This window comes from Urocampus carinirostris, chromosome 17 (genome assembly GCF_059441175.1).
Source record: "Urocampus carinirostris isolate Australia breed hairy pipefish chromosome 17, RoL_Ucar_1.0, whole genome shotgun sequence".
NCBI lineage: Eukaryota > Metazoa > Chordata > Actinopteri > Syngnathiformes > Syngnathidae > Urocampus > Urocampus carinirostris.
This window is the reverse complement of record NC_142365.1, coordinates 20130866-20419223: the sequence shown is the minus strand read 5'-3', so window position 1 is coordinate 20419223 and position 288358 is coordinate 20130866. Positions and strand designations below refer to the sequence as shown.

The following is a 288358-nucleotide window of genomic DNA, read 5'->3' as shown; positions in this document are numbered from 1 at the left end:
AATAAAATAAAAATGAAAACTATTACAATCATAACATATTGGCTTCTTCGGTGCCATAGTTTGAAATCTTGATCTTCACGGGTCTGTGTCTTGAGCGGTTATGATTTCTACAGCCCGGTGTTAACGCCGATGAAAAAGTCACCAACGTCAATGCACGCTTCCAACAAAAGCGATCGCAGCAGAATCACGCGAGGGGGGCGGGGGGGGGGCCGTTGGGGGGGTTGCGTAGGAGTCGGATTTGGGCACAACACCGGCTCGGGAGCTTTTATACCCGTGGTCCACACGAGAAAATGACGCGGAAATGACGGAATGAGGAAGCGGAACAGTCGCCGGCGTCTGTTTTGCGGGGATACCACCGATGAACAGCGTGTTGGCCAATTTTGCGCATTTTCCATCGCGGGCAACCACGGGCAAAAAAAAACGCAAAATTTTAGCCGTGATTCAGCTGCAAACGGCTGTGTGACCGGCCCCTAATCACAAGTAAACCAAGAACAGGCTCGTTCAAAGCAGTAAAACAATAAAGAAACAAATATGATGTGAATTTTGTGAAGTACATTCAGTGGTCAACTGCAAAGTCTGTAACAAAGTAACTTTTGATTCTCAACAGTTTCAAATCAAACGGTTTTAACAACTGGCGTTTGTTCTTCTGACTGCATGTGTTTTGTTTCAAATATGTTTGTCAGGCAAAGTCTAGCATAATGCTCAAGCTCTCTTTGATAGCCAAATATATGAGATTATAGAAGTCTGTAATGGGGACTATGTGTGTGTGTGAGTGTGTTTGTGTGCGCAAATATGTCCGAGAAACCAAAGTAGTGTGTATGTGAGTAAAGCTGTATGTATGACAGAGTATAGTAGTGTTTGTGCACATGTATGACATTGTCTGAATGAGCATATAGTTGTGTGTGTGTGAGAACAAGTATGATTTACTTCTCAGATGTTCTCTCATAATTATGAGAGATGCCTCTCTCTGTTGGAAAAACGTGTCAGGCGACAATAGTTGAATGTAAAATTCCATTGTCGAGTATTTTAATAGTTGTTTTTGTTGAGAACATCGACCCATGGTTGCGCTCCACTTGCAAAAGTTTGAAAGCGTTTTTGACTCTTTTGGTGATGTGTGAGTGCACAGCAGGCGCTCAGGAAAATATGCGTAAGATTTTCCGCTGTAACAGATAACAGACCCTCCATCTGAAAGAGGCCACCTTGCCCGAGTAGGAAGGCCATAAATTGACTTGGAACGGGGCCCTCTGGGGCCCTCCCGGGTCCCTCCCTCCCTCCCCTTTTCTGATCTCTCATACAGCCGACTCCTTCTTGTGGAAGCTTTTGAGTAGGTTGAAAGATGAAGAAGATTCTGCTTGTGATCTGCCAAGATTCATGTTTGCTACTGAATTGCTTCACTCTTTGCCTTTGGGAAATAGTCCCGAAGAAATTGACGACTTTTCTCTTTTGGAATGGGAGTACATGTCACGTAACGCCTTTAATGTGTACTGATGGATGCTTTGGCCATCAAAGACATGGCGGCCTCATTGAAAAGGCTTCTTCTAAATTGACCTTGAACCCCTGCGGAACCCCCAGTAAGGACAATTGTGAAGAAACCGAACAAATGGCCGCCCACTCGCTTCTATGAGGGCCTTGTCAAACATGAAAGTTCGCGTTAGATAGTGACGTAGAGGCCAATGCATAACGTTGATGCTCTTAACTTGAAGCAAGTTTCTATGAGAAAATTACTTTGAACATTTCACATCTGTCACTGCCAGTCTTGGGACTGACACGGTACAAAGGGAGGCAATTACCATATTTTTTTCTGGGAAAAGGATGAAGAACCTTTTAGCTAATATAAATGATTGGCTACACAACAATCCGAAGTAAATTCTTTTCACCGTTTTTGAAAGTTCAACATACTTTAATCAAGACAAACACACTCTTGGATTTTTTTATTGGCCATCTATAGAAGACCGTTGAACAGAAAACAATACAAAAATAAGAAAAACAAAAAGAAAGATAAGTTGGGATCTTGGCTGCCACCATTAGAATGGATGAAACTGTGGGCAACTGTGTGTTATCAATACCTGGAACCATTGTGATACATTTTGGTTTCAGTGTGTTGATGTGGTGATGATCGAGACCAGTTCAGTGGGTCTGCAGTGCAGAGTTAGTCAGTCTGGAGGCCCGGTCAAGACCAGAATTACTGGATTTTGTGTGTTGAAACTGTGGTTGGTTGCTGGCAGCTGGAGTGTCCTTTCTTTGTCTCGAGGGGCGCTTTACTAAGGATAGGTCAGCATCCCTATGCTAACTTTATGGCCAACACAGAGGGAACCTGCAGGTTAGACCTCCGAGGTTTCTGGCAGAATCAGAAACAGATTATCTTGCTGCTTGTTTAGTGGGAACTTAGTTGGCCGTTTGCCGGATCAGAAGTTGCCTGGCCACTGGCTAATTTAGAACTCTTTGGTTGCACACTGGAACAGGACTTGGTCGTTCACTCGTTCATTGAGAACTTTTGGGGTGTGGGACGTCAGGCACACACCTTTCTTGTTAGCGTCCTGTGGTGTTGCCAGGGTAACTCCACAGTCTCCTTTGTTTTCAGACTATAGATGTGATTAAACCTCACTCCCAGTTGCTACCACATAATTCAATCACTTTGATGAAGTGAATTAAAGCATAGGATTCAATGCACATGTTCTGACATTGTTTTATCATTTGTTTTTGTGCCATTATAAACAGGTAATATTTCAATATTTCTTATGCTCAAACTCATAAGTGCTGGCATAACACTGTGGAGAGAGAGTGAGAGAATGGTGAAGAAATGGGGGAGGAAGGGGGTATGGGTGTTACAGGAAGTTCATGTCTGTGAAGCTGCATTACTGAAAGCTGAATGCAATCCCCAAAGTGATCACCTTACATATATATGAGTAGAAATATATCGATGACCTCAATTGCAAAACATTGGATGCAACAGGAATCAAACCCAGGTCGCGGCTGTGAGAGTCGAGTCAAGTCAAGTCACATTTATTTGTATAGCCCTTAATCACAAAATGTCTCAAAGGACTGCACAGGATTACAATTTCACCATCACCTGATGTTAAACAAACCAAGGGGGGGTTTTGGGGTTTTTTAAGGGTTATTGTTCTATCTTCGTTATTCATTATCCATTATCCGTTATCGGTCAGTTCATAATACGCTACAAAGCCTAGGAGCCGGGACACTTACTCTCAGCCAAAAGGCCAAGCTAAGGTCCTAGCCTTAAACCTTGCTGCGATCATTGCGAATGCACCGTTCCCGGAGGTACTGCAATACCGGGCCGATGCGTGGAGTGGACAGAGCAAAATACACAGTCCAAAAACCAAGTTTTTTTTTTTTTTTTTTTTGGGGTTTGAACAAATTTATTGACACTAAAAACAGAAAACAATCATGACAATCTCAACAGCAATTAAGCACATTGACAATATTATATTTCAATATGACGTTTTTAACAGCAAACACAAAGTGAGGTTTGAACAAACCTTCTCGAAAATCTTATTAGCAATCAAGCATATTCACAATTTCATTATATAACATCTTTGTTAGTGTCAATAGATCCGTCCAGGCCAAAGTCGATTGTCCTCGGTCTGAACAAATCCACCGACACCAACAGCAGCAAAACAAACACGACAATCTCAACAGCCATCAAGCATATTCACAATTTTTTTATATCTGACAATATGACGTGACGATATGACGTTTTAACATAATCCTAACCACTACCCCACCAGTGATGTAGATGATGAATGAAAAGCCATTAGACTTTATCTCACTATAACACCATTTCTACTCATGGTACCGGAGACAAATGCTAGAGAATACAAAAAACAGAGAGTGTTCCTGAAAAATATAAATAAATAAGAAAAAAGGGAAACAATTCTTTGGTATCTGATGATGATACTGACTTTAAAGGACATTAAATAAATACATTGTAAATTTATTTTGGTATTGTGTTTATGTCATGGTTGCCATGGCGCCCAATTGGCCGCGCCCATGTGTGTCACGGTTGCCATGGTGCCCAATTGGCCGTGTGTGTGCGTGTGTGTGTGCGTGTGTGTGTGTGCGTGTGTCACAGTTGTCATGGTGCCCAATTGGCCCCGCCCGTGGGGCGCCAGCTGTAGCTCGTTGAGAGATTGGATTTCTGTCTGTATAAAGCTCAGCACTCTCTTGCATTGGTTGTCAGCCCGTCAAACGAACTTCTGCCCCACAAGACGTGGGTTCTGACTTGGTCCTCTTTTGCTGTTGGTATTTCAAGTCCGGTATTGTTCCCGTTTACTTTTGTCCTGTTTGATTTCGAGTTCCAGTTTTGTTTCCGTCTTTTTTTCTCCTGTTTGTTAGTTTCTCCAGTTTTTGTTCCCGTCTAGTTTCTCCTGTATATTTTTGTTATCCTGATTCGTTATTGATGTCGTCGGTCTCTGGCTTCCTGTCTTTCCACGCCAGACCGGCTGCGTAACGTGCATGACTCCACATTTTCCGTAAAACAAAGGCTTGTGTGAGAACGTCACGCGATTGGGTCCTGATCCTGTTCTGGTTCCTGACAGCTTATATCTTACGTTGTCAATAAATTATTTTAATCATGGCTGCATGTATTCAACATTTGTAATTTGTTATGCTTAGTTTGCGCCGAGAAAAATTATTTTATACCGATTTATAACCAAACATATGCACAAATGCATGATATATACGAATACATCTGGCAAATCATAACAAACACAAGAAAAATGCATCTTTTATTGAACATATAGTTGACACAAGTAAAATTCTTGGGATGATTTTTATCTTTACATTACATTACATTTTTTCATTTGGATTAAATCATTATTTTAATGAAAAATGCCCAGAAAACGAAATGTTTTGCTTTGGCCACTTGCTTTCCCTTTTTTCTTACTAATGAAAAACAGCAATGAAAACACTTTTTGACAAACGGAAAAAAAAAACTACGTTGACAAAAGAGAAGTTGAAGGGGCATCACGTACTTGTACTCATCAAACTTTCCAAATTCCTTCGAACTGGGTCCATTTACGTCAAATTGTGTAATAAGTAACAAAGACACATGTCAGGAAGTGTAAGATATTGTTAAGTGCAGGGTGGGCTAAGAAATGCCAGTCATATCGCTTTTCAGGGGCTCCGTCATCTCACACAGCTGATTCAAATAATCGGGAAACTTTGGAGAAGCATCCCCATTCAATTAAAATGAAATAGCCAAAATAGACTTCAACATCTGTGACGTGAACATTTAAAGTTCTGATTGTAAACATACCAAAGGTGAGTCATTAAATATGCTGTAATTATTCATATATAACTCAGTTTGGGTGCTTGGTTTACGTGAGGTACTACCATTTTTGTGCAACATTGCTGAACACACTTGCAATACTTTTTATGAAACAGTAATAGAACCCGGGCGACGGCGGTGGGAGTGACATATTGTAACCACAAGACCACCAGTGATATAGATAACATTTGAAAAGGCATTCTATTTCACATCATTATCACACCATTTTAGTTGCAATTATTTCCTAAAATGTAAAGGCAAAGAATAGATATATATTGTCAATTTGATGTTTGCTATGTGTTCATAGTTCACGTTGCTAATGAATTATTTTAATCATGGACGCACATATTCAACAATGTTTGTCGTTTTCAATTCTTAGTCTGAGCTGAAAAAAAGGCAAATACCATTTTAAACCATTTTAAATATTAATTGGGGGTTATACACGATTGCACATTAAGCACGAATGGATAAATTATTTTGTGCATAATTTTTCATTATTTTGGGTAATTTAAACAAGTAGGCGTTTGGGAGCTGATTCTTGGTAGGGCATTCTCCTGTCTGAAAGCATTACTGCACTGAATGTTTTTGATTAAAGTCCATAGCAAAAAATTTTGCGTAATACATCAAACACTTCAACAAATTTGTTTAAAATAAAAATTTGTTGAATTCTTAAGACTTCAGTGATAGATAATCTTCTGGCTAAAAGCATGACTCTACAGACGCTACCCTTCTTAGGGGCCGGTCACACAGACATTTGCGGCTGAATCACGGCCAGAAATTTCTGCCTGTGAGGCGGACGCTATTGGACGCTTTGAGATCACCATACAGACGAGATACAGCAGTGCTTAACACGCGGTCGGAAATTCGCGCGCGGGTGGCAGCGCGAAAAAGTTTTGCGCTGCTCAATTCTTCAGAGCGCGGGTACACAGCCTTTCACGAGCGTATCGAGGCTGAACCACGGCCAGAAATTTCTGGCCGTGAAGCAGACGCTGTCGGGCGCTGTTGGACGTTTTGAGACGGCCATATAGACGAGATACAGCAGTGCTTTACTCGCGGTCGGAAATTCACACGCGGATGGCCGCGCGAAAAAGTTTTGAGCTGCTCAAAAGTTTGAGCACGTGTTAAACCGCGTGCCGCACACGTGGTCAACACGAGGTAATGACGCGGAACAACGTGCTCTGGCCGCGGCCAGGGCGTGGTTACACATGGGTAGGACGGGAAATTTCAGCGGGTAATCGTGGGTGGAGCATGGTAATAGCATGTTCTGCGCCTGTATCGCGGTGTTATTACGTGAAATTAGCGTGTTACGCGTGTGACGGTCAAGCGCCTTTCTCCGCGTATATACAGCGCGATTTGCCGAGCACACTCAGTTGTGCTCGAGACGTCAAGGGGGTGAACATGGATCCCCGTCAGCGTAGTGACCTCGTCTTAATCCATTTTTATTTTTGCATGTGACAGTCAAACGCCTTTCTCCGCATATATACAGCGCGATTTGCCGAGCACACGTCAGTTGTGCTCGAGACGTCAACGGGGTGAACATGGATCCCCGTCAGCGTAGTGACCTCGTCTTAATCCATTTTTATTTCTTGACATTTCTTTTCAAGATAATAAAATAAAAATGATGCCATAGCTTGAAATCTTGATCTTCACGGGACTGTGTCTTGAGCGGTTATGATTTCTACAGCCCGGTGTTATCCGAGAAATGCATCCCTGCCGAGATTTGCATCCCCTCGCTACTACAACCACTTTTACCTCGTTTTATCTCACTTTTAGGGAATGTAATGGCAAACATATAACCAAAACCACTTCGTCTTGCATTTGTTGGGAATGTAATACAACTTAAACCATTCCGTCTTTGTTTTTGTTGTGAACGTAATCGAACGGTAAATCCTCCCCCCCTCGCGTGAACGCGCATTCTGCTGCGCTTCCAACAAAAGCGATCGTATTCTATATAAACGCTTATTAAAACAATAAAGCGAGCTAATTATAACAATTGGGAGATCCTAGTCTATATAACGCGTTTTTTTAAACAATAAAGTGCGATCGTATTCTACAAAATGCGTTTGTTAACGCGGATGAAAAAGTCACCAACGTCAATGCACGCTTCCAACAAAAGCGATCGCAGCAGAATGCGCGTTCATACGGGGGGGTTGGGGGGGCGGTTGTTGCGTAGGAGTCGGATTTGGGCACAACACCGGCTCGGGAGCTTTAATACCCGTGGTCCACATGAGAAAATGACGCAGAAATGACGCGATGAGGAAGCGGAACAGTCGCCGGCGTCTGTTTTGCGGGCATACCACCGATGAACAGCGGGTTGGCCAATTTTGCGCATTTTCCATCGCGGGCAACCACGGGCAAAAAAAAAAACGCAAAATTTTAGCCGTGATTCAGCCGCAAACGGCTGTGTGACCGGCCCCTTAGGAACGAGATCCAGACGATTGTTCATCAGTTGAATTTGTTCGTAAGTTGATTCAGTGCTATATTTTGTATTGAATGTATGTTTAAGGTTTATATAAGTATATTTAAGGCTTGTATAAGTAACCTGTATTGATTTGTACCAAAAAATAAGCATTTCATAAAATATTATGCTCTATAAAGATATATAAGGTTGAGTTTAACTTACTTTTGGAAGATGAGCTTCAACAGTTAGGCGACTTCCTGCGTGGTAGAAAGCAGCCGAAAAAAAGTGATCTAACCATTTTCTCAACCGCTTCCTTATTCCACTTTCATTTCAAATGAAATGGCTAGCCTCTCATTTACACTTTACACCAACCATATTGAATGGATGCACGAGATATTAAACAATGCAAGTTTCAAAGTTCTTAGCGCGCTGGAGCTACAGTACAGTATGTTTACACACAAACTGGGGCTGTGACAGGAAGAGGAAGCCGGTGGGTGCTGGGTGAGCTCTCACAGCGCCACACGCCGGTAGCAGCGGGAAAGTAGCACTACGATACTGTCCTCTGCTCAGAAAAAGGTGCACACAATAGAAAATCTAACTTACAGCCATGTCCGGATATTTTTCGTCATCCTAAAATAAATTTTGTATTTACCGTTTTTCATAACTTGAATAGTCGTAAGTAGGGGAGCATCTGTACTGGATTGTTTTTGTTTTAAAAATGTTTTTTAGTGCTGTGGTTGCAAAAAATAATGACTAAACATGTATAACAGATATTGAAAATTGAAATTAAATAAAAAATGTTTGCTATGTAAAAATGTATTTTTCTTAATCTTAGCGGAGCAAACGATTCTAGCAGCGGGAAAGACTCTCCCTACAAAAATACATTGCAAAGCTCACACAAGTAGTTCTATCCCTAGTTCCCTATCTCTAATAGTTGTGTAGTAGACAATTGCTTTAGCATTTTATTCACTTGCTTTATCCTATTACTGATGCTTAATTAGCGAAATGATGTGATATGGTGACAACATTTATGAACTGCAGCTGCAAACCTTTGTTTGAAGAGCAAGGATATCGATTTGATATTTGATATGATTGATTTGCTTCACTAAAAAGAGTTGTGATTCCCCTTAATTGAATTCCTTTTTGTTATTTAGCTATGGACTGAGTGATAAAAGGCTTTTTAATGGGCAGCATGTGTTTATTTCAGCAGGAGGAAAAACGCAATTGAGCAGATGACATGCAAATTAGTGTCGACTTTTCGACTTCTTGTTGTTTTGCACATGCGTGCAATGTTGCTTTGATGTGGTTTATCTTTTTTGGGCCCTTCCATTTCCCATTAGGAGCTCATCATAGGAAGGGCCATTTGAGTGCACACACTTTTCATGGCTTCTCCTCTTTCAAAACAAAAGATTATTCAATTAATGCAAGTAATGCACATTTGTGCTCGCAGGGAGGCAAGTGGATTTATAAAAGACAGTTTTCAGCAAAGTAATCATAGGGGTCGCTAAAGCCCGATGCAACCTTCTGACTATTTTTCTTTTGGCCTTAGGAAAACGCCATTGGTGTCATGCATGATTAAAACACAGGTATAGTTCTTCTAAAGACAATTTTCTCCCCATGAAGGAGTGTGGTAAAAGTGATATTGTATACGATATATATATATATATATATATATATATATATATATATATATATATATATATATATATATATATATATATATATATATATATATATATATATATATATATATATATAAGTTTATATATATAAACATACACACACATAACTGGCTCGATGCTTTGTCCAGATGATTAACCAGATTGCTGAATTCCTGTTCGTATCCAGCCAGTCCAGCAGAGGTTAGTGATGTGTCCCCCAAATACAAAGTGTTCCCCCATGTTGCTCTAGAGCCTCGGATGTTATCCTCTTCAGGAATATGTTGAATAAAGTTGGAGAGAGAATGCAGCCATGTCTCACACCGACTGTGGTTTAAAACCCTGCTCCAACAGTACAATCAGTGCCGCACTGTTTGCATTGGCATAAAGTTGTTCAATGGTCTGAACTAGTTTATGGTCTATACTCTGACAAACACCTAGAGATGATAGAAGTTTCCTTGGTTTTGTTAACACTTCTCACATAAAATGCGTGGTTTCGGGAAACAAAAAGACTATTGGTAGTCCTTTTTGGAATGCAACCATTGCAAAAAACAAAGATTACTGTAACACATACCAAAAGAAAAGACAGATGTTTGACAATACTTCAATAGTAACTGGGTATTCCCAATATTTCAAAAAATTTAATGCATGCACGTGAAGACATTTTTTTTATTAACTCTTCTTTATTCATCCTTTTTGGGGTCTGGGTTGGTGCTTGGACTTTACTTGAAAAAGGCCTCTTCTTACTTTCTGTGTTTTCATGCTACACTGACATCGAAAGAAACGAAACCCTGCGGGGACAAGAATGACGTCACTCTTAAGTGCTCCCCTACCCCTATTTTTTCTACCTTATGCCTTTTGGCCCAATCAACTTTGCTAAAAGTAAGATAAAAGCAGACAGGGGTGGTGGAAAAAATAAGGGCTCTTTGAACTAATTTGGGCATTGCCGAAACATACAAAGAGAATGAAAGTATTTAACTCTCAACTTCTTTAAGGACTCCTAAAATAATACACCCCACTTGAGTTGTGCACGGGGATTAAGGTCAAGTTTTATATATGGTCGTGATGCTAAGCTCAAAATTAAAGATGGCATACTATGAGATCTCATTTGCAGTATTAAGTCCTTACAAAATGTAAAGTCTAGATTTTCTTCACATGGGACAAACGTGTCATGCTGAAGGAAGTTGTTGAGGTTGGCTGAAGTTTGCTGCAGATCTGGGCTGCTCATGCCATCTTCATATCTCAGCGGCAAGAAAAGAAGAAAAATAAATCGGCAACAATTTTCTGACATCAAGTCTCACCTAGAGACAACTTTAAACATTCTTTCACCTTGACACACTTCTTCTCATAACAGAAGAGTGTTACCTTTCTGCAAACACAACGGACATCTTTAGCTGATAAGAGACATGTGAGGCAACGGATAAGGTGGAGGGAGACACGGGCTAATATGTGAGAGGCAGAAAATAACAAATACGCTGCTTTGGAAAAAAAAAGTCTGCATTTGTACTGTTGCATGGTGGCATCAAAAGCACACTTGCCCAAAAAGTTAATTTGCTGATCAGTATAAGAGCATCATGTCACACGGCCTCAATAAATATCGTCTTTTGCACGCTAAATTTAAAATAATACACACACAAATGTCCATATATATGCGCTGTCTATTCCAGCTGACTTATGTTCTTTGCACCACATCTGTTTACATCAGGGGTCGCAAACTCATTGGACTTGGGGGGCACTGGACCTAGGGTCCGGCTGAGGTTGGGCCAAATTGGAGTTTTCAAACACCCTCCCCCCCTCACACACACACACATACACACAAAAAGCACAGATAAAATACATTCCAATGTCCAACTAAAATCTCATATAGTTGTAGATTAGAAGAAAAATCATTTTTTATCAGTTCATTTGCATGTGTTGACAGTTTTTTAGGTTTGAACTTTGTAAACATGAATGGAACAGTAAAGAGAATCTGTTCTGGGCATAAAATCTCTAGCCTACTTCTTGGTACCGGAAAAACGACCAAAAGAATCCACCGCAGAGTGACCACGAAATGACTAAAAAAATGACCGAACAAACCTTACAATGAAACTTAAACAAAAGATAACCAAAAAAAAACCACACAAAGAAAAAAAACTGAAAAAGAATAAAATGAACCAAAGAAATGACAGGGAAATGACAGGGAAATAACCAGAAATGAAAAGTACAATTTTTTTTTCGTTAAATCCTTAAAATGTAAAAACTAAAAAAATATATAAACTAAAGAGTATGAAAAATTACTGAAAAATAATAAAATAAAAAGTTCAACGTGTTTAAAAAGTCCAAAAGCAAGTGAAACATGTAAAGAAATACTGAAACAGAACCAAATCATATGGAAAAGTCCAAAAGCAAATGAAACGTGTAAAAAAGTACTGAAAAATAACTTAAATAGTATGAAAAAGTACTGAAAATCATGAAGAAGCGCTGAAAAGTATATTAAAGTAGTAAAAAGCAATAAATTAACAAGTGAAAACTGACCAAAAAAACTACTACAAATGGACAAAAAAATTGAGTAAAAAAATGACCCAAAAAAAAACCAACCTCAAAAACAAAAATTGACTGATAAATGATCCAAGCATTTTATTTATTTATTTATTTATTCTTAAGACGTGGGTAATAAACTCTTATCTGAGGGCCACAAGTTTGAGACCCATGCTGTACAACAGTACTAAGACTCATAGAGCCTATTTATTCAGCAGCTTACCCACGAGCACATGCCTTTGAGACAAACGTCAAACAAGTAATAAAAGATATATAAATAGATGTGCAAATCCTTTCTTCTGTGTGTGCTGGCATCATGTCATTAGTTCTTATCCAGTGTTATAAAAATGCCCAGGCAATCGATTCAGGATTTTAAAAAATCCTTATGCGACAGCTGAATATTTCCCAAGTTCTATCAGAGGGGCTTAGTTGGGCAGCATCACTTTATTACGGGCAAGGGTGTCCAAGAATACAAATAGTCTTACTTTAAAGGGACAGTGTGTTTTGTTTGATCACAAAAAAAAAAACAAGGAGTCTCAAAGTGACCAAAATTCACTAAAGACTCCAAAACAGTCTTTGTGGTGCTACCCATTTTCAGCTTAACATTTTCTTAAATTGTCAGCCCTTTACTGCATTCTTACAATTACAGTAGACTTTTAGAATAAATTTCCTTTCTTCAAAGTCAAGTCTAGCTGTCTTCACTCAATGGGCTCAATCTATAAAGAAAAAATAAACGTTTTATTTATTAGCTGCTAAAACCGTGTATCCATTTTTGGAGATACCCTGTGTGTCTTAACATGTGCAGGGGAATACATCCCTTAAAGTGCTCATTGAGTCATTTCTAGCTTCTCTTTCATTTGTTTAGAGGAATCATTAATCCTTTTGGTGGAATTCCATATGTGCTGATGAGCTGCCTGCCCACAGGATTCTTTGTAACAGTGCTAACCAGATGCTGCTGAGAAATTGCCTTTGAGCAAAGCTGTAGGGTGAGAAGTTTGGAGTTGGAGAAAGTTGGGCACCCACTGGCTCTTTTACATAATGACATAGAGAAACAGATATGTCGGGGTCCCCTTAAAGTCAATCCCCTTTTTGGTCTCAACTGAGGCTGCAAACATTAGTCCACAAAAATCGACAATAGAAAAAGTTGACAATGAATTCTGTTATGGACTATTGTCACCAGACACATTTTTCCAACAGAGTGGGGCATCTTACCTGATTAAAATCTCTTTTGAAAGTCGTTCATGCGCCATACCATCTCTCTCTCGAGCGCTAACATGCAGGAGTATCGGCATCAACATCAAATACGCATACCAAAACTTGTGGTTTAGGGAGCATTTTAGCCCGGATACAGCCAATAAAAATACCTTGTATATCATGGCAGTATCTCGGTGAAGCACCAACATTTAAAGAAAGAGCACGTAGAACAATTGACTTGCCCCGGTAAGATTCAAAAACAGGCATTGTACATTTTATACGCATATATTTGGCTATAAGAGACCTTGTTTCTGTGTATTATTTGTTATTGCAACATTTGTTGCAGCCTGGTCATCCTGGAAGGAGGAATTTACCTCATGTGCGGTCCCTTCTCAGGGTTTCTTCATTTTCCTCATATTGAGATTTTTTAGTCTTTCCTTGCCCTCATGTAGGTTTTAGATCAGGGGATGGTGTCATAATAGACTGGACTTGACTTGAACGTTATGCCAGACTGTGTCTGACACACATATTCGTAATTAAATGAAACCCAGTCCAAAGTCAAGTCAAGTCATGTTTATTTGTATAGCCCTTAATTTACAAGGAGTCTCAAAGGGCTGCACAGACCACAGACTATTACAAACTACAGACTATTATTATTCCATCCCCTGATCTAAAACCTACACGAGGGCAAGGAAAAACTCAAAAACCTCAACAAGAGGAAAATAAAGAAACCTTGAGAAGGGACTGCACATGAGGTAATCCCCCCTCCAGGATCACCAAACAACAAAGATCAGTTGTAAAAATATTAAAAACGAAAAACATCAGTTCGATTTCAAACAGTTGAGAATCGTTAAGTTCTTTTGTTACAGACTTTGCTGCTGACCCCTGAATGTACGTCACAAAATACACATCGTATTTGTTTTATGTAGTATTCTACTGCTGAAAATGATCCTGTTCTTGGTTTTGTATAGATATAAAAATGCTGAATTGATTTTAACGTATTATTTAATTGCCTACCCTTGAAAATGGACGGTGTTTCTCTTTTGGGTGGATCCATGTCTTTACTAACCAAGCACTCTGCCTAATTTGTTTTTAGATAGGGCATTTTTAATTTCTTTTTGCAAATCTACAGATGTATCTTTATTGTACCCATTTTCTTGTTTTCCTTATCATTTGCCAGATTATTAAATCAACTTTATTCTGCATTTAAGAAACATGAACCTGATGTTTAGACGAATGGTTTCAATAGTCTGTGACTAGTGGACTGTTAAAATAGCGGTTAGTTGCCACCTTAGTTTCAATACTTCCCTGTTCAGGTATTCTTTGGAAGCCACTTAGGGCTAGGAAGACTGCAACATGTGTGCAAGGCAATCAGTGGCAATGACGGAGGCTTTTGGATGCTTAAAGCACTTTTGACTCATCTTGATTAGAAAGAAAAGTACATAGAAAATACTCTGCAGTGTATGTAACACATTCCTAGCAATCTGTTTTACAGATACTATAAACACCCTACAGTGGAAAAAAGCTGATTGTAAGAAATGACTGAACTGTACAAAACACCAACACACCCACTGTTTGCCCCTGAGTCCTGTACTCTAAACCTTAACAGCTTGCCTTCTGCCACATATTACACTTTCCATGAGTGCATCATAATCATTCAGCCCTAAAATCAAATGTGAATGTGGGAGGGCCGTAAAGAACTTCGAGGTTAATTGCAGAAATTGTGGGGAAGCAGCAGAAGGTGCCCAAGAACAAAGTATATGGTACCTCAAGATGGGCAACCTTAGTCAAAACTTGCAGAAAATTCAACATTTTCAGACCTGGAGCGCCGTTTATGTGACTGCTCTTCACCAAGTGTAAATCTCTTTTGCTTAAAAGGGGATTTGATACAAGCATAGAAGATCCAAGAGCTTGTGGCAGGCAGCAGGTGTTGACCGTGAACTTTTCTCTTCATACGTAGACGTGAAATGAAGTATTGGCTGCAAAATTTCAGCACTGTAAACAGTTTCCAAAAAGTGTCTCCACACAAGTCTGCATGTGAAGCTCAACAAGAGTTCAAAGTGAGTTCAGTGGAATGATTTGATTTTTTTCCTCATCAATGCTCTCCAAGTATGGAAGATATGCAGCCTCAAATAGAGTACTGGGATATACGTCAAAAGCAGGGCTGGGCAATAAAGTGAATTCATTGGAAATATGCGAAATCTCAAAAACATGGCAGTAAATGTTGGCGTTTACTGTATTTTATAAGGAGCGCCTGATTTTAAAGTGTAACCTCAAAATATTCCCTTCTGAGATATACTTTTCCTATATAAGGCGTAGTGGACTATAAGGCGCAGTAATTTGAAACTAGGGTAAAAGCAAGGGTAGCATTAAGAAAATGTCAAAAAATACAAATATTTATCTCATAGAATATGAGTATTAGTCAATCTTGTTTCACAATTAAATTGATTTCATTCCTTTATAAAATATTTACCGTATGTAGAAGCATTTTATTGTTATTATAAATTTCTAATTTTATTTACCATATTTTTTCGGTCTACAGACGCTGCCCAACTTACGAACAAGTTAGGTCCCGTTCGTAAGTTGAATTTGTTCGTAATTTGCTTCAGTGCTATATTTTGTATGTTTAAGGTTTTTTATAAGGCTTGTATAAGTAACCTGTATTGTTTTGTACTTAAAAATAAACATTTCATGAAATAATATGCTCTATAAAGTTAATAAATTCGAGTTTAACTTTTGGGAGATGCGCTTCAAGAGGTCCTCCTACGTGATAAAAAGTGGCCGAAAAAAAGCATTCCAACCATTTTCTCAACCGCATCAAGCTTTCTTATTCCACTTTCATTTCAAAAGAAACAGCTTACCTCTTCTTTACCCTTTACATCAACCATATTGAATGCATGCACGAGATATTAACCAATAAAAATGTCAAAGAGATACAGAATAGAATTTTTACACACGAACTAGGAAGATGAAGTGGATTTCTTCTTCAGGGTGGATGCTGGGTGACCTCTCACAGTGGCACCACACTCCAGTAGAAGCGGAAAGAAGCACTACATTTTTGTCCTGTACTCGGAAAAAGGTGCACACAATTCAAAATCTTACAACAATGTCCGGATATTTTTCGACATCCCGGAGAAAATGTTCGTATCTACCGTTTATCGTAAGTCGAATGGTTGTAAGTAGGGAAGCGTCTGTATGATGCGCACCAGATTGTAAGATGCACTTTTTAATTTCTGTCATTTTTTTTAGGTGCGCCATATAGTCTAGTAACTACGGTAGTTTGTATCTTCCAAAGCTGATTCAAATAAAGTTTTTCTGAAAAACGACAAAAAATATGATGAGGTGGCTTACTATATTTACTGCAGATATTACTCATTTGTTGTTTTGCACAAGCAAATTGAATTTGTGTTGAGTCTGCTTCAGTCATCTTTTTCTGAACTTTTCACACATGATGCTTTTAAAAAAATGTTTTACATAAATACATTTTGGGATCATTTTTGTTTCAAATCCATTAAAACCTTGACTGCGCAAAATGACCAGTGAAATTGAGATTGTAAGTGCAACAGTTATAAGTAGTCTTTCCATAATTGTAGTAAAAAATCAATGCTTGAAAAAACTGATTAAATGAGTCAAAAATCCCACACTATTTGGGGTGAGTCCAGATACAAATCAAGAACTAGACTTGGCTGTTCATGCCAAATTCCCTTCTGCATAGCTCCTGTTATGTAAAATATATTCTAAGATCAACACAAGTATTCAATCACATTCTGTTTTGAGTAGAATGTTTGGCTATCCACTGTAATTATGAAATTATTAGTATTCCATCAAGCTAACCTATGTAACATGTTGGGTGCAAACCTTTTTTCCATTTAATGACCAACATAATTGTGCTTTATTTGTAAACTTTTGGAAGTGGCAATACTTTCAAAAGTATTTACTCCATTACTCACGTTTTCACTTTAAGCACTACACCATTAAAAATGTTAAAAATGAACTTTTACTGTTTTACAGTTTCAAAATAAGTTGTCAGCTTGGCACTGGAACAACATATGTTCAGCGCAAGTTTTGTTCATGATTAAACTTCTGCAGTTAAAAAATCATGCCAATAATTTACATGTTGATTTGTTTTCTCTCCTCAAGTTGAGATTTGGGGGTTTTCCTTGCCCTTATGTAGGTTTTAGATCAGGGTATGGTGTAGTCTGTAGTTGGGAAAAATCTGTGGTTTGTGCAGCCCTTTGAGACACCTTTGAGACTCCCTGTGGTTAAGGGCTGTACAAATAAACATGACTTGACTTGACTTGACTTGACTCTACCTGAGAATAGTTGGTGTCTCTGTGAAATTTTCATCTGGCTGGTGCTATCGTTCTCTCTGACAACTTTTTGCATTTATCAAAGAATTTAATCATATTTGTTTTGTTTTCTAGTTCTGCAAAACATTCACAAACCTATTTTTGATTCTTATCGGCAATAAATTACTACTTCGTCCACTTGGTTCGATCCTTCAGTGATATGAATCGCAGTGCAAACATTCTTTATATGTTAAAAAGAAACTCTAGATGGCTTTTTACTCCTTTAACTATCGAGCTCCCTTTTAGTTTTTTACCTGATTACCTTCTAACTAACTATCAAGCTACCTTTTGAGCTATTTAACAAGCCATCAAGTTTAATTGCTATTTTAGAAAATCATATCAAACTGGGAGCCCTTTACGCTAGTTAGAACCAAAAAGTATCGCTCAATTTGGAAAAGGTTAGGGACCCCTTGTCATGATTGCCTAAGTGAAGTCACCCAGGGGCAATCATTTGGCGCGCTGGAGCACGCTCTCTGATTGGCTGACGTTCAGAGAAGGACGTCAGACCATACTTCTGTATTCCTGTGTGTTTCGCCAGATTACCAAGTACCAAGGACTACTCTTGCTTGATTCCTGCCTGCCTTCTGATTTTGACCTGTTTCCGTTCCACGTTTTCGACCTGCTCGCCCGCCCTGGCCATCGACCTGCTCGATAAGCTGTACCGATTCCACCTACCTGTCACGGAACTGCCATTCCGTCCGAAGCAGCTGATGACCGACAGACGCCGGCGTCCAAAGCCAGTTCCGACAACTCTTTCTAATAAAGATTCCTTTGAAACAAACGCAATTGGGTCCGAGATTCCGTCCTGGTTCATGACAGCCCTACATTTGAACTATTCATCTTTAAGTGCATTGAGTCAGGGGTTAGTAATTGTCAAAAAATATTAATGTAACTGTCAGAATGAAATAAAAACATTGAGATACTGTAAATGAAACAATATTAAAATCGTAAATTTTTAAATCAATTGGAAAAAAAAAACATATAAATATTTGCTTTGTAATGTTATGAGTTTATATTGGAACACGAAAAGGAACACAAAGAATTGAGTCATCGATTTTTGAAAACACAAAGCCTTAAAAGTCGGGGCAAATTGTATGAGATAAAGACATGTAAAATAGTCCTTGCAGAAAAGTAATTTCATTGAATAGTATCGCACACCCGATGTTCTTTGACTTCTTTGGGTGTTAATGTAACACAGATGTGGTGTGTTCGATGACCCTGTCTGAGTCCAATTTAAAGCAGACTGTTCGCTAGTTGTAAGGTATCACGTTGCTGCCTGGCTCAGTGGCGAGATTAACAAAATTCTGGGAAAAGACATCCATACAAAATGTAGCTCTCGCGACCAACAATCACATGTCACTACAGTCATGGATTCCATTTTTACCAGTGATTTTCTTGTTGTTTTTGCTTTTAAAGTAAAGCAAATTGTTGGACAAGCCACAATTGTTCAGGGTACTTTTCACACTATGAGACACACCTAAAACCCCAAACTGGCTTTATAATCCAGTGCGCTTTATACGTGGATACGATTGGAAATGCATACAGTATTTACTTTTTTGTGATACTGCACGAGGGTTTACAGTATATTGCCGCATTTACCAACGATTAATCATTCAAAAAAACAACGCTGACCAGATTTGTACATTGCAAGACTTAGCGTTGAGAATCCAGACACTTAACCATTATTCAACCAGTGATACAGATGACATATGAGAAGAAATTGTATTTTATCTCATTATCACACTATCTTTATGGTGAAAAATGTAAGAGAATTGAGACAGAGAGTGGCCCTGAAAGATATAAATTCATTACCAGAGGCGTGTTCAGGAGAGTGATCAGACATGTAGTCTCTTGTTAATCGCTTGCCGCGCACTGCTGAACGGTTGTAATCGCTCACTGTGATTGCCTTACTGATCCAAAATGGCCGACGACAGTACAATGGATTTCGTTCTACAGCTTGCTTTGAGCGAGTTGGCTGATATGAGCGACAGTTCGCATATTGACACAGTTAAGGTTATCCTAAACGCAGTGGAAGGGTCATACCTGTCTTGCATTGTTCACAAACATTACCAGGCAATGTAAGACGATATATTACATCGCCAACAGCACTCGTCAGGGTGAGATCCTCCATCTTCTGCACTGTCGACGCCATGTTGGAAATCAAAGTAAGCGGTCTTTCTCCCGTGATTACTCGGGCACGCGAGCGCTCAATAATCACTGGCCGTTCAGAAGCTAGCGATAGCTCGCGATAGCAATCACTCACTCTCCTGAACACGCCTCTGATAAACCAGAGTGTTTTGTCGTGGTTTTTTGTCAGAACCAGAACTGGACGGGGACCCAGATGCGTAATGTTTCTCACACAAGCTTTATTTTATGGGAATGGGGCAGTCATGGACGTTGATACAAACGCCAGTGATTCGGCGATCGCTGGGCAGAAGAAGTAAGAAAGAAGTCCGGCGTGGAAAAATAGGAAGCCAGAGGCCGATGGGATCGATGCCAGTTACACGAGCAGATACCGGACAGAAGGGGTCGATACCGGACAGGACGGGACAGACAGAATCGATACCAGATGCACGAGCAGATACCGGACCGACGGGGTCGATACAGGACCGACGGGGTCGATACCGGACCGACGGGGTCGATACCGGACAGGAAGGGACGGACAGGATTGATATCAGATACAGGAGACTGGAGACAGATATCAGACAGGACAAGACCGACGGGATCGATACAAGACACTGGAGACTGGAGTTTGATGTCAAACAGGACGAGATATATGGGGACGATACCCGATACTGGGGATTGGAGCAAGGTATCAGACAGGGCGAGACAAACGGGATTGATACCAGACACTGGAGACTGGAGTCCGATATCAAACAGGACGAGATAGACGGGAACGATACCAAACACTGGAGACTGGAGACTGATATCAAACAGGATGAGATAGACGGGAACGATACCAAACACTGGAGACTGGAGTCAGATATCAAACAGGGCGAGATAGACGGGATTGAAACCAGACACTGGAGACTGGAGTTCGTATCAGACAGGACGAGATAGACGGGGATGATACCCGATAATGGAGATTGTAGCAAGGTATCAGACAGGGTGAGACAGACCGGATCGATACCAGACAAACACTGGAGACTGGAGTCAGATATCAAACAGGTCAGGATAGACGGGATCGATACTGGACAGGATACACAAGCAGGAAACCGGACAAATTCAGAACACACATCCTACGGGTGCAGATGTTCGTTGACGGACTGACCAAGGGCGAGTGAGAGCACTGAGCTTAAATAGGAGGGAAGCCAATCAGTCAACGAGCCGCAGCTGGCACCAAACGGGCAGGGCCAATTGGGGGCAATGGTCAACCGTGACATTTTTTGCCTTTATTTATATCTTTCAGGACGATTTACTGTTTTCTCCATTCTCTAACATTTGTTTCTGGCAGTGGAAGAAATGGTGCGATCATAAGATAAAATCTAATGCCTATTTGAAGGTCATCCGTATCACTTTTGGTTTAGTGCGGGGGTTCCTCTGGCGCCAACTGCCTCAGACGCTGATTGGCTCCCTGTACTTTTTTAAACCCCCGTCTTTCTGTCACCGGTTGTCAGTCCGTCTGAGAACCTCTGCTTACGCTAGGCAAGCTTTTCAACCCGGACTCTCTCCTGTTCTGGCTCCCATCCGTTTCCCGGCTTCGACCCATTTTCTGATCTCGACCATGATTTTTGCTCCCCTGTCCCTGCTACTGACCTGTTTTTTCCACTCTCGACTCCGCCATCGCTAGCCACAAAAATACCACTTTTGCGTCCGACCAACTTGCTCCCCGTGACCAGCAATTTTCGGATCGTGTGTACAATCCTTTCCCTTCTTCTCAATAAAACTAAGAGAAACGCACACAAGTGGGTCCTGTCTCCGTTCTGTTCCTGACCAGCAAGCCATTTTTAGTTTTTCCTTTCAAGCATCATGCATCGGTCCTCGTAAGAAGTGGTTCTTAAAAATGGAGTTGCAAAAAAGTCAACACAAACTGTAGGTCAGGTGTGTCAAACTCATTTCATACCAAGGGCAAAATCAGCCAAAAAGGGCCTGACGTCGCCTAGAAATACAACTAAAGTAACGAGCATGTCAAATATATTTAAATATAACTTCATGTAAAGCAAGAAGGGTCCCTAACCCTTTTCAACCCGAGAGCTACTTTTTCTTACTAAATAGCACAAAGGGCACAAAGTTTGAGATGCTTCTAAAATAACAACTTATCATGTTATTACTATGTTGTTGCTATGTTATTACTATGTTATTACCAGGTTCGTTATTGGAAGTAGGGTTAAATGGGCTCAGCCATCCACTAGAAATAACTTTTTACTAGAAAATCACAATGACCCAGCACTGGTGAGCTATTTTTAGAACAAGTCCTCATCCGTCCTCAGGAAGGCACCACATTAGAGATCCCTGATGTAAAGTAACTCTGAATGTATTGATTATTCAAGTCACAAACATTACAGTTGCATTTAAAAAATGTCCCAACACAGACTATTTTGAAGACTATAGGACTATTTTTGGGTGTGCCTTATTATCCAGTGCACCTTAGAGTGCAGAAAATGTGATAGTATTTTTTTAGTGTGCAGCAAAAACAAAGGAATTGGCCTTACTGTTGGTCAAATTCCCACGTGTAGTATTATCTGCAATATTGGTTCAGGGTTGGTGCAGTAATCTGAGATTAGTCTCGGGGATCACAGATGAAAATGTCCTCGCTCTCAGTTTGTTAGAGGCCCCCTAATTTGTTTGCACAGGAAAACCCGATTACATTTCCTTTGTTCCGACAGCGGTCTTCAAACATATTAAAAAGCAGAACTGTATTCAAATGGTAATATCTTTTTGTTTCGAAATCCCGGAAACACCAGGAAAGGGAAGGAACTCCAATTACACGCATGTTTATGTAATGTTAAAATATCATGTGCTTCCAATTCCATGATAGAGGAGCGGGTGGATTTCTTTGTTGCTTTTTAAGCGTTTTACATAAATGTGAACTTAATCTTGATTTTAAGGTAAACATAATTGCTTCTAGCGGGCACGGTGGCTTGGGGTTTGCACGTGTGCAACACAGTTCTGAGGTCATGAGATCAAACCTCCTGTGCGGAGTTTGCATGTTTTCCCTGTGCTTGCGTGGGTTTCCCCCTGGCACTCCAGTTTCCTCATGCATGCATAATTCGCCGGTCCAAATTGTCCCTAGGTGTGAATGAGCGAGTGAGTTGTCTGTCTCTGTGTGCCCTTGGAACCAGTTCAGGGTGTCCCCTTTCCATTGCCCGAAGATAGCTGGGATGGGCTCCGGCACCCCCATGACCTTACTGAGGATAAGTGGTGCAGATAATGGATGGCTGGATAGTTGCTTTTTTACTTGGTAGTCATATAAAATATTGCAGAACTGGTGTAAATTTGTATGTGTCACGGTTGCCATGGCGCCCAATTGGCCCCGCCCGTGTGGTGCCAGCTGCGGCTTGTTGACGGATTGGCTTCCCTTCTATTTAAGCTCAGTGCTCTCACTCACCCTTTGTTAGTCCGTCAACGAACCTCTGCACCCACAAGACATGGGTTTTTCCTGCTTGTGTTTCCTGTCCGGTATTGTTCTTGTCTATTTTATCCTGTTTGATATCGATCTCCAGTTTCGTTCTTGTCTAGTTTGTCCTGTTTAATTTCAATCTCCAGTGTTGGATATCCATCCTGTCTGTCCTGTTTGGTCCAGTATTGACCCCATCTGTCCGATATCTGCTCGTGCAATTTGTATCAATCTAGTCAGCCTCTGGCTTCCTGTCATCCCACGCCAGACTGCTGCCTTACGTCTTCCGCCCAACGATCGCCGAATCATTGGCGTTTGGGTTAACGTACATGACTGCCCCATTTCTCGTAGAATAAAAGCTTGTGTGAGAAACGTCACTCATCTAGATTCTCCTCCTGTTCCGGTTCTTGACAGTATGTCATACTCAGAGGTGGGTAGAGTAGCCAAAAATTGTACTCAAGTACAAGTACTGTTACTTCAGAATAATATGACTCAAGTAGAAGTAAAATAATTACTTGAGTAAAAGTAAAAAAGTACTGAGTACTGAGTAACTAGCAATATCTTATTTATTGATTTCTTTATTTTTAAACAACCATTTTAGCAGATCATGAAATCATCAAAGTCCATCTAATCAAAAGCAATTTTATGCTTTTAATTTAAAAATATATTAAATTAATCAAGGTAAATTCAAGTAATTTAGAAAAACCAATAAAATGAAAATAGTATAAATCAAAGAAATAACAAGGAGCTCATTTAAAGCCCCAATAATTTTTTCAACAGTGCAGGAAGAACAACAAGCTAGCCCAGGGGTCAGCAACTCAAAATGTTGTAAGCGTCATATTGGACCAAAAAAAAAACTCAAACTCAAAACTGAAATTTGTCCGGAGCAGCAAAAAAAGCGTTATATCAGCCTTACAATGAACACAACACATGCTGTATGTATCCAGATTAGCCTATTATATGTCAGATGCAGCACATCCTGTGGAAAATGACGTGACTACCCTGTTGTACAATACCGCCTCAAGTTCATTAAGGAATTACAGAATGTTTAATTTTTTGGATAAAATTAAAGAAATGCAATCAAGAAATCAATTTCTTTAAGTCATTTTAATTTTTAGGATTGGAAAATAGAAGAACAAAGCTTCATAATGTGCCCTTATCTGGCCAACAAAAAGAGTGCAATAAAACTAACATGCATTTATGAAAAATAAATTGTAGCCTTTTGAAAAAGGAAAGTAAATAAAATCACATTAATAATGTTTAGATTTAATTTCTGTGCAGTTATTTTTCTATTTTTACCTTTGGGTTCCATGGATGATCACACACCTGCCAGTCTGAAAAAAAATCGCTCGCTGTTGTGTTTTAGGCCACCGTATTTGCTTGTGATACGTGGATACTGTAACTAGGGTGGATCCCACGTCCACAACAGCTGTCGGATGTATGAATTATGTATTGTTGCAACCATTAGGAAATTGACACAGTTTAACAAGAAAATACAGTTTTCCAATTTACATATCCTCATATTTTTGATTTAGAATGTACTGAAAAGTCATAAAACACAAGAATAGTTAAATAGTCAAGAAAAAGAGTGTCAATGACAATGCTATGAAAATGCTGATAAATGTTCCAGACATTCCAAGCTAAATCGCTTTAGGGATTGTTTTGCTCCCACAAAGGAACACTACTAGAGATCGTGCAGACAAATTCTGTACTTTTTTTTGCGCAGAGAACATAACTCACAGGCTTATTTCTGAAGAGGTCAACAAAAATTGTGATTGTAAATTTTGGGCTTCTTACTTTGATGCTTGATTGACTTCAACTCCTTATATCGGCTATGATAATTGGCAGTGGGAACACAATTCTAGATACCATTGTGTGCTGTTAACACTTACAACGTGTGCTGCCATTGGGGGGCGCTGTCTTTGTTTTGCAAATGTCAAGACTCCAGTTTCCTGTCCGGCTGCCAACTCATCTCCTGGTTCTGCTCATCAGTCATCATCACCTGTTTACAGAGGTAAGATTGGTCCTAAAATAAACAGCCTGACCTGACCCGGCCCGAGGGTATAAAAGCCCGAACTAGCCCGAGCCCGACAGATAAACTTGATAAGAGAAACCCAGCCGGACAAAAACACGAATTTTCACATTTTATCCGTGGGGAGTTCGTCAGGGTAGCGTGCATGCTGTTCAGCTCCTCCGTAAAGAAAATGAAACGTAAAACACATGACGAGTGAAAAATTTAGAAAAAAATATCAGCGAGAGAGAGAGAGAAAGAGAAGCCTGGCCTTTTTGGGTTCAGTTATTTAGTCCTTTTTTGTTGTTTTTCTGTTGTTCTGTTTTTTTTTTTCTGGGTCGTTTTTCGATTGCTTTTTTGGTTTTTCAGGTTATTATTCAGTTCCTGTCATTTTTCAGATGGGGGTTTGGGTCATTATTTGTTTTTGTTTGGTGATTTTTCTCGAGGGGGGTGTTGTGGTTTGGGGAGGGCTTTTTCAGTCGTTTTCAGGTCATATCGGGTTGTTTTTCTGGTTATTTTTAGTCATTTTAAGTTTTGGAGTTATTTTTCAATCATTTTGGAAATTTTTTTTAGTTGTTCAATTTTGTTTCTTTTTGGTGTTAATTTCTGGGTTGTTTTTCGTGTCGTTTTTAGGAAAGTTTTGTTGTTTTTTCTGGGTTGTTTGCATGGTTATTAAGTCGACTCTTTGTTGTTTGGTTTTTTTTGGGGGGGCGGTGTGTTGTATTTTGGGTCATTTTTCATGTAGGTTTTCCGTTTTTTCCAATTTTATTTTTGTTGTTTTTAATTTTTCATTTTTCTGGTTTATTTTTCAATCGTTTTTTGGGGGGTTGTTCTTTCAGGTTGATATTCAGTCGTTTGTCGGTCATTCTTTGTGGGTTTTCCTTTCGGTTTGGTCATTTTTTGGGGCCATTTTTGGGCCGGTTTAAGATCATATCTCCGTCGATTTTTTTTATATTTTTCTTCTGTCAATTCTCTGTCATTTTTAGTCACTTTTAATCATATTTTCTGGGTCGGTTTTTGATTGCTTTGGGATAATTATTCATGTTTTCATTTAAAAAAAAAATGAAATGTAATTTTTAAGCGGGAGTAAGGTAATTTTTTCATAGTTTTTCTGTCGTTTTCCGTCATTTTTCAGGTTTTTGTTGTTGTTTTTCAGTCGTTTTTCAGGACGTTTTTATGAAGACATAATGGCCACTCTTAATTGCGGCAATGACATATGCACTTAGACCCTCACCTCATCTCATTCTGACAGCCTGAAAATCATGCTGTGAAAACGCCAAAAGAATGTTTCCTCACAAAAATGGAGTTCCAGGCAGAAACAGATTTGCAGTGGTGAGTTTCCAACACTTGCTTTCCTGTGCCGGAGGCTCACAAAACTCGATATTTTGAGTTTTAAAATTGATTATGCCCAGGCCATACTCCTTCCTGAGCATAAGCATGACATTTTCAATCGTATCCTTACAGTTTCAGCAGGCCCACACGTTCTTTTTGTGGTTTTGTTTTGTTTTTGAATTTTTGTGGGTTTTTTGGGGTTGTTTTGGGGGTTATTTTTTCTGTTGTTTTTCAATCTTTTTGTTGTTGTTTTGCTGTTGCCTTTTGTTATTTTTTCCGTGTTTTGTTTTGTTTTTAAATAGTTTTTTGAGTCAATTTTATAGGTTGTTATTCAGACATTTTCACTTCATTTTGGGGTGTGGGGAAGGTTTTTTTTTTTTTTTTTTTTTTTTTTTTTTGTTGCCTTATTTTATGTTTTTCATTTTCTTCTGTCGTTATCTTGTTCGGTCGTTTTTGGTGTGTTTTCTAATTTTACAGTTGTTATTTGGAGGAGGGGTGTTTGTTTTTAATGTCGTTTTTAGGTTCTTTTTTGGTGTTTTTTCTGACGTTTTTAGTTATTCTTTTCTTTAACCCAGTTCGAGCCAGAAAAATAGTTGCTCTGGTTAGTTTCCAATACTTGTTTCCTTTTCAGTCACTAAACTTGATATATGATCTTTAGTGACTGAAAATAATGAAAAAGCATAACATTTTGGATGGAATGGTTAGAAATGAATAACATGACAACAATGTAGTCAACCGTTAACTGCAACTAAGAATACGGAAAGGAATCATACGAACAAAAAAAAAACAATTATCCTGCTTCTCATGGCGAATAAATATATTCTTAGAAAGATTCACTTTTCAATATAATAGCTACCACATTCTCAGTTAATTAAAATACATTGAAAAACACATACATAAATAAAAAGTTGTGGTTGATTTGAAAAACAAAACAAAAAGGAGATTGAGCATTTAGGTACCACTTTTTTGTTACAAATATGGATGAGGTGGCAAGATTTCCGCTCAAATTATCACTAAACTTTTTTTGTCTTTAAATAAAAACAATTTGGACGCAAACTAGTGACATGACATTATAGAGGAATAGCCAAATAAATGACCATTAAAATTTGAAGCTAATTGCTAAAAACTGTAAGGGGAGTAGGCAAATTTACATTCCACCATTAATTTTTCAATTTTATAATATTGCAATCGAATTTTATGATTTCACATTGCAGGCAATCATCCAATATACATATTTCAATGTTTTTGGCAGACAATTTTGTCTAGAGCACAGCTTACTTACTTACTTAATAAACACAAACGGTGTGACACAAAAACGTTCTTGCTTGTAGTGTTTACCACATGATGTATTGTCATTAAAATATTGTTTTTTATGTAGTACTTTGAGTTGCAAATTGTTGCTTGAAAAGTGCTATACAAATAAATTGGGATTTGGGTTCTCGTAACCGTTTTATATCAAGATACCCTTTAGGGTCCAAATGGGAGATGTTCTCTTGGTAATGTGACATTAATCTAAGTACAGTAAACTAAAATGCATCAAAATATCCAAATTACTCTGATATTGCAATAAAAAGGCACAACCCCAACCAGAAATTGCAAAAACTACCGCCAAAAACTGAATGACCTCAGTGATTGATTTCAAAAGTGAAGCAAGAAGATTTTAGTGAGGATGGAAAAATAAAAATATACAAAGATACCGCCACAGTGAAAAACAAGCAGGCTATTTCACACCAAATAAAAAAGACTCTAACTGAGCGACAATAATAATGTCAAAAAAAATGTAACCCAGAGATAATAGGTGGCTTCATCCTCTTGTAAAAATGTGGCGTGCAGACCCTGTTTGAATCCAAAATTCACACCTTTAAACTCGCAAGCATGGAACTTTCATCCTTTTTATCAAAACCATACTCCATTATTATATTCATAAATCTTCCGTGGGGTGCCATCTGATCTTAACTCTTTCTGAAAGTTTAATAAAAGTATTGATAAAAGGCACATGGGAACGCTGCATGACCAAGCAAAACAATCTACATGTTTTAAATCTTAGACAAGCAAATTAATTGTGTAAATCAAGAATCAAATGTTTTCATGTGATAAACACTATAAATAAAAGGAAATCTTGAATATAAGGCTTGAAAAGCATCTTGTAGAAAATGATATCCAGGCAGACAAACTTACAGACTCAGCACCCCAATCCATAAAACCGATACTGATTATTAGTGAACCCACGTGGAAATTCATCTGTGGAGCAGGTGGAGCACATCATCATATAATACCACAACAATAACATTTTACTCAATGCCACGTATTGAGTAAAATACGAATTATTTTAACCTTTTGTTGCCCTCTGGTCAAAATGACCCGCCACTGTGTTGTTCCCCAAATGATCGTTGATTTACTTTTTAGTGTAATGACTTTTTCTTAGATTGGTGCCCAAAATATAAATCTTTGAATAATATTTTTTGCACATATCCATGTAAATTATACAAAAAAGCACAAAAATGCTCCTTAAAATGAAGACAAGATGAGAATTAAACGGTATTACAAAGCAAGAAAATCGAGCAAAACAAAACCATATATAATTGAATCTTTATATTGTGATTTGTGATCTATCAATGAATTTGGAAGTTCCCGTTTGTCCTTCAAATGATCAAAAATATACATGAGGGGGAGACAAAAAACTACATTGGCAGAAAATTCACCTTATTTTAGTGTATTTTTCCTAGTTCTTAAGTAAAAATCAGTGGGCAAACTGTCTTTCAATTGTTTAAAAATCATTCTATATTATGGCAAATAAGTATTCAGTTACCCACATATTGTTCTACCCCTTGAAAATATTAGGGGGGCTAGTAATTGTCAACATGGGTAAACCTTAACCATGTCAGACAGAATGTAACGGAAGCATATAGATACTAAAAAGGAGGGGACTAAGTACTAAGCCCTGTTGAACGCCATAGGTAACACTAAAGGGCTCAGAGGTCATATCGCCGTATATCTAGCACAAGGCATCCTGTCTTAGGGGTAGGATCTAAGCAATGAGAGACCAATCCATTTTTCCTACATCTTCTCAGGAGTCTTTTGATTTCCTCAAGGTGAGGTTTTTGAGTTTTTTCCTCGCCCCAATGTAGGTTACAGATCAGGGAATGCAGTAATGGTCGTCTGTGCAGCCCTTTGAGACTTTTTGTGATAAAGGGCTATATACTTGACTTGAAATTAAAACAGAGAGCCACACTGTTTGTCCAAATTATAATGGAAAATGACTTTCTGTTTTCTCCATTCTCTAACATTACATAAAATCGAATGCCTTTTCATATGTCGTCTGTACCACTAGTGGTCTTTTGGTTCGATATCTCACCGCCGTGACCCGGGTTCAATTGTATTTGCTCACAATGATTCGCGATTTAGGTCAAGTGTACAAAAGAGGCAATGGTTATACATGATTAAATACAGTACATCCAATCCATTCATTAATTATCTGCACCGCTTATCCATAGTAGGCTGGGGTGCTGGACCCCATCTTCGGGCAGTGGGTAGGGGACACCCTAAACTGGTTACCAGACAATCGCAGGGCACACAGAGACAGACAACTGACTCGCTCATTCACACTTAGGGACAATTTGGACCGGCCAATAAACCTGACATGCATGTTTTTGGAATGTTGGAGGAAATCGGAGTGCCTGGAGGAAACTCACACAAGCACGGGCAGAACATGCAAACTCCGCACAGGAAAGCTGGTAGCTGGATTTTATTCCATGACCTCAGAACTTTACCGTGGACGTGCTAACCACTCAGCCGCTGTGCGGCCTTACAGTATCTCTTAATTTAGTTTGAATTCAATCTGCCTTATAGTCTGGTGCGCCCTACATACGAAAAGAATATGACAAAAGACTTATTGTAGTGCGGAAAATATGGTACCTCTCAGCTTGAAAAAGTTTAGAGACCTCTGCCCTAATCTATAGCTTGAGTATAACTAATGAATGTGCCCGATCCAAAATGTTGTGAATGTGTTTTTACGTCATTTGCACCGGCGTGTAACAATTTTTTACCTGTGCAATGTTTTTGTTGAGCAAGTAGACGCCATATAGAAAATGGAAAAGTTTTCCTCTCGGCAACAATCTGTCAATGACAAAAGGGGAAAAAAGCCTGAATATTCAAACAAATATTTGAGCACCATCAAAGCATTTCAAACTCTCCAAAGTATGCATGAACAATATTATCGGATTGGCGCTTGCTTGTACTGTATAGCTTGCTAATTTGTTCCGGATTGAAAGTCTGAGGATTTTTAATAAGAATTCAGCTAGGAGGTTTCAGTTGATGTAGCCCGTGGCGTTGACTTTGTAGAAAAGATATTCGAATAAGCTAGCTGACCGAATATGAGCACTCCACAATCGTGCTAACTCCCCCCCAAAAAAATCAAAAGACTCCAAACAAGCCGATCATTGCGACTATTTGGAAAAAATAGTAACTTATCCTATCTATACACTTGCAAAATCCTATAGATGCCAGCCAGATGTTTCTGAGGAATATGCTGACATTTCTAGTTCTTTGTTGCCAAGAATTTATGCTTGCGCTCATCCTGTTCTCTTCGTACCTGCTTGCAGTATATCTCCAGATTTGGCCAAGCGGGGGTGCACCATGAGAGGCAAGGTTTTAAGTTTTGCTCATACCATTCTTAGCTGTTTTATGTATGTAATGTACATATATATATATGCATTTATGTATCCATTTATTTATGTGTTTTTTATACATATATATATATATATATATATATATATATATATATATATATATATATATATACATATATATATATATATATATATATATATACATATATATATATATATATACATATATATTTATATATATATATACATATATATATATATATATATATATATACATATACATATATATATATATATATATACATATACATATATATATATATATATATATATATATACATATATATATATATATATATATATATATATATACATATACATATATATATATATATATATATATACATATATATATATATATATATATATATATATATATATATATATATATATATATATATGTATATTCATGTATTTATGCATTTATGTATTTATGTATTTATGTATGTATTTTTCAATGTATTTGTTTTTATTTATTTATTATGTTATTTCTACGACACTCACTTTTTCATCTTACTTGCAGACTCCTACAGATTTTTATTTTGGTCAGACAGAGGCCTCTATACTGTATATACCACACAAAGGATGTACTTTGCTACTGACCCTTTGCACATGATGTCACGTTGCCTTCTCTGGCAGAGTCAGAGCCATGATGGATGGAAAGAGGCACTTGAGCGCATGGCAGTTGAAAAGGCAATTGAGTTGAAGAAAATGCCAAATCCCACCACAGAAGAATAAAACCAGCATTTTTTTTACTGTGGTGATCTAAGCCCAATTTGTAATTCTAACCCTTTTGATGAAGACAAAAGACGGCAATGTTTATCTGCAGTCAAATAAAGGGGCTGGCCGAGGCACAACACTAGCAGAGTGGCTGCCCTCATGTATTCCAGGATTTGCAGAGAACATTTTTACAAGGTAGGTTTGCTTTATTTGCGAGCAATTTTATGTTAACTAACTCTAAGTCAAGTCAAGAAAGAAATTCAACTTCTCAAATGTATCCAATTAAAATAGTGTGCAGTTTAAAGTAGAGATAGTGGAATATTTTCAATTTTTTCAAACAACAAAATGACCGGCAAAACCAAAATGACTTCAATTATTGTATATACTCGCATATAAGCCCTCATCGCATATAAGTGACCCCCTATAACTGCTTTGAAATAGCCACATACTTAAAGAAGGTTAAAGCCAAAATGTTTAAATAATTGATAAGACAATGTATACTACTTAATGGTGTAGATAATAAACAGCAACATACTAGAGAAGAAAGCTAGAATCATAACATTTTAAACCATTTACTGTACCTTTAAGCAGCGCTTCAATGGCAGACATTTGTACACCATTTTCGTATTTTGAAGTCATTTCCTTCTTCAATCGTTGTCACTATTTTCAATGATTTCCAGGTTTCCTTCCCCTTATCATACATTTTCTTGAGACCTCTTGTAATGGCCAGGAAAAGGAAATCAAACCAACAAAATCACAATGAAATGAGATGTGGTCCCTCTCAAACACTATTGGGACAGTGCTGATTGACTAAACTGGAAGAAGAGATGGAGCAGGGCGTTATTGCCTTCTACTGTGTAATTGACCCTCTGTTTTTGCTTCTTCATCTTAACATTATCTTGCCAGGTCAAAGGCCCACGACCCACTAAAAACAGCCTCAACCCACTTTTGGGTTCTAACCCACCAGTTGAGAAACACTGGGTTAAAAGGGAGTATGCTACCCTTGTACTTTATTGGTTAGAGCAGTGTAGGCAGAGACTTGCTGCTGCTGGACAGAAGTTCGTTGGGCAGTGTAACTGGTTCTCTTCTTAGATGTTTTAATTAGGTTCTTTTGTTTGGCATACTTTAACTTCTCCTGTGAGTTTTGTATAAGTTCTGTTATCCTTTTTTTGTAATTCAATACACCTGGCTTCCTGTTACACCATTACCTTGTGTTGACTCCATTCTTTGCTCTAGTGCACTCAGGTTTCCTTTTTTTTTCTATTACACTTTCTATTACATCTGGAAAAACCTAGAATTCATGGACTGTAACAGTGAAAGGGACAGTGTGTAATATTTAGTGTCTCCTAGTGGTACAAAAAAAGCTTTATTCAGTAAAAAAACACAAAAAACATTGGATCGAATAATGGGCAAAAATAAATGAATTATCATACCAATGTTTTAAAAAAAATAAAAATCAGGTAGAGAAATTTCTATTTTCATACCTAGTAGTCTGCCATGATTGTCTACCGCCTTTCCGCTTGCTGTGGCACAGGGTTCTGTTTCCATTAGACAGCAGTGCCCTCTAGTGGTTAAATATTACACACTCGGGCTTTAAGCTTACACAAGCACATGACATTTGCGCCAAAACTCACTTAAAAATACCAATGAAGACACAGATAATTACATACATTTTAATAATTTGATGAAATTAAATTGAGTTATTTCAATGCATCAATGCGCATCTCCTAGTCTGGGAGTCTGCAACCCGTGGCTCAATAGTCGTATGTGGCTCTTTAGTGCTACCGAAAGGCTCCCTGGCGCTGTTCCGAAAATGTTTACGAAATGAAAAGTATGGGGGAGGGAAATGTACTTTTGTTCTAATGTGGTTTCCGTAGGAGGACAAACACTTGTAAGATTTTCCAATGCTGTAAAAATGTGTAGAATAAATATTACATTTCAACTAAAGGTGTGACTATATAACTCACTTATAAGACGGTATACAGGCCTCGAATATAGCAAAGTCATATATTGAGACGTGAACTTGTGGTTCTCAGGTTTGATCTCCTGCCTGGAGAACTTTGCTGCAATGCAAAACTCTGGTGCATCTCTTCTCCGTTCGTTTTCCACTTTTTTTTTCGCTGTCCCGTTAAAAGAGCTCTGCCTTTTGAAGAGGCAGCGTCACGAGCCAGGAAGGTGGCTGTTTTTAACAAACCAGCGGTTGTGCGAATTGGTCCATGGAACCCATAGGTAAAAAGAGAAAAATAACTGCACAGAAATTAACCTAAACTGTAGTAATGTGATTTTATTTACTTTATTTCTTCAAAATGCTGCTATTTTATTTTTATGAATGCATACTGCTTTTTATTGCACTGTTTGGTTGCTCAGATAAGTGTCAGGACCAGAACGGAAACAGGACCCAATTGTGTACGTTTAACCAGGGTTGGGTAGGGTTACTTTAACTTGATTACTTTCAATTACTTTTGGATTATTGAAATACCAAATATGCAAATAAAAGACAAAAGAAATAAAATATGAATACAATTATGACTCACAACACGTGGTAAGCTTTCTCTCCTGGCTTTGATCTCTTTGATTTCCGGCAAAACTAACATAAAATGCGACAGAAACAAAATGAAAACAAATCCAAACAGCTTGCCAACATCATTTTTGCCGTTCCATGTATTCCGTTACTCCCCAAGCCTGCACAAAATTTAGTAATTTTATTCATATTTAGTTTCTTTTGTCTTTTATTAGCATACTTGGTATTGGAGTAATCCAAAAGTAATTGAAAGTAATCAAGTTAAAGTAACCCTACCCAACCCTGCGTTTAACACAAGTTTTACTAAAAGGAAAGAGGAAGGGCTGCGCCCACAATCCGGTGTTCGCTAGGCGTGGGAAGCAAGTTGCTCTCGTACACGGATTGTGATCCGAACACAGAAGTGGATCTTCCGTAGCGAGCGATGGCGGTGTCGAGGACAGAAAAACAGGTCGATAGCCAGGGAAGGAGAGCAAAAACGTGGTCGGGTCAGAAACAGGTCATAAGCCAGGAAAGGAGAGGAGACGTGGTCGGGTACAAAAAGAGGTCGAAAGCAGGGACGGGAAAGTAGACGTGGTCATGATAAAAAAACGGATCGAAGCCGGGGGACAGACAGGAGCAAAAAACAGGTGGGAGTCAGGGTCGAAAAGGGCCTAGTGTTAACTGAGGTTGGCAGACGGACTGACAAAAGGGGACGGAAAGGAGTGGGTTATTCACATCGGTAATCATGACAATAAGTTACGCATCACCAGAATAAAATTAACATCAAAAATGTGATTTCTTTATTGCATTTCTTTCAACAGCCAACAGCCCTATTGTGCATCTTTCTCCAGATTGCACTACATCCAACTTAGTCATCTTAATATTAAGCAAAAATAGATATGAATGACTTATGTTGCATTCATCATCAGGCTTTTACCTGTCTGCAGCTCCAGACAAATTTGTTTTTTTGTCTAATATGGCTCTTTCAACATTTTCGATTGAACAGCACAGTCCTAGTCCTTTGGCTTGTTTCAGCAATGTGAAAGAAGTTTAAACTGGATAGGAGAAAGGAAGGGAAAAGCACAGAACGGAAAGGGAAAACTTTTAATCAGTGGACCAGTGGCAGCTGCATACACTAAAGCTGTCCTCTACATTAAACACTTCTGAATTAATGACACTTCTCAAGGAATATTTGGGGGGTTGCAATGTCCCAAGGATGGAGTGGCAAATAAACAGAAAACCCTGAAAACTCCAGCGCTTTTATGTGCACTCGCAGATGGTAAGTCTCAGTTTTATTGTTATTTTTATTGCCAACAAGCACAACAGTCCAACCGAATAAGAATCGCTTATTTTAGCACACGAATTTGCAGTCGTGTGGACGAAAAGCAACAGATCATTTTCAGCTTTATTTCCTCAAAGCTTAGAGAAAAGCCTGGGAAGGATATTATACAACATGCAGGAGAAATTGGATTCAATCAAGTTGTTGAAAGACTATTGTACTGTGTAATTTTTTTGGGGGTCTTTTTAGGGTCTTCAGAGAATCTTTTTGTCTTATTTGGTGTTTTATAGTAGTTTCCAAGTGTTTTCTAGGTCGTTTTTCCGGTCGTTACTCAGTCTTTTTTCTTGTTTCGATTATTTTTTTGTTCGTTTTTGTCACGGTTGCCAAGGCGCCCAATTGGCCCCGCCCGTGTGGCACCAGCTGCGGCTAATTGACAGATTGTCTTTCTGTCTATTTAAGCTCAGTGCTCTCAATTTTCCTCTGTCAGTCCGTCAACGAACTTCTACCCCGCAAGTTGTGGGTTCGACTCGGTCCTGTTCCTGTTGGTATTTCCTGTCCGGTATTGTTCCCGTTTATTTTGTCCTGTTTGATATCGGTTACCAGTTTTGTTTCCGTCTATTTTAGTCCCGTTTATTATTTTCTCCAGTTTTCGTTAGCGTCTAGTTTGTCCTATTTATTTTCGATATCCTGTTTCATTATCTATCCTGTCTGTCCGGTATCGATCCCATCTGTCCGATATCAACTCGGGCAATTGGTATCTATCTCGCCGGCCTATGGCTTCCTATCATTTCACGCCAGACTGCTGTCTAACATGCAGGACTCCCCGTTTCCCTTAAATTAAAAGGCTTGTGTGAGCAACGTCACACGTTTGGGTCCTGATCCTGTTCTGATTCCTGACAGTTTTGGGACTATTTATGGATCAATTCAGGTCATCTACAGTTATTTTACTGGGTCATTTGACAACCCTTTTTGGGTGTTTTTACAGTGTTTTTTTGTCTTTTTACCAGTCATTTGGCAATTAAACCTCCCAATTCTCACCCCTAATGCCGAGCGCCAAGCAGAGAAGTAACAATGTTGAAAGGATTGGACCTGTGACTTCCCAGTCTCAGGGCGGGTGCCTGACCCTAGAGCAACCGAGTTGGTCAGTCGTTTTTTGGGTAAATGCAGCTGGAGCAATTACGTGCGGAGCTAGACCACCAGCATCAGCACTATTGCCAACAAGCACAACAGTTCAACTGAATAAAAGAATCCATCATTTCAGCACACATTTTTATGTATCTTTGCCGAATATATTTGCACTGTGTGGATGAAAACCATCAGATCATTTTCTGCTTTATTTCCTCAAGGGTAAGAGAATAGTCTGTTAAAAAATATTTATACACTATAGAGGAGAACTTGGATTCCATCATGTTGTGGGAAGACTTTTCATTCGCTCAACTGCTCTAATGTACGGTATACAAAAACTGATCTTGCCTGATTTTATCTCATTGCTCCTGCTTAAAAAAAACTAAACTAATATGCCTACATAGACCAAATAGAAAAGTCTTTTTTGTCATTGATATCAAAATTAAGAAAAATTGTAGGCAATAAAATTGGACCTGGCCCTCCAAGGTAAAACATGCAAAAAAGATGTAACATATAGATGTAACAGGTGTAATAAAAGCTTTTGTTTTATTGAAATTCCTGCTGAAATATGTGTATAGTTTATGGTAAGTGTCCTGCAATGATGAGTCCAACAGTGCCAACTGCTGGTATGGAGTAGGGTTTGTTTGGGCTTTTGACATGTGACCGGAAGGCGGGGTTTTGTTGGCAGTCTACAGAGCGAGCTGCCACAATAAGACACATCTTTTGGTGTTCCACAAAAGAAGTTAATTTTAAACATTATAACCACAGCTGACAAATCTCTCAACATGCACAGTAATGTGATTGATGTTGTCAAGCTGTTTGGATTTATTTTTGTTTTTTTCTGTTGTGCTAAAATGTTAATTCCCCTTATAGAGATCATGGAGATCAAAGCCAGCAGAGACGCTAATGTTGTGACTCATTTCATCCGCAGGTAAATTGTATCCGTTTTTATACTCATTATTGTCATTATTTCTATTTTCTCATATATATAAAAAGGATGATGTTGGTTAAAATTCAGACTAAAGAAAAATATGTTGAATTCATTGTAAACATTAAAAAACACTATACGATCTCTTGTTAAAAGTATCTTGTTAAAATGGATGTAAAAATGTATTGTTATATTCTAAAATTTATTATATGTAAATTGAAAAGAAAGCTCTTTGATATGCTTTGGGCAGTCTACAGAGCGAGCTGCCAACGAGATTCAAAGAGATCAAAGCCAGCAGAGAAGCTAATGTTGTGACTCATTTTATCTGCAGAAACTGTAATAAAAACCTCATCATCCAGTCCAGCGTGAATGTGGATCTTTGGTGGGACAGGTACACTGCGGTTACATAGAGACAGTAAAAATAATTAGAACGTAGTATAACTCTAATTTTATTTTGTTTGCTAAACCACTGCGCCTAGAATGGCTTTAATTATATAATGGAAATTTCAGGTTTACGATTTTTAGCATCAACGCATGTACAATTATCCATAACCAAGGTCTGCTCATGGTAGAAATCAGTGAGCTATAATTACTATATTTCATAAATTATGGCGCTAACCACCTGTCAGTAGAAGCTCTTTTAATGGTCTTGTGACCACAGAATAACCCTTTTGCCGTCTTGCCCTTGGTTGTATCTGCTTCCTCTGTTAAACCAGTTTTACATTGCTGTTTTAGGAATATCTTCTGAGATTCTCTTCTACATCAGTAGCATCCATCACCCAACAAGTATGGAATAATAGACAAAAAGTGCTGTTGACTCATACATTTCTAAGCTAATTCATGTAGTTGTATGTAATCATTACCAATTCAGCTCGTTGAGCTACTTTTGTTATTTTCCAAAGAGCTTGTAACCGATATTAACTTGGGTAATATTTGAGTACAGATGTCAAATCGTATATAACCACAAACATATTCAGCTTCATTTGCATGAAATTGGCAAACCTTTCAACACATATACGTATTGGGCTAATTCAACCTACCCCACAGGCAGGCAGAATTTTTTTTACCTGTAATTACCATTTTATGGAATTATTTTGTTTGAATGTTACTACTCTGCACAAGGTACCTCTAAATCTACATAAAAGTGTTGAAAGCCGGAAAAAAAGAACCATTATTTTTCCAAGTCCTGGTCATGGCTTTTCATTATTTTTACTGTATTTATAAAATTGGCTTAACTCAGCCTACTTTGCCCTTTTCATTTGGTTCATCATAGTAGGGATGTTTGCATTTATGCGATTTTCCTGATTTCCATTTAACATAAGAGGATGTACAACAGGAGTGTCAAACTAATTTTATCTCAGGGGCCACATGCTAGAAAAAGCACTCCCACAGTGGGACCACATTTTTAGAATAGAGAGAAATAAAGAAGAGAGAAAGCGAGAAAGAAATGTGAAAATGGAAGGAAAGGTAGATAGAGGGAAAGAAAGAAAAATCCCAATTTTTTTTCCCTTTCTCTTAGTTTACTTTTCTTTCTTTTTCTCTTTTCTTGCTTTGATTTATTTTTTTTTCCATTCTTTTTTCCTTTCTTTTTTCTTTAATTGTTCCTTTCATTTTTATTAGTTTGCACAAGGCTGGACAGTAAAAAGATATAAGAAAAATAGTGGGGTTTGGTCACTGAGTCTCCATAATTTGTAATTTTACAGTTTTGTTTTTACTTGCATTACACAATAGTGTTATTTAGTTTAGTGAATTTACACACTTTACCTTTAATTTAACTCATGCAAAGTGAAAAAGCACACAAACACTCAGTTAGGTGCAAACATTTGAAATGATTGATTAGATGATTTACACGTATTTTTCTTTTTTGTTTCAATTGTTTTTATTTTTTTAAGTAAATAACAGCAAAAATTCTCTGGTTGATAAATCGTGGTCAGCCAATACAGTTGGTTTGTGAGTGGTGCCTGGTTTTGGCGTCATCAAGTGGACAAATTTAAAACTGTAAGTCATTGTTTGACGTCATCAGTTCATTTTTCTGTTGCATTTCTCCCAGTCTTGTCTCGCGGGCTGGATTTAATATGTTCGCGGGCCTGATCCAACCCGCGGGCAGTATGTTCAAATCCCCAGTATTTTCTGTAAATACGATAATACTTGTACAGTATAGTTGAGGCAATATCTAAAATCTGTTGGGCTGGCTGTTAAAAATGTCTGGCCACTGTTCTCCAAGACCGGACATCTGGATTGCGTCGTTCCAGATTAGATGAGAGCTGAAAAAATAAGGCTGGGATTTATGCAAGAAAAAAAATAAAAAATAGGGCCCCAGCATGTGTCGGGGTCCACTCACTTCAAAAAGGTCACTGTGAGTAGTGCACACTCATTTTTATACCATCAAATAGTACACTCCAAAAGTGGCCTGCTTCAAAATAACATTCGGTCTAAGCCTGTACTGTTTTTAACTCCCAATGAGGGAATCAACTTAAAAGTACATTGTAATGTTTGACCACCAGATGGCACTGTATTTTCTTATGCAAAGGAAAACCAGTGCCAAATAAGCACAGTTTAGCAGCATGAGGCCAGACAAACATGGCAGCGACTACTAGGTATGGATTCCGCTATGTCATGCTCATGTCAAGTCATGTTTATTTGTAAAGTCCTTTATCACAAAAAGTCTTTCCCTTTTCTCTTTTCTTTTTCATATGTACTTCTTTTTCTTTCTTTTCTTTATTTTTTCCCCTTTTTTTCTTAATTTTTTCATTTTCTTTTTCCTTCTGCCTTTCTTCTTTTCTTTTGCAATTTATTTTTTGTTTTTTCCCCTTTTCATTTTTTCCTCCTCTATTTTATTTCCTTTCTTCTTTCTTTTTGTTTATTTTCAAATTTTTCATGTTTTTTCCTTCTTTCAATAATTTTATTTTTCCTTTTTTTGTTCTTTGCAAAAGGCTAGGCAAAAATTGAGGGAAAATAATAATGTAATAGTAATGTTTTGGTCACTTTGGTCACCACTGAGACACTGTATGATGAAAACCCACAGAAGAAACTGTAAAAACCCAAAAACTCTATCAAACCACCCAGAGCAAGTTGAATGGGGGAGCATTAGAAATGAGTGGCGCTGTGCACACATACCGCAGGCACTTTCTTCTGTCTCCTGTACTGAAGAATCGGCTTATTTCTGAAGGGCGGGTTTGGTGGTTTTGGTAAATTTTGTTTCAAATTATACGTTGTGATTCTCTCTAAAATAATGAAAATGGTTCCCAACTCCTATGCTAATGGAAGGTAAAAGCATATTAACGCCACATTTTTGTTTTTCAATAACATCCACACGATGGCGACTAAATAATCTATAACGGAATATTGTAGCAAGATCCATCCATCCATTATCGGCACCGCAAGATGATTTTAAAAATTTAAATTTGACAGTACAGAGGTTATTTGTAAAAAATACTACTAATAATAAGTTGCTTAACTACACTACTTTCATTTGATAAACAAGTGCTTGAATCAGTAAATGGGGGTGTTTTTTTTTGTTTCAATGTATAATAGAGGGGTAGCACGGCAGCGCAGTGGTTAGCGCGTGTGCAGCACAGTTCTGAGGTCATGAGATCGAACCTTCCTCCCCGTGCTCGCCTGGGTTTCCTCCGGGCACTCCGGTTTCCTCCCACATTCCAAAAACATGCATGTCAGGTTAATTGGCCGGTCCAAATTGTCCCTAGGTGTGAATGAGCGAGTAAGCTGTCAAATTTAAATTTTTAAAATCATCTTGCTCCCAGGCAGGCACGGCAGCTGGGTGATTAGTACGTAGCCCCACATTGCAGAGGTTCAGCGTTCAAGTCCCCGTGTAGAGTTTTCATGTTCTCCCCGTGCCTGCATGGGTTTCCTCCGGGCTCTCCGGTTTCCTCCCACATTCCCAAAAATGTCAGATTAATTGGCCGGTCCAAATTGTATCTAGGTGTGAATGGTTGTCTGTCTCTGTGTGCCCTGCGATTGGCTGGCAACCGGTTCAGGGTGTCGCCTGCCCACTGCCTAAAGATAGCTGGGAAGGGCTCCAGCACCCCCGCGACCCAACTGAGGATAAGCGGTGCAGATAATGGATGGTTGTATAATAGAGTACTGTCTAAATAAATAATTAATAAAAGTTTATACTTTTATTACTCTACAATTACGGCTCCTTTTTTAACACAAAACCACTCTAGAAAGCGAGGGATTACTGTAGTGCCTTTACCGGCGGAAGCGTTTAAAAGCATGCATGCTCAAGAACATTACGTCATCAAATTCTGACTTGCACCAGTTGAAAAAGATGCACTTATTAGCTACGAGACTGCTCGCGAATCCCGACACACTTTGAGAACACATCATTTATCTCAATAAGTTGCCTCTTTCCGACACTTTAATCACTTTCCCTCCCTTTCTTAACATTGTTAAATCTGGCTTGGTGTTTTTTGTCTGCACACACATCATTTTGCAGGCCGGGGCCCCTAGGGTCATAAACTCGGATTGGGGCCCCTGGAACGTTCCTGCAGCCTGCGGAGCAAAGGGCACCGGCCGATTGTTGTGTCTGTCACGCAGACAAAAGTTTATTTATGATATGTTGGATCCCGGCGTGAATATCCTGCACGGACAAAGCAGAAATGCATGCAGAGTGTGGTCGTATGCGACTTTAAATAAACTTAATCTCTCCAGCTGTTGTCATGACCTCATTACAAAGTGATTATTCTATCTTTGGCTCGGATAATGTCTCACTTTTTCTTCACACATTTACTCCCCTAACTATTTGTCTTATTATCATGACAAATGTAGAAATGTCAACGGTTATCTACAATCCAATAACTTGGAGGCTTAATGATATTACAGTATTAAAGAGCAAAAACTGCAAGTCAATGCCAGTACACTTAAGATAAAGGAGACATTAAAAGAGACCTCCCTGCAGCTTAAATACTGCATACAGAGCAAAAAGATCCATTATTCCCTCAATTAGCTGAATTATATTCTTCTCGTATTTAATTGTGTGCAGACGCTACCCTACTCACAAACGAGGTTCCGGACAATCGTTCGTAGGTTGAATTTGTTTATAAGTTGCTTTAGTGCTATATCTTGTATGTTTAAGGTTTAAACAATTATGTTTTAGGCTTTTATAAGTAACCCGAATTGTTTTGGACTAAAAAATAACCATTTCATAAAATAATATACTCTATAAAGATAAATAAAGTGAGGTTTACTTTTCTCTCTGGTAAAAAGTGGCCGAAAAAAGCGTTCCAACCATTTTCTCAACCGCATCAAGCTTTCTTATTCCACTTTCGCTTCAAAAGAAACAGCTCGCCTCTTCTTCACACTTTATACCAACCATATTGAATGGATGCACGAGATATTAAATAACAAAAATGTCAAAGATAATATAGACAAAGACAGTATAGAATGGTTACACATGAATTCGGAAGATGAAGCGGATTTTTTTACTTTTGGTTGGATGCTGGGTGACCTCTCACAGGGCCACAAGCTGGTTGCGGCGGAAAGAAGCACCACAGTAATGTCCTGGAAAACGGTGCACACAATACAAAATCTAACTTACAGAAATATTCAGTAATTTTTCGATATCCCGAAAAAAAATGTTCGTATGTACCGTTTTACGTATGTCGAATGGTCGTAAGTAGGGGAGCGTCTGTGTCTAACTTGGGTGGATTTCTAAAATTACTATTTTGATGAGCAAAGTCCTGAAGATGGAGTGAAACCATGACAAAGCACACATTGTGAACCTTAAGATGGCCTATTTGATAGAAGCAATCAGAACGTTTAAAATGGTGGGTTTTTTAAGTACATTTGAAATTTGGCTTCAAAAGACTCGCAAAAGGGGTAAAACATCGGACAATGCATGCGTGTGGCAAACAGTTTTTTAGTATCTTATTTTATCTATGGCTAATTTGATTCCAACTCAGCTTCAGATGTTATTTGTATGGCGAGTGGGAAGGCAAGGAGTTGTGCTATGGAGGTCTGGCTCGTGGGCCAGGCGATGATGGTAAAGCAGCTGCCCTTCTTGAGGAAAGTGCTGAATCGGTGTAGCAAAATTTGGGTGGTCACTTAACCAATTGAATTAAAGAGACGGGTTATTTTTTTTCAAAACTTGTCTCGCCTTTTTGATGCACCACATACATTTTCAAATCTTTATATCAGGAAAAATGGATAAAAAAACCTTTTTAGTTATTCCGAAGGGTTGCTACACACAACTTTAAGTTAATTATTCTTATCGTTTTTGATGCTTCAATGTACTTTAATCAAGACACACACACTCTCGGATCTATGGAGTTTTCTTTTACAAATCTTCAACAGAAGAGACTTGAATAGAGAAAAAAACAAAACAAGACTAAGAAAAAAACAAAGAAAGATAGAAGTTAAGATCTTAGGGGCCGGTCACACAGACATTTGCGGTTGAATCACGGCTAAAATTTTGCGTTTTTTTTTAGCCCGTGGTTGCCCGCGATGGAAAATGCGCAAAATTGGCCAACCCGCTGTTCATCGGTGGTATGCCCGCAAAACACGCCGGCGACTGTTCCCCTTCCTCATCGCGTCATTTCTGCGTCATTTTCTCGTGTGGACCACGGGTATAAAAGCTCCCGAGCCGGTGTTGTGCCCAAATCCGACTCCTACGCAACACCCCCCCCACCTCCTCGCGTGAACGCGCATTCTGCTGCGATCGCTTTTGTGGGAAACGTACATTGACATTGGTGACTTTTGCATCCGCGTTAACAAACGCAATTTGTAGAATACGATAGCGCTTTATTGTTTAAATAAACGCGTTATATAGACTAGAATCTCCCAATTGTTATAATTAGCTCGCTTTATAGTTTTAATAAGCGTTTTATATAGAATACGATCGCTTTCATTGGAAGCGCAGCAGAATGCGCGTTCACGCGAGGGGGGGAGGATTTACCGTTCGATTACGTTCACAACAAAAAACAAAGACGGAATGGTTTAAGTTGTATTACATTTCCAACAAATGCAAGACGAAGTGGTTTTGGTTATATGTTCGCCATTACATTCCCTAAAAGTGAGATAAAACGAGGTAAAAGTGGTTGTAGTAGCGAGGGGATGCAAATCTCGGCACCGGGCTGTAGAAATCATAACCGCACAAGACACAGTCCCGTGAAGATCAAGATTTCAAGCTATGGCATCATTTTTATTTTATTATCTTGAAAAGAAATGTCAAGAAATAAAAATGGATTAAGACGAGGTCACTACGTCCGACAGCGCCCAACAGCATCTGCTTCACGGCCAGAAATTTCTGGCCGTGGTTCAGCCTCGATACGCTCGTGAAAGGTTGTGTACCAGCGCTCTGAAGAAATGTGCAGCGCAAAACTCTTTCGCGCTGCCACCCGCGCTCGAATTTCCGACTTCGTGTTAAGCACCGCTGTATCTGGTCTGAATGGCGATCTCAATGCGTCCAATAGCGTCCGCCTCAAAGGCAGAAATTTCTGGCCGTGATTCAGCCGCAAATGTCTGTGTGACCGGCCCCTTAACTGGCACCATTCAGACAGAAAAAAACACTTTGGCTTAATTATTAAGTTATTGTAATTTGATAGAATCCCCCTTAGCATCTCACCAACACCAATACGTAGCGCCATGAGATAGACTATGGTTCTGGTTCAATCAAGGTGATGCCCCAGTCTTGATGTATTTGGCAATCAAGCGGTGAGAAACCCTCAAGGCTGGAAACCCGGTCAGGAAGAGGACCACAGAATGCAGCTGTTGAAGTTGTTGGAGGCTGCAGGCTTTCTTTGAGGTCGCTGGCTGGGTCCCACCGGTTTGACCGCTGACTCTGGTTGCTTGTTAGGCTGCAACACGGCCAGGATTTACTCCTGTGCTCCTTTTGTGGCTGGAACCTGGGTCTCTGGCTTCAGCGACTCTTTTGCTTATTATAAGTCAGACCTTTTGTCCTCTCGCTGGCTTCTTTCAAACTGAATTGTAAGGTGTCAGGCACCCTGGCTTACGGCCTGGCCTCCCACCCTCTGACCAGCCTGTTCCTTTGTTTCCCTGATGCAAGATAACAAATCAGATAACTCAGTCACTGTGAATTATTGAATTAAAGCATAAGATCTTCACATGTTCTGACATTGTTTCATTATTTTCTTTGACATTGAAAACTGAATTCTGACCCGATATTGAATGAGCTACATGGTTCTTTCACTTTAATTCACCAAGAAGATGGTCAAAGAGGCAGTTAGCTGAGTGGTGGAGGAGGGCTTCTTGTTTGGGGGAGGGCCAAGATCTCCACGAAGATCTGCACTAAAGCAAAGTGGACCTCCGAAAATATGATAAGTGTTTTCCCTCAAAATCAGCTGACAGTTGTGGACTTGATGTGATTCTCAGGATCAGACCTCACACAATTTTCAACTGAAATAGTTTAATCATATTATATTACAAATATTCAAGTCTTCAAGAATTTATTTGAAGCCAAGTTACCCTGTCGATAAGCTCTGCCGGCAATGCACGTCCATGACTCCCGAAGACCAAATTTTGTATTAAATTTTGCACTATACGGTGCACCTAAAATGAGCAAATTGACCAGAAATTCCAATGTGCCCCTTATCTGCTAGAAAATATACTGGATAAAATTGGAATCGCAGTTACAATGAAATGATACTGCATACTGTAACTGTTCTGCCTTTGAGAAACACATAGAGTATTCCTCGAGTGCCCTGTGGTTAACATTTTAATATTTTGTTGCTAAAAATAATGAAAAGAGAAGCACACAACTTTGAACTTTTGAATGTTCTTTGCAAATTTTTCCGTTGTTGCTTCGTTCAATTATTGTTTGCAAGTACTAAACGTTTTGTGAAGATTTGAAGATTTTTGTTTATGCCAACGTTTTATGAGTACTGTTGTTTTAATTGTAGTCGAATGATTCTGCGTACGCTAACTGTTCTGCCTCTGTGAAACATACAGACTGGTCTTTGAGAGCCCTCTTGTGGTTAACATGTTCGTTGCTAAAATAGTTTTAGTGGTAAGACTAGATGTCATTATGTTTAATTCATAGAGTTCCCAACCTAATACCGGGAGTTAAATTCTTAATTATGATGCATATTTAAATTGCATATTGAACTTTTTTTCCCCCAAGCATTTCTGAGTCTAGAAAAGCGACTGTAAATTGCTACATCTTGATTAACGCAGTTCCACTATAATATATCTACATGAAAGACTACATGGTAGCCAAGATCAAATATTTGTTTAGCATGTCTTGCTGTAACTCATCCACGTAAAAGAACAAAAAGTACATGCTGCTAGACAATAAATTAGCTTCAAAGTCTTCCCAATTTGACAGCTCGGCAGATAACATAATCTGATGCAGTAAATAAAGGTTTGTTTATTCAAATAAAGGTTTTAGGTTACACATTACCCAGAAATGCAATATCGCTATATTTTAAAAAGAAAAGGTTTTCTAAAACAAATCGGCACAAATCAACGTAAAAAGGATACACATTTTGAAAACAAAAGCTCAAGGGTAACAGGGAAGTCATCTTTTTTTAATTTCAAATTTAGGATAATTAGAAAAATAGTAAGTAATTATTAAACAATAGCTTTGCATTCACCACATTCATGGAATAAAAATAAGGAAGCTCAGAAAGAAGCTCGCAGTCATTGCTCAAAGGTACAGTGTGTAATATTTTGACAACTAGATGTCCCTTTATTGTGTACTACTTTTTTATCTTTTTGAGGTTTTGGGGTACCCGTGGCAGCAAGATTGTGAAAAATTATGTCAGCTCCTTTCAGGTGAGACTCATGTTATATCATATGAATGCTTATTTATTGTCCTATGAGTATTTTCTTCTAAAATGCACATATTTATTCTAGTTTACCAGATTATAACTATTACCTCACAATATTTTATCTGGTTTTGCTCATTTAAGATGGGGTTCTTTGTTTGAAGTGTCTTTAAATAGTTGAAAGTTAAATAGTTTTTGGATTTAAGTATGTGTTAACAATCACCAACTGAGTTCAAAGAGCCCTTATGCTTTATTTTCCATTGTGCCGATCTGCTTTAATCTACCTTTTAGCACGGCTGTTAGGGGTGGAAAATAATAGGTAGGTGGAATGAGGACTAGGGGGAGTTATGGAAGGTAACTTTATGCTTGTCTTTTTACTGTTTCTATGTGTAGTGTAGCATGAAAATGGTGAAAATAAGAAAAGGCCTGCTTCAAGTAGAGTCTAAACACCAACCCAAGCTCCCAAAAAGAAGAAAAAAATTGATAGCGAGCTGACAAAAACTGCAATGATGACACCGGCCATGAGATGGCTTCATATACTGTAAAGCTCCTTTAATACAATATAATTATGCCTAATCTATCAAAATATTTAGGAAGCATTACATTTCAGAATTCTACAAATTTTTATCATTTGACTTAGTATTGTGTGGCTGCTTTGCAGAGGCTAAAGAGGAACCGGAATGACTTCATCTGAAATCACGCAATATTTTCAACGGGCGTTGCCTTATCTAATCATATCATGCCTTTCACAGATCACAAATCATAAATGATAAAGGATGAAAACTGGTGCATGTTTTTCTGCATATCATGTCTGCTCTTTTAAGTCTTCAGCAGCTGGCTGTCTGGAGTTTGTTCAAAACTCCACATTATTGAGATGTGTTCGCTTTCACAGATCCCTAAACATAGGGTCGCAGGGGCACCACTTCCTGTGTTGTGTATTGGGCAACTACAGCCTGGCAGAACTATTTACTACGAAGTTTGCCACTCATGGCACTGGAAGTCACATTAACACCTGCGTTTTCTGAAGAGGAAAGAGAGCAACATTTTTGTGGCCAGACTGTATACATCCAAGTCAAGTCAAGTCATGTTTGTTTGTAAACCCCTCATCACAAGAAATCTCAAAGGCAGACTACAGACTATAGACTACTATCACGACGTCCCCTGATCTAAAACATACATGAGGGAAAAGAAAAAACTCAAACCTCAGCATGAGGAAATGAAGAAACCTTAAAACCTTATGTGGGGGAGCAAACCCTTACCTGAAAAAACAGCTTGCAGAGTGATGGGCGCCACCAGGTTGACTTAGCCAAGACACCAAATCAAAACAAATATTTTTAGCCCTAGTAGCTATTGAGTTTTTTTTCTTTTAATAAAGTGTCACGGTGTTTTGATATCAATCCTGTCTGTCCCGTTGTTAAATATCGGTTTCCAATTTCGTTCCCGTCTAGTTTGTCCTGTTTACTTTCGATATCCTGTTTTGATATCAATCCTGTCTGTCCCGTCCTGTCCGGTATCGTCCCCATCCGTCCGATATCTACTCAGGCAATTGGTATAGATCTCGTCGGCCTCTGGGTTCCTATCATTCCACGCCAGACTGCTCCCTAACGTGCATGAATCCCCATTTCCCGTAAAATAAAAGGCTTGTGTGAGAAACGTCACGCATGTGGGTCCTGATCCAGTTCCGGTTCTTGACATAAAGTGTAACTAAATTATATTAAAGCAAATGTTATTTGATCATAATAATTACATGCAAAGTAAAAACGGCTCTTGTAAAGTCAGTAAAGACATTACAACTAAACTATATGAGAAAGAAATACTACAAAATTACTACAAAATTAAATATAAAATGGAATGCTTAAAAACAGGGACTTCCATTAATTAGTTTACTTTCATTCTAAAAAAAAGTGTAAAACACTACATTAATACAACAACGTTGTCGGAATCAAAAACAGGTCGTAAATCGGGACGGGAGAGCAAACGTGGTCGGAATCAAAAACAGGTCGGAGCTGGAGACAAACAGAGAGATCAGGAACGGATGTGTGGAAAAACGGGTGTAAAAACGGGACAGGTGGGAGTCAGGGTCAAAATGCTTGCCTTGTAACAACAGAGGTTTGCTGACAGACTGACAACCGGGAATGACAGGACTGGGCTTAAAAAAGGACAGGGAACCAATCAGGTAGCCCGCAGCGGCTGGCGCCAAATGAGCGGGCACAGGTGATACTAATCGGTCATCATGACATCTACTATGAAATACAACTTCATTAATACAGCACTACAAAACTAAATCAACTTTACTGATTAAAACAGGGACCTGTTATATTAATTTGCTTTAATTTTGAGCGTTTCAGAAACTGCACTATTTTAAAAACAAATATAAAGAAATATGAGATGTAGATGTCTGCATGTATATTTAGGGATAAACGCAAAAATTGGAAATGTCTCCAGGATCAGCTTCTTGGCCAGCATTATTTAACCCAATGGTTCCCAAACTTTTGCAGACTGGCGCCCCCTTGGCTCCCCAGTGTATTACTAGCGCTTGCAAACTTTCAATCGCGCATCGGCTCGCTACAACGGGTCAGGTGTATCGACATTTCGTTCTGTGTACATTGTTACAAAGAATGACAATACAAAGGAAATTATTATTATCTCATGTGAATTTCCCTTCGGGGATGAATAAAGTATCTATCTATCTATCTATCTATCTCATCTCATCAGCCGTACCGCTTATCCTCAGTAGGGTCGCGGGGGGGCTGGAGCCCATCCCAGCCATCTCCGGGCAGTGGGCAGGGGACACCCTGAACTGGTTGCCAGCCAATCGCAGGGCACACAGGGACAGACAACTCATTCGCTCATTCACACCTAGGGACAATTTGGACCGGCCAATTCACCTGAAATGCATGTTTTTGGAACGTGGGAGGAAACCGGAGTGCCCGGAGGAAACCCACGCAAGCACGGGGAGAACATACAAACTCCGCACAGGAAGTCTGGAGCTGGATTTGAACCCACGACAGGTTCCCATGACATGAACTGTGCCGCACAAGCGCTAACCACTGCCCCGCCGTGCTGCCCACGAAATTATTATTATTATTATTATTATTATTGGCTTGTGTTGTTATTAAAACTTGCCTCTGATTGGTCGGTGCTTTTAAAACTCGAACAGTAACAATCGTGGTTGGCCAAAACTCCACCACTCACTACAAAACCATGAAAAAAACCTAGTGCTTTCACATCCGCACTACGTTCAAACTTCTGACTTCGACTTCGGACTGCCGACCCCTACCGCCCCCCTACCGCATTCTTCTTCCTCACCGCCCCCCCAGATCTTTCCACCACCCCCAGGGGGGTGGTAACGCCCACTTTGGGAACGACTGATTTAACCCAATCCGGCCAATGCCAAGCCCTGCTACATGTGATGACTCAATTTGGCTCTAGGGGTGAAGAAAATAGTCACGAGTTTGTCCTCCACCTTTATGCTTTCTCCTGAATATTATTTGTGCTCCAGACATACATTTTCTGCAGTGGGCCATAATACACCAAATGAATCCCAGTGTGATGAAGCATAATAGACAATGACATATTTATTTGGAAGTCAAATTTACTGGCAAGAAGAGACGACTAATCCTTCATCCCATGTGTGCAATTTTCCTTGCAAATTTTGAAAATTCGACTCGACAACAATTTAAAGCGGAATAACATCATGTAATGTTGGTTTAGGGTTTTGATATTAGACAGACGTGCTAGTGTTGATGTTAATTTCATGTTTTTACCATCTGCGACTTCTCACAAGAACAAAACTGAATTCAGAGCTGCACGTACTGTATAAATCCAGGCCAAATCAAACAATCAGAAACATTTTTATGAACATAGCATGTAGACCTTGAATGGAGAACAAGTATAAAGGCCAGAATTTGATTAAAATAATATTTTTAGAACTTGGTCATATTCCAATTGCGTACGGTGAAATGTGCAGGCTGTCATTTTAGACTCTACCACAGGGGTGTCAAACTCATTTTAACTCGGGGGGCCACACGATAGAACAAACATTCTCTCGGGGGCCGGACTAGGAGATTAGAGAGAAAGGAAAAAAAAGAGAAAGAAATAAAAGAGGAAGAGAAAAGTAGAGCGGGTGGGAAAATGAAAGAGATAAAGGAAGAAAGAGAGAGAGAGAAAGAAGAGAGAGAACATGAGAAACAAATGAGATAAAAAGAGGAATAGTGAGAGAGACGGAAAGAAAGAGAGAGAAAGAAAATGAAATCCAAAGAGAAATAGAAAGAGAGAAAGAGAGAAGGAGAGAAAATAGGAGAGAACAAGAGAAGAGTAGAAATAGAGAAGGGGAAAGCAAGAGAGAAAGAAAGAAAGAGGGAAAAGAGAGAGAGGAGGAAAAAAGGAAGAGAGAGCAAAACAAGGAAAGACAGAGAGAGAAAGAGACAAACAGGAACAAAGAAAGAGAAAAAGAGAGACAGAGAGACTGGAAGAGAGGGAGAGAGAGAGAGAGAGAAAGAGAGAGAGATACAACTACAGCGTCTTTGTGAAAGGCACCTGGCTTTGGCAACACCATGTGGACATATTTCAACCTGCAGCTCGTCTTTCTCTTGTGCTTCCCTCAGCTTTGTCTCACGGGCGAGATTAAATCCTTTAGCGGGCTTGATCTGACCCGCGGGCTGACTGTTTGACACCCTTGCTCTACAAAAAGGAATGAGATCTTTACATAGCTCTGCTCTTGGCTGTGCATTCTTTATGCAGCACGCTTAAGAATAATATGAATACATTTTATTCTTAAACATTCCTTCTCCTTCAGACTTTCATATTACTGAATGCACTTTGCTCTGCGTGACACGGAATAGTAGCAAAATAATGTATAATGCTGTTCAGTCTCAATACATTTGAACATATTGTTAAATTGTAATTAGTTCTTGGGGGCAAATAGGGTTTTATTTGAAATATCTGATTGCTTAAAAGCTAGAGTACATACAATTTGAAAAAAAGCAGTAGCTTTTGATGAGACCTTTTCCGCAGATTTGAGTGAAAGTTAATGCCAGGGAAGATTTTTACGAGTCCTGTTGGAGTATGCAAATTTTAATGGTCCATTTCATATAAAAAATGTCATGCTTCAGCCTTGTTTAGCAGTTATCTCAATATGCTAATCTGTTCGGACAGGTCAGTTCGTGATCTGATTTGTTATCGCCTTGTACTCAAAGTAATGTGATTTATTAATGCTATAATAGTTAGACTCTGCAATAAAACTTGACCCTTTGAGCATATACAGGAAAAAATACGTTCTCCTTTTAGTGGGCTTAACATTTTTGGGGCCCCTTTTGAGCCTTATCTTTGAATGTGGAAGAGAGAAAGAATGAGCACACACCCACGGGAATAAATCCATAGATATGACATGGAGTAAAATACTCAAATGAAAAATACTGCATCATAATTTAAATGAAGGTCATTGTTTTTGTTTTGTGTTATAATTAATAGATAAACAAATAAGTAATGATTTCAATTAAACTTGTTCTGGGAAATCTGCTGAGTCAACAAAACAAAAAATGCCATTTTTTGTTGGCATTTTTCATTTGGGGCAACCTACCTGACTGCCTGTAAATAATGGTGTGGATATTAAATGTCGACGTACGCCTATATATACAGTGAAGCAAATAAGTATTTGAACACCCTGCTATTTTGCTATTTTTTCCACTCAGAAATCATGGAGGGGTTGGAAATTTTCAACTTAGGTGCATGTCCACTGTGAGACAGATAAAAAGAATAATCCTGAAAATCACAATGCAGGATTTTTTTACAATTTATTTGTGTGATACCAGTTCAGGGTGTCCCTTGCACATTGAAATGAAATGATCTGCATTTATATAGTGTTTTTCAAGTCAATGACTTCCCAAAGCGCTTTACAATGTGCTCCACATTTCCCAATAGCGACCTTGCAGCCATGTAAGGCGCTAACCTGCTTATTGGGAGTATTAGGGGTTCAGTGTCTTACCCAAGGACACTTCGACATGTAACACGGACGGGAATCGAACTGGGATCCCTTGATCCCAAGACGAGTGCTCTACCTCCTGAGCTACTGCCGCCCCCGAAGATAGCTGGGATGGGCTTCAGCACACCCGCGACCCTACTGAGGATAAGCGGTGCAGATAATGAATGGATGGATATAATATGTGTTGGCTTCCTTATAAGGCGTATATAGAGCTTTTATTTTTGTATGTTTTTTCTGGCTCTTTCAACATTTGTGGTTTTCAACCCCTGACCTAGTCCCAATCAACTATTAGTTTTAGGCACACGTTCATCTCGTTGATTACATTTTGAGGTAAGAGTATTTCATGAGGAATTCAGCTTCAGGTATAATATTGTAAAGAAGAAGCAGACTTGTAGGCTAAAACGTGTTTTGCTCTTAAATGGACTGACACTGGTGCAGGAACAGATGTGGGCTGCAGTTCTTCTTCAAAGAGACAAAGATGAGACCAGCCATATTTCTTTTAATCTCTTTTTTATCTCATATTATCTTTTATTATCTCTTTTCGCAATGTTGCTTTCATGTGATTCCCAGCACTGCCAATCTCTTCTTGCATCTAGTCAGCCATCTTACTGGCATCGAAAGATAAAATACATAAATATAGATGCGGCCCTTTTAACAAATACATTGTGGAATTTTTTTTTCTATTGCTCTTTTTGTTTTTTTATGCATCATTCACTTTGTCACCAGCAACATTCTTTGAAGAGGGACCATGTTTATATCACCTACAACAGGGGTAGGGAACCTATGGCTCGGGAGCCATATATGACTCTTTTCATGAGTACATATGGCTCCGAAATAAAATGGACTATTGCACATCTATCTGTGGCGTTCCAAAGTCAAGTGATTTCATCCCGATTTTGTTTATTTATACAGCCAAAGCAACTTAATGCAGAAGTTTGATAAGAAACCATTTAAACTGATAAATAAAAACGCTGGCAAACGACTTTGATTGGGTGAGCAGTACAGGTGGGCGGATCCCTGCACACAGCGCAAGGCACTTCCTTCTCTCTCTCTCGCTCAGTGCAGTCTACACCGAAAGTGAATATGACGATATGCTTATCATTTGCAGTAATTTGTGACATTTTTACAAAAGAACTTTGCATGCATGTTGTTTTGAAACCGTTATCAAGGACAAATTTGATGGAAAAAAATCGCCTAAACACTCTTAACTGAAGGTGGAAGACAAATTGTAAATGGCATATTTACATTGATTTGGGACACAGGATTTGGCATTATTTATCATTTCATACATTTGATTAAATCATCAAATGACACACAGTGAAATAAAATGTGCTGAAGAATTAGAATAGAATAGAATAGAATAGAATATACCTTTATTGTCATTGTTACAAATGGGCTAACATATTGTGACAACGAAATTGGGCATGACACTCCAGTTTTACACATAGTGAGGGTATGAGCAAGAAGATAAAGGAACAGAGAAGATAATGTTATAAAACAAGGGGAATAAGGCTATAGTTATAATTTACATGGTATTTACACAACAATGTCAGCATGTGGGATGTTACATACAGGGTTGTCGTGATAACGTTGTATCGTAACGGTTGTGCAATATTGCATTTGGTGCAAAGTCATCATGGTGCAAAAATAGTCCGCATATACATTGGTGCAAGCATAGACATCATAGTGCATAGCTTTTGTCTAGAGAGCGTGTTTGGCAGTTTTTTCAAATTTGTCTAAAAATATATGATGTGGCTCTTTCAATTTTAAAACATTTTTGCTTTTATGGCTCTTTGGGTCAAAAAGGTTCCTGACCCCTGACCTACAAAGTACAACTGAATGCAGATATGGAGGCGCCATCTCAAGCACAGAGTAAGTACGCTGGATTTCTCCTCATGGAGATATTCTTCCTACTATACATACTCCCATCCAAGCCAAATGTATAACTATGAAACAGAATACTGAAATCAGGGGATCAGCTTAGATGCGCATAACTGATTGTGTGTCGCCACAGATGAATGGTAGGCAGTTCCTGGGGGGAGGGCATGTCTTATATAGAAACAAGAAACCAACGGCAAATTAATAGGGCAAACATAAACACAGAATTGATGGTAAAAGTATATTGAAATTTAGTCTTTTTTATTGTAAATAATATTTTGTGATGCCTGGAAAGAACAAACAAAAATGTCTTGGACAGTGTCCAACAATAGAGAAGGAGACATTGGAGTTGTTTAAAGCCAAAATGGATATGGAGTGTCTAGGCTATGTGTTAGTTTGCAAGCTCTTAAAATGAATGTGCCAGGGAATATTAAAATTTTTCACTGTTTACACAGGTTGCGGTACATAGTTTCTTCTATTTCCTTTACGATGTGGCTATTTTAGAAGCAGTTTTAGGGGACCGGATTCTATTCTATTGTAGCTAGATAGTTACTTTCAGAGTAATTTGCTACTTGTGTCAGTAATCTGGGTGGTAATAGTTACATTTGAAAGAAATTAACTGGTAACTGTAACTAATTACTGTTTTTCTGTAACATGCTCAAAACCGCTCAGAACTGTGGAAGGAGAGATAAAAACTACCATACAGACACTCCCCTACTTACGACCATTCGACTTACAAAAAATGGTAGATACGAATGTCCGGATGTCGAAAAATACTTGAACATTGCTGTAAGTTGGATTTCGTATTGTGCTCCTTTTTCCGGGTAAAAGACAGTTCTGTAGTGCTTCTTTCCGCCGCTACCAGCGTGTGGCGCCGTGAGAGCTTCCCCAGCATCCACCAACTTCCTCTTCCTGTCACAGTATTAGTTCGTGTGTAAACATATTATACTGAGTCTCCAGCGCGCTAAGAACTTTGACATCTTTATTGTATAATATCCCGTGCATCCATTCAATATGGTTTGTGTAAACTGTAAAGTGTAAATAAGAGGTGAGCCATTTATTTTGAATATAGGGGAATAAGAAAGCTTGATGCGGTTGAGAAATGGTTGGATCGCTTTTTTTTTTCTACCACGGAGGAAGACCTCTTGAAGCTTATCTACCAAAAGTAAGTTCAACTCAACTTTATTTATCTTTATAGAGCATGTTATTTTAAGAAATGCTTATTTTTTTGTACAAAACAATACAGATTACTTATACAAGCCTTAAACATGTCAACCTTAAACATACAAAATATAGCACTGAAGCAACTTACGAACAAATTCAACTTACGAACAAATTCAACTTATGAACGATCGTCTGGAACTTATCTTGTTTGTAAGTAGGGCAGCGTCTCTACACTTGATGAAGTAGTGCACATGGTTTCCATATCATCACTGAAAAGGAGGAAACTAGTCTTTCCCCAAAGTCAGCTGTGATATTCTCGACAGGCACGACACAAAAACGAATGCTAATGAAATTAGCTCATTTTGCAAGCATAGTCTATAAAAGCACACAGTCATTTCATTTACTGATGGCATTTTCCTTCAGAGGACTGTTTTGGAGCGTTTACAGGTGTCCTCCATGAGCAAGCTTGGTGACCTAACCCTAAACCTGCATGCATCTTGCTTAATTTGCCTGTCACGTTCACAATAGAAAATGGACTAAGAAGGCAGCACAACACCTCACAGACTTGGCACAGAATTTGCATTGCAGAGACTAGAACCAGACCCGTGTGATACAAAGGTTTTCCAACCTTTTTTCGACAAGTCTGTTGAATTTCAGTCTTTTTATTTGTAAAGGTACTTTTGCAATACACTCTGCATTGACAAAAAAAACGTCATGGACAGTAATGGAGAAGCAGATCTTCGGTTTGTTTGAAGTCCAGAATGAAAATGGATATGGAGTGTCTCTGTGTTTAATTGCAAGCTCAAATTACTCAAGAAACATATGAGGGCTTCATTGCTTCCATGGGTTGGTTAAAATGTATTTTAATACTCGTTTTATAACGTGGCTATTTCAAAGTGGTCGGGGGTCAGCTTGCATGCAAGTGTATAAGGTCATTTGTAACTAGATTGTTACTTTCAGGCTAACGCGCTACTTTTTGGTGTAAGGAAACAGGTGCGGTAACTGAGATACTTTTGGAATGAGCTAGTAACTGTAATTACTGTTTTTCAGTAATGCACCCTGACTATGAACATCAAACTGAAATGGCTCAGCTGTGTAAATAAATAGGATGCAGGCAAGCGTGGGGGAAGCGTGTTATCATAAATGATATTTTTTGTCAGAGCGTGGTAGATGGGGTTTTAGGGCCCAAGTTGGTGGCCCCCAATGTGTGCTACTTTGATCCAGGATCTCTCTAGCTGATATGAAGCTTTTTAAAGACGTTAAATCTTGGACCAGCTACACAATGCTGCACTCATTCTAAGTTGGTGGGCTTCTAAGGCAAGCTAGAAAAGGAGGATTATGTGAATTATTAGCTGATGTCAGCTCTGAATGGGGCTTTGAAAGCGCATTTCAATAAGCAGGAAATATCACAGACAAGTATTTGAAAGAAAATCAAAAGAATGGAGCCTCCACATTGTGGTCCCATGTCATTGTGGAGGTGGAGGGGCTTTACAAGTATGAAGGTTGCATGGGTGAAATGACTGCTATTAAAAGTTAGAGTGTTACGGCAAACAACAGCCAAACTGTCTACAGCGAAATCTACAGACTTTAAAAACAGACTTTCAAAGTGCTGACCAAAATCCTTGACGAGAGATTTCACAAATGTCTGTGCTTTTCCAAATGATATGGCTAACTTGCTTATTTCCCAAGATGTGATAACAGTACATTTGTCTATTCTTATCTTCTTCTTTATCTAACATGTTTTTTGCAAAACAGTACCCCAAAAAAGCATTAAGATCAGGGGTGTCCTTATGCGATATTAATTTTGTATGTCAGTCCATAATCAACAACCCAAGAAATATTTTTAATTAGTGTCATGATTACTCATTACACTCACCTGTGCCCGCTCATTTGGCGCCAGCTGCTGCTGGTTACCTTATTGGTTCCCCGTCCTATTTAGGCTCAGTCCTTAGATGTCAGTCCGTCAGCGAACCTCTGTTTTCACAAGGCAAGCATTTTTGACCCTGACTCCTGTTTGTCCCGTTTCTCACCTGTTTTCTACGTCCGTTCCTGATTTCCCCGTTTGTCTCCTGCTACGGCCCGTTTTTTGACCCCGACCACGTTCTGATCTCCCGACCCGGCTATCAACCTGTTTTTCCGTCTAATTACGCTACGATCTCCCACTCCGGAAGATTCACTTCCACATTTAGAACACGCTCCGATCCCGTGAGCGGCTTGCCTGCCGCGTCCAGCGAGCACTGGATCGCCGGCGCTGACTTTCCTCTATATTTCAATAAACTTGTGAGTAACGTTACGCATCTGGGTCCTACTTCTGTTCTCGTCATGACAGCTTCATTGAAGGTATTAAAAATGATCACTTCCCTGTAACCCAAATTTCTCTTTCAATTCCATAAAACTCAGCAGTTTGCCATTTCCAATTATTTTACATATCGTTATGCTCATTTTAAGGACCATCTTTCTACCCACATGAAAATGTGAATAAAAAGACATTTTTTTCTACCGTTGGGACTGATCTAGGAAAAGTGATAACATTTAAAGTTAAATAAAATATTATTTAGGGGATGTTTCTGTGTTTTTTTGTCACCCGTTTTCCTCTCGTCCGTTCCTGATTTCCCCGTTTGTCTCCTGCTACGGCCCGTTTTTTGACCCCGACCGCGTTCTGATCTCCCGTCCCAGCTAACGACCTGTTTTTACGTCTAACTACGCTATGATCTCCCGGTCCGGAAGATCCACTTCCGCATTCAGAATATGCTCTGATCCCGTGAGCGGCTTGCTTCCCGCGTCCAGCGAGCACCGGATTGCTGGCGCTGACTTTCCTCTATATTTCAATAAACTTGTGAGTAACGTTACGCATCTGGGACCTCCTTCTGTTCGGGTCTTGACAATTAGGGGTGCACGTTCTACATGAATAAATATGGAAGAATAACCAAATAACTGTTCACACAACAAAATTGATTTTTTTAAGTCTTCGCTATTGTTCTTGCTGAGAAAAATCATTTGACTTTGATTGACTTAACTTTTCCTATGTGAAAATATTTGAAGATATCATTGGGTGGCAAAGTAACCATAAGCTGGTGATTGCTGTGATCAGCGATGGATTACCTAAATGCTATTGTACCAAAAAGCGTCTGACCACTTTGTTGAACCAAAGGCTCAACAGGATTTTGGAGCTTTTATCAACCATACTTGTTGTTTAATTTCTATCGCTTAAAAGAGGCCAACTGTCAACATTTTGGTATATGTCCAATAGGATGAAAAGCTATTTAGAAAAAAAACAAATCCAACATTTTTGGAATTGGTTTCCACATAGCTGTGAAAGTGGAGGTCTGATCCCTGAATTTACGCTGTGTTTGTTGTAAAATAATAATTTGAAAGCTTCATAAGCATCTTCTGTTTTGTGCCCGAGGCAGCGACTTTTGCTGTTTTATCCCGCAGGCACATTCCTTTTAGTGGAACTAATTTCTAACCTGATACGTCAAATTCAGTTCTTGGTTTGTGGTGTTTATTTTTTCACTGACAAGAAGCCTCCTCAAAAATATATGGCATTTATTTCCTCCTCCAATTTTGCACGATTCAGATATTGGGGACAATGTTTTGGTTTTTGGGTGGAAAGTGTCGAGACTGAGGTACAGGAGATTAAGTGGCTTGTAGTTTACCGAATATGTGAATTAATAATACATCTATTATAGGAGCATTAAGAGTTAATGTCGGACGGAAAGTAGTCTGAAAGATTAGTAATATGGTACTGTCCTAAACAGACAGAACAAAAAACAGTTACTGTCACATTTATGATATTTTGGGTTATATGATTTAAGGGCAGCACGACAGCGCAGTGGTTAGCACGTGTGTGGCACAGTTCTGAGATCATGAGATCGAACCTTCCTGTGTGGAGTTTGCATGTTCTCCCCGTGTTTGTGTGGGTTTCCTCTGGGTTCTCCGGTTTCCTCCCACATTCCACATGCGTTTCAGGTTAACTGGCAGGTACAAATTGTCCTTAGGTGTGAATGAGCGAGTGAATTTTTTTGTCTCTGTGTGCCCTGCGACTGGCTGGCAACCGGTTCAGGGTGTCCCCTGCCCACTGCCCGAAGATAGCTGAGATGGGCTCCAGCACCCCTGCGACCCTACTGAGGATAAGCGGTGCAGATAATGGATAGATATATAACTAAACTATTGTAGTCGTTGTATTGCCTTATTAATACATTTATAATGCAGTGAGACTGTCTTTTGGGATGAGTGTGGTAGAATAACCTCGGATTTGATGCCCGCACTTTTGATCTGTCTAATGTGAAAGCGATGACAGCAAAAGATAGCGTTTTGGGACATAAGGGTGTCTTTCGTTTAACAGCTTTGCGTGTTTATGTGATTGAAATTGGAAAGTTTGATAAGGCTTTTTCATCCCGGGTGAGAACAGTTATCGCTTCTCTCATTTTCACCCATGTCAGCTGGGGCTGCAACCATTTGAGGACAAAAATTGATAATAGAAATAGTCGACAATGAATTGATTATTCGACTAGTGACACATTTTTACAACAGACTGAGGCATCTCTACATGAACGTAATCTCTTCTGAAAATTGCACATGCCCACTAGTATCTGCTGGAATTTGCACATGCCCACTAGAAACTCTGTCTTGAGTGCTAACATAGAGAATAGATAGCGTTAACCTCCAGTACGTATACCAAAACTTGTAACATTTGGGAGCATTTAAACCTGGATACGGCCAATAAAAGGACGACTTGCTAAGTTTGCAAAACAGACTTTGCGTATCATAGCGGTAGATCGGTGACCCATGAACATTCAAAGAGCATGCAGACAATTAAACGAATCAGAGTCTGACTTGCCTCGGTACAATTCAAGTAACATTCGGGTCAATGCGGTTTTGATGACCTGCATTGTACATTTTATATGCTTAGATTTGGCTAAAAAAGAGAGTTTGAGTGTAACACCAGACTGTGCCTGACAAAGGTATTTGAAATGAAATGCACGCAGTCCAAAAAATAAATATCAGTGGTTAAAATGTTAAAAACAACAAACCTCAGTTGTGAAAAGCATTTGATTTCAAACTGTTGAGAATCGTTAAATACTTTTGCTACAGACTTTGCATTTGACAGCTGAAATAACTACTCAGACAGTTCACTTATTGAAAATCCTGTTTTATTAATCTTTTGTGTGTTTTTTTATTTTATTCTATTTAATTTATTTATTAATTCATTTGTTTTCTCATTTTGTGTGTGTGACTATGAATTTGATGTCCCGGGAAGTTAGACGGGGAGAAAGAATGTGGACTTTTTATTGTACTTTGAAGGTATTCATACAGCACTTTGTATTTTGGTGTCTGAATGGCGCCATACAAATATTTTGATTTGAATTTACCTCACAGGATGCATAACTGCTTTTTTACCACTCTACTGCTGCTAATGAGCCTGTTCTTGGTTTACAGGGATCAAAAGTGTTGACCTAATTTGAGTTCATTCTTTATTTGTCAGGCAGCACAGCAGCGCAGTGGTTGGCGCGTGTGCGGTACAGTTCTGAGGTCATGAGATCAAACCTCCTGTGTAGAGTTTGCATGTTCTCCCCGTGTTTGCATGGGTTTCTTCCGGGCACTCCTGTTCCCTCCCACATTCCAAAAACATGCATGTCAGGTTAATTGGCCAGAATTATCCCTAGGAGCAAATGAGCGAGTGAGGTGTCTGTCTCTGTGTGCCCTGCGACTGGCTGCAAGCAGTTCAGGGTGTCCCCTGCCCACTGCTTGAATATAGCTGAGATGGGCTTCAGCACCCCTGCGACCCTACTGAGGATAAGCGATGCAGATAATGGATGGATGGCTATTTATTTGTCCATCCCTAGAAAATAGACAGAGGTTGATTTATGGGTTTATGTCTCTCTGATTGAGATATATAGGCCATTTTTACTTGATTTTAGTGCAAATTCAGAGTATGTTCAATAAAAGATGTATTAGTCACTGTACCCTTTCTTTCTTGTGTCTATTATTCTTTGCATCATAATTAAATCAACTTCATGCTAAATTTAAGAAAAAATTAATAATAGTTGGTGACTAGTCAACTATCAATAGAGTGGTTTGTTGCATTGACAAAACCGGTGGATAGCTTGAACTAAACCGTCCAGAAGTTGTTTTTTCCCCCCAGAATATTAAAACTGACATGGGAACTTTCTATTTCCAACACAATACCTTTTCCCAACAAGTACACCAAAGAGAAATTCACTGGGAAGTTATGACTACAGCAGTGAATTCGACCCTTGAAGATGATAATAATCTGAAAAACAAAAATATTTCTTCCTTTGACAGTGACATTTGATACATGGGGGTGTCAGATAACGTCTGTGCAGTTATACACACACGAACGGACAAAATTATTGGGATTTATTTGTTAAATCAAAGGGAAAAAGGAAGGTAGTCACTCGAATGTGACAAATTTGAATTTCATATTAACAGACGATTAAGTAAGTAGACAAACACAATAAAACTGATCATTCAAAATATTCTGTGACATAGCAATTAAATAACCTCTGCATTCATGTTTATTGTCAGAATGTGAACTTTAAAGGTCCACTGTGATGTTTGACCACTAGATGTAGTACAACCAAAAATGAGTGCTAAAAAGCACACGGAAAACCACAAGCTACTGGGACTAAAAATGACCGAACTGTTTCTTTTCTTACTTTTTTGCCCAACCTTTAGCAACATTTTGTTTTCGGGTACAAGTAGCAGCAAAATAGCAAAGCTTCTTCATGTTATGTGAAATCTTTACCTACAAGTACTGTTTTTTTATGCATATTAATATGATAGTTTATGTATTTTGCTTATTTTTCAAATCGGTATGTTGTATTTAAATAATGATGGGGGAAGGGGTTACCCCTAGGTATTGCTAAATAATACAGTGTCCCATTAATCAAACACCAACGAAATATGGATTTCAAACTAGATCCTGTGTGGATTAAGTAACGATACAAACCAAATTTTCATTAAAGGTCCTACATAATTTGGCCTTTGGGAAGTTCACAATGCAATTAATAGTTTATCACATGCACTAAAAATTAAAATCATGTTCAGTACAAGTAACATGGAGGATTCCAACTAGCTACTCACTCAACGAATCAATACTCCCCTCTAACGTTTGTTCTTTGTACTGCAGTTTTTATGCTCACGTACTTATTCACAATGGCGATACAGTACTGATACTGTATAAGATAGCAATTAGAGTTTCTTTGTTTAAAATATCATTTTTATGTATCAGGAATTATATTAAGAATGTAGAGTGTAGAAAATCGCGCTTCTTTTTTTACTGTTTACATACCTGTCATCCTCTGCCAATTGCTCCACTAACGAATATTTATAATTTCCCTTATTAAACCGTAATAAACTCCACAGACAGTGCAACACTCCACATATTTACTCACAGCAAGAAAGACTATGTAGAATAAAAACAAAGATTCTTTGTGAAAATAAGTTTATAGTATTCACCAAATAAACAACAAACTATTCTTACAGCATCTGTCCTAGTTATTCTCCCACTTGAGGTCACTTTAGTACTGCTTAATCTACATAGCAGTATTTTATTCGGACGAAAACTGTTATACAACGTACATAATTTTAAATTATAAAAATTATATATAATTTATAAAATACGGGGGAAACGGTGTGTTTCATTTCTTGTTTTCCCTCTTTCTAAAATAGCTACATATCTTATTTTGTAAACGATTCCTAAACCGGAACAGGAAGTAACATTTTATGAACACCTCACACTAATCTTCAGCTTACAGAACTTGGAGTGGGACATTATTTTGACAAATTTTACACTAAAATCAACTAAAACTTTTCTTCGATATGGAGGCGATGGCAGAAAAGCTCCGACTCATGGTATGTGAAGCCATTTAAAGTTTTTAACTGCAGTATTACTACTGAACCGTCAACATTTTGAATTTACCGCTCTCGCAGTCGGCTTGACGTCACAGAAATGAGGAGGGGGTGTAAACATTTGCTAAACAGTGTAAATTATCAAGTAAATTTAACTATGTTATTCATTATCGCGGTGGATTTTTTTGTCGTATTACAAGGTTGAACGGTGCCGTTTTCGCAAACCAACAGTTTTCCAATGCGTCGTTTTCAAGTCAATTCCCTGTTGCCCCTGTCACGTATTTTAGGATCGTGTGATCATTCAAGATGGCTTCTGTTCCGACCGAACAAAACAATATCACATCTCATTAGCTGCACCGCTTGTCCTCAGTAGAGTCGCGGGGGTGCTGGAGCCCATCCTAGCAATCATCGGGCAGTGGGCAGGGGACAAAACAATATACGCTATACAAATAAATTGCATTTGAATTGAAATGTCATTTATGAAGGAAACTTCCTAATTTCAGTCTCAAGCATCAGATTTTCTTTCTACTGAGCCTCTCCACCACCACCAGTTTTATATGTGCTTTCACTAAACCCAGCTTTCTTATTAAGTAAAATATGTTTATGTATGTAAAATGCATTTGCAGAACAAAATCACTCATATTAACCAATTCACCAAAAGTGAAAGAGAGTACATAGAAAGAAGTTTTTTTTTTAAATACAAGTTTGAGACCCTGGCAGGGACCAATTAAACCCCGTCAGAATTTTTATATGGTACTGTATAGGAAACACTTCTGGGTCATTTGTACTAAATGTGTGGCAGTGTTACTTTTCTAGTTCATTTATAACATCTAAGTTTACTTATAAAAAAGTTGTGTGTTTATGTCAAGACAGACGTTCACAAAAATGTGAATGAATGTGTCATATGTTTGCAGTTTTTCAAATCCAAAGCTGACCTGAATGTTGTGGAAACCCGCCTGGCACTGAAGATGATGCACCGCACTAATGAGGAAGGACATTCTTACCAGGTCAACTTTTACCAACACATCTTTTTCTTCTTCTGTGAAAGGTGGTAGACCAGGGGTGACAAATGTATGAATTGTGTGCCGGATACGGCTCTTGTCACACGTACATCTGACTCGGAGATATAAGGGCCATCATTAACTTCTCTTCCAAATTTAGTCTATATGAAGGTGAAGCAATACAGAATGGCATTTTTTTTCCCCGATCCAAAATAGATGGAGCAAAGTTTTAACTACTCATTGTAATGTGGGAGGAAAGTGGAGTGTCTGGACAAAAGCCGCTACGGTACAAGAACATGCAACTCCACAATTGAGTCCGCTACTTGGAATAGGAGCGAGGACCTCTTAATTTGTGAAGGGTACATGCTAACCCAGTGGGTCCGCAACCACTGGGCAGTGTGCCAGTACAGAGTCGTGGGTCGTTTGGCACCAGGCCTCACAAAGCACAAAAAAAGCTGTCCTCGCTCTTCGCTAATACCACATTTATTCATGTATATACAATAATTTTTTTACAAACGAAACCCACAAGGTTGGTGAGGTTTTTACAGTGCTAAATGACCATATTTGAGCAACGGTTGATCAAATACCGCCCACCACTTTTGGTCAACACTGGATGCAACAGGAATTGAACTTGACTTGAAAGAAACATCTCCTGGAAGCAACAGGGACGCATCATCAGTGATGTATCCTGGGTTCATTGAGTGTTTCAGGTGTCGCAACATTAGACACTCTCGCAGGTGACCCAGCCCAGGTTGATCACGCCTCAACTTATGTCCCAGTGGCAGCCCACTGATCTTCCCTTTGGAGCCAAAGCCACCTGGTGGCTTTTTCTTGCAGCTTCACTAGCGGATTTAATGGCTTTCTTCTTGGCTGCCCATGTCACACCCAACCGTCCTAGGACTTTGCAGTAGGATCGTCCAGCAAAACCCCTGCAGCTGACCTCTATTGGCTCAAAGAAAAGTTTCCTGCCCCTGCACTCCTCCACCAGCTCCTGGTACTTTACGCGTTTCCTTTCACGGGACCGTGAGTTCCAGCATGATCAGGTATTATAAAGCCTCAGAGGTGATTATCATGTCTGGTCGGAGCGATGTTGCTGATATGAGCTGGGGGAACCTTAGTTGTTTCCCAAGGTCAATGTGCAACTGCCAATCAGAGGCAATATAGAGGAGTCCTGACATTGTCTGTGCACAAGCCCTGGGTTTCTCTATAAAATTGACTGCCTTGCTTAGGGATTGATGGTATTTGCCCGTGTTGATTGCTAGGGCGATGCACTCAGCAACTGCTTTCAGAACCTGGTCATGGCGCCAGCGATAGCGACCATCAGCCTTTGGGCAGCTTCTGAGGAGGTGTTCCAAGGAGCATCTTCCAGAGCAAAGGGGACAGGAGGGTGTCTCGCTCTTTCCCCACAAATAAAGATTCACTGGGCTTGGTAGGGCATCGTAAACTGCCTGCACAAGGAACCAGACACAGTGGAAGTCTGTTTGCATGATGATTGACATGGTCACTTTGCGCTGTAATGTGTTCTCCCACCTTGTCCATGCTCCCTGGTTCCGGAGTCTGACCGCCTTGCTCACCCGCTCTTCTTTCACACCTGCTCGGACCTCTTCCTGGAGAAGATGGTGTCTCTCCTTCCCTTGGGCCTGACTCACTTTGGTCTTTATAAAGAAGCCCAGACCTGCTCTCCCCAATGCCAGGACCCCAACCAATGTCTTCTGCCTTAGTCGTGACCTCCACTTGCTTCTGAGCTCTCCACTTCCTTCCAGTTCTCACTTTAACCCCAGCTGATGACACCTTGTTGTCCTTGGAATCCCTATACTGAAGAACCTCTCTAGTACGTGCCACCTTGAACTCCTCAGTGAGCCCGCTGAAGGCTAGCTGGACGGTATTGCTTGTCCCGTAAAAAGTAGCGCTGGTAAGGCTGCGGGGAAGTCCCAGCCACTTACGGAGAAAGCCACTGATCTTACTTTTGAGGATCTCAACAGTTGATAACAGTATTGCTTACACCAAGAGGCCACAAGACTCTAATGCAACAGGAATTGAAACCATTACTGCAGTAAAAGCGCATTTGAGGACACAGAAAAGGCATTACATTTCATCTAATCACTATTTCTACTCACGTTATCACGTTTTCTCGCCTTTTTTACCTTGAAGGCACACGTTAATGGTCAATTATTCTACCACACCATTTTGTCTGAACTCATTCCAATAATGCTCATTACAACATGATACCAAGAGTAAAAATAGTGTGATGATAAGATCAAATTGGATTGGATGCCTATTCCCATGTCATCCAGATCCTTAGTTGTGCAATAATAACACAGTAGTTTTAGGCTTTTTATCATTATAATCGCTAACTTTATTGCTGGGCTAGGCTGCAAACATATTTTAATCAAAGGGGTCCGTGGTACAGAAAAGGTTTCGGACCACTGTACTAGACCACACACCGTCCAAAATACTAGGCAATCTTCATTATTTTAGTATTCCCTTTTTATTGTTTTCATTTTAAAACAAACGGGGACAAACGAATTTTAATCATTTGAAATAAACAAATGGCTAACATTCCTCCGACAGGATAACCCATTGGAGATGGTGAAAAGACTGAAAGCCATCCAAGAAAAAAAGCGTTTACTGCACTCTCAGATGAGTGAAATTGCAGCAGCAAAAAAAGTCTCCATGCTCTCCATACAGAACAAGCTGAACAATATCATCACTCTCACTCAGCACTTTCAGCAGACAACTGATGTACAGGTATGCACTCAATACTTTAATGTTCCCATACAATTTCATTTACAAACTTCTATTGGGCATATTTGAAGGAAGGGATACTCACTTAGTGCCATCTCAATTAACTTGCTAAACTTTTCTTTCCATTTCAAATAAAGTTATATGAAACATTCAATTTGTGAAGTTTGACATTAAATACTAGTATTCAACTCTTCAGTTCTCATTGATGGCAATTGTTGGTCCATCGTTTACGGATCCCTTAGCGCCCCAGGCTGTGTTTTTTGTTTATTGGTAGGGGTTTTGCGCACTCACATGGAACAGATAGTATTGTTAGCAGGAGACGCCTCCTGATCGAGCTCAAATACAGCACCTTCATCGTCTGGTCGCCATTGGAAGCGTCATCATACTTCCAGAGATGTGACAATACTGATACTAGATCCTAAATCATTGGGGGGAAAATATTTTGTTTCAAAATTTTGAGTATCACATTGTTCAATATGCAAACTTTGTGGCGACGACATTACATCCTTTGCTTTTGTGACATTAAAAGCTCATAAGGCTCATTGTCCAGTAAATAACTTTGTTTTGTATTTCTTTTTATAATCCAATTATTTATTTATTCAAATGAATGTATCACTAGATGGATACAAATATAATCTCCTATAGATATCATTTAAAAAAAAGATACTTGATTCAAAATAAGTTACATAAATCAATTCAATTCAATGGCTCCATTAAAAATGCATAAATAAATAGATAAACATAAAAATAAAACGGATTTGAAATACTGTTTGTTAAACGAAGACATACTCACTGGAACCCATCCCGAATGAGACAGTGTGTAATATTCAATGACTCCTAGTGGTACAAAAAACGCTTCAGAAAAAAAGATTTGAATAAAAGTCAAATCATGTTTACTTGTATAGCCCATAATCACAATAAAGTCAAAATTAAATGAGCTATCATACCAATGTTAATCTTTGTAAATATTCATAAGCGGAAAAAAGGTATTTCTTTATACACAACGGAATTCGTACGTAGGGCTGTCACAAATAGGACATATTTGTCTAATGGCGAATATTTTTCACATTTGATATTTTCGTCATTTTTTTTTCTTCACCCCTTTTGTGACCAGTTGTATTCAATTCCTATTTACATTTTCTAGCAACTAGAAAAATATTTTTTCACTAAGTAAGAACGCACTAAGTATTCTTTATCGTGACAGCCGTTGTCGCTGCCATGTTTGGCTGGCATCTTGCTTTTAAACTGTGATCAATTGGCACAGTTTTTTTTTTCTGCATTACAGTGGCACGTAGTGGTCAAATATTACACATCCATCCATCCATTATCTGCGCCGCTTATCCTCAGTAGGGTCGCGGGGGTGCTGGAGCCCATCCCAGCTATCTCTGGGCAGTGGGCAGGGGACACCCTGAACTGGTTGCCAGCCAGTCACAGGGCACACAGGGACAGACAATCCGCTCGCTCATTTACACCTAGGGACAATTTGGACCAGCCAATTAACCTAACATGGATGTTTTTGGAAAGTGGGAGAAAACCGGAGTGCTCGGAGGAAACCCACGCAAGCATGGGGAGAGCAAACTCCACACAGGAGGTTCGATCTCGCGACCTTAGAACTGTGCACACGCGCTAACCACTGCCCCGCCGTGCTATTACACAATGTACATTTAATTTGTCTACAGCGATAATTTTCAGGGAGGCAGAGCCAAAGTTTAAGTTACATTTGCCCCACTACTTTGACCACATTGATTTAGTCAACTTATATACTGCCATTCACATGTAAAAAATACCATTTTCTTTTCTTTGTGTGTAATATATTCTATGTAAGAAACATTGTCTCTGATGACTGTTACCTGGCGGCAGGTCGATGGTGTGTCGGACTTAGTGCAGCAACTGGAACAACTCTTGCCTAAAAGTCCAGCTGAGGTAAGAACCCATCTTTGGGCCCCTTTTTAATATACATTCAAACTTAACAAGGACAAAGATTGATGCGTATCAGGGCTGACACAAACCCTAATATTGCCCATTTTCACCAACACACTAGTTGGTATTAGTCAACCAATACGATTTTGTATATAAGTCAGAGGTAAGATCAATTCTGGGCCCTGGTCAGCCCTAAAGTGTTAATCATCACGTTCAGGTCGGGCCTGACTTTATTAATATATCTACTTTAAAAAAAAATCTATAATCAAACAATGTGGATTCCATTTATTCGTTAATATTTAATCCTTAATAAAAAAAAATATACAGGCACTCCCCTCCTTACAACCATTTGAGTTACAAAAAACGGTGGATATGAACATTCGGGATATCGAAAAATACTTGGACATATCTGTAAATTATATTTTGTATTGTGCACCTTTTTCTGAGTACAGGACATTGCTGGGGAGAACATGCAAAAGGCTGGTAGCTGGATTTGAACCCATTACCTCAGAACTAAATGAATGCACTTATTGAAAAAGGAAAAATATTTTAAAAACAAAACCTCATTATGCTTTTGCTATTGCCAACCATATATTAGTTTAGCGCTTCTCAATTATTTTCTGTCATGTTAATACATATTTCATGTTACTTTGATTTTTCTTCATTTAAAGTGTTATTTCTTAGCATTTCACTATCCTATTTGAAGAAGAGTTTAAAAAAATTTTAATTTTTCAATATTTGCACAAAATATGGCTGAATGATAATGGGTGAAACGATCATCGTGATAATGATATCGAAGTTGTGATAAACACGCTAAATTTGTCCTAACCTCGAATCTGAAATGATCCTAGTAGAAAGTGGCAACGAGTAAAATAAAACAATACTTACCGTAGTATATTTGCATCTTTGTTCATTTATAACACTAATAAACACATCCAAAAACCATTTTAATAATAATAATAGGTTTGTACTTTTATTGTAAAATATAAATTAGGTGAAAAGGCGACCTGTTCGCTCAAGTCAGATATGCAATAAACAGTTAAAAAATTGTTATTCTTTTTTCCACCTTTTTATTTCTCTGCATGTACTTGACAGTGATTGTGAGCTGTTGAAGATGAAGTCGCAAAGCCAATGCAAAGCCAAGGGAGCAACCTTTTGCACCTTAAACCTACATCAGCCTTACCATGTTTTTTGTTTTCTTCTTGCTGACAATGTTGTGTAAATTACCAGGGGTATTTTTTTTTTTTATTGTATTTTTTTAGTTTGACGCTTTACAAAAGTTGTTGTACCAAATTTCTCATCTGCATTGTTTTGTGGTCTAAATAAAGTACCGCATTTTCACGACTATAAGGCGCACCTAAAAGCTTTTGTTTTTTTTCAAAAGCTGACCATGGCAAAGTAGTGTGCGGTATGTGCTGGGATTTATTTACCGACGTTTCATTTCCTAACCAATGTGTCAATCGTCATTTGAATCGGTCACTATTGGCTAAAGTTACTCGGAGGTAAAGGAGGCGTGTCCTTTTTAACATTTACAGGCTCGCATCGGCTAAAGCGGGGCAAAACAAAGTCTGCAATTGGCCGAAGAAGATGAATGACTCACATGTTAGGTAGCGCTACGTCATGGAGAAACATTTTTTTTACTAGTTTGTATTTGTAAACAGGAATTATCGGGCTAAAGAGACAGCTAGCAACAAGCAACGTCAATCGATGCAGATCGTTCTCGGCAGATTTTTTCTTTTATTTGTCGTTATTATTGCATGGAGTATGTGAATATTTTACACGGTTGGATTTACTACACTCACGGATGTAAGAAGACCATGGTTGCGTATTGTTATTGAACGTGATGGCTGCAAGACGACTTTGGTGAGCTACCCCAGCTTTATATTTTCCCAGTATCTTGTTTCAGACTGATCTTGATGTTTCTGTGATTAGTCTATTTTTCAATTCAATTCAGTGTTTGTTGTCATATACAAAGTAAAGAACCACATTTTCCTGCACATTGAAATCCTTACTTTGCTGTCCACACATTTGTCAGCGAAAAAGAAAATGGTTGGCATTTCTTGAATCCCAAGAAACTTTCCTAATGATATGTGGAATGACGCATTTAAGTGATTGGTGACATTGTACAGACACCGTGTCCGTACGTGTCTGAGACACGTATTTGCTTCTTTGCGTGCTGTCGGAATGTTAAGAGGTTACCAAGTTTGACTGAACTATCTGACTGTTTTGTTGACGTTCCCACTCTGCGCTTTAGAGTCCGGTGCGCCTTATAGTCGTGAAAATACGGTACTGTAAATCCTTAGCGTTCTCCATTCGGGCCCTGGTGCTGTAGAACGCTGTCCCCTGAGATTCGATCTGCAACCTCAGTGAAACTGTTCATATCAAGGCTTTAAACACACTTCTATTATATAGCATATGAATAACCTCTGTTTTAGGTTGAAAATATCTGTGTATTGTTTGTTATTGCAGCCTGGTCATGTGCGGTCCTTTATCAAGGTTTCTTCATTTTCCTCATGTTGAGGTTTTTGAGTTTTTCCTTGCCCTCATGTAGGTTTTAGATCAGGGGATAGTGTAATAACAGTCTGTAGTTTGCAATCATCTGTGGTCTGTGCAGCACTTTGAGACTCTTTGTGATTAAGGGCTATACAAATAAACATGACTTGACTAAAGATTCTAAGCCGTAGGTTTAAATAGCCATAAAAATATGTAATAAAGGACGTAAAGTAATCTTGATATGGATACAATTACAAAATTTTGTAAAATAAATAAACAATGTAACCTTGGGGCGGCAGCAGCCCAGGAGGTAGAGCGCTCGTCTTGGGATCAAGGGATCCCAGTTTGAATGCAGCTTGTCTGTGTTACATGTCAAAGTTTCCTTGTGTAAGACACTGAACCCCTAATACCCCCAATAGGCAGGTTAGCGTCTTACATGGCTGCAATACAAGGCCGCTATTGGGAAATGTGAAGCACACTGTAAAGCGCTTTGGGAAGTCATTGACTTGAAAAGCGCTATAGAAATGCAGATCATTTCATTTCACCTTGTCCAGGGATTGGAGGAAACCAAGCCAAGGTCAAGTAGCTACTTCTAGTCTTACAAAAAGTGCCTAAAATGTTAACCACGTAGTGTAGTTTATTAAGCAGACATAAAACTTTCTCTTTCATGTGGAAGACTAGATATTCTGTTTTATTTCACATTAAGAGTACATTAAGGACCAAAGTGCCACATGTCTTGCATGCCTGCTCTGCAACAGGCGAAAAGGTCACAAAAGTGGCTTGCACAATGTATGTGTAGCACCAATCTAAGGAATATTTTTGAATACTAAAATAAAGAGTCTCTCTTGCTGTTTGCACATGCTTTGGGCTTACTTGATATGTTCTCCTCTATGATCCATTATCTTTTTCTGTCAATGGGCAGCTATAAACATACAGTACATGTATTGCACCGTTCTGCCTCAACAATGCGAATACAGCTAGGCTATGTCACACTTGTCCACAAACACTGAAAGGGGTCTCTATGTAATTATGGTTGGATCCCTTAACCACTAGGGTCGTACGGGAACCATTTCCTGTGGTGTGTCTTTGGCAAGTACAGCCTGGTGGTGCCCCTCCTTTTCCAAGCCAACAAATGTTTCCACATGGTATTGAAAATAAAATTCTAATCCTTAATTTTACTCAATAAACCAGTCATCCGATGTCTTTATTTTTGTGACTGTAATGGAACGCAATTCATTTTTTTGTATTCTAATTACGTAACGCAATGTATCGGTCAAATAACGTGAAAAGGACCACATTTATTTTTGAGATTATGATTGGGTGTCATACATTGTTTGCGAAAATGCCATATGTGTTTACATTTGTATCTGTAACAATGTAAATATACGCTAACAGATTTTATTGTCTGACAATCGACGCAAACATGCACATTTTTTAAAATAAAAATATTTTGCCTTGATGTTCTAAAAAAATGAAAGAATCATCATGTCTGTAATAAATGAATCAGCATTTTTTTTAATAGTATACAGCACTTGGGGTAAACGTTTACATGTACATCATACAAAGAATTTCATTATAGGGACATTGTGTAAAGTGGTAAAAATGTACTTCATTAAAAAACAATATGGATTAATATAATGAGCAAAAATACATGTCTATCATAAAATAGTGCATTTTTAAATATACGTGGGAAAGGATAAATGCATTTATTCAACATAAAATGATGCTCACTTGGAGGGAGCTGACATGATTGTCTGCCATGTGCAGCTATTGGTAACTCCAAAAAAATCTTGTGACAGGCAAAAACTTAAAAAGAAAAACAATGTAGTTTGGTCACTTTGAGTTCCCGTAGTTCGTATTCTTCCTTGTGCTTTTTAGCACTCATTTTTGGTTGCACTACACAATAGTGACATTTAGTGCTCAAATGTTACACAGTGTCCCTTTAAATAAGCATTTGACCACTTCGTTTTGTTCGATGCTTGGCTAACTAAAGTTTGTCTTTGCACATTCTGAAATGAAAAGATACATTTTAAAGGTGACGATGGATTATTTGATTGTTGGTTGGAGTATGATTGTGCTGGGAGTAGTACACGTTGTAGGGGATTTTTGTTTTTTGGGCAATATCTTAAAACAAAAATAGACTGTTGAAAGTGGTCTTTTTCCTGTCATTATGAAAGTTGAATCACACTCACGGTTGTGATGCTCCAGACACTGGACAAACTCAAAAGAAGGTCAGTTTGATAACTTCTCGAAACATCTCAACTGTTTTCAGCTGTGTTAACATCGTTACACAATGGTATTCTAATAATGTGATAGCCTTCTTACTCAATTAGCAAAAACGATGTACCGGTACTATTAAAACAATGCAGTGCTGCTTGCTGGAAATGGGCCTCTACACACTTAAAAGCAAACATTTGCAGCCAAAATCGATGTTCACCACATTATCAATGTATGGGGAGTCTTTGATGAATTTTACATTTTCATTGAAAAAAAATGGTGCTTTTCCTTGATAAAAAAGGACATTTGAACATTTGTATATATTTACACATTGTATTGATTGTTTTGAATGAGAGCATGGTGGTTCATATGAGAATCTCCATCATATCCTTGTCCACTTCTTGGTTGTTGATTGTGGCTGGGAGTGGTTGAGGTGTTGGCTCGCTCTTTACAAGGGATCTTCGCTCTAACGTGCTGCAATGACGCACTTGACCATCTATTAAAGTGGAAAAAGGAGCAGGATCATTTAAAATACACACACTAAAAATGATCCGCTAATATGAACCCTGTCAATTAAGTTGCAGTTATTTTCTTCAGTGATTAATCAACTACCCGTGCAATAGATTTTAGCTAGGGGTGAGCGATACTTCAAATTTTTGGTACCTATTTGATCCCAACAAATACAGGGTCAATACCGATTGATACTGATACAAAAAATATATTTTTTATACGATAAACGCAGCACAAAAATGTTAGGCACGATTTTCTTGGTTTTTGTTAAATAACTATTACGCAAAAACGAATATTATAAAAAAGTATTTGTATTACAACTGATTTGGTATAAAAGTCAAGAAACAAACCAAAAAAGCAGCGATATAATGAAAATACAAATAAAATCTGAAAAAGAAATAAACTACCTTCTAATAAGCGGTCCCTGTCATGATTACTGATGTGACTCACCCGTGCCCGCTCATTTGCCGCCAACCGCCGCAGGTTCTGATTGGCTCCCTATCACTATTTACTATTTCACCCAGTCCTGTCTGTCCCCTGTTGTCAGTCCGTCTGCGAACCTCAGTGTATACTAGGCAAGTGTTTTCCGACCCTGACTCCCACCTGTCCCTTTTTTGCTTCCGTCTGCACCCAGCGAACACCGGATCTTGGGCGCAACCCTTCCTCTTTCTTTCAATAAAACTTGTGGTAAACGTCACGCAATTGGGTCCTGTTTCGGTTCTGGTCCTGACAGTCCCAACCTTTTCTGTACTTCTGACTGGTTTAATGTTTCACAGCCAACCCTTACAAAAACCTTAGTAATAATAATCACAATAATGTGGAGTTTGCATGTTCTCCCCAGGCCGGCGTGGGTTTCCTCCCACATTCCAAAGACATGCCTGTCTTATTAATTGCCCACTGCCCGAGGACAGCTTGGATAGGCTCCAGCACCACCAAGACCCTACTGAGGATAAGCGGCGTAGATATTGGATGGATGGAATCACAATAATAATATTAAGCTTCAATCCACGGTGTAATAACTATACTGTATAAAATAAAGCATTTGCACAAATCACACACTCGCATGAGTTGAAATTGTGGTCTCTTGTCTCTGTGTAATTGTAAAAGTCCTATAGCTGCGACTTACCAGGTCCACTTTCCGTGTTGTAAACAGGATTAGCGTTTGGAATGATGGTGCCCGCCTTACTGCCGTCCTGGAACTTATTTTTGTCTGTTTGTGTGCAACTATCCTTGCTGCCTGTTTTTGAGTGAACTGTTGTCATTTGTAGCGATGAAAATACTGGAGAGGGAGATGATGCAATAGATTCGGTCCTATGGGGATCTGGAGGAAATTCCGGCCCCAGCAGAACCCCTACAGGAGAAAAAAAAATAATCTTGAATGTTTTATGACATTTTGGACTCAAAGAGCCTTGAAGGCATATATGAGAGCCACACCATATAGTTTAAATTCAGCCAAACCTGAAAGCTAATTCTTTAGCGCATTTTATTTCACTGTGTGATGTTCAATAATTTGATCAAATCTCTGTACTAATAATAATAATGCCAGAACCTATGTCCCGTATCAACAAATATTCTAGTTAAAATTTGCCTCTCTCCTGCAGTTGCTTAAGATCGGTGAGGCTCATTTTTGTCGTAAATACCGGTTTCAAAATAAGGAGCGGGCAGAGTTCTTGTGTAAAAATGTCAGAAAATAAAGCAAATGAGAAGGATAAGGATGTATATTGGGGGAGTGCTCTATATGTGTAAAAATCCGCGCTCACCTAATCAAATTGCACTGGGTGCTTGGCTGGTATTTTCAGGTCTTAACAGTTTGTTCTGTGGCTTTTCATTATAAAGTGTCAACAGTGAACATACATGTTTTTATAAACATGTTTTCTTAGAGACATACAGCATTATGTGGTCTGTTGGTGTAACACTGTGAGTGTAAACTATAGTTGGACTTTGCCCTTTATATTTTGGACCAAACAAACCTAAAATCGAATGCCTCTAGATATGTTATCTGTATCACTTGTGGTCTAGTGATTAAGTATCAGCCCTCTCTTTGCAAACCAGCTACGATTCCAGTTTCATATATTCTGCTATTTTGGTCAGTGATGTAATTGATCAATTGTTGCACATACATGGTAGCCCACTCGAATAAGGACTGTTAGCATTTCCAATGTCCTCCCCCAGTATTTTGCAGTATATGAGGTCCACTGAGATATTACTTCTGGCCAATTTGAGGGGTCTAGGTGCATCTTTAATACTCCATAAAATCAGGTACACTTAGACTGTGTGTAAAAGTTTTCGAGAGTCTTACCGAGGCTTCCTTTCCAGCTGCTATCTTTACGTTGTTGTTGTGTGCTGGCTGAGCTGGTGAGTCCTAAGCAATGTGAAAGCAGTCCTGAAGTTGCAGGGCCAGGATTGGAGATGGACATTAGAGACTTGGAAGGTCTCATTGTAGAAGGAGCATCCGACTTGATCGGCTCTTTCTTGGAGCGCTGGTGGAGTACTTTGATCATAGCATCTTTTTCTATGATTTGGGCATGAAGATTTTTGATCCTTCGGCAAAAAAGAGTTGGGAGTACAAAATTACTACAGTGAAAAAAGGTATACAGTGGGCATTGGGTCTTTCCAGGGTGTACATGAAATGGTTTATGTGTGCTGTAAAATATGAAGCCTCGAAAGATAAGTTTATTGTGTGTTTTTTTAACAGGTGGAGTTACAAAGATTAGACCGCGAAGACTTGCTGTGACTGGCCTTGCTTTGCGCTTTCTTATCCAACAGCACTCTTGCACACATTATCCAGTTTAAAACAGTTAAAAACCACAGATATCCTAACTCAAAATACTAAAATGTCATGAAAAAAAGTATAGTAGTAGGCTGTAAACCGTAATGCTTTAGGGTACCTGCGGATCCTTCAAAATTCTTAAGGGCATTGAATTCATTATTTGAAAAATAAGGCCTTAATTAGTATCAAAATATCTTAAATCCAATTTTCAAAAGTCTTAAAAATATGAACACATTAATAAGATTTATATTTGTTTGAACTAAAAAGATGAAGTAACATTTATCAATTGGCTATTTTAATAATTCACCGATTTTCTTTAACATGACGTGACCAAAATAACAGAACTATTTAAACGGTGATGTGGGTTCAGTCGGGCCTTTCAGAGCAGACACGTCTTAGATCAAACCACAATACCCATAGCAACTTTAAACAGAGATGTTTACTTTTGACCATGGGAAAGTGTACATTTAACATATTTCACCATGGCTGAAGCTGTGCCAGGTAATGTGTACAAGATGTGTTGTGTGCAAGAAATAGTTTTTTTTTTTTTTTTGCTGACTTGGTCTTTAATTTAATTTTAAGAGGCATTTAAAAGTATTGAATTTAGCTTGCCTTAAGCTGTAGGAACCCTGTACTTCCATTATAGAAAATGAATAACTATCACATTACTCTAATTTTTGAGACAGTGCTGTATATGAGAGTAGCACATGTACAGGGTTGTCGGATTTTAGTCCGATTCTAGCACATTATACAGTACTTCCTATGACTAAAACTGTCAAAATGAATTATGGTAAAACAAAATACTTTAGGTATTTGGTTTGTATTTTAGTGTGAACACAAATCTACATGAGTGAACTAATTTTTAACGTGTTGATTTTTGCAAATCCATTGAAAAACGGGCGTCATAGTTGCATTTGCTAACTTGATTCAGTTCTTACAAGCAATTTTCTTGGCGTGTTGTGGGTGCTTGGAAGGCAATGCCTGTATGTTCACATATTAGGATAAATTTTGCAGAGCTAGGTACTGTATACCGTATAAATTGTTTAAATAATTTGACTAATTCAATATACATTAGCTGTTAATTGTGGATAATGAAGACATTCTTGGATAATAATGCTATTTGGAATACAACTCCATATTTCAACAATATTGTACAGACAAGCAAAATGTGGGTACAGAGACCCCTAGATACTTCGCGCTTCAATTATCGCTGGTTTACTCCTTTACGGTTAAAAAAATGTATTAATAAAAAAAAAGAGATAGAATAAAATAACATCAATGGATGCTTCCCGCACAGACTGCTCTGCTCCGGCGAAATCAGTCTCGCTGTGGCGTTGTCTGCTTGCCTACTCGACTGCGCAAGATTCACCCTATTCGGCCGGCACCTTTTGACTTAAGATCTCTGATACAGATTGGCCAATTCATATCATAGCGTGACCGAACACCTGCTCTGCGTACCCTGCATCTCGCTAAGAAGTTTGTGCCTCGCGCCTTTGTCGTGCCACCGAAGCGATGCACCGGCAAAACCGTTTCTTCTCTCTCTCTGGTTTGAATTTCTCTCTCTAACTCTCTCATTCTCAGTCGGCCAGTCCGCTCTGATGAAACCCACCCCAAAAAAGTTGCGGCACGACGCGGATTTTAATTTTTGGCGGGTTGTTCTGGTCCCCATTAACCGCGAAAACCGAAGGATCTCTGTATTTAGAAATGTGTTACCTGCTTTCCATGTCTAAACATCGCCGATTAGCCATTAAAATGTCTTCCTCTTCTTTTTGAATGCGGGCCTCTACTGATGTGTCGTAGCTGCTGCTGGGAGAATGGCTTAGGAGTGTGATACTGGTATCCCTGCAAAACACAAAAAAACCTTGTATTAAATGAGCAATATGTATCATTGTGAATCCCTGCAAACGACAACAAAAAACAGAGTGGTGAGGATTCATCCGGATCCACTAAATAGGACGATTGCTAGAGTTGCTCAGAACTGGGGTGGGTGCAATCAAAAAGCTAACTTTAGAGGCTCACGAGAAAAAAATGGCTAAAAAGTCCAATCATAATTGGGCAGAGCAAACCAGAAATTTTCAAGGGGTGCAACCTCGTATCAAAGGACGCTCCCTTGCATAACCAGATGGCGAATGACATTGAAAGACTCAGCAAGCTTTATTTACAGGGTACGTACGGGTGCTTGGAATCCTTTAATGCCTAAATTTTAATGTTTTTTTTTTTAGATTGAAGTGCTTGTAAAAGTTTGAAATCATTGCCAGGTTTCTCAACAAGTCCGCTTAAAAATGATGTCGGCACTGCTCTCTGGTGGCGTTGCCTTTGTATATGATCATGATTGACTGCAAATGGAATTAGTTTGTATGGCATTGTCTTTTGAAGCGTCATCGCCCCCAGCGGGACAAGTGCATGCTACACCTAAACAGGGCACTTTGAAATGTGTATTTGTGCAGGGTTGATGAATCCATTAAGGGCCATGCAAAACATTATTGTAGTGGTGGAATGTAATGGGAAGACCATCCTGCAACTGAATAAATATTACTTAATTTTGCACAACACCTGATATGAGAAGAGGTTTGTGTAAAAATGTTTACACATTCAGTTCCACAAACATATTTGCGATATACTGAAGATCTAGAAATCATATGTCTTGATAAATACAGGATTAAAAATCGCTTCGTGAATCACAGATATATTATATATGATTCACACTGCATTTCTTTTTTAATGGTACTGGAGAAATTGAAAAAATGGCTTTGAAAGTCTTTTAAAATTGCTTGAATTTGGCCTTGAAAAGGGTGTAGAAATGCTGAATTTATCTTGATCGCCCGTGCAAACCCTTAATTTTTGATTCATAATCAGTATAAAATGTTGTTTCCCCTTTTTTCAGCTTGAACTTAGCGGTTGGTGCAAAAGGAATTGAACCCAGGTAGCTGATGTGAGCACGCTGAATCCTAACCAATGGTGTACACTTGAAAAGGCATCCGTTTTGATATCATTACTCACGGTACCAGAGACAAATGGTACAATGGGATAATGAAATAAAGTTTAATATCATTTAACATCATTTCATGTAACAATTGTATTAGTGATGGAAAAAAATGTCATAAAGAAATCATCCTACATAACACATACTGTATATGAAGCATTGATGATTTTGCTGCCCTACCTTTGCGAAGCAACCGAAGCGGCAGCATCGAGTGCAAACTGTCTCATGACGCTCTCCTCTAAGTACTTTTGTTCCCATTTTGTCATATCGGCCTCCAGAGCCAAAATACGTTCCTCCTTCTCTCTCAGATGCTCCATGAGTGCCGTCACGCTGTACTCCGATTGGAACGTGACATTGTTTGGAGGGCCACCCTGACGCTGCAAAAGAGAAAATATTTGAATCATTTTTGCACTGAAAGGCATATCTCCCAGGAAATAGCCTTTTGTGTAGTGTAATGTCGGATGAGTCGAACAATGTCACTAACTATAATCGCGAAACATCGTAAGCAATATGAGGCGAACCTGGGTTGCAGCAGTGAGAATGCAGAGACAGCTAGTGATACATATAACGTACGAAAAGGCAGCCCATTTTATCTCATCAATATTTTAGGATTTTCATTTAACGTGAATGTGTTTTGATCGTTCACACAGAGGTCTCATTCCAAAAGATCAGAATTGATCGGATTTAGGACCACATATGAAAGTGGTCTGGGTCTGGTGTGAAAAAGCGGATATGTGCCGTTCAGACAAATTTTAAAAATCTAATATCCCTGCAGTGTGAACCTAGCCTAACAGATTAAAACTGAAACTAAATGATGGCTTAAATGTGATTGTGTTTCCGAATGTATTTTGCTGCCATTTTAAAAGAAATATAGAATTTGTGTAACCTGTTGCATGCGTAGCGATTCCAGCTCCTTCTCCAGTCTGGTGCGAAGTCGATGTTCCAGTTGTTCTCTCTTTTCGCAGGCCGCCTGCAGCTGAGCCAGCGCCTGCTGCATTCTTTCCACTTTCTCCACATATATTTCTTTCTTCTTAAGCTACACACATGAAAAGCATGCTCACAGTTTTTTTGTGTAAAGTTAGTGTGTACAAATTGATGAATGAAAACGTCATCTAAAATAATACAGTGTGGCATATTCTTTCCCATTGTGTGTGAATTTTTATTATCATGTCTTTGCTTAGCTTAGAGCATTTCTGTGTAGTTAGCAAGCCAACAGGACCTTTTTGTACTTTGTTTTTAGTTTTCCGGTGACCTCATAAGGGAAATTATTGAGGCCATGGTCAGGATAAAAAGCAGTAAAAAAAAGTCTGCTTATCTAGGATAATGTTGGATAGCTGTCGAAAAAGGAGAAACTTCAGGTTGAGGACAGCACACAATCTATTTAAAAATCAACATAAAGTCTTCGGTACAAAAAAATGAAATGAACGGATGAATGGATTGAATTTTTAATGGGACTGGAATGGCCCAAATATAGTACAGTGGAACCTCGGTTTTCGAACGCCTCTCAGTTCGAACAAATCGGTTCTCGCCCAAAAATTTCGAGAAATTGTTGCTTTGCTTTTCGTTCAAAAAATCAGAGTTTGAACGCCAGTACGCTAGGGTGCGATGCTGAGCAGCGTACGGGTGTAGATTGTTTAGATTGCCCCCACCCCTCGTGAAGAACTGTTATCACGTGCGCGCGCACTTCTTTTCGCTTTCGCTTTTAATATCGGTGAACGGAGTGTTTTAGCCCCTAATTATGCCTCCGAAGAAGGTCGGTGCAAGCAGCAAAGTTGCTACAGGTGAAAAAAGAAGAGTAGAGCGTACAACTATTGCATTTAAGAAAGAAATTATAGCAAAATATGAAGAAGGTGTGCGAGTTTCCGATCTTGCTGTACATACAGCATGGCTTCTGCTGAGCACCACAAAGGTAAGAAATCCTATTCATAATTATTTTCTTTATCCTTTAACCGCTCACCACTTTTTGTGGAGACCCGGGTGCTAAATGACGAATAAACGACCTGATTTTTTTATTTTTACACGTTCATGTTAGCGTAATCTTTCGTAACGCGAACGTACGATTAGCCTGGGTTGGCTTTATGTTTACGTTCATGGTAAACATTCAGGGTGTTGGAACGGATTAAAACAATTTTAAATTACTTTTAATGGGAAAAATGATTTTCGGTGATCGAACAAATCGGTGTTCGAACAGGGTTCTGGAACGGATTATGGTCGAGAACTGAGGTTCCACTGTATCACAATATAACGCCACTTCCTGACAATATGCATGAAAATGACAGGATGCCACTTACAGTATGTGTGCTCACCGTTTGTTAGCATGAATAATCACAATCAAATCATGTGGTAAAGCAGGCTTCAACATGGTGCACCCTTGAGACAGCACAGGTGCCCACAGACCTGTTCTGAAAATAGCTCACCGGTACTGGGTCATTCTGATTTTTTTGTAAAATTATTTTTTAAGTGGTTGACTGAGTTTATTTAACCCTTTTTCAGTCATTAAACCGGGTATTGACATGTTAAGTCATTATTTTAGAAATCGTATCAAACTGGTAGCCCTTTGTGCGCATTAGAAACTAAAAGTAGCTCTTAGCTGGAAAAAGGTTGGCGACCTCCAGTGCTAGCAAAACAAATAGAAAATGTTGAGGTGTAGAGGTGGACAAAAAAGCAGCGTTTTGGTCTTACCTCCTCTTCTAGTTTGACGACTTTGGCTTGTGCATTGTTAAGAGCTTGATCTCTGATTTCAATGTGTCTTCTTTGCTCTTCTGTGGTGGAGTGCAAAACGTTCAGCTCCTTCTCCACTTTTTCCTTCTCTTGCATCATCTCTTTTTCTGAGCACAAATAAAACACACCAGAGGTAAGATTGGACCTAAAAAAATCCAGCCCCACCAGGGCCTGTGGGTATTAATGCTCGAACCAGCCTGCCAAATTAACTTGGTTTGTTGGACAGAGCCCAAAGAAAACCCAAATTTTCATATTTTGTTTGCTAGGATGCAGGAGGAGCAGAGCTTCTCTCTTGCTGACTTTTTTTTCTAAAATCATTTTCCCGTGATTGTTCGTTATTATTTTCCTTTGTGGAGCGTCCAAGTGATGGATTCTGTCCCCCTTCAGGCGCTGCAGACGCACCGAGCGCCCAAACAAGAGTACAGACGCAGGGTCCATCGCGATGCTCCACGAAGAAAAAGAAACAAAGAACAATGTGGGGTGGATTTTTTTTTTAATCAGCGAGGGAGAAGCCTGAACCCGAACGTAATGTTTGTCATTTAGACCCGACCTGAATTTTGTGTCGGGCTTGGCCTTAATTTCTTACCTCTAAATAACACATAAAACAATTCAAAATTATATGTGAAACCTTATATCAAAATGTAGAGTGACTGTGTACAAATTGATGAATGAAAATGTCATCTGAAATAACCCCCCCCAAAAAATCAAATGGCCTTGTCTTTTTTTAACACTACGAAGCTGTGAGACACCCCTTCGTGTAATTTCGGCAACAAGGAATCTAACCTCTTAAGGTCTTCATCACTACAGGATTTGGTGGGGACCTCCAAACTACATTCTAGGGGCCATTCACTGCACCAGACAATTTTTTCAGCGATTTGGAGCATGTGGGGGGGGGGGGGGGGGGGGGGGGGGATTTTTTAAGGGTTATTGTTCTATCTTCTTTATTCATTATCCGTTATCGGTCAGTTCATAATACGCTACAAAGCCTAGGCGCCGGGACTCTTACTCTCAGCCAAAAGGCCAAGCTAAGGTCCTAGCCTTTAAGCCTTGCTGCGATCATTGCGAATGCACCGTTCCCGGAGGTACAGCAATACCGGCCGATGCGTGGAGTAGAAACTTATACTAAAAATAAACTTGCACTTAAATGATTTATACGCTTTATAGCTTTACATAAACACACATTAAATAATGTGGCAATATCTTGTTTAGTTGAAATTAATTTTTTGTGCAATTTTACACTAACTATAAAGACAACTATTTGGGTTTCAGCTTCCAACAACAATAAAATAAACAAATACGTTGGTTGAAAAAAAGGGAGCATGTATTCTTCATCCCTCCTTTAAAATCAAATGACACGCTTCCCATGTCACAACTGGCTTCTGCACAACTTACTAATGAGCTGATTACATAAGTCAAGTAAGTATGTGTGACGCAATACAAGGTTCTGACTGTATGAAAAACAATACCACAATGGTATCATAATTTGAGACACATTAAACATCCCAAAAATGTCAATTTTTGCATTACAACTGTACATAAAAACATTTCAACACAAAACATTTCATATCCAAACAAAATATATAATATTTGGTAGATAAATCCCAATGTATTCCACCAAAATTTAAAGAAATAAATTGTCATTCATCTGTTTTTAAAATGTTAAATCACAGTGTCCAACTATTGTTCGAGCTATTTTTCTCTTATTACATCTCAACTCTTACAACATTCTATATACGTTGTAGTTAGTTCAGATCTAAATGAATTTTCTTGTTTGTGGTTGCAGACGAGTGTGTTTCTTTTATCTCACTCTGTACAAGTAGTTGCGATATGATCTGAAGGTTGTTTTCTGATCCATCCGATTCTGAAGCACTCAGCTGCTTATTTGCCGTCTCCATACGCTCTATCAGAAAATCAATCACACATTCAATTGCCTGCCATTCAATCAAACAACATTTATTTGCATAGCAAGTGCAGTATAAATACATTCAATGGACAATATTAAAATCAAATCCCCCCCCCCTTTTCCCAGTCAACAACCCGGAATGCCAAATACGCAGACACACACAATAATTGAAATAAAAACAAAAAGAATAATATATAAATTTACAAAACACTGATGAGGCACAGATTAACCATGTGAGGAAAGGGACCTGGAGGAGGCTCATCCATACTGACAGGGGTGGCGGCAGATGATAGCAGGAGGGCTTTTCAGCAAATTAATCACATCCTACCAGTTCAGCAAATTTTTCCAGACAATAGCTAAAGAATTGAATGTATGTTACAATAGAAGCTTGATTGATTTCTTTGTTTCTGTGCTGTGATATGAAAAGGGCGGAATTATTATTTATTTTGTTTTACTATTGGCCACCTGCCATGAAGTCAAGTCAAGTTTATTTGTATAGCCCTTAATCACAAAGAGTCTCAAAGGGCTGCAGAGACCATAGTCTATTGCAAACTACAGACTAGTATTACTCCTATCCCCTGATCTAAATCCTACATGAAGTACCACTGTCTATTTGTATTATTTGCAATTGCAGGAGAAATGTCCTGAACCATATCGCCAAAACTTTATTTAAAGGCTTATCATTTTCCAAGTTTACTGAGGATTCCAGGGTGGTTCCTTATTTTTTCTATTATTAATGCGCACAATTATTAGTTATTTTGGCTCTCTGTCCCTATTGGTCTGTGTAATAATGGTCTGTATGTAGTCTGTAGTAGCCTGTATTCTGTACAGCCCTTTGAGACTTCTTGTAATTAAGGGCTATACAAATAAACTTGACTATTGGCCAATCATGTTTTTTTTAAATTCACACACCTCTTAAAACTACCGTATTTTCTGCACTAAAAGGCACACCCCCCAAAAATTGTTTTTTGTCCTATATATTCCATACATAAAGCGCACCGGACTATAAGGCGCTACAGTGGGAATGTCAACAAAACAGTCAGATGGTTCAGTCAAACTTATTAACCCCTTAACATTCCTACGGCTAGCAAAGAAGCAAATACTTGTACGGACATGGTGTCTGTACTATGCAGGGATCAGAATGGAGATTTTCATTTTCAGCTGAAATAGCCAGGGTCCAGGAATAAAGCAGGGCGGAGCCCCCCCACCCCCCCACCCCCCCAAGCTCCTGGGTTTTAGGCAATTTACTTGTCCAAAACCATGCTTATATTTATCATTTAAGTAACATTTTTAGAAGATTAAAATAATTTGCCCACATAACTGATTTTTTTGTAAATACTGCAAGATAAGTTCAAATGCAGTTCAGTCCCTGCAGCTTGAGCAACAATGCGGCCAATTTTTCTAACGGCCGCCAGGGTGCGCCAGAGCAATAAAGGAAAGAGTGAGACAGTCGGATTTTGAATTTGTTTGCTAGGCAAGAGAAAAAGTGAAAAAGTCGGAATGCCTTTGGGGTTCAAAAACAGCGGAAATCCGCGGATCCGCGGAAAATTCTGATCCCTGACTATGTCACCAATAACTCAAATGCGTCATTCCACATATCATTAGGAAGGTTTCTTGGAATTGAAGAAATGCCAACCATTTCTTAGTTTCTATTTTCTTTTTTGCTGGCAATTGTGTAGACAGTAAAGTAATAATTTAATTGTGCAGGAAAACATGGTTCTTTACTGTGCATATGACAATCAACATTTTAAACTGAATTGAATTTAAAAATAGACTCATCACAGAAACATCAAGATCAGTCTGAAACAAGATACTGGAAAAATATGAAGCCGGGGTAGCTCACCAAAGTCGTCTTGCAGCCATCACGTTCAATAACAATACAACCATGGTCCTCTTACATCGCTGAGTGTAGTAAATCCAACCGTGTAAAATATTTACATACTCCAAAACACGCAATAATGCCAACTAATCTAAGAAAAAAATCCACGAGAAGCATCTCTGATGGACATTGCTTGTTGCTAGCTGTCTGTTTAGCCCCATAATTCCTGTTTACAAATAAGGACTAGTACAAAATGTTTTCTCCAGGCCGTAGAGCAACCCTACGTTTGATTCACATTCATCTTTTTCGGCCAATTGCAGGCTTTGTTTTGCCCCGCTTTAGCCTATGCGAGCCTGTGAATGCTAAAAAGGAACTGCCTCCTTGATTTTCGAATGACTTTAGCCAATAATGACCGATTCAAATGCTGATTGACACACTGGTTAGGAAACGAAACGCCGGTATATATTTCCCAGCATACACCGCGGACGAGTTCTCCTGCGGGGGAAATCTAGTCGGCAGCTGTTTGCCTTAGTTGCGAGACCTTGTCACTCAATATGATCCACATATAAGGCGCACTGTATTATAAGGCGCATGGTCAGCTTTTGAAAAAAATGAAGGCTTTTAGGTGCGCCCTATAGTGCGGAAAATACGGTAATTTGCTTTTTGTAACGTTGAAGATTTAATAAAAAGAAAGGGCTCAGAAGAGGGCCTTTAGAAGAGGTTGGAATCTCCTATCTGAGGTTTGGCTTCTCTCTCGGTTCTCCTTGCAAGTTCAAAATCCAATAATTCCCTCTCCTTATTGTGAGTGTCTACTAAGGTTTGCTTAGAAGTGGTGGTACAAGTGCTGTTAATTGAGTCGAGTTGACCAGTGTTGTTAAGGCATTTTACCTCTAAGATCCCGGTTAAAGTCATGCAGGCGCCGGACTTCCAATTCCAATTTGTTCCTCATTGTTTTCTCGAGTGCTTCCCTTTTGGCAGTCGAATTTGCAAGGGTTTCATACGCTTGGGAAACGAGCTGGATCTCGGATTCCAACTGCCAGAAAAAAAATAGATACAATGAACGAAAACTGACAGAAAAATGTATCGTTGAGCCTATATTTAAATATTTTATGTTTTGGGAGCACAGATGTTTGACTGTTCAGCAAGTCTATCTCAGTGAGCTAATGCCCTGTCAAATATCAGCTCTACTGCAAGTTGTCTACATCACATATTTCTGAATCATGTGACCATTCAAGAAGGCATTTACAATGACAACCTGGAAGAAAACACGAATCAGGGCAGTGTCTTGTAAAATGTGAGCCCGATATTGGTAGATAACAGTGCCAGGGCAACCATAATGTCCAGATAGTGTCATATTCCAACACAGATATTTGTTTCTGTGTTGTTGTCATTGGTGGTTGCCGTGGTAATGGACCAAATTGCATTTATTCATCATTCCTCTAGTCTTGAATTTGTGGTACTCCTTCAAAAACTGTTAAGCTAGCTTGGATGCATCATGATCAGTGAAGCAGCAAAACGTTGAAAGGTGAATAAAGCCGAGGATTACTATAATCCAAAATGTGATGTTACCTTGTGTAGCTTGGTGACTTTCTCATGGCAGGCATCAATGTCCTGCCTCAAAATTCTGTTTTCTTCATTCAGCATGTCCAATTTCTGTTGAGCGTGGGTCATCATTTCAAAGGATTGCCCCTGTAAATGCGAGTACGAATGCAGATGGGGGAAATGTCGTCCTTGAACATTTTGAGGTCGGTGAAGGCTTTGAGAATGTTGTTGTTGATATTGATGAATCTGCTCCTATTGTGGGAAAAAAAGAACATGGAAAAGAGACATGACGACTTTATTGTGTTGGGTCCATGGTCAAAGGTGTACGATAAGGCGTGACTAAAAACTCCAAATTGGCCTCAAATTTGAGAGTGCACCATATAACTCAGTGTGCTTATATAGTGCAAAATACGGTGTTTAATATTTGAAATGCATACAGTATTTTAACGTGTGTATATGTACACAAGATTTTACGGTATACCACCGTATATGTGCAATGATTCATCAATCGTAGAACATTGCTGACTAAAACCGCATACTATGCAATGGCAATCACAACTGGTTCCTGCCAGTGAGAGCGTCTATATATAACCATTATACCACCAGTGATACAGAAGACTTTTGGAAAGGCATAAAACCGTATCCTTTTATCACACTATTTTTACTTCCAGTGCCAGAAACAAATGTTAGAGAATCGAGAAAAGAGACATTTAATCCTGAAAAATAAATAAATGCAAAGTCAGAGTAAATATAGTATAATAATGAAGTCATGCTGGGACCTGATGCACTTCTATCCAAACAGAAGGCGCCTATTGGGTTTGGAATTGGGACAGGGGAGACCAATCACCACACACAAGTCCCTAATCATCCCGAGCCTTCAAATGGACACTTTGGACAGCACCCATTGTCGGGCCACAATTTTTTGTTTTCTGGTTCAGACAGTTACTGTATTTTCCGCACTATAAGGCGCACCGGGTTATAGGGCGCACCCCGAAAAAATAGTTTTTGGTCCTATTTTTGACATACATAAGACGCACCGGATTATAAGGCGCTACAATGGGAACGTGGACAAAACAGTCTGATAGTTCAGTCCAACTTATTACCCCCTTAACATTCCGATAGCTTGCAAAGACGCAAATACGTGTCGAGAACACGTGCGGATGCGGTGTCCGTAAGATGTCACTCAAATGCATCGTTCCATCATTCGGAAGGTTAAAGTCTTGGGATTCAAGAAATGATAACCATTCCTTAGTATCTATTTTCTATTTCGCTCGCAACTTTACTGTGCATATGACAATAAACACTTGGAATTGAGTTTAATTTAAAAATAGACACTCCATTCCATCCATTATCCGCACCGCTTATCACAGAAACATCGAGTTCAGTCTGAAACAAGATACAGGGACAATATAAAACCCGGAATAGCTCACCGAAGTCGTTGTGTTCTTAATAATGTGCAGGCAATGTCCTCTTATATCCGTGAGGGTAGTAAATCCAGGAGAATACAGTATTTACAAATACAGAATAGAAAAAAATGCTTTCTCTATGCCGTCAGCCACATGCTATACGCGTTCATCTTTTTCGGCCAATTGCAGGCTTTGTTTCGCCGTTTAAGCCAATGGCAGCCTGTAAATGATAAAAAGGATCCGCCCCCTGACCTCCGAATAACTTTAGCCAATAGAGATCGATTCAACTGATGATTGACACATCTTTTTTGGCCAATTGTAGGCTTTTTTTGCCGTTTAAGCCAATGGCAGCCTGTAAATGATAAAAAGGATCCGCCTCTTGACCTCCGAATAACTTTAGCCAATAGTGATCGATTCAAATGATGATTGACACATTGGTTAGCCAATGAAACGCCGGTAAATAAATCCCAGCATCCACCGCGTACTACTTGGCGTTTGGGGGAAAATCTAGTCGGCGGCTGCAAGTTAGTTGGAAAACTTTGCAACTTTAAAATTGATCCATAAATAAGGCGCACTGTATTATAAGGCGCATGGTCAGCTTTTGAAAAAAATAAAGGCTTTTAGGTGCGCCTTATAGTGCGGAAAATACGGTACACAAGATTTTACGGTATACCACCGTATATGTGCAATGAGTCATCAATCGTAGAACATTGCTGACTAAAATTGCATACTATGCAATGGCAATCACAACTGGTTCCTGACAGTGAGAGCGTCAATATATAACCATTATACCACCAGTGATACAGATGAATTTTGGAAAGGCATAAGACCGTATCCTTTTTTCACACTATTTTTACTTCCAGTGCCAGAAACAAATGTTAGAGAATTGAGAAAAGAGACATTTAATCCTGAAAGGTAAATAAACGCAAAGTCAGAGTAAATATAGTATAATAATGAAGTCATGTTGGGACCTGTTGCACTTCTATCCAACAGAAGGCACCTATTGGGTTTGGAATTGGGACAGGGGAGACCAATCACCACACACATGTCCCTAATCATCCCGAGCCTTCAAATGGACACTTTGGACAGCACCCATTGTCGAGCCATTATTTTTCACCATGCATACTGCAATCACTTTTTCCATTTCCATCATGGGTTGTGAGGTTCGGTTTTTGTTTTCTGGTTGAGACAGTTACTTGTTGTTTTTGACAAATTACTTTGATGAGGATTTTGTGATTAAACACCATTTTGCCATGCTTCCAGCTTCCCTGCTTTTGGGTCCTCCACAATACATTACAGCGTAGATGTAGTGTCTTGTCTATATGTCTATATGGGGGCGGCAGTAGCTCAGGAGGTAGAGCGCTCGTCTTGTGATCAAGGGATCCCAGTTCGAATTCTGGCTTGTCCGTGTTACATGTCGAAGTGTACTTGGGTAAGACACTGAACCTCTAATATCCCCAATAAGCAGGTTAGTGTCTTACATGGTTGCAATACAAGGCCGCTATTGGGAAATGTGAAGCACTCTGTAATGCGCTTTGGGAAGTCATTGACTTGAAAAGTGTTATACTGTATAAATGCAGATAATTTCATTATTTTGTATGTTATCTGAAACACTAGTGGTCTAGAGCAGTGATTTTCAACCACTGTGCTGAGAAAAATTATCCGATGTCAATTTAAAAAAAAAAAATTATAAAACATTTATGAATAATTTTCTGCAAATATGATGTCATTGTCAAGTGTCTGTGCTGTAAAAACTGGGGGTATTATAAATTACATTGTAATTAAACATACTGGTCAGTGTCATTTTATAACATTTTTGGTTAGCGGTGTGCCGCAATTTTTTTTTGTTTTTTGTAAAAAACATGCCCTGGCTCAAAAAAAAAGTTCAAAAACACTGGTCTAGAGGTTAGGTTTTGGCGCCCTCACCGTAGCAACCTAGGTTTAAATTCTTATTGCATTCAATGTTTAGCTGATCTGGTTGGCGACATTTTTCAACTAATCCATCATTGTACGAATACCGTTGTACACGAATGTAGTAGCTCTTACATTAGATTTGATTCCATAGCCTTGTAGTACAGTGCACCTTATATATGAAAAATACAGGGAGTTTCAAACTGTGATACCCTTTAAATGTTAATATCTAATTATGATAATAAATATGCGTATTTCTCTGTACTTACTTACTCTCAAGCAGAAAATACAAAATTAAAAAAAATCTGGTGGAGACTGTTGGCTAAGGTATGCTTAAGCATGTTTGGCAGGAGCTGAATTAGCGTCTTGATGTATGCCATGTATCATATTCCATTTGTAAATCCATTATCTGCATCGTTTATCCTTAGTAGGGTCGCGGGGGTGCTGGGGCCCATCCCAGCCATCTTCGGGCAGTGGGCAGTAGAGGTAAGATCGGGCCAAAAAAAAGCACCCGAGCCCGACGCAGGCCCGAGGGGTATTAAACCCGACCCGGACCGAGCCCGACTAATTAACTGGATTTGCTGGCCCGGCCCGAAAGGGGCCCGAAATTACATATTTTATTTATAAGGAGGGGTGATTTATGATAACAAATTAAACTCTGCCTTTTGTTACAACATCTAGGCCTAAGTTAAATAAAACTGTATAAACATTTACATCTTTTATATTTCTGTGTCTGCACTGCAGATGTTACATTAAGCGACAATCTGTCATTGACGGGTTTTTTTTTTTGAGGTAGCGAAAACATTTAAGGGCGTCCGTCATTTTGACGACTTGATCATTGGGCCATAATCCACGCCAGCAGTAGTAGTACGTCCTTAAGATTTTAGCGCAGCACTTTCATTGAGGGGGTGTTGACGTGTTGTGCCCTTTTCCGACTCCTATGCAAATTCCCCCCCCCCTGATCGTATTCTATATAAAACGCTTATTAAAACAATAAAGCGAGCTAATTATAATAATTGGGAGATCCTAGTCTATATAACGCGTTTATTTAAACAATAAAGCGTGATTTTATTCTGCAAATTGCGTTTTTTAACGCGGATGAAAATGTCACCAACGTCAATGTACGCTTCCGACAAAAGCGATCGTATTCTAATTACAGCTCCTTCTCCGTTTTATCCAAATTATTTATTTTATAACAAGTATTCCTTGGTCTAGTATCCATACGTAGTTTAAGTATATATTTTTAATGAACATATATTTATAATTATTAATTAATTTAAAAAAAAAAAAAAAAAAAAAAAAAAAAAAAAGCAGGACCGAACCCGACCCGACCCGACCGTATGACTGACATTTCAGGCCCGACCCGGCCCGAAATTGCCTCGGGTTCGGGTTCGGGCTCGGGCCATAAATCTTAGGTCTAGTGGGCAGGGGACACCCTGAACTGGTTGCAAGCCAGTCGCAGGGCACACATGGACGGACGACTCACTCACTCATTCATACCTAGGGACAATTTGGACCGGCCAATTCACCTGAGATGCATGTTTTTGGAATGTAGGAGGAAACCGGAGTACCCAGAGAAAACCTGCCCAAGGACAGGGAGAACATGCAAACTCCGCACACATAGGCTGGTAGCTTAATTTGATCCCATGACCTCAGAATTGTGCCGTGGACGCCCTAATGACTTAACCGCCGTGCCGTCTCTCACTCATATAAAGACAAATACATTTTATAATCGGCAACATTAATACTTTTTCATTTGCCTTAGTCATGTACTCTTAGTGTTATTTACTTCTCAATGTATATCAATTTATTTGAAAATACTCTTTTGGGGGGTGGTGCGCCTTATGGTGCAGAAAATCGGGTAAATGTCACACTTACCTGTTGAGGAACAAGCCCCTGTAGATGATGAATCCCCATGCTGCCGAAAAACTGATTGTGAGTGTGTGGGCTGGTTGAATATGGTGCATGGAAGGAATTCGAAGCGCCACAAAGAGTGGAAGATTGCGTTCGAGGCAAAGAACCAACAGAAGTGATGGACGAGGTTGGACTGTGGTGGTGAACCGACTTCTGGACCATTGCCGGACCTTCCTTGCTGGACCTGAGGTGAGAAAAGTCAGTTTTTTAAATCCATACAGCGCTCCAAAAGTTAGTATTTGGGTGTGACTGCATGAGTGTTTCTCAAACTTTATCCATAGGCAGGTAATTTTTTTTCTTAACATTGCACTAATTTTAAGTACTCTAATGTATTTATTCCAATATAATGCACATTTTTTGTATGCAAAAAACTTAAGTTTGAGTGCCTGTAATACAGCACATGAGGTTGAACAGTAGTATATAACTGTATTTGATAAATTATTGATCAGTTGAATAATATCACTGACCACATTTGCACAAAATTGAATGCGATGGAATTCAAACCGGGAACGGACGACAAAAACGCAGATTCTTAACCACTAGACAACTATGGTTATAGATCAAATAGGAAAAGCCTTCAGATTTTATCTCATTATACTATTTTTACTCACTGTACCACATTGTTGAACTTGTGGGGCCATGATTAAAATCATTATTGACAAAGTAAACTGAACACAATCCCAACCTAGGTTATTTAATGTCCTTAAATGTCTGATTCGAAGTCAGAAAAAAAAATATTTTATTCATGGCGACAGGTATTCAGCAACGTGATACCGTAAAAACAGTGTGAAAATGACATAAAATCGAATGCCTTTTCCTGTGTCATCTATAACCCTAGTGGTCTACTGCCTAAGATTTGGTGCTCTCACTGCCACGATCCTTAGTAGATTCCTGTTGTGATAGGTCTGTAACCTACAATACTTAGTTTGAGAAAAAATAAAACACATTATACACCAGGTGCACCGAGTTACAAGGCGCACTTTCAGATTCCTGGCCAATTTGGGGTATTTAGGTGCAGTCCTTACACTCCAGAAAATACAGTAACTTTATTTCCCGCGAATGATACATTTCACTCACCTGAAGGAGCCATACTCGGGTGGAGGCTGATATCGTACATGCGGCACTGCCCTCAAGGGATCGTGATGAAAAGGACCCCTGGTTCCTTGCTGTTCATCAGGCGTTCTGACTCTTTTAAAGGGGTAGTCTGGAGGGGGCCCGCGATATTGAGGCTGCCCTGAAGGAGATAGCTTGGGGGAAAGTGATGCACTAACGACTGGAGAGTGTGCTTTGACGCCACAAGTGGCAAGGGAGAGTTGCATCAGCCGTTCACTAAGAGATCTCACATGTCCTTGTTTAAGATCCTTTAGCCCATCATCTTGTAATAACTTAAGGCCTCCATTAAGACGCTGTATGGTGGATCTACCTTCCGTCCGTAACTTGGAGTCGACGTAGAAGGTGGTCGGAAGTGTGTTACTCTGTCGCTGATGCGGAACATGGCCACGAAAGTATTGAGACTGAACTTTAGCTTCCTCGTAGGAAGGAAGTTCCTCAGGGTTTTGGCAGGAACCCTGGCTGGTTGAACTACCCCCAAGGCTTCCTCCATGACATCCCACTACTTTGGAATTCAATTTCTCCAGGCCATCTGTCTGGAGCTCCTGGCCTTGGGGCTCCTGTCGGGCAATGTTGGGGGTCTTTGAGTTTTCGTCTGAAGGGCCAGTCTGTCCACTAGCTCCAACTTGTTGTTGCTGCATCGCAAAATTCATATTCATTTGTTCCTGCAAAAGACGCTGCAGGACATTACTACTTCCCCCTCCAGCATTATTGCTGTTGCTGCTGGATGAATCTTCAGCTGTGCTCCTCATCTAAGCTCTGCTCTGGCTCCACAACTCCAAGAAGGCCAGCCACTGTCAAGGTCTTTTTAAAAACAAACATAAAAAGAAATATGACACGTAGATGTTTTCATGTATATTTTTTCATAAGAGCAAATTTAGAAAAATAAAATTTCAATGTTATTGTTCTCTGACACAAAATCTCAAAACGGTCCTCAGAAATGAGTTAAAACAGTCGGATATTTTCTAAACACAAAACGCAATGTTTAGACTATTAGTGGTCAACACAATACACAGTAATGCCAATACACAATCTTTTGGGTTGTTTCCTGCTAAGATGTTAGAAGTGAATGTTCCTTTGATTTGATAATTATTTTCGATTAAACTGTCTTTTTGAATTTTTCGCTTTTACATATTCATTATTCAGTTTGAAGTTTTATTTTCTGGATTTACAACTTTTTTTCACATCAAGATCTTTTCAGTTTCTTTTTTTATTTTTATTTTTATTTTCATTTTTAACCCTCGCATATATTTTTGGGGTTTTACACTCCGGAAATACTGCAAAATTATTACTGCAGAAATACGACAAGAATACTAAAAAAATACTACAATGGAAATACTAAAAGAATACTACAACAAAATACTATAACTGAAATAGTACTGTAATGCCCCTCAACGTGATCAATAATGCTTTCAGTTGCTGATTAAGTCTTGTCGCCAATTTAATAACAAAATAACAGGCGCTATTAACATTCACATCAGATCTACTGTTGGTCAAACTCACACCGTTCTCGTGCACACACACACTGACTTTAAAGCACACTACTTCAAGCACAGTGCTTCCGCATCTGTCGCCTCCCCCCTCGAGACACGTCCTTTTTTAAAGGTACCATGCGTGAACACAAACAAAAGTAACAGACATTACACTGCTTTGCCCTTTATGAAGTCCCTCTCCCGAAAGGTAAACAAAACTATCTTCCAACCACATTGGTATTCGCCTCAGTCTCTGGGGTCAGCCCTAGGCTAGGCCAAGTCTATCTCTGCAAACTATACCCGATCTTCCGTTGATCACTGTAGATTCAAAATTGGCACTTCCCCTCGCTCATTTACCATTTCTAAGACTGTGGTATTGACAGGGGCTCTCACTTGGCAAGATGAGCACCCCAGCTCCCAAATCCACCACAATATTTTAAGCTTTCCAAAAAGCCTTGACCTAATATGCAAGAGTAACAAACATCTGCCACCCAGGCTGAATGAGTTGTGGTTTGGTCTTGTGTCCTACTTCCTACCATGCGAGATGTTTTGCCCGTCACGTCCTCGGTTTGTAAGACGGTTCCAGCTGGAACAACGTCAGGCCTCACAATCATGGCAAAAGACCCAGTGTCCACTAGGGCTGTGCAAAAAGGTCCACAATCTGCAAGTGAACAAGGCTCGGGTCTCCCATGTTCGTCCACCCCACCGTCACAACGTTCTCGTTCTGGACTCTTTGTGATTAAGAGCTATACAAATAAACATGACTTGACTTTACTTGACGTGTGGGTCCCTGCACACACACAAGCTCCTCTATCCATGCAGGTCTGGATGCAGCGTCATCAGTCAACGACATCTCCATTTGCACGGCTTGCGTTTCATTTGACCAACCTGTCATAGCCACTAATTCAAATTGCGCTTTATATGCTTCCCAACTCCCCTTACCGGAGAACTTGAGCGCTTTAACGGCAGGCCATGTGATCTGCTCATAATTGCACCGATCACTCCTGGCGAGCTCTAAATAGCATTCAGGCGACCGCATTTGGTGCAGCTTGATGCGGGCATTTAATGGCAAATTTAGCGTGTTCTTGCTTTACCGCTCGCCAAGCTCCCCTGAATGGTTAATGGTTAACCATCCTTTCTTTTGAGCGTTCCAGACAAGCGGCGGGACATCCTAAACTTCTGACACCAATGGAATGCCTCTCGGCGTGATCAATAATGCACTCAGTCGCTGATTAAGTCTCTTCACCAATTTAATAACAAAATAACAGGCGGTACAAAAAATTCCCACATGAGTTACTGTTGGTCGAAATCACACCGTTCACATGAACACACAGACTGTCTTCAAAGCACAAAGTTTCTGCATCTGTCGCCTCCCCCCTCCCTGGCGACACATCCTTTCTTAAAAAGGCCATGCGTGATCACAAACAAACAACAAAAAAGTAAGATACATTAAATATAAATGGTCTGCATTTATATAGTGCTTTTCAAGTCTATGAAGACCTCCTAAAGCGCTTTTACATACTAACCGATAGTGGTGTCAGCCATGCAAGGCAACAACCTGCTATCGGGGGCATTAGGGATTTAGTGTCTTGCCCATGGACACTTCGACATATAACACGGTGGAGCCGGGAACCAAACCTGCGACCTCTTGATCCCCAGACGAGCGCTTTACCTCCTGATCCAATGCCGCCTCACAATGGAACTTGTGCATTTTCTCACTATATCTATTGTAGAGCCGATTGTAGCGCATGCAAAACCAAGACATTACAGTTCAAAAAACATTACAAAAATCCTCCTACAATAATACTACTGCAGAAATTCTACAAGTATACTAACAAAAGTACTACAGAAGAAACACTACTGTAATACACTAACGTCTACATTATTAATGGTTGCAATTCGCCCAATTAGGGGCCAATAAACCTTACAAACAAAACAAAGAACCTACTTGCTCACAGCAAGACAGATAATAAATAGATATAAAAAAACAAAGATCATTAGTGTAAACACGTTTATTCACCAGATAAACAACACAAACAACTCTTACAGCATCTTTCTTCGTTCTTCCCCCACTTGCACTAAATTTTGTGTTGTTTATGACGCTTAGAAGTACCTATATATTTTTCCCGTACTGAAGTAGTTATACTGCGTACACAATTTAAAAAAATTAAAAAACGTAAAGAGCACGAGGAAAGCGTATCAGTTGAAAGGTATGTAGTAATAACATGGTAACTTCTTATTTTAGAAATACATATCAAAGTTGTCGCTCTTAAAAAGATGAAAAAATACTGTCAGCTTCAAAAAGGTGTCTGAGTCCTGATTTAAACTAAGACTGCAAAAATTAAGTATTGAATGACGCAAGAGTATAACACGTTAAAAGAAACTTCTCTCAAATTGTAAAAGTAAAGCTAGCGCCATCGTGTTGATGAAGATGAGGTCGTTTGAATATCTGTATCCCTCGAAAAGGTAAGACAATATTTGAATTTATCAACTTGATTAGGTAAGATTTACTTTAGAAAGCATAGAGCATAAAAAGATTTACTTTTTTCTCTTATATTATGTTAAAACGCCCCTTAAATGTCCCACTTAATGAAATTAAGTCCTTTTGAAAAGTGAACGTTCGAAGATTTTGTTCCTTCGATGCGGTTCCACGCCACTAGTGCATTTTAAACCAAAGGGAAAGAACAGAAAATATAACTTTAAAATAACTATTAAAACTAATGGAAAGTATGATAACAAAGGGAAAGTTTAAAAGTTTTACCTCAAAGTGATGGCCGTACTTCTTCGGACGCCTTCAAAGAAACAACAAACTTTTTACGAGGAGAAGATGACTGCATTTTACTAATGTGTGGAAAAACTAACGGAATTGTCATTATTGTCCCTCCTAATCAGTAAAAATTCAGTAAAATTTAACGGGGTTATAACATGTTGAGGTAGTCCATAATAAAGGAAAATAAGAAGGAAAGGAAACGGGGTGGGGGGAAAGTGTGAGGCCGTAGAAAGCGCGCCCCCTCTCATCCGGGGGTCCGTTACATTAAAGGGACAGTGTGTCTTCTGTTGCTCGTGGCATGAATTATACATCAGGATTTTCTTGTCTTGTTTTCATTTGAGCAGTAGGTAAGCATTTTTTTACCATTATTACCATTACATTCACACCTTATTGTTCAAACAGTGTTAAAAATTGTATCCGGTTGGTCCGTCGGTTCTATCCCTTGACCACTAGGGTCGCGGGGGCTCTATTTACTGTGGTGTGTCTTGGGCGAGTACAGCCTGGTGGCGCCCATCCCTCTCCAGGCCAACACATGTTTCCATCTGGTCCACACAATTATTAGGTATATTACAAGCTATCCCAATAAATAGATGCTTTAATGAGTTTGTCTGTTTTGATTTTTACTCGTGGTCATTATTTTTTTATGCTTTGCTGCGACTTAAAAGATTGAATATGATGAGTTTATTCACAATTAACTGGAGGAAGTGCAGGAATTAAAGACATGTTGCTGTTACTTTAATATGTCACAAAGGAAAATAAGGTATTGTTATCACCACATGATTTATCTCATCTCATCTCATTAGCTGCACCGCTTATCCTCAGTAGGGTCGCGGGGGTGCTGGAGCGCATCCCAGCAATCATCGGGCAGTGGGCAGGGGACACCCTGAACTGGTTGCCAGCCAGTTGCAGGGCACCCGGGGACAGACAACTCACTTGCTCAGTCACACCTAGGGACAATTTGGACCGGCCAATTCACCTGAAATGCATGTCTTTGGAATGTGGGAGGAAACCGGAGTGCCCGTAGGAAACCCACGCAAACACGGGGAGAACATACAAACTCCGCACAGTAAGGCCGGTAGCTGGATTTGAACCCACGCAGGAGGTTCCCACGACCACAGAACTGTGCCGCACACGCGCTAACCACTGCGCCGCCGTGCTGCCCTCACATGATTTATTTTCAGCAAAAATAGGAAAGCCACAAATGATGCGTATTATACAATGTCATACTCAAATAGTTTTTCCTCAGTGAATCATGATCTAGTATCAGTATTGTCACAGCTCATCTCTGAAGAGTAGGATGATGCTTTACACCTGAAAAACAACGGCGACCAGATGATGAAGGTGCTGGATCTGAGTCAAATCATGAGGTTTTTCTCCTGTTAGTGGTAACCATGGAATCCAGTATCTGATTCATGCGCGGGAGCACACTTGAACCTCAAAGAACAGCCCGGAGAGGAATGGGCACCATTAGGCTATACCTACTCAAGTCGAACCATAGGAAGTGGAACCTCGACCACCGTGGTGGTTAAGGGATCCCTGAGCCATGTATTATTATGTGGCGCTATCAAAAACGAGTGCTAAAAGCACAAAGAAGAAAGCCAACTATGGAGACTTAAAATGACCAACTTTTTTTAAATACCATACTTTTTGGTTTTTTTCAGGTATCCATAGCAACAAGATGGCATACACATATGCACATGTTTTTACTTATTTTATTTTTTACTACTATAGCACTACATTGTATTTTTTTCCAGTCTTTTATCTTTTCTCTCTGTAAAGTCTCTATTACAGGGGAGTGCCATGTCTAATCTCGTTGCATACAATATTTCACACTGTGATATCAATGAGAATAAAGACAATTCTAATTCTGATGGATTGTACAACTGCCACTGTGAATATACACATATTGTTTTTTTATCAATATATTTTGTCTTTGATGTTTGTTTTTAAAAAAAATATTTAACACTTTTACCTTGATTGCTACAATAACTGTATTTAGTTGTACTTCGGAGGTATAAATGCACCACGCTCACTCTTCTTAAATATTGAGTTCAGAATTGTGTTGCCGGCCGACTCAAGTTTGTGTTACATCTTGATCGACGGAGGAACAGTTAGCAATCAGTTAGTATTAAGCGGTTTAAAACAAGTTCCTGTGACATAACAGGCTTTCTTCTTGATGTCTGATCAGATTCGGCCTGCAGAAGAGTTTTTTTGTTATATAGTGCAGTACAGTAACTATGATACTATTAACAATTTAATTCATAAATCATAATCATTGATAAAAATTAACATGAGAGCACTTTAAAACGAGTTAGATAGACTCAAAGCAAGGCGGTGCCATTTTAGTGGACGTTTGATCAGGATCTCGCAATGCATTTTTTTCAGAACAGAACGTGCGTAGGTCGCGTTTTTATTTTGCGTTTAGAAGGTAATATTTGTAGGCTTTTGAGTGCGGATTTTAGATACCTCAGATTACCAAAAAAGGAAGCCAAATGTCCACTATAAAAATAACATTCACAATCATAATGATAAAGGAGCTACACTTTTATTTATTCGCTCTTCATTGTGTCATGACCAGAACAGAGACAGGACCCACTTGCGTTGCGTTTCTCACAAGTTTTATTGGAAAAGAGAAAGGGTTGCGCCCACGATCCGGTGATTGCTGGACGCGGGAAGCAGGTCGCTCTGATACCCGGATTGTACTCCGAACGCGGAAGTGGATCTTTCGTTGCGGATGGAAAAAGCGGGTCAGGAGAGCAAAAACGTGGTCGGGGTCGGAAGCGAGTTGTAAGCCAGAATAGGAAAGAAGATCGGTCGGGGACAAAAAGAGGTCAAAAGCCGTGACGGGAGAGTAGACGTGGTCAGGATCAAAAACGGGTCGAAGCCGGGTAACAGACGGGAGCAAAAAACGTGACAGGTAGGAGTCAGGGTCGAAAAAAGGCTTGCATAGTGTTAACTGAAGTTCGCAGACGGACTGACAAAAGGGGAAAGACAGGACTGGGTACAAATACTGATCGGGAGCCAATCAGACCCCCCGGCAGTTGTCGCCTAAGGAGCTGGCACAGCTGAGTCAGTAATCATGACACATTTATTTGATGAAGAATTACTTATTTGGTCAAAAACACACACACATTGATTGATTACAAACACAATTCAATTTGTTCAAACTACAATCAATCATCAAACATATCAAAAAGGTAGACATTGGAATGAGATAGATTTTCTGGAGTGTTGAAAAACGTGGTGGGTGTATAGTGGAAAGTGAAAATAGCGCATGAAAGAAACATGCAGAGATTTTCTGTGACATGTTTGAAGCGTTTGACCCAGTGCCACAAATTCGGCAGTTGGTTTTTTAGGGGGGTGCATAAAAGTACCTTGTCTGTGAGAGGGAGAGAGAAAGGGTGATAGAGAGAAAGTAAGAGATCTAGTAGTCATTTGGGGTCAGCAGGGGCTCTCGTCTCAGAGAGAGGGGGAGACGTCGTTGCTTCGGCGTGCTTTGTAAGAGAGAGCGAGCCGTGTGGGACCAGAACGCGTTTTTGAGACATTTTTTTCAGCGCCCATGTCATGATCTAGGCGCTTGCAGTCCTTGTGTCCCGGTAAATAAAAAAACAGTGCTCGCCTCCTGCTTTTAAAGCAACCTCATGATGTCAGCGACCCCCCAACTCGTTTCCTTGAACCTGCGACATTATTTTTTTTTTCACCAATTTTTACGAGTCATTAGGTGACCAAAACCCCCCGATCCAACCCCTAATGCCGAGCGCCAAGCAGGGAGCCAATGGGTACCAATGTTGTAAGTCTTAGGTATGACTCGGCCAAGGCTCAAACCTGTGACCTCCCAGTCGGGGCCACTAAGCTGGTACCTGTAACATGACTTTTCCTCTCAAGGCAAGGTACTCGATGAATTATTGACAAAAAAATTTAATCTGGACGCCAAAAGGGGCCGATTACGTCAAACACGCCACAATGAAATACTCAGAATTAGAGACTTCTGCTATGTAGGCATAAAACATAAATCATGAATCATCACACAAGAGCGAATAACCAATCCATACTACTAATATACAAATCTAACTGTGTCATTTTCCTGATTAGAACCAGGACTTAGTCGTTTGGATGGGCCTTCTTTAAGATGTCCATCAGGTGGGGTGAAGGCATAGTTCTGTCCATCAGGGGGCATCGGTTCTCCTAATATTCCAAAGAAAAGTGTCTTGAGGGACGAACAGTGTCTTTACAAATTCCTTCTTTTGTACTCCTTTAATCCCTGGGCATGAGTCCCTTTTAGCATCTTGTCTGCAGCTCGGGTGCAAGTAGCAAGAAATCACTCTAAACCAGGGGTCTCCAACAGGGTGCCTGCAGCCACCGGGGTGCCCCCTATGGACAGTTGAGCTCACTAGTGCTCGGTCATTGTCATTTTCTAGTAAAATGTTTTTTAGTGGTTGACTGATTATATTTAACCCAATTTCCAATAGCTAACCTGTTAATAACATAGTAACCACAGGATCAATTATTATTTTAGTAACGCATATCAAACTGGGTGCCCTTTGTGCTAACTATTAGGAAAAGTAGCTCTCAGCTTGAAAAAGTTGGAGACCCCTGCTCTGCACAAATAATGGACATTACTGTGTACATATTGCTCATTAGGATTGCCAAGAGAAAGACTTACGATAGTACATACAGATATATTCCTCCACATCGGCAATACAGATACTTGTGAAAGTACAGTAATCCCTCGCTACTTTGTGCTTCAGTTACCGCTGGTTCATTGCTTCGCAGATTGTAAATTTAATTGAATTGTCTTAATTGGCATTTAGATCAACCTGTTGTGCTGTGTATTCGACAGCACATAGCAAATGCTATCACAGGGGCAGGTTGTATGTGTGTGTTGGGTGGGCATGACTGTCTGTGTGCGCTACTGTGATAGGATGGTGTATCCTGTCAGTCAAACAGCGGGGTAGGCGCACCGGTCAATGATGCTGAGAAAACAAACTACGAAGCATGGCAACAGCTCACTTTTAGCGGCTTGTTACATTAAAAAAAAAGCCGTCGATGAAATCTGACTCTAAGGAAAGTCAGGAGAGCGCAAAGAAAGGCTCATCACCAGTAGGTGGTCCGTGAATTGTTATCGGGTTCGGGAAGAGATTGAGGCAGTGTCAAGAGAGAAAGCGGTAGGCTGGATAACCGAGGGAATACTGTACTCCAAATTTTTTGACAGAAGGTATGTGTTTGGGGCTTTTTTGAAGTCATGGGTTAGAATTTTCTTCAAGATAGATAGATAGATTGATAGATAGATACTTTATTCATCCCCGTAGAGAAATTCACACTTAGGGTAAAGGGTAAAACCTTAACAATGTTGATTTTGCATGATACGGACTTTTTACAGAGAAATGTAGTTTCAGTTACCCCTTGATATTGCTAATAATAATATGCAACTACACTCTTTAAATCTTTTCACGTTTGTTAAATAAAATAGATGATAAACTAAAATAAACACTCAGCATCCTGACAAAGGCTAAGACCCAAAGAACAGAAAAAAATACTTCATGCCACAAGAAAAAAAGGCTTAAAACATAGTACATAAAACATGTAACTTAAAGACTTCTTTCAGATACTCATTGAAAGTTTGGGTCTAACTGAAGGATTTCCCAACCCTAATTGAGAAGTAATGACTGGTTAAATCTTTAGGTTTTAAGTATTTACCGCCTTATTTGATTTTCCTTTTTTGGAGGCTAGTGTTTCAATATCACAAAGCATTTCCATTTTGAGTTTCTGAAGCATAGATAACGTATCCTGTATTTTATCCTTAGCTTCTCTTTGGCTTTGCCTCGACTCACCCGATGGTTGATCTAATATTTTCTTCTTGACAAATGCACTTTCCTTTTCTAACCAATAAGTATTCACAAAATCGGAAACCACCTTTAGCTTTTTTTCTAAGTGTTTTTTTACTTCATTGCCTTTGCATTTCATTTGATCAATCTCTTTCTTTTCCATGTTTGTATCCTTCCAGATTTTTCTTAGGCAATCTTCTTTGGAGGTATATTTGAAGGCAGTAACGTTTATTTTGGATAGTAGCTCCGGCTTAGTGAACTGTTTACTTTGATTTTCCCTGCTGTGACTGATGGATACGCTTTCGATATCTTCATTTTCTGACTCCATGCTTTTAGTAAACCGCTCAATCTGTTGTGCCTTCATTGTTTTCTGCAAAATATACGTGTTTTGTGCTTGAGTTTGTTTTTCATCAAAATCTATTGACGTTTGTCGGTTCTGTGTTTGTTTCATTTCAGCTTCTGTTTGTATTGCCTTGTTTGATGTCGTAAAAACATTGGTGCTCTTTAGTTGTGTTACCTTTAGATAATCTCTGAGAATGATTATCTTTTGCTCAAGTTCAAAACACATATATTCTATTGTATTATTTAAACTCATGAAATACTTAGTTGTGTTTGCTAATTGGTGCAAAAAGTCTTGAATGGTATGATGTTGCCTTCGATTCACAAGTTTCAATTTTGTTTGAACAAATTCAGAGGCATTTTTTGCGCGACTGAGCATGTCATCTTTAATTCTTATTACTCGTATTTGGTCTTTTTTCTGATCAAGGTCTGCGATGATAGACTTCATCTTGCGTAATATTTTATCCATGGATTCTTTGTTTTCTTGTAATTTGAGTGTATGAAAGAAAGTTCCTCCAAGTTTCTTCTCTTTTATGTTTTGAATGGTGGACTTTACGGTTTCTAAGGATGGAATGTCAATCATTAAGTGGTCTCGCACATAGGTGATCTCAGACTTCAGTTCTTCACACTTGTCGCTCTCCAGGGTAAGACTCTCTTGGTCTACCTCAAGACTATTACTCATTGAATTTAACTTTGCCATTTCATTGGCTATTCTGTCTGTAGCAGCCTTGGCGTTTTGATCAAGTTCCTGTTCCTCCTTCAGCATGATTGAAAGCAGGTTAGTCAAATGGTTACTTCTTTTCAGAAAGGGTGCTGTTTTGCCTTGTATATGGTCTTTGATCTGAGAAAGTTCTGTAAAGATACATGTTAACTTAAGTAATATTTTTTCTGTGCTTTCTCTGTTTTCTCTTAACTTGGATATAGTTATGAATCTTCTTTGAGGTTTCTTTTGTTTTATGTCCTGGATGGTGGACTTTATAGCTTCCAATATTTCAAAGTCAGTCAGTAAGTGGTCTTGCCCCACAGTGATCTCAGACTTCAGTTCTTCCAACTTCTCTTTCTCCAGTGTAAGACTCTCTCGGTTTACCTCAAGACTACTCCTCTTTGGAGCTAACTTTGCCATTTTATCCAGCTCTTCTTTTTGCTTTACCATGATTAAAAGCAAACTATCCAGCTGGTTACTTCCTTGCAACAGGTGTTTGGTTTTTCCCCGTATTAGGTCTTTTTTCTGATCAAGGTCTGTGACGGTAGTCGTAATCTTAAGTAAAATATTATCCATCAATTCTTGGTTTTCTTGTAATTTGAGTGTGTGCAATAAAGTTCTTTCATGTTTCTCCTTATTTCTGGTCTGGAGGGTGGACTTTACAGTTTCTAAGGAATGGATTTTAGTCATTGAGGGGTCTCGTCCCATGGTAATCTCAGACTTCAGTTCTTCCAACTTCCCTTTTTCCAGTGCAAAAGCCTTTTTGTCTTCATCAACACTATTCTTCATTGAATTTAACTTTCCCATTTCATTGGCCATTATGGTTGTAGCAGTCTTAATGTCTTGCATTTTTTCTTCTAGCTCTTCTTTTTGTTTCACTATGATTGCAAGCAGGTTATCCAACTGGTTACATCCTTTGACAATAAGTTTGGTTTTGCCTCGAATTTGGTCTTTCCTCTGATCAAGGTCTGTGAAGATAATCCTTATCTTACGTGATATTTTCTCTGAGGATATTTTGATTTCTTGCAATTTGAGTGTATTAATGAATCTTATTTCAAGTTTGTTCTTTTTTATGTTTTGGATGGTTGACTTTATAGTTCCGAGGGTTTGAATGTCAGTCATCAAGCGGTCTCGCCCGACAGCTATCTCTGATTTTAGTTCTTCCAAATTTTCTCTCTCCAATGTAAGACTCTCTCGGTCTACACCAAGAATATTCTTTATTAAAGTTAACTTTGCCTTTTCATTGGTTATTCCGTCTGCAGAAATCTTAACATGTTGCATGTTTTGATCAAGCTCTTCTTTTTGCTTCACCATGATTGAAAGCAGGTTATCCAAGTGGTTCCTTGCCTTTAGCAGGAGTGTATTTTTGCCTTGTATTTGGTCTTTTCTCTGAAGAACTGCAAGGATAGACTTCATCTTCAGTAATAATGTATCCCCTTTGCTTTCTTGTAATTTAAGTGTGTGTATGAATGTTCTTTCTTGTCTCTCATTATTTATGTTTAGGAGGGTGGACTTTACAGTTTCGAATGTTCGGATGTCAGTCATTAACTGGTTTCGTTCCACGGTGATCTCAGACTTAAGTTCCTTCAACTTCTCGATCTCCAATGCAAGACTCTCTTGGTCTACATCAAGACTGTTCTTTGGTGAAATTAGATTTGCCATTTCATTGGTTATTTCGTTTTCAGCAGTCTTAACATCTTGCATGTTTTGATCAAGCTCTTCTTTTTGCTTCACCATGATTGAAAGCAGGTTATCCAACTGGATCCTTGCCTTCAGCAAGAGTTTGGTTACGTCTCGTATTTTGTCTTTTTTCTGAAGGTCTGCAAAGATAGACTCCATCTTCGCTAATAATTTATCCATGGACTCTTTGTTTTTTGGCAATTGGAGTGCGTGTAGAGATGTTCTTTCAAGTCTCTCCTTTTTAATGTTTTGGAGGGTGGACTTTACCGTTTCCAAGGCTTGAAGGTCAGTCAATAAGTGATCTCGTCCCATGGTGATCTCAGACTTCAAGTCCTCCAACTTCTCTTTCTCTATTGTAAGACTCTCTCGGTCTACATTAAGAGGATTCCTCATTAAAGTTAACTTTGCCATTTCGTTGGTTATTCTCGCTGTCGCAGTCTCCGTGTCTTGCCTGTTTTGCTTCACCATAATTAAAAGAAAGTTTTTTAGCTGGTTAGATCCCTTCAGCAGGAGTCTGGCTTTGTCTCGTATTTCGTCATTTTTCTGATCAAGGTCTATAAGGATAGACTTCATCTTAAGTGATATTTTCTCCATGGATTCCTTGATTTCTCTTGATTTGATGGTATTTCTGAAAGTTGTTTTAAATTTCTTCTGTTTCATGTTCTCGATGGTGGACTTTACAGATTCCAAGGAATGAATATCAGTCTGCAGGTGGTCTTGCCCTACAGTGATGTCTGACTTAAGTTCTTCCAACTTCTCTTTGTCCAGTCTAATACTCTCTCGGTCTTCCTCAAGGGTATTTTTCACTGAAGTGAATTTTGCTATTTCATTGGCCATTCTCTCTGTAGCAGTCTTAAGAATTTCGTTTTTTTTATCAATCTCTTCTTTTTGTTTCTCTATGATTGAAAGCAGACTATCCAGCTGGTTACTTCCCTTTAGCAGGAGTTTGGTTTTGCCTTGTATTTGGTCTTTTTTCCTGTCTAGGTCTGTGAGAATAGTTTTAATTTTAGGTACAAAATTTTCCATGGAAATTTTTTGTTCTAGTAATTTCAGCGTGTGTATGAAAGTTCTTTCAAGTTTTTTCTTATTTATGTTCTGAAGGGTGGACTTTACAGTATCTAAGGAATGAATTTTAGTCATTAAGTGATCTCGCCCAATAGTGATCTCAGACTTTTGTTCTTCCAACTTCTCTTTTTCCTGAATATGTCTTTCTCGTTCTACATCAAGTTTATTCTTCATTAAAGTTAACTTTGCCATTTCATTGGTTATTCCATCTTTAGCCGTCTCAACATCTTTCCTATTTTTATCAAGCTCTTCTTTTTGTTTCACCATGTTTGAAAGCAGGTTATCCAAATTTTTAGATCCTTCGAGGATGAGTTTGGTTCTGACTTGTATTTTGTCTTTCTTCTGATCAAGGTCTGTGAGGATAGTTTTTATCCTGAGTGATATTTTCTCAGAGGATTTTTCATATTCTTGTAATTTGAGTGTATTTATGGAAGTTCTTTCAAATTTGTCCTTGTTTATGTTTTGGATGGTTGACTTCATAGTTCCTAAGGTTTGAATGTCATTCATTAAGCGGTCTCGCCCCACGGCTATCTCGGACTTCAGTTCTTTCAGCTTCTCTTTCTCCAGTGTAAGACTCTCTCGGTCTACATCAAGACTATTCTTCATAAAAGTAAACATTTCCTTTTCATTTGTGATCTCGTCTGCAGCAGTTTTAACGTCTAGCCTGTTTTGATCAAGCGCTTCTTTCTGCTTCACCATGATTGAAAGTATGTTATCCAACTGGCTCCTTGCCTTTAGCAGGAGTTTGGTTTTGCCTCGTATTTGGTCTTTTCTCTGAACGTCTGCAAGAATAGACTTCATCATCATTAATAACCTATCCATGGACTCTTTGTTGTCTTGTAATTTAACTGTGTCTCGGAATGATCTTTCCAGTATCTCCTTTATTTTGTTTTGGGATGTGGACTTAACTGTTTCCAAGGTTTGAAGGGCAGTCATTAAGTGGTCTCGTTCCACGGTAATCTCGGACTTTGAGTCCTCCAACTTCTCTTTCTCCATTGTAAGACTCCCTCTGTCTACTTTAAGATGATTCCTCTTAAGAGTTAACTTTACCATTTCATTGGTTGTTCTCTCTGTCGCAGTCTTAGTGTCTTGCCTGTTTTGATGAAGCTCTTCTTTTTGCTTCACCATAACTGAAAGAATGTTGGCTAACTCGTCATGTCCTTTCAGCAGGAGTTCTGTTCCCCCTTGTATTTGGTCTTTTTTCTGATCAAGGTCTATAAGGACAGACTTCATCTTAAGTAATATTTGCTCCATGGTTTCCTTGATTTCTCTTAGTTTGATGGCATTTTTGAAAATTGTTTCAAGTTTCTTCTGTTTCATGTTCTCGATGGTGGACTTTATGGATTCTAAGGAATGGATATTGGTCTGCAGGTGGTCTTGCTCCACGGTAATCTCAGGCTTCAGTTCTTCCAACTTCTCTTTCTCCAGTGTAAGACTCTCTCGGTCTACCTCTAGGCTATTTTTCATGGAAGTGAACTTTGCTTTTTCATTGGTCATTTTCTCTTTAGCGGTCTTAAGATTTTGCCTGTTTTTACCAATCTCTTCTTTTTGTTTCTCTATGATCAAAAGCAGACTATCAAACTGGTTACTCCGCTTCAGCAAGAGTTTGGTTTCACGTTGTATTTGGGTTTCTTTCTGGTCAAGGTCTGTGAGAATAGTCTTCAATTTAAGTGACAAATTCTCAATGGATATTTTGTTTTCTTGTATTTTAAGTGGATTTACAAAAGTTCTTTCAAGTTTCTTCTTATTCATCTTCTGGACGGTAGATTTTTTGGTATCAAAGAAATCAATTTCAGTCCTCAGGTGGTCTCGCCCCACTGTGATCTCAGACTTCAGCTTTTCCAACTTCTCTTTCTCCAGTGTAACACTCTCTCGGTCTACCTCAAGATTATTCCTCATGAAAGTTAACGTTGCCATTTCATTAGCTACTTTATCTGTTTCATTCTTTACGTCTTGGCTGTTTTGTTCAAATTCTTCTTTCTGCTTCATCATGTTTGAAAGTAGGTTATCACACTGGTTGTGTCCTTCCAAAAGCCGTTTGGTTTCGACTTGCATTTGGGATTTTTTCTGATTGAGGTTTGTGTGGAGAGTCTTCATCTTTAGTAAGATTTTATCCATGGATTCATGGTTTTCTTGTAATTGGAGGGTATTTCTGAAAGTTCTTTCAAGTTGCTTCTTATTCATCTTCTGGAGGATAAGTTTTTCGGTTTCAAAGAAATCAATTTCAGTCCTCAGGTGGTCTCGCCCCACTGTGATCTGGGATTTCAGCTTTTCCAATTTCTCTTTCTCCAGTGTAAGATTCTCTCGGTCTACCTCAAGACTCTTCCTCATGAAAGTTAACGTTGCCATTTCATTATCTACTATTTCTGTCTCATTCTTTGCGTCTTGGCTGTTTCGTTCAGTTTCTTCTTTCTGTTTCATCATGATTGAAAGTAGGTTATCACATTGGTTAAGTCCTTCGAACAGGCGTTTGGTTTTGACTTGTATTTGTGATTTTTTCTGATCGAGGTTTGTGTGGATAGTTTTCATCTTGAGTAAGATTTTATCCATGGATTCTTGGTTTTCTTGTAATTGGAGGGTATTTATAAAAGTTCTTTCAAGTTTTTTCTTATTCATCTTCTGGACAGAAGATTTTTTGGTTTCAAACAAATCAATTTGAGTCCTCAGGTGGTCTCTCCCCACTGTGATCTCAGACTTAAGCTTTTCCAACTTCTTTTTCTCCAGTGTAAGATTCTCTCGGTCTACCTCAAGACTGTTCATCATGAAAGTTAACATTGCCATTTCATTAGCAACCTTTTCTGTCTCATTCTTTACGTCTTCGCTGTTTCGTTCAATTTCTTCTTTCTGCTTCATCATGTTTGAAAGTAGGTTATAACACTGGTTGCGTCCTTCCAAAAGCCGTTTGGTTTCAACTTGTATTTGGAATTTTTTCTGATCGAGGTTTGTGTGGAGAGTCCTCATCTTTAGTAAGATTTTATCCATGGATCCTTGGTTTTCTTGTAGTTGGAGGGTATTTATGAAAGATCTTTCAAGTTTCTTCTTATTCATCTTCTGGAGGGTAAGTTTTTTGGTTTCAAAGAAATCAATTTCAGTCCTCAGGTGGTCTCGCCCCACTGTGATCTCAGACTTCAGCTTTTCCAACTTCTCTTTCTCCAGAGTAAGACTCTCTCGGTCTACCTCAAGTTTATTCCTCATGAAAGTTAACGTTGCCATTTCATTAGCTACCTTTTCTGTATCATTCTTTACGTTTTGGCTGTTTCGTTCAATTTCTTCTTTCTGCTTCATCATGTTTGAAAGTAGGTTATCACACTGGTTGCGTCCTTCCAACAGCCGTTTGGTTTCAACTTGTATTTGGGATTTTTTCTGATCGAGATTTGTGTGGAGAGTCCTCATCTTTAGTAAGATTGTATCCATTGATTCTTTGTTTTCTTGTAATTGGAGTGTAGTAATGAAAGTTCTTTCAAGTTTCTTCTGATTCATCTTCTGGACGGTGGATTTTTTGGTTTCAAAGAAATCAATTTCAGTCCTCAGGTGGTCTCGCCCCACTGTGATCTCAGACTTCAGCTTTTCCAACCTCTCTTTCTCCAGAGTAAGACTCTTTCGGTCTACCTCAAGATTATTCCTCATGAAAGTTAACGTTGCCATTTCATTAGCTACCTTTTCTGTATCATTCTTTATGCATCTGCTGTTTCGTTCAATTTCTTCTTTCTGCTTCATCATGTTTGAAAGTAAGTTATCACACTGGTTGCGTCCTTCCAACAGCCGTTTGGTTTCGACATGTATTTGGGATTTTTTCGAATCGAGGTTTGTGTGGATAGTATTCATCTTTAATAAGATTTTATCCATGGACTCTTGGTTTTCTTGTAATTGGAGTATAGTAATGAAAGTTCTTTCAAGTTTCTTCTTATTTATCTTCTGGACGGTAGATTTTTTGGTTTCAAAGAAATCAATTTCAGTCCTCAGGTGGTCTCGCCCCACTGTGATCTCTGACTTCAGCTTTTCCAACTTCTCTTTCTCCAGTATAAGATTCTCTCGGTCTTCCTCAAGACTCTTCCTCATGTGAGTTAACATTGCCATTTCATTAGCAACCTTTTCTGTTTCATTCTTTACGTCTTGGCTGTTTCGTTCGGTTTCTTCTTTCTGTTTCATCATGATTGAAAGTAATTTATCACACTGGTTGCGTCCTTCCAAAAGCCGTTTGGTTTCGACTTGTATTCGGGTGTTTTTCTGATTGAGGTTTGTGTGGATAGTCTTCATCTTTAGTAAGATTTTATCCATGGATTCATGGTTTTCTTGTAATTGGAGGGTATTTTTGAAAGTTCTTTCAAGTTTCTCCTTATTCATCTTCTGGATGGTAGATTTTTTGGTATCAAATAAATCAATTTCAGTCCTCAGGAGGTCTCGCCCCACTGTGATCTCAGACTTCAGCTTTTCCAACTTCTCTTTCTCCAGTGTAACACTCTCTCGGTCTACCTCAAGACTCTTCCTCATGTGAGTTAACATTGCCATTTCATTAGCAACCTTTTCTGTTTCATTCTTTACGTCTTGGCTGTTTCGTTCAGTTTCTTCTTTCTGTTTCATCATGATTGAAAGTAATTTATCACACTGGTTGCGTCCTTCCAACAGCCGTTTGGTTTCGACTTGTATTTGGGATTTTTTCTGATTGAGGTTTGTGTGGATAGTCTTCATCGTTAGTAAGATTTTATCCATGGATTCCTGGTTTTCTTGTAATTGGAGGGTATTTATGAAAGTTCTTTCAAGTTTCTTCTTACTCATCTTCTGGACGGTAGATTTTTTGGTATCAAAGAAATCAATTTCAGTCCTCAGGTGGTCTCGCCCCGCTCTAATCTCTGACTTCAGCTTTTCCAACTTCTCTTTCTCCAGTGTAAGACTCTCCCGGTCTACCTCAAGACTCTTCCTCATGAAAGTTAACGTTGCCATTTCATTAGCAACCTTTTCTGTTTCATTCTTTACGTCTTGGCTGTTTCGTTCAATTTCTTCTTTCTGCTTCATCATGTTTAAAAGTAGGTTATCACACTGGTTGCGTCCTTCCAACAGCCGTTTGGTTTCAACTTGTATTTGGGATTTTTTCTGATCGAGGTTTGTGTGGAGAGTCCTCATCTTTAGTAAGATTTTATCCATGGACTCTTGGTTTTCTTGTAATTGGAGTATATTAATGAAAGTTCTTTCAAGTTTCTTCATACTCATCTTCTGGACGGTAGATTTTTTGGTATCAAAGAAATCAATTTCAGTCCTCAGGTGGTCTCGCCCCGCTGTGATCTCTGACTTCAGCTTTTCCAACTTCTCTTTCTCCAGTGTAAGACTCTCCTGGTCTACCTCAAGACTCTTCCTCATGAAAGTTAACGTTGCCATTTCATTAGCAACCTTTTCTGTTTCATTCTTTACGTCTTGGCTGTTTCGTTCAATTTCTTCTTTCTGCTTCATCATGTTTGAAAGTAGGTTATCACACTGGTTGCGTCTTTCCAACAGCCGTTTGGTTTCAACTTGTATTTGGAATTTTTTCTGATCGAGGTTTGTGTGGAGAGTCCTCATCTTTAGTAAGATTTTATCCATGGATTCATGGTTTTCTTGTAATTGGAGGGTATTTATGAAAGTTCTTTCAAGTTTCTTCTGATTCATCTTCTGGACGGTGGATTTTTTGGTATCAAAGAAATCAATTTCAGTCCTCAGGTGGTCTCGCCCCACTGTGATCTCAGACTTCAGCTTTTCCAACTTCTCTTTCTCCAGTGTAAGACTCTCTCGGTCTACCTCAAGATTATTCCTCATGAAAGTTAACGTTGCCATTTTATTAGCTACCTTTTCTGTATCATTCTTTACATTTTGGCTCTTTCGTTCAATTTCTTCTTTCTGCTTCATCATGTTTGAAAGTAGGTTATCAAACTGGTTGCGTTCTTCCAACAGCCGTTTGGTTTCGACTTGTATTTGGGATTTTTTCGAATTGAGGTTTTCGTGGATAGTATTCATCTTTAGTAAGATTTTATCCATGGACTCTTGGTTTTCTTGTAATTGGAGTATAGTAATGAAAGTTCTTTCAAGTTTCTTCTTATTCATCTTCTGGAGGGTAAGTTTTTTGGTTTCAAAGAAATCAATTTCAGTCCTCAGGTGGTCTCGCCCCACTGTGATCTCAGACTTCAGCTTTTCCAACTTCTCTTTCTCCAGTGTAAGACTCTCTCGGTCTACCTCAAGATTATTCCTCATGAAAGTTAACGTTGCCATTTCATTAGCAACCTTTTCTGTTTCATTCTTTACGTCTTGGCTGTTTCGTTCAATTTCTTCTTTCTGCTTCATCATGTTTAAAATTAGGTTATCACACTGGTTGCGTCCTTCCAACAGCCGTTTGGTTTCAACTTGTATTTGGGATTTTTTCTGATCGAGGTTTGTGTGGAGAGTCCTCATCTTTAGTAAGATTTTATCCATGGACTCTTGGTTTTCTTGTAATTGGAGTATGTTAATGAAAGTTCTTTCAAGTTTCTTCATACTCATCTTCTGGACGGTAGATTTTTTGGTATCAAAGAAATCAATTTCAGTCCTCAGGTGGTCTCGCCCCGCTGTGATCTCTGACTTCAGCTTTTCCAACTTCTCTTTCTCCAGTGTAAGACTCTCCCGGTCTAACTCAAGACTCTTCCTCATGAAAGTTAACGTTGCCATTTCATTAGCAACCTTTTCTGTTTCATTCTTTACGTCTTGGCTGTTTCGTTCAATTTCTTCTTTCTGCTTCATCATGTTTGAAAGTAGGTTATCACACTGGTTGCGTCCTTCCAACAGCCGTTTGGTTTCAACTTGTATTTGGGATTTTTTCTGATCGAGGTTTGTGTGGATAGTCTTCATCTTTAGTAAGATTTTATCCATGGATTCATGGTTTTCTTGTAATTGGAGGGTATTTTTGAAAGTTCTTTCAAGTTTCTCCTTATTCATCTTCTGGATGGTAGATTTTTTGGTATCAAATAAATCAATTTCAGTCCTCAGGAGGTCTCGCCCCACTGTGATCTCAGACTTCAGCTTTTCCAACTTCTCTTTCTCCAGTGTAACACTCTCTCGGTCTACCTCAAGACTCTTCCTCATGTGAGTTAACATTGCCATTTCATTAGCAACCTTTTCTGTTTCATTCTTTACGTCTTGGCTGTTTCGTTCAATTTCTTCTTTCTGCTTCATCATGTTTGAAAGTAGGTTATCACACTGGTTGCGTCCTTCCAACAGCCGTTTGGTTTCAACTTGTATTTGGGATTTTTTCTGATCGAGGTTTGTGTGGAGAGTCCTCATCTCTAGTAAGATTTTATCCATGGATCCTTGGTTTTCTTGTAGATGGAGGGTATTTATGAAAGTTCTTTCAAGTTTCTTCTTATTCATCTTCTGGAGGGTAAGTTTTTTGGTTTCAAAGAAATCAATTTCAGTCCTCAGGTGGTCTCGCCCCACTGTGATCTCAGACTTTAGCTTTTCCAACTTCTCTTTCTCCAGTGTAAGACTCTCTCGGTCTACTCCAAGACTCTTTCTCATTAAAGTTAACGTTGCCATTTCATTAGATACTTTTTCCGTCTCATTCTTCACTTCTTGGCTGTTTCGTTCAATTTCTTCTTTCTGCTTCATCATGTTTGAAAGTAGGTTATCACACTGGTTGCGTCCTTCCAACAGCCGTTTGGTTTCAACTTGTATTTGGAATTTTTTCTGATCGAGGTTTGTGTGGAGAGTCCTCATCTTTAGTAAGATTTTATCCATGGATTCATGGTTTTCTTGTAATTGGAGGGTATTTATGAAAGTTCTTTCAAGTTTCTTCTGATTCATCTTCTGGACGGTGGATTTTTTGGTATCAAAGAAATCAATTTCAGTCCTCAGGTGGTCTCGCCCCACTGTGATCTCAGACTTCAGCTTTTCCAACTTCTCTTTCTCCAGTGTAAGACTCTCTCGGTCTACCTCAAGATTATTCCTCATGAAAGTTAACGTTGCCATTTTATTAGCTACCTTTTCTGTATCATTCTTTACATTTTGGCTCTTTCGTTCAATTTCTTCTTTCTGCTTCATCATGTTTGAAAGTAGGTTATCACACTGGTTGCGTTCTTCCAACAGCCGTTTGGTTTCAACTTGTATTTGGGATTTTTTCGAATTGAGGTTTTCGTGGATAGTATTCATCTTTAGTAAGATTTTATCCATGGATTCATGGTTTTCTTGTAATTGGAGGGTATTTATGAAAGTTCTTTCAAGTTTCTTCTTATTCATCTTCTGGAGGGTAAGTTTTTTGGTTTCAAAGAAATCAATTTCAGTCCTCAGGTGGTCTCGCCCCACTGTGATCTCAGACTTCAGCTTTTCCAACTTCTCTTTCTCCAGTGTAAGACTCTCTCGGTCTACCTCAAGATTATTCCTCATGAAAGTTATCGTTGCCATTTCATTAGCAACCTTTTCTGTATCATTCTTTACGTTTTGGCTGTTTCGTTCAATTTCTTCTTTCTGCTTCATCATGTTTAAAAGTAGGTTATCACACTGGTTGCGTCCTTCCAACAGCCGTTTGGTTTCAACTTGTATTTGGAATTTTTTCTGATCGAGGTTTGTGTGGAGAGTCCTCATCTTTAGTAAGATTTTATCCATGGATTCGTGGTTTTCTTGTAATTGGAGGGTATTTATGAAAGTTCTTTCAAGTTTCTTCTGATTCATCTTCTGGACGGTGGAATTTTTGGTATCAAAGAAATCAATTTCAGTCCTCAGGTGGTCTCGCCCCACTGTGATCTCTGACTTCAGCTTTTCCAACTTCTCCTTCTCCAGTATAAGACTCTCTCGGTCTACCTCAAGACTCTTCCTCATGTGAGTTAACATTGCCATTTCATTAGCAACCTTTTCTGTTTCATTCTTTACATCTTGGCTGTTTCGTTCAGTTTCTTCTTTCTGTTTCATCATGATCGAAAGTAAGTTATCACACTGGTTGCGTCCTTCCAAAAGCCGTTTGGTTTCGACTTGTATTCGGGTGTTTTTCTGATTGAGGTTTGTGTGGATAGTCTTCATCTTTAGTAAGATTTTATCCATGGATTCATGGTTTTCTTGTAATTGGAGGGTATTTTTTAAAGTTCTTTCAAGTTTCTCCTTATTCATCTTCCGGATGGTAGATTTTTTGGTATCAAATAAATCAATTTCAGTCCTCAGGAGGTCTCGCCCCACTGTGATCTCAGACTTCAGCTTTTCCAACTTCTCTTTCTCCAGAGTAAGACTCTCTCGATCTACCTCAAGATTATTCCTCATGAAAGTTAACATTGCCATTTCATTAGCTACCTTTTCTGTATCATTCTTGATGCATTGGCTGTTTCGTTCAATTTCTTCTTTCTGCTTCATCATGTTTGAAAGTAGGTTATCACAATTGTTGCGTCCTTCCAACAGCCGTTTGGTTTCGACTTGTAATTGGGATTTTTTCTGATTGAGGTTTGTGTGGATAGTCTTCATCGTTAGTAAGATTTTATCCATGGATTCCTGGTTTTCTTGTAATTGGAGGGTATTTATGAAAGTTCTTTCAAGTTTCTTCTTACTCATCTTCTGGACAGTAGATTTTTTGGTATCAAAGAAATCAATTTCAGTCCTCAGGTGGTCTCGCCCCACTGTGATCTCTGACTTTAGCTTTTCCAACTTCTCTTTCTCCAGTGTAAGACTCTCTCGGTCTACTCCAAGACTCTTTCTCATTAAAGTTAACATTGCCATTTCATTAGATACTTTTTCCGTCTCATTCTTCACTTCTTGGCTGTTTCGTTCAATTTCTTCTTTCTGCTTCATCATGTTTGAAAGTAGGTTATCACACTGGTTGCGTCCTTCCAACAGCCGTTTGGTTTCAACTTGTATTTGGGATTTTTTCAGTTCGAGGTTTGTGCGGAGAGTCCTCATCTTTAGTAAGATTTTATCCACGAATCCTTGGTTTTCTTGTAGTTGTAGGGTATTTATGAAAGTTCTTTCAAGTTTCTTCTTATTCATCTTCTGGACGGTAGATTTTTGTGTATCAAAGAAATCAATTTCAGTCCTCAGGTGGCCTCGCCACACTGTGGTCTCAGACTTCAGCTTTTCCAACTTCTCTTTCTCCAGAGTAAGACTCTCTCGATCTACCTCAAGATTATTCCTCATGAAAGTTAACGTTGCCATTTCATTAGCTACCTTTTCTGTATCATTCTTTATGCATTGGCTGTTTCGTTCAATTTCTTCTTTCTGCTTCATCATGTTTGAAAGTAGGTTATCACAATGGTTGCGTCCTTCCAACAGCCGTTTGGTTTCGACTTGTAGTTGGGATTTTTTCTGATTGAGGTTTGTGTGGATAGTCTTCATCGTTAGTAAGATTTTATCCATGGATTCCTGGTTTTCTTGTAATTGGAGGGTATTTATGAAAGTTCTTTCAAGTTTCTTCTTACTCATCTTCTGGACGGTAGATTTTTTGGTATCAAAGAAATCAATTTCAGTCCTCAGGTGGTCTCGCCCCACTGTGATCTCTGATTTTAGCTTTTCCAACTTCTCTTTCTCCAGTGTAAGACTCTCTCGGTCTACCTCAAGATTATTCCTCATGAACGTTAACGTTGCCATTTCATTACCTACCTTTTCTGTTTCATTCTTGACGTTTTGGCTGTTTCGTTCAATTTCTTCTTTCTGCTTCATCATGTTTGAAAGTATGTTATCACACTGGTTGCGTCCTTCCAACAGCCGTTTGGTTTCAACTTGTATTTGGGATTTTTTCTGATCGAGGTTTGTGTGGAGAGTCCTCATCTTTAGTAAGATTTTATCCTTGAATCCTTGGTTTTCTTGTAGTTGGAGGGTATTTATGAAAGTTCTTTCAAGTTTCTTCTTATTCATCTTCTGGAGGGTAAGTTTTTTGCTTTCAAAGAAATCAATTTCAGTCCTCAGGTGGTCTTGCCCCACAGTGATCTCAGACTTCAGCTTTTCCAACTTCTCTTTCTCCAGTGTAAGACTCTCTCGGTCTACCTCAAGATTATTCCTCATGAAAGTTAACGTTGCCATTTCATTAGCTACCTTTTCTGTTTCATTCTTTACGTCTTGGCTGTTTCGTTCAATTTCTTCTTTCTGCTTCATCATGTTTGAAAGTAGGTTATCACACTGGTTGCGTCCTTCCAACAGCCGTTTGGTTTCAACTTGTATTTGGGATTTTTTCTGTTCGAGGTTTGTGTGGAGAATCCTCATCTTTAGTAAGATTTTATCCTTGAATCCTTGGTTTTCTTGTAGTTGGAGGGTATTTATGAAAGTTCTTTCAAGTTTCTTCTTATTCATCTTCTGGAGGGTAAGTTTTTTGCTTTCAAAGAAATCAATTTCAGTCCTCAGGTGGTCTTGCCCCACAGTGATCTCAGACTTCAGCTTTTCCAACTTCTCTTTCTCCAGTGTAAGACTCTCTCGGTCTACCTCAAGATTATTCCTCATGAAAGTTAACGTTGCCATTTCATTAGCTACCTTTTCTGTTTCATTCTTTACGTCTTGGCTGTTTCGTTCAATTTCTTCTTTCTGCTTCATCATGTTTGAAAGTAGGTTATCACACTGGTTGCGTCCTTCCAACAGCCGTTTGGTTTCAACTTGTATTTGGGATTTTTTCTGTTCGAGGTTTGTGTGGAGAGTCCTCATCTTTAGTAAGATATCATCCATGAATCCTTGGTTTTCTTGTAGTTGGAGGGTATTTATGAAAGTTCTTTCAAGTTTCTTCTTATTCATCTTCTGGAGGGTAAGTTTTTTGGTTTCAAAGAAATCAATTTCAGTCCTCAGGTGGTCTCGCCCCAGTGTGATCTCAGACTTCAGCTTTTCCAACGTCTCTTTCTCCAGTGTAAGACTCTCTCGGTCTACCTCAAGATTATTCCTCATGAAAGTTAACGTTGCCATTTCATTAGATACTTTTTCCGTCTCATTCTTCACTTCTTGGCTGTTTCGTTCAATTTCTTCTTTCTGCTTCATCATGTTTGAAAGTAGGTTATCACACTGGTTGCGTTCTTCCAACAGCCGTTTGGTTTCGACTTGTATTTGGGATTTTTTCGAATTGAGGTTTTCGTGGATAGTATTCATCTTTAGTAAGATTTTATCCATGGATTCATGGTTTTCTTGTAATTGGAGGGTATTTATGAAAGTTCTTTCAAGTTTCTTCTTATTCATCTTCTGGAGGGTAAGTTTTTTGGTTTCAAAGAAATCAATTTCAGTCCTCAGGTGGTCTCGCCCCACTGTGATCTCAGACTTCAGCTTTTCCAACTTCTCTTTCTCCAGTGTAAGACTCTCTCGGTCTACCTCAAGATTATTCCTCATGAAAGTTAACGTTGCCATTTCATTAGCAACCTTTTCTGTTTCATTCTTTACGTCTTGGCTGTTTCGTTCAATTTCTTCTTTCTGCTTCATCATGTTTAAAAGTAGGTAATCACACTGGTTGCGTCCTTCCAACAGCCGTTTGGTTTCAACTTGTATTTGGGATTTTTTCTGATCGAGGTTTGTGTGGAGAGTCCTCATCTTTAGTAAGATTTTATCCATGGACTCTTGGTTTTCTTGTAATTGGAGTATGTTAATGAAAGTTCTTTCAAGTTTCTTCATACTCATCTTCTGGACGGTAGATTTTTTGCTATCAAAGAAATCAATTTCAGTCCTCAGGTGGTCTCGCCCCGCTGTGATCTCTGACTTCAGCTTTTCCAACTTCTCTTTCTCCAGTGTAAGACTCTCCCGGTCTAACTCAAGACTCTTCCTCATGAAAGTTAACGTTGCCATTTCATTAGCAACCTTTTCTGTTTCATTCTTTACGTCTTGGCTGTTTCGTTTAATTTCTTCTTTCTGCTTCATCATGTTTGAAAGTAGGTTATCAGACTGGTTGCGTCCTTCCAACAGCCGTTTGGTTTCAACTTGTATTTGGGATTTTTTCTGATCGAGGTTTGTGTGGAGAGTCCTCATATCTAGTAAGATTTTATCCATGGATCCTTGGTTTTCTTGTAGATGGAGGGTATTTATGAAAGTTCTTTCAAGTTTCTTCTTATTCATCTTCTGGGGGGTAAGTTTTTTGGTTTCAAAGAAATCAATTTCAGTCCTCAGGTGGTCTCGCCCCACTGTGATCTCAGACTTCAGCTTTTCCAACTTCTCTTTCTCCAGTGTAAGACTCTCTCGGTCTACCTCAAGATTATTCCTCATGAAAGTTATCGTTGCCATTTCATTAGCAACCTTTTCTGTATCATTCTTTACGTTTTGGCTGTTTCGTTCAATTTCTTCTTTCTGCTTCATCATGTTTAAAAGTAGGTTATCACACTGGTTGCGTCCTTCCAACAGCCGTTTGGTTTCAACTTGTATTTGGAATTTTTTCTGATCGAGGTTTGTGTAGAGAGTCCTCATCTTTAGTAAGATTTTATCCATGGATTCATGGTTTTCTTGTAATTGGAGGGTATTTATGAAAGTTCTTTCAAGTTTCTTCTGATTCATCTTCTGGACGGTGGATTTTTTGGTATCAAAGAAATCAATTTCAGTCCTCAGGTGGTCTCGCCCCACTGTGATCTCAGACTTCAGCTTTTCCAACTTCTCTTTCTCCAGTGTAAGACTCTCTCGGTCTACCTCAAGATTATTCCTCATGAAAGTCAACGTTGCCATTTTATTAGCTACCTTTTCTGTATCATTCTTTACATTTTGGCTCTTTCGTTCAAATTCTTCTTTCTGCTTCATCATGTTTGAAAGTAGGTTATCACACTGGTTGCGTTCTTCCAACAGCCGTTTGGTTTCGACTTGTATTTGGGATTTTTTCGAATTGAGGTATTCGTGGATAGTATTCATCTTTAGTAAGATTTTATCCATGGATTCATGGTTTTCTTGTAATTGGAGGGTATTTATGAAAGTTCTTTCAAGTTTCTTCTTATTCATCTTCTGGAGGGTAAGTTTTTTGGTTTCAAAGAAATCAATTTCAGTCCTCAGGTGGTCTCGCCCCACTGTGATCTCAGAGTTCAGCTTTTCCAACTTCTCTTTCTCCAGTGTAAGACTCTCTCGGTCTACCTCAAGATTATTCCTCATGAAAGTTATCGTTGCCATTTCATTAGCAACCTTTTCTGTATCATTCTTTACGTTTTGGCTGTTTCGTTCAATTTCTTCTTTCTGCTTCATCATGTTTGAAAGTAGGTTATCACACTGGTTGCGTCCTTCCAACAGCCGTTTGGTTTCAACTTGTATTTGGGATTTTTTCTGATCGAGATTTGTGTGGAGAGTCCTCATCTTTAGTAAGATTGTATCCATTGATTCTTTGTTTTCTTGTAATTGGAGGGTATTTATGAAAGTTCTTTCAAGTTTCTTCGGATTCATCTTCTGGACGGTGGATTTTTTGGTTTCAAAGAAATCAATTTCAGTCCTCAGGTGGTCTCGCCCCACTGTGATCTCAGACTTCAGCTTTTCCAACTTCTCTTTCTCCAGAGTAAGACTCTTTCGGTCTACCTCAAGATTATTCCTCATGAAAGTTAACGTTGCCATTTCATTAGCTACCTTTTCTGTATCATTCTTTATGCATCTGCTGTTTCGTTCAATTTCTTCTTTCTGCTTCATCATGTTTGAAAGTAAGTTATCACACTGGTTGCGTCCTTCCAACAGCCGTTTGGTTTCGACATGTATTTGGGATTTTTTCGAATCGAGGTTTGTGTGGATAGTATTCATCTTTAATAAGATTTTATCCATGGACTCTTGGTTTTCTTGTAATTGGAGTATAGTAATGAAAGTTCTTTCAAGTTTCTTCCTATTTATCTTCTGGACGGTAGATTTTTTGGTTTCAAAGAAATCAATTTCAGTCCTCAGGTGGTCTCGCCCCACTGTGATCTCTGACTTCAGCTTTTCCAACTTCTCTTTCTCCAGTATAAGATTCTCTCGGTCTTCCTCAAGACTCTTCCTCATGTGAGTTAACATTGCCATTTCATTAGCAACCTTTTCTGTTTCATTCTTTACGTCTTGGCTGTTTCGTTCGGTTTCTTCTTTCTGTTTCATCATGATTGAAAGTAATTTATCACACTGGTTGCGTCCTTCCAAAAGCCGTTTGGTTTCGACTTGTATTCGGGTGTTTTTCTGATTGAGGTTTGTGTGGATAGCCTTCATCTTTAGTAAGATTTTATCCATGGATTCATGGTTTTCTTGTAATTGGAGGGTATTTTTGAAAGTTCTTTCAAGTTTCTCCTTATTCATCTTCTGGATGGTAGATTTTTTGGTATCAAATAAATCAATTTCAGTCCTCAGGAGGTCTCGCCCCACTGTGATCTCAGACTTCAGCTTTTCCAACTTCTCTTTCTCCAGTGTAACACTCTCTCGGTCTACCTCAAGACTCTTCCTCATGTGAGTTAACATTGCCATTTCATTAGCAACCTTTTCTGTTTCATTCTTTACGTCTTGGCTGTTTCGTTCAGTTTCTTCTTTCTGTTTCATCATGATTGAAAGTAATTTATCACACTGGTTGCGTCCTTCCAACAGCCGTTTGGTTTCGACTTGTATTTGGGATTTTTTCTGATTGAGGTTTGTGTGGATAGTCTTCATCGTTAGTAAGATTTTATCCATGGATTCCTGGTTTTCTTGTAATTGGAGGGTATTTATGAAAGTTCTTTCAAGTTTCTTCTTACTCATCTTCTGGACGGTAGATTTTTTGGTATCAAAGAAATCAATTTCAGTCCTCAGGTGGTCTCGCCCCGCTGTAATCTCTGACTTCAGCTTTTCCAACTTCTCTTTCTCCAGTGTAAGACTCTCCCGGTCTACCTCAAGACTCTTCCTCATGAAAGTTAACGTTGCCATTTCATTAGCAACCTTTTCTGTTTCATTCTTTACGTCTTGGCTGTTTCGTTCAATTTCTTCTTTCTGCTTCATCATGTTTAAAAGTAGGTTATCACACTGGTTGCGTCCTTCCAACAGCCGTTTGGTTTCAACTTGTATTTGGGATTTTTTCTGATCGAGGTTTGTGTGGAGAGTCCTCATCTTTAGTAAGATTTTATCCATGGACTCTTGGTTTTCTTGTAATTGGAGTATATTAATGAAAGTTCTTTCAAGTTTCTTCATACTCATCTTCTGGACGGTAGATTTTTTGGTATCAAAGAAATCAATTTCAGTCCTCAGGTGGTCTCGCCCCACTGTGATCTCAGACTTCAGCTTTTCCAACTTCTCTTTCTCCAGTGTAAGACTCTCTCGGTCTACCTCAAGATTATTCCTCATGAAAGTTAACGTTGCCATTTTATTAGCTACCTTTTCTGTATCATTCTTTACATTTTGGCTCTTTCGTTCAATTTCTTCTTTCTGCTTCATCATGTTTGAAAGTAGGTTATCAAACTGGTTGCGTTCTTCCAACAGCCGTTTGGTTTCGACTTGTATTTGGGATTTTTTCGAATTGAGGTTTTCGTGGATAGTATTCATCTTTAGTAAGATTTTATCCATGGACTCTTGGTTTTCTTGTAATTGGAGTATAGTAATGAAAGTTCTTTCAAGTTTCTTCTTATTCATCTTCTGGAGGGTAAGTTTTTTGGTTTCAAAGAAATCAATTTCAGTCCTCAGGTGGTCTCGCCCCACTGTGATCTCAGACTTCAGCTTTTCCAACTTCTCTTTCTCCAGTGTAAGACTCTCTCGGTCTACCTCAAGATTATTCCTCATGAAAGTTAACGTTGCCATTTCATTAGCAACCTTTTCTGTTTCATTCTTTACGTCTTGGCTGTTTCGTTCAATTTCTTCTTTCTGCTTCATCATGTTTAAAAGTAGGTTATCACACTGGTTGCGTCCTTCCAACAGCCGTTTGGTTTCAACTTGTATTTGGGATTTTTTCTGATCGAGGTTTGTGTGGAGAGTCCTCATCTTTAGTAAGATTTTATCCATGGACTCTTGGTTTTCTTGTAATTGGAGTATGTTAATGAAAGTTCTTTCAAGTTTCTTCATACTCATCTTCTGGACGGTAGATTTTTTGGTATCAAAGAAATCAATTTCAGTCCTCAGGTGGTCTCGCCCCGCTGTGATCTCTGACTTCAGCTTTTCCAACTTCTCTTTCTCCAGTGTAAGACTCTCCCGGTCTAACTCAAGACTCTTCCTCATGAAAGTTAACGTTGCCATTTCATTAGCAACCTTTTCTGTTTCATTCTTTACGTCTTGGCTGTTTCGTTCAATTTCTTCTTTCTGCTTCATCATGTTTGAAAGTAGGTTATCACACTGGTTGCGTCCTTCCAACAGCCGTTTGGTTTCAACTTGTATTTGGGATTTTTTCTGATCGAGGTTTGTGTGGATAGTCTTCATCTTTAGTAAGATTTTATCCATGGATTCATGGTTTTCTTGTAATTGGAGGGTATTTTTGAAAGTTCTTTCAAGTTTCTCCTTATTCATCTTCTGGATGGTAGATTTTTTGGTATCAAATAAATCAATTTCAGTCCTCAGGAGGTCTCGCCCCACTGTGATCTCAGACTTCAGCTTTTCCAACTTCTCTTTCTCCAGTGTAACACTCTCTCGGTCTACCTCAAGACTCTTCCTCATGTGAGTTAGCATTGCCATTTCATTAGCAACCTTTTCTGTTTCATTCTTTACGTCTTGGCTGTTTCGTTCAATTTCTTCTTTCTGCTTCATCATGTTTGAAAGTAGGTTATCACACTGGTTGCGTCCTTCCAACAGCCGTTTGGTTTCAACTTGTATTTGGGATTTTTTCTGATCGAGGTTTGTGTGGAGAGTCCTCATCTCTAGTAAGATTTTATCCATGGATCCTTGGTTTTCTTGTAGATGGAGGGTATTTATGAAAGTTCTTTCAAGTTTCTTCTTATTCATCTTCTGGAGGGTAAGTTTTTTGGTTTCAAAGAAATCAATTTCAGTCCTCAGGTGGTCTCGCCCCACTGTGATCTCAGACTTCAGCTTTTCCAACTTCTCTTTCTCCAGTGTAAGACTCTCTCGGTCTACCTCAAGATTATTCTTCATGAAAGTTATCGTTGCCATTTCATTAGCAACCTTTTCTGTATCATTCTTTACGTTTTGGCTGTTTCGTTCAATTTCTTCTTTCTGCTTCATCATGTTTAAAAGTAGGTTATCACACTGGTTGCGTCCTTCCAACAGCCGTTTGGTTTCAACTTGTATTTGGAATTTTTTCTGATCGAGGTTTGTGTGGAGAGTCCTCATCTTTAGTAAGATTTTATCCATGGATTCATGGTTTTCTTGTAATTGGAGGGTATTTATGAAAGTTCTTTCAAGTTTCTTCTGATTCATCTTCTGGACGGTGGATTTTTTGGTATCAAAGAAATCAATTTCAGTCCTCAGGTGGTCTCGCCCCACTGTGATCTCAGACTTCAGCTTTTCCAACTTCTCTTTCTCCAGTGTAAGACTCTCTCGGTCTACCTCAAGATTATTCCTCATGAAAGTTAACGTTGCCATTTTATTAGCTACCTTTTCTGTATCATTCTTTACATTTTGGCTCTTTCGTTCAATTTCTTCTTTCTGCTTCATCATGTTTGAAAGTAGGTTATCACACTGGTTGCGTTCTTCCAACAGCCGTTTGGTTTCGACTTGTATTTGGGATTTTTTCGAATTGAGGTTTTCGTGGATAGTATTCATCTTTAGTAAGATTTTATCCATGGATTCATGGTTTTCTTGTAATTGGAGGGTATTTATGAAAGTTCTTTCAAGTTTCTTCTTATTCATCTTCTGGAGGGTAAGTTTTTTGGTTTCAAAGAAATCAATTTCAGTCCTCAGGTGGTCTCGCCCCACTGTGATCTCAGACTTCAGCTTTTCCAACTTCTCTTTCTCCAGTGTAAGACTCTCTCGGTCTACCTCAAGATTATTCCTCATGAAAGTTATCGTTGCCATTTCATTAGCAACCTTTTCTGTATCATTCTTTACGTTTTGGCTGTTTCGTTCAATTTCTTCTTTCTGCTTCATCATGTTTAAAAGTAGGTTATCACACTGGTTGCGTCCTTCCAACAGCCGTTTGGTTTCAACTTGTATTTGGAATTTTTTCTGATCGAGGTTTGTGTGGAGAGTCCTCATCTTTAGTAAGATTTTATCCATGGATTCATGGTTTTCTTGTAATTGGAGGGTATTTATGAAAGTTCTTTCAAGTTTCTTCTGATTCATCTTCTGGACGGTGGAATTTTTGGTATCAAAGAAATCAATTTCAGTCCTCAGGTGGTCTCGCCCCACTGTGATCTCTGACTTCAGCTTTTCCAACTTCTCCTTCTCCAGTATAAGACTCTCTCGGTCTACCTCAAGACTCTTCCTCATGTGAGTTAACATTGCCATTTCATTAGCAACCTTTTCTGTTTCATTCTTTACATCTTGGCTGTTTCGTTCAGTTTCTTCTTTCTGTTTCATCATGATCGAAAGTAAGTTATCACACTGGTTGCGTCCTTCCAACAGCCGTTTGGTTTCGACTTGTATTCGGGTGTTTTTCTGATTGAGGTTTGTGTGGATAGTCTTCATCTTTAGTAAGATTTTATCCATGGATTCATGGTTTTCTTGTAATTGGAGGGTATTTTTTAAAGTTCTTTCAAGTTTCTCCTTATTCATCTTCCGGATGGTAGATTTTTTGGTATCAAATAAATCAATTTCAGTCCTCAGGAGGTCTCGCCCCACTGTGATCTCAGACTTCAGCTTTTCCAACTTCTCTTTCTCCAGAGTAAGACTCTCTCGATCTACCTCAAGATTATTCCTCATGAAAGTTAACATTGCCATTTCATTAGCAACCTTTTCTGTTTCATTCTTTACGTCTTGGCTGTTTCGTTCAATTTCTTCTTTCTGCTTCATCATGTTTGAAAGTAGGTTATCACACTGGTTGCGTCCTTCCAACAGCCGTTTGGTTTCAACTTGTATTTGGGATTTTTTCTGATTGAGGTTTGTGTGGATAGTCTTCATCGTTAGTAAGATTTTATCCATGGATTCCTGGTTTTCTTGTAATTGGAGGGTATTTATGAAAGTTCTTTCAAGTTTCTTCTTACTCATCTTCTGGACAGTAGATTTTTTGGTATCAAAGAAATCAATTTCAGTCCTCAGGTGGTCTCGCCCCACTGTGATCTCTGACTTTAGCTTTTCCAACTTCTCTTTCTCCAGTGTAAGACTCTCTCGGTCTACTCCAAGACTCTTTCTCATTAAAGTTAACGTTGCCATTTCATTAGATACTTTTTCCGTCTCATTCTTCACTTCTTGGCTGTTTCGTTCAATTTCTTCTCTCTGCTTCATCATGTTTGAAAGTAGGTTATCACACTGGTTGCGTCCTTCCAACAGCCGTTTGGTTTCAACTTGTATTTGGGATTTTTTCAGTTCGAGGTTTGTGTGGAGAGTCCTCATCTTTAGTAAGATTTTATCCACGAATCCTTGGTTTTCTTGTAGTTGTAGGGTATTTATGAAAGTTCTTTCAAGTTTCTTCTTATTCATCTTCTGGACGGTAGATTTTTGTGTATTAAAGAAATCAATTTCAGTCCTCAGGTGGCCTCGCCACACTGTGGTCTCAGACTTCAGCTTTTCCAACTTCTCTTTCTCCAGAGTAAGACTCTCTCGATCTACCTCAAGATTATTCCTCATGAAAGTTAACGTTGCCATTTCATTAGCTACCTTTTCTGTATCATTCTTTATGCATTGGCTGTTTCGTTCAATTTCTTCTTTCTGCTTCATCATGTTTGAAAGTAGGTTATCACAATGGTTGCGTCCTTCCAACAGCCGTTTGGTTTCGACTTGTAATTGGGATTTTTTCTGAATGAGGTTTGTGTGGATAGTCTTCATCGTTAGTAAGATTTTATCCATGGATTCCTGGTTTTCTTGTAATTGGAGGGTATTTATGAAAGTTCTTTCAAGTTTCTTCTTACTCATCTTCTGGACGGTAGATTTTTTGGTATCAAAGAAATCAATTTCAGTCCTCAGGTGGTCTCGCCCCACTGTGATTTCTGATTTTAGCTTTTCCAACTTCTCTTTCTCCAGTGTAAGACTCTCTCGGTCTACCTCAAGATTATTCCTCATGAACGTTAACGTTGCCATTTCATTACCTACCTTTTCTGTTTCATTCTTGACGTTTTGGCTGTTTCGTTCAATTTCTTCTTTCTGCTTCATCATGTTTGAAAGTATGTTATCACACTGGTTGCGTCCTTCCAACAGCTGTTTGGTTTCAACTTGTATTTGGGATTTTTTCTGATCGAGGTTTGTGTGGAGAGTCCTCATCTTTAGTAAGATTTTATCCTTGAATCCTTGGTTTTCTTGTAGTTGGAGGGTATTTATGAAAGTTCTTTCAAGTTTCTTCTTATTCATCTTCTGGAGGGTAAGTTTTTTGGTTTCAAAGAAATCAATTTCAGTCCTCAGGTGGTCTCGCCCCAGTGTGATCTCAGACTTCAGGTTTTCCAACGTCTCTTTCTCCAGTGTAAGACTCTCTCGGTCTACCTCAAGATTATTCCTCATGAAAGTTAACGTTGCCATTTCATTAGATACTTTTTCCGTCTCATTCTTCACTTCTTGGCTGTTTCGTTCAATTTCTTCTTTCTGCTTCATCATGTTTGAAAGTATGTTATCACACTGGTTGCGTCCTTCTAACAGCCGTTTGGTTTCAACTTGTATTTGGGATTTTTTCTGATCAAGGTTTGTGTGGAGAGTCCTCATCTTTAGTAAGATTTTATCCTTGAATCCTTGGTTTTCTTGTAGTTGGAGGGTATTTATGAAAGTTCTTTCAAGTTTCTTCTTATTCATCTTCTGGAGGGTAAGTTTTTTGGTTTCAAAGAAATCAATTTCAGTCCTCAGGTCGTCTTGCCCCACAGTGATCTCAGACTTCAGCTTTTCCAACTTCTCTTTCTCCAGTGTAAGACTCTCTCGGTCTACCTCAAGATTATTCCTCATGAAAGTTAACGTTGCCATTTCATTAGCTACCTTTTCTGTTTCATTCTTTACGTCTTGGCTGTTTCGTTCAATTTCTTCTTTCTGCTTCATCATGTTTGAAAGTAGGTTATCACACTGGTTGCGTCCTTCCAACAGCCGTTTGGTTTCGACTTGTATTTGGGATTTTTTCGAATCGAGGTTTGTGTGGATATTATTCATCTTTTGTAAGATTTTATCCATGGACTCTTGGTTTTCTTGTAATTGGAGTATAGTAATGGAAGTTCTTTCAAGTTTCTCCTTATTCATCTTCTGGATGGTAGATTTTTTGGTATCAAATAAATCAATTTCAGTCCTCAGGAGGTCTCGCCCCGCTGTGATCTCAGACTTCAGCTTTTCCAACTTCTCTTTCTCCAGAGTAAGACTCTCTCGATCTACCTCAACATTATTCCTCATGAAAGTTAACGTTGCCATTTCATTAGCTACCTTTTCTGTATCATTCTTTATGCATTGGCTGTTTCGTTCAATTTCTTCTTTCTGCTTCATCATGTTTGAAAGTAGGTTATCACAATGGTTGCGTCCTTCCAACAGCCGTTTGGTTTCGACTTGTAATTGGGATTTTTTCTGAATGAGGTTTGTGTGGATATTCTTCATCGTTAGTAAGATTTTATTCATGGATTCCTGGTTTTCTTGTAATTGGAGGGTATTTATGAAAGTTCTTTCAAGTTTCTTCTTACTCATCTTCTGGACGGTAGATTTTTTGGTATCAAAGAAATCAATTTCAGTCCTCAGGTGGTCTCGCCCCACTGTGATCTCTGACTTTAGCTTTTCCAACTTCTCTTTCTCCAGTGTAAGACTCTCTCGGTCTACCTCAAGATTATTCCTCATGAACGTTAACGTTGCCATTTCATTAGCTACCTTTTCTGTTTCATTCTTGACGTTTTGGCTGTTTCGTTCAATTTCTTCTTTTTGCTTCATCATGTTTGAAAGTAAGTTATCACACTGGTTGCGTCCTTCCAACAGCCGTTTGGTTTCAACTTGTATTTGGGATTTTTTCTGTTCGAGGTTTGTGTGGAGAGTCTTCATCTTTAGTAAGGTTTTATCCATGGATTCCTGGTTTTCTTGTAATTGTAGGGTATTTATGAAAGTTCTTTCAAGTTTCTTCTTACTCATCTTCTGGACGGTAGATTTTTTGGTATCAAAGAAATCACTTTCAGTCCTCAGGTGGTCTCGCCCCAGTGTGATCTCTGACTTCAGCTTTTCCAACTTCTCTTTCTCCAGTATAAGACTCTCTCGGTCTAACTCAAGACTCTTCCTCATGAGAGTTAACATTGCCATTTCATTAGCAACCTTTTCTGTTTCATTCTTTACGTGTTGGCTGTTTCGTTCAGTTTCTTCCTTTTGTTTCATCATGATTGAAAGTAAGTTATCACACTGGTTGCGTCCTTCCAAAAGCCGTTTAGTTTCGACTTGTGTTCGGGTGTTTTTCTGATTGAGGTTTGTGTGGATAGTCTTCATCTTTAGTAAGAATTTATCCATAGATTCTTGGTTTTCTTGTAATTGGAGGGTATTTATGAAAGTTCTTTCAAGTTTCTCCTTATTCATCTTCTGGACGGTGTATTTTTTGGTATCAAAGAAATCAAATTCAGTCCTCAGGTGGTCTCGCCCCACTATGATCTCAGACTCCAGATTTTCCAACTTCTCTTTCTCCAGTGTAAGACTCTCTCGGTCTACCTCAAGATTATTCCTCATGAACGTTAACGTTGCCATTTCATTAGATACTTTTTCCGTCTCATTCTTCACCTCTTGGCTGTTTCGTTCAATTTCATCTTTCTGCTTCATCATGTTTGAAAGTAGGTTATCACACTGGTTGCGTCCTTCCAACAGCCGTTTGGTTTCGACTTGTATTTGGGATTTTCTCAGACTGAGGTTTGTGTGGATAGTATTCATCTTTAGTAAGATATTATCCATGGATTTTTGGTTTTCTTGTAATTGGAGGGTATTTATGAAAGTTTTTTCAAGTTTCTCCTTATTCATCTTCTGGATGGTAGATTTTTTGGTATCAAAGAAATCAATTTCAGTCCTCAGGTGGCCTCGCCCCACTGTGATCTCAGACTTCAGCTTTTCCAGCTTTTCTTTCTCCAGTGTAAGACTTTCTCGGTCAACATCAAGACTATTCCTCATGAAAGTTAACGTTGCCATTTTATTAGCTACCTTTTCTCTATCATTCTTTACGTCTTGGCTGTTTCGTTCAATTTCTTCTTTCTGCTTCATCAAGTTTGAAAGTAGGTTTTCACACTGGTTGCGTCCTTCCAACAGCTGTTTGGTTTGAACTTGTATTTGGCATTTTTTCTGATCGAGCATGGAGTGGATATTCTTCATCTTTAGTAAGATTTTATCCATGGATTCTTGGTTTTCTTGTATTTGGAGGGTATTTATGAAAGTTCTTTCAAGTTTCTCCTTATTCATCTTCTGGACGGTAGATTTTTTGGTTTCAAAGAAATCAATTTCAGTCCTCAGGTGGTCTCGCCCCACTATGATCTCAGACTCCAGATTTTCCAACTTCTCTTTCTCCAGTGTGAGACTCTCTCGGTCTACCTCAAGATTATTCCTTATGAACGTTAACTTTGACATTTTATTAGCTACCTTTTCTGTATCATTCTTTACGTTTTGGCTGTTTCGTTCAATTTCTTCTTTCTGCTTCATCATGTTTGAAAGTAGGTTATCACACTGGTTGTGTCCTTCCAACAGCCGTTTTGTTTCAACTTGTATTTGGAATTTTTTCTGTTCGAGGTGTGTGTGGAGAGTCTTCATCTTTAGTAAGATTTTATCCATGGATTCTTGGTTTTCTTGTAATTGGAGGGTATTTATGAAAGTTCTTTCAAGTTTCTCCTTATTCATCTTCTGGATGGTAGATTTTTTGGTATCAAAGAAATCAATTTCAGTCCTCAGGTGGCCTCGCCCCACTGTGATCTCAGACTTCAGCTTTTCCAACTTTTCTTTCTCCAGTGTAAGACTTTCTCGGTCAACATCAAGACTATTCCTCATGAAAGTTAACGTTGCCATTTCATTAGTTACCTTTTCTGTATCATTTTTTAAGTCTTGGCTGTTTCGTACAATTTCTTCTTTCTGCTTCATCAAGTTTGAAAGTAGGTTTTCACACTGGTTGCGTCCTTCCAACAGCTGTTTGGTTTCAACTTGTATTTGGCATTTTTTCTGATCGAGCATGGAGTGGATATTCTTCATCTTTAGTAAGATTTTATCCATGGATTCTTGGTTTTCTTGTATTTGGAGGGTATTTATGAAAGTTCTTTCAAGTTTCTCCTTATTCATCTTCTGGACGGTAGATTTTTTGGTTTCAAAGAAATCAATTTCAGTCCTCAGGTGGTCTCGCCCCACTATGATCTCAGACTCCAGATTTTCCAACTTCTCTTTCTCCAGTGTGAGACTCTCTCGGTCTACCTCAAGATTATTCCTCATGAAAGTTAACGTTGCCATTTCATTAGTTACCTTTTCTGTATCATTTTTTAAGTCTTGGCTGTTTCGTACAATTTCTTCTTTCTGTTTCATCATGATTGAAAGTAAGTTTTCACACTGGTTGCGTCCTTCCAACAGCCGTTTGGTTTCAACTTGTATTTTGGATTTTTTCTGATCGAGGTTTGTGTGGATAGTCTTCATCTTTAGTAAGATTGTATCCATGAATCCTAGGTTTTCTTGTAATTGGAGGGTATTTCTAAACGTTCTTTCAAGTTTCTCCTTATTCATCTTCTGGAGGGAAGAATTTTTGGTTTCAAAGAAATCAATTTCAGTCCTCAGGTGGTCTCGCCCCACTGTGATCTCAGACTTCAGCTTTTCCAACTTCTCTTTCTCCAGTATAAGACTCTCTCGGTCTACCTCAAGATTATTCCTCATGAAAGTTAACGTTGCCATTTCATTAGCTACCTTTTCTTTTTCATTCTTTACGTCTTGGCTGTTTCGTTCAATTTCTTCTTTCTGCTTCATCATGTTTGAAAGTAGGTTATCACACTGGTTGCGTCCTTCCAACAGCCGTTTCGTTTCGACTCGTATTTGGGATTTTTTCTGATTGAGGTTTGTGTGGATAGTCTTCATATTTAGTAAGATTTTATCCATGGATTTTTGGTTTTCCTGTAATTGGAGGGTATTTATGAAAGTCCTTTCAAGTTTCTTCTGATTCATCTTCTGGACGGTGTATTTTTTGGTATCAAAGAAATCAATTTCAGTTCTCAGGTGGTCTCGCCCCACTGTGATCTCAGACTTCAGCTTTTCCAACGTCTCTTTCTCAAGTGTAAGACGCTCTCGGTCAACATCAAGACTTTTCCTCATGAACGTTAACGTTGCCATTTCATTAGATACTTTTTCCGTCTCATTCTTCACCTCTTGGCTGTTTCGTTCAATTTCATCTTTCTGCTTCATCATGTTTGAAAGTAGGTTATCGCACTGGTTGCGTCCTCCCAACAGCCGTTTGGTTTCGATTTGTATTTGGGATTTTCTCAGACTGAGGTTTGTGTGGATAGTATTCATCTTTAGTAAGATATTATCCATGGATTTTTGGTTTTGTTGTAGTTGGAGGGTATTTATAAAAGTTCTTTCAAGTTTCTCCTTATTCATCTTCTGGAGGGTAAGTTTTTTGGTTTCAAAGAAATCATTTTCAGTCCACAGGGGGTTTCGCCCTACTGTGATCTCAGACTTCAGCTTTTTCAACTCCTCTTTCTTCAGTGTAAGACTCTCTCGGTCTACAACAAGACTATTCCTCATGAAAGTTAACGTTGCCATTTCATTCGCTATTATTTCAACTGCTGTCCTAACCTGTAACCTTTTTTGAACAAACTCTTCTTTTTGCTTCACCATGATTGAACGCAGTTCATCCAAATGTTTTTTTCCCTTCAGCAGATCTGCTTGTGTTTGGTCTTTTTTTTTATCAAGGTCTGCGAGGTTTTTATTCACTTTAAGTAATACTTTATCCATTGACTCTTGGTTTTTTACTAATTCGAGTGTGTTTGTCAAAGGTCTTTCAAATTTTTGCTTTTTTATGTCTTGAATTGTGGACTTTACGGTTTTCAATGTTTGAATTCCAATCATTAATTGGTCTTTCCTCACAGTGATCTCAGACTTCAGTTTTTCCATTTTCTCTTTTTCTGTTTTCATACTTTCTCGGTCTACCTCGAGACCATTTTTCATCAAAATTAGTTTCGCCATTTTACTGGCTATTCTTTCTGTATCTGTTTTAGTGTCTTGCCTGTTTTGATCAATCTCTTCTTTTTCCTTCAACATTATTGAAAGCAGTCTATCCAACTGGTTACTTCCCTTCAGAAAAAGTTTTGTTTTACCTTGAATTTGGTCTTTTTTCTGCCTAAGGTCAATGAAGATAGTCTTCATCTTAAGTGATATTATCTCCAGGGATTTAATGTTGTCTTCTAATTCGAGCGTGTGAATGAAAGTTCTTTCAAGTTTCTGATTTTTGTTCTGGATGGTGGCCTTTACGGATTCCAAGGTTTGAATGTCAGTCATTAAGTAGTCCCGCCCCACAGTGATATCATACTTCAGTTCTTGCAACTTCTCTTTCTCCAGTGTAAGACTCTGTCGCTCTACCTCAAGAGTTTTCCTTATTAAGGTTAGTTTTGCCATTTCATTGGTTACTTTCACAGTCATAAGATTCAGCCTGTTTTTATGGACCTCTTTTTGCTTCACCAGAATTGAAAACAGGTTATCCAACTGGTTACTTTCTTTCAGCAGGAGTTTGGTTTTACTTTTTATTTGGTCCTTTGTCTGATCGAGGTCTGTTAGGATAGACATTACCTTTAGCAATATGGATTTTTTGATTTCTTGTAATTTGAGCGTATTTCTGAAAGTTTTTTCATGTCTCTTGTTTTCTATGTTCCGGATGTTGGATTTAACAGTTTGAAGGGTTTGAATATTAGTCTTCAGGTTGTCTCGCCCCATGGCGATCTGAGACTTCAGTTCTTCCCACTTCTTTTTCTTCAGTGTAAGACTCTCTTGGTCCTCAAGACTCTTCCACATTAATTTTAATTTTGCCATGTCATTGGTAATTCTGTCTGTAGCAGTCTTAAAGACTTGCCTGTTCTTTTCAAGCTCTTCTCTTTGCTTCACCATAGATGAAAGCAGGTCATTCAACCGGTTACTTCCCGTCATCGTTTTCCTTTGTATTTGGTATTTTTTTTGATCAAGTTCAGTGATGATTGTTTTCATCTTAAAATGTATTTTCTCTATCAAATGTTCATTGTCTCTCAATTTGAGTGTGTCTATAAAAGCCCTTTCAAGTATCTTCTGTTCAATGTTTTTGAGATTGGATTTTTGGTCTTCCAAGTTTGAATGCAGGGAATTCAACTTGTTACGTCCCTTCAACAGGATTTTGTATTCTTCTTGTATTTGTTCCTTTTTCTGATGGAGGTCTGTGAGTGTAGTCTTCATCTTAAGTGACATTTGCTCCATGGATTCCTTCTTTTCTCTTAGTTTGAGTGTGTGTATCTCAAGTTTTTTCTTTTGTATGTATTGGAAGGTGAACTTAGCGGTTTCTAAGGAATGAGTTTTAGACATTAAGGTATCTTGCATTATGGTGATTTTAGACCTGAGTTCTTCCAAATTTTCTCTTTCCAATGTAAGACTCTCTCGGTCTACATCAAGACTATTCTTCATCAAAGTCAACTTTTCCTTTTCATTTTTTATCCCGTCAGCAGCAGTCTTAATGTCTTCCCTGTTTTGATTGAGCTCTTCTTTTTGTTTCACCATGATTGAAAGCAAGTTATCCAACTGGTTACTTCTTTTCAACAGAAGTTTTGTTTCACCTCGTGTTTGTTTGTTTTTCTGATCAAGGTCTGTGAGGATAGTCTTCATTTTCAGTAATATTTTATCCTTGGATTCTTTGAATTTTTGTAAATTGAGTGTATTTTTGAAAGTTATTTCGAGTTTCTTCTTGTTCATGTTCTGGAGGCTGGACTTTATACTTTGGAAATGTTTCACCATAGAATCGCTAAGTCCAGAATTGACAACAATTGAATCATTGAGACTGACATGTATTCCCGGTGGCTTATTGTTTGGCTTTTGTTGCAGTTCAAACCTTAATAATTCTAAATCGTCCCTCTCTCTCCTTATTTTTTCAAGTATTTGGCCAAGTTCCCTTTCCTTTTTTTTGAAGGAAAATGAACGCCACTTCAATTCTTGTAAATCAGTCAAAACGTATTTCCTCATTTTTCCTTCCTGACTTTCCTTGTGTCGTTCATTTTGTTCGTAACCTGAAATCTTGTTTATGCTGAATTTACTTTGTATATTAGTCTTTTGTCTTTGCAAATGACTGATATCTTTTAAGAGTCTGATAACCTCACGGTTTATTTCTTCTATGTTCTCCAACGAATTTCTCATTGTCTCCCTCAGTTTTTCATCTTGGAGCTTGAGTTCATATGCTTTGTTTTCAGCATGTTGCATTCCACTGGTTATTTCTGCTGTGAGTATTTCTTCAATTGTTTCAGTCTCAGTTTTTTCTACCAAATTCTGTGTCAAAAGAAAGCAAGTTTCATTTCTTTCTTGGTGAGATGTGAACACATATTCTTTTGTTCTCATTGAAGCATCCTTAGATTTCCAGCTGTCGACCGGAGAGCTCTCCAGATTCAGTTTGTCCTTCAGTAAAAAAAATAAAGTTACAACTCTTTCATACATTCAAGGTTTTTTTCAACACTCCAAAAAACATAACCCACCAAGCACTAAACATCTTTTGAGCTACAGTAATTTTAAATAAAGTTTTGAACATGGCAATATATGTCAGTTGTGTTTAGCCCGTCCAACATGGACGGAATGTCATCAAAAAGTAGTTGTTACTGTGTTTTCCTGATCTTATTTAAACACAGTGTGTAATAGACCACTAGGGTTATAATTGACATAGGAAAAGGCTTTAGAATTTATCTCATCATCACACAATTTTACTTATGCTCCCACATTTTTTAATATGTGAAACCATTATTAATGACATTATTGACAACCTAATCTATGAACACAATCCCAAAATAAAATGTACAATGTATTTATTTCATGTCTTCAAAAGTCCAATTCAATACATGATCTTAACTATAGCCCCACATATCCAGCAACATAGTATCGTGTATAAATATAGTTTGGCATAATCTAATGCCTTTTCTTGTGTCATTTATAACATACTAGTGATCTAGTGCTTAAGATACTGTACTTTCACCAGTGCGTTCGGGGTTCAATCCTATTGTGATTGTCCTCGACACAACATTCATGACCTTCAAAGCTTGGTTTAAGATGAGTAAAAGTTAAAGTGTTATACATATTTCTCACCCAAAATTAGGGGTGCACGTTATACACGAATAAATACGACATGTGAAAAATACATGTCAAAGACATTTTTGAGGGTGCACCTTGGAATCCGATGCACCTTATAGTACAAAAAATATGCTACTGTAATAGATTGGTGAGCCAGTAATAGTCTATGGATTGATGTTTATGTATTATTTTTCATGTTTATTTCTGTAGTAGTATTTCTGTAGTATTTTCTTTCATTTTCAGAACAAAAGCAAAATAATATATTAGGTCCCTGTTTAATGTATAAATGCTATATTTAGTTAAGTAGTATTTTTTGTAATAGTATTAATGTATGTTTGGAGTAGTATTTTTGTAATGTTTTCCTAGTAAGTATTTCTGTAGTTGTTTTTCTGCACCATGGACGCAAATTAATATATTAAGTCCCTGTTACAAGCACTTAAAGTGATACTTATTTTTGTAGTATTACTATAGATGTATTTTATTAGTATTTCTTCACTAATATTTCTGTAAGGTTTTTTTCAGAATGAGATGAAAATTATATATAATGTATTAGGACCCTCTTTTAATTACTAAATGCTATATTTAGTTATAAAGTATTTTTGTAATAGTATTTATGTATGTTTGGAGTAGTATTTTTGTAATGTTTCCCTAGTAGTATTTCTGTAGTTTTTTCTTTGCACAATGAATGCAAAACAATATATTAAAGTTCCTGTTTTAAGCACTTAATGTGATACTTATTTATGTAGTAGTTTTGTAGTATTACTGTAGATGTATTTTTGTAGTCTTTCTGGAGTAGTATTTCTATAAGAGTTCTTTCTGTACCGAATAGGCGAAAAATGATATATAAACCCCCCAATACAAACATTAAAACTAATTGGATGGATGGTTGTGGACTCCTGCCCAAGCAGGCCCAATATTATCAGACATACGAGTACTTACTTTTATTTCGGACTTTGTTGTGAGATCCATGATGTGAGCATGTTCAGCCTGTAAACTTTGTCGGCAGTTTTGAGTCATTTTGTCGATTGTCTGCATCAAATCTTCTTGTTTTTCTCCAAGAATTTCACTTTGCCTTTGCAGGCTCAGCATGAGATTTTCTATTCCATCCTTTTCTTTCGTTCTTCTTTCTTGACGTTTTATTTTAGCTTGACATTCAGCACATTTGATTTTTGGTTTGATGAGTTCCTTAGCCTTTAGTTTTCTTGCCAGGTCCATGATCTTTCGTGTTTTTTGTTTTCCAAAAAGTAGTCTGTGAAGTTTATCGTTCCTTTTGTTCTTTGAGGCAATGTTTCGTTTTTGTTTCATGAGAATTCCTCTATCTGCGCTTTGATTTAGTTGTTGTGCACTGTTTTCCTTCAGCCGCTTGACTACGGCAGTTGTGTTGTTAATCATGTGTTTTATTTCTTTCATAATTACAACGAATTCTTTGCCATTTGTTTTTAGCGCTTGTCTAAAACTTGCCACGCTTTCTTGCATGTGTTCATTGGTCTCCTTTGTCTGAACAATTTCTTTCCAGTTGTTAATGATGAGACTTTGAATGAAATTGTCAGCTGTTGACGTTTGCTTTATTTGTTGGTCAAGTTCTTCAAGGTTTCCCTTGTGTTTTGCAGATATGGACTTATAAAATGTGATCAGTTTTAGGTTTTGTAGTTTAGTTTTAATTCCAATGTGATTTCTCCACAGAATTTGACTTTCTCTCCTCAAGTTAGTTAGCAATTCCCGAAGAAGCGTTTGTTCTTTCCTGGCTGTTGCCATGCTCGTTCCAACTTTGGAAGCGAAATGTTTGATTTGTAATTGCAAAGTTTTAGCAAGGATGTTTTGCTCATGTTTTTCATCTTTCAGGATTTCAATATCTTTTTGTTGCCTACATATGATTGTCTTGAGGAATTTAAGTTCAAGTTCATCTTCTTTTATTATTTTCATTTTGTCATCAGTATTATGCATGTCCTGATAAGTGGATGACATATTTTGCTGGCTCATTTGGCGTGTGTTGTTTCAGATTTTCTCCATTTCTCTTTGCATCATCTTCTTTTGTTGCAGATGCCCTGTACAAAATCACAAAGATAAACCCATTAGTGGTGGGAATCACGGGTCTTTTAAAAGAACAACTCTTTTGGCTCCCAAACGGTTCTTGTTTTTTTTTTTTTGCTTTTAATGATACATAAACAATAATAATGAAACATTTGCACCAAATTCATTTTGAAGATGCATTAAGCTACTATATTATTTATCTATCTACCTTGGTCATATCCCTCGAGAGGGGTGACCGACAGCAATACAAACACATACAAAAACAAAGAAAATAAAAAAGGGAAAAAGTAGCAAAAAACCCACACAAAAGTTTTTGGACCATGGCCAAACCAAATGCCCAAACACCCAAACAAGTTAAGCACCTTGGCACCCAAGTTGGTCATGCTTTCGTCCCTCCAGATGAAACGGGACACAAGAAAGCGGCCATGTCACTCGGGTCAGGGTGACACGACACACTCTTCTGTTCAACAGCAGGGCCAGACAGTTTTTACTGGTTTACCCCTGCCGCATCAAACGGGTGCCCTGCCCATCCTTTAGAACGCGTCTAAACATCCCACTATCCTTTTACAACACCTCTCCACTCATTCATATTACCAACAAGAGCTCTAGCTTCAACTATATTCAGGCCTCTTTCCTGCAGTGCACTAATAACACCATCCATCCACGTCAATCGCGGCCTTCCTCTAAGAGAGTTCTACCACCGTGGTCCGCTGCGTGTTGTAAGAGGCGACTAAAGTGGCGGGAGTGAGGGGAATGGGGATCCTCTCCTTTATATCTCTACTCCCTAAGAGACAGCAAGGCAAAGAAAGGGGGGCGGGGGACCAAAAGGTCTCGCAAACCCTAGTTATAGGGTCACTTAATGTGAGAGGATGTGGAAGTAAAGCGACTGAGTGGATGAAATACTATATTATAATAACATTTATTTTTTCAGTATACCGTGACATTTTCCCTAATTTAAATGTTCAAATTGTTTACCAAACAAAGCAGAGATGACGACACAGATATTGACGAGTCATGAGAGCGGGACAGGGGGGACCAAGAAAAGAGGAGAGGAAAGAGAGAGAGAAGGAAAAAGGAAAGGGAGAGAAAGAAAGAAAGAAAGAGAGAAAAACAAATGGGAAGGAAGAGAGGAGAGAGAAAGTGAGAGAGAGGGAAAAGAAAGAGAGAGAGTAAGAAATACTGTAGGAAAGAGGGATAGAGATAGAGAGAAAAAAGAGGAAAGGGAGAGAGGAGAGAAGAAAGAAAGAGAGGAGAGAGGGAGAGAGATGAAGAAGAGGGGGAGAATGAGAGAGAGTGAGAGAAGAAAGAACAAGAAAGAGAAGAAAACATCAGAAAAAAGAAATAGAGATAGAGACATCGATATAGCGAAGTAGAGCAAGAGAGAGAGCAAAAGAGAGAACAAGTTAGTTAAAAAGAGATAAAAAGAGAGCGAGTGGGTTTCGAAAGGAGCCTGCTCCCTTATAATGGTAAACTAGCTCCCGTCAAGCCGTTTCGTTTGCCAACAGCACATCACTACTTGTTTGATGTTAGCATTGTCAATGGTCTCATTTCATCATAATGGTGATCAACAAATCTTGTTTTACTTGCAAATCATTTCATTTTAATAATCACTGACTTTATTGGGGTTTGCTTTTCAGTTTCGCTGTTTTGCGGATTTTCATCCTGCATTGCGTTCTGCATTCTGATTGGCTAAACAGTCGCCCCACCCCTTTTCTGCCTGTTGTTGCCTGTCATTCAATAACGTTTTTGGTCTAAGTTGTACATGTACGTAAACTTTTTGGGTCCAAATATGGCCAAGGGACCAGTCTTGAAGACCTATCCCATTTTTCTTATTTAGGAATAAATATAAATGTTGATTGCAGACATCATTATATTTCTATTTATATTTGTTTTTGATAAAATTAGTCTCATTAAATTAGTTTTGAATTATTCACAAATGAAGCAAAATAGAATCTTTGCTGGCATATACTACAGAAATACTACAAAACTAAATATCAGAACAAAATTACTAAAAATAACAGTAATACTCTAATACAACAGTACTATAAAATACTACTTTAATACTACAAAAATAAATATCACATTAAGTGCATAAAACAGGGACTTCATATATTAGTTTGCCCTAATTCTGAAAAGAAAAAGAAACACTCCACAAATACTACAAAAATACTACTACAAAAATAATATAATAAAAAATACGACTACAAAATATTTGTACAGTAACGTTCCAGAAACACTACAGAAATGCTACAAAACTAAAGATCAAATTAACAGCTTAAAACATGGACTTCATATATTGTTTAAATCCTAAAAGAAAAAGAAATACTACAGCAATACTACAAATATACTACTACAGTAATACTATAATGGAAAAACGCTACTACAGATTTGCTAGAAAAATACTATTATAGTAATACTACAGAAATACTACAAAATAAATTTTACATTAAGTGCTTAAAACAAACACCTAATCTATTATTTTTCCTTAAGTCTGAAAAGACAAAGAAATACTATAGAAAAAAATGACTACAGTAATAATAAAATAGCAAAATACATCTACGCATTTGCTAGAAAAATACTATTACAGCAACACTACAGAAATACAGTACTGCAAAAACAAAAATCAGAATAAGTGCCTAAAACAGGAACTTAATATATCATTTGACTTTCATTGTGAAAAAAAGAATTACTACAAAAAATACTACTAGAGGAATACTATAATAAAAAAAATAAAACTACAGAAATACTACTACTGTGATACTACAAAATACATATCCTTTTAAATGCTTAAAACGGGGACTTTGCTTTCATTTTAAAAAGAAGAAATACCACAGAAATAATACAAAACTACTACTACAGTAATATCATAAAACAAAACTACTACTACAGTAATACTACAAATACTACAGAAACACTACAAAATAAATACAAGTTCTTAAAAAAGACACTTAAGCTATTATTTTGCTTTAATTCTGAAAAGAAAAAAATACTACCGTAATATTACAAATATACTACTACAGTAATACTATAATGGAAAAATATTTCTAAGCATTTGCTAGAAAAATACTATTACAGTAATACTACAGAAATACAGTACTCCAAAAAAAAATATCAGAATAAGTGCCTAAAACAGGGACTTAATATATCAGTTGGCTTTCATGCTGAGAAAAAAAAAGAAATACTACAAAAATACGACTAGAGGAATACTGTAAAAAAAAATCAGAATTACTACCAAAATACTACGAATGTAATACTACAGAATTAAATATCACATTAAGTGCTTAAAACCGGGACCTAATATATTTTGCTTTCATTTTGAAAAGAAGAAATACGACAGAAATACTACAGAAATAAATGTCAAATTAAGTGCTTAGAAAAGACACTTAAGATATTATTTTGTTTTAATTCGGAAAAGAAAAAAATACTACCGTAATATTACAAATATTCTACTACAGTAATACTATAATGGAAAAATACTACTAAGCATTTTCTAGAAAAATACTATTACAGTAATACTACAGAAATACAGTACTCCAAAAATAAATATCAGAATAAGTGCCTAAAACAGGGACTTAATATAACATTTGGCTTTCATTCTGAAAAAAAAAATACTACAGAAATACTTCTAGCGGAATACTGTTGTAAAAAAAAGAAAACTACAGAAATTCTACAGAAATAATACCACTGTAATACTACAAAAATAAATATCGCACTAAGTGCTTAAAACAGGGACCTAATATATTTTGCTTTTATTTTGAAAAGAAGAAATACTACAGAAATACTACTACAGTATTATCATAATACAAAAATACTACTACAGTAATATAATAGTCAAGCCAAGTCATGTTTATCTATATAGCCCTTAATCACAAGGAGTCTCAAAGGGCTGCACAGACCACATAGTATTGCAAACTACAAACTATTATTACACCATCCCCTGATCTAAAACCTACACGAGGGCAAGGAAACACTCAAAAACCTCAACATGAGGTAAATGAAGAACCTTGAGAAGGGACCGCACATGAGGTAATCAAAGAATACTACTACTGTATTACTACAAAATACTACAGAAATACTACAAAAATAAATATCAAATGAATTGCTTTAAACAGGGACTTAATATATATTTTTTCTTATATATTCCATTTATCATTGTTAGTCATTTAGATCAACATTGAATCATTCAGAGATCCTCATTGAACTTCTGGACGGAGTTTGCTGCACTGAAAGTAAAGGGGCTGAATAATTTTGCACACCCACTTTTTCGTTTTTTATTTGTTAAAAAAGTTTAAAATATCCAATAAAGTTTTGTTCACTTCATGATTGTGTCCCACTTATTGTTGATGCTTCACAAGAAATTCGATAGATAGATGGATAGATACTTTATTCATCCCCGAAGGGAAATTAGTTTTATATCTTTGTGTTTGAAGTCTGAAATGTGGCAAAAGGTTTACAAAGTTCAAGGGGGCCAGATAGTTTTGCAAGCCACTGTATATCCTGACTTTATTTATACTGTATCCGTCAGTGTATAAATCCTGACTTTATTCATACTATATTCATCAGTGTATCTATCGTGACTATAATTCAACATTTGTATTCAGTGTTACAGAAATTAGCACGTGTTCAAATTGTTTTGTTTTATCGTTGATGACAAGAACAAGGCATAGAAACATTTGGACTCAAAAAATTGTTTCCTAGAGATCTCAGAAGAGAATCAAATGAAAAAATGAATAAATGACATACTTCTTACCGTATACGTTAAATCTCAACCTGGACTTTGTCTTCTGTTGTGTATAAACTCCAAAACATCAAAAATTCCAATGAAAAATGGAATATCCTTTTGCACAAATGTCCTTGCTAAGACTTTGCCACCGGGTCATATTTGTTTTTGTGAGTTTCTGCTTCTTAGCGTTTGCCTGATAAAACGTCTTTTTCTTCAGCTGTTTTCTGCTGATAAGCCTGGTAAAGTTAAAAAATATACGTATCTACAGAAGACATACTCTGCAAAGTAGGGTTCGCACCATATTTTCATTTACGAAGAAATATACTCGCAGACATACATACATGTTATGTTTATTTGTATTAGTTTTTAAATAGATGAGTTAGAAAGCTAAATAATATATTTGGTCCCCATTTTAAGCACTACATTTGATATTTGGGTTTGTAGTATTACTGTGATTGTATTTTTAGGGCTATTTCTGTAGTATTTCCTCCATTGGATTTCTATAGTATTTCTGTAGTTTTATTTTTGAAGTATTTTGTAATATTTCTGCAGTAGTATTTTTGTAATATTTTCATACAGGTAGTTTGGTAGTGTTTTCATAGTGGAATTCTCTAGTAAAAGTGTAGTATTTTTGTAGCATTACTGTAGTTGTATTTTGGTAATATTTATGTTGTAATATTACTGTGGTTGTACTTTTGTAAACATTCTGGAGTAGTATTTTTGTATTGTAGTAATTCTGCAGTGGGGTTTCTTTTATTATACCTCTAAAAGTATTTTTGAAGTAATTCCATAGCAGTATTTTTGTAGTATTCCCATAATGTTATCGTGTTAGTGTTTTTTAGTATTTCTGTTGTATTTCTGGAGTAGTATTTTTGTTAGATAGTATTACTGCAGTAGTATTTTTTATAGTATTTCCATACTCATATTTTTGTTGTATTTTCATAGTAGAATTTTGTAGTTTATTTGTTGTATTCTTGCAATAGTATTGTGCTTGTATTTTTGTAGTATTTCTGTCGTAATATTTCTGTAGTACTACTTTTGTATTTTTTCTGTCAGAATATGTCTGTAGAAGTTTTTTTGTATTTTATTATTACTGTAGTGGTCTTTTTGTAGTATTTCTGTCAAAGTATGTTTTAAGTATTTCCATGGAAATATTCTGTTAGTGTTTTTATTATTTTTTGTAATATTGCTATAGTTGTATTTTTTTCAGTATTTATGTTGTAATATTTCTGTAGTAGTATTTTTGTAATAAAGTATTACTGCAGTAGTATTTTATAGTATTTCCATACAAATATTTTTTTAGTATTTCCATAGTATAGTTTTAGTTTACTTGTAGTATTTTTGTAATATTACTGTAGTTGTATTTTTGTAATAATTCTGTCAGAATATTTCTGCAAGAGTATTTTTGTATTACTGTTTGGTATTTTTGTAGTATTTCTGTAGAAGTACTTTTGAGGTATTTCCATAGCAGAATTTTTGTAGTACTTCTCTAGTATTTCCATAGAAGTATTTTGTTACAACAAAAGACAAAGCAATATTACTATAGCTGTACTTTCATAGTATTTCTATTGTAATATTTCTGTAGTAGTGTTTTTATAGGATTTCTATAGTATTTTTTTCTTTTAATAATGAAAGCAAAACACCAATTTCTAAATTCAGGCAAGAATATAAACATATCAATCAATCAATCAATCCTATCAATCCTTCATCTTGGTTCCGTGCTATACCCCAAAGCCATAAGACACAATTACTAATAGATCACATTTTAAAATTTAATTTTCAAATTTCCTAGAAAATAATAATTGGTAAAGACAATTAAAATCATTTCACCTACTGTTAAAGTTGTGGCTTTCTCTGTTCTTCCTCCTGAAGTTTCTTATTGCAACATTTGCATGTCAAGTGCCTCTCGGATGCAAAACCTTTCAGATTTTCACTACCTGATATGCAAAGCATGTAGAGGGCCGCTCAGATGCAAAATTTCTCGGATATTCACTACCTGTTATACAAAACACGTAGAGGACTGGCTAACATATGCATAGCAGGTCCACAGGTGCACTCCACACAAATGTTATTCAAATAAGTACTGTGACTTTGATTGGATAATGTACTAGGGATCAAACGATATGTGTTTTTCAGGGTCTATACCAATTATTAGTATTCAGATGTGTTCGATAACCGATATTTGGGGCAGAAATTCAGTTGCTGTTAAAGCTTAATGATTGGCATAAGACATTTTTAATAATGCAAAAAGAAACAATGAATATTTTTTATGAATTCAAATACATCTTTAGAGCTCTCTGAAACCCTTTGCGTTAAATAAATTAGAATGACAATGACTAATCTTTCACTCAAACCAAAAACTAACAGTGCAGCTATAGCAGAGCAACTCGTATAGCATATAGCTCCCTGATTTTTTTAACAATAAATAAAAATGTCAGTACAAGCTACATGACTTAAATTAACTTAAAACAAAAAGGGCAAAAACAAATCTGAAAAAGCTTCAGTGACTCTGCCTGTTAATGCCTCGGAGCAATGGAGAGAGAGCTGCGATGCTTTAAAAAAGGAAAGTTGACTGTGAGGGCTGCCGCTTCCAGGACAAGTGGAAATTGGAGTAGTTTTTTTCACAGAAATCCGAAACAACTGCGTCTGCCTGATTTGCCAAGAGACTCCGGCGGTTTTCAAAGACTATAACCTCAAGAAGCACTGCCAGAATAAACATGCTGACAAAAAAAGCTAACTGGAAACCAACGCTGTGAAAAGCTGTTTGAATGACAATACGGTCTGAGGTGGCAACGCTGATCGGCAAGCACTGCAACTTTTCACTTAGGGTCAATTTATTAAAGACTATTCAAAGAATGCCAGGCTGAATAATCGGCCCTCACACATTTTTAGATAACAAATCAGGCTGTCACAGTTGCCCATGGCGCCCAATTGGCTCCGCCCGTTTGGCGCCAGCTGCTCGTTGACTGATTGGTTTCCTCCCAATTTAATCTCAGTGCACTCACTCACCCTTTGTCAGTCCGTCAACGCACCTCTGAACCCGCAAGGTGGGTGTTTTGACTCTGTCCGGTATTCTTTTTGTGTATCCTGTCAGGTATCGATGCCGTCTGTTTCGTCCTGTTTTGATATCGGTCTCCGGTCTCCAGTATCTGGCATTGTTCCAGTCTATCTCGTCCTGTCTGTTAGATGTCTCCAGTCTCCTATATCTGTTATTAATCCTGTCAGTCCCCTTCTGTCCAGTATCGACACCATCGGTCCGGTATCGGCTCGTGTACTGGTATCGATCTCATTGGTCTCTTGCTCCATGTTGTTTCACGGTAGTCTGCTGTCTTTCTTCGCCCAGCGATCGCCGAATCACTGGTGTTTGTGTTAATGTGCATGACTTCCCCATTCCCGTCAAATAAAGCTTGTGTGAGAAACGTTACGCTTCTGGGTTCTCCTCCTGTTCCGGTTCCTGACACAGGCTCGCTTTCTGAAATTTTTGGACACCCCTGGCTTATGTTATGTATTTACCTCATGTATTTAAGACTCTCTACTGGCATATACAAAATGTATTGCATCAATCAGCCATTTTTTTTCTCTGGCTAGCCCCTATGCAAATTTTTTCCAACCAAAAGGTTTGCCCAGCCCTGCCTTAGAACACAAATATTCTTTGGTAAGCTGACGGTCTGAAAATCTTGCAGTATGCCAAGGTCTTTCCTGGTAAAAAAGAAAAGTGGATTTTTCCGGGCATACCGATGGAAAAAATCACAGCAGATTGAACGCAGAGAAAACGAGGCAACTGGTAATGTTATCTTTCTCTTTGTTCCGCAAAATGAGAATGATTACTCAACTACATTATTGGCTTATATATAGTTATTAAATAGTGTGCACTGCTACAATCAATTCTGGTGGAAAAGTATAATCTTTCTTTTTAAGAGGTGGGCCTGAAAAATACGACCCGGGCGCGCGGGTATTATGCCCGGCCCACCTCGAGCTTAACAAATCAACTTGATTTGAGGGACCGAGTCCACAGAAAACCAGAATTTTCACATTCTATTTGGGAGGACTCTGAAGCAGGAGAGCTTCTCTCTTGTTGGCTTTTTAAAATTATCCACCTAGCGTTGTTCTTTGCTCCTCTTTGTTTCTGGAAGATCTGCGCAGTGGATTGCGTCTCTCTCTTGGGCCGCTGAGCGCGCGGGCGCGGACTGATTATTAAGGGGATTTTTTTAAAAGTCAACAAGAGAGAAGCCTGGCCCAAACCTGAACGTGATGATTGACATTTTGGCATTTTAGGTTGGGCTTAAGATGTTACCTTGAGTGCCAAGTCATTAACAATACAACCTCAGCAAATTAAGCCCCTCCACCAAAAGCTTGTTGGTGTTATGAGGTCTGTATCGTGTACTTGACATAGAAATACGGGCATCCTCAAAATCCGTTGACAAACGTTTTTCTATGTCTCCAAGTTTTTTAACGTTCTAGCATGACGTAGTACAGCACTCTGCCTGCTGATTGGCTCTAAGAGCAAATGTTTGGTTTGATACATCCTTCAGTGTATCTTGGACATGCTTGAATACTTGTTTCCAATGTGACAGTTGCATTGTCCAACAGATCACCACCCTAAACAAGCAAGCAACATTGTGAAAATATATATCTTCTGACTTATTTGGAATTTTTGTTGCAGCTAAATGTTATTGCACTACTTTTCATTGCACTACATTATTGTTACAATGCATTATTCGTTCACAGCACTGCACATTAAAAGCGAAAGGACATTGTCTCGCCGCGTGTTCTTTTCCAGGACCAGACCAAGTATTCGGACTTTGGAAAAATAAAGTTGGAGAGAACCAATGCAGTTGAGGACATTTATTACAAAGTTTCAAAATAAAGATAAAACAGAATAAAAGTCAAATGGGATGCACTCCGGACCAATTGATCAAGGAAGAGGCCCAACACACACACAAACACACACACACCAAGAGGCCAGGAGTGTGCTCCCCCAAAAGGCAGGCAAAAATGTTTCTGCCCCTCTCTTATAGTGAGAATTATTTGCAAAAATGGAACATGCAGCAAGAACAGGCACCACTTCTGCGTTCGGAGCACAATCCGAGTACGCGAGCGACTTGCTTCCCACGTCCAGCGAACACCGGATCGTGGGCGCAACCCTTTCTTTTTCCTCTAATAAAACTTGTGAGAAACATAACGCAATTGGGTCCTATTTGCGTTCTGGTCCTGACAGAGTACAGTAATGACAGTTTTCTTTGTATTCCCCATAGGGAGTGAAGAGACCAGACAATGGAGTTTTACTGATAAGAAATGGCCCGTTAAGCAACAATTTACTTTAGAATATGAAGCAAGAAATGATATGAATATGCTAATGCACGGCCAATCTACACAATTATTTCCCACGCCATCGGAACTATTGGCAGAAGCAAAGGTAAGAGAATGTTTCCAATGTCAAAGTCAATCTCAACGTAACTTGAAAGCAGTGTTTCTCAACCAGGGTGCCGCGGGAAATTATCAAAAGATATACAAGAGAATTACCATAAATTAGCAGGCTTAAACAGAGAGAGAGAAAAATCAAAGCATTCATGTCGATTTGCACATTTTAAGTTTGGCGCATATCCGGCCAACTGCCTGGGGAATTTGATGCCGTTTTCAGCTGTTTTCAATTCAAGTGACCATTCAAGATGGTGATGACAAAGATGAGCACAAATTTACTAATGCGCCGAAAGAAAATGTTAATAAGGGCTGTGTTGCGTAATACGTGAGCCCTTATATTTCCAGACGATAGACAAGGCAACCATATTGTGGAGAATAGTTTTTGTGTTCTTGTCACTGACCGTTGCCATAGTAATGGACCAAATTACATTTGCATACTCGGAAGCTAAGCTGGGTTGGTTAATACTTGGATGGGAGACCGCCTGGGAATATCAGGGCGGGTTCTATTCCTGGCTCCTCTGTGATGTATGCTGAAGGGTCCTTGGGCAAGATACTGAATCCCTAATGCCCCCAGTAAGGGGGTAGTTGCCTTGCATGGCTGACGCTTCTATCGGTGAGTGTGAATGGGTAAGTGTGAAGCAAATTGTAAAGCGCTTTGGGAGGTCTTCAGTGAGTTGAAAAGCGCTGTATAACTCACATTTCAGCAAATGACCGTGGGAAAAAATGCCATATTGCTTTTTGTGTTTTGTAGTATTATTTTAGTATTTCCATAGTAGGATTTTTAAATTCTTTCTGGAATATTCTAGTAGTAAAACAGAGCAGCAGCTTGTGTGAAGAGCTCATTTATTTATTACGGATATTCTGGGCAATTTATGTGGTCGTGCCAGCACTTCAAGCACAGAAAGAATATGCCTGTGCGATTCCAATACAGGATAAAGGGTTGCATTGATCATGTTTTGTTGAAAGCAGATTAACATCTAACAACCTCTAAATTGTGCTGTGCAAATATTTTATATAGCTAGTTTTTTCTTTTGTTGTTGTTGTGCTCTGTACAGCCTTTTGAGACTTTTTGTGATAAAAGGCTATACAAATAATAATGACTTGACTTGTCATTGGTCATAGATGCGGTAATTGTTTCTCGAAGATTGAAGGAAACTAGCAAATGAGGGCTGGTTGGAGTAAAATGTGAACCCTATATTTCTAGATGATAGCGCCAGGGTGCCAGATTCCAACAAAGATGTGTCTTTTTGTGTTGTTTTGTTTAATGGTTGCCGTGGTAATGGACCGAATTGCATTCGCTTGTTATCGATCCTCGGGGATTAAAGGAAACTTCATCTACCTGACATCGACGGCATTGAAGAGATGTTTTCTTTTCTTCTTCATGCCATGAGGCTCTTTAACACCACCCGGCAGAGTAAAGCCCCACACTAAACCACCCCCCCTACATTGCATATTACCGTACTTTTATTGCAGTGTGTATTTTATGTAGCACTATTTAAATACTCTATACAACACGCTACAGTGCGTATTAGCACGTCACGTTGGGTATTTGTATATTGTATTTCTTTTGCTTTATTATTGTATTGTTCTCAGCGAAGGGATGCTGCTGGAAATGTGAATTTCCCTGCGGGGATGAATAAAGTATCTATCTATCTATCTATCTATCTATCTATCTATCTATCTATCTATCTATGGAAGAAGAGAGTAGCATTCTTCATACATAACTTCCACTGCTGATCAATTTGGATATACATATAAGTTGAGGACTTGATTTGTGAGTTAAAAAGTTTAAATATCATGAGCACGTAGTCAATATCAAATCAAGTCCTGTGAAACTTTTCGTTTTGCTCCTAATGTGTCCTGTGTTGCGCTCCGTTGTGCAGAATTTTGGGTACACACAGTACATAATGTTCCACCGGTTGAGAAACACTGCTGCAAAAATACCAAAAGAGACAAGGTAAATCACAATAACATTATAAGGAAAAGCTTTGTTTTATTCTCTCAGCAGCAAAGTCAAAGTTTTTTTGGAGCCGGGAGCTTTTTGTGCTCGGTGTGCCACAAGAATTTTCCACAGCACCGTATTTTGAAGCGCCACATGAAGTGTCACAGCGTGGAAAAACGACATCCTTGCCCATTTTGTGTAAAAGGATTTAACGATATTTTTGACCTAAAGAGGCATATGCGAACACACACAGGTGAGAAATGAACTGCACTCCAAACCTGACTAAACAGTTTTTGCTTCCTGGCCCATTTGGAGCAAAGCATTTTATGATATTTTTGAACTAAAAAGGTACAAAAAGGCAGTTTTCGACATCCTTTCCCATTTTGTGAAAAAGGTTTACTGATATTTTCGACCTAAAGAGACATATTCAAACACACTTGTGTGAGAAATGAACTGCACTTGAAATCACACAAAATACTTTGCGCAGCTTTGCCCATTTTGTGCAACATGTTTTAACAACATTTTTTACCTAAAAAGGCATATGAGAACACACACAGGTCAGAAATAAAAAACTGCACTCACACAGAGCAGTTTCTGACATCTTTGCCCTTTTTGTGCAACAATATTTTTGACCTAACGAAACATGCACACACAAAGCAGTTTCCAACATCCTTGCCCATTTCGTACAAAAGGGTTTAACAATATTTTAACCAAAAGAGGCATATGCAAACACACACAGGTGAGAAATGAACGACACTCCAAACCAGACTAAACCATTTTTGCATTCTTGCCCATTTTGACCAAAGCATTTTATGATATTTTTGAACTAAAAAGGCATATGCAAACACACATAGGTGAAAAATAAACTGCACTCCAAATAAAACACAGGAGTTTTTGACATCCTTTCCCATTTTGTGCAAAGAATGTTTTAACAATATTTTATTTTATTATCTAAAGAGGCATACGTGAACACGCACAGGTGAGAAATAAAGAACTGCACTCCAAATCACACAGAGCAGTTTTCAAAATCCTTGCCCATTTTGTGCAAAAGGGTTTAACAATATTTTTGACCTAAAGAGACATATGCAAACACAGTCATGTGAAAATGAACTGCACTTGAAATCACACAGAATACTTTTTCAACTTTGCCCATTTTGTGCAAAAGGTTTTAACGATATTTTTCACATAAAGAGGCATATGTGAACACACAAAGGTGAAAAACGAGCTGAACTCAAAATAGCACATAACAGTTTGGGTTAATTTTGCTCTTTCGGCTCAGCTCACTAAAAAGAGCCTGCTCTTTTGGCTTCTCAGATTATTTTTGTTGCTTAAATCGCTATATCATGTCTTATTATGTAACAATAAGCACAAAATGACTTAAAAAGGGGGAAAAGAAATACATAAAGGAAAAGAAAGGAAACAATTGGTTACTTTAATTGTTTGTTTTACCATTAATAATGAAACGTTATTTCAAAAAATTGCGGGGAAAAAAAAAAGTTTAAAAATACTCAATTATAATAGAATTCTTACTACCCCTTTTCAAACATGTTACGTAACATTATTTTGTTGTTGAGTCATTGTTTTTGTCCTGTTTTATTCTAATGATTGAAATATAGTTTTTGTTCATTCATTCATTCATTCATTCAATTTAATTTTTGACTCCACAGTGAACTCATTTCAACTTTGAACCTTTTTATTTTAACCGACTTTAAAGTAAAGCAAAATGTCAAATAAAAGAATGTAATTTTCACTGCAATGAACTATAAAATCCATTTATAAACTTGACATTTTCTGTAAAAAAAGAAGCTCATCATGAAACTCATTATCCCAACTCTTGTTTGGAGACGGATCCCGTCATTCACTTAAAAGAGCCAGCTGATAGAGCCGTTACATTCCCAAACAACACATCACCATATCGAAGGCTCTTTATTGGTGGGGAGCCGGCTGCTCACTTTCAAGAGCCAGCTCATGAGCCATTTTGTAAGATCATTATCTCGAAGGAGTCAACTCTTGATTGGTGGGGAGCTGGTTCTCATCATTCACCTCCTAGAGTCGGCTATTAGAGCCGGTTCTATCTCCGAATGACACATGACTACAATACAATACTCATACATGTGTGCGTAAATGAATGTATGAATAAATAAATGCCTGACTATTTTTCTTTGTAGGTATACGTCCCTACAAGTGTGAATTTTGTGAAAAGGCCTTTACGCAACGATGCTCTCTTGAGTCTCACTTGAGGAAGATTCACGGAATTTATCAACAATACGCCTACAGACAGAGACGTTCCAAAATATTTGTATGTGAAAACTGCGGTTATACTGCAAGTTGCCCCAATGAGTACCTTATCCATTTAAGACAATGCCATCCTAGTAGTACTGCCCTACACAGGTACGCACGCCAGGCACAAAACTGCTGCTATTTGACATCAACCAGACCACATTTGATATACTCTGCTTTTAATGTGTAAAGTTGTATCCTCAGTTCAAGTATGGATTTACAAATTACCGTATTTTCCAGACTATATGGCACACCAAAAAAAATTGTCCCGAAATTTAAAAGTGTGCCTCATAATTCAATGCATATTATGTACTGTAAAATATGATGGATAAGATTGGAAATGCATCGTTACAATAAAACAATACTGCATACAGTAACTGTTCTGCCTTTGAGAAACATGTAGAGTGGACTTGGAGTGCCCTCTTTTGGTGAACATGTTAATTGTTTTTTTTGCTAGAAGGAAACATAAAAACACAGAACTTGCATATCCTCTTTTCTTTTTGCTTTGGAAATAATTAAAAGTGTGAAATATTGTCACGGTTGCCATGGCGCCCAATTGGCCCCAACCATGTGGCGCCAGCCGCGGCTCATTGACAGATTGGCTTCCCTTCTGTTTAAGCTCAGTGCTTTCACTCACCCTTTGTCAGTCCGTCAACGAACCTCTGTCCCGCAAGACGTGGGTTTTGACTCCGTCCGGTTCCCTGCGTGAGTTTCCTGTCCGGTATTGTTACCGTCTATTTTGTCCTGTTTAATGTCGATCTCCAGTTTTGTTCCCGTCTAGTTTTTCCCGTTTAATTTCGATATCCAGTTTTGACATCAATCATGTCTGTCCCGCCCTGTCCGGTGTCACTCCATCTGTCCGATATCTGCTCAAGCAATTGGTATCGATCTCGTCGGCCTCTGGCTTCCTGTCATTCCACACCAGATTGCTGCCTCATGTGTTCCGCCCAACGATCGCAGAATCACTGGCCTTTGGGTTAACGTGCATGACTGCCCCATTTCCCGTAAAATAAAAGCTTGTGTGAGAAACGTCACGCATTTGGGTTCTCGTTCTGTTCCGGTTCATGACAAATATATTGCCATAAAATTGGGACTCTAAGACGCATCTGACTATAAACCGTACGCAGTACACTTTTAAAGGAAAAATATTTTTGACACACATAAGCCGCACCTGACTATAAGCCGCATGTGCCCACATTGAAACATGAGATATATACAAAGAAAGACGGTACACAGAAAGAGTTCAAATAATATACGGTACCTTAACCCCTTATGATCTGACGGCCCGCCGGTGGGCTGCAGGACTTTTGATAAACAAATACGTGTCAGTACCATGTCACCAGTCACTGAAATATGTCATGCCACATATCATTGGACAGCTTTCACTGTCATACATTATGCCACATATCATTGGACAGCTTAAACTCTTTGGATTCAAGATATGAAAAAAAGGTATAGTCCAATTTAATGGTACTTAGATGAAGATTTTTGTATATTGTAATGTTTTGTACAAAATGATGTACACTTGTTTGAATTGTTGTTTGCAGGTATTAGCTTAATTAGCAAGCTGGCAGGATTATTTTGTACTTTGTTTTTAGTTGGTTACTTGACTGAAATATTTTGTTCACTGTAACATTTTATACAAAATGACGTACTCTTGCCTTAATTGTTGTGAAATGATACTGCATACAGTAATTGTTCTGCCTTTGAGAAACATACAGAGTGTTCTTGGAGTGCCCTCTTGTGTTAATTGTTAGTTGCTAAAATTAATGATAGTAGATAAACCAGATGTCGTGATGTTAATTTATGTTCCATAAAATAAATTGTTATCATTTCAATGTATTTATTCTTTTTATGCAACCCTCGCTCTTACTGTAGTTCTAAATCCATCTACCTTATAGTCCAGAGCGTCTTATATACAACAACATGAACGGATACCTTCCAACTTATTCCCTTTCCCCATTTTCTGATCATTTTAAATCGTGTACGCCCTATAAAGATTATTGTATGGGAAAAAACAAATGAATTTACTGCTGCTTATAATAAGCAATACTGAATTTTCTGCAAGTGGGGAAAGAACTAAGAAAGATGCTGAAAGAATTGTTTGTGTTGTTTATTCGGTAAATAAAATCAACATGTTTACAAAAACGATCTTTGTTTTTAATCTACAAAGTATGTCTTGCTGTGAGTAAATAGGTGCCGCGTTGTGTTTCTAAGGTGTATTGTCGCTTAATAAAATAATTGCAATCGTTAATGCAAGGAGTAATAGGCTGAGCTTGACAGATACATGTATTGACAATGGAATGATTTGGATGATGACCCTATGAATTAGAAAATCATATCTTAAACGTCTCATCTCATCTCATTAGCTACACCGCTTATCCTCAGTAGGGTCGCGGGGGTGCTGGAGCCCATCCCAGCAATCATCGGGCAGTGGGCAGGGGACACCCTGAACTGGTTGCCAGCCAATCGGAGGGCACACATGGACAGACTACTCACTCGCTCATTCACACCTAGGGACAATTTGGACCGGCCAATTCACCTGAAATGCATGGTTTTGGAATGTGGGAGGAAACCGGAGTGCCCGGAGGAAAACCAAGCAAGCACGGGGAGAACATACAAACTCCGCACAGGAAGTGTGGAGCTGGATTTGAACCCACGCAGGAGGTTCCCAAGACATGAACTGTGCCGCACATGCGCTAACCCTGCGCCGCCGTGCTGCCCTATCTTAAACGTATTTTAGATAATTATACTAAAGAAGAAAAATATATCAAGAGTTTATTTGAGTATTTTATGTTATAGGTGTCACTAGCAATATTATTTAAAGTTTGAATTGCCGTTTCCTTAATTTCTAAAATTCCTTTTGTTGGTCAAGGTTTTGTTTTCCTGTTTGAATTTTGAATACGTTTTCCCTGCAAGGGAAAAAAATGAATAGGTAGTTAAAAGTTTCAGCCTAGTTCATTTGGATTTGGGCACATGTTTTTATATTACATTATTGTACTTTACAGCTGTTTTTGTGCAATTGGTTTATTAGTTTTGTTGATTAAATATTGTTGTTGTTTTTCTGTTTTATTCCTAAATTAAAAGCCACAAAAAACAAGAATAGAGAAAATCCACGACGCTGCGATGACGCAAAAGACGAACCGCGAAATGAAGGGGGAAATGTTGCTTTTGCAGCGATCCAAGATGGCCGAAATTCTGCGCATGCGGGCTACACATGGAATCCCCTCTTAACACGATCCTCCGTGGTGATGGGAATTCTGGTTCTTTTTAATGAAAAGGCTTTTTCGGCTCGGCTCACTAAAAAGTTCGGGCTCCTTTTGCTCTTCAGATTGTTTTCGTTACTTCAATTCCTTTATTACCAATTATTATCCAACATTATTCACTAAATTATTTTGAAAGGGGGTTGGGACGGTTGGGGGGCTGGATAAAGCAAAACAGGCCAAAGGAAAAAGGAAAAAAGGGAAGAAAAAAAAGAGAATCAAGAAATTCCGTTTCACACTCTTCCATGTGCTGACAACAATTAAGTGCAGATGCACGGAACAACCCTAACTTCAGATAATACTCAATAAAGTGACTTTTCAGCCAATACTGAAGTAAAAGCAACTGACATATAAGACATGAATAAAATGTTCAAAGCAGCAGCAAATAGCGACAGTAAAATAAATAATGGTAAAATGTGAAAGGTAAAAAGGTAAAAGATAAAATGGGTAATAATATAAATACAATCTGCAGGTGTGCAAGTAGATGTGCAGTTTCTCTTACTGGGTGTGGAGAGTTTAGTCGCCTTACCTCCTGGTGAAAGAAGCTGTTTGTGAGTCTAGTAGTGCGGGAGCGGTGGCCACTGTATCTTTTTCCAGAGGGAAGGAGGCCGAAGAGACAGTGTGCTGGATGAGTTGGCGATGGAGATGTCTTTTTGGGTAGGCGGGTGGTGTAGATATCTTGCATGGAAGGAAGTGATACTCCTATTATCCCTTTAGCAGTTCAAATAATGCGCCGCATGGCCTTCCTGTTGTAGTCTGTGCAGCTGCCACCCCACTCAGCAATGCCACTGAAAAGGATGCTTTCGACGGTTCCATGGTAAAATGTCGAAGAGAATAAAGAAAGAGTAAGAAGTAAAAAAGGAAAAGTAAAATAAAAAGGAAAAGAGAAAGGAAAAACGTTAGAAAGAAAAAAAAATCCCTTTAATTAGATAGATAGATAGATAGATAGATAGATAGATAGATAGATAGATAGATAGATAGATAGATAGATAGATAGATAGATAGATAGATAGATAGATAGATAGATAGATAGATAGATACTTGATTCATCCCTGCAGGGAAATTCACAATTATTATTAATATTATTAATAATTATTAATTGTTATATTCCTTATAATAAGGCAACATAATAAAAATACATATCTGAATCAATATATGTTTTTAATCCATATTTTTCTACTCAAATCATAATAGTATTTTTTTTCAACTCTAAAGTGAACTTTTACCTCATTTACAATTTCAACTTGTTTCTACTGAGCAACTCTCCCCCCAAAAATTGTGTAATACAAAGTGTCAGGACCAGAACAGAAACAGGACCCACTTGCATGACGTTTACCACAAGTTTTATCGAAAGAGAGAGAAAGGGCTTCGCCCACGATCCGGTGTTCGCTGTACGCGGGAAGCAAGCCGCTCTCGTACTCAGATTGTGATCCGAACACGGAAGTGGATCTTCCGTAGCGAGCGATGGCGGTATCAGGGGCGGAAAACTGGTCGGTAGCTGGGACTGGGAGAGCAACACGTGGTCGGGGTCGGAAACGAGTCGTAAGCCAGAACGGGAGAGTAGACATTGTGTGGTCAGGATCAAAACAGGTCGTAGACGGAGACAAACAGGAACAAAAACGGGACAGACGGGAGTCAGGATCAAAAAAAGGCTTGCCTAGTATACACTGAGGTTCGCATACAGACTGACACCAGGGGATTGGCAGGACTGGGTTCAAATAGTGAGCCAATCAAAACCAATCAGGGAGCCAATCAGAACCTGCGGCGGTTGGCGCCAAATGAGCGGGCACAGATGAGTCACATCAGTAATCATGACACAAAGCAATCCAATATACTCAACAGATGTAAAGTTCATAACTCACAATCCCCTAAAGAACTGCATACTGATTAACCACAAGAGAAGAAAAAAGCACATGAAAGGGTACCGGCTCCTTTTTAGTGGGGAGCCGGCTCCCGACGTTCACTTTCAAGAGCCATCTCTTATTGCTGTTTCGTTCGTGAACCTCACAACTCTAGGTCCATATACACCACACTGAGATGGTGCGTGTCTGTTGTGTGACAATAATTCATTCATCCTATTAAGCTTTTTTTCTACCTTCTCTTCCCATTCGGTTGTTAAAGAAAGAATATGGATTTTATTTCGTCTCAAAATATGGTTTGGGTGGATCTTGAGGTAAGTCAAAATGTAAGGATTCATCAGCGTTTGCTAGTAAAATGCTAACAGTTTGAAGTTTTTCCTTAACCGTTTTAAAAGTTGTTTCGGCTTTAAAGTTGTTTTTGCTTGCATTCAATAGAGACAGAACAAAGTATAGCTAGAACAGAAACTTATTTTGCAAGGGGCTATCTACTTGCGGCTTTGTCCAAAGTCCGGCCCGGGGGGCAGTTATGGCCCGTGATCAAACGTTTACTGGCCCTCAGACTCTGTACGAAAATAAATAAAAAAAGAGAAACAAAGGTAAAAATTAAAGAAAGTGGTGTCCAAATACTTTTTTTCTTCACTGTAACGCTTCACACTGAAAAACAACAGTGACCATATGATGAAGGTGCTGTATCTGAGTCAGATCAGGAGGCCTCTGCTACTAGTAAACACCGAAACCTGTACTGTTTCATGTGGGGGAGCAAACCCCTACCCCAAAAAACAGCCTGCCGAGAGATGGGCACCGCCAGGCTGTACTTGCCCAAGACACAGCACAGGAAGTGGTGCCCTTACAACCCAGGGATCCGTGAACCGTGAACAATGCCCAACTGAGTTCGAAGAGCCTTTTTATCTTTTTTCCCCATCGCATCTATCTGCTTTTGTCTGAAATTTATCATCAGTTTTCCGGCCACAAAGCGCATTACGCTTGGGGAAAGGAGGTGGTGGGGAGGGGAGGGGCGAGTGATTCCACGCGCGTGCTGGAGGTTTTCTTTTGTTCTAGGATGAAAATGGTGAAAGTAAGAAAAAGGACTGTTTAAATGCCAACTTAACCCCCCAAAAGATGAAAATGAATAGTTTGTTAGAGCGCATCTAAGAATTTCACATACTTGCAAAAGGAGCCGCACTGATGATTTCAGCCAGAAGGTGGCGTCACCAAGTAGAAAAGTTTTAAAGTTGCATGCACCACCTTTAAGATAGATTCACAAATGAGTTTATTGGAACAGGAAATTTGTACGCAGGCTATGAAAAATGTCATTTTACTCAAAAATTAATCACAATGGATTTCGACTTTTCCTTTATTGATTGCATCCAGTCTTTTCTTGATTCATTTTTATGAGTATCAATGAAAAACTGAGTACAGTATTGAGTATTAGGTGTTTGAGTATAATTGAATCATTTAAACAAGCCTCCATTTGTATATAATAGAAAATGAACGCTCACTTCCTCATCTCATCTCATCTCATCAGCCGTACCGCTTATCCTCATTAGGGTCGCGGGGGGGCTGGAGCCCATCCCAGCCATCTCCGGGCACTGGGCAGGGGACACCCTGAACTGGTTGCCAGCCAATCGCAGGGCACACAGGGACAGACAACTCATTCGCTCATTCACACCTAGGGACAATTTGGACTGGCCAATTCACCTGAAATGCATGTTTTTGGATTGTGGGAGGAAACCGGAGTGCCCGGAGGAAACCCACGCAAGCACGGGGAGAACATACAAACTCCGCACAGGATGTCTGGAGCTGGATTTGAACCCACGACAGGTTCCCATGACATGAACTGTGCCGCACAAGCGCTAACCACTGCGCCGCCGTGCTGCCCTCGCTCACTTCCTTTCTGTTTGTTTTCCAGATGACGGGATTGGACATTGAGCAAGACAAGATTTTAGAAATGGCGTGCATCGTGACAGATTCCAACTTAAACATTTTGGCAGAAGTAAATATGCATTTTACTCTGATTGTTAAAGGGACAGTGTGTATTTTCAGTGCCTCCTAGTGGCATAAAAAAAACCTTCATTCATTTTAAAAAGAAAAAATATGTAGTTGTATGGTAAGCAAAGATACTTTAACTATATTATAAACATGCTTTTAAAAAAAAAAAATCTTATTTCGAGAAATGTGTGTTTATGTTACATAAGATGAGGCTCACCAAGAGGGAGCTGATATCCGCCATCTTGCTGCTACGGGTACCCCCTCTTCATTATGTCATTTTCCCCTTTCCTTTTTGTCCAATTTTTTCTTGTTTTTTTCCTTATTTTCTTTATTTTTTAAATTGTTTTTTTGTATTTTTCTGTTTTCCTATTGTTTCTTCATAAATAATTGATTGATACAGTATTGATTGATCAATTTTAGTCTCCGTAGTTACTAGTGTTTTTCAGCACTTGTTTTTCATGTCACAAAACATTGACATCTACTGCTCAAATATTACAAACTGTCCCTTTAAGAATTTGTTCCTTTCTAAACTCTGATGCTTTATCTTGGCAGGGTCCAAATTTGATCATAAGCCAGTCCAATGAGCTATTAGAATCCATGTCCTCGTGGTGTAAAGAGCAGCATGGGAAGGTATGTAATGTGTAGTATATATACAGTATTCATATATATATATATATATATATATATATATATATATATATATATATATATATATATATATAAAATAGTATGCTATATGTGGCTTGTGCTGTTATTTCAGTCTGGTCTCACTCAGGCAGTTAAAGAAAGTAAAATTAGCGTGGAACAAGCAGAATATGAATTTCTATCCTTTATCCAACAACACACTCCACCCGGACAATGTCCTCTAGCAGGTAAGTCGTGTTTGTTTTATTTTATTTTTTAACAGGAGACATTTTGTGGGATAGGCGTTCATTTGTCTTTGCCAAGTTACTCAAGATATACTGTAAATTCTAGACCACAATCTACTTTTTTTGCTCCATTTTAAACACTGCAGCGGAAAATAGAGTGCGGGTTTTTCTTTTCTTTTTTTTTTCTTGGCGGCACCAAGGAAAACGGCAAGCTGTTCTTTTCCTTAACACATCGGCTCTCAATACAAAACACCACTGTGACGTCTGGAAACATTTGATGCCCTTCTAGAGGAGAAATTAGTAAATTATTATTTCGAACATTATTCATATAATACATAACATGAACAGGTTTTACAGTACTTGATTAAATATTTACAGCATTCTCACGATATATTAACTTTTCACCCACAAATCAAGTACGCATTATGCATTCAAATTGAACAGCTGTGGAAATTACCTTTCAAAAACGTTTGTGTTCTCTTTCTGTATCATTGGCGTCAATGTCAGGACGCTGGAGTTTCATTTAATCCTCGAGGAACGTTGACAAGCGAATGCAATTTGCTCTGTCACCGCAGAAACCACCAATGACAACAGCACAAAAGGACACGTTTGTGTTGCAATCTGGCACTATTATCCACAGTATGCTTGCCCTGGTGCTGTCGTCTAGAAATATAGGGCTTACATATTAGGTGACGCAGCCCTCTTTCTTGTTTTCTTTCGGTGCGGTCGTACTTTTGTAATATGTGCTCGTCTTTGTAATCGCCATCTTTAATGACAGAACTGAGTAGAACTGATAAACGCTGCAGCTGAAAACGACGATTGATCAGGAGCGCTCTGTCGTCTAGTAAATGTAAGTCATAAAACCTGTTTTTTATTTTTTTGTGTGTTTGCCCGTACAGGAAACTCGGTACATGCAGACAGAAAGTTTTTGGATAAATATATGCCTAAGTTCATGAATCACCTCCACTACAGAATTATTGATGTCAGTACCGTGAAGGAGCTTTGCAGGTCAGTTTGAAGATTCAAGACTAAAAAGTATTCAAATGCATTAATTGTGATGCACTGTTCGGTGTCTAAAAGATACGTATGAATCACATACAGACGCTGCCCGACTTACGAACGAAATAGGTTCCGGACGATCGTTCATAAGTTGAATTCGTTTGTAAGTTTCTTCAGTGCTATATTTTGTATGTTGAAGGTTTATATAAGTATATTTAAGGCTTGTTTAAGTAACCTGTATTGTTTTGTACTAAAAAATAAACATTTCATAAAATAATATGCTCTATAAACATAAAAAAAGTTAAGTGTAGCTTACTTTTGGAAAATGCGCTTCAAGAGGTCCTCCTCCGTGGTAAAAAGTGGCCCAAAAAAGCGTTCCGACCGTTTTCTCAACCGCATCAAGCTTTCTTATTCCACTTTCATTCAGAAAGAAACATCTCGCCTCTTCTTTACCCATCACACCAACCATATTGAATGAATGCACGAGATATTTCACAATATTCAGAAAAAGGTGCACACAATACAAAATCTAACTTACAGCAATGTCCGGATATTTTTCGACATCCCCCAAAAAATGTTTGCATTTACCGTTTTACATTAGTCGAATGGTCATAAGTAGGGGAGCGTCTGTATTAGTATTGTTCAGAAAAGCCAGTCATCTTAATTTTTTTATTCATTAAACTTATGGTTTGGTGTTTGACTAAAAAAAATACCTCATTTTTCCTGTTTTGATAACTTAGGAGGTGGTTTTCGGTGGAGTATGAGAAGGTACCTCATAAAAAAGATGCCCACAGGTAAGGATCGAGTGTGCATTTTAGTTTAAAGCAGGGGTGGGTTCAATCTTTTGGCAAAGGGGGGATGAAATATTGTTGTTATATTTCATTTTTTTAGATAGGAATGATTAGAGAGGTGTTGTAAAAGGATAGTGGGATGTTGAGACGTGTTCTAAGGGATGGGCAGGGCACCTGTATGATGCTGCAGGGGTAAACCAGTGAAAGCAGTCGGGCCCTTCTGTTGAACAGAAGAGTGTGTTGTGTCACCCTGACCCCGAGTGACATGGCCGCTTTCTTGTGTCCCGTTTTATCTGGAGGCATGAAAGCATGACCCACTTGGGTGCCGAGGTGCTTAACTTGTCTGGGTGTTTGGGCATTTGGGTTGGCCATGGTCCAAAAATTGGCACATTCCATTCAGCCAAAAATATAAAAAAAAAGACTAAAAAAAATAAGAGATAAGTCTCTTAGAGTAGCAGTGATGATATGCACACGTAGACATTTACAAGTGTAGGTTATATACAGTATATATATTTTTTTTTCTCTATAAATAAAAGTTAAATTCTCTTTTGAAACACTCACAATTGAAGCAAAATAATAAATTATGTAAAAAAACATTTTCAAGCCCTAAATTTGAAAATAGGCATTCAAAAACTCCAAATGCAATACAACTATCTCAGAAGTCAATTTTTCACTCAATTTGATAAATATCTAAAGACTCAATGCGAGTGTCACTGCTGGTAGTTCTAGCTTTGGGACCCAGCCGCTAGTCGCATTAGCAAATAGCATCATTTTGACAACTAGCTTCTCTTCAGATGTTAGAAATGCTTTAGAAGTTGGTGCTAAATGATATAGTTGCCAGCGCTAATGTCATGGATTTTAACTTTTAATGTTTTTGACACGTCTGCTAGCTGCTAACAGTAGTTTCTTCGCATCAATCCCTAATGTTCATAACAATGATAATAATAATGATTAAAAAAATGTTTTTGTTTCAGAGCCTTGGAGGACATCAGGGAAAGCATCAAAGAGCTCCACTACTACAGAACGAGCATATTCAAACAGGACAAGAATGGGAAATGAAGTTAGATCACAGAGCATTCTCTTACTCACATTCAAACCAATGAGGACTCTTCAAAAGAGAACTATGATACTTCTCGATATCATTTTCATTTTTGTTCACTATTAAAGTGAATTTTTAAAATGTATTTCTCTTTCTTTTACTCTTTTTCTCTCTCTTTCCAGCTTCTCTCTCTTTTGCGCTCTCTCTCTCTTTTTCCTTTTCTCTCTTGCCCCCTTCCTCTTCTCTCTTTGTTTCTCTTTCTCTGACTCTTTCTGTCCTGCTCTTTACATCTTCCTCTTCCTCACCCTATTTCTCTATATTTCTCTCTGTCTCCGTCTCACTGTTTTTCTCTCTGTCTTTCCCTCACCTTATTTCTCTCTGTCTCTCTCTCACTCTCTTTCTGTTTTTTCCCTCTCACTCTTTCTTTTTCCACTATCTCACAACTATTCCCTCTGTCTCTTTTTCTCACTCACTTTTTTTCTCTCTTGTCTCTCCAGGGTCTTTGAAAAGGCTCGAATTTTAATGTTTTTCCAAGGTGAGGAAAATGCGTGAATTTTGGGTAAAGTGCTTGAAAATGCTTGAAATGATTTCCATTGCTGTGTTTCCTGGCCGTCTTACTCGATAGACCACGATTTTGAATGACAAAAAGTAAAAGAAATGTGCGTAAAAATGGCGCTGCTGATGGCTCTTGCCTTCATTATCGAGTTGTCATAGGAAGCATTACCGCCCCCTACTGTCTTACCCAAGATAATATCTTTTATCAAAACTGTCAATGGGAAATCTGACTCTTTTTCGAGAAGCAGCTCTCTCGGCTCGGATCACTAAGAAGAGCCGTTTCTTTTGGCTCTCAAACGGCTCTTTACATTTAATTTAAAAAAAACATTTTTTGTGATATGTAATCAATAATATTAAAACATGCTCTAAGTTACTTAGTAATTATTAATTTCAGATGTTTTGCAGGGGATCTCTGAAAAACACATGAAATAGACATTAAAATATTCACAGATCTAAAAAAAACAATGTGTGTAATACAAAAGAATTTTTAACAGATATAAGTTGAACAACAACACAAAATCCTTGATAATTCAAAATAATGATATATAAAATTAAAAACTCTTCATTGCTACAAATAAACAAGATTGCAAAAGAAAACTATTTACAATTGTATTTTGACCAATTTAGACGCAGATCTTCAAAAAAAACACACAAAATATAAATTATAATGAGTACATCTAAAAGCAAAACATCAGCAGTTCCTAAGATTGAAGAGTGAATACACTCTACTTCGGAGGAGTCAATATCATTAAAATGAGTCCAAATTTGGCTAATTCTTCTGCTTTTTAATACATACCGTGTTTTTTTCTTTTTTTTTCTTCTATATTAAACTCAACTATTACCCAAGACTTATAGAACCCTTTCTGTGTTTGCAAACAAGTGTACCGTAGCCAGGCAGAATCCATGTCAGTTTATAGCAACCCATCAACACACAAAGATTGCAGATCATTGATAGTGACAGGGCAGAATAGCACAAAGTGTGTGCTAGCAGCAAGATAGTGATCGTTCTTTTGATCGGTGCTGGATTTTTGCCTTTGAAGGTACTGGAAAAATTGATAAGTTGGCGTTGAAAGTGCTTGAATTTGGCCACTAAAAAGGTGGACGACCAATGTTCCCTCTAAGCTGCGCGCGTGCGCAATCGCGCACTGCCCGCACATTCTCTGCGCACAAGAAAATCTATCTAGCACATTGTTCCCTCTAAGCTGCGTGTGTGCGCAATTGCGCACTACCCAGAGTTTTTCCGCGCACAAGAAAATCTAGCCAGCTCACTAAAATCAGGGCTCGAAATTGCTAATTAAGAAGCGAATTAAGTCAAAGTTATAGTGCATGAAAGCAAAAATACAAGGGTTCCCCTGATGTTCTGTTATAAATGCGGTATTTTGAAGTCAAGGTCGAAGTAGAACGAAGTTGAGTAAAGTCAGTAAAGTTTTTCGAGAACCGTCTTCTTCCGCTCGGCTCACTAAAAGGAACCAGCTCTTTCGGGTCCTAAACGCTTCTTCAGGTTGTTTTTGCTTCTTTCATTCCTATATGACCAAATATTTTGTCAAATTATGCACAAAATGACTTAAAGGAAGGGGGAATAAAACAAAAAAGAAAAAAATACCAAAATGAAGGAAGAGAAAAAAGAAGGAAAAATTCAGAAAAAAACAAAGGAAGCAAAGTAAATAGAGAACAAAAAAAAGGTAACAGCTAGGAAAAAAATAAACACAATGAGATTTTTTTAAAGGAATTTAAAAAATAGAAGAAAAAAACAAGGAAAAATAAAAAAAGTTTGTGTTGTATTCAAATAATTTCCAATTATACCAAGTCAATCTTGTTGCCAACATTGTACTTCCACTAAAAAATGTGATTAAATACAGTTGTGCATCGTGCAACCGACTAAATAAGCCCCCAAAAATGTTAGTATTATGTGACAAAAAATACCAGGAAAAAAAAAGAAATGGAAATCTTGTGAAAGAATTGTTGTAAAAACAAATTATGTTTGTAGGCCGTACAACCTTTGCAATAATACATTAATGAATTCATTCAAAAGTGAATTTTTTTTTGCATTCCGGAAACGTGATGTCAGGTTTTGGACATGTTTGATAAAGACTTAGTTGCCACACTTGGAATGCTGTTGCTCACTGTTGTTTCAAGTGTTGCTCATCGACTTTGAGTGAACGCTCAGACCCGTGGAAAATTAGAGGGAACATTGTGGACGAGCTTATCTTTTTTCGTTCTCGCAATTTGTTCTCTGTATATTTCCGTCGTTACGTATTTCCCTCTCGTTTCTCATTCTCCATCTTTCTCTCATTGTTTTTCACTCTGCTTCTTTCTCTCTGAGTGTTGTGATCCATGTGTTATTTGCCTATTACAAGCAACTTGAATTATTAAATAAGTTAAAAGTTCACTGTATATTAAAACAATGTCATTCATTTTCAAAACCAGCTCTTTTCATTTAAAAGCCGAAATTCCTATCCCTAGTTTTAACGTGGATGCGTTTTGCGCCTGTACTGCAGATGACGCTGTGCGCGTAAATGTCACTTCAATTCGCCAAGAAATAGAAGAAGACGAATCATCATTTGTTATTGTCCAGCTCCAAAAAGCACTATTCGCAATCAAAATACAAGTAAGTTGCCCTGGTTGTGCGTTTGCAAACTAGAACATTTTTTTTCTGGATGTTGAATGAATGCACTTGCATGTGTGGGTCGGCAATTTGAAGTAACCACGAAGTCATAATGCATCGGTACACTTTGCGTTTGAACTCGTGGAGCACTGTTTCTTCTCGACTTTTGTCTTAAAATATAATTAATATTGTGCTCATCCTTTAGCCTCCTAAATGGTGTCGTTTTTCATTGTTGACCTGTCTCGAAAATTGAACAATGCGCTGGTTCACTTAAGTCTTACCTACTGCACACAAAACAGCACTTCTGCTTTCATTTCTTTAAAACAGAATTTACTTATTGGAAAAACCTTTTCACGGGGACCAAACTAGTAAATGAATGGCATTAAAAGTGAGTCTTAGCTGGAAGACTAGGGTTGTTTTTTGGAGGCTGACAATTATGATTCAATGCCGGAGTGGCTCATCGGGAAGAACGGGAGAGTTCCCGAATGGCTGTCTCATGTTTGGGCTGGCTGGATGGGAAAAATAATTTGAGCCCGTGCATTCATTCTCTAATCAGCTCTTATGCCACATTCAGAGCAACAGATGAGGTGAGTTTTACTATCTGGGTGAATTCCCCCCTCCCAAATTTAATCTTGATTTAGCTCATCACCCCGCTTCTCTAGCATTAAAATGAACACAGATCAGCGCAAACCATATGAGGAAGGTACAATGGAGGGCAGGAAGGTGCTAGGTGGATGCAAGAAAAGCCAGGAAAAGAAGCGTGGTAGTAGTTATCTGCATATTTTGAATGAGGATCTGTGAATTCCTGTAAACATCCTCTTTATTCTTGTTTTTTACGTCTAAAACTTTGGAGATTGCTATGTTTTTAAGGATGGAACATTTTTAACTGGGCCAAAATGTGATTTAAAAATAAATTGAAATAAACATTTGCCGCTAATTTCTGCAGTGTATGAATCGTATTTTTGGGTCAACTTGTTCTTCAATTTTTTTAATTTCAAAAGGCATTAAAAAAAATCTTTAAAAGTCTTGAATTTAACGTGCCTTAAGTTGGAGGAATCCTGACATAATATGAGTCTCACATAGCGGCAGCGGACATGATTGTCTGCCATTTTGCTGTGACAGGTACTCCAAAAAAATATTTTGCGAAACGCTAGGCAAAAAAAACAAGAAAAGGGTTGTGGTTTGCTCACTCGGAGTCTCCATAGTCTATATTTTTCCTTGTGATTTGTAACACATTGCAGTTACATTTAGTGGTTAAATAATACACAATGTCCCTTTAAACCTCCCTAGCAGCTATATATTAACATTTGTATTTGGACCTATGCAATTAAAATCCCATATGAAAAATACAGTTCAATCCTGGAATGGAGCTGCTATATCTAGGCTTTGAACACAGCGGCTGCAAAGAAAATCCCACTGGCATTTTAGGTTCATGACCAAAAAGACCATCTTGAGTCTATTTTTCAAGCATATACGTCAATAGGACCTTAATTGAAGTCTTGAACTAGGGATTTTTTTCTTGCCAGATAATGTGAACTTTGTTCCATTTCCTTCCAGCTGCTGGCCTTGGATCTATGATGATTTCACATGGCTTTAAAAGCAGCAAAAAGGACTTTGCCTTTGGCCCGTGGCAAGTGACTACTGCAAAAAACCATATCATGAAATCCAAGGACATTGAAAGGTAAGCTGGAACCTTTATCCATTAAAATGTAGGTACTGGTAATATATAATTTTTTTTTTAATCTTTTTTTTTTTTTTAAGTTATTCCGTTTCCAGACAACAATTGTGAGCACACAATGTTAATTTACTGTAAAATGAAATTTGTTTGCAATCTACAAATAAAACCTTTTGTATGAGGTACTGTTTAATGTACTGTATCTAAAGTGAATGGTGGGTTTAGAGTAGAGCAGTGTAGCGATGAAAAGAACAAATTTGTGATTGTCACCAAGTTCAATCAGATGAAGGTATATTTGACTCCTTTTGTAGTATGTATCTATGTATCAATATTTCTAAGCATCCTCCACATCAAACAGATCATTCTCATGAGGCACAGTTAATAAAAATAGTGTGAAGAGAGAAAAGCAAATGCCTTTTTGTTTGTCATCTACAATCCTAATGGATGAGCGGTTAGGATTCGGTGCTCCCACCACTGGGATTCGATTCCCCTTGCTTCCAACACTGAGCAAATGAGGTCAGGGATATTTGTGGACTGATCAATCATTGTTCAATAACTGTGATCTACTAGTTTAGTCATGTTTATTTGTACATCTCTTAATCACAAGAAATCTCAAAGGGCTCTAGAGACTACCATTACTCCATCCCCTTATCTGAAAACTACATACGAGCAAGGAAATACTCAAAAAGCTCAGCCTGAGGTAAATGAAGAAACATTGAGAAGGAGCTGCACATTAGGTATTTTCCCTTCCAGGAGGACCAGGCTGCAATGAATGTTGCATTCGTTAAAAATACATCAAATGTAGTCAACAGCAGTAATAAATATAGGTAATACCAGAATATCCGGTTGACTGATTCCTGTTCCAAAACCTTGACCTTAGCAGCAGGTTCCATATGATGCCATACATCTGGTCCGAGTTCCGGTATGATGGCTTAAAATGCATGATTTGTGCAACAACCAGGCTAATCATTCTCCCTCAAGGACAAAAAGACCAGAGTAGGAGGTCAATATCACTCGTAACCTATGGAATATAAATTTATCTTAAGCATGAATTTAAACTTTCAGTAAGGACACAGCGTTCCACTGCACCGGGACCCGAATGGAGCACGCTCTCAAACCCGCAGATTTCTTCTTGGCTCTTGGAATCGCGAGGAGAGCAGCGTTTTCCGAGCAAAGGCTCCGAGCTTGGATAAAGGGGTATATTAAATCCGAAAGGCATGAGGGGGCATGTATAACACCGACAAAACCTTAAAATCACATTTTAAACTGACAGGGAGCCAGTGCAGGTCAGTTAAAATCGGATTAACCGAATTAATACATTATAAGCAAAAAAACAAAAACAAAATTCTGGTACCAAACGACCTGCGGCCCAGTACCCCTTTCTGGTTCAGTGGTTGTTGACCACTGATCTATATGGTAAACATTTCATTCTAAACTCACGGCAGTAAAACAGATTTATATGAAAGGTTGTACTTGATGTACCAAATATGTATCTGAACAAATTCTATTTGGCATGTTCATTAAATAGGCCAGAAACAGGTTGCATTTGGTCAAAAAGGTCCAATCTGGGTCTCTTGGCTGCACCTTTTCTTTTGCACTCCTATCTGCAAACACACAAATATTTGTTCGTTTTTGTTTCGTTGTAACCGAAGTTTCCCTTTCTCAAAAAAACGTGACCAGTTCTTAGCAGGAGGCCTAATTTTTAAAATTATCTTCAGCTCACAATGAATTGGATTGAAACGAAAATTATGTGAAAACACTGAAGCCATCTCCACTGTCTAAAAAGGTTGGAAACCTGGAAAAAAAAACAATTAGGTTGGGGAGATCATGCCAACTCGTTTTATATAATAATTATTTATAATATGTGCTTATTCACAGTAGCAGTTGTTCAGAGAATGATGTCATGTACAACTGCCACTGTGAATATGCACATATTTATCATTCATGTATTGTTTTTTTTTTTAACCTCTGTCGTTCTTTGCACATGTTTGGGTGGGTGGGTGTATCCCTTAACCACTAGGGCATGGACACCTTTTTCTGTGGTGGGTCTTGGGCAAGTACAGCCTGGTGGCGCCCATCCCTCTACAGGCCTACAAATGTTTCCACCCATCTCGAACCGCGGACCTTTCGCGTGTTAGGCGAATGTGCTAACCACTGCACCTTTTTAGTTTGTTTTACTTGCAATGAGGGGAGCCCTTAGATTTTGTAACACTTGTACAATGACAATAAAGGCCATTCATACTGGAAGGCTGGTTGATGAAATCCAACTTGAGGTGGATGCGCTACACACTTGTTGTTGTTTTATTTATTTTTTGCAGGTTAACAGAAGAGTTGAACTTGCGAGCCCTTCCAGAAATGTTATTTGGGGACAACGTCTTGCGGATCCAGCACTCTGACGGCTTTGGAATTGAATTCAATGCAATCGATGCCCTGAAAAGAATCAACAACTCCGATGACACGCTTCAGGTGGCTTGTGCTCAACAATGGCAGGAGAGCAGGTATGATAAGATTATCGCCTGCTAGATCAATGTGAAAAGGTGTCAATCGGTTGTCAATTTTTTTCCGAGGTGGGCACCAATTCCCGCCAATTCCCTGAATTTTGGTTGAACAGTATTGCACTGATCCTACAAAAAGCAAAATATTTTTTACACGTATCCCCCTTTTAACTGGTCTGAGAGTCACATTTCATCGTTTCCCCAAAGGTCTTCAACACATGAAAAAGTCTTACATCTGATAACCGCAAATTAAGGTATTGAAAGGGTCTTAAATTTTGTCTACAGGTCTTTAGTTTAAACCTCAAATTTCTTAATTTTTCCCTGTCTTTTTTGTGTTGATGGAGCTAATAACTGTATTATAAGAAAATAACAAAATATGGAACACTGTGTCGTAAAGTTATTGTTCATCTTCTTCGACTTTATTGGTCTCTGACCGCTGAATGCCATGAGTCGGTTGGAAAAACCAGATTTCGGAGTTTTCGGATATGCAGCATTATGTTGGAGTTTTACCTACAGTCAGTCTAACCAGCTGTCATGGTTGGGGTAACTTTGGGATGGGAAAGTGTAGGTTTAACTCGTGGTTGAGTAAGTAAAACATGACTAGGTTCTGGCTATACCAGGGTATGAGTGGCAGGGGGCGTCGTCCAGTGAGGTGGGGATAACGTCAGCAGTTGAGCAAGGATCTCCGATACGGGGTCGCACAGCTAGCCTGGAGACTGTCACGTTGGTGTGCTGCTCTGCCACCCGGGATGGTTCCGATTCACCTGCCTCTGGTCCCGCCCGCTCGGAGCCTAAAAGGATAGCGCGTGGGCCTTAGTGGTCGGGGCTAGTGGTCGCCCCAGTGTGCTGGTGTGGCCACCGCCTGGTTCCGCCCGGGTGCATTGCACGCTACGGCGTTTCCCGTGTGGAGCCGGGGCCTTGTACTCGGTCCCTTTCTCTCGACTGTGCCGGCGAGCAAGTCGCCTCGGCACCAGGGTCAGTCCGTACCCATCCCCGACCCAATTGCAGTCCCACGGCCACCTCAATCCTACCATTAGTCCAGTTCTGGCCACGGGCCAGTCCTCCTTTGGTGACAGCGTGGGCCGGCTGCTCCAGCCCACCAAACCTCAGCCATCTGGTACGCAATAGCTTCCCTGCTCCTTCGGTGCGGAGCCGTAAAGTCCCTACGGCCGGGTGACGTTAGGCGCCGGGGTTTGTCATGACTCTGCACCTGGCTTCCGCATCTGTATGCCAGAATAGGTGCGAGATTGGTTTTGCATTTCATAGGTTGTGGTTTTGAAGTCTTAAATTGTAATGGAATTTTAATGGCACATTGTTCTCTGGATGAAATACTTTCCCGCCTGTTCCAAACTCAGCTGCTAGTCTTTTTAATTAAAGTGGTTTTAATAAATTGTTGTGAAGGGTCTTTGTTTCCAGACCTGGTTCTCCAGTTGGTGACCTTTGTCTTTCAAGATCAAATGTTCTTTCCTTCCAGAGTTGGTTGTGAGCACTCTCAAGAGGTGGTGAGACCATACGACTGGACATTCACCACAGATTACCGAGGCACTCTAATAGGAGAAGAATTGCAGATTAAGGTGGGTTGAAACCACCCTACCACTCACTAGAATCATACCTAATATAGATTCAAACATAAAACCGCTCCTCTATTTGGAGAACCACAATGGCCAACTCTTTTGTTGGTCAATTTTCATCCATCTCCACCCAAATCTCTCTAAATAAATCAAAACTGATGATCTAAGACAAAATTATTTGTGCATTGCAAACCAATAAGACAATTAAACATCGTTGTAAATGTTCTAGTTATAAAAAAATTTCGTCCTTTTTCTAACCGTAAAACATTAGCTTAAAACGGGGAAATATGTTGAATTATCGTTAGAAAGTTAGATTAGTTTTATTTTTTTTCTAAGTTCGAGAAAATATCTTCCAACACAACAACGACCTGAAGCACACAGCCAGGAAAACCAAGGAGTGGCTCCGTAAGAAGCATATCAAGGTTCTAGCATGGCCCAGCCAGTCTCCAGACCTGAACCCAATCGAAAATCTTTGGAAGGAGCTCAAACTCAGTGTTTCTTAGCAATAGCCCAGAAACCTGACTGATCTAGAGATGATCTGTGTGGAGGAGTGGGCCAATATCCCTCCTGCAGTGAGTGCAAACCTGGTGAAAGACTGTAGGAAACATTTGCTCTATGTAATGGAAAACAAAGGCTACGAAATATTAACATTCATTTTCTCAGGTGTTTAAATACTTATTTGCAGCTATATCACACAGGTAAACCATTAAAAAAACACGCATTGTGATTTCTGGATTTTTGTTTTTAGTTTATCTCTCACAGTGGACTGCACCCACGATGAAAATTTTTAGACCCCTCCATGATTTCTAAGTGGGAGAAATCGCAAAATAGGGTGTTCAAATGCGTATTTTCTTCACTATATGTACACACACACAAACACTGGAGATCAAAAATAGAAAACAATTTACAGCAAATGAATAATTCTGAAAAAATGCTATCTTCACTCAGACAGTTTCAGTACATTTTGTTGTGTCTCTACCATGCTATTACTCCATTTGTTTTGCAAAATGGATACGGTATTTCGATAAATATCTGTATTTTGACAAAAATACACTTATCAAAATTAGAGAACACTTTCAGGTGCCTCCCACTTAATGGTGCTAAACCAGATCATGTTGCTAATTTCCTGTCAACCCCTATTCAGGGATCAGAATAGAGATTTTCATTTTCAGCTGAAATAGCCAGGGTCCAGGGGCCGCAGGCCCCGGCCAGGTCCAGGGCGGAGCATTTATCTTATTTGCTATGTGAAAATTGCACTAGAATGAATTAAATCCATCAAAACAGAAACCATGTATTTTATATATATATATATATATATATATATATATATATATATAAATTAAAAAATATATATATATATTGACATTAAAAGCATTTGTAATATTGAACATGATCATGATGATACAAAATAATTTATTTTAATCATGTTTATAACAAATTTTAAATTTTGTTTATCCTGTTCTAAATATTGTATAAACACAAAAGATAAAATAATTTCATAAATAAATAGATTTATAAATACCTCAGATTGGGATTTTCTGTCACACAGGGGAACCAGTGGTTGACTGCTGCTAGTATTTGAAGTGGAAGGATTTGGAACGGCCAATAATGTTGAACTGGTGGTGTTACTGTTAGTTTCACTGCCGATTTTAAATGCGGATCCGAGTGCATAATTTGATCGCCGGCAAGCTATTTTTGCTTTGTGCTTGTTCATTTTAGCATGATCGATCAGTGCCACACAACCTCGCGTACCATAATTGATCAGATCGACACAGTATAGACACTTTGCTTTCCCTGGAACATCACACTTTGCGATGAACTGGCTCAAAGTTTCTGTAACTTCCTCGATCTTTGCGCCGATTTTAACGTTTACTGTGACAATCTTCTCCAGCCATGACCACTTAAATTTATTCTTGATTCCTTTATTAATCTCGGAGACAAAAGCCTCGTCTTCTTTTCTTAGTATTTTCATATTTACTTTTTCAAACACTCATTTCACCGTTTGAAAAGATAGGAAGGAGCGCCATGTTTGAGAAAGCCAGTGCTCTGAACAAAAGCTCCGCTGATTGGTTATCAGCGAACCTATCGACCAATGGTAGGAGTTGATCTATTTGTTAGCTAAACCACGTTGTGTGTTATAGATCTAATGCGCTGCGCTTCTTTTTGCCGATTTTTCTCGCGATCTCTAACTGCTAACTTGGGGTGATGAAACAGTCACGTATCATACCTCACCCCCCCAAAATATTTTCTCATCGAATTTAGACGATTTACGGGAATGACCTTTGGGGTTCAAAAACAGCGGAAATCCGCGGAAAATTCTGATCCCTGCCTATTTAATTAGCAGTACCACTTTTTAAAAAAGGACAGCTTCTTTGCCTAGAGCCATCACCACCCTAAATAGGCGCACAAAACTGAACATATTATGCGACTTAAGGGTTTCTTTTTTGGTGCTGCTAAATGTTATTGAACATCTTTCACTGCACTATTAGGTCACTATTCACTATTCTCTTGTATTCACGAACATTGCAATGTTATTATAACTTAGACCAATCTTTAAGCACTAATACACAACATCTGCCTTTCATCCTGAAAGTCTTTATTATATTTTTTACTGCAGAGTTCCATGTCTAATATGGTTGCATACAATGTTTTATTACATTGACATCAATGACAAAAAAAAGTTTTCTTTCAATTCAGTTTTCTTTAAAACTTTGGACTCCAAACCTCTGCCCGTGTTACCGATTTTTAGGTGAGTGAGACGACGGAAGAAATTAACATGGAGAAGCTGAAGACTCGCGAACAGATTGTGTTCTTTGATGAAGTCCTCCTGTTTGAGGATGAGCTGCACGACCACGGCGTCTCCATGATAAGTGTGAAAATTGTTAGTACTCTTTTCAAATGCTTCCTTATTTAGTGCCCTTATAAGCAGTGTCTGAAACTCATGACAAAAAGTTGCCGGACCAGTCGTAAAGTTGCCTGCCCCATTTTTCACAACTTGAAACACAATAAGACGACTAATCGCAAAAAAACATTGTTGCAAAGTATTAAGGATTGATAATCAGATTATATAACAGAACAACACTTTAAAATTAAGTTTATTAAAAATCTACTTATAACATTCATTACATGCATGTGACATCGCTGTTATCCATCTGCCATCAGTATGTACCTGTATTTACTCATCTTCATTCATGCATGTTTGTGTTGCGTCGTCTGCTACAAGCCACGCGAACTCTTTCCATGATGCTTTTAATGTACGTTTACGTTTTGTAGCGCCTTAAATGTTGTTAGCTTCTTTTGAATCTTTCTTCTGGGGCTGAGGTTTGGGCTTGATTCCTAACCACTTATCCATTTTCTTGTGTTCTCTGTGCGTCTACTTTGGAAAATGATATGCAAATGCACGACCTTATTACGCTCGGGAAAGTCCGGAAGCAGGAAGTTATTCGATGCAAAATTCCAAATCGAACGAAGATTTCGAAATCAGAATGAATCAAACTTTTGATTTGAAAAAAAATAATTTATTTTTTCCTTGAAAACGTTGTCGGCCACCCGGGCGGAGATGTTTTGTAAGTTGTACGCCCGACGTAAAAGATGCGTCCGGGCAGACGTTATTTCAGACACTTCTATAAACAGCAACTTCATTTGCATATATAAAATAGCTATTTAATTTAAAATAAAGATTTAGATGCCATTTGAGAAAATATATAACCACAAAAGCCTCACTGAGTAGACAAAAAACACTATATAGCATTGATAACAAATTTTAACATTAGCAAATCTCTGAAGACCTTAATCAAGTCAGTGATATTAGCAGTTACATATAATTACATTGCAGTAGAAATAACTGTGTAATAATTATAAAAAAATAAAAATGACTTTAAAAATACAATATTGATTTAAAAACAAAGAAAAAAGTGCATGAAACATGATAGTGTTTTTTACTCGTAGGCTGATAAAGTAGCATTTATTTGTCATAACATGAGGCTCACCTAGAGGGAGATGACATGATTGTCCACCATCTTGCTGCTAAGGGTTCCACCTAAAGCCCAAAACCTTTAATAAGCCAACAATCAAGAATAAAATCTAGTCACTTTGAGTCTCCGTAATTTGTATTCGTCTTTGTGTTTCTAGAACTCATTTGATATTTATCTTTAGGCTAACAAAGCTATGAATATGTGTGGGTCGATTAATAATGAACCTGTTGTAAGCTTTTGGAATGCTTAGAAAAGTGAAATATGAATCTTGGATTATATGGTTATTTTCATGAGTACAAATGGCACGGGATATAAAATTATACTCATCTCATCTATATCATTCCAACTCTGATAAGCGCAGAGTCTGGTGAGCACATACCCGACGTATGCTCATATAGTGTATAAAAAGCAACTACCCACTACAGTTTAAAGTCCAAGTGTCACAACCAACACACCCAGTTTTGCTAAAGAATCCTTTTTACGCAAGCTCATTGAACAATTAAGGTTCAGTGATGAGACACTTTATGATGAAAACCCACAGAACAAACTAATCACCCAGAAACACCAGCCGCGCTATCACAGCAATTTGATTTGGAGAGCGGTAATGGTGGGCAGAGCAATGCACACAGCACAATTCTCTCTGCCCAGCGTCGTCGGTATCCTCCTTTGCAATATTTGGTGACATTTTTATAAAATGACTCTGCTTGCACCTTGTTTTAAAACCACTGTTTATGAAAAATATGCAAGTCAAAATGAGGTCCAATGGTTTTTAAGTAATTGTGGGAGGGAGACAAGTTTAAAGTGGGATATTTGTTGATATGAGACACAGGCTTTGGCATTGTTATTGCATACATGTTATTAAATCATCTAACATCACTCTGTGAAAGAATGCGCTGAAAATTTTGATTTTTTGTCTGGAGAGCGGGTTTGGCAGTTTTGCTGAAATTTGTCTTAAAAATATGTTATGGCTCTCAAAAAAACCGACATGCTCCGTTATTACGGCTCTTCCCAACCTGTCATAAACTTTTTTGTCTACAGTTTCTCTTTTGACTTTTTGTTTTATGAACCAGGAGCCCTTTCGAGCCCCCTTTCAGTGTTAGTTGATTGTACTGACATTTGAAGTTTGTTCTAATGTCTTTTTTATGTTTTTATTTTCGTGTGCTAATGGAATGAATGCAGAGAGTGATGCCTACCAGTTTCTTCACGCTGTTGCGTTTCTTCCTGCGAGTGGACGGCGTCCTCATAAGAATAAATGACACGCGACTATATCATGAAGTAAGTTCACAGAAGACTAAGAATACAATGTTATAATTGCAGTGATGCTTTGAAATTCCTGACTGTTAGGCGCACCTACGAACCAGAAATATGAAGGTGCGCCTTATAACTTGGTGTATTTATGCATGTACATTACTCCCTTGCGGTTCTCTTTTTGCTGGTTCACTCCTTCGCAGATTTGTAAACGAATTGATTTCGTCTTTGTTATTATAACCATTGCATCGTGCATTGTAGAGGGTGCTCTGTTTTGGGTGGGCGTGACTGTGTGCTAGGCGTGATCGGCTGTTGTAAGCTGTCAGTCAAACAGCGGGTGGGCACTGTCTCCGTAAACAAACTGCAGAATAGCGGCAGATAACTTTAAGGGGCTTGTTACATTGAAAAGAAATTGATCAATGAAATCGGACTTTAAGGAAAGTCAGAAGAGAGCAAAGAAATGGCAGTGGGTGCTATGTGGATTGTTATTGCGTCCGGAAATGGACTAAGGCAGCGTCGAAAGGGAAATCAATAGCCTGGCTGCAGGTCTGACCTAATGCTAATGGCTAAGCTAACAACTCTACTAAGCCACCGCTGCACTCTATTTTTCAACGCCAGATTTATTAGCCAAGGAACGAATGACTTTGAGCAACAACTCCAATTTTGTTGTATAATTATATTAACTAATTATTCTTCTGAGATTTGTCATTTCTATTTAATTACGGTCGTATACATCAACTCTGATTTTTACTTTTCACGGGTGGTTCTGGTCCCCATTAACTGCAAAAACCGAGGGATTTCTGTATCGTATTTGTGCAGTGATTGATTGTTTAAAAACATTGCTGACCATAAGTGCAAAGCATTGTATGCAATGGGATTGTGGCACTGAGGTAAATGCTTAAGCACAACAGCATTAGTAAAACATATGACCTACAAAAAGGAATTCCATTTCATCTCATTATCACACTATTCTTACTCATGGTGCCAATAATGAATGTTAATGAATGGAGAAAACAAAGCATTTCAACAAAATTATATCCAGTCCTTATGTATGTTTACATATAAAACCGGAGAGAATTTTACCTATCAGACAGAATGCACTATGCAAATCAGTTTTTATGGCGCTGTGACCAAAAATGGTGCTATTGAGACAAAATCTAATCCTCTTTCATATGTCATCTGTACCACTTGTGGTCTGTTGGTGTTTTTGCATTGCAAGAAATAAGTATCACTGTACTGCTATAGTGCAGTTTGATTGATGGGGAAACATTAAATGCCCTGTACACAAACGAGGCAAATACTTACATTTTGGAGTGATAATCAAAATTCTAATTTATTTATTTGTTAGGCATATTGATTAACTCCAACATCTTACAATTCATATATAATATAAAATTTAACATTTTACTACGTTGTAAATATTTAATTTGTACTCTTAATAGTTAATAATTATTACATCATAAGAATAAAAATAAAACAATTGCAATAAATGACGCCTTACATTGACAAAATTTGAAGTTCCCCAATTTGCTACTGCTGCTAAGTGAAATGTTTATGCTGAAATGCTGCATTTGATTGCTAAATTGCAGCCTGTCCCAACAAATACAATGCACTCAATGCTTTTTCGCAGTCTACCAGTCATACCTTAAAGATCCACAGGTAGATCGCGATCTACCAGTCATACCTTAAAGATCCACAGGTAGATCGCGATCTGACTTTGCAAACGTGCCACAAGCTTGTTAACGGTCCTGGTGATAAAAAAAAAAAAAGAGACCTTTATTGAAGAAGAGGAAAACTCCACAAACATTCAGGACGTGCTGCACTCCAGGACCAGACTGCCCGCCTCTGCACTAAAATAATCATACAATTCGATTTCTTTTTGCTACAATTTTAGCTTAGCTCAAGGTAACCGATTTGAAGTCATGTTAGCAATGTAAGGTCTTGACATTGTTACTTCTTGTGCTTCCAGGCCGGACAGAACTACATGTTAAGAGAGTTCTGCACGAGGGAAAGTAAGATAGCGGAGTTGAAGGTAAGATTAGACTTGTTTAATTATAAGGTTTAAGTTTTATGGCCATTGCGCCATCTTTTTCTCAACTAGTCCAAATGTGACCAGAAACATGGGGGGTATTGCACCAAACCATGATAAACTGTAATATCCTGACTAAATTTAGCCTCAGGTCTGTTGCACGAAAGAGAGTTAAATTTAGCTCATCTTGGTTATTATTGAGATTTATTCTCTCCAGCAGGGGTGTCAGTCAAATGGACGGAGGTCCAAATACAAAATTAAACTACAATCCAAGGGCTGGACTAAATGAACATGTTTCCATAAATGTTTAAATTACCATATTCTCTGCACTATATGGCTCACATAAAAACCCAAATATTTCGCCAGAAATGCACAAGTGTGCATTTATAAATTGGTGTGTCTTATATACCACAAATATGGTGGATAAGATTGGAAATGCATCCAGTATTTATATGTGCCCGTTCTACACAAAGTTTTACAGAATTTTGAAAATGGAGAAAATAAACACCACACCAAGTCTGATACATCATCAGATACACCAAAGAGTTGTTTCCTGTTTAATGCTTTTTTTTTTTGAGTTTGTATCTTTCAGATTTAATAGTTTTCTCCATTCTCTAAAATTCATTTTTGGCACTTTAAGTAAAAGTAGTGTGATAATATGCCTTTTTGTATGTCATCTGAATCACTAGTGGTCTAGTGCAGTGTTGTTCAATCACTGTGCACATCAATGGTGTGCTAGTATATATTGTCTGGTATGCCATGGAAATTTTCCAATTTGTGTTCCTGTGCGGTCTAGCGCCTGGCAGAGAAATCGTGGTATTTTTCCTAATATGAACGATTATAAAATACTTCGTGTTTATTTGATTCCTATCCAAAACGTAGTAATATAAAGTATTTCTTCAATGATAAAAATCCCGTTCAAGCTTTTTTTTCCCTCCACATTTTCAGCTGGTAGTGTTTTTGTGAAAGGAATGTGCCTTGGCTCGAAAAAGGTTGAAAAACACTGCTCTTTTGGTTAGAATTCAGCGCTCTTAGCGCCGCGACCCGGGTTCCATTCCTGTTGCAATGTTTTGCAATGCATATGAGTGACATGTTTTGACCAAAAATTGCAACAATATATATCGTAAGTGAATACAGAGCCTAGCGGTTATACACAATTAACAAGGGACAGGGTGTGTATGAGTGCTTGAAATCCTTAAAAATGATTTATTTTCATTTTCAAGCGTTGGAAAGTGCTTGTATGTTGGGGAAAGTACTTGTAACTGTTTGAAATTGTTATATTCTCAGCAAGTCTGCTTAAAAATTAGGGCAGCACTGCTCTATAGTGGCTTCACTTTTCCATTGCATTTCGTCCCTTGTGATTAATGGCACCTGGCATTAGTTTGTAGGGCACTATGAAATGTGTATTAGTGTAAAGATTATGAATCAAAGCCAAAAAAATGAAGGTAGTAAGCTACATATTAGTATTTTTTACACAACACCATTACCAGCTCGGTAGCCTAGATGGTAGGGCGCCCGCTTTGAGACTGGGAGGTCGCTGGTTCGAGCCTCGGCCGAGTCATACCTAAGACTTACAACATTGGTACTCATTGCCTCCCTGCTTAGCGCTCAGCATTAAGGGGTGGAATGGGGGGTTTGCTCACCTAATGACTAAAATGGGTGCCCCTGTTTGGCTGCGGCTGCATCGGCTCGCTACAGTTTAACTGTACGGGTCAGGTGCATCGACATTTCGTTCTGTGTGCATTGTTACAAAAAATGACAATACAAGTAAAATTATTATTATTATTATTATGGGGAGAGATTTTTCTTAAACATTCACAATTTTCTTAAGATCTTTTCACTGGTTTACCCCTACCGCATCACACATTTTCATAAATGCACACACAAGATTAAAAATCACAAATGCAAGATTCACTGGTGGACCTGCAAAATACATGATTCATACCGCATTTCTTTGAATAGTACTGGATAAACTGGAAAATTGGCTTAGAAAGTCTTCCAAAAGTGCTTGAATTTGGCTATGAAAAGGTGTACAAACCCTGTAGGTAGTTTCAATTACATGCGCCTTATTCTTTGGTGCGCCTTATAAATTAAAATTGACTAAAGGGATTTTTTTGGGGGGGAAGTCTTATACTCCCGGTGTGCATTAGAGTGCAGAACTTGTGGTCTTTTGTCCTTACGGAAATTGCGTTTTTTCTCTTTAGAACGTTCCTGCCTCCTTGTACACGGACCCGAATGAGATCGCTCAACATTTGAAGTGCAAGCTGAAGAAATGTGAGAAGTTAGAACTTCCAGTGTTGGAGCACAACAGTCTTCATCAACAAATAAATTGATTCTTCTATGTACATATAGTAATCACATCACAATTAATGCAACTACTATCATGTGTTGTAAAGGTCTAAGGAGTATTACTGCTTTGCAATTAAAATGTATTTGACGGATGAAATTCTTAATAAATCTATCCATTTATTGCATTTTTGTCTAAATGAAACTTAAGTTGAGGCCACAGTTGATTATTTTTGGGCGGGGGGGTCCCAGCTGTGTCCCTATTGCTCCTTTGTGTGACAAATATACTACTAAAGAGATACTAACAAAACTGCATTTCAAATGTTATACAAAAATACTGCAGACTTACTACAAAATATCAGTGAGTGAGCTGAATGGATTCCAAGTACTGTTCAATATTACCTCAATTTTACCAATAGTTCAGCTGGTACAATGTCTCCTTTCCACATACACGGTTGTTGTCCATCCATCCATCTGCACCACTTATCCTCAGTAGGGTCGCGAGGGTGCTGGAGCCCATCCCGGCTATCTTCGGGTAGTGGGCAGGGGACATCCTGAACTGGTTGCCAGCCGACTGGCAGGGCACACAGAAACAAACTCACTCGCTCATTCACACCTAGGGACAATTTGGAAAGGCCAATTAACCTGATATGCATGTTTTTGGAAATGTGGGAGGAAACCAGAGTTCCCTGAGGAAACCCACGCAGGCACGGGGAGAACATGAAAACTCCACACAGGAGGGTTCGATCTCATGACCTCAAAACTGTGCCGCACACGCGCTATCCACTGCATCGCCGTGCTGCCCCCAGGTTGGTTGTAACTTCTATAATATTACAAATATAAATACACACACACGGTAATGAGGCCACAGTAATTCTGTCTCCCTGCAGATTACTGGTAGGCAGTCAATGTCAATTTTCTGCACCTATATAGCGCTTTTCAGGTCAATGAAGACCTCCCAAAGCGCTTTACAATGTGCTTCACACTATTCCCTTTTACACACTAACCGATAGCAGTGTCAGCCATGCAAGGGAAACTACCCGCTATCGGGGGAATTAGGGATTCAGTGCTTTGCCCAAGGACACTTAACATATAATACGGAGGAGCCGGTAATCGAACCTGTGACCTCTTGATCCCGAGGCGAGCACTCTACCTCCTGAGCTAATGCTGCCCCAGGCAGTAGTTATTTTACAACATTTACCTTCATATACCGGTATACATATCCACAAACACATGCAATGAGATGTTTTTATTCACCAAAAATTTTTACAAGATGAAATTCTGTTGCCGTATCATAATTGAATTTTGCTCATGAATAAAGTGTCACCAAAAAAAAAACCAAATCATTAATAAGCAGAGCTTTATGGATCTTTTGGAAAACGTTCCCAACACTCTTTTTTTCCATTAGTCAAACTAACAAAAATTTTAAAGAAAATCCATCTTCCATAATAAGTGATGAAAGTTATCCAACATTTCTTCTCAACTAGCTGTTCAAAATGAGTTTTTAGAATGATGCAAATGAGCATTGTGGGAGGTTTTACGACAATATGAATACAATAACAGTGCAGGAAAAGAAGGGAGGGGGGAGTGGAAACAAATTTGGTCATGAATAAAAATGTTCTCATCACAAGCATGTGCTGCCAGGACCATCTTAGAAGGAAAAAATGCTTTTATGCCAGTCTTCATCAAGAAATGAACAGCAGATGTAGAAAAAAAAAATAACTTCAAACATTTCCACTATCAATAAATACCGTGATTTCTTTCCCTACCAATCCCAGATGTTATAATTCATCATCCAAGTGATTCTCCGCTTTGGCTGTCTCACCATCTGAAAATGAAAACAAAAATAGAAAATACAGTGATTTCAAATGTTTAGTCTGAAAATTGTGCACTCTTATTCAGTATTTACAAGGAAAAGTGAGCATTTTGTAATATAAAGGCCCAATGATGTGTTTCAGAAGTCGAGACGTGCAGTATTATCAGATACTTTATTCATACCTACAAGGGAAATTCCCACTTCCAGCAGTATCCTTGTGTTAAAAGATAAAATTAAAGATATGGAATACAAAAATACCCAATAGAACGTGTTAATAAAGAGCATTTAAATAGTGTTACGAAAAATACGCACTGTAATATGCAAATGTGGGGTTGGGGTTTAATGTGTGCTTTTACTCTCCCGGGTGGAGTTAAAGAGCCTCAAGGCATGATTATGATGACTACCTGAATGAACAATCGTAAGATAATAAAAATACTTGAAATTTGGCTATGTACAATGAAAATACAGACAATACACAACAAATTAGCAAGTACAGTCATCCCTCGCTGTATCGTGGTTTACTTTTCACAGTTTGTTTTACGGATCTGTTCTGCATTCTGATTGGCTAAACCATCGCCCTGCCCCACTTCTGCCTGCGTGTATATAACCTTGCGGTCCAAGTTGTACATGCACACAAAGCAGCTTGATTAACCTATATTTGACGCACAAATCTTTTTCAAGTTTCTCTAAAAACCATTATCCCCACAAAAGTGCTAAAGTTGGGACTTCTTCACATGCAAAGGGAAGGTAAAAGCATTTTACGCCACATTTTTGTTTTCCAATGATGTCCACATGATGCTGAAAAATATCTTTAAAAAAAAAAAGTGATTATTGTACTGAAGTTATTTCCACCCCTTTTTGGAACCAATGGTTCTTTTAATATATTTTAATATACATCAACTTATGCAACCCGGACACATCCTAAGTGATGTTACCTAAGTGTTTCAGGTCTTTTTTACATTCAACCTGGGGTTGATTTAGACCCCAACTTGTGTCCAAATGGCGCTACCTCACCCATGCTTTACCTCTTCTTAACCATAGCCACCCTGAGGCAACCTCTGCCTCTTCTGTGACCTCCTTAATGGGCCTTTGCTTGCTGTGCCCTGTGATGCCTCAGATGTTGTAAACCCTGCAGAGACTGGCCAGCAAACAGTCTTCATCCCAACACGATAGTGCTTTCCACCTATTGCTTTGGCACTCCTCCAATAGCTGAGCATATTTTGTTTTCTTCCCCTTATTGGCCTTCACGATACGGTCCTTCCATGGTACAGTGAGTTCTAGGAAAACAATCTGCTTGAAGGTCTCACAGGCCTCAGGCCACAATGTTGTGGTCAAACACTTTTCCTATACTCTTCGCTGGTGGCCTGTGTTCTTCGAACACACCGGTACCTTCATTATCCCTCCTTTCTTACCGTACTAGTTCCTCAGAAGATAGTCTGTCATTCGCCTGGCAACAATGCTGTAGAATATCTTTCCCTCAACACTGAGCAAAGAGATGTTTCTGAACTAGTCGACTCAGACTCTTGCTCCTTTGGGATCCAGACACCTTCTGCAAATCGCCACATTTCCCATACTCCATATGACATATACTGGACTGTCTCAGAAAATTAGAATATTGTGATAAAGTTCTTTATTTTCTGTAATGCAATTAAAAAAACAAAAATGTCATACATTCTGGATTCATTACACATCAACTGAACTATTTAAAGCCTTTTATTATTTTAATATTGCTGAATTTGGCTTACAGCTTAAGAAAACTCAAAAATCCTATCTCAAAATATTAGAATATCATGAAAAAGTATACAAGTAGGCTATTCAACTAATCACCTGAATCATCTAATTAACTCGAAACACCTTGCGAGGGTTTCCTGAGCCTTAAAAACACTCAGCTTGGTTTAGTAAACTAAATCACTGCTGATCTGACTGCTGTCCAGAGGACCATCATTGATACCCTCCATCAGGAGGGTAAGACACAAAAAGAAATTTCTCAAAGAGCAGGCTGTTAACAGAGTGCAGTTTCAAAGCATATCCACAAAAAGTCTGTTGGAAGGGAAAAATGTGGCCGGAAACGCTGCACAACCAAGAGAGATAACCGCAGCCTTAACAAAATTGTGAAGACAGTGGGCTGAAGCTGGAGTCCAGGTATCAAAAGCCACAGTTCACAGACGTGTCCGGGAAATGGGCTACAATAGCCGTATTCCCATGGTCAAGCCACTTCTGAACTCAAGACAACGGAAGAAGCGTCTGACTTGGGCTATGGAGAAGAAGCACTGGACAGTTGCAGAGTGGTCCAAAGTCCTCTTTTCAGACGAAAGCAAATTTTGCATTTCATTTGGAAGTCAAGGCGCCAGAGTCTGGAGAAAGGCTGGAGAGGAGCAAAATCCAAGTTGCTTGAAATCCAGTGTGAAGTTCCCACAGTCAGCAATGGTTTGGGGAGCCATGTCAGCTGCTGGTGTTGGTCCACTGTGTTTCATCAAGTCCAGAGTAAATGCAACTGTGTACCAAGAGATTTTAGAGCACTACATGCTTCCATCTGCTGAAAAGCTCTATGGAGATGAGGATTTCATTTTCCAGCATGATCTGGCACCTGCCCACAGTGCCAAAACCACCAGTAACTGGTGCACTGACAATGGCATCACTGTCCTTGATTGGCCTGCTAATTCCCCTGACCTGAACCCCATTGAGAATTTGTGGGGTATTGTTAAGAAGAAGATGAAAGACACCAGACCTACAAATGCAAATGAGCTGAAGGCCGCTATCGAAGCATCCTGGGCATCAATAACACCTCAGCAATGCCACAGGCTGATTGCCTCCATGCCACGCCGGATTGATGCAGTAATCCGTGCAAAAGGATTCCCAACCAAGTACTGAGTGCATCAATGGACATTTTCAAATGTTTGATTTAGTTTTGCTGTTATAAAATTATTTTTTTTACTTGGTCTGAGGAAGTATTCTAATATTTTAAGATAGGATTTTTGAGTTTTTTTCAGCTGTAAGCCAAAATCAGCAATATTCAAATAATAAAAGGCTTGAAATAGTTCAGTTGATGTGTAATGAATCCAGAATGTATGACATTTTTGTTTTTTTAATTGCATTACAGAAAATAAAGAACTTTATCACAATATTCTAATTTTCTGAGACAGTCCAGTATATCAGAATCTCCCAGAGCCTATGGAGTAGCTGAAGGCAGTTCCTGTAAACAGTACCCTACTTGGTCCCGGGGCTGTGCTTGGTATTGCCTTTTTGATCACTTCCCTTATCTCCTTCCAGCTGGGATCCTTTCCATCAAAGTCTATGTAGATCATTAGATGCTGGCAGTGGCCCAGATCTTGATCCCTGGAACTGTCACAGAAGGTTTCTTTAAGGTGGAGGTCAATCTCCTCTATGGAGCAGGTAAGCTGGCTACTCTGCTTCTTTCCAAGTACATGCTTTGTCAACCCCTAGGGATTTGCGATGAAGGCAGCTCCATTCTCCTCATAGTCATGAGCTTCTTGCAGAGGATGTTACGCACTTCTGCTAGAGGAACCCTCTTCTCCTTCGCCTCCTTGAACTTCCTCCTCAGGCTTTTCAACTGGTCAGATCTGGTTAGCCATGCTGTTCATAGTGTAGGGGACCTTCACTGCCTCTCCACCACTCCAAATCTTCTGTTATCTGGGATTGGTTGTGAGATTCCTTTGGAGTTTCTTCTCTAGATGAAGCATCAAGAGGCAGCTTTTCTTGTGTAAGACTAAGAGCCATATGGCGATTTTTTTGAAGCATTTCCAAGTTCTTTACCCTGCCTTCAAGCGCTTTTCGTTTATCTTAAAAGTGGGTTGTGTAGTATGAGGCTTCCTTAAACGGTTTAATGGTAAATATTTTCTCTATTAAGTATGTGTTAGCAATGACCAAATGAGTTTAAAGAGCCTTTATTTGATTGTTTTTTTTTTTACACCTTGGCTATCTGCTTTTATCCTCGGTGTTGCAACCACAGAGCGCAACAGGCTGGAGAAAAGGAGGTGAGGCAGGGGTAGAGAGTTATTTCATGCGCGTGTTGGCGGTTTTGTTTTATTCTACGATGAAAATGGTGAAAGTAAGGCAAGAACCGTTGCAAATAAATACAGTCCAAATGTCAACCCAAACCACCCAAAAAATGAAAAAGAGTTTTTCCATGCGTGTCTAGGAATTTGAAAAGCACCTTGACAGACGCTGCAATGATGATTTCAGCCAGAAGATGGCATCAGCAAGTACAATATTTTGAAGTTACAAACACTGCATTAAAAAATAAAACCAACCTGTTTTATTTTCTTCTGTACTCTGTGAGTGGCTGTCAGACTCTTTTGGAGTTTCTTCTGTAGGTGAAGCCTCAAGTTGCAGATTTTCTTCTATACTTTCTACAATGTGAAAAGTCAATTTCATTACACATATTTGAAAGAGCAACAGTTATAGGGCCGCAACCATTAGCCGATTTGTCAATAGAAATGGATAATAGAAATAATCTACCGTAAATTCCGGACTATAAGCTGCTACTTTTTTTCCCAAATGTTCAGCCCTGCGGCTTATTCAGTGAAGCGGGCAATTTATGGAATTTTTCTAACGGCCACCAGCAGCGCTGGAGTATAAAAGGTAAGATTAAGACAAGTAGAATATGTGTATCAAGAGAGACTGCAACCTCTAAGTTTAAGCATATATTCTCTGTAAGGTTAAGATACGTTCCGATAATGAGGAAGACGCCCTTGGTGGCGTAAGTTATGAGGAGGAAGTTGAGGACGATTTTCCGTGAATTTTACAATTACGGGATGCTTTTTTTTAACAGGCCGTTTGGTACGTTGCAAGCGTGACTACTAGCGTGTTGGTACCTTTCAAAGGCACGGTTTGGGATGAAAGTTATAATAATAATAATAATTTCCTTATATTGTCATTCTGTGTAACAATGTACACAGAACGAAATGTCGATTGCACCTGACCCGTTGTAGCGAGCCGATGCAGCCGCAGCCAACAGAGGGCGCCGCCGACCACTTTTTAAGTCTTAGGAATGACTCGGCCGGGGCGCGAACCACCGACCTCCCAGTCTCAAAGCGGGCGCCTTACCATCTAGGCTACTGAGCTTTGAAAACTCTCGGTGTACCGTCTTTCTTCGTAAATATGTGTAACCATGTATAAAATGAATTTGCAACTGTATATTTTTGGAGATTTATTTTGTTATGGGTTCTACGGAAAAATCAAAAAGAAGGGGCGGAGCACACGCGGGCTGATGGGAACTGGGGTAAAGCTGAGTTACCGGTAGATCTGTCTGTTGTCACAGCGGACAAAAGTGGATATACATTTTTCCCACCCTTAACTTTGGAAATATACATTTTGTTTCCTTGGATTACTTTCAACGGGATCGGACTTTACAAATCTGCATCATACTTTAATTACGGGTATCATTGTTGTTCTGGAATTGTGTACTATCTATATAGTTACAATTGTGCAACTTACAGCCTGGTCTGGGTTAAACTTGTGATTGTGTCACAAGTATTAATACGGGCGCACGCGGCTTGTACATGGGTGCGGCTTGTGTAAGTACTAAAGTGGCAAATCACCGAAAAAATGATGGGTGCGGCTTATAATCAGGTGCGCTCTATAGTCAGGTAGCTGGGCGGATAGCGAGCAGCCCCACGGTGCGGGGTTTAGAGTTCAAGTCCAGCTACAACAGCCTTCCCGTGTGGAGTTTGCAAATGGTTACACCTGGTCTCGAACCGGGGACCTTTCGCGTGTTAAGCGAATGTGCTAACTACAGGGATAAACATGATTTTAATTCATTACTCGCCAGTCTTTTAAAATGGATAGCGATTTTTTGATGAATTTATGTCTCTACTCACTGAGCAGTTTTAAACTTGTGTTTAATTTATGTACGAATCTGCAGTATGTTTAACAAAAGATTATTTCCCTTTTTACCCATTTTGCTTGTGTTCATTACCACATCATTAAATCAACTTCATGCTAAATCGAAAAAATATAAGTGAATGATTATTTTATGATAGGACTAATGGTTTCAATAGTCTGTAACTAGCGCACTATTGAAATAGTGCTTAGTTGCAGCCCTAGTTACTCACCGCTTGTGCTGTTCTGTGTGGCCTGAATGACCTGATCTTCTTCCTGGGTGCTGTTGGCTTTTGCACTTTTCTCCGAACTGGTCGCATTCTTTGCTTTGGATTTGGTTTTGGGTTTGGCAAACTTTGCCTTGTTGAGCAGATAGTTGATTTCTCGGTCCAGTAGAGAGAGCTTGGTCTCAACGTCCTGCGAGAGCAAGACGGGACGTTCTTTTGGAGAACGTTGCTCTTGCTTGACAATTGTCTCGTTCCTCCATATCTGGACAAAAAGTGCCATTTTCATGCATGAAGTCATGATTTATCCAGAGCTGCCCCACCCAATAAAATAAGCACTTAAGTTGAATCAAATAGCAATAATCACAAGAGTATAAGCACCACTTTTTACGATGAAATGACATGATCTGCATTTATATAGAGCTTTTCAAGTCAATGACTTCCCAAAGCGCTTTACAGTGTGCTTCACATTTCCCAATAGCGGCCTTGTATTGCAGCCATGTAAGACGCTAACCTGCTTATTGGGGGTAATTAGGGGTTCAGTGTCTTACCCAAGGACACTTCGACATGTAACACGGACAAGCCGGGATTCGAACTGGGATCCCTTGATCCTAAGACGAGCGCTCTACCTACTGAGCTACTGCCGCCCCCCACGATGATGATTTCTTGCTGTGCAAAATGGCAAGGATCTAAGCCAAGTTCGGCATTTTATTGTAGACGGCGATGGACAATATTATATCAATCGGAGGGACTGGCAGCCCTCAAAGTACCCCAGAATTTGCAACGACCATTTTTTACAAGGTACATTTTATGTATTTAGGAGCAACTTTATGTTAAGTAGTCATGTCCAAGATACTCAATGTAGATACCGATAAGTTAGGTAGTGCTACTGTAGCAGAGTGTGTCTGACGTTTGCTGTGGATCAACGTGTTGGCCTATTTAAAATGACCATAAAAGATAAAAAAATTGTGCAGCTTTCCGTTAGTCGATTTGATGGCACCCTGGATAAAACATATAAGCATATTGTATACAGTTATTAATGAGGGGCTGGTTTTGTGCCTAAAAAAAGCACCCCTGGTGTGAAATGTCCTACTCACGCAAACGTTACTAAAATGACTTATTATTAATTTTTTTGTGGAATGTGATAGAACAGTAAAGCTCAGAGCATTTGCACCTTGTATGGAGATCAGTTTTGAGTTGAAAATATTAATTTCGGCGAAATGACACCTTATCTTTTGAATGTCTGTCCCCCGTTATATCCATTGAGAATTTGACAGTTCATTTTAGCTTAATAAACATAATGGTAGAGCACAAGTTTTAAATGCATGTGATATTCAAAAATTACCGTTTTGAATCGCTGATCAATTGCAATGAAACTAGCGTGTCTAGGCGGTGTCTGGGCAGCAGCGCGTGCCATCTTCAGAGAACTGGTAAGCATTCAGACTTAAACAAGCTTTTAAATCAGCGCCAGTGTATAGGGATACTCCGTTTAAAATAAAGTGGTACAGATCGCGTGGACTAAAGTCAGGCAGACTAGATTTTGGCTACGTCTGTGAATATGTCAGGAGGAAGGAGGTACAAATATTGCATTTAAGAAAGAAATAATAGCAAAATATGAAGGAGGTGTGGCGAGTGTCTGATCTTGCTTGGGAATACAGCAAGTTTTCTGCTGACCACCACAAAGGTAAGAAATCCTATGCATAATTCTTTTCTTTATCCTTTTTTTTTTTAAATTTTTACACGTTCATGATACGCAAGATTACGATAACCCGAACGTACGATTAGCCTGGGTTAGCTTTATGATTCGCGGTAAACATTCAGGGTGTTGGAACGGAGCCCAACATTGAGGGTGTTGGAACGAAGCCCCCTTTCCAATGAACCGCTCACCTCTTGTTGTGGAGACCCGGGTGCTAAATGACTTGTAAACGACCTGATTTTTTTATTTTTACACGTTCATGTTAGCGTAATCTTTCGTACGGAAAATTACGATAACGCGAATGTACGATTAGCCTGGGTTAGCTTTATGTTTACGTTGAACATTCAAGGTAAACATTCAGGGTGTTGGAACGGATTAAAACGATTTACATTATTTTTAATGGGAAAAATGATTTCGGTGATCGAACAAATCGGTTTTCGAACAGGGTTCTGGAACGGATTATGGTCGAGAACCGAGGTTCCACTGTATATGGACTTCCAAGTATTTAACAAAAAAAAAGTTTAAATAAAAGTTCATGTATTTTTGTTTAATATTCAAATAAATGTTTTGATGCATTATGTTTTTACTACTAGTATCAACTAAATACACACTGTCCCATTAAAGCACATTTCAATCCTCGTAAACAGGATTAAATTTGAGAATTTAAGGATTACATGAACCTGAGCAAACCCTGTTAACAGAGAAAGCATTTCACTTTGAACTCTATTAAGTAAACTTAAAACGATGCACTTTACCTTGGAGGACAAAAATGTTTAAACTACACTTACCGTTGTTTCATTGATTACTTTTTCCAACATATTCAGTTCAACCTCTGAAAATAATTGATCCTCTTCTGGTATTAGCCTTGCAGTCCTTTGAAAGAAAGGCAGAGTAAAAAAAAATGTCAACATTGATAGTTTCTATAACGTAATCCACATCCGGGCAACCTGAGTAATCGCGGCCATATTGATGGGTGTAAATTGACCTCATGTTTGTGGTTGGCCTTAGTAACATGGCAATAAACGCTCTACGCCAAGTTACGACAACAGACGTTGTACAAACAAGACCCGTATGCTCTAGAACACTAATTCTCATCTGGTCTTACTTGATGACTCACTATTCCACCCTGATGACAAACTGCATCCCAAATTAAAAAAAAAAACCTCCACTTTTCAAATTTCAATGGAAGGTTTGTGCAGTTTAAAGCAGAGGTAGTAGAATATAATTTAAAAAAATGACCAGCGACTAATTACTTCATGAATTTGCATAAAAGCCTACAAAAAAACGTTTTAAAATAACCCCATACAAAAAGAAACATGATAAAAAGGTTTGGTGCAGATTATCAGTAAGTATCAAGCCTCTGGGAATGATTTTAGTATTTTAAAAAAAATCCCGATTAGATGGAATGATGAGTCAGATCATTGTTGATACGTTGAGGAAGCGCCCACTTCCTTGTGTTGCTTCCTGCATCGAATGAGAATGTGTAGGCAGCCCATATGGCGAGTAGGCACAGTGAAGCAGTGTGGTGAGAAAAGCAAAGATGTAAGTATAGATAAATAATGCTTCAAAGCTTTTTTCCCCGCATGTGCAGGAGGAAAAGATGTTTCACGTCACCAAAAATATAGGGCTCTGAAAAGTTCTTGCAATAAAATTGTATTTTTGCAAAAAAAAAGTGCCCTTGTGTTTATGGAAAGCATTATTTAGATATTTGCGGGATCACAAACGCAACAAAATACCTGATTAAAAGTTCTGCTTGAAATGCATCCTTTCACAAAAAGCAATTTTTCACAAAAGTTTTCTTGCAAAAGAGTACTTTCAAGAAACTAAGCAATGTTCAACAGTTGTTTACTAAACAATGGTAAAAGGTATGAACAAACTTTATTTACTAATGGAAGTCGAGGCCGTCTTTTGATATGTCCTATGCCTGTATAGCTACAGAACTACATTTTCTTTAGGCCTTCAAAAATGAGTCAAGATTGCAAAAATTGGCTGGCACCGGCTCTTCCCGTCTACCAGTTAAAAAAGTATGTATATAAACATTGATAACTATTACATTGTCGTTGATACAATTGAATACATTGTTAAAAAGCTACAATATAATACTTTCAAACCGTTTACTGTACCTGACAGAAGCGCTTTAATGGCAGCCACTCGTTTATCATTTTTATATTCTGCAATCGTTTTCTATTTTGACTCAGTCATTATTTTCACGGTTTCCTACTTTTCCTACCTCTTATCACTTAATTTCTTGGTACCAATTGTTATGGGCAGAACAAGGAAATAAAAACAACAAGATCCCAATAAAATGAGATGTGGTCCCTCTTAAATGTGCTGATTGACTTAACAGGTAAAAGAGATGGAACAGAGCATTAATGCCATCTACTGTTAAGGAGTGTAATTGACCCTATTTTCTTCTTCAGAGCATTATTTTGCCACGGTAAAAATAATGCCTGCAACCCTTTGAAAACGGGTCTGTGAACCAATTTTGGGTCCTGACAGACTGAGAAACACTGTACTTGAGAAAAGCATGAGATTTAGGGGTAAGGGTTCAAATACAGCCATTTCTGCGACTCAATTCAACCACACACTGTTATTGGCAAAGTCCTTTAGCGTGCCAGGGCCATACCTGAAGGTTGCGTTGGATTATTTATGTCTCTGATGCTCTGCCCTCCGCTCACCGGAGAAGGGTATATTATTTTTGGCCAGGCTTTTAGAGAGCTAATTTTGACAAGGAAACGGCGCACTATTTTCGAATAGGCTTCATGGTGTGTCCCAGAGATCACAATAAGTGAGGTTCTCCCCTCTGACCTCCATTTAGAAGAAGCGGTTACGTGAAAAAATGACACCTCACACCTTCCACTTTCATTTGAAAATCTAACAAAATAGTTTAGCCGCGACTATTTCTAACCAGGTATGTTGTACCCATCCTATATGGCCGACTGTTTACATCCAGGGGTACGTGCGACATGACATAAAATTGACCAACTTGCGTCTCAAGATGAGGGTGATGTTGCTTACTTTAAGAAAACATTGGAAGTGTTGAGCATGCTTTCCAGGGCAGCCAGTCGATCGGGAATCTTGCGTCGTTCTTCCACTCGGAAAAACAAATCTTTGCACAATTTCTTGAGCTGAGAGAGCTTTTCCTTTAGCTGAGCTGTGGTGGCATCGTAACCATCTTCGTCCATCCATGTTGACGCTTCACTTAACTTGGAGGAAATCTCTTCCCTCTCCTCATCAGTTGCCACCAATTGGTATTCCTCCTGGTAAAGCTTGTCCTGGAAATCCGGTGGAAACGTTATGTTAAGATAGGGACAACATTCAAGTTTTTTTCCATTACTGTCTCAAAAATGTGAATACATTTTTGCAAATAAAAACTAGATTATTTCTTCTCTCATCCAATTCAACCATGTGATATCAGCCAGACTTGACTTTGGAAAAAGCATTTTTAAAACTTTTCTTTTCTACTATTGGAAGTATGGAAACACAGTAGAAGTGCAAAGACAATTCATGAGGGCGTTTACCGTATTTTCTGGACTATAAGCAGTGTCTGAAATAACGTCTGCCCGGACGCCCGTGGCGTGCATCTCTTACGTCGGGCGTGCAACTTGCCCAGGTGGCTTTAGAACACCCGAGCGCGGTCTGGCTGGAATTTTTGGGGCCTGATCTCACCTCTACTCCAGAGCGACAAATAGTGTGGAAAATACGGTATATACTGCCGGTGAAGATTTTGGAAGTTAAAAAAAAATTTCAAAACGTATTTATTCGTGTCTAAGGCGCAATATTTTTGGACCCATCTAAGAACTCAAAGTTGGGGTGGGCATTATACACAAGGTTTTACGGTAGCGTATAACCATATTTAACCAATGATTGATCAGTAGAAAAACATTGCTGACTACTTTGCACAACATTGGCTGCAACAGAAATCGAACCCGGATTCCTGCGGTGCGAAACTAATGTAATGATGAGATTAAATCAAATGCCTTTTCCTGTGTCATTTATAATCCTCTCACCGCCCTGATCCGGGTTCAATTACAATGATCATTTTCAACACAGCGTCTGTGACCTTAGTTTGATCTGAGAAAAAGTGATCTAAATTTTTTATACAGATTTTTCATTCAAAAATTATAATATATTGGGTACACATTATTGTTGTTGTTATTATAAATATTAACAGATTGAAAAAAATTGACACGAAAAAAGGGGAAATACGTTTTCGCTTACCTGAGTTTCGAAGATAAAAGCTTCCAAGGTGTTGAGTATTTTTTCCCTTTCATGTTTGGCCAAGTCTCGCTCAGTCAAATCGAGCAGCCTGGAAAAAAATGTTTTTTTTTTTACCCTCAATAACATCCACAAGCGAAAAAACAGAAATTAAAATAAGATTCTTTACTTCTTCGTGGAAATTTCAAGGTCACTATCAGTGGGATCCAACACGTCATTGACCGTCAACTCTATTGTGATGTCCTCTGAAATTTTGGCTTTTTTCACGGGGAGAGCCGTATTTTCCGGTTCCTTTTCGGTCTTGCCTTTCTTTTCTTCAGTCTTTTCTTCATTCTTTTCTTCAGTCTTTTCCTCATTCTTTTCTTCAGTCTTTTCCTCATTATTTTCTTCATTCTTTTCCTCATTCTTTTCCTCATTCTTTTCCTCCTGGAACAGAGTTCATGTTCTACATTATTTTAATTGAAAAGGGAGATTGCATTATTTCCATTAATAAGAATGGATACCACTATTCAATTCTCTTTAGATCAGGCAGCTAAAACTAGTGGCCAGCGGACCGGGTCCGACCCATTAGACCATTTATTTTAGCTCGCCATAAATTTTTGGGTATGTCAATAAAGAAGTGAGTCTCTCCATTTCTGTGAAAATGTATGATTTTTTTTTTATAAATGCAAACCAAATGCTTTTTGGCCGCTACGGGGCAGTGTTGGGGTTGTATAGCGTGTTGAATTGGTTTAGGTGCAAAACTGCATTAACTGTTAAAAACAAACAGGTTAACACACGCCCCTGGACGCCCTCCCTCCCGATAAACCCCAGGTCCCCTCCTAGACTGTCTCACAGAATTATATGGGAAACACTGCAGTTCATGTATTTTTGCTTAATTCTTTAATCAATATTGTTTTTATTTTAATAGATTTTTTAGGGGCGGCAGTAGCTCAGGAGGTAGAGCGCTCGTCTTGGGATCAAGTGATCCCGGTTCGAATCCCGACTCGTCCGTGTTACATGTCGAAGTGTCCTTGGGTAAGACACTGAACCCCTAAGACCCCCAATAAGCAGGTTAGCGCCTTACATGGCTGCAAGGCCGCTATTGGGAAATGTGGAGCACATTGTAAAGCGCTTTGGGAAGTCATTGACTTGAAAAGCGCTATATAAATGCAGATCATTTCATTTCATTTCATAACTACTAGGAGGCACACAATAATACACATACTTAACAGTTATCATTTCATATTATGCCTTTTAAGCAAGTATACGCAAAAGAAAGTTTGGATTTAATTTTGTAGTTGCCATTTTTCAGTCGAGCGTTACACATTTTCAGATTCTGCCCCAAATTTTCATTTTGGTGCATTATGTACCCGAATCTGAAATATGTTTTTGTACAGGTGTCAACCGTCATGTTTATGGACTTAAGCATATCAATTTAAGATAATATAAAATTTGGCAAGGGCTGACCAATCTGGAAAAATTGTCATACTTGCTAATGTGTTTCGTTAAAAAAAAAAAAAATTAAAAAAAAAATTTAAAAAAAAAAAGTCAATTAATGTTTTTCTATTCAAAAAAATAAATAAATAAAAATAGAACAACACAGCCTAAAATTAGTTTGTTGCAGTGCGTTTGCTACTTACTGTAGGCTCTAACCAACAATCAGAGAATAAGCTTAACTATATTTGACATTACCTGAAAGTCCTCGGTGACATTTGCAGCAACATCTGGAGGTCCACTGCCAAACATTGTGGAAATTGTATTGCCAAGTTCTGAAAGACACAAAAAGTATATTCACTTTTGTCATTTAGAGGAAAAATACCATTGTCACAATAATTTAAACAGTTTTGAGGACGGTTGACACAATTCACTTATGCAATTATGAATAATATATAATAATATTCATATAATTAATATAGTTGATCATATTTCTATAAAGTCTGATGCATGTAGTGCAATTGATTTTGCCTCAGCAAATTGTACTATTAAAACTATGTATTTACTGTATTGCAATTAAAAAAGCTCAAATGTCATACATTCTACATCAGGGTCGCCAATAACATGTCATTACTATGTTGCCACTATAATAGTATTGTTCTATCATTATGTTATAACCAGGTTGGAATTGTTAGAGGTTAAAATAGGCTCAGTCAACCAATAAACAAGAAGTTTAAAAATCGTATGTCCTAGATAATCACAATGACCCAAGATAGCGCACGGGTCAGAATCCTTTTTCACATAGACATACCATATATTTTAATACACGTTTTGCCAAAACTGCCAAACCGGCTCTCCAGACAAAAACAAATATTTCAGCGCATTTTATTTTTACTGTGTGACATAAGATAGTTTGATAACATTAATGAAATAAGAATAATGCCTGAGTGTGTGTCCTATATCAACAAATATAACACTCTAGATGTGTCTTCCTCCCACAATTACTTAAGATCATTTTGACCTGCATTTATTTTATAAAAAAGGGTTTCAAAACTAGGTGCAAGCACAGTTAGTTTGTAAAAATGTCACAGAATACTGCAAACGAGGATTACCATTTATTTACCTTCGGCACAGACGGCCCTGGGCAGAGAGTGTACTATGTCCATAGCTCCACCCACCCAATCAAATTGCACTGAGTGCTTTGCTGGTGTTTCTGGCTGCTTAAAGTTTTTCTGTGGGTTTTCATCATAAGGTGTCTCAACAGTTAACCATAATAGTTTGTTAAGCTTCCAGATAAAGGATTCCTTAACAGCGTACAGCCTAAATGGGGTCTGTTGGTGTGACACCTTGACTGTAAACTGAAGTGGGGAGTATGCCCTTTAAATATTAGACTGAACCATTCATTCTATTAGCGTTTAGGCCAGGTATGCATGCCCTAGACTTGACTCCACACTCGTCAGGATTGGAACGCTATAGATGAAATTTGAACGAGTATAAATTGTAATGTACTCATTAAAAGAGCCATGGGTTTCCGACCCGTTATAGATGTAAACTTACTGGTCAATGTGGATTCTTCCTCCTTTTCCTCCACTATGGTTTCAAAAACAGACTCCACCTGTAAAGAGGATTGACACAAATATCCATTACATTAAGAGTGAAACATATTTATTGTTCTTTCAAAAATGTCTTAAAAGGATTACAAAAGACCATTTTTTCCAATTAGGCACAGAATGTGTAGCGTTCCTCCCTACAATCCTGCTTCAAAATATTCCACGCACCATGCATCTCCAGGAATTAATTTTTAAAGTAGACAGTGTGATCTCATAGCCATAGACCTGTGATACACTGAATGACAACGAAAACCATAACAATAGCGACAGCTGTTGAAAAACAGACGGCGATGGCAATGATCAGCGAATGGATGGCACTCATTGGAACTGTGAAGCTGGTGGACTTCTGACTGTTTAGCTTTGATCATCTCAAGCTGCAACCGGTAAGTCTACCTGCCGTCTTGTAGACCGTGAATTCCTTTCATTCACCTCATAAGTATGTGATTGGGACTTTTCCTTCCTTGTTATTTGCCACGTGGCTACCAATTAATATTATCCTTTCCAGATAGGTCCCTGTTAGCGTGCGGACTCCTGAAGGCTTCTAGTTTGGTTTGGTCAAGGTTAGAAGTTGTTTTTTCTCCCAGCTGGGTTGGTGTTTGTTGCTGGTAGTTTATTTGCGTTGGCTCACGGTTATCCTGGCTCCTAACTGTATGTTTTCGGTCAGCCAGCTTCCCATTTTTTCACCGTTCGGTCCCGATTAGCCATTTTTAGCAGCCAGCTAGCCTGCCTGAGTGTTTTTTTTTTTTTTGCCAGTTCGTACTATTTAAGCTGGTCGCCATTCGTTTTACCATTGCTGCACCTACCTGCGACACCACGCTTAGGCATTCTTCACGAAAATAACTAAAACTTGGCTTAAAACCCTCAAAACCTTTTCAACTAGTTAACATGTAAACCTATAGGGTGACTGGCCTATTAGGGTGCTGGTGTGCTTCACATGACGTCAGAGCTCAGGTAGGTAAAGATGAGATAGACAGTCTTCAAAATTAATTATCTCAGAAAGTAATGGGACTATATCAATGACATATGCAAAGAAAAAAATTGGACTGTTTTATCAAATTTTGTTTGTTTTAGAATTTGTGTATCCCTTAAGTTCCTCTACATTGAGAATATAAATTTGCAGTTTTAGTTTACATTAATTATTAAATATATCAGTATTATTAATTTACATCTATTTCAAGTACTGCCGGAAAATGATTTAACAGCGGAGAAAAAGAAGAACCATGTAAATTTAAAATACACGTTAAAAGGAGAATATGTATCATTTGACCACTATATGTTGGTGTGTTCTCTAGTGCAACCAAAAAAAAGTTATTATGAATGTCTACTAATCTTTAAACATATCAATCTTAGAGGTAAATGTACTTGAAATAAGCTAAATTATGTCAATGAGGTAAAGATTATTTGGAGTGTACTCAGCCACAGGTTACTCCAACTCAGTGGAAATGCTAACATTCTTACTTACCCTATCCAGAAGGAACACACCACTTTCGTCCATGTTGAAGTGTGCTTTAATCCCCTTGGACTCTGCATTTGCATGCTTCTCAAAGCTTTTGCCCACACCAATCAACTTTACTGTTGTCAGATTAAGAGAGCCAAACACACTAGAATTCACAAAATAACAAATGCAAATGTATTAAGCATTCACAAGTATGACATTTACTTAGAAATTCTAGCTAGGGATATACACCGTTCAAGTTTGTGATCGCTTAGAAATGTCCTTGTGTCTTTCGAGTAAAGCACTTTTTTTTTTATCAATTATGATAACGTGAACATATTTAAAAATACATCCCACACTTGTTAATGTGGTAAATAACTATTTTACCTGAAAATGTCTGCTTTCATGCAATATCAACATAGGTGTATAGAGGCCCATTTCCATCAAGCAGCACTGCAATGTTCAAATAGTACTTTGTGTTTGCTAATTGCGTTAAAAGGTTAATAGATGATTAGAAAACACTTGTGTGATGATGTTGGCACAGCTGAAAACAAGTTAGCTGGTTAAATATATAAAACTGACCTTCCACTGAGCTAGTTCAGTACCTGCAGCATCACATTTTTGGGTAAAAGCTCACTTTCAGAATTGCCAGAAAAAGGAAACTTTCATGTGAAACTTGACAGTCTATTCTTGTCATATAAATAATTAAGGCTATTCCATGGTAGAAATTGCCAAGAAATTGAAGATCTTATGCAACAGTGGATACCACTCCCTTCAGAAAACAGCACAGGCTCTAATCAGAGTAGAAAAAGCAGTGAGAGGTGAAACTAAGCAAGAGGACAAGTACAATAGTTTCTAGTTTAAGAAATAGATGCCTTACAGGTAACTCGGTTAAGAAAAGGCCATACCTACTATAGAATGGCCAACATAACGAAGAGATTCATAGGGGTAAATGATAACAGAGATTGGACAAGTCATTTGATAAATAGAAGTGACTTTTTCAAGGAAATCACAAACATTTCTGGGCGACCCCAAACTTTCAATCGATGGTGTGTTGAGTGAAGCTACACTTACCTAAGATCTTCCTCCGAAAGGAAGTCGAGTTCGCCATAATTGATGTTGAAAGTGAAGTCATCGTTGTAGCGATTGAAAGTGATGACTTTTCGTTGTGGGTAAGGCGCCATCCTCTGAAACAGGATCCGTTTGCTGTGTTTCCACGTTTTGGTGCCTTCTTCCTCTGCCTCTCGGGTGAACTCCACCTAACATTGCAATCACAAGTGCTAAGCTTTACATTGTACTTGAACTAGTACTACAGTATTGTATGATTAATCACAACTTCCTACCTAACCTAAATCCGCCAGGAACACTTTTTGGAGGGGGAAACGACACGGCGCCGAGTATCAAATATTTTATCGTTTGGGTGCTCGGTGGCTGAATTCCTTAAGTGTGAGGAAAAAGGCGAGCTGCTCTTTTAAAAGATGTATGAGCTATAAATACAATACACCCTTGTTATGTCTGAAAATATTTTTGACATGTTTTGCCAATATAATTCTTGTAATACATAACAGGTGCAAAACAGGAGGTTTGACAGTACCGTATTGAATATTGACAACGTACTAACGATATTTAATCTTTTAAACCCACAAAGTTCCTAATTTATACATCCGAATTGAAGATCAGTGGAAGTTATCAAATCAGAAACGCTTAACTTTTCTATTCAGAGTAATCAGAGTAATTCCTTTAATCCTCGAAGAACGGTGGGAAGCAGATGCAATTTGGTCCCTCACTGCGGCAACCACCAATAATAACGGCACGAAAATCACATTGGTGTTGAAATCTGACACTTATCCACAATATGGTTACCCAGGCGTGGTAGTCTATAAATATAGGACACATTTTACAACTGCATCTTAAAAACCGGTGCGTCTCGTACAAAATTGAGTGTCGTTAAATTTGAGCATGTAGTTTTTGGCAGGTGTGCTCTGCAGTCTGGAATTTACAGTACAACAGCTTTGCAGATTTCGCATATTGCTGCAGGTGTCTGGTCCCCATTAACCGTAAAAAACGAGGGATTAGTGTGGTAAACAAAGTGAGGACCATATGAATCCATAGATTTTTTAAAGAAATATTACAGACAACTAAAAAGTTGTACATGGACAAGAATTGAACAAACCTGAATGGGGAAGACTGCTGCGTCTCGGACTTGGAACGGCGTAACTTTGAAAGCCTTACTCAGAACTGCAGCCTGATAAACTGCTCCCATGGCAGCTGCCTCATCTGCATTTATGTTTTTGCCCAACTCCTCCCTACAGGAAAATAATGTGTTACAACCCAAATTCAAGTTCTGCATTTTCACAACCATAGGGCGCAACGTGTGAAAGGGCGCAGTCTCCATAGCTGTTATTTTTTAATTTTGCATTACAGGACGCTCACCCGCACGATTTTGGCATAACACAGACAAGCATACAACTGTGCGTATTTAAAAAGATTTAGTTTGTAATCAATACGTACTTAAATAAACCACAACCAAGTAAAACACACAAATAAAATTTTGTTTTTGTTTTCAGCTTCCTTCAACCTTTGATTCATTAATCTTCAATTCTCTTGCAGCTGCTTGGTTTCCATTCTTCCATGTAGCATAAAAATAAACACACCACAGCGGATTAAAACACAGAACCCATTCAATGGAAGGGAAAGTGAGATTTTGGATTGAATTCATTTTTGGAGGGCAACTATTGTTTTGCCTCTGATAGCACAATAACTTTTAAATTGCTAGATACGCTATGACATGAGCATCCATTAGTACTTCCGCTAACAATGCATTGCGTGTGACGTCACGAGTCCTCTTCCAAGCAAGTGGGATATGATGGCAATAAAACAAGAGATGCTTAAAAGTCACGAGCCACATATGGTTTAGTTGGAAATGTGAACGATCTCACAAAAACAACCCAAAAATGTTGTAAGTCTTGACTTGGCCATGGCTCGAACCTGTGACCTCCCAGTTTCGGGGGGGGAGCACCCAACCCTAAGGCCACTACTTTGCATGAGAGACAGGGCGCACTGCACGATAGATAATCCGAGACTTATATGTGCGCCATATGGTCGTGAAAATATGATTACATAAAAAATTAAAACATTTCTAAAAAAGGTACAAGTTACTCTTCACACTTACTTTCCAACTGCCTTAAGTAGAACTTCCTGAACTTTAGGGACACGAGTAGAGCCACCTACTAAAATCACCTGTTCAATTTCATCCTGTTGTCGAAAAGATTTCATCTTTAAATACATGCCAATTGTAAACTAGCAAGATTCAATTTTTCATTACGGTCACCTCATTGGGTAAATAGATATTGCATACAAACCAGATTCATTTCTGCAATCTTAAGAGCTTCGTGCACTGGGTGGGGCACTCTTTCAAATAAATCGGCACACAGCTCTTCAAACTCCGCTCTAGTCACCTTCGCCTTGAAGTCTATTTCATCAATTAAACCTTCCACCTGAACGAAACAGAACACTGGAATTTCATAGCTGTCATACATTGAAAGTTATGTTTAAGAATGGATAGACAATTTTCAGATTTAAAAAAAAATGTTTTCCCAACTGCAATTGAGAGCACATCAGCACTGCCATTACTGCAAATGTCCAGCAGATGGCAGGAATGCATCATAAATAACCAAAGAAATTTTTTTAGTGTACAGACGCTCCCCTACTTACGACCAGTCGACTTACGAAAAACAGTGGAAACGAACATTTTTGGATGTCGAAAAATCTCCGGACATTGCTGTAAGTTAGATTTTGTATTGTGTGCACCTTGCACCTTTTTCGGAATGCAGGACATTACTGTAGAGCTTCTTTCCCCCGCTACCGGCATGTGGTGGCGTTGTCAGAGGTTACCCAGCAGCCACCCGGAAGTAAAAAAATATCCTTCCTAATTCCTAATTAAACATCTCTACTTCATCTGTTCATAGTCCCATCACTACCATTAATGTAGCGTGTCGTTTTGTGTGTGTAATGGACTGCTCCTCGTTCATGAAAAAATACTCAGAAACACTTAAGGTCTCTTTGGAGAGCGACAACCGTCAGCACCCGTTTATTGTAAACACACCGAATTCTCTCCAAAACTAAACTCTCGCCCTGCTCTACACTCTCGCACCAACTCTCATGACATTCGTCGCCCTACTGACACCATTCATGCGCACCTCAAATTCTACGCCTACACTATTTCCAGCGCGCCAAGAACTTTGACATTTTTATTGTTTAATATCTCATGCATCCATTCAATGTGGTTGGTGTAAAGTGTAAAGAAGAGGCGAGCTGTTTCTTTTGAAATGAAAGTGGAATAAGAAAGCTTGATGCCGTTGAGAAAATGGTTGGAAGGCTTTTTTTCCATCCACTCTCCACCACGGAGGAGGACCTCTTGAAGCGCATCTTCCAAAAGTAAATTAAACTCAACTTTATAGATCATATTATTTTATGAAATGTTTATTTTTTTTTAGTACAAAACAATATAGGTTACTTTACAAGCCTTAAACATACTTATCTAAACCTTAAACATAGAAAATATAGCACTGAAGCGACCTACGAACAAATTCAACTTACGAACGATCGTCCTATTTCATTCGTAAGTGGGGCGGCGTCTGTTAAGATTTACTACTTTGATACAAAACCAAAATTATATTTAATACCAAAATTAAGTGCTGTATGTGTATCACAGACTTTTTTTCACCTGGAAAATAACTCAAAGTTTGCGTGCATGTTATACATGAGGTTTTAAAGGTAATAGATTACTGTATTAGTGTAATGATTGATCAATCCAAAAATATTGCTGATCAGAGTTACATAACATTGAAAGCAATTGGAATCATTGGCCATGAAAGGACCAAATCCTAACCTCTAGACCACAAGGGATATAGATGACTTACAAAAATGCATTACATTTCATCTTATGACAATAACTTTATTTGGACCCACAAGACACCTATAATCTATTTCTAGTAACAAAAATCAAATCATTTGCGTGGATGTATTATAATAAACAATAAATCATGAGTAGTGGTAAGGTAATTCTTCATTTCTTTCCGTGCCCACAATAAAGCGTGAGTTAAGCATTGCTATTTTGCGCAATTACTAATATCTAGAGTTAGAAAGTTGCACAGTATCTTGGAGTTAGAAAGTTTGCACAGTATATTGGTACATGTTAGATGGCAACTTGAGCTGAAAAGTAGAAATATAGTGCGTATGGCGCCTCTTCCAAGCGCAAAGGTGCTGATCATGGTGAAATTTATGAAAATCGAGCAGCGAGTCTAAATTTCACTGTGCCAGAGACTAATGTTAGAGCAGTGTTTTTCAACACTTACAAAAATGCATTATATTTCATCACTAGTGTGCCGTGAGACCTTGTCAAGTGTGCCGCTGGAATTGGCCCAAATTTCTCTTTAAAAAAAAAAAAAAATCTGACCATTTTTAAGTATTTTTGCTTTCTTCAGACGAGGAACTGTAATAGTCATCCATATCAGGAGGTGGCAGTAGCTTTTTATATACTAATTATCTACTCATGAGGTAGCACAGTACATTTAGTAACTTAATTTGTTGAACAAAGCAGTTTGAGATTGCACTGTAAAAAATTACAACATAATAATTTATATAATAATTATCTGCTCATGAGGTAGCACAGTGAAATATTTGACATAACTACATTTTCGACGGACGGTGTGCCTCGGAACTTTTTTATAAATAAAAGTGTACCTTGGTTCAAAAAGGGTTGAAAAACACTGTTAGACAATAGAGAAAACAAAGTCGCCCTGAAAGATATAAATTAAGGCAAAAAAGCACGACTAAGACAAAAACTCTGGTGTATCCAATGATGAAGCCAACTTTGAAAGACATTAAATAAATACATTGTAAATGTTGTGTTGGTAATGTGTACATACTTCACGTAGTCAATTAATGATTTTGATAATGGCTACAGGTATTCAACAACATTTGTCAAGAGCAAAGTTTTGTTTGAGGTCAGAATGAGTCAAACAAAAATTTATATCAATTTGTAACCAAAAATTAGGGGTGCGTGTTATACAAAAATAAATGAATTGAACATGCAAGAATTTTCACTCACCTGGGCCATAAATTCTACATTTGCACTGAGAACCGTTTTGAGCCTCTGCGCCTCTTTGAGTAGTTTGGCCATAGCACGGTGGTTTTCTCGCACATCTTTTGTGCTCTTTTTTTGTGCGTTGAAAAGTGAAGCTAAATGATCCCGAAGACGCAGATCCATCTCAAATCCACCCAAAGTACGATCAAATCTGAAGAAAATTAAAGCTCCTTGAAAACGGGTCAAAAGTTGTGGAAGTTTTTCCCTCTTTTGAACTTACCCGACACCTCGAATCTGCAACTGTGGCTGTGTGACAGATTCTTTGGTTTTTACAGTCTGATACGTAACAATGGTCGCAGTTGTACTGCCTGATCCCATATCATAAAACATTATATTCTGAAAAAGAATGACAGTAAAATGCTTTAGAAATAAACATGAGAAGATTCGTGACAATGACAGAAAAAAATAGAGAAACTGAGAACGTTCTCAAAAAAATTATCGCGACAATAACAATGTTAAATACCATTTATTTTGACATTCCCTATTTTAAATTAAAATCAGTAATTTTCCATTCCATTAGGCTTTTTCATCCGGCTCACCAAAGGAAAATGTTAAAATCTAATATACATTAAATGGTCAAAAAAAAAAAAAAGGGGGAAAAATAAATAAATTGTCTCCCCAGTGTCCCCCAACCTTCAAATAGCTCACTGCAATTTCTTCACTTGCTATTTTGCTCATTTATTCTTTCTATTTATCAAGAGGTTTATTAAATTTAATGAAGAAATATAATTCAGAGCTAGCCATATTGCATTTGGAGTTTTCAATGCATATTATCAAATTTAGGGCCTTAAAAAAAGGAAATAATTCAAACTGATTTGTTTCAAAACGAATTTGAATATATATATATACATCATGTACTTGTGAAATTTTAAATGTTTGTTTATTCATAAGAGCATATCGTCGCTACCATTCTCAAAACACATGTCCATTTTTTTGGGCATGTTTAGTTTTTGCCTATATGCAAAGAGAAAATTATTGTGGAAAAAGCGCCCAAAAATAGAGATACAGACACTGCTCTACTTACAAACAAAGGTTCCGGACGATCGTTCGTAAGTTGAATTTGTTTGCAAGTTGCTTCTGTGCTTTATTTTGTACGTTTAAGGTTTATATAAGTATGTTTAACGCTTATATAAGTAACATGTATTGTTTTGTACCAAAAAAAAAAACCATTTCATTAAATAAGGTGCTCTATAAAGATAAATAAAGTGAAGTTTAACTTACTTTTGGAAGATGCCCCTTAAGAGTAAGGCTACTTTCTCTTCCGTGGTTGAAAGTGGGTGAAAAAAAGCGATCCAACCATTTTCTCAACCGCATCAATCTTTCTTATTCCCCTTTCATTTTAAAAGAAATGGCTCGCCTCTTCTTTACACAAACCATATTGGATGGATGAAGGAGATATTTAACAATAAAAACGCGCTAGAGATACAGTACAGTATACGTAGTATGTTTACACACGATCTAGGAAGGAGAAGCCGGAATTCTTCTTGTGGATGCTGGGTGACCTCTCACAGCGTCACACGGCGGAAAGAAGCACTACAATACTGTCCTCTACTCTGAAAAAGTTGCACACAATACAAAATCTAACTTACGGCAATATTTTTCGACATCCCGAAAAAGATTTTTCATATCTACCGTTTTTTGAAAGTCGAACAGCTGTAAGTAGGGGAGCGTCTGTACAGGTACATCTGTTTAAAATGACAGCGACAATATAAGGGAAAAATTGGATAGGCCTTTATTTTTACCCCTCATGTATAGCCACAGCATCAGTCTTGAGACTGTATCAGTAGAAACAAAAATTAAAAACGTTTCCCCACCACTGCTATAGATTTCCATCCCAGTATTGGTAGGTACTATTTTTTAATAAATGTATTCTTTTGAGACAATAAATTTAAATGTATAATCTAGAACAGTTATTTCTTAACCACTGTGCCGCGGCACACTCGTGTGCCGTGAGAGATCGTCAGGTGTGCCGTGAGAAATTATCCAATGTCACTTTTTAAAATTTTAAATTTCATAAAACATTTATGAATCATTTTCTGCAAATATGATGTCATTGTCAAGTGTCTGTGCTGTAAAAACTGGGGGTATTGTGAATTATATTGTAATTAAACATGCTGTTCAGTGTCATTTTACAACATTTTTGGTTAGTGGTGTGCCGCAAAATTTTTCCTATGTGAAAAAACCTGCCCTGGCTCCCAAAAGGTTAAAAAACACTGATCTAGAATTGTAACAACACATTTATAAGGCAGAGAAGATGGAATAAAAATGTTCTCTATTAAGTTAGACCAGCGACTGATTGTGACGATCCGTTTTGTGAAAAAAACTAAAATTATGCAAATATTTTAGTGATGATGTATTCAGATTCAGATCTACTTTATTGTCATTCTAGTACACGTGTATACAGAACGAGATGTCGATACATCTGACCCGCACAGTTTCCTCGAATGTACAGATATAAGTAAAAGTTGTATTGTATTATGGCTACGTATAGTATTTTACCATACCATAGTGCCGATAGTGCAAGAGGAGTAGCTAACCAGATGTGCAAAATGGGCATTCAGGTTAACAAGTCAGGTAAACAGTAACATTAACACTGTAACATAACGCTGTAAGTACAATAGTGCAGAGAGCAAATGTGCAAGGAGTGGCAAGCTATAAAGAACTGCCAGTAGTGCAAAAAGTCAGATTAGCAGCCGTTAAGATTTAGGTTAACTATATGTTAACTATATGTTAGATTGACCATTTAACAGTCTAATGGCCAGGGGGACTAGACTACTGCGGAACCTGGTGGTCCTGCACCGCGCACCGCATTGAGGACTGATCAAATGTTTTTGTCCCAACGTTGACCTACCTTGCCTGTACTGTTGATATCTTTCCTTCTAAACACTCCATAATTCAAAGCCACGGCTGTATTGTCGTTGATGAGCTGAAGGACCTTCAGGCCGGCCACATGTGCAGCCTGCAGGACTGCCCTTCTTTCTGCTTGATTAAAAAATGCTGGGACGGTGATAACTGCATCTTTGATTGGTTGTTCTACGAGTTGTTGACAAGAAAGGAGAAGAGACATTCATATAATCATTTTTAAAAATTGGATTTGTCTTTATAAAGACTGACCTGCAAAATCCTGAGCCAGTCCACGAGAATAATTGAGTATCATCCCCAGGAGCTCTTCTGGTGTGAACTGCAGTTTCCTAAAAAAATTGCACTGATGGTTTATTTATTTTGCATTGGGCCTAATTGCTGCTGCAAAGCCAATATATTTCTAGAGAACAGCGCCAAGGCAACCATGATGTGGAAAATAGTGCCAGATTTAAACACAGACGTGTCCTTGTGTTGTTGTCAGTGATGGTCACCACGGTTACAGAAAAAATTGCATATGCTAATCATCTTTCCCTCGAGGATTAAAAGGAAACTTCAGTAACCTGACATTGACGCCGATGATATGGAAAGAGAGGTGTAGCATTTTTGATAGATAACTTCCTCTGCTGTTCAATTTAGATGTATAAATTGAGGACTTTGTGGGTGAAATATATTAGTACATTTTAAATATTTAATAAAGTACTGTCATACACTTGTTTTTCTCCTATTATGTATTATATGAATAATATTGGCAAAAACAGCGACTAAATGAAGGGCATAATAAAGGTTTCTATGTTTTGTATTTGGAGCACACGCGTTGTGTATCAGAGCAGCTCACCATTTTTGTCTGTGCCACCACAAAAAAAAAAATAAGCCGCACCGTGTTTGAACGCAAAGAAACCCTAAAATATTGAGATGGGACGAGACAGGAATCAACAAAATGATAAGTATCAAGAACAGATATTTCATTGCCTAACAAACACTTTAAAAACAAAAACTAAAGTACAAAAAAGGTGAGTCAATTAAGGGTTGATTAAATGTAAAGAAATTAATTATTTTTTCTTTGCCTTCTTAAAGGGACACTATAGTATTTGCCCACTAGATATAGTTGTATATCGTCGTGCAACGAAAACAAGTGCTAAAAACACAGGAAAGAATACAATCAATGCAGTCAGAGTCACACATTTTCCTCTCATTTTATTCCCAGCCTTTCACAGGGTTTTTGGGCGTACGCGTAGCAGCAAGAAGAAAAAAAAAAAACAGAATTAGCCAGACCGTAGTTATTAAAGCAGTAGCTTGTAGTCTGGAATTTACGGTAATTACAATATACAGTAATCCCTCGGTTATCGCGGTTAATGGGGACCAAAACCACCTGTGAAAAGTAAAATCCGCGAAGTTGCGACGCCACTTTAAAAATGCTTAAAAAAAATAAAATAAAAAAAAAAAAATTTTAATTTTTTTAAATTTTTTAATTTTATTTTATCATTATTATTATTTTGGGGCAGCACGGCGGCGCAGTGGTTAGCGCTTGTGCGGCACAGTACATGTCATGGAAACCTGTCGTGGGTTCAAATCCAGCTCCAGACTTCCTGTGCGGAGTTTGTATGTTCTCCCCGTGCTTGCGTGGGTTTCCTCCGGGCACTCCGGTTTCCTCCCACATTCCAAAAACATGCATTTCAGGTGAATTGGCCGGTCCAAAGTGTCCCTAGGTGTGAATGAGCGAGCGAGTTGTCTGTCCCTGTGTGCCCTGCGATTGGCTGGCAACCAGTTCAGGGTGTCCTCTGCCCACTGCCCGGAGATGGCTGGGATGGGCTCCAGCCCCCCCGCGACCCTAATGAGGATAAGCCGTATGGCTAATGGATGGATGGATGGATATTATTATTTTTTAGACCCGCGAAGCTCTGAACCCGCGAACGTGGAACCGCAAAGTAGCGAGGTCCCACTGTACTTATACATCGGTAAGACTTATTTGTGAAAATAATTATTATTTTCAAACTAAATCGCAAAAAAGCACTCTAGGCCTGTGTTGATAATTTCAAACTTGCCCTGGTATCCTGAAAAATGCCCCATTAACAGCTCCCAAGCACTTGTCACTCGCGCAATCATCACTAAAAACACTTTGTATCTCATTTTTTGAGTCTTACGAAAGCGACGTAGAACAGGAAGACAACAGAGGATTGTTTATTGTGACACAGAGGATGAAAATGTCATTGGATTGACCGATTTGAGTGAAAATATTTGTTAAGCATTTAATTTATGGTAAAGTTATCTAAATAACTCTTAATATGTTACGTCGTTACTGAAATTATCAGAAATGTCAATCATGTAACATTCATATACCCTACAAACAAATTCAGCCCGTCGCTCTTATATTTTAAATTGTCTTTCGAGACGACATGTATGTTTTTGGTGTTGGGTTTTATCAAATAAATTAGCTCCAAAATGCGATCTATACTGTGGTGCGGCTAATATAGGTTTTTTTCCTTCTTAATTATGCAATTTTTTTGCAATTTATACTCTGGAATGACCTATAGTCCGGAAAGTAAGGTACCTTTTTTTTCCCTCCTATGTTTAACTCATGGTTAATAGCGTAGAAAAAATATATATATCCCTTTACTTTTATGGAGGACCCATCTTAATTTGTAAATTACTTTCGTTGTATTTAAAATATGATTCAAGATTTTGAAAGTGGCATTTATAAGAATAAAATAAACTCTATAGTGAAGTTCAGAATCAAAGATAAAAGCACTTACTCAGAATTTTTGAAGTAAATGGTCTCTCGCACAGGGTCGGTTTGCAGATTATGCTCGGGAAAACGCTTTTGGTAAAGCGCCAATTGTGGGTTGTTGTACTTCTTGCCCAGGAGACTTTGCAGGTGTCGATAGACTGTTTTCGGGTTCTTCACAGACTACAAAAGGGAACAAGAACGCATGCATAATAATCAACGACTGACTTAACACAATTGTGGTATGGTACAGTAGTACCTCTTTCTACGAGGACCTCTAAAAACAAGAATTTCGAAAGAAAAGTTTTTTTTGCAAGCCATACAAATCCAGTGCACGAGCAGCGCCAGAGGCTACCACCAGAGACTGCTTGTGACCTATAACTGCAAGCATCACCTTATCCAGCTTGTGCATGCAAACTACTCCAGGCCCCCCAAAAAATGTGCTGTAATTTTCTTGTAGGTTCATATAAAGTTACAGTAACTTTACTTTTAAGTGTACAGTAAGTGCTACTGTTTCATCAACAGTCTTTCTATTTTTTACCTGTCAACTTCTGCCAATTGCTCCCCGTATTAACAGTTGCAGGTCCTTTTATAATGTGATAATACAACGAGGCACGAATTTATTCACAGCAAGACGGACTATGTAGAATACTGCAGCAACCTTAACAATTTACGATGACGTTGTCGTCCGCTACCTGTGACCAAGATCATCCAGATGAGAGCCTAAGTGAGTAAGACCAGATCGGTCTTTTTTTTAAATTTGGTTTTCCCCGTTAACAATTAGTTAATACGGCTAACACAAGGTGAAATGAACAAAAACATAAAATTCGGGGAAAACGTATATGTTGACAGGTATGCGATCCCAGTCACTCCTCCTTGCAACCGTAGCATGCATAACCCTCATTACCATGGGGAGTGCTCATAATAACCTCGCATTTTATTTCCTCAATATCATCGTATTCATTTTATTATCGTATTTTATATGTTTCATGACCATTTTAATGTGTTTTAAGTGATCAGGAAGATGTGTTTTACAGCTATTTGGATGCTTTTGGGAGGAAGGGAATGGACCATTTCACTATTAATAATTTTCATTTAAGGAAAATTCACTGGCACAATCCTGGAACGAATTAGGTTGGTAAGAAGAGATACCACTGTAATTCTAATGTTTCAATTGTGTTGCTCATACCACTCCTAGGGCGCTATCCCCAAACAGTCTTTCATTTTCTTTGAGACACACAGCAATGGGCGTTTTCCTCCTCGACTCTCTGAAAATGAACAAACAGTTAGCATGACTGAACTAGTGAATGAGATTTGTTTGTTGTAATCACTTGTTGAGAACAATCTCCATGGGCACGCCAGGTTTAACTATTGCCATCTTCATCCATTCACTTCCAACATCTATTGACATGACAGCTACAGCATCTAGAACAACATAAAGACATCCTCGTTATGTCCCCAAAACAACATTAACATATACAGAGAGTGCCAAAAATATGATGTGCAATTCATACCTGTGTGGGACGGAAACATTACTAAAACCAAACAGAACAGAACAGCCAATGGAAGCCTTCTCAAACCCATGATGCACTGAAATCTGGAGAGTAAATGAAATCAAAGTTATGCTCATCTTTTTTTCCTACGCAAAACCAAATAACCATGTTTAAGAATGGATTTGATTCTGTCAGGGTTATTATTAATTAGACCAGCAACTAACATTAAACTGAATAGAATAGTCTTTATTATGATATCATCGTTGTGAAACATTGTATGCAATGAGATTAGACCTTGCACTCTAGGGTAAACATGTAATATAGAATTAAGAGCGAAAAATATGGTAAAATAAACTGCCAGGATAAATAGGCAACGATATTTAGAAAGTAGTGCTTAGAGACTGGCCTAAGAAATAATAATAGTGTAATAAAGGAATAGTGCATCATAACAGTAGTGGAATAATATGTAGTCCAATATCATTTAGCAGCAACAAGAAAAATCAAATAGAATAGGAAGATATACAGTAAAATTCACAATTTTACACACTTGTTTAGGGTGCTGATGACCCTGGGAAAAAACAGGCACTGATTTATTTATTACTGTAGGATTACATTGTTATGGATTATTTCCATTGATCTTAACAATTATTTCAATAATCAATCCGTCTATTTCATTTAGGACAGTCCATTATTTGAAATTGAAAGCAAACATATGTTGTTTTCAGCCGTAACATTTGAGTGTGAATTTTTGGGTCGATTAATATATGAACATGGTAAATGTATTTTGATTTCAATCCATTTTGTAAAGCAGACGTTTTTTCCAATTACCATTGTGGAAAACACATTTTTTGAAATAGTTCTTGGTGAATTAATAACATGACAGAAAACAGGCATGAATATTAACCATTGTCCAAATTCTAACCCCCCAAAAAAGTTTAAATGAGACCTTAAAATTGGTTAAAAAATTGCTAATCTTGGTAAATATCCTAACCTAAATTAAGGCTTGTTCAACATGGGGGGGTGAATCAATTCGGAAAAGTGTGACCTATTGGGTGAGTTCCCGACATGAGCATCACTCAATATGGATACTATACAGCAGTGTTTTTCAACCAGGGTGCCGGGGCACACTAGAGTGCCGTGAGATCTTGTCTCGTGTGCCACTGGAATTTTCCCAATTTTATCTTTCCAAAAAAAAAATCAGGCCATTATTCAGTATTTTTGCTATATTCAGATGAGGAACTGTAATAGCCATCCATATCAGTAGATTTTTATATAGTTTTTATACATTAATTATCTGCTAATGAGGTCAAGTCATGTTTATTTGTATAGCCCTTAATCATAAAGAGTATCAAAGGGCTGCACAAATCAAAGACTATTGCAAACTACAAACTATTATGACATCATCCCCTTATTATTGTCAATATAAATTATAGGTTATTCATATGCCATAGAATAGATGTGTGTTTTAAGCTTAGATTTAAACATTTCCACTGAGGTTGCAAATCAAATCTCAGGGACCACAGTACATTTAACAACCTAATTTGTTTAACAAAGCGGTTTAAGATTGCACTGTAAAAAATAAAAACGCAAATAAAGCACATCATTCTTTTTTATTTCAAGTATTATTTTCTTCTTTTTATATACTAATTATCTGCTTATGAGGTAGTACAGTGAAATATTTGACATAACTTCATTTTCAAACATTGGACGGACGTTGTGCCTCGGATCTTTTTTATAAATAAAAGTGTACCTTGGTTCAAAAAGGGTTGAAAAACACTGCTATACAGCATCAGGACCATTAAAGAGCATACAGAGAATAAAGAATACATGTAAAAAATTAGCACATTTGTTTTCCTTTTGAGGCTAAAGTTTAGCGGTTATTGTGATAATCGATTAGCTGGTGCTACACAAACTAATGCCCTTTCACCTTGATGCAAGTTGATAATTTTACTGATTACCCACTGACTAAGATCATTACCAAAATAATAAGAGGAAAAAAATATCATGTTCATTTCGTCATCAAACTCAAAATCTAAATGTATTCTTTTTGCACTATTTGGACACTGAAATGCAACGAAAAGTACTGTACAAAAAACACTCATCGTACAATGAGAACCCCCATTCTTCCAACCAAACATCCCGGGAAAACAGACCTTTTAAGGAAATAAAATGCAATTTTAAGGAGAAAATGTGATTATTTTTTAGGATCATTTAAGTTCTTATACAATCACAATTCCAAAATGTTTCAACGAGTGAAAACTAGCCAAAGTAGTTGGTCGCTCCATTCCTGACCCAAATTTTCAACTTTTAGGACAGGGTTTATATCTGGCATGTCAACCGTACGGACCACAGGTTGATTCTGGCCTGTTGGTTGAGTGATTTGGCCTGCCGTACATTATTGAGTAAGTAGTCTTTTAGCTCTAAAATGCCTATTTCCGTCACTAGAGGGCACTAAAGGTGGATAAGAGTTGACGTCCGGTTTGGTTCCATGTTAAAGACAATATTGTGCAGTATTTTCTCCGCTATGTTAGGCCTGGCCGAATAGTTCAATCTGATGTTATTGCCCACTCCCTATAACTATTTTATAAATGTTTTTTTTTAAAGCAGTATAACAATTTAGGCAAATATGTTCTTATTCATAGCGCCAACTTGAGTCTGTTTAGTGGAATGAATTGGTTCAAATGTTAAGTCATGTTTATTTGTATAGCACTTAATCACAAAGAGTCTCAAAAGGGCTGCACAAACCACATACTATTGCAAACCACAGACTATTATGACACCATCCCCTGATCTGCATTTACTCGACTGTTGATGTAAACAAATTAACACAATTAATGTCAAACACAAAAACAGTTATGTTCCATTGTTTGAGATTAAGTGTGTTGTCCCTTTTCATCCGTGAATATAATATGTAGGGTCGGCTACAAATGTAGGTTGAATAATATAGCATACTACAAAAACCAAAACATGAATGATAAATATGTGCATATTCACAGTGGCAGTTGTACATGACATCATTCTCTGAACAACTGGTACTGTGAATAAGCACATATTATAAATAATTATTATATTAAACAGGCAGCACGGCGGCGCAGTGGTTAGCGCGTGTGCGGCACAGTTCTAAGGTCTTGGGAACCTCCTGTGTGGGTTCAAATCCAGCTACCGGACTTACTGTGCAGAGTTTGTTTGTTCTCCCCGTGCTTGTGTGGGTTTCCTCCGGGCACTCCGGTTTGCTCCCACATTCCAAAGACATGCATTTCAGGTGGATTGGCCGGTCCAAATTGTCCCTAGGTGTGAATGAGCGAGCGAGTTGTCTGTCCTTGTGTGCCCTGCGATTGGCTGGCAACCAGTTCAGGGTGTCCCCTGCCCACTGCCCGATGATTGTTGGGATGGGCTCCAGCACCCCCGCGACCCTACTAAGGATAAGCGGTGCAGCTAATGAGATGAGACTACAAAAAACAAACGTATTGATCCAGCCAGGTTTAAAATCTACTATAAACACATTTGTATTGTCTACTACGAGATTCACTTTTGTTGATTTGGGAATTAGGTTTTAAACTTAGAATTGAATAGGAAATAATAGCCTTTATTGTCATTTATAGTAACGTGGTGAAACATTGTATGTGACGAGATTAGACATTGCACTCCGGGGTACACATGTCATAAAGACTTTAAAGAGGAAGAGATTTAAGGACTGTTAGGACAACTCGACAAACACATTAACAACGTAGTGCTTAGAGACTGGCTCAAGTTATAAAAGAGCATCGTAACAATATCATGTTTCATTTGATCAACAACTTACTGTATACAAAAGCAATGCCAGTATAGAACATTATGTTAGCTAGCAGCACAGCATGAAGACAAGTGCATGACTCAACTTACCTTTCTTCGGGTTATGCAAATAAACTACGACTTTAGGAAACACGACTCGCTTTCGTGTTTCTTTAAACGAAAGACCCCAACTTTCGGAGCTTTTTTCCGATTTAGATAAGAGTCTTTAGAAGGTACTGCTCATCGCTTTGCTTTCATGAGTCGGGCCCGGAACGCGGCGGCACCTCATTGGATCCAATCAAATGGCTGATAGATGTGTGGCGTTTGCGAACGAAACGGCTATATAAGCCGGCTCCTTCAAGTGTAAGACAGGAGCCGACTTGCTTCAAGAGTGATGTGTCGTTTACGAACGCGAAGGTTTTATGAGACAGCTCTCTGAAGTGAGGACATGAACTGGCTCCCTTCGAGGCAATTTCAAGAGGTGTTCTCATACCTGTCAACCTGTACGTTTTTGCCGTACAAAGTACGTTTATTATGCATTTTATTATGCAAGACGTGTACGACGTACAAGAAAATCTGTACGGAAAAACGCAAATTTGTCAATAATGGGTACCATCCGGTATACACCGACTATCGCCAAACGGCAAATTACTCAAGTCAAACAAGTTCGCCGCGAAAGCCTCTATCTCGGTATTGTTTTTTTCATTGCAAACGAAGCGAGCGGTTTGATGCTACTGTGCGCATGCGTCTGCCGCCTGGGGATTTCCCATCATGCATCATTCCGGAAAAAAATATGGTGTAAGATTATTTTGTATTTTGTACGGGAAAATACGACAGTTTGTACAGGCATGGAGACGTGGAGGTTGACAGGTATGCGTTCTGTTTTCTTCAAGTCTAAATTGATTAAAAGTTCATTACAAAGAATAGTTAAAATTTCCTGTATTTTACAGTTTATTTTCAGCCCTGAAAAAAGTTACATTCTTCTGTACACATGTAAATATCACTTCAATGCATTACAGGATGCCTGAAAGGAAGTGGGGCGAAGAAAATGTATGAAATCCCACCCCTTATCTCGTAAATAGAAAACTTAAAGGTACATTTCCTGATACAGGCGTGAGACAAGTTGTAAAGCTTAACAAATGATAGCATGACGTTTCTCACACAAGCTTTTATTTTACGGGAAATGGGGCAGTTAACCCAAACGCCAGTGATTTGGCGATCGTTGGGCGGAAGACGTGAGGCAGCAGTCTGGTGTGGAATGACAGGAAGCCAAAGGCCGACGAGATCGATACCAATTGCTTGAGCAGATATCGGACAGATGGAGCAATACCGGACAAGACGGGTGAGTGAGAGCACTGAGCTTAGATATAAGGGAAGCCAATCTGTCAACGAGCCGCAGCTGGCGCTACACGGGCGGGGCCAATTGGGCGCCATGGCAACCGTGACAAGTACATTGAGTTCATATTTTCTTCAATGAAGAGAAACTCCCCAACTTCAGTTGCACTCACGCAGTCCCAAACCATGACATTCCCAACACCATGCTTGACTTTAGGCATGACAAAAACATGTTTGTACTCCTCACCTGCTTGCCGCCAGACATGCTTCACGCCATCTGTGCCAAATAAATGGATCCCTGTCTCATCAGAGCAGAGGATATATTTCCAGTAAGCCATGGCTTTTGTTAATATACTACCTTTCATTTTGTCAAAGCGATGTTTCTTCACGGATAATATACTGCATAATGTTGGTCGCTAGATGCCGTGCGAATATAATAAATGAGCAATAGGGATAGTGAAACTTTCTAAACACAAAAGCGTGTCTGGGAGAAGAAAAGCAAGCTTTCGAGCGGCTTGGAATGTGGGAGTGTCAAGGCCATCTTGATGAACCAGTAAGCAGGCCTCATTGTGGCATGTATTGTATCATTTATTTTTGTAGATCTGTAAATAATTTGATTACAGTCATGTCAGTAAGATTTAAGATTGTAAGATGTAAGATTAGCATACAAATGTATGCTAATTCTTATAGCTTCCGTTACTTTTTAATGAATCCTGTGTTTCACTTTAAATTAAAAAGCTAAACGTTTGTTCAAGTAATTCATAGTTTGCGATGACACTAAAAAATATATATATTTTTAGTTTATATTTTTTTTGTGTGTTGTGCGTTTTTGGGGGATTCTGTACTCCTTGACATTAAAGTTGCTTAATTTAAAAAAAAATGAAGCTTGAATTAGTTAGAAGTATATAGTAGGGTGAAAAAGTAATTGCTATTATAATATAGTAGTGTAATACATCGCTTTTGATAAATCATCAATTTAGATATGTACATAAAGTTGCATCATTGTTTTAACTACACGTGTACGTGTAGGTAACTTAAAGCAACAACAGGCTCCGCAGGACAAAGACTAGGAACCTTCCCGTGGTGTCCTGCGAAGGGCTCTCTCCCGTGGGAGCCTTACGAATCCAACTCAGTCCACTCAGACTCGCTCTTTCTTTCTTTCTTGGTCCTCTCTCCTTCTTTGTCTCTCCTTTTCTCTCTTCCCCCTTTACACTCTTGTCTCTCATTTTCTCTATCCCTCTCTTTCCTACTCTTTCCTCTCTCACTCTCTTTTCCCCCTTTTTGCATTTTACTCTGTCTGTCTTTCTCTCTTTCTATCTGTCCCTCTCTTTCTCTCTCTTTTACTCTCCTCTCTCTGTTCTTCTTAGGGCGGGCGACTTCGAGAGCAACCCTGGCCCCCAGTCCAAATGCCAGTGGTGCTTTCGAACCATTCGCTGCGACCACACCCCAATCACCTGTACTACCTGCCCACAGGGCTTCCATAAATCATGCACCGGCCTGTCCGAACGTACTAAGGACTTTTGAGGCTTCGTCTGCTTGGTTTGCTTGGGTCGCACCCCGTCAGGCCTGGCGGCACAGGACAGTCGCAGCCCCCTCTCCTTCGGAGAACTACGGAGCCTCCCACGAGCGAGTCTGGCACTACTATGGATTACCTTAGGCGCCTTGAGTGACTCAACGACGACGACGACGACGACGACAACAGGCTCCCGAGGAGCCGTTTGCGAATCGAAAGAGCCGACTCTTTTGAGTGATCGAGTCGAAAGAGCCGCTTCACTAAAAAGAGCCAGAATTCCCATCACTGGTGTCCGCTGCGCACAGTGACCGGCAAAGTAGTCAAGCCATTAAATTAAAATAGGATTTACTACTTTCGGTTTCCCACTAAAATTGTAGTATAATGTGCAGGAGGCATGGGATATCATTATTTTATAGCCTACAGTTGAAATAAAAAATAATATGAGGATAAGCGGTACGGCTAATGAGATGAGATGCTTCGATATTCAACATATGTAGTTATTACGAGTACTATACTACTCACTATGGAGTCCCGCCTGGGCCAAAATTCACATAATAGTCAAAAGCCAAGATGGTACCCATACTTTTCCAAAGATTAACTTGATGCAAGGAAATAGTGATGGGTCGTTTGCAAACGATGGGTTCTATGAGCCAACTTTGTGATTCTATCTTCTTTTTTGGTATTTTATTTTCTGGGGTTTTGACTATTTTATTGCTTTTTTTCTCTATTTTTCCCCGATTCTCTTTTCATCATTTTTTCCTTTCCATTAGCCTTTTACTTATTATCATATTGCTTTTTTCTTATTTTTTCTTATTTTTCCATTTTTTGTTTCTTTTTTCCTAGCTTTTCACTTTTCCATTGCTTTTTCATTTCCCCCTTTTTTCTTTTATTTGTTACGGGTTTTTGTTTCTTCCCCCCAACTTTTTGCTTCTTTTTTTTCTTGCTTTTTCTCTCTTTTCCTTTTGTCTAATTTGTTCTTCTTCGGTCCAATTTTTCCCCTTTGTATATATATATATATATATATATATATATATATATATATATATATAAATATATATATATATATATTTTTTTTTTTTTTTTTGCTCTATTCTCCTTTTCAAATCATTCTTTGCACAGTGTTGCATAACAATTGGCATAATTATTTGGATTCATGCATCAAAATCAACCTGAAGAGTCGTTTGGTAGCCGAAAGAGCCAGCTCTTTTGAGTGAGCCGAGCCGAAAAAGCGGTTTCTCTAAAGAGGCGGAACTCGCATCACTGTGTCGCTCGCGAACGTAACAGCAACGCTCAGGGTGGTGATTGGTCCACGTTCTTTGAGGACAAACGTTTACGCAGCCAATTGGTCCACGTCCAGGAAGCGTACTTTCCAATGGCCAACGACTGCCTTGAGACTGGCCCCGAAGTTGTTCTCAGACTGTGACGTTCAGATTTCTAGTCATGGGTATTCCGGGCTTTTTCGGCTCGGCTCACTCATTGGAGCCGACTCTTTTGGTTACCAAATGGTTCTTCAGATTATTGTTTTTAATGATATATTACCAAAATTTATGAAAAATTAAGCACCAGCACTTGGAAAATGTATTCTACTATTATATTATAATAGCATTTAATGTAATGATTAAGGGTTATAAAAATAGACATGACTTTACTTGATAATTTACAGTGAACATTTGCCTCGTTGAAACTTTCACATTGTATATACTAAGCGAACATCTTGTTTTCAAAAACGGCTCTGAACATTGACAAATGTAATAACACCCAGAGTGACGCAGTCAAAAATTTAGGTGACATATTTGACCTTAATGTGTCCTTTCAAACACACGTTAAGAATATTACTAGAACAGCTTTTTCCCATCTTCGCAACATTGCTAAAATTCGTCCTATGCTGTCTCAGTCAGATGCAGAGATTATAATTCACGCGTTTGTTACCTCCCGTAAAATGCTGCAGCGAGGCTTTTTTAACTAAGACAAGAAAGTTTGATCACATTACCCCGATTTTAGCTAACCTGCATTGGCTCCCTGTAAGCTTAAGATGTGATTTGAAGGTTCTGTTGGTAGTATACTAAATCATGAATGGACTTGCTCCCTCATATCTTTCAGATAGAATTTCGCCCTATGTTGCGGTCCGGCGCCTTCGCTCTGAAAATGCTGGTTTACTAGTGATCCCAAGAGCCAAGAAGAGATCCGCAGGTTCGAGATTGTTCTCCATTCAGGCTCTGGTAATGTGGAATGCTCTGCCCCGAGATTGGATCTGCAACCTCAGTGGAACTGTTTAAATCTAGGCTTAAAACACACTTCTATTTTATAGCTTATGAATGACCTATATTTCCTGTTGACGATATCTGCTTTTTTGTCTGTTAATGCAACATTCGTTGCAGCCTGGTCATCCTGGAAGGGGGATTACCTGATGTGCGGTCCCTTCTCAAGGTTTCTTCATTTCCCTCATGTTGAGGTTTTTGAGTTTCTCCTTGCTCTCATGTAGGTTTTAGATCAGGGGATGGTGTCATCATAGTTTGTAGTTTGCAATAATATGTGGTCTGTGCAGCCCTTTGAGACTCTTTGTGATTATGGGGGTCAATAAACATGACTTGACTAGGCAACCACACTCATATTGATCAGTCCAAAGCGCCTACAAGAAAGCCAAAGAGAGAAAATAGGAAAAAGTGAGACAATGAGAAAACACTGTACAGAGAAAAATAGAAAGAGAGCGGGATGAAAGAAAGAGAAAAAGGGAGACATAAAACAAATAAAAATAAATAAAAATAAAAAAGTGACAGAGAAAAAGAGAAGAAAAAGAGAAAGCTATAAAGTAAGAGAGAAAGCGAGAGAACATTGTTAGTGGGAAGCTGGCTTCCATCGCTGAGTTTAAAGAGTCTGATTATAGAGCAGATTCGTTCGCGAACGACACATCACGATTTCACATTCGTCTGCAAGTTGGCTGCCCAAAGTGACCTTAAAAACTTCAGAATTAAGCTTGTTTATTCCATAACTAACCAGACAAGACACCTCATTCAGTCCCTGATGAGTAAACTATAAATAAATAAAAGAGATTAAATATAATGGATGCATTTTCCAGTGCAGAAAATACACATGCTTGAGAAGTGCAGACATACAATCAATGACAGATACAAGACTGTAATGACTGTTGTGTTTATTTCGAATCAGTTCCTTTTGGTGCGGATGAGCCGTTCTCTTTGCAAATTGACTTCCAGGTGAGGGACACATTTGCTGGCAGGCGAGTCGGTAAGAAGAGTCACTTTGTTAAAAACTCCTCGTCCAAAATAGTCAGCCACGATTGAGAATCCATCGTGAGAGCTCTGTAACTGAAAAACAAAAATGAAAGAAGAAAAGGGTCAACATTTTTCTAACTCGTTGTCATTTGTCATATTCCTAGGAATTGTTTTTGTTGTAGGCTTTGATGACAACAAATGCATTATGGCGTGAAGTAGACATACCCACTACATTGTGGTTTACTTTTTTATCATTTGGATTTTGGTGTGAAAAATGCGAATACATTTTTTATTTTTTATTTCAGTGATGGTCATTCATTTCACAATTGGGAACACACTTGTCTTTATCACCATTAGCTGACTTTTAAAAGATTATCAGGCCGTTTTTCATTTATTAATGTCCTTTCTACCACTCTTTATGAAAAGCGTTCTTGCACCTTTTCATGGTCAGATTTCAAGTACTTTAACAAAATATCCGCAAATATATTTGCTATTCACATATGCGATTTTAACTCCTGCATGTCGCATATTTTCCAGACTATTAGTCTGTCCAGAGAACAAGTCGCACCAGCCGAAAATTGCATAATTATGATGGAATAAACTTTGTTGAGTCACACTCGTAGGATTTTTGGGAGGAACTTGATAAAAACCAGCGCCAAAAACATAAATGTCAACTTGAAAGGCAAATGAAATTAAAAATAAAGCGGAGAACATGGTATACTGACGTTACACGTACATGCATATCTTAGACACGCTCACATAGATCAGTAACGATGTAAAATATGAAGAGTTATTCAGATGATTCTACCATAAATGTTTTCCTTTAAAAAAATGGATTTTCTGTGCTAGTTTTCTTTTTTGAGTACTTGATCATCGTGAAATAAAAACTTAAATCGAGATTACGTCATAACTGACTGAGAGTATACGACCGTAACAAAATAACACGTATAGATCTATAAATAAAAACAGAATTTCAGTTAAATAGTTTTTATTGTTATTATACATAAGTATAACCAAATCAGAGGGCTTCTCCATTCAGAGTAAGAAAGCGTTTTAGAGAGCGGCTGGCTAGCTGCATGGTACCATCGGGTAACCATGACTTCGGCCAGGTCTCCGCGATGATTAAAATACAAGTCATGAATGTAGTGGTGTACCATGCGATGTAGCTCTAAGTCATCCATTTTATGGGTAATGGATCTGGCTTTGGTGAAATACAGGCACGGGGTGGCTTAGGAGAGATGTTTTCCTAGCCATAGCACTAGGCCAGACCTGCAGCCTCGCTATTGCTTTCTTGCCTGACACCGCATTAATCGATTCCCGGACGCATTTTTTTTGTGCTGTTCTGACGTTCCTCAGAGTCAGATATAATTAATGAATTTATTTTCAATGTAACGAGCCGCTAAAGCTCCTGGTTGTCGCATTTGTCTTGGTGGACAGTTGGGCGCCTGCCCGGCTGTTTGACTGACAGCATACACCAGCCTATCACACACTGCTTGCAAACTTTGCCTCGACTTTATTGGCTAGTGCTGTTAAAACTTGCCTCTGAATGTCTGACACCGTTAAAACTCGAAGTGTGACAATTTTGGTTGTCCAAACACTATCACTCACAAACATGAAACTATAAGTGCTTGAAAAATCTTGTGATTACACAATCACACTATGTCACATCGCGATGTCGATTAGATTTCGGTTAATTGTGCAGCCCTAGATAACGCTTCGTACAACTTAAGTCAAGTTAAATTCAAGACTTTTTTAAATGCCTTGTAAAATCAAATTTAAGACCCATTTGCCAAAAAAACACAAAATTAAAACCAACAAAACAAAACAACACATGTATTAGAGGCAATTTTAAACAAATGTTTAATTTTTTTTAATCAAATTTTGGTCCAATTAAAATCTTTCCATCTAAATAGCACTCTCAAAGCCCTTTGAGACTTCTTGTGATTAAGGGCTATACAGATAACCGCGACTTGACTTGACAATGAAAACAATAAATAAAACGGATGTTTACAGAACTAGATAGATAGATAGATAGATAGATATATACTTTATTCATCCCCGTAGGGAAATTCACACTTCCAGCAGTCTACCCCGTTGTTTATTAACAGATTAACATGATGCCCTAGGGTGCTTGTAGCGGAGCGGATGACGTCACGCCAGTCCAAAAGTTCGACATTCCTGCGGCAGATGGAAATCTTTTCTTTGTGAAAATCCAGGGATACACGACCTCGTGTTAGCAAGTCCGCCTCCTCTCCGATTCCCCCCGGCTTTCGTGTCTCTGTTTAGCGACGTTGAAGCCGGATTTCTCCAGGTAGCTCCGGGTGGCTACACGTTAGCGTCCGGAATGCTAAACGTGAGCCACGTTTCCGCAAAACACAGCAACTGCGTTCCCTGTGCGCTTCGATGTTTTCCACCCGCACTCGATGATCTTATTTGGTCGTGAGTTCGCATTTACCATAATTGCGGATGGTACCGAAGACTTATAACGCCGCTAGCCGCTTCGCTAGCTCCGGCTGTCCTTTCACCATGGGCCCCTTCATCACGCCGGCACGAGAATTCTTTAGGGCAAGGAGCTGAAACTTCTTGAGTACACACATCTATTGTGCGCTAAAACCCATGTCCATAGGATAGAAGTAATCCATAGTGTAGTTGTCAAAACGGGAAGAAAAAACGCCGAAGATAGGAGCAGACAATAAAACAATTGGGCAGCTGCTGGAAAAGGCAGCCGCTCGTGGCAGCGCCGCTTTGAACTTCATAGCTCCTCAGTCAAAACTGACAGATAACTACTAATACCAAATAACTATTCTGCTGCATTCATGGAGGATTTTATCATGATGCATGAAAAATGACTTTGTGGTCCAGTGTAAAACTCTTTTGAAAAACATAACACTATATTCATTACCACTTTTGAGTGTAGCATTATAAAAACACATAATCGGAAAAAAAATTGAGAAACAATATTACTATTTCCCTAACCCTAAATCTTAGTGTCCACATTTTTGAGACTTTTGACATTGGATCTAATTTTTTTTAATGCCAATTAATCCCAATTTTTAGAATAATGAATTCATTGCCTTTTAAGACTTTTCAAGGATACGCGGAAACCCTATTTATAGGCCAACGCCATACAAACTAATGCAAGCTATAGTTATTCATGAGAGAAGAAGAAATGCAATGCGAAAGACAAGCTGCCAGAGATCAGTGTCAACCTCATTTTGCTGAGAAACATGGCAACAACTTCAAGCATTTACAAGCACTTCACCCAAAATGTATCCATGTTTCAGTCCTTAAAAACATAACATTACAATCCAAGCATTTCAAGGATTTCAAGCACCCTGTTGTAAACACAAAATAAAAAATGCTACAATTTTCTAGCGAAATGGTAGACCAAAATGATAATGTAAGGATGAAGTAGACAAAGACTCTTTGAGCTCAGTGTGTTTGCTAGCATATTGTAGTGTTGTTTGTACCTGTGTGCTGAAGTGGTCATGCAGTTGACATTTTTGGTCCTGCGCCCGAAGCATATCCATAACTTTTCGATTTTCTGGAGCGCAAGTCGGGCACTCGGCCTCGTTGTCGGCGTAACTTTCGAAGCAGTGTTGGTGAAAAGAATGGCTGCACAGGAAATGAATGGACGGCAGCTCTAAGGGACTCTTGCACATGTTGCACTTGGTCTTCTGGAAGATTTTCGCACTGCAAAAAGTCAATGAGTTGCAATAGGTCAGGCACTTTTGCCTTTTATAGATCAGGTAATGGTGAAATAGTAATCCTGTGCAGTCTTTTGATACAATTTTGTGATTAAGAGCTATAAAAATAAATGTGACTTGACTTTTATCAGGTATCGTGAGCGGGCGGCTTGAGAGATTTGATATACTGATTCCTGATTTATCACATGGACTTTGAAATGTGACACAATTACCTGAATCAACTTTTAGGAGCTTTTGTTCATTAGAAAAAAAACACACTCAACTTAATGCGTTGCCTCAATCCACAGTCTGAAAACCTAGCACATTCTTGCGCTCCAAACAGTCCCCTTTCACAACGCATAACAGGGTTTATAGACCGTTTTTAAGGCCAAATTCAAGCACTTTTATAAGAACTTTCAGAGGCCACTTTCCAATTTCTCCAGTAGCTTTAAAATTTTAAATTAAAGTTTTTTGCTGACAGTTTTACTACAGTTGCAGTTTTACTACACCATTCCGGTGGATTTTTTCTTGCTTTCTGAATCAAACCAAGACATTCTTAAAGGATAAAAAACAGCATCTCATTATTCTGAGACTCACTCTGTCAAACTGTTAAGGCCCCCCCAAAAACGTTGCATGTTTTGTATTCAATTATTTTATTAGTGTTTTTTTTTTCTTTTTTGTTTTAATAGTTTCACTACAACTTGGCATATAATTCAACTTTTTAATGGATAGTATAATTATTACAACCTAATAACATGATAATAACATTGTAATAACAGGGTTATAACATGGGTTGCTATTTTAGACATTCATTTCATACTAGTAACCCTTCACACTAATCAGAAAAAAATAAAGAAATGTGGTGTCACCTGTGCTATACTGTATACTCTTGCTGGTTACTCAAACTGTGCAAGAAAATGGAATGTTTTTGTATTTACAAAAAAAGTGTCATTTATTTCAAGATAAACTTTTGTATTTAAAAACCACAATGGACCTATGGCGAAGCCTCGCTCTAAAACGCGATGAGCCAAACAGAGTGTGTCCAGTTAACCCAATAGACTCGGACATTCTGAGTTCCCTCGTCCATAGGATCTATCACTATTTGTCAGTTTTCTTTTGTTTTTTTGCGTGTGTTTTTTTAAATGTTTAACTTTAACATGGTCAAATGGTGTGCAAATATGATATGAGGTATTTTGAGAAGCTCGGCAATGGATTGTGTGTATTTTTTACCTTTTTCCAGGCCACATCTAAATTGTGTCTGCTTTGGATAAAGTTACAGAAATGTGTTCAGCCACAGCACCAACTCAATGTGGATAAAGATACTAAGGATGTCTATATCTGTTCTTAGGTAAGTCAAGATAGTATTTGAGGCAACATATTGTCAATTTGCTAGAGAGAAATATGGAGTTATTTATAACGTTAACATCTCTAACGTTCGGCTGACGTTAGGTAAAGTTAGCTCTGGGCTACATTCAACATATCGTCACTTTGTTAACTGGGAGTTCAGTGACCTGTTATGTGCTAGTTCTTTATACTTTGATAATCAAACGTGAGTGAAAACAAAGCTAGCTATGCTAACACGGAGCTTTAAGTCAAGTTTAGATTATCAAAAGCTAGTAGCAAATAACAAAGATTATTTTACAAGTCACGTCAAGTTGGGTTAATTAGTTGAAGGTAAATCACATTTCCTACCCTGCAGTGTATGAACAATGCTGATCCTCTAGCTTGTTGTTTAAGATGGTTATGACATTCGTCGAAATTTTCGAAAATGAAATCATGAATATAACCCTCAAATGTATAGTTCAAGCCCTTTTGGTGACTTGAAGATGATATGCGATCTTTCTTAGCCCAAAAAGGATCAATTGCCTCCAGTAAAATGTCTCCTACAGTGACATTTGCCATAGTGCTCATCCCAAAATGTTTAATGTTTGTTCGAGTGAGTATCCATAAGTCAATTGTAACTTGCGGGAGATGCCGACAAACCTGAAGCTAATAGACAATTTACCTTGTCTTGAGTTCCTGGATCTCAGAGCGAAGGTGAGCAGTTTCTTGGCGATATTTTTGTATTTTGAGTTCGTCATCTTCAATTTGTCGGCTCTCCCTCTGCAATTTGTTGATCAAGTATTCTTTGATAACAGATAGCGTCGCTGTTGAGTTGTGTGCCAGTGTCTGCACCACTACAAACACACAAATTGAAAGCTTGATTTTCTCTACATAGGCAAAAAGGAATGTATGTTTGACATATACCAAGTAAAGGAGGCATGAGGTTATTTTGGTCAATGTGATGCAAAACTTGACTGATGTAAGCCTTGCAGTCTTCTTCTTTTCTGGCAAAGTAGGCCAAAGCTTGTTCCCACAAGCAACTTTCTTGGTCGCCATATAATTTACAAGCTTCAACCACTTTGTCATATACTTCATTCTGCATGTGGTAGTGCATAATCTGCTGGTACCTGAAGGGAAAAAAATTGTAGTCACATTCCAGGATATATTCCTTTTAAAAAGGTTGCCACAGCAGCATCAGTGTGATAAAATTAGATATATGCCACAGTAGGGGCTGGACTGCGGCAAACAATAGTATTCTCAATTCCAGACTGCAGAGAGAACCTGATTAAATTCTGCATGCTTAAATTCAAGAACCAAACTCAATTTTGTCTCTGTACCAGCCACACCTAATTTGAAGCAGCAGGCTTAAATAACCATAAAAATGGAACACATTCATGTCCATTTCATACATTTTAAGCCTGGCGCACACCTAGCGCCAACCAAGAGCACATATTTACCACTGCCCTGAGAAAAAACGCAAATGAGGGCTACATTTTGTAAAATGTGAGCCTTATATTTCTAGATGACTGCGCCGGGGCAACCATACTATTAAGAATAGTGCCAGATTGTAACCAAGGTCATTGTTGGTTGCCGCAGTGATGGACCAAATTATAGTCGCTTGTCATCGTTCTTAGAGGATTAAAGGAAACTTCAGAAATCTGACATTGATACTGATCATCCGACAAGAGAACAGACGCGTTTTAAATAGACTGCTGTTCAATTCGGATGTAGAAATTGAGGACATATGAGTGAAAAAGTTGAAATATCGTATGTGGTTTCTATTGATTTTATGACATTGTACTGTCAAACCTCCTGTTATGTATTTTTATGAATAATGTTGGCAAAAAACATGGACTAGTCCTCTAGAAAGGCATTCTAAATGCTTTCAGACATCACAGCAGTGTTTTAAATTTAAAGCGCATGACTTTAAAAAAAGAAACAGCTTGCCATTGTCCTCAGTGCTGCCACACCATAACTAAAACTGCACTGTTTAAAATGTAGCAAAAAGTCGTAGCTTGTCTGGAATTCACAGTATTTTTTCTTGAAAAATAAAGTGTGACTAGTGTAGTTTCCCAAACATGTGTAGGTCTGATGTTTTCCACAGTGGTCCATGGAATATTCAGCTAAGATGTGAATGCTAATCCAATTGAGTAATCAAGATGAACGTTGGCTGACTGTTCTTCTATATGACATATGTATGGCCAAATGTAGCCCGCCACATCATTTTGTATGGCCCGCGAGAGCTTAAAATGTCTGACCTTCTAATAATACTTTGACGCCAAACTACATTTCCCACGATGCCTTCTGACTAGTGTCCGTCAAGTGATGGCTTAGCGCCACTACACACGAGTATTTCCATATCATTGGCAATGAGCAGAATTGGGAAATGAATGACGACGAAAATTTTGGAGATTTTTGTATTTTGTATCTCAAGCGAATTTACCCAATATGAAGTAACTAAAAAACAAATAATTTGTTCAGTCATATTATGAATAAGATGATAACAAAATGACTTGATCACACAAGTCTCCAGTGGTAAAATCTGGAAATTTTCATAACTTGGAATTCATCTCTTAAATCAGGCAAAATTTATGTTCGAAAGACATCTCATATCTCAGATTACGCGTAGCTCGTATTTAGAGGTACCACTCTATTTGTGTAAATATCATTTACGTTTAGTGACATATTTTAAAATCAATGCAACTGTAATGCCTGTGACTTGAATAATTAATAAATTCAGAGTTACCTTACACATAGGAGTAGTTCCATTTATTTGACATACCAACTCCATTTAATTACATTTATAGGTGACATCAGGCCCTTTGAGGACAGTCGTTACACTAATGAGATTCTGTCAAAATGAGTGACTTGAATGCATGGAGTGAAATGTGTTTTACTTACAGTTTTCCTTTCTCGTACAGGTAAAGGACACCCTCTTTAAAATTGTGCATCTGACAGAGGACCAGGGCTTTATCAAACACAGTATTGTCACTCCTTAGGAGGGACAATGATTCTCCCCGCAAAATCTTTTTTACCTGTCCAAAAAAATAAAGAAGATCATCATATGTATTCCAACAAATATATATATTCTTAAAATGGAGGTCAACCTCCCTAAGTGTTCCTTAAAACAGTGCTTCTCAAATTTTTTACCATTAAAAACTCTCAACGAACACTGTCCAAAGAAAAGTTCAATCCCGCCACCTGTTTAAAGGGACATTATGTATTATTTAGCACCTTGAAGTAGTGAAAAACCTTTTTCATTCAGGAAAACAATTTTGTTTTAAATAAGCAAAAAAACATGAAGGGCATTTAGGGGGAGCTGTCTGCCATCTTGCTGCTAAGGATTCCCCCAAAAAGCAAATTTATGTATTTTTCCTTTACTTGCTTTTTTTCCTATTTGCCTTATCTGTTTTCTGCCTTTCTCCTTTTCTTCTCTTTTTTACTTTTCTTAATTCTTTTCCTCATTATTTTAGTCCTTCTTTAAGTCTCATTTCTTCTCTTTTACATACATATATACATATTACAATACACATTAAACCGAGAGTATTGACACACAGCTGAAGAAATGGAGAGACGAAATGGAGAGACTGCTTAACCCAGGCATTTACAAAGTTCGGCCCAGGGACCATTTACAGCCCATGATAAAATTTCTACTGGCCCGCGGGCTCTCTAATAAAATTTATAATAAGTGGCCCACCAGTAATGTAGACCGCGGTATAAAATACATTTGTACAAAAAAAAAATGCCATTTCACCAAATGATGGCAGAAGCCCTTTGGCCACCTTGGCTTTGGCTTTCTGTGAGAAACTAAGCCCACCCTATTTCTGACATGGCGACTGAAAATTAAAAAAGAGAAAATTGATTGTGAGGGCCGCCGCTTCCAGGAAATGTACAATTTGAAATATTTTTTCCACTGAAATCCAAAACAACTGGGTCTGATAATTTGCCAAGAGACTGCCTTTTTTTCCCAAATAATATAATATTAAGAGGCACTGCAAGGTGACACATGCTGACTTAAAAAAACTAACTGGAAAGGAACGCAGTGAAAAAGTGAAGCAGCTGGCAGCTGTTTTAACAGGACAGCACCGGTTTTTCACTAGACCCTGTGAGTCAAATGAAAACTATACAAAGACGAGACGCTGATCACCATGCACTGCAAAACTTTCACATCGGGTGAATTTATTAAAGTTCAAAGAATGCCAGGCTGAATAGTTGGCCCTCACACATTTTGGCCCTCACAAATCTGGCGAGCTTTCTGAGAAGTTTAGACACCCCTGGTTTGCACACTGCAAATGAGTGTTTTTAGCATCAGGAGTAAAATTTGTGAGATAATGAGATAAAACCGAATGCCTTTTCAGTAAAATAATAGGGTAATTTGGATATAAAAGGGAAATTATGTAGAGAAAATGTTTCAGAAGTGTATCTAACTTTGAGAGTGTTCTGACCTCAGGGTCTTGTTCATGCGCCCAGTCTTGCAATTCCAGCTCAAGCAAAGTGTCATAAACGCCTTGAGGAGATTTGGGATCCACCTCAATCATGTGCTTCAGGTATGCTTTCAGCTCTCGCGGGTTGTTGGCAAAAATTGGAATGAATTCCTCAGAGTTGGCCTGAAACAAAAAAGTACCACAGAATTGTTAGTGCACATTTGCAATCATTAATAATAACAAAGATAGTAATTATGGTAATAAGTGACTAATCAGATGTTTAAATTGAGGACTTGATTTGTGAGTGAAATAGTTAAAATGTTGTGAGTACATTGTAAGTATTGAACAAAATACGTTCAAAGCTCCCGTTTATCTCATATATTAATATTGTTGGCAAAAACATGGACATATTTATGTAGAGGCATCACAAATGTTTCCAGACATTACTGCGGTGTTCTGTATTTAGAGCGCATGTGTTGTGGAATAAAGCAGTTTGCCGTTTTCCTTGGTCCCCCCACGAAAAAATAAATAAATTAGGCGCTCTGTAGTTAAAGCTGCAGTGTTTAAATTGTAGCAAAAAAATTGCAGCTCGTAGTCCAGAATTTACAGTATTTAAAATTTTTAGAATCTTGTTTTAAAATGTATTGATATTGATTTTCTTTTGAAGTAATCAGATACTGAGTTATATATGAACAAATTGATTATTGATGGCCTTTACCAATACATTTCATTTTAAATGCATAATTAAGGAGGGTACTTTGCCATTTATTTGAAATCCACGCAAAAAATATTTCATGGGGTGTTTCAAGAATTCATCTCCTTTGAGATGTAAATATATCAGAGAGTATATGATTAAGGCAAATGAAATGAAAACGTTTAAAGATTCCGAATAGAATTCCGCATAGTTACAGAGAGAAGATCAATCGTTTACACTTGCAATCAAGTCAAGTCAAGTCACATTTATTTGTATAGCCCTTAATTACAAGATGTCTCAAAGGACTACACAGAATTACAATTACACAATCTGATCTTAAACTAACATAAGAAAAAGCACATATTTAAGCACTGGAGATGACATGCAAATTTTGCAAACATGAACACAGACTTGAACGCAGGACCTACGTATAACCTGTAAAGTGTACTTGCTGACCAGTCAACCACCATGTGTCTGCGGAATATAAAATAAATCCACCAAAACCTAAATTGATTGCTGTCCATTTTAAATGGTCGCAAAGTCCTTTAAAATTTGGGTAGTGACCAACAACTATCCACCTTTTTTCTGAAACACGGTTGTAGTTGGTGACTATGATGTGATTTTTACAACAGAAAATGTTTAACTACCACGGTAGCACGTGATTATTTGAATTGCTTGCCACTGGCTGTACCATATCTATTCCAGTTGCCAATAGTATAAAAAAATTATATTTCAAACCAACCTTTTTGACCAGGTTCTTCTCCAAGTACGTGTCAATTTCAGCAGTTTCTCCGCTTGGCTGGAAGTTGGTGCATAGTCCCTTAAGAAAGTGTGTAGTACCTTCAGGAATATGATGCATTAATGTCTTGCCATAACGTTTCATGTTGCTTTCAGCTTGCTCAAAAGGAAGCCGTCCAATGTACCGTAATCCTTCCTCATAGTTCTGTATTTTGAAAGAAAATGTATTAATATAGAAGTGCACTAAATACCACGTGAAAGGCCTTGTGGTTGAACACAGCAGGAGAGTACATGGAGGATGGGAAAGGGGTTTATTGCACTGAGTTAGTGTATCAAAAAGGTTGGATTTTATTTTCAACTCATTCAATTCCAAAGCAATGTCAACTTAAGTTTCAATGCCTGTATCCAGGATGTTGTCCATAGCTCATGACCATAGGTCCCTGTTCTTAAATATTGTAAATTGTAACAACAAATTTAGATAATATAGATAAAGTGAAAACAAAACCTAAAATAACGAATTTGGAGTCATCTGTTCATTAGAAATTCAAATTCAAAGGCACTCCCATACTTTTGTTGAAACGGTGGTCTTGGTCCAGTTTATTTACCTTGAGATCTTCCAGTTGAATCTTTAAAAACCATTCATGGTGCATATGCTTCTCTGCCAAGTATACAGCGTGGCTGTGGTAGCCGGCCTGGCGCAGAACTTTAATGGCGATCTCCACATCAAAGTGGACCTCACTTTCGCTACTCTATCCAAAACACATAAGATTCAAATCCTTAAGGAAAAATGCAACATTTGTCGTGGGGATTAAAGACTTCCTAAAAAAAAATCAATTTGATGTTGGTTCCAGTCACCTTAATAAACTCTTCCAGCTTGAAACTGTCTTTGAGTTTTGTGTAACAGTTGAGCAGTAGTGTGGTATGGTCTGCATTGGCAAGTGACTGCCTGTGCAAAGCTTGGAGATATGCCGTCAGGTTATGGATCCTCTGTGCGTCCAGAAATTTACGAATAACGTAGGATGGTTCCAATTTTCCAATCGTGCTGTGAGAACCACATTAAAGATTCAGATTCAGAATATTTATTGACATTGTCAAAAAGACCAACAAAACTTCGTTTGGACTGTCCGTTCATTCAATGATTGAAAAAATATATAAAATCCATAGAATAAATATCCATAAATAACCCCAAATCTAAACAATGACCCAGTTTAAGCATTAAATATTCAGACATGGTACCAAAAAATTTAAATGCAGCATAAACAAATAGTCGATTGCAAAGGCTGTAGAGATTGATGTATAACATTTTGAGGGAGAAATGATCACTACTTTAATGGTAGTGTTTTAAACTGCAGTATTTTTGAAAATGCCACTCATATAAAAAAATCGGGGAATAAAAAAGAGCCACATTAGAAAAACCTCAAATACCTTTGAGTATATCAATGCAATTTTTAATTGCATGTTGCCAAGTGTTAAATCTCCTAATTTTTGTCAGCCAAGGTAACATTTGCATCATTTTAGTGTTCTTTTCAACTACAGAGGTCGCTAAAACGCCTTTTTTTTTGCAAATATCTCCTGATTACAAGGCACAACTTTTTGGCTACACTTTAAAAACTGTGGTTTTAAATACAATGTGGCTTGTTTTTTGGGTGGCGGGAAAAACATTGGACACAGGAGCGAGTAATATGAATAATTAGTTCACAGAGGTCCAATTAAATTGTATGATTAATAACAACTACTGTTATTGTAAACAAGTAACAAATTGCTTAAGTGTACAGCAGTCACATCTTGAAATAATTATGACGCTCTTCAAGACAAATTGGTCCATGATTTTCCCAGCATTATTCATATAATACATAACAGGGGCATAATGGCCGGTTAAACAATACTGCATCCAATGTTTTGCAATTATGATCAGCGATATATTTTGACTGATCAATCAATGCACAAATTTGGTACTGATTTATTTTTTGCGCAACCCTAGCCTACTACCAACCCAACCCTACTGTAGTTCTAATTCCATGCGCCTCATAGTCAGATGCGCCCTATAAATGAAAAAATATACATAAACCCCCTTTTCTGGGGAGTACACAATATAATCCGGTGTGCCTTACAGTGAGGAAAATATGGTAGCTACTAAAACTATTTAGGAGTGTGTACTATGGTTTACCGAATGTACTGCTGAATAGCTCCGTCATGGTCTCCTTTAACGTAGAGATGATCCCCATACTGCCTGAAGATCTCCGATAGCCCGTCACTGTCTAGATGCTGACTTTTAGCCAGGTTTATAGCCATCACAAATAAATTTTTCTTAAACAACATCTAGTGGAAAAAAAAGATATTTTGGTGAGAGAATTTATCAGCGAGGCAAATAGTAAATAAGAATTCTGACAGAAACCATTATTAACCGAATTCACTTCACTTCCAGCCTTAGTATAACAGTTTAACTTGGTTTATTTCAGATATTTCCCAGATTATTGTTTAATGCAACCTTTTTCAGGCGTCAAGCTACTATTTTGTTACTGATTATGGAAATAGCTACCAGTTTTTGTAATTTTTAGAAGTAGGGTTACAATAAGCACAGTCAACCACTAAAACATTTTTAAAGACACTAATTGTGTCAATGACTTCTCATGCCAGTTAGAAATCCAATTTCCCAAAAAATCACTATGACCCATCACTGGTTAGCTATTTTCAGAATTAATCAGTGGGCTGTACAGGTGGTTTAAGATGGCTACCTTGTGCCCGTGGACACCAGATGGAATACCCCTAATTTAATGTCCATGTTTGTTTAGTGTTTACAACATTATGTCTCCTATTCGTTTAAAACAAGTGGTTTTATAATTCATATATATATATATATATATATATATATATATATATATATATACTGGACTGTCTCAGAAAATTAGAATATTGTGATAAAGTTCTTCATTTTCTGTAATGCAATTAAAAAACAAAAATGTCATACATTCTGGATTCATTACACATCAACTGAACTATTTCAAGCCTTTTATTATTTGAATATTGCTGATTTTGGCTTACAGCTGAAAAAAACTCAAAAATCCTATCTCAAAATATTAGAATACTTCCTCAGACCAAGTAAAAAAATAATTTTATAACAGCAAAACTAAATCAAACATTTGAAAATGTCCATTGATGCACTCAGTACTTGGTTGGGAATCCTTTTGCAGGGATTACTGCATCAATCCGGCGTGGCATGGAGGCAATCAGCCTGTGGCATTGCTGAGGTGTTATTGATACCCAGGATGCTTCGATAGCGGCCTTCAGCTCATTTGCATTTGCAGGTCTGGTGTCTTTCATTTTCCTCTTAACTATACCCCACAAATTCTCGATGGGGTTCAGGTCAGGGAAATTAGCAGGCCAATCAAGGACAGTGATGCCATGGTCAGTGCACCAGTTACTGGTGGTTTTGGCACTGTGGGCAGGTGCCAGATCATGCTGGAAAATGAAATCCTCATCTCCATAGAGCTTTTCAGCAGATGGAAGCATGTAGTGCTCTAAAATCTCTTGGTACACAGTTGCATTTACTCTGGACTTGATGAAACACAGTGGACCAACACCAGCAGCTGACATGGCTCCTCAAACCATTGCTGACTGTGGGAACTTCACATTGGATTTCAAGCAACTTGGATTTTGCTCCTCTCCAGCCTTTCTCCAGACTCTGGCGCCTTGACTTCCAAATGAAATGCAAAACTTGCTTTCGTCTGAAAAGAGGACTTTGGACCACTCTGCAACTGTCCAGTGCTTCTTCTCCATAGCCCAAGTCAGACGCTTCTTCCGTTGTCTTGAGTTCAGAAGTGGCTTGACCATGGGAATACGGCTATTGTAGCCCATTTCCCGGAAACGTCTGTGAACTGTGGCTTTTGATACCTGGACTCCAGCTTCAGCCCACTGTCTTTGAAGCTCCCCCAAATTCTGGAAGCGGCTCTTCTTCACAATTTTGTTAAGGCTGCGGTCATCTCTCTTGGTTGTGCAGCGTTTCTGGCCACATTTTTCCCTTCCAAGAGACTTTTTGTGGATATGCTTTGAAACTGAACTCTGTGAACAGCCTGCCCTTTGAGAAATTTATTTTTGTGTCTTACCCTCCTGATGGAGGGTATCAATGATGGTCCTCTGGACAGCAGTCAGATCAGCAGTCTTCCCCATACTTGTGATTTAGTTTACTGAACCAAGCTGAGTGTTTTTAAGGCTCAGGAAACCTCGCAAGGTGTTTCGAGTTAATTAGATGATTCAGGTGATTAGCTGAATAGCCTACTTGTATACTTTTTCATGATATTCTAATATTTTGAGATAGGAATTTTGAGTTTTCTTAAGCTGTAAGCCAAATTCAGCAATATTAAAATAATAAAAGGCTTGAAATAGTTCAGTTGATGTGTAATGAATCCAGAATGTATGACATTTTTGTTTTTTTAATTGCATTACAGAAAATAAAGAACTTTATCACAATATTCTAATTTTCTGAGACAGTCCAGTATATATATTCAGATTCAGATATACTTTATTGTCATTCTAGTACACGTGTGTACAGAACGAAATGTCGATACATCTGACCCGCACAGTTTCCTTGAATGTACAGATATAAATAAAATGTTGTATTGAGTTGGAGTATTGAAGTACTAATAATATACTAAATAATTATGGCTATGTATAGTATTATACAGTAGTGCAAAGAGTGCAAGAGTAGCAGCTAACCAGATGTGCAAAATGGGCAGTCAGGTAAACAAGTCACTGTACAGTAACAATAACACTGTAGAACGAGTGCAGAGGAGAACAGATGTGCAAAGGAGTGGCTAGGTATAAAGAACTCCTAGTAGTGCAACAAAACAAAACAAACAAACAGATGTACAGATTAGCAGCAGTGTAGACTTACTATGTGTGTGACTATTGCAGAACCTGGTGGTCCTGCACCGCACATTGCAGTACCTCTTCCCAGAGGCTAGCAGAGTGAACAGTCCATATATATATATATATATAATTGTTGTTGAAGGCTTCTTAAGCCTAAGAGACATTTTAAGTTCAATTGACTATCATTTCCTGACGTTGTGTCCTAAATGCGGTATTTTGAAGTCGAGTTGAGTAAAGTATGTCGAGAACCGGCTCTTCGGCTCGGCTCACTTAAAAGGGTCCTAAACGGCTCTTCAGGTTGTTTTTGATTCTTTAATCAAAACATGACCAAATATTAAGTAAAATTATGCACAAAATGACTTAAAGGAAGGGGGGAATAGAACAAAAAAGAAAAAAATACCAAAATGAAAAAGTAGTGAAAAGCTGAGAAAAAAAGAAACAAAAGGAAGAGAAAAAAAGAAGGAAAAATTTAGAAAAAAGCCAGAAAAAGGAAAAGAAAGAAATGTAGGAAAAAAGTAAATAGAGAACAAAAAGAAAAAGTAACAGCTCGGAAAAAATAAACACAATGAGATTTTTTTTAAGGAATTTAAAAAAAAGTAGAAAAAAAACCACAGAAAAAAGAATAAAAAGCTTGTGTTGCATTCAAATAATTTCCAATTATATCAAGTGAATTGTGTTGCAAACATTGTACTTCCACTAAAAAATGTGATTAAGTACAGTTCTGTATCTGACCACCGACTAAATAAGCCCCCAAAAATGTTAATATTTGGGAAATGTATTTGTCAGTTGCAGATTACTCTTAGTTTTGGTGGGAGTGTAAATGACCTAATTTTGAATTTATCATAATGATTATTGTTATTTGCTTAAACACTGCTTAAAAACTGTTTGGATTATATCATTAAGATTACGTGTGTTTATATTAGTACATGTTCGGATTATATACGTCACTCCTATTTTGAAGGTTCAAAAACTTGTGATGGCATGCTGCGCGCGAACCGCGGAAGCACTTTCCCTCAGTTTGTTATTGTTTTAGCACCCGCTGAAGCGGTACAGTTTCTCACGGTGGTTGGATGTATTTTGTGAACGATGGGATTTGATGCTACACTGTCCACTAAAGTTTAAACTTAACAAATACCTCAAATTAAAAATGACTAAGAAAAGATGTAAAGTCTACATCAGGAGAAATGCAAACTTACTTCGAGCTTGGTCTGTGTGTCTTTCTCCTGGAGAACGTGTATTTTCCCATCTCGGGTGAGGACATAGAAGGCACCCCATTCGGCCATCACATCAATCACATCGTCAAATAGGGAACTATAAGCAATAAATTTGTTGTCCAAATCGTATATGGTCAGAAGCTGCTTGTCTGTTTGACTGCTACCAAACTGTGTCCTATAAAGACAAATAACATGGATTTTCAACCAGTGAAGTACCGTAAACTCCAGACTAGGAAGAGCATTTGATTAAAAGATGCATGCAAAAATTTAAAAAACAAAATTTTGTATTTTAACAAGCCATACCAGATTTTAAGCCACAACTCATTTATGTCCATTTCTTACATTTTAAACCTCTGAGTTCTTTACGTCACGTGTTTTGGGATCTAGGAACTCGTCACGATGGCCATTACAAAGACGACTACATATTTAATATTGCGCTGTAAGAAAACCTGTATAAGGGCTGCGTAGCGTAAATTGTGAGCCCTCTTTTTCTTGAAGGCCAGGGCAACCATACTGTAGACTCTACAGTGTAGAGAGTAGTGCCAGATTCCAACACAGACATGTCTTTTTGTGGTGTTTTCGTTTGTGGTTACCACCGTAATGGACCAAATTGCATTTGCCTGTCTTCATTCCTCTAGGATCATTGGAAATCAAAAGAGACACAGAAAACAGAGTCTTTCAGCAAAATACTATACAAGCTCTTTTATGTGTACGTATTAAACCGTAACGTTATTGACGCACAGCTGAAGAAGTGGAGAGAATGGTAAACGTATTACAATGCATAGCAAAATACACTACTCAAACCAGTGTTTCCGGCACCGCAAGTAAAAATGGTGTGTTAATGAGATTAACCCCAATGACTTTTCGTATGGCAACTATACCACTGGTGGTCTAGTGGTGAAATGTCAGCGCCCTCACCAACGCAAACATTGTTTTGCAACTTTAATCAACAGCACTTACCGACTGATCAATCATTGCACTATTACAGTATATGCCGTCAATATACGGTTATGCACACATTTTACACGGTAGCTCTTCCTGTAGTCTCAATTCAATGCACCTTAATCCTTTGCGCTTTATGTATGAGAAATATCTGATAGAAGATTACTCAGGGGTGCCAGTTATACGGCGGAATATACGGGACTCATGTTTCAACACATTTTGAGTTTTTTAGGTGTGACTTCGTGTTCTTACTTTGTATTTCTAATAACTAAAAAAAGATATCCCCGATGCCAGCGGGCCAAAAGCTTGACTCCATCGAAGGCAAAGCAGGGACCTCGTTCGTCAGGCTGGTAAAGATAAACGCATTCGTCACCGGCCACGATAAATTGTGAATCTTGTGAAGGATCCGTCAGAGATGAACATTGCAGTGCACAACCGTGCGTATCCAGCTCCACTTTTGGATACTCTTTGACACTGAGGTTGTAGCACTAATCAAGAAACAAAAGTATGGATACACAATTTACTCTCATAATCATACGACCATAAAACTTGATGAAATATAACATCAGTGTTTCCCATACATAGGAAGATTCTCACAAACGTGTATGATGAAAGTGCGCACTCGGGTGTTTGTCCCAACTCGCTTGAACTGTGATTAGATGGCTGGCTAAAATGTGACATTGACGAGCATTGCGTTTTCCCCAAGTTGCACAGCCCTTCTACTTCTCACCTAGCACTCTTGGCAACAATAAGTTTATGCCTGGTTTGTGACTGACAGGCACACTAATAGCAACTCCCTACCTGGCCTGCTGCTGCATCCTGCCTTCCAGGCAAAAGAGAGGGCCAAATCTATTGCCACCCTAACCAGAAGTAAACAGGAAGCGCAGAAAAGGACAATGCCAGGTGTCATTTGAGAGGTAAAGTGGTCTTCTACTGCTATAAATCTACAAAAACACATGAAAATAATTCACACAGCAGACAGCAACAAGCTGCAACATGTTGCTGTTCCTAAACAAAACACGTAAATCCATTGTAATGACAACAGAACCAATGAGAGACAGTTGAAATATTTATTAACGTTGCTGACCTCTGTGCAATTGAAGGTATTGCAATTCTCTGGGTGACATTGTTAGTTTTTGTTTTTTTTTCAATACATTGCTGCTTTTTTGGTTTGACTCTCTGGGCTTATGTTCTGAAACAGTGGGAAAATAAACATTTCTATTAATTCAAAACTTATATTAATTTTGTATGCTGTTAAAGTTTGTAATGTTAATTTATTAAACATTTATAGTACGTAAAATATTTGTAATGCATTTATTTAATGATCAAAACGTTTCTAAGCAAAAAGTAACGGTATCAATTGATACTACCATGTATTGATACTTAAATTCCCAGTATGGCCCACTCCTAATATAAACCATTGAAAAATAACCAGCGTTTTGTCAGCAACAATAACAAAAGCAGCAATGCTGGTATTTTATACTATAATCTATGTATGACCAATATGAGTATTACATTCAGTTAAATTTGAAATTCATATCATTGCTTTGTTTTGTTTGTTTGCCGATACGATACCTTAAAATAGTACAGCATAGGCATTAGAAAAACCCTAGTTTTTTGGGGGGTCTAATTAGATGTCAAGCAGATATTATTCTGCCACTGATGGTCATGTATGTCAAAGATCCATTTTAGTTTGGATGTAAATGATCCAATCCAAGCTAGGTTGTCATATATATATATATATATATATATATATATATATCGTAGACCGAAGCCATATCCCCCTAGTAGGAGGTGGCTGGAGTCAAGAACACATTCCCATTTTTTTTACTCTGTCTGGGAGGTTGATACAGAGGAAGGGATTCCCAGGCCCCCCGCTCAACCCAACTGATGTGTTGCAACATCTTGTTGGGAGTCATTAGGTGACCAAACACCAATTCCAACCCCTAATGCAGAGCGCCAAGCAGGGAGCCAGTGTTGTAAGTCTTAGGTATGACCCAGCCAGTCTCGGGGCGGGCGCCCTACCCCAAGGCCAGCTGGTTGTCATAGATGGTTGTAAACATCAAAGATCCATGTTAGCTAGGCTGCTACAGATGGTCATAGAAGTCAAAGATCCATTTAGTTAGGCTGCCACAGACAATCATAGATGCCAATATTCCGATCTAGCTAAGGTGTCAAAGATAGTTGTCTACATCAAAGATCCATTTTAGCTAGGCTGCTACAGATAGTCATAGAATTCATAGTCATAGATGTCAAAGATATATTTTACCCCTAATGCCTTTATAAGAGCCTTGTATGGTTGTCGCCGCTATCGGTGTGTGAGTGTGTGTGAGATTGGGTAAGTGTGAAACATTGTAAAGTGCTTTGGGAGGTCTTCAGTGATTTTAAAAAGTGCTACATAAATGAAGACCATTTACTATTAAACTCCGGTCTGGTTTACCATGCTTTGTGGGTGTGACATGTTTACCGTGTCGTTGCCTTACATAACTAAAGTATTTTTGATTCAATAGCTTGCAAGGGCACATATTTGTCATAATAATAATAATATAATAATTTCCTTGTATTGTCATTCTGTGTAACAATGTACACAGAACGAAATGTCGATTGCACCTGACCCGTTGTAGCGAGCCGATGCAGCCGCAGCCAACAGAGGGCGCCGCCGACCACTTTTTAAGTCTTAGGAATGACTCGGCCGGGGCGCGAACCACCGACCTCCCATAGATCCAGCTTCTAAATTTAGCTCAGAAGATACACCAGAACGATGTGTTTGAATTTTAAATGTACCCTTTAGGGTCCTATAAAATTCTATGGGAAACACTGAACATTGATAGTTCTGTTGGGTCTCAGACTTACATGGACTTTTTCTAGCGTGACAACGTAGAGATGAGTGATTTTGGCAACTTGGCGGAAGGCAAGGCCCGTGACCGGGATGTTTCCTTCATGCAGAATCAACGTTTTACTGTGACGATCTCGAGTGATGTCACCTTTGGTCAAAACCACACTGCCGTCCGTGAATCCTGTCAAAAGAGAAACAAAACCTTTAGGCGCTATCACGGAAACACCGAAACGCAAAATGTTTGAACGATTAGTCGATGATGTCGACAAAAATTGATAATAAAAATAGGTTGGACAATGGAATTCATTGTCAACTATTGTCACCAGACACCTTTTACCAAAAGAGAGGCATCCCTTTATGAATACAATCTCTGCCAATAGCATCTTAGTTTTGAGGGGTAACATAAAAACACAGAAATGTCGGCGTCAACATCAAAAATTTAAAAAGAAAAAACCTTATTTGGTTATTCGACCAATGGTTTCAATAGTCGGTGACAAGTCGATTACTAAAATAATTGTTAGTATCAGCTCTTGTTTGAACACAGACATTTTAAAAAATCTTAACTGACAGACCAATTGCCATGAAGCTGAGGTTCTCATGTACACTGAGGCAAGAGACTTCTGCTGGTTTGTTGCCGGGAATTGCAGGGAAAATTCTCGTGCAGAGAGGATTTCCACTATCTTTTTTGTCCAGGTTCCAGACCTTCACCTGAAAAGCAATTTGATTAATAGATTAATTTGATGTAAAATAATAGTGAAAGGCCTCATTTAAATACAATGAATTCCAGACTACCAGCCATGGTGCGGCTTATTTTTTTTTTTGGGTGGCACTAAGAAAACGGCAAGCTGCTCTTTTCTACAACGCGTGCACTCTAAATACAAAACCCCACAGCAACATCTGAAAACATTTATGACGCCCTTTTAGATGGGAAATTAGTCCCATGTTTTTACCAATGTTATTCATAAACGGTAATACAGAACAGGTGCAAAATAGGGAGTTTTGACAGTACTTTATTATTAATATGAAAAACATACTCATGTTTATCTATGTCACCCACAAATAAAGTCCACAATTGATATGTACATCCAGTAAGTTATCAAAAATGGTAAGGTTATCTATACATATCATAAGCGTCAATGTCAGGTGGCTGAAGTTTCCTTTAATCTCAGAGGAACGATAAAAAGCGAATGCAATTGGGTCTGTTACCGTGGTTACTGACAATGATAACTCAAAAAACACCTCTGTGTTGCAATCTGGCACTATTCTCCACAGTATGGTTGCCCTAACGCTGTCATCAAGAAATATAGAGCTAACATTTAATGCGATGCAGCCCTCATTCCAGTTTTCTTTCGGCGCAGTAGTAAATATGTGCTCGTCTTTGTTGTTGTCATCTTAAATAGTTTGAAAACACGTGATGTAAACAACGCAGAGCAACACTAAAATGACGCAGTAGATAACAGTGCCAGGTGTGCGCCGGGTTTAAAATGTGCAAAATAGACGTGAATATGTTCAATTATATGGCTATTTAAGCCTGCAGTTTAAAATATCGTGTCCCTGGTACAAAAACAAAATTAAGTTTAATTCTTAAATTTGAGCATGTGGATTTTAATCAGGTGGGCTCAGAGGTTCAGAATTTAGGGTACAACAGTATACTTACTAGAGGGTTTATTCCATGTTCGTCTTGTCCCACCGTTACAAGAATGCTGTGCTGCTTCAATTGGTAGATAAGTGTTACTCGTAACTTATAAGCCTGAAAGGTTGTCAGTTGCAAATGACGCATCAAAAACCAGATGTTGCCGTCCATATGTAAGATGGCTAAGGAAATGACTTCAGGTATTGAGCAAGTAGATGCAGTACTTTTGTGATGCACGAACATTTAATGAAACTGAGTCTGACTCGTCTCAGGCGCTATAATTCAAGTAACATTCAAGCCAATAAGCTACCTTCATTTTTTTGCATGGCCCATAAAAATATCCACAATGGATACATGATCATTGCACTAATACCCTAAGTTGCAACCCGCTTAGTAGAACAATGGCGTACAAACTAATACCAGCTGCAGTTAAGCAGACTTGTTGAGAAACATGGCAACAGTTTTACGTACTTAAAAACATTTACCCCGAAATCAAGCACTTTTTAACAGTGAAAACATTAAAATTCAAGCATTTTCAAAGATTTCAAGCACCCGTGAGAACCCTGCGTCTGAAAGATTTTATTGAGTAAAAGTGTATTTTTAGTTTGAACAAATTTATTGACACTAATAACAGCAAACAAACAATGTGAGGTTTGAACAACCCTTCTCGACAATCTTAACAGCAATCAAGCCTATTCACAATTTCGTTATGTCTGGCAATATGAAGTTTTAACATTTTTTTCTGACATTTTTAACATCTTTGTTAGTGTCAATAGATCTACTTTTTTTTGGTTTGAACAAATTTATTGACACTAATAACAGCAAACAATGTGCAAAAGACGCGCCCAATAAACAAGTCAAGCACTTGTACTGATTGTGATAATCTATTACATAGCTATTGTTGTCTTTCTTGCACAGTGACAAAAGTGGATGACAGTAGCAGTCAAGACAACTAGATATTTTTGTTGCAGCTTTCAGACTATTTTGCGATATACTATGTTTTATAGCCTAGCAAAACAAAGCTAGATGCACGAATAAAGGATATCTCCAAGTACGATATGACCACGTCCGGAGTCGCAGGCCGATATTCCCTTGGGAAGAACAAAGGCTTTGCCATTATCCGACGGATCTTTGACTGTCTCTTTGTCAAAGAAAACAAATTTCCTCCACTGTAAAAATGCAGCCATCTTCCTAAATGAGATGGAACAGTGCTGAACATAAAATGCTAAATCACGTGAACATCCCGGAAGCACATTGACGCAGAGCGGAGTACTGCTGCATTCATAGACAGTAGGAAATATCATTCTTCCTAATAATCGCATATTTTATGCTTATGGTTGACTTTCTGTCAATTTTAGAAAAACGATGTACTATAACGGCATACAGCTTTTTAGATAAGAAAGACACTTATAAACCCTGTTCACATACCTGTCAAGCTCAGCCAAATGCTCCACTTGATGATTTCAATTCCCCTTATTAAAGGGACAGTGTGTAATATTCGACCACTAGATGCCGCTGCATCGCGTCATGTAATCGAAAATAAGTACTACAATTCGCAAGAAAGAATATAAACTATGGATACTGGAAGTGACCAAACTGCAGCATTTTCTTCTTTCTCTTTTTTTGACCAGACTTTTGCAAGGTTTTTGGGGGGTTCCCGTAGGTGAGTCTCACGTTGTGTAATACAAACAAAAAATTCTTGACTATCGAGTATTTTAAAAATGCACTTTTACATGATGGTTCATGTATTTTTGCTTATGATTTAAAAAAATAATAATATTAAACTTACCACATAATTGTACATAATATACAATGCTCCTTTAAACCTTTCAAACAACCCACAACATATTTACAGAATATGTCAAATAAAAACAGAGATCATTTATGTAAAACAACGTTATTTGATTTACCAAATAAACAACACAAACAAGTCAAGTCATGTTTATTTGTATAGGCCTTAATCATAAAGAGTCTCAAAGGGCTGCACAGACCACAGATTATTTGAAACCACAGACCATTATTACACCATCCCCTGATCTAAAACCTGCATGAGGGCAAGGAAAAACTCAAAAACCTCAACATGACGAAAATGAAGAAACCATCGTTCAGCTTTTTCAGTGTTGACTTTTGTTGTGAACAAAATACTTGAAGTGCAGTTGCCTATTTCTACTTATTTTAGGTTGTCAGAACTGTATTTACTTATTTTCACTGTAGTGTTAAATTCACTTTATATTGTTGAACTGTTGACTTTTGTGTGGAATTACTTGCAATGCAGTAGCATATGTGTATTTGAGCATGTCTGACTTGAGATTGTGAGAGTTGACTCTTGTCGTGGACAAAATATTTGAATTACAGTAGGATATGTCTACTTGACTAGTTGTCACAGGTTGTAGGAGTTAGATTTACAGTATTGAGCTAACTTTATATTCTTTATAGCTGATTGTTATTTCATTCTATTCTTTACTGTTTATTTTTGTTGCACTTCAAGTTTAGTATAAAACTCTTGCTGGTGAGGTGCAATACATATTACAGGGTTCTATAACACAACTATCGTTCTCGATTCAACTGACTCAAATACTGCTCAGAAAATTTCACTTATTTGGTATACTATAACTTATTTTTTAAGTAACGTAAATAGTTACATTCCCTGGTAAATAGATATTTTTACAATCAAACAATTCAGTTACTAACTCGGGTACCTTTTAGAAGTGGTGAGTAACTACAACTAATTATTTTTTTAGAGTAGTGTGCCCAACGCTGCTTGTGACACACAACCAAATATGCACATTTAAGCAGACTCAATCACAGTATTTTATTTTCGAGTAGTATATTCTGCTTGGATATAAGTCTAAACGGTTGGAAGAATATCTCCATGAGGAGAAATTCAACGCTCTCATACAGTGCGTTTGAGAAAGCGCCACTGTGGTCATTGTGATGGCTGTTCACATCTCACCGCGTACTAACATTAGCATTCTGCTAAATCTCCTGCTTGTTGCTATCAATAAACAGCCGCTTGCCTACCCCAACAGTACATTTATAATGGCCGGCAACTTCAATCAGGTGTGCTTGAAGACTGTACTCCCTAAATTAGTTCGATAAATGGATTGTGCAACTAGGGTATATTAAACTTTGAACTATGTGTATAGTAATATCAAAGTTCCATACAGAGCAGACCCCCCTCCCCTTTTCACTGGCAGAGGATTTAAATTTCTTATTCACCCGTTTTGATGTTATCAGGCTGCCAGCATCCACGCCACAGCCACTGGGAACCACCAGCAGCACACTGGTACTTCAGGAGCACGAATTGAGACTGCTACCCCCGGGAAGGCAGCTGGACCAGATGGAGTACAAGGCAGGGTGCTTAGGGACTGCGTAGACTAGCTCGCTGGGGTTTTTGTCAATATCTTCAACTGGTCCCCGTCACATGCTACCATTCCACCCTGCATTAAGGCCTCCACCAGCATCTCCATCCCAAAAAGTCATTAGTTTCCTGTCTGTGATTTTGATGAGACAGCATTCAGGAAGGAGGTGTAGACGCTGACAACATGGTGTTCAAAAATAAACTAATACTCAATACCACAAAAACCAAGGAGGTCGTACTTGATTTCAGGAGGGCAAGCACAAACCCAGCCCCACTCATCATAAATGGACACGGTGTCAAGAGTCCACTCCTTCAAACTCCCGTGACCTCTCATGGTCCCCCAACACCAGGGCTGTAGAGGGGAAGGCACAGCAGAGACTCCGCTTCCTGAGGGTTCTCAGGTAAGCAACCTAGAACGGACGTTGCTGGTGTCTTTGCATTAGTGTTTAATTAATTGGGATGGAGATGCTTACAAAACATTGATGAGGAATATGAAAAGTGAAAAACCTTTAATCCAGATTTTACCAGGTACCATGAAGTATAAGTGTCTAATGTCCCCAATAATCAGGTAGGCGCCTTGCATGGCTGCTATTGGTGCGTGAGTGTGTGTGTGAATGGGTAAGTGTGAAGCATGTTGTAAAGCGCTTTGGGAGGTCTTCATTGACTTGAAAAGTGCTATATAAATGCATTTACCATTTCTACAAAGTCACAGTGGAAAGCAATCATGCATACGGCCTCACCGTGTGGTATTCTGGGAGCACGGCAGCGTATAAGAAAACATACAGAAAATAATCAACACAGCCCAAAAGATCATTGGCTGCTCACTACCCAATCTAGATGTCATTGTTGGCTTGCGATACTGTAGCAGAGCCATTAACATTATAAAACACAATTCCCACCCCGGCCATGGCCTATATGACCTGTTGCTCTCTGGTAGGCTCTACAGGTCCCTCAAAATCAAGGCAGGCAGGCTTAGAAAAAGCTTCCCTAGAGCAATCACCCCATAAACAAACACAAAAAACTGAAAACATACCTTGCGACTTATATTTTTTTTTCTTTTTGTTATTTGCTAAATGAAACTGTGAAGAAAACATGCTGTTAAATTTAACTGTGAACATGTACACCTTGTAAAACATATTGTTTTTTTATAAATTGCTTCTGCTAAATGTTATTGTACTTTTTTTTCTTTGTACTACTACTAATGCACTTTGTTTTTATTTTCCGTTATATTATTATTATTATAACTTGGCCAGCATTCCCCCCTGAGATCCGATCTGCAACCTCAGTGGAAATGTTTAAATCTAAACTTAAAACTCACTTCTACTCCATTGCATACGAATAACCTACTCCTCTTGTCGGTTGAAAATAGTTTGTGTAATATAGTGTAACAATCTGTGAAGCCCTTTGAGACTCTTCGTGATTTAGGGCTATACAAATAAAAATGACTTGACTTGACTTGACTTTATCTAGGCACCATACTGTAATTATTCCTTTTTGTTGCCCATTTATCCTGATAGTCTTTTATCTTTTTTTTCTTAAAAGCCTTTTTACACATTTTACCAAGTGCCATGTCTAATCTAATTGCAAACTATATTTCCCAACGTTGATATCAATGACAAAAAAGACTATTATATTCTATTCTTTTCTATTCTAATTGCATTTGCATTCCTTTGTGAGGTGTTAGTTCCAACACTGCCAATGGATGACTGTTTCTGAGTCCTGTAGCTCATGGATCAAGTGAAAATAAACATGGAGAGCATTATTTTTTATAAAAACAAAACAAAAACTCTTTATATTGGTATAATAGATGAAATTTTATTAGGTGTTCAGCAAGCAAATAGTTCTCATGGCAGAAAATGTAAAACTAATTGCGGTGTTAGTTATGGTGGAATACATAGACAAACGATAAGTGGAGAGAATCCTTGGCAAAGATCCTATATTTGTATTTGACTAAACCTTACAAAAATAACAATAATTATGTTAACGCTCAAGATTTCATTTATTCTAATGGCAAGCGCTAGATCAGGGGTGGGCAAACTTTTTCAGTTGCGGGCCGCACTGAGTTAAAAAAAATTGACAGAGGGGCTAGTCCAGCAGTGGAAAAAATGATTGATTTAACTTTTCATGTATCTGTCGATAGTCCCAGATCTGAACCTTACCCTTAATCCTCTAAACCTAACCCCCCTAAGTCTACCATTTTCATTTGGCGGCCCTAAATAAAAAAACTGATGTGCTGCATACGTCCCGCGGGATGTAGTTTGCCCACCTCTGCGTTAGATGAAAGCAGAAAAATCTCTACTGAATTAGTTTAGTGCACTTTTGACTTCTTACATCTTTACTCAGTACAGACTTCAGTACAATCGATACTAAATTAGAAAAATACAGCTATAAAAATATTACAATCAAAAATACAGTACAAGCACAAAGGGTAATCTATCAGGATTCTGACTTATTACAATTTTATCAGGTAGTTGCGCAATGTTCAGAGCATAGTACGGTCTGGATGATTGAAGTAAAAGTGAAATTGATCAATAAATCATGTGTAAGTAAACGCTTTTCTGCCTGAAGAATTTATATAGTTGTAAATATAAAAGATGGATTGGTGATATTTTTTGAAGTTCTTTGCAAAAACAAATATAAATACTTTTTAAAAAAAATCTGGTTAATCAATCGTGAACCTTGTGAGAATGTGAGTTATGTTGTGTAATTTTTTCCGCCTTGCAGAAATTGTCTTTAACAGTCTAAGGATTATATGTAATTTGTAAGAACATGACATTTTCTGTTCATTCAACAAGCAAATACAAGATCAAAGACAAGCTTATTTTTAAAATGTGAGTACTAAGAAATAAAGTATTTGTTTTGTAACTGGGCTTGGCCTTTTGAATCTACAGCTGGTCTTGGAACATACAACACATTTCATACTAAATATGCATTAATGGTAATAATAAACAGACTACCCCAAATTCCGGGCTACAAAGCGCACACTTTTAAAAGTCACATAATCAACCTAATTGACCATAAAAATGATTCAGCTGTGTCGTTTTGTTTGAGTTGTTTACGTCGTTTTCTGTGTTTTACGATCATGTGCCCATTCAAGATGGCAACTACAAATATGAGCACATATTTACTACTGCAATGAAAGGATACGCAAATGAGGGCTGCGTGGCATGAAATTGTGAGCGCTATAGTTCTAAATGACAGCATTTAGGGCCACCGTCTAGTGGATAATAGTGCCAGATTGCAACACAGACGTGTCTTTTTGTGTTTTGGGGGCTGTTGCAGTGATAGAACAAATTCCGTTTGCTTGTCAACATTCCTTGAGGATTAAAGGAAACTGACCTGACATTGACACTGATGATACTGAAAGAGGATTGTAGCATTTTTGATGAATAACTTCCGCTGCTGTTCAATTTGGATGTATAAATTAGGGACTTGATGTGTTTGTGAATAAGTTTAAATACCGTGTATATGTGGTAAACATTCAATAAAGTACTGTTATAACTCAGTTTTCTACTGAGATGTATTATACAAATAACGTTGGCAAAAACATGGAATACTTTCTCTAGTAGGGCTTTAGAAATGTTTCCAAAAGTCACTGCAGTCTTTTCTATTTAGGGCGCATGTGTTGTAGAAAAGAGCAGCTTGCCCTTTCCCCCTGTGCCACCACAAAACATAAAAGAAATAGCCTCACCATCTTTGAAACCATCGTATTTAAAAAGGAGCAAAAAGTAGCGTCTTGTATCCCGGAATTTACGGTACTTGGAACTGTGAAGAGATCAGTTTTACTTGCGCATCTGCGTAAAACAATTGAACAATTTCTGTTTATACAATGGAAAAATAATTATTGTAGGCAATCCATTAACTGGACAGAAAGTAGGAAATTCCAAGTTGCATAACTTGCTTTGTCTTGATTTACAGTTGACATCATGTAGAAATAAACACTGTATATCCCACATATAGAGGAAACAGACATAAAATAACATCACACCAAAGAGGAAATTCAAATGCAACATACTGTGTAGATGTTAAACACAAGAAAACACGAATAAATATTAGCATACTTTTAAACTCTTATGCATTATGTAGAGTTAAAGTTTGAATATGATAGCGTGCTCTTATTTTGGTTCAGCTAGTCTATAACTCTTCCTTCAACTACAGTATGATACTATGAATAAAACTTAACAGCTTCAGGTTTTGGCTGCTACTGAGTACGATGTCTGATTTAAGGATTAGTAAAAATGTATATGGAAAACAAGCCAAAGATAACGCTTATTCTAACTACAGTATACAAACTATGATGTACCGATGACATGCAAATTTCACTGATAAAAACATTCTAAGAGCAAATAAAAGTCTGCAATGCGCTGAGCAAGCAAATAGTAAATTCTATTGCAGGGACATGGTGGATGTGCGCTAAAGCTATACTAGCAAAAATAGAACTTAATGTCTGAATAAAATTAGAGGAAACATTTCCAACTATTCTAAACTCTAGTTCAAAGGCAGAGGTACAGTATTGTGCACGTTTGCTTTTAAAAACATTCAGGGTTTTTTTCTAGCAACATACCATCAAAGCATGTATAGTATAGTAGCTAAAATACTATTAAACATATTGACAATTCAACGTTTCAAATACTCTACTAAGGTTTCTTCATGTTGAGTGTGCATTTATTGCAGTTTGTAACTAAGATGAACATGTTTGATTTGAAGTCAAAGCTACTGGAAGTGAAAATTAGTGTCAACCATTGAAAAAGAGGGAATGCAGTGATTAATTTAAAAAGAGACACCTAAATGCTTTGTGTTTGTTTGGTTCCCTCATTTAGTTTGCTTTTAAATTTTAAATGATGGCACTGAACAAAGCAACTGTAAAATGAAACCCTGAATTTTCTTATGTTAGCAACAGTCTATTTAAAGGCTTGAGAAGACCGTAAAAATAGTGGGCAACAAAGGAAAGGGTGAAAAAGGAAAGATTGGGATTTTACTTCATGAAAGGCTTTTCATAAAAATGAAAATATGAGCAAACTTCTAGTGATCAGCACAAGAGATGAGGAGTGTTGAGCAGTTCTCTCTTCAGACTGTCAGCCAAACCTCTCTCGCCTCTGAAATGACATTTCAATTCAAGCAGACCATTTTAATGTCATGTCGAGAAATGTCATCTAACACATTCAGTACCAAATTGTGTTAACTTTTTTAAGTCTGACCATGCATGTGAGTCAAAGTCCTAAATATTTAAAATTGGCTCGGCCGCCAACATAAATTTAGACATTCTAGTACAGAACTACTGCCAACTACTGCTTTTAAATACAGCGTATACTCATTCCGGATAAAAAGACTTGTACTTCCAGAGCATCCTTCTCCGAGAGGCTAAAGTCTTTCTTTTTAGTTTTTCCAAAAACGTACATGGGCCAAAATGGCTGGTTGGATATTCTGAAACAATTTGGAACTGATTGAGATTAATGGAGTTGTGTGTAAGAACATCATTGGGGTTTGACGCACATGGCAAAATAAACTGTGCAGATTTTTCCTACCTGTTTGTGTTTTCCATGGTTGCAAGTTCAGCGAGAGCAGCTAAACTAAAGAAAGCAGGAAGCTCCTGAGTCCCAGTGCTCCCCTCCACTGGCCTCGAATCTTTGGAGTCTTTGGAGCCTTTTTCAATACAAAAAGAAAGTTGGGGTAGTGACATTGTTAAGTTTAAACTTTAATAGGGACTCCAAATAGGGAGAAAATACATCAATGGATTTTGAACTTGCAAGGGGGACAGGGAGAGAAGCCTTCAGATTAGAAATACCAACCTGAGCCCTTCTTTTTATTAAATGCCCTACGTTACAAAAGCAGATCCACCCTAAAGTGTATCAAAGAACAGCAAAGTGATGGGCCGATAGTGACAATGGTGCAAGTCAGAGCAACTAACAACAGTGAGCAATAATAGTCAAAACAAGGAAGTGGCAATGTATGAAATATCCTTTGCAGGTTTCCAATACTAACTTTCGGTTTTAAATCCAATGGATGTCGCCAAAGCCAGACGCCACTTTCAAAGCACTCACTGTATTGGCTGGCTACCATTAATCAACCAGAGAACTCTGAGAAAAACCCACTCCAAAGTTATTTTACTTAAAATAAAAGTCACTGACCCGTTGTTTAAGGTAATATGAAGAATACCACATTTTTAGAAATTGCACCTTGGTGTCTTTGCAGAAGTTTAAATAAGCTTAACCGCCTTTCTATAAAATATATGAAATCGAACAGAGAAGTTCTTTCAAAAAACATTTTCTTTAAAAAAGAAAAACAAGAAAGTCTTTTAAATTATTGAATCAATCATTTTAACTATTATTTGGTGATAATTTTGACACTTTCCAGTTTACATGAGTTTCCCCTACTTTAATAAACTAAAGTGGGAATTGATTCATCTGTTGTTTTCATTTTCATTTTATTTTACTTTTTACAAATGCAGTTCCTAAACACTGAGTTGGGTGGGTGTTTGGATCCCTTAACCACTGGGCTCTAAAGGGGCACCATTTCCTGTGGTGTCTTGGGCAAGTACAGCCTGGTGGCGCCCATCCCTCTCCAGGTCAACAAGAGATAAAATCTTAGTGAATGAAACAAATATTGAGGGGAGAAAACCTCAATAATCATTTTATAATCAAATCTCACATCCCTGAATGACAATTTAATTGTGAGTGCTCAGAAAGACCCCCGCTCTCCAGCTAAGTGACCATGTGGCCTCCGGGCTAGAATGAGTTTGACACCCTCGCAATAGTGGATAAAATCAGTCGGAAATTTGTGATTTTGCAATGCAACTACTTCAATTGAAAGGTGTTTCAACCATCTGTGGACAATTTTAGTTGAAGGCAAGTGGTCTCATCACTGTTGTTGGGAATTACTCTAACCCATTTTAGTGTTTCTCAACTTGTTTGTAATGCCGGATTGCAACACAGACGTGTCTTTTTGTGTTATCATTGGCTGTTGCCGCAGTAATGTGAGGATATACAGACACTGCCCTACTTAGGAACGAGGTTCCGGACGATCGTTCGTAAGTTGAATTTGTTCTTAAAGTTGCTTCAGTGCTATATTTTGTATGGAATGTATGTTTAAGGTTTATATAAGTATGTTTAAGGCTTGTATAAGTAACCTGTATTGTTTTGAAACTGGAAAATAAACGTTTGATAAAATAATATGCTCTATAACATTACAAAGCAGAATGATAAAGCATAGTACTGTAATGAAAAACAAAGCTACACGTTAGGCGTTGACATTCTGTGGTCTGTGAAGCCCTTTGAGACTCCTTGTGAATAAGGGCTATACAAATAGACATGACTTGACTATAAAGATAAATAAAGTTATGTTTAACTTACTTTTGAAAGAGTTAGAAAACTTCCTCCACCATGGTGAAAAGTGGATGAAAAAAAAGCGATCCAACCATTTTCTCAACCGCATCAAGCTTTCTTATTGCACGCTAATTTCAAATGAAAAAGCTAGCCTCTTCTTTACACTTTATACCAACCATATTGAATGGATGCAAGAGATATTAAACAATAAAATGTCAAAATTTTCAGGGCGCTAGAGATAAAGTGCAGTGTTTACAAACAAGGAAGTAGAAGCCAGATTTCTTCTTCGTACAGATTCTGGGTGACTTCTCACAGCGCCACGCAGCGGAAAGAAGAACTACAGTACTGTCCTGTACTCGGAAAAAGGTGCACACGATACAAAATCTAACTTACAGCAATGTCCAGATATTTTTCGACATCCCAAAAAAATGATCCTTTCTACCATTTTGCATCAGTCCAATGGTCATAAGTGGGGGAGCGTCTGTACAGTCATTCTGAACTAAATAGTTACTTTTAGAGTAATGCGCCACTTTTGGGTGTCAGGAATCTTGCGATTACTTTCTAAATAAGGTCACTAGTAACTGTAACTAATTCCTTTTTTTTTCAGTAATGCGACCAACACTGTTCATCACACATGACTGTTAAAAGCAAGCGCACTTGCCTTACCTTCTATTGGAGATCCAGGGGCATCAGCGGTGCGCACCAAGTGTGTGATTTTGCTTTTTCTAGCTTTCCTCTTCTGGCTACCAATTGGGATTTGCACACTTGTAGTTCCTTGCACCTCTGAGCAAATGATGGCATTGGAGGCACACAATTTGGCTTTTGAATCAGAGAACGTGCTTGAATCCCTCATTTCCTCACCTGTTGAAAAAACTCTTGTTAAAACCTACCAAATGTTATCTCCACAAAACAGAGTAGTAATCATTATTTTGTTAACACAGAATATCTATAATCTATGTCAGCTAGATAAATATGGAATTGTCATTAGGGAAAAAAAGTATTTTTGTGTTAAATAAGTTTAAACACGGAGAACCAATCCGTCACATGAAGTTATGGATATATAAATTAATAAATACCTGCCAATATGAGTCATACAAATTAATGAAAACAAAAATAAAATCACATAATACCTAAATATATGGCATAAATGAGATGTATGCAAATTTTCATTTCTTGTGATTTATTTATTTCAGTATTTGTTTTGTCGTGTATTTTGTCATATATTCATTTTGTCAAGTATTTTGTTGTATATTTTGTCGTGTATTTATTTTGGTACGTATTTTGTCATAACTTTGTCATGTATTTATTACTTATTTAGTATGTATTTATTTCTGTATTTTTTTGTCTGGTATTTTACCGTGTATTTTGTCTTGTATTTTTTTAGATATTTTCTCATGTATTTTGTAGAGTATTTTGTCACAACAAAATGTTATTCAAATGAGGAGGCAGCCCAGTTGCATGAGCATTTCTCCTATTAGTTGATCAGTGATGCCTTTGGCAAAATACACCACAACATACTTGACAAAATATGCTAATAAATGTATAATAAAATAAATGACATAATAAATAACAAAATAAATAAATGACCAAACAAATGTCAAAATTCATAAATATATGAATAAGTTGCATTTATGTCATATATTTAGAGGTTACATTTTTTTATGTGTTTATTTATATAAACTATATTTGCAAGTGTTTATTAATGCATTTTTCTATATTTGGCAAGATTGGGACTTCATAACTGAAAATGTAAAAAGAACCAATAATGACCAGATGTTCTCGATTATATTGTATGACAGCATTTTAGAGACTCATACCATAAATATATTTTGTTAAGAAAGCGCGTACATTTTTGATTAAAAAACACAAATTGATGACAAACAACGTCAAACATTTGTGACTTTTTTAAGTGCCAAATTTGCAAGAAAAACTCACAAATTTTCCAACTATTTGGCAAATGTGTGACATTGAAAAGTCGAAATTATATGGGATGAAGACGTTTCCCAGTACCTTAAATACAAATATTTATTTGCGTACTATTTATAACAAAGCTTATAATTTAATAGGTTCTCTGTAACATATCGTTGAATATTTTTTTTCCTCAACATCAACATTTAACTTCCCATGTGTGTTTTGTACACTTGGAATTCTCAATTTCTAACAAAGATCTAAGAAGGCTACTTGTATATTTCTGTTTGTCGTTTGCAAATTTGCCCATTATGAACTCACAAATCTGACCCTGTATGTCAAATTTGCATGTTTTTTCCTTTGTATTTGAGACTTTATAAATTGACAAATTTTCAACTTACTTTTCCATTATTTGAGAGGGGATTTTTCCCTTAAAGTATTGCGCCACTCTGCAAAATATATTTATGACAGTTGGCCCTAATACATAGTTGTTATATTTTAATCCTGACATCCATGCAAGAACACAACTTACTGATACACCAAATTGCATTTTTTTACTGCACCTGATTTCTTCTTTAAGTATTTGTGCTTCTTAATAATCTTGTGGAATGAAGTCTCTTTCTGTGATGGAGATGGGGCTAATACATATAAAAAAACAAAGAAAATGAGCATGGACATGATTACCGGTGTAACAATTGGCACAAAGTATAAACGATCCGTGGACTAAAATGTATGGTCACTGTATTTAAAGCTGCAGTGTATAAAATGTAGCAAAAAAGTAGTGGCTTGTTGTCTGAAATTCACCATATATTTTTTTCGTTATTATTTGATGCTTTTTAAGGTGGCTTAAACAGATCAATGTCCAGAGATCAGTTCATGTTTGCTCAGAAGTGTTTTTGCCATAATATCATGAAACAGCAGACATTTTGTTAGATTTAAAAATAAGTTCAGATAAAGTAATTGTCAAAGAACGGCAATCATTTCCATATATTTATGCTGTGTTTTGTGCTGACCTTTTCCGGTTTTGGAAGTCTTCTCAAGGGCAAGGGAACAATCTGTCTTCTTTCTCTTTATAACCGAGGTTCCGTTCTTATCAAATGTGCTTGGACTATCCTCTGGAAGGCAGTTGAACTTCTTTTCAAACTCTTCTTCAAGTTTTCTGTTGAAGTGGCATCCATGTTACCATTATTAAAAAAATGAATAAATAGCTATCAAATAGATACACAAAACAATCAACTAGTAGTATTCAGTGTCCATGAGACAATATTTCGATCTTTTTTTGGGTGATTGAAATTTTAGGTGCGTAATTAAATATCTTATACGATTTTCCTGTGTTTGATAAGTTTTTTGATCATTTCAAATTTTGTACACGTCGTATAAGAATTTTGGTATATTTTTTACTATTGCTACATATAAGCAACACTAAATTTACTGCAAGTGGGGAAAGAAATAGAAAAAGATGCTGAGATAATTGTTTGTGTTCTTTATTCGGTAAATAAAATAAACTTTTTTACACAAATTACAGTCGTTTTATTCTACATAGTCTGTCTTGTTGTGAGTAAACAAGTGCCGCGTTGTGTTTGTGAGGTTTATTATCACTTAATAGAAGAATTCAAATAGTTAATAACGAGAGCAATTGGCTGAGCTTGACAGATATGTAGTTATCAAATTATTAATTTGAGAGTGAAAATAAATTCTGGACAACACAGATTGTATTTACATATGATTGGTTGACGATATATCTTAGGTAATATCGTCAGATGAAAATGGTCTTTTTTTCTGTTTTGTGAAGCGAACATTTAATGTGTTCGGAAGTTGCTAAGACAGTTGGCGAAATGCTGGTGAAAAAGGGTTCAGACCATGTTTAAAAAATGATCATCTATACCTTGGAAACAATTGCAATTGTGATTCTGCACTTTTATAAATGACTCTAAAAGTATGTGCGAGAGCTCTGACTCACCCTTGTAAAGAAACCTCTTTGGATTTAGACTTTTTCAACCTTTTGTTGTTGTTCGATGCCATTTTGGATAGTGTCCAGCTATTCTCAGCCCAGTTTGCCTCATGATCAGAGGCACGTAAAACGCTTCTTTTACCTAAAGAAAAGACCAGCATATTATTGACATTGCGCCCTGGACTATTGGAGCATGTTGATCTTATGTAAGTCAAACAACAAGTACCACGGTCAATATTGGCTCTCAATGAAATCAGCATTCCTTCAGAAACAAGGCTCTTGTACAAGGCGCCTTTGCAGCTCCTCTCAGATTTCCTTGAAGCCTGGATCTCCGTTTTGGAATCACTTGATCTTTCCATCAGATTGACATCTACCTTGTGCATACTAATTGGTTGGCTTCCTTCCACAATCTCCTGAAATTCTTTCCTTTCAATACATAATTCCTCTATTTCATTCATTTCCATTTTAGAGACACTGTGTTGGACATACATGTCATTGTTATCAAGCAATCCTTTGTTTTGACCCGAAGAATTTGCTTTGAGATTTTTGGAAGGAGGGGGAGAACGAGACAGATCACCCGCATAAAACTGAATTTTCATCTCGGGCTTCACTGAATCATGGTTAACGCTTTTGGACACAGTCTCGGGTCCCAAAAAACCACCACCAGCTCTTTCTATAGCATTCATCCCTTTAAGGATTGTCTTTGAGGAATGTAGGGTTTCATAAATGACATTGGACAATAATTCCTCGTTCTTCTTTTGGATGGAATGATTTTGCCCCTCAAACTGCAAGGACATTGTCTGAGTCAAAGTGAGTGAGGAGGGCAAAGGTAAAATTGTATTGGAGGAGAGAGCACATCCAACATTGTCCAAGGTCTCCTCTTTAACCTGAAGATTATTCTCGGTTAATATTTGAAAAGAGCCAAAAGACGAGCTCATTTCTTTCCGAGATATGGCTGTGTCCATCTTCTCAGCTTCAGTTGCCAAACACATCTAAACAGAAAAAAGACAATTAGTCAATAAATTCGCACAAATATGATCCCCGTATGGCTTTCACACATGACTTTATTTACATATTTACTACTGCGCCGAAATAATAGACGAATGAGGACCGTGTCGCATAAAATGCAAGCCCTATAATTTTAGACAGCAGCGCCAGGGGAATCGTACTATGTAGAATAGTACCAGATTGCAACACAGATATGGTTGTTGTGCTTGTGTCGTTGATGGTTTTTGCAGTAATGGACCAAATTACACTCAAGAGTAAAATATCTAGTTTTTTTTAAATCACATGGATAAATATATATGTATCCATTTTTAACCCAACCTTAAGTGACACATATTTGACTGAAATGCAAGATGCCTCTGGAATATTAATTGGGTAGGTTGACTTTTCTCTTGCGGTACACTTTTGTTAAAAAAAAACCTAATTACATTTCGTACAAATATTTAAGCACTCATTTTAGTATAAAAAGTGCTCTACAAATTTAGGCCATTCAGATTTTATGTATGATAGAGAAAAAATGTTAAAGGTTAAGGTGCTACTGATTCTGACAAACTCAAAAGAGAAATTTGTTCTCACAGCCAACCAATCAGTCGAATTTTATAGTCTTCTTAGTTATAATCTAGCAAGAAATTGATTGGTAACGCATAAAAGTGAATAAAAAGAGTCCATACTTTACACATACTGTGGCATACAGGTTATTAAAAATTCCTTAAGCATTAAAACATGAATAAACTTGATACTCTCAATAACTAAAGATGAGAGATAAGAAAAACTCATTTATTATATTCTGTGTCATTGGAACATTAAAATTGGTCTTGATATTTGAAACAATCAGAAATTTCAAAAATTTTGTTATTTTTCTCCCACCTTGTATTTGCAACGTATATAATGTCTAAATACATTGTAAGAGCAAAAAAATAGACTTTAGCAAGCGGTAACTTGGAAATTGACTGATAATTGTTGCCAAGATGTTGATTGAAAAACACAAAAAACAGATTTACCTCAGCAAGCTGAAAGAGAGGAGACCGTCTGCATGATTTTCTTTCAGGTGCCACAATTCCTGCAGACTCCTAAAAAAATGAATAAGAAAGCATGTTTTAGCGTCCATCCTGTGGTGAGTGAAATTCAGAAATAACCTCCATTGGTATTTAAATGTGACTGTGCCTGCAGCATGTTTTCAGACATTCCTGTTTATGAAATTATTTGATCCAAAATAAATTAATATCAAAATTAAAACTCATGTCAGAAGATATAAGATAAGTGGTCAAGTTGGATCTTTTTGTCAATTGGAGAAGCAAATGAAAGCTGCAAATGGAAAGAAGGCCCTGAAATATTCGAGGCAAGGCAAGTCATTCCTATTTGTACATCCCATAATTCACAAGAAATCTCAAAGGCATGTATAGACTACTATAACACTATTCCCTGATCTAAAGCCTACATGAGGGCAAGGAAAAACTCAAAAACCTCAGCATGAGAAAAATGAAAAAAACCTTGAGAAGGGACGCACATGAGGTAATCCCCCCTTCCAGGATGACCAGGTTGCAACGGATGTTGCAATAACAAATGATACACAGATATTGTCAACATGAAATATAGGTCATTCATAAGATATATAATAGAAATGTGTTTTAAGCCTAGATTTAAACCGTTCCACCGACGTTGCAGATCGCATCTCAGGGGGCAGAGCATTCCACAGCACCGAGCCGCGAATGGAGAACGATAAGTGGAAATTAACTTTATATATCTTATACTGAGAACATTGACAAGGTGTGTGTGAAATGCTCATAATTAACTGATCAGATAAAGATGAAGCAGGAAATTTAGGCACACAGACGAAACTCAAACGGCACAGTTTATGCATACTACCTGCATAAATACCTGCTCTTTTTCATCAGGAAGGAATTTGGCTTCTGTCCCTTTCTCAGGTAAGCTTGCTTTCTTGCTAAAAGTGCTCTGTAAAGATGGAAATGAAGTCAAAATCAATGGAAAGTGTTTGCAAGCTTGAGTTTCAAGGGCTAAGGGCATGCAGGAGCCTTTCTCTGCTGTCCTCAAGAAGTGGAAAGGCAAAGAAAAATATGTCTATTAAAGTTAAATGATATTCTTAATTATTTTGGGTTTTAAGGTGAGGCTCAGCTGAGAGTCATTTGGCTGGTTTGAGATTTTCACTTTTCAATTCAATCTTAATTGCTAACAACGGTCTGATTCAAGATAAAAACAATTTGACTTGCAATTGTACTTGAAACAGATCTGCAGAAAGTGTAGAACATGTATTTATTTATTTATTTGGGGGGTGGTGGGGTTTTTTGGGGGGTGTATAAACTTTCATAGTGACTTTTTAATAAAAACATATTGATGATAATTTAACTACTGCGGCATAGGAAAACGTGAATGACAGTTGCGCCACGTAAAATGAGAGCCTTATATTTAAAGACGACAGCGCTATGGCAAACATACAGTGGAAAATAGTGCCAGATTGCAAAACAAACTTGTATTTTTGTGTTGTCATCAGTTGTTGCTGCAGTAGGGACCGAATTGCATTTGCTTGTTGTCTTTCCTCAAGGATTAAAGTAAACTTCAGCGAACTCTTATTGATGCTGATGATACGGAAAGAGAAGTTTAGCCTTTTTGATAGGTTACTTCCACTGCTGTCCAATTCAAATATATACACTGAAGACTTGATTCTTGGGTGAAAAGGTTAAAATATCGTTAGTATGTTGTAAACATTAAATAAAGTACCGTCAAACCTTGTGCTGTTATGTATTATTTGAATACTTTTGGCAAAAACATGGACTAATTTCTCGGGAAGGGCGTCAGAAATGTTTTATATTTAGAGGGCATAGGTTTTGGAAAAGACCAACTTGACATTTTTGTCATCGTCACCACCACCCAAAAACAAAAAATATGCTGATCCGTACTTAAGGCTACTGTGTTCAAAATCCAGCAAAAAGTAGTGCCTTGTAGTACAGAATTTGCAGTAATTAGTGCAACTTTGAATTTGAAAATTTCTCCCCATTTAAGTGGTCTGTTTTTAGTGATTTTTTTTCTTTGATTCAACACATCAACATAATAACCCCCCCGAAAAACAAAAAGGAACAAATAGCACACAGCAACTTACCTCTCGGTTTGCAAGGGCGTGTTCTCCAGCTAACAGTAGCATACTTAAGCCACCCATCTTAGTTGGATCTGATGATGACAGGCATGTCTATATGTAAATTCAAGCCTATAAAAATACAGCTCAACCTGAACCCACCCAGGCTCGCGGGTATTAAACACCAACCCAGCCTGAGCTCAACCAATTAACTTGATTCGCAAGACCGGGATCCAAGCAAACCCCAAATTTCTGATTTTATTCAAGATTACTAGGGATGAGTGGAGGCTATTTATGATCAATTAAAGCCTGTCTTTTGTAACCAAATCTAAGTTAAACAAGACTCCATAAGCATTGACATCGTTTATATGTCTGCAAAAGTTACATGAACTGGGATTTTTTTTTAAGAGTTGACGGACAAATTTTAATACCCTCCATCATTTTGACGGATTAAAAATCAGGCCATAACCTACAGCAGCAGTACGTCCTTAAAAATCGAGCCCGGCACTTAAAGGGGGAGAGAGGCAGAGAGAAAAAAAAGAACAATGACGGGTGAATGATGGACAAGAGGAAGGAAAGAGCTGAAATGACATTGCAAGTTCAGTACATGTTGAGATGGGTCCACTTCTGTTTATTGAATTTGAATACAATGAATTTAATTATTCTTTATATGACAAGTATTCCTTAGCTTAGCTTTCTGTAGGAATGCAAGAGATGTATTGAAAAAAGGTATTACTTTTAAGAAACCGCCAAAAACACAGATAAAACACACAAAAAAAGCTTACAAAATGAGAACACAAATACTAAGAAGATTGAATAAACAAATGTAAATAGAAAACAACCAGTAACGCAATAACTTGGTGGAGCTGGGGTGAAATTGAATATTCTTGGAGTTGCATAAATTATTTAACCCACATGATTAATTTCTAGATACAAGGAGGACCCTCCTAAAAGGGGATCCAAAGCATCTAATGTATGTTTTTTGTTTTTTAGATATACAATATTTTTTTTTCAATATTTTTTTTAAAATTGTATTTAGTATCCACACATAGTGTATGTTTTTAAGAAAACATAAATTGATTTAAAAAAAAAAAAATTTTTAAAAAAAAAAGAAAAAAGCCAGTGAGAGAGAAGCCCGGCCAGACCCGAACATAATGATTGACATTTTAGGCCCAACCAGGCCCCAAATTTGGGTTGAGCACGGAAGTCGGTTTAGGCTTGGGTTTAAGATCTTACCTCTGCCTCAGTCTAACAGACAACCACACATACACAAGCGCAAACGTTTAAAAATTGTTGACTCCTACCTGCCATGGCAAAGTTTAGTTGCGGGACATCAGTTTTGTAGGTGGCCGAGTCCTTGGAAATATTTGAAGTGAAGGGCCAAACTTTTTTGCAAGAGCTACTAGCCACTGGACACGGTCCTTTAAATGCTTTGCTGCCGGTAGGACACCATTTGAAGTCCGGGTGGGCCTTCATAAAGGCCTCCTTGTACTGAAATTACAGGTATCTTAGGTTATATAAGAAATGAATATCTTATCAAATTTGGTCTGTGATCAATTCATCCAATTATACTGCATATACATCATATATCAGAGGTGCTCACACTTTCTCAGCATGCTAGCTACTTACAAAACGATCAGGTCAAAATGATCTGCCACCACAAAAAAATAATATATTTTTAAAAACTCAAATAAAAACAATGGAGATTCAAGAGCAGTCTAGCAATAAAAAAAGTGTCTCAACTAGTAGAATTAAATGTTCACAATATTTCTCAATGCTTGCTAAAGTAAATCAAATACATTTAATCTAAATAAAAATATATAATACAATAGTAAACGCCATGACTCAATTCAAGTCAGTCTTTTTTAATTGCCATTTATTTTTGCTATTATAAGAAATAAGTATCACTGTACAGCATGTTAGTTTGATGAACCGAAAAAGAATTAACTACCCTGTACTAAAACTAAGCAAATACTTACATTGGTGGATGATAATGTAAATTCCAAAGCACACCAAAACAGTAATTTAATTAAAATTATTTTTCTTTATTTATCTTAAGGCATATTTATAAACATCATACATTTTATGATATATTTGGGTAAACCCAAATATTACATTTCATTTTGACTATAATGATTAAATACATATTACACCATAATCAAACAATTAAAAACAAATAATTGTAATAAAGTACACCTTACATTAACTATATTTGGAGTTCTCCAATTTGCTACTGCTGCTAAGCAACATTAATGTCTATGCTGAAATGCTGCATTTGAATGCTAAATTGCAGCGTGTCCCAACATATACAATACAATGAGTACTTTCTCGCCATCTACCAATACAACATCAGTGATCCACCAGTAGATGATCTCAATCGAAGTAATGAGCACCCCTGGCATGTATATTTTTGTATATGCTAAAGAATACAATCCTTACCTCCTTTGCCATTTGAGTGTATTTTTGCTTTTCAGCTGGCTCCAAGACAGCCCACCAGTCAGCCAAGATCTTTGTGGCTCCACGGTTGTCCAAACGCGGATGCTCATGTTGCACCAGGGAGCGAAAACGTTTGCAGAACAGGAGAAAAGCGTTCATCGGACGACGGGCTCGCTCTTCTTTTGCATCCTCCTCTACTTCTGCTGCCAAGACTCCATCAGAAGCCTCCTGATGGTCAAATTGCGCTTTTTAGGATAAAAGCCCTCATTTTAATGAAATGTATGGCTTAAGGAATTTGGCAAATGAGGAAATATACAGGCAATACTCAGTTCATAATCAGAAAGATGACTATATTAAGGTTTGGTAAGGCACATAATGCATATATTTCACCTATAGATGAGCAGTTTTGGGAATAACATGGAAAAAAAGAATGGATTCCTGGAACACAATTACTTTTTCGGTAACAAGTTCTGAAACGCGTTACTAGTACAATTTTGTAACTTTACCGTCATGACTACTGGATAGTGTTTTTATGTTGCTGCACTACTTTATAAATGCAGATGACTAATTATAGTGTCCTCTGATTGTTGAGTACTCTTCCTTTACTTTTGTTGTCACATTCATCCTCAATAAGGTAGAGGGAATCTCTAAAGGGTATTTGTAATAACTTACAAAGTACAAATGAATACAGTTACGGTGGCACCATCTCAAGCACAGAGTACGAGAACGTTGAATTTCTCCTCATGGAGATATTCTCCCTGCTGTATGTACTTGTATTTAAGCCAAATATACAAATATAAAAGAAAATACTGAAATCAGGGAGTCATTTTTGGATGTGTGTCACCAGTACCAAATGGCAGGCAGTAAATGTGGAGGGGGGACAGCTTACACAGGAACAACGAAATCAATATGGCAAACGTGATCACAGAATTTTCAGTAAAAGAGAAGTAAAGTTTGGTCTTATCTGTAAAATTATATTTGCAGTACACCATGCCTGTGAAAAAAGAAAATGTCTTGGACAATACTCACCAAAGGAGAAGGAAATGATCAAGTGTTTTGAAGCCCTTAAACAAAATGGATATGGAGTATCTCAGCTATGTGTTTGTCTGCAATCTCTCATGGTTGTACAAGCTAAAAAAATATGAAGTGTTCACTGCTTCCTCAGGTTGGTGAACACGCTTTGTTGTACTTCTTTTATTATGTGGCTATATTAGAGTGTTTTAAAGGAGTAGGCTTCCATGCAAGTATAAACGGTAATTTGTAACTAGATAGGAGAAAGAAATGTGCCCAGAAATTAACTTTTTTGTGACAGTCATCTGGGATGTAACACATTTTGAATGAAGTAACTGTAACGGTTTACTTTTTTTTACAGAAACTCACTCAGACACTATAGATGAGTTTGCATTATAGAATAAAGCTGAAGTAAACCAAGACCATTCAAATAGGTTTCATTAGTAAATATAAAACTTAGACGCAGAAAACAAAAAATAACCTCACCAGCTTTTCGTTGTCTTCTTCCTCAAAGAAATTCAGTTTCTTTTTGGAGAGGAGAGGGTTCGACTGCAGGCACTTACGCTTGGGACGCTTTGCAATTGCATCTGCGACAATAGGACGGTCCTTACACCCTTCTTCACCCTTCATGGTCTGATAATCACAACTAAAAAAAAAAAAGATTCTTACAATGAAAACTGTGAAGATACAACCCTAACCAAGTGTTACAGTAATTCCTTGCATTATTGCCGTCTCTCTACATTGCGGATTTACATTGTGCATTGTGATTGTCTAAACAGGAAGATGCTTTCTAACACCAACAAAGTTGGACCTTTCCGGCCACTAAACTTGCCCTGAAATGATATGCGAATTCAAGGGACACTTCGATAAGCTGCATGGAGACAGGGAATGTAACAACATAATTGATAAGTTTATTATGTTTTAATATTGGACACCTGTGAAGGAGAATTCACAGGATGCCAGTCTGTCATTTTGATTATTATTGTGCACTGTTGATTTGACTAAAAATGAACTGTTTACATCATTGTCACTATCGGCCAAAGATGTTGCTGATATTGTGTTTCCACACCCTTTAAGGCAGATCTAATTTTGTAATCTAAGAAAAGTAATGAAGAGAAAGGGCTCAGAGGAAAACTATTAGAACAGGTTGGCCTTTCTTATCTACGGGTTTCTCTCCCTGTCCTTGTAAATTTAAAACCCAATAATGTCTTCTCTCCTTAATTTGAAAGTCTACTAAACTTTTAATTTAACAGTAATATTTGCTTAACTCAAGGTGAAGAGAGACACATTTGAAGATAAGGCCAATTTACTTATTCTTGGATTTGCACACATAAATTGATTTTCACAGCATCATATGAAGTTGCGTAGATGACTTCAAAGCAGGGCAAGTGAAACACCATTAGTCAAACACTTGTAAAAGCCGGATGCATTAAAAAAGCAAATCTGCTATCCGGAACATTGGCTGAAGGTTAATTGTATTCCTCTTTCAAATGACACAATCAGCGACAGAAAAGAGGACATGAGTAAAGGCATCTTGGCTCAAGCAGCTGCAGGTCTGAGAGCGAAAAATATCTGTCTTGAATTTGGGGGAAAAATTGTGATACACTCTACTGTAGGGTTAAGTGAATGCCCACATGAAACTGAAAGGGTTCCGTTGCTCCAACAAGGTTAAGAACGACTGCTATAAAGGGAATGCAGTATCATTTTTTTAAGTCGTTTTGTTCTCATTGTGTTTTTCTTCTTTAAAGGAATACGTCTGAGAGGTGGAAATGTTTTTTTCTGGATTTGGGTCGCAGCATGTTATTAGAGTGGTACGATGGGACCTGCAGTCAGACCAGTTGGGAACCAGTGCTCTCCTCACTTGGATCCCAGTCGTATAACTAGGATTTAAAGGAGGTAGTTAGCTTGCTAGCTGCACCCGTGCTAAATGAACGTGTCGCTGTTTAGAACGACAACGATTGAAACGTTCGAAACAAATCAACAGAACACCCTAACTGTCATCAAAATACTTTGGCAACAATTTATTTACTCACGTCACGAATTATTGGACGACATATCAAATGCAGGCACGGAGCGAAAGATCGTATCACGTCATACATCCGAGTTGGAAAAAAAATTCTACATGCTCGTTTAGGAAAAGAAACGAAAAGACAAAATACAACAACAACAAAAAAATCACTGGGTTGCAAAAGGGATTAGGTCAGGAGAAAGACATTTTTGTGGTCAGTTAATAGATAGATAGGAACGTTTTTTCGGCACGATAAAAAAAATAAAGCCGGTGAGTTTGTCCGGAAAACCCATAAATAACACGTCCTTTACCATTAACATTTTACAATATTTTAACCTACCCTCTTCAAGTTCTGCAAGGGCCTCTCATTATCATTGTTCTTCTTATTTATTGACACATCATCAATGTACAGTACGAGCTGTGCTCAACATCACAGCAAGTTCTTCCAACGGACGGGTGAAAAAACCGGAAACAAGATAATTTGTTATCAAATTAAAACTAATGAATAAGTACTTAAACTACGTAGCTGGAGAGAACTATTACACTTTTATATTTCTTTATGTGTAATATACTTCAATCGAGTCTATTCCATACACTTAAACTGGATATACACATTATTTCCATCCCTGATTTCACAAAGTGACATTTCGATTGCAATATGGTGTTTTGTTTCCACAAATTTCACAATACAGCATAATACCTGTCAATATACTGTTTCTCTGTATCATATACGTGTTTAGATCCTTTTGGTGTGTGTACTCCGTCTAACATTTTACAATAAAAAGTAATACTGCGATGCATAATAAGCAACACCAAATTTAAGTGGGGAAATAACTAACAAAGATGCTAAAAAAATTGGTTGTGTTGTCAAGTTGTCAATTTAGTAAATTAAATGAACTTGTTTACACAAGTTATCTTTGTTTTAATATTCCATAATCTGCATTATTTTGCTGTGAGTAAATATAGGCTGTATTGTGTTTTTAAGGTTTATTATCATTTGATAAGACAATTTGCAATCATTAATAAGGGAGCAACTGGCCAAAGTTGACTGGTATCTATTCGTTCTAGTGTAATATACAGTGAAGAAAATAAGTATTTGAACACCCTGCTATTTTATTATTTCTCCCGCTTGGAAATCATGGAGGGGTCTGACATTTTCATTGTAGGTGCATGTCCACTGTGAGAGAGATAAACTAAAAAGAAAAGTCCAAAAATCACAATGCATGCTTTTTTAACGATTTATTTGTGTGATAAGGCTGCAAATAAGTACTTAAACACCTGTGTATCATCTGGAGACCTGACCCTGAAAGACCGGTTAGTCTGTCCGTCAGAAGTCCACCTGCACTCAATGTATTATCCTAAATCAGGTGCACCTGTTTGACGTCGTTAGATGCATAAAGACACCTGTCCACCCTATACAATCAGTAAGACTTTCACTTGTAACATGGCGAAGACCAAAGAAATGTCCAAAGACACCGGAGACAAAATTGTAGACCTCCACAAGGCTGGAAAGGGCTATGGAGCAATTGCCAAGCAGCTTGGTGAAAAAACTGTGCTTCAGGTCGTTGTCGTGTTGGAAGACCCAGCCACGACCCATCTTCAATGCTCTGACTGAGGGAAGGAGGTTGTTCCCCAAAATCTCACAATACACAGCACCAGTCATCCTCACTTTAATGCAGTGCATTCGCCCTGTCACATGTGCAAAAAAAAAACACCCCAAAAGCATGATGCTACCAGACCCATGCTTCAGAGTAGGGATGGTGTTATTCAGATTGTATTCTTCATCCTTCTTTCTCCGAACATGCTTAGTGGAATTATGACCAAAAAGTTCTATTTCGGTCTCATCTGACCACAGAACTTTCTCCCATGATTCTTCTGTATCATCTAAATGGTCATATGCAAACTTAAGATGGGCCTTGGCATGTGCTGGTTTAAGCAGGGGAACCTTTCGTGCCATGCTTGATTTCAAATCATGCCGTCTCAGTGTATTACCTACAGTAACCTTGGAAACGGTGGTCCCAGCTCTTTTCAGGTCATTGACCAACTCCAGTCTGTAGTTCCGGGCTGATTTCTCACCTTTCTTAGAATCATTGAGACCCCACAAGGTGTTATCTTGCATGGGGCTCTACTCGAAGTAGATTGACCGTCATGTTTAGCTTCTTTGATTTTCTAATGATTGCTCCAACAGTGGACATTTTTTTCACCAAGCTGCTTGGCAATTGCTCCGTAGCCCTTTGCAGCCTTGTGGAGGTGTACAATTTTGTCTCTGGTGTCTTTGGACAGCTCATTGGTCTTCACCATCTCATCTCATCTCATTAGCTGTACCGCTCATCCTTATTAGGGTCGGAGGGGGGCTGGAGCCCATCCCAGCCATCTCCGGGCAGTGGGCAGGGGACACCCTGAACTGGTTGCCAGCCAATCGCAGGGCACACTGGGACAGACAACTCACTCGCTCAGTCACACCTAGGGACAATTTGGACCGGCCAATTCACCTGAAATGCATGTCTTAGGAATGTGGGAGGAAACCGGAGTGCCCGGAGGAAACCCACCCAAGCACGGGGAGAACATACAAACTCCGCACAGTAAGGCCGATAGCTGGATTTGAACCCACGCAGGAGGTTCCCACGACCTCAGAACTGTGCCGCACACGCACTAACCACTGCGCCGCCGTGCAACCACCAACGACAACATCACAAATAGACACATCTGTGTATCAATCTGGCACTATTCTCCACAGTATCAAAATGTACACTTACTGTACTTATTTCAGACAAAAGGTGAAATGAATGAACTCATGAATGAATAAATGAACGAATGAATGGATGTTAAAGTCTTACTGATTGTATGGGGTAGACATTTGTCTTTATGCAGGTAATGACCTCAAACAGGTGCTTTGGATTCAGGATAACACATAGAGTGCAGGTGGATTTCTGATGGGTGGACTAACAGGGCTTTCAGGGTCAAAATTCTAAGGGATACACAAGTGTTCAAAGGTGATTTCTGGATTTTCCTTTTTAGTTTATCTCTCTCAAAGTGTTCATGCAACTACGATTAAAATTTCAGACCCCCCCCAAGTGTGAGAATGAGCAAAATAGCAGGGTGTTCAAATACCTTTTTTCTTCCCAGTATATATTTATTTACTTGTTTGAAGCATTCACCCATTCATTCATAGTCAAAAGAAATACAAAAATTGACAGAATATATATCCAGAGTAAATATTGCTAGAACCCAATACCCATAAATAACCCGATGTAAACATTAAAAGTGCATAATTAGATAAGTCTTGGTTAAAGGGCAATTGTGTCCGACTGTCATCGGCGTTCACTCGGGAAGTATGGTGGAAAATGTTGTGGGTATTGATTATATACTTCACTAATGCAACCAGTTCAGTTATTGTTCGTTGGTTGGTGTGATTGATGCTTTAAGCGTGTGTTGGGGGTGGGATGGGGGGCGTCCTACAGAAAGAGGGGATGGGCGGAGAATTAGAGTTCAATTGACCTTACAGCCTGTGGATATAGACTGTTGGCCTGTCTAGATGTTCTGGCCTGTGTTGCCTGGTGTATCCTCCCTGAGGGTAGCCGGTGGAAAAGCTGGTGAGCATGATTGTGCTGGTCATGCAGGATGTGACTTCAGAAAGCGAGTGGTTTAGGTGGTGCTGATCTTGGGGTGAGTTGTTCCCATGATTCTCCAGGCTGGTTTCACCAAACGCTGGAGCGCCTGCTGTTCAGACTCAGTTTAGTAAGAGAACCATACGAAGCATCTGTACGTCAGTTCACTGTTAATGGCACAGTTGTAAAAGTTTAACATCAGAGGTCTGGGAATGTGAGTGTTCCTCAACTTCCTCAGATAGTAGAGGCACTGTTGTGCTTTAAAAGAAATCACTCTGGCAAGAAATCAAGCTGCCGCCCATAAACTTGGCATAAATTATTCAATGGTTAGCAGGTGGAGGCGCCATCAGGAAGAACTATGTATTCTTAAAATACATAACATGAGCAAAACAATATTTAATATTGACATTGTACTCACTATATGTAAACTTTCACACCCACAAATCAAGTGCTTGATTTATAAATCCCAACTGAACAGCAGTGGTAGGTATCTATCAAAAACACTACTCTTCTCTTTTCGTATCATCGGTCGCTTAAGTTTCCTTTGATCCCGGAGAACAATAACAGGTGAATGCAATTCTGTCCATTGACAGGGCAACCACCAACGACAACATCACAAATAGACACATCTGTGTATCAATCTGGCACTATTCTCCACAGTATCAAAATGTACACTTACTGTACTTATTTCAGACAAAATGTGAAATGAATGAACTCATGAATGAAAAAATGAATGAATGAATGAATGAATGAATGAATGAATGAATGGATGAATGAATCATTGAATAAATGGGTGTAGGTTGGTCTTGTCGTACCACATATTTTTAAGTGATCCCATATTATTGGTGGGGACAAAACAATGATTGCTTGATATTGGTGGGGACAAGTCCCCTCCGTCCATGCAAAAAATATTGCCCCTTAAAAAAATGAATGGGGGGGAAACAACGTATTTCAATGTATAATTATAAATTGTGTTTCTAAATTGGCCCCATTTTGTTTAGAACCAATTTTTCTTTTTCTTACCAGTCAGGTTCAACCTTTCCCCCGCATTTTATACGTACGTTTATTAATCATTTGAAATTGTGTGCGCCTATAACAGGGTCGATTTTAGTTTCAGATCTTTGGGGTGTTGTTGTTAATGATAACAAAGTCATGGTATTGGGTGGTAAAATAGTCAGTGGCGCCTCCAGAATTTTCCCGTAGGGGTGGCCAGAAAGTGGCACGCCAAAACTAAAAGCCATAATTTTATGTTATTTAAATAATAATGACAATAATATAAAATGATAAAATAGATGTTTATTCTTATAAAGTAAACCACACAATTACACACATTTGTAAACACACGAGACACAAGAATGTGTAGTTGTATAATGAAAAGAAAACACAAACTAAAACCAGACCTTTCTGGCTGTCCCTGATGCAAAATCAACAATAACATCATCATAAACAATCTGATTCCCTATTAAGTGATTTATGCTGATGACAGCAAGGCCAGTGAGCCATTCCTGAGACATGGTTGACCTCGGGTACGACTTTATCAACTTCCGTTTTGAAAAGCTCCTCTTTGCTTATATAGTTGGCCTGTATTTTCAAAGTTATGAATAATGTGCGTTATTTATAAGACAGGAGCCGCCAACTATTTTTTTATGTCTAGTAGTAATACAGAGAATTGTCCCTCTCCTCCAGTCAAATGTGAAGTGTAGCCCATGCCGCCCCTCCCCTACACTTTTCCTCATCTCAGCCTCAGTCTCTCCGCACACCTTTCAGCAAGCAGGGGCGTCAAATCTGCAACGATGGGTGCCCATTTGACAATAGGCAAAGTCATATGTTGTTCGATAATACAAAACGATTTTTGGTGCACATTTGTTGTAATTGTTTTTTATTTTTGGGGAAGATCTTGTTCCAACTCCAATGTATCATAGTAAAAATGCTGCCCCGGGCAGCTGCCCGCCTCACCCGTGCCAAAAACTGCCACTGGTCCCAGGTGCCAAGAAGAAATCTGCTGGTTCGAGGGTCCGGTGCTGTGGAATGCTCTAACCTCTGAGATTCGATCTGCAACCTCATTGGAACTGTTTAAATCTAGACGTTAAACACACTTGTATTCTACATATATCTTGTGAATGACCTATGTTTTATCTTGACAATATCTCTGTGTTGTTTGTGGATGCCCTTGCAACATTCACTGCAGCCTGGTCATCCTGAATGGAGAATTACCTCATGTGGGTGCCTTTTCAAGGTTTCTACATTTTCCTCATGCGGAGGTGTTTGAGTTTTCCCTTGCCTTCATGTAGGTCTTAGATCAGGGGATGGTTTGATAATAGTCTATAGTCTGTAATAGTCGGAGGTCTGTGCAGCACTTTGAGACTAGTGCTATACAAATAAACATTAGACTTAAAATGCAGAAATTTTTGGGGTTGCTTGGGTTAAATTATGGGTGCTTAAGAACCCCCCAAAACGGGCCGTATAACAATAATATATATATATAAATGTAAATATAAATATAAATATAAATATAAATATAAATATATATATAGATATAGATATATACATATATACATATATATATATATATATATATATATATATATATATATATATATATATATATATATATATATATATATATATATATATATATATATATATATATATATATATATATATATATATATATATATATATATATTTATATATATATAGGGCAGCACGGCGGCGCAGTGGTTATCACGTGTGCGGCACAGTTCTAAGGTCTTGGGAACCTCCTGTGTGGGTTAAAATCCAGCTACCGGACTTACTGTGCGGAGTTTGTGTGTTCTCCCCGTGCTTGCGTGGGTTTCCTCCAGGCACTCCGGTTTCCTCCCACATGCCAAAGACATGCTTTTCAGGTGGATTGGCCGGTCCAAATTGTCCCTAGGTGTGAATGAGCGAGCAAGTTGTCTGTCCCTGTGTGCCCTGCGATTGGCTGGCAACCAGTTCAGAGTGTCCCCTGCCCACTGCCCGATGATTGCTGGGATGGGCTCCAGCACCCCCGTGACCCTACTGAGGATAAGCTGCGCAACTAATGAGATGAGATGAGATATATATATATATATATATATATATATATATATATATATATATATATATATATATATATATATATATATATATATATATATATATATATATATATATATATATATATATATATATATATATATAGGCAGCACGGCGGCGCAGTGGTTAGCGCTTGTGCGGCACAGTTCATGTCATGGGAACCTGTCGTGGGTTCAAATCCAGCTCCAGACTTCCTGTGCGGAGTTTGTATGTTCTCCCCGTGCTTGCGTGGGTTTCATCCGGGTACTCCGGTTTCCTCCCACATTCCAAAGACATGCATTTCAGGTGAATTGGCCGGTCCAAATTGTCCCTAGGTGTGAATGAGCGAATGAGCTGTCTGTCCCTGTGTGCCCTGCGATTGGCTGGCAACCAGTTCAGGGTGTCCCCTGCCCACTGCCCGGAGATGGCTGGGATGGGCTCCAGCCCCCCCGCGACCCTAATGAGGATAAGCGGTACGGCTAATGAGATGAGATGAGATATATATATATATATATATATATATATATATATATATATATATATATATACATAAACATTTTTATGTATAATTAGCGAGACTGAACTTGCCAGTTCGACCCGCTCCCAGGTTCACTTATTAAAAGTCTTTTTGGCGTCCTTGGACCTTCAGTTCTAAATATTATAAACATATCACTCTCCTCAGGTGTAGTTCCAGCAGCTTTTAAGTCCGCCGTTATTAAACCCACACTGAAACGACCCAACCTTGATCCAGAAATCTTAAGTAATTATAGACCTGTGTCAAACCTACCTTTCCTCTCTAAAGTACTTGAAAAAGTAGTGGCACAGCAGCTGAATGTTTTCATATCCGAGAATTACCTTTTTGAATCCATGCAATCAGGATTCAGGGCTAACCACTCTACTGAGACAGCTCTGATCAAGGTAACAAATTATCTCCTACTGGCAAAGGATTCTGACGCTTCATCACTTTTGCTGCTGCTGGATCTTAGTGCTGCTTTTGACACAGTGCACCACAATTTCCTACTAGAACGGTTGGAAAAATGGATTGGTCTCTCAGGAACCGTCCTCTCATGGTTCAGATCCTACCTCTCAGATAGGACGCACTGTGTTAAATATGGTGAAATGACATCTGAGCCCTTTAATGTTACCTGCGGTGTTCCGCAGGGTTCAATGCTTGGCCCCCTTCTTTTCAGCATTTACATGCTTCCATTAGGTGATATTATTCGCAAGTACAATATCAGCTTCCACTGCTACGCAGATGACACTCAACTATATCTTCCGTTGGAGGAATCTTCCACACTAAACTGTGGAAATTTGGAGGCCTGCCTCATTGAGATAAAAGAGTGGATGTCACTCAATTTCTTGCGTCTTAACTCTGAAAAGACCGAAATGTTAGTCATTGGTCCATCTAAATGCCGTGACTTATTCTCAAAAACTGCTGTGAACATTGACAAATGTCACATCACACAGAGTGACTCAGTTAAAAATTTAGGTGTCATATTTGACCCTGATCTATCCTTTGAAATGCATGTAAAGAAAATTACTAGAACCGCTTTCTTCCATCTTCGTAACATTGCTAAAATCTGTTCAATACTGTCTCAGTCTGATGCGGAAATTATAATTCATGCATTTGTTACCTCCCGTCTCGATTACTGTAATGCACTACTCTCTGGTCTCCCGAAGTCTAGAATCAAGTCTCTTCAGCTCGTACAAAATGCCACAGCGAGGCTTTTAACTAGGACAAAAAAGTACGATCACATAACACCGATTTTGGCTAACCTGCATTGGCTCCCAGTTAGCCATAGATGTGACTTCAAGGTTCTCTTAGTATTGTACAAAATCATACATGGACTTGCTCCCTCTTATCTTTCAGATCTGATTTGCCCCTATGTCCCGGTCCGAAGCCTACGATCTGAGAGTGCCGGTCTTCTGGTGATCCCGAGAGCAAAGAAGTGTTCTGCTGGTTCGAGAGCGTTCTCCATCCGGGCACCGGTGCTGTGGAATGCTCTTCCCCCTGAGATCCGATCTGCAACCTCAGTGGAAATGTTTAAATCTAAACTTAAAACTCACTTTTACTCCATAGCATATGAATAACCTACTCTTCTCGTAGGCTCAAAAATAGTCTGTGTAATACAGTATAGTGTAATAATCTGTGAAGCCCTTTGAGACTCTTCGTGATTTAGGGCTATACAAATAAAGATGACTTGACTTGACTGTAAGTAGGGCAAAGGGCTGAAAAAGATGCTAAAAAAACAGTTTTCGATGTTGATTTGGAAAATAAAATCAACTTGTTTTCACAAATTATCTGTTTTCATCCTACGTGGTCGGTCGTTTTTAGTAAATAGGTGACGTGTTTTGTTTTTATGGTTAATATTGCTCAATAAGGGCAATCGGCTGGGTTTGACAGGTATGCTTCTTAAAAAATTAACGTATCAAATATAGAGCGTTGTAATTCGCTGGTACTCTGCCTACAGAGATAAAATACAAGTCATTATTGGGTGATTTGTGAAAGACGTCAAATCTCAAACTGCGTTTTTATATTTTGTTGCATTTTCCGTTATGGAAACTTCTAGAAAATGATTAGCTGTTCCACGTTCGGTTACGAAACTGTGATGTCACAGAGGAAGCGGTCATTCTCGCCTTTGATTCACAAGACTACTCATTGGCTGAATCCAATGAAACGTCACGTTTGATTGGTCGCTTTTATCGGAATAAATATCGGTCGGTTTATTTAAGCTTCCCTTTCCTGCTTCCACCCCAAGGACCAACACCTTCTCCGGACATTCCTTACAACCTCCGGCTTTCTAAATTTATACCTGACTCGCTGATTTGGTTAGTTTGGTCTCATTTACTTTTAATTTAACATGTATATATTTTTTTCTTAACCACATTAGTCGATGCCAGAGTGTTTAATATCTAAGCTTCGCTTGGCGCTTACGAGTATTGTGTTAATAATACCGGTTGATGAAACTAACTGAATCATATCTTTGATTTTTCTTGGCGTATATAATTAATGCGTTAGCTAATAAACTGAGATTAATGCATGCTTGGTGGGGGGGGGGTAGCTCGGGTTTTAAGACCTTCTCGAATGTTCCTGCCTTGAGGCAAATATAACGGTTTATGTAAAATCGTTGCCACAGATTATATGCACACCTCTTTTAAAAACATGTCAATCATAAATGTTTTTAGGAAATATATTTATGATCACGCTCCCCCTGATTATTTTCTAAAAAGCTAACCGGCAACGACTGCGCGAAGAAATGCGCTTCCGCAATGGCCACCATTTTGTCTTGCACCATGTGTGTATTTGTCATTGAACGCCTCTACTGATGTGAGCCATATTAGACCACATATTTAATGGGATGTCGTAAATATGATGATACGTCCTTGTGTTCCCTTTCATTGTAATATTAACGGCAGCCGAAAACTCGTAATATCGTTTTTTTTTTAATTTTATTTTTTTTTAGTTTGAAATTTTCTCGAAGGCCCGAGCCAGGGGTGGGTAAGCCGAAAGTCGCGGACCGCATTGATTTAAACCATTTGGCTCAGGGCCAAGGCTTGGACTTGAGGGTTGTATGTCTTTTAATGTTTTTTAAAATTGAATAGTTTTAATTGTAAATTGTTCTTAAAAGGCCCAGGATTAACGCACTAATTTCTTTAATCCCCGTTTTAAGTTTACAAAAGTTTTGTTACTATAATATAATGGTTATTATGTGCTATTTTCATTTCAGGATTAAATGATGATATACACAGGTACCATTCAAGCACTGTATTTTATATTTGGTTTTGATTAAATTTTGAAGTCTTACTTTTTTAATATTATTTGGATAAAAGCAAAACGTGATTTATTATATTTGGGGGGGAGTGTTAAAAGGCAATGGATTATTCTTAAAGCCGTAATGGGCATTAGAATGTCTTGAATCCAATTTTTGAAATCTCATGTGAACACAGTAAGATTTTTACTTGCTATAATTCATTGATTTTCTTGTGGCAACATCGAGTGACCACTGTTTCAAAATGTACAAAATGATGATCATGTTTCAGTCAGGCCTTTCAAGGCACATGTGTCTTAAGTCTACCCTCAATGCCCACAAACGCATGGCTACTAAGGACAGATGTGTTTCCTTTGCACCATAGGAAAGGGTCAATTTAATGAAGTGACTTTAACGAACAATTTTCACCATGGCTAAAAGTTGTGCTATCAAATTTGTATGATGCACGGTGCATTGTGCACAGGAAACTGTTGTTTTTGGTTATGACATTGACATTTCATTTTCCTCCATTTCGAAAACGAGATTACTAATAAATCTTGACAAGCTGAGTAAAAATATTAAACCACAAAGGGAAGAAATAGGCTGAAAGAATAATGCAATATTTTTCTCCGGTCTTTTTTTTTTTTTTTGGCAGGTATTTTCCATTTTGTTACATACCAGTTCATTGCGATTGTGTTGTGTAAAGAACCCTGGGCTTTGGATTTAACAGAATCATTCGGGAAAATTATTGTTGCAGCAATTTGATTTAAAAAAAAAAAAAAAAAAATCTGAAGTCATTATTTTCAACACCCCATTTTATTTAAATAAGTTATTTTTGCTAAAGGGTGTGTTAAAGGTTAATCTAGACTTCTACCTTTTTAACCTAAAGGCAACGACATAAAGCTGCACAGTCTCATTTTTCCCTTGACACTATTTGCCCTTTTATTGCCTGGGCTTTGTACTTTCCAAAATTCTGTATTTGAAGTATTTTCTTTTTCATCATCCAGATAAAGAGCCAACATGTCTAAAGGACCAGCTGTTGGAATTGATCTTGGCACCACCTATTCTTGTGTTGGTGTATTTCAACATGGAAAAGTTGAAATCATAGCCAATGACCAAGGCAACAGGACAACACCTAGCTATGTGGCCTTCACAGATACTGAAAGGCTAATCGGTGATGCAGCTAAAAACCAGGTCGCAATGAACCCCACCAATACAGTTTTTGGTAAGGAAATTCTTGTGATGTGGCTGAAATGACATGTATTAATTTTTATTATATCCTCTGCAGATGCCAAAAGATTAATTGGCCGGAGGTTTGATGAATCTGTTGTTCAATCGGACATGAAACATTGGCCATTCATGGTCATTGATGACAGCACCCGCCCAAAAGTTCAAGTTGAGTACAAGGGCGAGACAAAGTCCTTCTATCCAGAGGAGATTTCTTCAATGGTGCTGACAAAAATGAAGGAGATTGCTGAGGCTTATCTTGGAAAGGTAATGTGCACCAATGATTCCTTTTTATCTTGTAGTTAAATTTTTATTTTTGTTCTTATTTCTAGACTGTCAACAATGCTGTGATCACAGTGCCCGCTTACTTCAATGATTCTCAGCGCCAAGCCACAAAAGATGCAGGAACAATCTCTGGTCTTAATGTTCTGCGCATCATCAATGAACCAACAGCAGCTGCCATTGCGTATGGTTTGGACAAAAAAGTCAGTATATTTAAATCTTGATTGTATTTGTTTTGTGGCTAGGGCTGCAACTGACTATTTAAATGGTATTTTTGTTTTCCCCCCTTACACTTAGCATTAGCATGAGCATTGACTTGTCTAATGTTGATCTCAAGAAAATGGTAAATGGGCTGCATTTATATAGCGATTTTCAAGTCAATGAAGACCTCCCAAAGCACTGTACAGACCCATAAATGAACCTGTCCATTTTTAGGGACGGGCAAGTTCAAACTAAGTTTTCATCCCTGCAGGCAAATGACATGTATATTCAGTAGTCAACCCCAAAGTCAGTTGTTAAAACTGCTTTTGTACTTTGTAACTGGTGTGTAATTTTTTTTTAACTTTATGCACATGGTTTCAAATACATATGTCGTGCTCAGCTAGCATAAGACTAACTATTTCATAGCCAAATGTGTATAAAACAAGCGTGTGTGTGAATGTTGGTCGGATCTTTTGCAAATTGCTTTTATTTAACGGCCTGACTCTTCTCTTGGAATGGTAGTGTCTCTGAGCTACTGTCATGATGCACAAGTAGTCTTTAATCATTATCAACAAAGTTGACCAATTAACACTTTTTTTTTCAGGTTGGTTCAGAGAGAAACGTCCTTATATTTGATCTTGGTGGCGGCACCTTTGACGTGTCAATTTTGACCATCGAGGATGGAATCTTTGAAGTGAAATCAACAGCTGGCGATACCCATCTTGGTGGTGAAGATTTTGACAACCGCATGGTCAACCACTTCATTGCAGAGTTTAAGCGAAAATACAAGAAAGACATCAGCGACAACAAACGAGCTGTCCGTCGTTTGCGCACAGCATGCGAGAGAGCAAAGCGCACCTTGTCCTCCAGTACCCAAGCCAGCATCGAAATTGATTCTCTCTATGAGGGAGTTGATTTCTACACCTCAATCACCAGAGCTCGCTTTGAGGAACTCAATGCTGACCTCTTCCGTGGCACCCTTGACCCAGTTGAGAAATCACTCCGTGATGCAAAAATGGACAAAGGGTTGATTCATGATATTGTTTTGGTTGGTGGATCTACTCGCATCCCAAAAATCCAAAAGCTCCTGCAGGACTTTTTCAATGGCAAGGAACTCAACAAAAGCATCAACCCAGATGAAGCGGTTGCTTATGGAGCTGGTAAGTGTCTTGAAACGGGCACAAAATGGGAATCATACCACTTAAGCTATGGTCATTTTTTAAAATTTAGCCTGAAAAGGGAAATGGCCCATATATTGAATCTGTGGTTAACCCAAGGGATTCTTTAACAATTATGTTGAATTTCTGCTTATGCTAACAGCGGTCCAAGCTGCCATCTTGTCTGGTGACAAATCTGAGAATGTCCAGGACCTGCTTCTTCTGGATGTTACTCCATTATCCCTTGGTATTGAAACAGCCGGAGGTGTCATGACTGTCCTGATAAAGCGAAACACGACCATTCCCACCAAGCAGACACAAACTTTCACCACTTACTCCGATAACCAGCCGGGTGTGCTCATTCAGGTCAGTGACTACGTCATACATAATTAAAATGTATCTTGGCATAATACCCTTTCTCAAGCGGAGAACACAAACTAATACACCCTATAATAAAGAGTTAACTTAAGTGCAAAAAATTTAATTTTGTAGATTGTTTGCTTGGAAGTGTCTTAAAGGAAAACCACACTTTTAAATAACATTAAGAAAGTTACCTACGTTTTGATTTGTTTAATCTTCAAATTGAGAATGATGAGGGCATGTTAAATGTGGTTTTGTTTGTGCAGGTGTATGAAGGTGAGCGGGCCATGACAAAAGACAACAATCTTTTGGGAAAGTTTGAGTTGACGGGCATCCCTCCAGCACCTCGCGGCGTTCCTCAAATCGAAGTCACATTTGATATTGATGCCAACGGCATCATGAACGTTTCAGCTGTTGACAAGAGCACTGGCAAAGAGAATAAGATCACCATTACCAATGACAAGGGTATGATATTATTTTCATGAGAATTTAAGTGTACTAGAACATTGTTAATCTGCTTTGGTATTTTTGTAGGCCGTCTCAGCAAAGACGATATTGAGCGCATGGTTAGAGAAGCCGAGAAGTACAAAGAGGAAGATGATGTGCAACGCGACAAAGTGTCTGCCAAGAATGGCCTGGAGTCTTATGCTTTCAACATGAAATCTACTGTAGAGGATGAGAAGCTTGCTGGCAAAATCAGTGATGATGACAAGAAAAACATCTTGGATAAATGTAATGAAGTCATCAGCTGGCTGGACAAGAACCAGGTATGTAATCAAACTTCTCTAAGGGATGGGTGAGGTGTTAAGAAATTTAATGTTAAAATACTTTTGTACTGCATTTGTGTAACTTACTCCCCTATATAGTTAGGAATCATTTTTCCTTTTCTCAGATCATCTACAGCATTGTAGGTCACAAACGTTTCAAACCATTACAACGGGGTGTGTGCGCGCGCGCCGGTTCTTAACCACTAGACCCATTCTGTGTTTTGATGACAGGAAAAGGCATTTGATTTTCTTGGTGTCGCACTATTTTAACTGACTTGCTACTTTTTGTGTTCATAATTTATGCCTGATAAATTTTTACAAACTCCTCCATATTCAACGTGGTACTGTTAGGATCTTGGTTTGACTACAAACCTAGTCAGTGTTACTTTTTGGGTCAAATACAGTAGCATACTACTAAAACCTTGGCTAAGGTGTACCCAGAGTTTCAGTTTTGGTGCATTATAAAAAAGTATGAATGAGTTGACACAGGCTGCAATTATGTGCGTCAGTGAGTAAAAGTTAAAAACTTAAATGGTTCCTTGAAGTTGATCATCTATTTGTCATTGATAGACTGCTGAAAGGGACGAATACGAGCACCAACAGAAGGAACTGGAGAAGGTTTGCAACCCCATCATCACAAAGCTCTACCAGAGTGCTGGAGGCATGCCGGGTGGTATGCCAGAAGGTATGCCTGGTGGATTCCCTGGTGCAGGCGGTGCAGCTCCCGGAGGTGGATCTTCTGGTCCAACCATTGAGGAAGTTGATTAAAGTCATTAAATGAATACAATTAAGTTAGCCCTCTGGTAGCAATTTGATCCTGCTGAAGAGTGTAATTGTTCAAACAAAATAAAGGTTGAAGATACGTCCTCTGCAAATGACTCTTCCTGTCGAGTTTTTCAAGTATCTGGAAATTGTTGCATTGGTTTCAACAAATAAAACTTGGTTTTAGCATCACTTCGTCTCTTCTGCGTGAATGATGGGGCGTTTATTTGAACACTAGATGTCATTGCATTGTGTAGTGAAGCTGGAAAGTGCAAGAGGGAATTCCAACTTAAGTGTCAAGGCGACCAAACTGACACTTCTTGAAGGTTTCGTTTGAATACTTGTTGGAGTGACTTAATTTAATGTAGGTGTAAACCTTTACGTCTGTCCTAAAAACTAGAAGTCTTGCATACACTTAAGGTTAGAAGTGTTTTTATTTAAATTTCACATTTAATCTGTTGAGCACAATAATTTGTATGAAATCATTTCAAATATATAACTAGTATTTGGTCAATTAACACCCCATTGTGTTATTGCATGTAAAGCATCATTCTGTCCACATATAATCGAGAAAATGGTTCAACAGTATGACTTGAGACTGCCTTTACAATTAAAAATTGACGCGTTATGAAAGATGCAATGTCCACGCTTAATGGCACTGTCAGGTGATGCGTGTTGC

At 38.3% G+C, this 288358-nt stretch overlaps 8 protein-coding genes across 14 annotated transcripts; 4 read left to right on the top strand and 4 right to left on the bottom strand.

The window, feature by feature from the left end:
- Window positions 1-64049: 64049 nt before the first annotated feature.
- ska2 (spindle and kinetochore associated complex subunit 2) lies at window positions 64050-71905 on the top strand. Its single transcript, XM_088321417.1, has 5 exons — window positions 64050-64192; window positions 65104-65196; window positions 67762-67938; window positions 69796-69858; window positions 70951-71905. The coding sequence occupies exons 1-5, from the start codon at window positions 64160-64162 to the stop codon at window positions 70951-70953; spliced, it is 369 nt and encodes a 122-aa protein (XP_088177543.1). The 5' UTR covers window positions 64050-64159; the 3' UTR covers window positions 70954-71905.
- A 1931-nt stretch (window positions 71906-73836) lies between these two features.
- On the bottom strand, window positions 73837-99627 carry amot (angiomotin). The gene is made up of 13 exons (XM_088321416.1): window positions 99388-99627; window positions 95122-95958; window positions 94009-94228; window positions 88841-89065; window positions 88160-88304; window positions 85357-85449; window positions 83511-83656; window positions 81715-81864; window positions 81009-81205; window positions 79559-79687; window positions 77375-77616; window positions 76202-76426; window positions 73837-75061 (listed from the first exon to the last, which is right to left on the bottom strand). Exons 2-13 carry the CDS (start codon window positions 95904-95906, stop codon window positions 74931-74933), a joined length of 2688 nt encoding a protein of 895 aa, XP_088177542.1. The 5' UTR covers window positions 95907-95958; window positions 99388-99627; the 3' UTR covers window positions 73837-74930.
- Window positions 99628-160755: 61128 nt separating this feature from the next.
- rexo2 (RNA exonuclease 2) lies at window positions 160756-169440 on the top strand. Of its 2 annotated transcripts, XM_088321512.1 has the most exons (10): window positions 160756-160904; window positions 162500-162583; window positions 162786-162833; window positions 163132-163209; window positions 163340-163451; window positions 164348-164456; window positions 165188-165241; window positions 166213-166298; window positions 166775-166812; window positions 169331-169440. In XM_088321512.1, exons 1-8 carry the CDS (start codon window positions 160860-160862, stop codon window positions 166295-166297), a joined length of 615 nt encoding a protein of 204 aa, XP_088177638.1. In that variant the 5' UTR covers window positions 160756-160859; the 3' UTR covers window position 166298; window positions 166775-166812; window positions 169331-169440. The 2 variants fall into 2 exon arrangements, with proteins under 2 accessions (XP_088177638.1, XP_088177639.1); XM_088321513.1 differs by lacking the exons at window positions 162786-162833; window positions 166775-166812; window positions 169331-169440 and having other exon boundaries at window positions 166213-166342.
- tiprl (TIP41, TOR signaling pathway regulator-like (S. cerevisiae)) lies at window positions 169338-184903 on the top strand. Its single transcript, XM_088321511.1, has 8 exons — window positions 169338-169440; window positions 170995-171118; window positions 173431-173610; window positions 175082-175181; window positions 177928-178059; window positions 180332-180427; window positions 182370-182432; window positions 184634-184903. Exons 2-8 carry the CDS (start codon window positions 171012-171014, stop codon window positions 184760-184762), a joined length of 807 nt encoding a protein of 268 aa, XP_088177637.1. The 5' UTR covers window positions 169338-169440; window positions 170995-171011; the 3' UTR covers window positions 184763-184903.
- Window positions 184904-185949: 1046 nt separating this feature from the next.
- hyou1 (hypoxia up-regulated 1) lies at window positions 185950-220281 on the bottom strand. 3 transcript variants are annotated; one of them, XM_088321328.1, is made up of 24 exons: window positions 220079-220281; window positions 216218-216300; window positions 216035-216128; window positions 215893-215971; window positions 214732-214886; window positions 212234-212310; window positions 211971-212152; window positions 209340-209455; window positions 209084-209270; window positions 206334-206468; window positions 206144-206226; window positions 205145-205277; window positions 204046-204230; window positions 202999-203137; window positions 201484-201541; window positions 200185-200261; window positions 198928-198936; window positions 198680-198891; window positions 198514-198601; window positions 197311-197567; window positions 195081-195165; window positions 192606-192861; window positions 190803-190901; window positions 185950-186543 (listed from the first exon to the last, which is right to left on the bottom strand). In XM_088321328.1, exons 2-24 carry the CDS (start codon window positions 216285-216287, stop codon window positions 186497-186499), a joined length of 2823 nt encoding a protein of 940 aa, XP_088177454.1. In that variant the 5' UTR covers window positions 216288-216300; window positions 220079-220281; the 3' UTR covers window positions 185950-186496. The 3 variants fall into 3 exon arrangements, with proteins under 3 accessions (XP_088177454.1, XP_088177452.1, XP_088177453.1); XM_088321326.1 differs by having other exon boundaries at window positions 198680-198936; XM_088321327.1 differs by lacking the exon at window positions 198928-198936 and having other exon boundaries at window positions 198680-198924.
- Window positions 220282-225949: 5668 nt separating this feature from the next.
- On the bottom strand, window positions 225950-249646 carry vps11 (VPS11 core subunit of CORVET and HOPS complexes). Its single transcript, XM_088321487.1, has 16 exons — window positions 249447-249646; window positions 248426-248574; window positions 247341-247476; window positions 246786-246949; window positions 244185-244420; window positions 242973-243165; window positions 239078-239229; window positions 237766-237952; window positions 237516-237659; window positions 236915-237115; window positions 235500-235661; window positions 233956-234089; window positions 231979-232181; window positions 231737-231908; window positions 229516-229738; window positions 225950-226138 (listed from the first exon to the last, which is right to left on the bottom strand). The coding sequence occupies exons 1-16, from the start codon at window positions 249586-249588 to the stop codon at window positions 225977-225979; spliced, it is 2760 nt and encodes a 919-aa protein (XP_088177613.1). The 5' UTR covers window positions 249589-249646; the 3' UTR covers window positions 225950-225976.
- A 3911-nt stretch (window positions 249647-253557) lies between these two features.
- On the bottom strand, window positions 253558-272956 carry bbx (BBX high mobility group box domain containing). Of its 4 annotated transcripts, none has more exons than XM_088321355.1 (14): window positions 272832-272956; window positions 270970-271129; window positions 269476-269700; window positions 268341-268527; window positions 267064-267131; window positions 265815-265901; window positions 264950-265018; window positions 263170-263935; window positions 262953-263085; window positions 262006-262151; window positions 261556-261630; window positions 259751-259945; window positions 257288-257405; window positions 253558-256858 (listed from the first exon to the last, which is right to left on the bottom strand). In XM_088321355.1, the coding sequence occupies exons 2-14, from the start codon at window positions 271111-271113 to the stop codon at window positions 256792-256794; spliced, it is 2280 nt and encodes a 759-aa protein (XP_088177481.1). In that variant the 5' UTR covers window positions 271114-271129; window positions 272832-272956; the 3' UTR covers window positions 253558-256791. The 4 variants fall into 4 exon arrangements, with proteins under 4 accessions (XP_088177481.1, XP_088177483.1, XP_088177482.1 ...); XM_088321357.1 differs by having other exon boundaries at window positions 265827-265901; XM_088321356.1 differs by lacking the exon at window positions 272832-272956 and adding an exon at window positions 272517-272788.
- Window positions 272957-281835: 8879 nt separating this feature from the next.
- Window positions 281836-287871, top strand: hspa8 (heat shock protein 8). Its single transcript, XM_088321779.1, has 9 exons — window positions 281836-282003; window positions 283931-284148; window positions 284212-284417; window positions 284483-284635; window positions 285238-285793; window positions 285954-286156; window positions 286417-286615; window positions 286685-286917; window positions 287488-287871. Exons 2-9 carry the CDS (start codon window positions 283944-283946, stop codon window positions 287683-287685), a joined length of 1953 nt encoding a protein of 650 aa, XP_088177905.1. The 5' UTR covers window positions 281836-282003; window positions 283931-283943; the 3' UTR covers window positions 287686-287871.
- Window positions 287872-288358: the final 487 nt, after the last annotated feature.

Coding starts and splice junctions, on each gene's coding strand:
- hspa8 (XM_088321779.1), top strand. CDS start 283,944: ATGTCTAAAGGACCAGCTGTTGGAATTGATCTTGGCACCACCTATTCT. Junction 284,636..285,237: donor CGTATGGTTTGGACAAAAAA/GTCAGTATATTT, acceptor TTTTTTTTTCAG/GTTGGTTCAGAGAGAAACGT. Junction 285,794..285,953: donor AGCGGTTGCTTATGGAGCTG/GTAAGTGTCTTG, acceptor TTATGCTAACAG/CGGTCCAAGCTGCCATCTTG.
- rexo2 (XM_088321512.1), top strand. CDS start 160,860: ATGGATTTTATTTCGTCTCAAAATATGGTTTGGGTGGATCTTGAG. Junction 162,584..162,785: donor ACTTAAACATTTTGGCAGAA/GTAAATATGCAT, acceptor ATGTTACATAAG/ATGAGGCTCACCAAGAGGGA. Junction 163,452..164,347: donor CGGACAATGTCCTCTAGCAG/GTAAGTCGTGTT, acceptor TTGCCCGTACAG/GAAACTCGGTACATGCAGAC.
- tiprl (XM_088321511.1), top strand. CDS start 171,012: ATGATGATTTCACATGGCTTTAAAAGCAGCAAAAAGGACTTTGCCTTT. Junction 171,119..173,430: donor AAATCCAAGGACATTGAAAG/GTAAGCTGGAAC, acceptor TATTTTTTGCAG/GTTAACAGAAGAGTTGAACT. Junction 173,611..175,081: donor CAACAATGGCAGGAGAGCAG/GTATGATAAGAT, acceptor CTTTCCTTCCAG/AGTTGGTTGTGAGCACTCTC.
- vps11 (XM_088321487.1), bottom strand. CDS start 249,588: ATGGCTGCATTTTTACAGTGGAGGAAATTTGTTTTCTTTGACAAAGAG. Junction 246,950..247,340: donor CCTCAGCTTCATGGCAATTG/GTCTGTCAGTTA, acceptor CTCTTTTGACAG/GATTCACGGACGGCAGTGTG. Junction 234,090..235,499: donor CGCATGAACAAGACCCTGAG/GTCAGAACACTC, acceptor TTTTTTGGACAG/GTAAAAAAGATTTTGCGGGG.
- amot (XM_088321416.1), bottom strand. CDS start 95,906: ATGAGGAGCACAGCTGAAGATTCATCCAGCAGCAACAGCAATAATGCT. Junction 94,229..95,121: donor CCCGAGTATGGCTCCTTCAG/GTGAGTGAAATG, acceptor TTCTCACCTCAG/GTCCAGCAAGGAAGGTCCGG. Junction 81,865..83,510: donor TCGTCAAACTAGAAGAGGAG/GTAAGACCAAAA, acceptor TCATGTGTGTAG/CTTAAGAAGAAAGAAATATA.
- bbx (XM_088321355.1), bottom strand. CDS start 271,113: ATGAAGGGTGAAGAAGGGTGTAAGGACCGTCCTATTGTCGCAGATGCA. Junction 268,528..269,475: donor ACACTCAAATGGCAAAGGAG/GTAAGGATTGTA, acceptor CTGTAATTTCAG/TACAAGGAGGCCTTTATGAA. Junction 259,946..261,555: donor ATACTTAAAGAAGAAATCAG/GTGCAGTAAAAA, acceptor TTTTTTCAACAG/GTGAGGAAATGAGGGATTCA.
- ska2 (XM_088321417.1), top strand. CDS start 64,160: ATGGAGGCGATGGCAGAAAAGCTCCGACTCATG. Junction 65,197..67,761: donor AGGAAGGACATTCTTACCAG/GTCAACTTTTAC, acceptor TTCCTCCGACAG/GATAACCCATTGGAGATGGT. Junction 67,939..69,795: donor AGCAGACAACTGATGTACAG/GTATGCACTCAA, acceptor ACCTGGCGGCAG/GTCGATGGTGTGTCGGACTT.
- hyou1 (XM_088321326.1), bottom strand. CDS start 216,287: ATGGGTTTGAGAAGGCTTCCATTGGCTGTTCTGTTCTGTTTGGTTTTA. Junction 212,311..214,731: donor ATTTACTTCAAAAATTCTGA/GTAAGTGCTTTT, acceptor CAATTTTTTTAG/GAAACTGCAGTTCACACCAG. Junction 206,469..209,083: donor ATGTAGAATTTATGGCCCAG/GTGAGTGAAAAT, acceptor TGTTTCGTTCAG/GTGGAAGGTTTAATTGATGA.